General features: G+C 40.2%; 1 protein-coding gene and 1 long non-coding RNA gene across 2 annotated transcripts; one reads left to right on the top strand and one right to left on the bottom strand.

The window, feature by feature from the left end:
• Nucleotides 1–83,740: 83,740 nt before the first annotated feature.
• Nucleotides 83,741–241,339, bottom strand: FGD3 (FYVE, RhoGEF and PH domain containing 3). Its single transcript, XM_058171188.1, has 19 exons — nt 241,109–241,339; nt 132,225–132,350; nt 127,094–127,265; nt 125,418–126,012; nt 117,665–117,754; nt 115,648–115,784; nt 114,303–114,459; nt 111,705–111,843; nt 107,130–107,188; nt 106,443–106,589; nt 103,974–104,066; nt 103,694–103,773; nt 102,725–102,755; nt 101,317–101,418; nt 99,841–99,906; nt 94,365–94,487; nt 90,215–90,367; nt 87,088–87,228; nt 83,741–84,925 (listed from the first exon to the last, which is right to left on the bottom strand). The coding sequence occupies exons 1-19, from the start codon at nt 241,119–241,121 to the stop codon at nt 84,701–84,703; spliced, it is 2,649 nt and encodes an 882-aa protein (XP_058027171.1). The 5' UTR covers nt 241,122–241,339; the 3' UTR covers nt 83,741–84,700.
• On the top strand, nt 97,394–101,377 carry LOC131192224 (uncharacterized). The gene is made up of 3 exons (XR_009153672.1): nt 97,394–97,774; nt 98,655–98,739; nt 101,166–101,377. It is a non-coding gene; the product is annotated as an uncharacterized LOC131192224 (long non-coding RNA).
• Nucleotides 241,340–248,246: the final 6,907 nt, after the last annotated feature.

The raw sequence follows: 248,246 nt of genomic DNA, 5'->3' as shown, positions 1-248,246 counted from the left end.
CAGGAGGTGGGATGAATAGGAGCAATAAGAATAAAGTTTTTGTAAATAAACCTTTAAATACCAGTACAACCAACAAATGTTGTACAGTACATCTACTACGGACGACTATATAATAAGTATATAATGCCATCTCATATAGCCATAGTATCTAATAAAAACCATCATGCAAATTACATAAATGACATAGTTTCTATTAGACATCATGAAACCAATGATTTACAGTAAGTAAGTCATATGATTTGCCAGTGACATAATGATAAATATGACATCATTTCCTTCCTGTCTGGATAGCCGTGCACATATCCCTATTATTCCCCTTGCTATGTAATTCTAAATTTGCTCCATTATCCCAAATCCAAATAAATGATGGCCTTCAGCCTTATTGTCAATTAGAACCACTAATCAAGCTGTGATCCTATAAGCCTTTCTTTCATTCAGTAGGGCTTTCTTTAATTCATAAAGTCAAGCTTTGTTTATGTAGAAGCTAGAGATATACAAGTGTGGGAGTTTGATTTCAGGAAGCATTGAAAAGTTAAGAGAGTTAATTTGACTCTTATAATTCATGGAGAGAGACATCCATGCAGTTTTCTGCTTATCAGGATAGCTTTCTTCAGGCATGTTGTGTGTGTGTGTGTGTGTGTGTGTGTGTTTTATGTTCCCAGAGTATCCTAATATTCTAGAATTCCATAGGGTTTCCCATCCAAGTGTCAAACAGTCTGAATCCTGCTTAGCTTAGCAGACCGTATGTCATCCCACTGAGTAAACTCATCACTTGTCATTATTAATCTCTGGGCTTTGGATATGAAAACATAATCCCCTCCAGGTGGTTTTTACTGCCATCTCACCAACTGATTGACATCTGCACGAAACTAAGCTGATTTGTGCAGGGCAGGGCTATCTATTTATATTACCGTAGCTTGATCTGCAGAAAGGATAAGACATTTTTTAAAACTAAAATACCCCAATATGCTTATTGGATCAGCAAAATAAGGCGGGGGGTGGGGGGAAGGAGAGAGAGAAGGTATGTTTAAGTGAAACCAAAAGATATGGACTGATTTAATAATAACAATGCAGGATTCTTTTATTTCAGGCTGCAGTATATGCACATGTTTATTTATTGAATCAAAGTTCAATGGCTGCCCATCTCAAACAAGGTGACTTACAATAAATCCAACAATTAAAATAGAATATAAAAAACAGTCAAAACAAACAACCTAAGTAAAAACAAGATTGTGAGAGGGCTAACATGGTGCAATCAATAGGAGGGCTTTCTCCTGCCAGGTGATACTCAGCCCTAAAGGAAAAAAAACCATATTTTGAGAGCTTTCAAAAAGACCCAAAAGTTGGAGCCAATTTCATCTTAGAGGGAGGTCTTTCCAGAAGGTGGGTGCCACAGCAGAAAAAAATCAGTGGTGGAATTCAATTTTTTTTTACTACTGGTTCTGTGGGTGTGGCATGGTGGGCTTGGTGTGGCTTGGTGGGCGTGGCAGAGGAAGGATACTGCAAAATCTCCATTCCCACCCCACTCTGGGGCCAGCCAGAGGTGGTATTTGCCAATTCTCCGAATTATTCAAAATTTCCACTACCAATTCTCCAGAACCTGCTGGATTTCACCCCTGTATCAAATGGAAATCCTTAATAGATGAAACCCACAACATGCTTCTGCAGACCCTGATGGATGGGTAGAGATAATTAGGGAGAGAAGTTCCCTCAAGATAACCCAGCTCTGTGTCCCTACACAGGGCTGGGTTTAAAGGTCAAAAATAACATCTTGAATTGGACCTGGAAGCAAATTATGTGGCTTACAGAGCAGAGGTGTAACTCTATAACTGCATTTGCACCAATTGAAGCTTCTGATTACTGCAATAGAGCACATTGTATTAGTCCATTCAGGAGATAACCAGGATATGAGTAATTGTGAGCAGAGCCTCACAATCCAAGAACAGGCACAACTGGTAAACAATATGAAGTTGTGCAAAGCACACACCCCCACCCTCACCCAGTCACAACTGCCACCTGCTCTTTGAGCAGGAGTCATGAATTCAGAAAGATCCCCAGCTTATGCATCAGGTATGTTTGGGGTAGCACAACTCTATTCATTGGAAAAGTTGTGCAGTCTCAGATTCAGAAGGCCTAAAACCCAAACCACTCAGAGTTGGGGCGGGGGCATTTGACAGTTGACCTTACTCTACACTTCCCATATAAAACAGAAAGGACAAGATTGTTGAGCCCCGATGCACCAGAGGTGAAGGACTGTGTACATGAGCTCTCCTTTGAACATCAATTGGAACCGGCTGTTGGGAAAAAAGGTGAACCACTGTAGGACAGTGCTCCCTTCTAACAGTTGTTCGAAGTTTGCATTACAACTTGGAAAAACAACTCTTCTCTAGATGGAAAAAAATATGTAAGAAAAAGTACTCCCAGGCATTGAACCACCACAAAAACATTGCAGCATCTAAAAGCGTTTCAAAGACAAAAATGTGAAGAGATGCTTCTTTCTTCTAAAGAATATACTTTGAAAGACTATAATTTTTTCATATGCATTGCTGTCATGAATGAAATATAGGATTTATTGCAGTAGTGGGAGTAATGCATGAGTGAAGGAGGACCACCTAAAGGCTGGAATAAATTATGAATGCATGCATGAATGAATGAGAAAAAGAAAAAGAAAGAAAGAAAGAAAGAAAGAAAGAAAGAAAGAAAGAAAGAACAATATTCTGTGATTGAGCTTTCCTCTGCAGGGTCCAGAGCGCTCTATCTCATTTGCTAAAGGATTCCAAAATCTTCCAGTGGAGATTTTTGGGCAGGTAGAAGTGTAGGGGGAAGTCAACAAAGATCCTTCTCCAATAATGTTCTCCTTCCTCAATCAAAGGCCTTTCATCCATGGAAGATTTGAACTGGATTCAACACATAATACTACAAAAGTATATTCAAAGTTGTTGTTTTTTCTTTCTTGCAATAGAAATAAATAAATCATTCTTTTTGTAGATATATTTTATCCTGGCATATAGATGAACGTATCTTTTCTTTTATGTACCCTGAGACAAATTGCACCAAGACAAATTCCTTGTGTGTCCAATCACACTTGGCCAATAAAAAATCCAATCCTATCCTATCCTATCCTATCCTATCCTATCCTATCCTATTCAGAACAGAGTTGTTCAAAAGTACCCAGAAGTACCCAGAAGAGCAACAAGAACAGTTGCCTAATTTTTCTTCAAATGGCTATGTATGCAGGAAAAAAACAAACAGGAAAATAATCCCCCCCAAAATGAGTTTAGCCATGACCCTATTAGCTTTCCACAAATCCCTTAAAATATGGCTTATTCAGCAGCCTTGATGATCCCATGGAAACTGGGTGCCTGTGGGATCACATTGTGTTTAGCATGTTAGTCCATTCTCCCACAATTTTACTGAAGTTTATGCTTAATTGTCTTTAATGGTTGTTTGTATTTGTTTTCAACCTACTGTACACTACCCGCATCACATTTGTTACGTAATGGTTTGCTATGTAAATTTGCTAAATAAATAATTCAAACATCATGGTATTTCAGAATTGGGTAGGGAAAAGGTCTGAATACCATCAGTCTCTTGGCCATGTTTGCTAGTGCATTAGTGATAAGTTGATGCATTTCTTTCTTATGGAAATAAGTAGCATTTAATCAAGCCAAACTGCAAATATTATAGCAAAAAGATCCACAATAGAAAAAGTCTCCTTTGAATTGAGCTTGACTCTTAGTAAGTAGGTGAGCTTTTTCTTGTTATCTGGGCAACAATATGTATGTGGTTTGTCCCACGGTCTTCTTCCAAAGTGGTTCTGAGTTTCTCATTTGAGCCACAATCTAGTCCTGGGATTCCCAGGCAGAAATCTGACCCTGGTTGACTCTCAAATCCGATGGTGCCACCATTATTACTTGTTCACTAAAATGTATTTGTACATCAACACAAAGCACCTTCCAGGGTTTTTTTTAACCCATAGATTAGCAGAATGGGACCTCCAGGAAGGTCCCATTCTGAGGCAACTCTGTGACACACAGGAAGATTTCAGATAGATAGATGAGATAAAGCAGTTTGCTTCAAGTTTCTACAGCAGAGTGGGATCTGAATCAATAATGGGCAAGCATAAAAAAGGAGAAAGTGTTGTGTTTTCCTGCATCATAGTTTCTTCTCACAAGAGAAGAGCTTTTGCTTGGAATTCACACAAGTAGCTTTTTTTTTAATGAGTGTTGAACATAAATATATATTATGTACGTTGGGATAGGAAAACATAATCATATTAGTTAGGAAAGCATGCCGATGCATGTTAAGAGCATAAGTACGTAATTTCTCATCCCACTTCAGTTCTCCATTCAAATCCAGCATTTTACTTTCCAGTGCTTTCAGTGGTCCAAGTAGACCAGCATGGAGAAGCTAGAGATATGGTCAAAGAGTTATGATTACTTTGGGTCAAGTAACGTTGTTAAGGAGCGTTAGAAGAAAGTGGCAGGGAGACTTCTACTGCCAGGCAGATTTCTAATATTAGAACATGGATATGTTTTTGATTTTTTTTATTGGATTCATAATTGAACAGAAATTCCCTCCCATTATTACTACAAAGACCCATGCACAAGTCTACTCACACATGTATACTATGGAGGGGTGGGTTCTATTTACCTTTACTACCAGTTCACAGCAGGATCACATGCACACTCATGCTTCGCTCGCACGCGCGCGTTTGCTCCTATGCATGCACAGAAGCTTCCTGATTACATCAGGGTCGGTGGGCGGAGCCTACCCCCGGCTTTAGAATAGAATAGAATAGAATTTTTTATGGGCCAAGTATGATTGGACACACAAGGAATTTGTCTTGGTGCATATGCTCTCAATGTACATAAAAGAAAAGATACGTTCATCAAGGTACAACATTTATAGCACAATTGATGATCAATATTTATTTATTTATTTATTTATTTTGTCACAACATCATACAAAAAGATTATATAGTATATACACATATAAACATATATAGGAAGAAGAAAAGAAAAACAATAGGACAGGAACGGTAGGCACGTTTGTGCGCTTATGCACGCCCCTTATGGTCCTCTTAGGAATGGGGTGAGGTCAATAGTAGAAAGTTTTTGGTTAAAGCTTTTAGGATTATGGGAAGAGACCACAGAGTCAGGTAAAGTATTCCAAGCACTGATGATTCTGTTGCAGAAGTCATATTTTCTGCAATCTAGATTAAAGCGGTTTACATTAAGTTTAAATCTATTGGTTGCCCTTGTATTATTGCAATTAAAGCTGAAGTAGTCTTTGACAGGAAGGACATTACAATAGATGATTCTGTGAGTTAAACTTAGGTCTTGTCGAAGGCGACGGAGTTCCAAGTTTTCTAAGCCTAGGATTTCAAGTCTGGTGGGATAAGGTATTTTGTTGTTTTCAGAGGAATGGAGAACTCTTCTTGTAAAATATTTCTGGACACGTTCAATTGTATTGATGTCAGAGATGTGGTGAGGGTTCCAAACAGGTGAGCTGTATTCTAGAATTGGTCTAGCAAATGTTTTATATGCTCTGGTTAGTAGTGTGGTGTTTTGGAAAAGAAGCTACGCAAAATTAGGTTTACAACTCTTAGAGCTTTTTTGCTATGTAGTTGCAGTGGGCTTTGGCACTTAGATCATTTGACATGAAAACTCCAAGGTCTTTAACGGGATGGGGTCGTCTGTAAGGTAATGTCCATCTAGTATGTACTTAGTTTTAGAGTTCTTTTTCCTATATGTAAGACTGAGCATTTGCTGGTTGAAATTTGAGCTGCCAATTTTAGACCAAGCGGTTAGATGGTCAAGGTCGTTTTGAATGATAGAAGTGTTGTCTGTGGTGTTAAATAGTTTGACATCGTCAGCAAAGAGAACACAATTACTTGAGATATGGTCACAAAGATCATTAATGTATAGAATAAAGAGTGTTGGTCCAAGGACGCTGCCTTGAGGAACGCCACTCTTGACAGGAACAGGATTTGATAAAGCATTGCCAATTTTGACCACTTGTTGTCTGTTAGACAGAAAAGCAGATATCCATTTGTGGAGGGGTCCTGAGATGCCATAGGATGTTAGTTTAAGGAGAAGTTTATCGTGTACTACTGAGTCAAAAGCTTTGCAGAGGTCTATGTAGATTGCATCTATTGATTTGCCTTGATCTAGATTTGAAGTCCATATGTTTTTGCAGTGGAGAAGTTGTAAGTTACATAAGTTAATATATCAATATAAATCATAAGGATTGCCAGCAACAAGTTATAGTCATACAGTCATAAGTGGAAAGAGATTGGTGATGGGAACTATGAAACGATTAATAGTAGTGCAGATTCAGTAAATAGTCTGACAGTGTTGAGGGAATTATTTGTTTAGCAGAGTGATGGCCTTCGGGAAAAAACTGTTCTTGTGTCTAGTTGTTCTGGTGTGCAGTGCTCTATAGCGTCGTTTTGAGGGTAGGAGTTGAAACAGTTTATGTCCAGGATGCGAGGGATCTGCAAATATTTTCACGGCCCTCTTCTTGATTCGTGCAGTATACAGGTCCTCAATGGAAGGCAGGTTGGTAGCAATTATTTTTTCTGCAGTTCTAATTATCCTCTGAAGTCTGTGTTTTTCTTGTTGGGTTGCAGAACCGAACCAGACAGTTATAGAGGTGCAAATGACAGACTCAATAATTCCTCTGTAGAATTGGATCAGCAGCTCCTTGGGCAGTTTGAGCTTACTGAGTTGGCGCAGAAAGAACATTCTTTGTTGTCCTTTTTTAATGATGTTTTGATGTTAGCTGTCCATTTGAGATCTTGCGATATGATAGAACCCAGAAATTTGAAGGTTTCTACTGTTGATACTGTGTTGTCAAGTATTGTGAGAGGTGGAAGTATGGAAGGGTTTTTCCTAAAGTCTACCACCATTTCTACGGTTTTGAGTGTGTTCAGTTCCAGATTGTTTTGGTTGCACCACAAGGCTAGTCGTTCGACCTCTCGTCTATATGAGGATTCGTCATTGTCTCGAATGAGACCAATCACTGTTGTGTCATCTTTACTATCGGTTTGGAAAAATTGGTCTGAACTAGGGACAAGCCACTCCTGATACAGTGGCTAGTCTATGGTACTCCATTTAAGTGGACAATTGCATTAATAGAGGTGATTTTTCATGAAAACTATCCCTATGCAGAATGGATGGTTAAGTGATAGGATCGGCAGAAATAGGGAAATTGACAGCTTTGATTAAAGAAAAAAAAATGACCAATTTTATTTTCTACCTGGAATTTTGTGAGAAACTAAAAAAAATGAAATCGTAATTTTGGAACTTGATGCTTAGAATTATGTGGGATTATAGAAATAATGTAGAGTATTGTTAATTTTAGAGTAAGAGTTTGATGTATTTTTAAATCTATGTCTGTACCAAAGAAAGTTGGAAACCATTTGTGTTCTATTTTCTTTATTTTTTCGTTCATTTTTCCTTCTGCACTTTTATCTCTTTTTTCTTGCTTTTTCCTCCCTTTAAATTCTTTTTCTTTTTAATTAACAAAGTTATATATATATAAAAGATTACCACTATACAAGGAAAAGGCAAGTATCACCCACTGTTTTCACTAGAAAAACTGAGGTTATTGGTACTTACTATTGTAGTAAATATATATACATTTTTTATTAAGTCTTATTCTAATATGTGTATAACCCTTTTCTTTCCAGAGTGTAAAACGTTAACTTCAGATGGAAAGCTAAAAGGGTGCATAAGGCCATGAAACTGAACACATGGTATCTTGTGCTCACCAGCTCAATTTTTCCTTCCCCAAGATTATTGAATTTAATGGTAATGTTATGGGTTGAAGGGTCAAATTACTAACATTTTAACAGAAGCAGTTTATTTTTATATTACCTTTTGCTGCTCAACCACTAAGTTTAAAGCAGAAGTAAGCTGGGTTTGGGGACTGCGGAAACAGGGCTGTGAGCAGAGCTAAACAATTGCAGGTTGAAATAATGAGACGGAAAATATATTCTAAGAGAGAGGGGGGAGGGAGGAGAGAGAGAGAGAGAGAGAGAGAGCATGTGAGCATGTATTTAGCCTAATATCAGGTTTAGGGATAGCAATTTTGAACAAAGCCATAGAGAATTTCAGAAAGGTCATTTTGAAAAATCTATCATAATGTATAATTATTTTGCTATTAAAGTAGTGCATTGAATGGTACGTGTGAAATAGTGGCTTTGATGATCATAAAATGCTGCTTTTCTAGAACAAAGTTTTAGGCACAATCCTATAACATTATTTCAGAGGCAACCTATTGGCTTTGCTTTTAAACTGAAACATGGATGCTTATGTTGCTTTCCATCTTGCTATAGTTCTGCATGTCTACAAGGTGAAATTTTAATATATCATATTACAGTTTTGCACATTTTCAAAGACTTGCACTTTAAAAAAAAAGTGTGCCATATTTAAAATCTGGCATTCTGAAGTGACTTGTGTCATTTTATGAGCTCTTGACCTCCTCCTTCTTCATGGAGGGATAAAAGGGATGGGAGATAAAACTCAACCAGGTTAAAAGGAATCTCAAGAGACAATTGTAAGGTATCAACAGTTCAGTGGACCAGATCACGAAACAGACTCCATTGGAAGAGTTGAACCATACTTTATTGCGATAGGCCATAATAACGAAAACTGACAAACCCAATTAGGACTTATTTTTCTTCCCTCTTACATCCCATTTAAGACATAAAGGAGAAGTTTTCCGAATGCTATCTTGCTTCCCATATCTTAAGGAATATTTTGGTCCCCTTTGCTTATACAACATTGTTGCTTATTTCCCTCAAGGTCATAGAACATAGCATAGTAGGTTGAAAAGGAGCTTGAAGGTCTTCTAATCCCATGCCCTGCTCAAGCAGGACACCCTATACTATTCCAGACAAATGTCTGTCTCTTCCTGAAAACCTCCAGTGATAGAGCATCCATAACTTTTGAAGGCAAGCTGTTCCACTCATTAATTGAAATGTCTCCTTAGTTCTAGGTAGGATCTCTCTTTAATATATTCCACCCATTACTTCTTGTCCTGCCGTCAAGGTCATCTCTGTATTCTCTAGGTTGCCTCTCTAATGGACCCTCTTGGGTGCTTGCATAACTTTTATAGTATGCAAGCACGGTAACACAAACATTTGCAAGGAGGCTGTGAAGAAGAAATATTGAACTTAAAATAGTTACAACAAAAGCGATGACAGTTCTCATCATCATAATACCCTCAGCTAATGTTATTCTAGAAACATTCCCTTTTGTAACCTTCGCTTAAAAGAAATGTTTTGAGATAAAAGGGTCGGTTTAATCCATGCCTAAAATACCACATTGATTATTTACATCAGTTTACCTTGCAAAAACTATTTTAAAAATCCAGTGATTACTTGAGATTGATTTGTACATTGTGTTCCCTAGATTGAGGAGATGGCCAATAGAACATTTTACACTAAAATGCGGTATATGCAGGGCACAATTCCAGATATAGCTGAGAAATGATCAAGACAAAAGCCTTCTTCAGTTTCTGTATGTACGCAGTTCATAGATTGCAGTATTTTAAATATTTGGAAATATGTTGCTTTTAGAGACCAAGTTCTGTCTTCTGCTTGCTACTATCCTTGTAATAGAAGTGCTACCTTCTATGAAGTATCTGGCTTTTTTCCGCTGAATGAAGGGCTCATATGCACAATGCTTGTTTGTTCATTCACCATCAGATGCCAAAGTGACTCTCAGCAGTTTATATTCCCAAAATATGAAACAACATGCAATCAAAATGAAAAGGTCAAATGCACAAGTGCAACTGGGTGCCAGGGTGATAATATTCAATTCCAAATGCCCTCTGTAACAATTCAGTATTCAAAGTCAACAGAGGTTGTTTCAAGAAGTACACTATTCCATGGTGTGGGACCTCAACTGCAAACCATAATTTGTGAATCTTCATTTCCTTCAGCCATTCATTTTCTCAGCATGGAAATCGACTACTGAACATACTGCTGCAGTCTTACTACAAAACAATGGACAGCCTTTCTCAGAGGTTTCATAAAGAGGGAAGCAGCACAGGGAAAAGTACAGAGCCTCCTCCCTGACTGCAACCAAATGGTATCACCTGTTTAGGAAGAAGGGGGAAAAAATAAAGCACTGTGCCCTTAACTCCCAATCCTTACAGGCAGTCAAGGTGGTACCATGGTCAATGAGGGTTGAAGAAGAAGACCAGAAGGGGTGCATTCCTTCCATTCAGGTCACTCTTTTGTAGTGAAACACCAATGTTCCCCAGGCCCAAACTCATCACACACCCCATTTCTACCTTAAGCTAGAAAGGCATGGCTAAAATCTGCAGGGAGGAAGGTTCATAGGATAAACAGAATCCCAGGTAATATTGTAAGATATTACTTGAAGCACCATCAATGAACAATCAAGTTTACAGCAAATCTGAGTTTCTTTATAACTACTGATCCTACAGCTCACTGAGGCCAGGATACTGTTCTTATCCATTGTACCTAAGAGGTCTAGCATATGTCCACCTATTGAGTTGGTGTTGTGCTAGTGGTTCCACTGGAAAATTGGTGACCAGGAATTGAGTAGTGATGTGTACGCTTTGTGGTGTATAGGTATACAGAATTCTATATGGTTTTATATTTTCATATAATGGTTCAGTATGAAGTTCAGAACTAAGGAAGCATTTATTTAACTCGCTAAAGGGTCATTCTTGGATCATATTTTGCTTTATCCTTTCCTTGGTGAGGCACCTATGTAGAGCTGGATTATCTTTTTCATTTTCGATCTAATTAATCTTGAGAAACAAGTATACCTGAAATTTGAGATGGTCCAATTGCCACTTGGCATAAACAAAGACTCCCTAACTTCAATGGTCTCATTCTTGGCAAGACTCCTTAACCTTGAACTTTGATGGTCTCACTCTTGGGCAGAAGAGCAAAGCACTTCAAGATAAGAGAGTTATCTCTTTGTCCTTGGTAAAATCCAGAGAGATGAGACAATTGCAAATCAGGTTTGCTTATTTATATTTTGAAGCTTAAACAGTATAAGCTAATCATAAACCTCCATGGGATGGAGCTTCAGTGCAGATATAATGGAGGAGTGCAGTACTGTATGTTTGCTGACTTTGAGGGAGTCTGCTTGCCATTATATCTCTGGGATTCCATGACTGGAAAAAGAAGTGTAAGGTCTTTCTTTTTCTTAGTGTATGCTTCAATATTTTAAAATTGCTATTTGGTGTTAATATTTGTTGATTGTTGCTTCATGTTACGTGATTATATTATTATAATACTGCCTTGGAATAAAGCCTTAAGTACTCATATTAGTCTGTTTGTGGCTTCTGAATGCAAAAGAACCAACAGAACCTGTTCCCAACACAGCTGAACAAAGAAATACGATCAGGTTGGCTATTACCTAGGACAACTTGATGGTTGTCATGGATTAGCTTGCCTGGAACCATCCCAAGACATGAGCTTGAAGTCTTATCAGCACAATAAGTTGGGGAACTCCACCAGCAGCTTCATATTAAGATCCAGGAACCTAGGAAGGTGCTCTGCTAGGCAGATGCAGGCTTTCAACAAATAGACAGGCAATCATATCCTGTCATGGAGGTTGGACCTGGAATATGCAAGGTGAAGATCATCCCTATCTATCTCACCTCTTCAATCAAGAATGCTGAAGAATTAAAACCTGGAGGGGTAAATCTCTGAAAGGGTCTCATCACCTCCTTTCCCCAAACAGGTATTGCCATTACTTGGTTGTTCATCCACAATCAAATTGTGATGAATGTGACCTTGTTTTAAATAGATCTGCATTCATTGTCAGCAGTACAAGGCCAGGTTAAGGAACAATCCAACCCCATGGATCTAGCACTGGGTCATTCAGGTTGAAAGTATGGATCAATTTACGTTGGTAGTCTCCTTCCCCTTTAATACCTCAACCATTGCCCAAGAAATATCTCCTATGAACGAAAATGTTGTGAACTTATTGCCAACTTTCCCCACATAAATGGGAAATGTAAGGTCTAATCCACAATCCCTAAGCACTCAACCTACATTTATTCTCTTTCTGATTGCCCTTACTTTCATATCTAACACTCTCCATTAGGTTTTCCTTTCTAGTCTTCCGTGAATCTTCTTCAACGTTCAACCAAACGTCCATTCCATTCCCAATTTTCATGACTGTAGTGATGAATCTTAAGCTTTTTCTCTCACTTTCTGCTTTCTCTTTTCTTCCTCTTTTCATCTATTTCTTCTGCTTTGTTCCACCATTAACCCCATTTCTGACTGATTACCTAGAAAATCTCCCTAACCTGTCTTGCAATACCATGGCTTCTTTTGGTCAATGAATATCTATAGCAGTCTTTGTCGGGACATTTAAACATAGCAGCTGCTCTTACATCCCTCCAATTTATTCTAATGCCAATTTCATATGCCACAATTCACCATCATGAAGAGAAACATGCCCATAGGAGCCTTCTAGATAATCCTTTTCCACTTTTTTCCTACCACAAACTAGGGCTCCTCTTCTCAAGGTCCTTTTATACAACTCTGACCTTTCCACGTGCCTCAAAAGATGAGGTATATATGGAAATAGGGGACTATTTCTCAACATGTTTCTCCTTGTTCTGAAACTATTGTACACTACCTAGAATCAATCAATCTTGTGATAAATATATAAATAAAACACTGCAAAATTGCATACAATTTCAGCATGAGGTTTTCTCTTAATAATAACAACTATAACTGCTTTTATTTACTTCTCTATTTGGGCTGAGCGGAAAAAGCATCTCAAAGAGTTGACTTAGCTATTGAAAAAATAATCATGATGCATTTATACAGCTAAAGAATATCCATACATCATAATAAATCTGTACCTTGGCTTTCTTTAACAAGCTTAAAATAGCATTTTAATTTTAAAACACCCTTGGACTTTGATTAATTTGTATCACATAATTCTACAATTATATTTTCATTTATAATTCCATTTTGGACATCATCTTAAGAATAGTTTATATATACGTTGTGAGTTTCCTGTCAAAATCTATGTGGAAGGCTACTAATATTGGCTATCTTGAGGTAATACAAAAATATGGCAAAAATATTGATTACAAAAGTAAAAAAAAGACATAAGACAGGAGAAACTCTAATTATCATTGCTGGGGAAAATTTCTGTGGTAAAAATGAATGTCTTTTTTAGTGATTTTTTTTTCCAGACAGTGCCTTTTTTGACAACTGATATACCATTTAAACAGAGGCAGAAGGATACATCTATATTTGTGTGGCAGGAAAAAACACAAGTTAAATATTAAATATTACAAGATGCAAAGGAAAGTGGAGATTTGGATCTACCTGATTTGAAATTGTATTTTATACTTTGCTGTTTGGTTTGGACAAAGAGTACATGCTGTTGAGCAATAGAAGTCTCTTGAAATTAGAAAGTCATGGCCTGAGATTTGGATGGCAAGCATATTTGTGGTACAATAAAGTCAAGGTTAATTTGGATTTTAAAAATCATTATTCTAGGCTTGCCATATTGAGAATATGGAATACGTGTAAACTCAGGTTGTACCTGAAAAATTCTTTGGCTCTCAATAAAAGAAGAATTTTATAGGCAAGAAATAATAGGCAAACCTACGCTATGTGATAAACTAGAATTTTGTCAAGGGGAATGCAAAATAAAATCAAGAGAAGATCTGGTAGCAGAGGAATATAATAACCAACACTCTTCTTAGTTACAATTATTAGAAAGATTTAAAATAGACAAAAGAATTTATGGTTTTGAACATTGCAAGACTGAGTTTAAAATGGAAATTGACTATAAATGATGAACACGTCATTGCGAAAATGTATACATTTTAATTGAAATTTGAACCAGAAGAAGTGAAATAATGTATGATAAAGCAGGCTAAATTTGGGTATAATATACACAAGAAACAATGGGAAAATATGCAGTTGAAAGAATTGAAATTGACATTATATTGTAATCTGAAAGATAGTTTTAATAAAATGATGTACCACTAATATATGTCACCAGAAAAATTGTTTAGAATGTAAAAAGGCACTTCAAATTTATGTTGGGAAATATGAACAACAAGAAGGAACATGCTTGATAGATGTATAAAAAAACCCCCAAAAAACTGGAATTCAAACACATACATACTGAGTTAGAGGATGTTAAAGATTAATATACAATTGAGACCAGGGGTTTTTGTTTTAAGATTAATGAACAAACAGTTGTGGGGGGGCGGGAGTCAGAGAGCATTGTTTTTGTATATGATAACTGCAGCAAGATTCTTGTTTGCATTGTGAATAATGCCAAATGTATTCCAAAGGTGGAATGATTTGGCATTTCCACAATGAAGGAATGATTAGTGAAGATGACGGAACTCACTGAAATGGCCAAATAGATTTCTTTACTCCCCCAAAATGACAATATGCTTATTGCTGACTGCAAACCCTCTTATGGACTTCTTGTGCAAAGCAGGAAAAAAACATGAACTCTTGATGAATAGATCAGAAGTGTCAAACTCAATTTCACTGAGGGCCCCATCAGGATGTGTTTGACCTTGGAGGGCTGGGTTGGTGTGGCCGGTTTCACATCACTCGTATCGGGGGTGCCTGTGGTGGCCCGAGCGCTCTGCCAGTGAAAACAAACTCCTGAGCTCCATTTTCAAACACAATGGCTTCCTGCAACCCTGTGTCAGAGAAAACGGAGTTCAGGAGAACTGTATGCTGCCTGAGCCGTTTTCACTGGCAGAGGCACCGCCAGTCCTTTGCTGTTTCCAGGGCAGATCTAAGCACTCCACGGGCCGGATCCGATCCACGGGCCTTGAGTTTGACACCTCCGGAATAGATTATAGAGAGAAGAAATTCATGTTGTAATCTTAGAATAAGAGGCAAATTTATTATTGTATTTATAGCTGCATTAAAAGAGATTGGAAGCCACTTCTTTCAATCTTTTTGTTTTTGGAAATATTTCTGATTTTTTTCCCCTCTCTTACTTTGTATTAGTTTATATTGTGGATGTTATGTATCTTTAAATATTTTGGCGGGAAACAAGCACGTTGCTGATTGGTTGAAGCCGCCGGTTAAACAGTATATAAAGGGTTGTTTTTCCCCAGCTTGGTTGCTGGGTTCACCCTATATTAAAGAGCTGTTGTCACTACCCTGGTCTCCAGCCTCGTTACTTCCCGAACTTAACACTGGCGACGAAGGTGGGATTTCGAGGCTAAGGAGCACCAGAACCGAGCTGAAGCACGGAAGAACCGAACCCAGCAAACACAGGGCAGAAAAACGGAGATGGCCAGTTACACTCCGCCCGCACCGTTTGACCCAGCTAGAGAGAAATGGGGAACGTACATGACCCGTTTCGAAAGCTTTCTAGAAGCCAACGAACTGCAAGGAGTTCCAGACAACCGCAAAAGGGCATATTTCTTGAGCCACTGCGGTCCCGAGGTCATCGACATCGCGGAAGCCCTGGCAGAGCCAACGCCGGTACAATCGGTATCGTGGCAAACTCTGCAAACCCTGCTAAAAAACCATTTCGCGCCAACGCCGTCCAAATACGTGCGGCGTTTTGAATTTGGAGAGCGCCGACAGCTAGAAGGCGAATCCATCGGCGACTACATGGCCGCCCTGCGGAAAGCCTCCAAAGACTGTGGGTACCGAGACCTGGACGAGGTGCTGCTGGAGCAACTCATCAGGGGGGTCAGAGACATGCGTTTGCGGAGGCGGCTGCTATCGAAAAGCAATCTGACGCTGGCGAACGCCCTGGACGAAGCCCGAGCGCATGAAATGTCCACCCAAGCGGCGGAGACACTGCAAAAGCCTCTCACACCAAAGGCGAGCACAAAGTCAACCCCGGTGCACCAGGAAGAGATCCAGACCGAATCCGACGGTGAGGATGAGGAAGGGGTCTGCCGAACCGAGAAACGCGGCAAAGAGGACCGGGACGAATGCGGAAGTTGCGGAGGTCAACACCAGCGCCAACGCTGCAAGTTTAAGGACGCAACATGTCGGCGGTGCGAGAAGAAAGGGCACCTAGCTCAAGTCTGTCGAGCTCCCCAACCTTCCCGCCGAAAATTCAAATCGGCCAATCAGAGCGCGGGATCGGCAAGGCGACCCGCGATTGGCTCAAACAAAAAAGGCGCGGATTCGAACCAAACGACTGTGGTCATAGGCCGCGCCTCAACCCGAGTGGAGAAGAAGATCTTCACCAAACCCAAAATAGAAGGAGTACGGTGCCGACTGAAGTGGACACGGGTCAGCGATCACCATCATGTCCTGGGACACTTTGGCGAAGTCACTGCCAGCAGTCGCGGCGCCACCTGCAAACACAACGGCTACGAGTCCACGACTACCAAGGGAATCGAATCCCTGTTCGAGGACCACCTCTGTCCGAGTCGAGTACGGACCACACAAGAAGACCCTGCCCATCACGATCGTCGAAGGGACCCTGCCTAGTTTGTTGGGACTAGACTGGTTTCGTGCACTGGGGATGGGAGTGACTGGCATCTACAGAAGTGACTGTAACCTGAAAGTCATACTCATGAACGAGTTCAAAGATGTCTTCAAGGACTGCCTGGGCAAGTACAAGGGGACCCCTATTTCCTTCAACTTAGACCCCAGGTAGCCCCATTAGGTTAAAGGCAAGGAGAGTCCTTTGCCCTTAAACCTAAAATTGACAAGGAGCTAGATAAGCTCATAAATCAGGGGATTTTGGTGCCAGTCGATCACGCAAAGTGGGAGACGCCAATCGTCACCCCAGTAAAACCAGATGGGTCAATTAGAATCTGCGCTGACTACAAGGCGACGCTAAACAAAGCCTTACAGAAAAGCGCTTACCGGTTCCGTGGTGCAACACTTGCTGCACTCTTTGGGGCAAGGGCAAGTCTTTGCAAAGTTAGACTTGGCTCAAGCCTACCAACAACTGCCCGTAGACGCCAACACAGCCAAGCCCAAACGATTGTAACTCACAGGGTGCATTCAAGTGTACCCGATTACAATTTGGGGTGAGTGTGGCACCGGGCTGTTCCAAAACTTAATGGAACGACTTCTGCAAGGGCTCCCAGGGTAGTTCCCTACTTGATGATGTATTGATATCAGCGGAAAACGAGAGGAATTGGGGAGCGTCTGAGAAAGGTTCTGGGCATTTTCGGTCAGCGGACTAAAGGTTAAAGTGAACAAATGCCAGATAGGGGTAGAATCCGTCGAATTCTTGGGCTACCGAATAGACAAGAAAGGAATTCACCCCACTGAGAGCAAGGTCAAGGCAATCAGAAAGGCTCCAGCGCCCAAAAACAAAACAGAGCTACAGGCATTCCTGGGGCTAGTGAATTTTACGCGGTTTTTAAAAACAAAGCGACCGTTGCTGAACCGCTGCATAAGCTTCTAGGAAAAATACTGTTTGGTCTTGGGGAAAGTCGGAAAGTAGGGCTTTCAAGCAGTAAAAACCTGCTCTCGGCGATAGCCTGCTCATCCAATATCATAGCTCATTGCCCTTAGTGCTGGTTTGCGATGCCTCCCCTTACGGGTGGGGCTGTGCTCAGCCACAGACTTCAAACGGCACAGAAGCCCCTATAGCCTTCTACTCCAGAACGATGTCCTCCCAGAGAGGAACTATAGCCAGTTAGATAAGGAAGCGCTAGCAATTGTGTCAGGGTAAAAATTTCACGAATATGTTTTTGGGCGAGACTTTGAAATTGTGACTGACCACAGACCGCTGTTAGGAATACTGGCAGGCGACCGCCCAACGCCTGTGGCACTTTCGCCACGATTGACCCGATGGACTATTTTTTTAGCCGCTTATTCCTACAAGCTGCAACATCGACCGGGAAAAGAAGTGGGGCATGCGGACGCATTAAGCAGATGCCCACTGCCAGGGGCGATCGAAGACCCCACTCCGGGGACGCCCATCCTGCTGATTGACTCTTTGGACTCTGGCCCAGTCACATCTAAGGAAGTGGCTCGGGCATCATACCGGGACATTATGATAAGGACTGTACTCGGTTGGGTACAAAGAGGGTGGCCCGCTGCGCCGGGCGAACGGTTTAAGGAATTTGTAAAAAAACGTGAGGAGCTCTCGGCTCAAGGGGGGTGCCTGCTATGGGGTGATCGAGTGGTAATCCCAGAGAAATTGAGGGGAAGGGTATTGGACCTCCTCCACGAGGGTCACCCAGGGATTGTAAGGATGAAGGGGCTAGCAAGAAGCTATGTGTGGTGGCCACTCATGGACTCAGAGATTGCTGAGAGGGTAGGAAAATGCCAGGCTTGCCAAGAGTCCAGACCTCTACCCCCAACGGCCCCAGTCAGGGAATGGGAAAAACCCCAAGGGCCCTGGTCAAGAATCCACATTGATTTTGCTGGCCCTTTCCACGGCCAAACCTTCCTAGTGGTTGTCGACGCTTTCTCTAAATGGTTGGAGATCATACTCATGAAATCCACGACAGCCGAGGCAGTAATCGCAGCCCTGCACCACCTATTCGCAACCCACGGGTTGCCTGACACGCTAGTATCCGACAACGGCCCGCAATGCCCTCTCTGCGCCCTTCCACCCTGCATCGAATGGCCTTGCAGAGCGTTCCGTCCGGAGCGCTAAGGAGGCATTGTCCAGGCTCAAGCCAGGCGACTGGCAAACAAAGATAGATTTCTTTCTGGCCGTTCAGCATAGGACCCCAAGCACGGCTACAGGCAGAAGCCCAGCCGAATTATTGATGGGACGGAAGCTCCGGTGCCCACTTGACCGTTTGAATCCCCATTACACACCAGAGGGTTACAAGGGGGAACTAGAAAAAACGAGAGAAATGGGCATAGGCGACCAAGTGTGGGCCCGCAACTATGGGGACGGCCCAAGTTGGCTAGCAGGGCAAATCATAAAAGCAACCGGTCCAAAATCATACTTAGTTGAGTTAAAAGACAACCGGGTATGGAGGCGCCACATAGATCAGATAAGGAAACGAATAGCTGAACAACCCGAGCTAAATGAGACAGATCATGACCACTCATTATTTGAACCCACAGCTGACCATAACCCGGGGGAGGCGCAAGACTTAGCTGAGGTCCCGGAGGTCCAGCGACGCCATCAGGTTCCCGATGGAAACAGCAGGGAAAATTCAAAAAGTAATCCAGGGCCGGATGGCCAAGAAAAAGAGTCTGCAAGTAATCCAGGGCCCGATGGCCTAGAGGAAGAGCTGGGAGGAGAAAACAGCCCCTCCGACCAGCTCAAAACACCACCCAGGACTGAACCGCGCAGGTCCGAAAGAATTAGGAGACGCCCAGGTTATTTGCGTGACTACGTCGAAAAATAACATGTAAATAATATGTAAATAGTGGTAAAGTGTTTTCTGGGAGGGGAGGAGTGTTATGTATCTTTAAATATTTTGGCGGGAAACAAGCACGTTGCTGATTGGTTGAAGCCGCCGGTTAAACAGTATATAAAGGGTTGTTTTTCCCCAGCTTGGTTGCTGGGTTCACCCTATATTAAAGAGCTGTTGTCACTACCCTGGTCTCCAGCCTCGTTACTTCCCGAACTTAACAGTGGACCTAGCTGATAACTCTTTTTTTTTCAAATTATGATAGTACATGAGCTAAGGAAGCTCACTGGGAGCTGGACGATATTACAATACTTGTGGATTTCCTTCAGTTTCCGGGAGCAGAATATTGCTCTTTGAGAAGAATAACAGATTGTACTTTTGTTGAGAGATAAGTGAAGAGATATGAAACCAATGTCTGCTTCTTAAGGTGCTGAGTACTCCATTGAGATCTGATGTGGGATCAGTAAATATGGCTGTTTAAGCTGTGTCTCAAAATGCATATTTATAAATACACGCAAAGATAGGTGGAATACAGATTGAATAAATAATAACAAATAATAAGTGCCAACAAACCTGGAGCGGAATCAATCTCATATAACCACTGCACTCTTGGAACTTCTAATCGTTTAAAGAAAGATAGTTAAACAAAGGAAAGACAGGATAATACCAACATCTAATCTACTCTCACAGGCAAAGGATCAGTCACATACAAAATCAATATGATACCAACTTGCCTAAGAGCTTCACTATTTCTCCAATTTGATACCCTCTAAATGTGATTTACTTTAACTTTCATAATTCCCAGCTAACACGTTCAATGGATAGTTCATAATTTAGATGGGATTTGAACCTATATTTCTTTCATCCGAATGCAGCAAGCTTGTCACTATACCTCACAAATCAATGCTAGCTAGCTAGCTACGTTACATTAGACATGTCCATTTGGAGACATAGCTTGAACATTTTAGCAATCTATAATTGTTGATACTTTTGCAAAGGAAAAAAAGCATGGTGTAATAGGTAAATAATAGTAACCTTATGAATTCTAGAATGTTAGCTCAAAAGAACTGATTAATTAAAAAGGGGATGAGATACTTTGTCTCTCTCTCCAAATCAGGATTTACGATCTTTTGTGACAGGGAACTTTGCAATGTTTAAGAGCAGAAGATGTAGAAGGTGGGAAGGTATGGAATGGATGAAGTTAGGATTTTTCTGTATGCATTAGAAAAGAAAATATGCAACCAATATTTTCCTTATCTCCTTCCTGACCTGAAATTACTGTGACACTTTTTTAACTGAATAATGAATTGAGGAGGCAGAAAACATGGAGACAATTAAAATCTCAACCAGAAAAGCAGCCAGCTTATACAAATGGCTCTGAAAAGAAAATACACCGTTGGGTTGATTTTTTAAGAGCTGTGGTGACGCAGTGGTTAAAATGCAATACTGCAGGGCTAACTCACTGCTCACTCCAGGAGTTCAATTCTGAACTGCTCAAGGTTGACTCACCCTTCCATCCTTCCGAAGTGGGTAAAATGAGGACCCAGATTGTTGGGAGCAATAGGCTGACTCTGTAATTAGAGAGGGCTGTAAAGCTCTATGAAGCGGCATATAAGTCTAAGTGCTTTTGCTATTAAGATAGCCATGATTACTTAGAAAGTTTACTCCTATTGAGAACTTCTGAGATTATCGGGTTTGATTAAGCTACCCAAAGGGAGAGGAAAAAACTCTAAGAGGAAACAGTCATAGGGGATAAATCAAAGTTTATTTGATGCAAACAGCATATCTTTGACAAATCTCAAAAGATTAACTGGAGCAGCTGTGTGATTAGTGAACTGCACAAGATATAGGGTTTGATCTTGGTCCCTTGAAAGAGTTGGTATTTTTGATAGATCACTGTACGAGCAGAATTTTTATCTGTCACAGTTACTGGGGAAAATGATGTTGAAAAAATAGGAGTTTTGACTCTAGCTACTTACCAGGAATTGGTAAAGGGTAAGAAATTAAAAAACTACAGTCAAAAAATCCCAGGCACATCAGGAACAGTGCAGAGTTTTATTCAAGGTTCAGAGAGAAACATGAACATTACCTCATTATTCTATCACAGGTAATGCCTTTGGTGAACTGAAATACTTTTACAGAAATATATCTGAGACAGCAGTAATCCTGCTTGTGCTTTACCTCTATAGAAAAGTGTTTTTTCATTACAGTTTGCCCCAGTTTGTTAATCAGCAAGCTAGTCTGAGTAGCTCCACTGAAATCACATGATGTTACCGAGTTGATAGTGGTAAATCAAAGCTTTAAATAGTACACAGAGTTCTCTGACAGATGGGCAAATTCAGCCCTGATACTAGGCTAAATACATGCTCACATGCTCCACCCCCTTCTCCCTCTCCCTGGATATAGGATATAGGTAGAAATGGGGCTTATTTATTAATTAAATTTATTATGGCTGCCACTCCAGCAGACTCGGACCAGCTTTCATAATTTAAAACTGCTTACTCAGTGTGTTGTCTGGGGTTCATGCTTACATCATATTCTTCAGAAAGAAGTTCTAGAGTACAAGGAGCAATCTAGAAGAGGGAAAACCCAAGTTGGTCTAAAAGTCTTGACATATGTTGGGGATAAATAAAGAGATTCACCACAATTACTAGAAAGATTTCAGTTGCAAGCAGCCCAAAGAGGAACAGAAAACAGCTTTAAAGAGGGAGCCCCTCGTGGCTCCCGTATGACACCTATCCTGCGCAGACTGCACTGGCTACCTGTGGCCTTCCGGGTGCGCTTCAAGGTTTTGGTAACCACCTTTAAAGCGCTCCATGGCATAGGGCCGGGCTACTTACGGGACCGTCTACTGCTACCGGATACCTCTCACCGGCCCGTGCGCTCTCACAGAGAGGGACTCCTCAGGGTGCCGTCAGCTAGACAGTGCCGTCTGGCGACGCCCAGGGGAAGGGCCTTCTCTGTGGGGGCTCCCACCCTTTGGAACGAACTCCCCCCAGGACTCCGCCAGCTTCCAGACCTCCGAACCTTCCGTCGCGAGCTTAAAACACACCTATTTATCTGCGCGGGACTGGACTAGTTTTTTAAATTTTCTAATTTTAAATTTTTAAATTTTATAGGGGTTTTAATTGGTTTTAATATCTATATTATTTTAATAATCAGGCTTTTTGAATATGTTTTCTTAATGGTTTCTTAATTTGTATATATATGCTGTTTTATTTGCCTGTGAACCGCCCTGAGTCCTTCGGGAGATAGGGCGGTATATAAATTTGAATAAATAAATAAATAAATAAATAAATAAATAAATAAATATGATTGAAGGGCATTTTCCTTACAAGTTGCCTATCAGTAATTATTCTGTCAGAGCAGTCCTGATTTTTCTCTTAACTTCAGAGGTTGACTCTAGCTTGTTCCTCCATTCTCAGCTGTGTCTTTTACTTTCTGCATTACTCCAGGGCAGCTGTGGATCTTAGCATCATCTTCTTCCTAGCTATGTTCTCTTTTGGTAAATAGTTTATTTTAGGGACTTTCCAATAGCTGACCTAATCCTCTATATCATTGGGGGATGGGACCAAATCCTCTCATCAGAAAATTCCTTCTAGGCAGTAATGACAAGGAGAAATATTCAGGCAAAGCATGATGGATTAAATAATTATTGGATACAATTTATTTTTCTTCTGTACTTTTGACATCCTCAAAGAGTTGAGATAAGGAAGAAAACTGGAATATTCTCTTTTTTCTGAGTTTAATAGAGAGAGAGAGAAATAGCATGGAACAAACTATTAATAACCATCTAAACATGACACCTACAGTATCATATAGATGATCAGATACTTATATGTAGCACATTTTTATTTAGATTGCTCTGGTGTTTATAAGATTTCAAAGGCTCATTGTAGAAAACTTTTAAACCATACCTTCAAGCGGGAATGCAAGGAACTTGGAATTTCTGCATTCAAAACATGGAATTCACCCTGAAATTGAACTTAGATTGTGTAGTTCCTCTTAATTGTTAAGTAACATTTATTCCTAAGCATTCCTAAGAGATAGAAATGATGTTGGTTTCTATTGGGTTCCTTTAGTTTAGATGAAGATGGCCCAATATTTTCACATCCTTCTCCAACCAGTAGTTTCTAGGTCTATTGAATCATACTCCCATCATCCCCATTAGTTGTGCTGTAGGGATTTAGGCTGGTGCTGGATTAATACATCTGCAGACTGATGCTGGATTGACAGCAATATGATTGAAATAAGATGGGACATGGTGCCAGCCTGCTGCAAGTATTTGTTTGCTGGCAGAAGAGTTCAAATATTGATTGCTTTCTAATACTGACATTTCAAAATAGAAACAAATAACTCTGTAGTGGCCAGAAGGATGCAGGTTTTATTTGCTTAGCTCCTGAGAGCTATAGCAAAGCAATAGTGGTGACACTATTACATTATTAGAAATCTGTTTCATTACTCTGGGAATTTTAAGGGGCAAACTGTGTTCCCTAAACATTGGACAGATTTTAAATAGACGTTTTGAATTTTAATCACATCAAAATAGAAAACAAATGCCCTGGTTTTGGTGGGTTCAGGAGATTTAACAGAATAACAGAATTGGAGGGGACTTTGGAGGTCTTCTACTCCAATGCCTTGCTCAAGGAGATTCTATACCTAGCTAGGTATTCTATGCCTGGCTAGGTGGCTCAGTGGCTAAGATGCTGAGCTTGTCGATCAGAAAGATTGCCAGTTTGGCGGTTCGAATCCCTAGTATAGGTCTCCTGTGGGAACAGGGGGTTGGACTAGATGACTTCCAAGGTCCCTTCCAACTCTGTTACTGTTACTATACCATTTCAGACAAATGGTTGTCCAATTTCTTCCTAAAAAACCTTCAGTGATGGAGCACCATCAATGGACAGAATTGTTCTGTCAGCAAATTTCTAGGTTGGTTCTCTCCTTGATTAGTTTCTTGTTCTGCTTTCAAGTGCTCCGGAGAATAAGCTCACTCTTTTTTCTTGTGGTAACCCCTTGGATGTTGGAACACTGCTATCATGTCATACCTAGGCATTCTTTTCAATAAATAAGGCATACCCAATTCCTGCAACTGTTCTTCATATGTTTTAGTCTCCAGTCCCCTGATTATCTTTGTTGCTCTCCGCACTCTTTCTACTATCTTAACACCATTTTTGTATTGTGGCAACCCAAACTGGATGCAATATTCCAAGTGTGGCCTTACCAAGGCATTATAAAGTGGTCTGAACACTTCACGTGATCTTGTTTCTAGCCCTCTGTTAATGCAACCTATGACTGTGTGAGCCTTTTTGGCAGCTGCAGCACAATATTGGTTCATAGTTAAATGATTGTCCACTAGGACTCCAAGATCCCTCTCACAGTTCTACTATTGGACCAGGTACCACCTATTCTATACCCGTGCCCTTGGTTTTTCTTGCCTAAATGTAGAACCTTATTTTTTTCCAAGATTCTTCAGTTCCCCTCAAAGTTCCCCTCTTCAGTTCCCCTGAGCCTCTGTGGCTCAGACCGCTAATGCAGTCTGTTATTAACAGCAGCTGCCTGCAATTACTGCAGGTTCTAGTCCCACCAGGCCCAAAGTTAACTCAGCCTTCCATCCTTTATAAGGTAGGTAAAATGAGGACCCAGATTGTTGGGGGCAATAAGTTGACTTTGTATATAAATATACATAGTGTAAGCCGCCCTGAGTCTTCGGAGAAGGGCGGGATATAAATGCAAATTTAAAAAAAAAAGGACTGAAATGTTTGTGCCACTTTGCAGACACCGGTTCTGCAAAAAGAGAGAAGTTTCACTCTGCTTCGAGAGGGACTGGGAGCTGATTTGATTTCTCAACTTTCCCAGTATATTGTATCAGAGTTTCTAACATAAACAGCTAGCTGACATTTGTCAGAATTGATTCTGAACCAGGAGCCAAGATAGTACAGTTTCCTAGGTTTCCCTGAGGTTTCACCTTTTTAATAACCCAGGTGTTGTGCTAGTTTTTCTAGTTGCATAGAATGACTATAAATTGTTGGCGAACTCGTGGCATAACACCGAAAGTTCAAATTTGTGTCAGCAAAACCAAGCACAGAGATAATCACCTCCCAAAAGTTCCTTTCAGAAAAGTTGAATTTCCCCCATGAGATTCACCAGGGCAATTTACTACACACACTGGGAAAGTAATTACTGGGGTGTTTATGCTAACATTTCTCTGACTCCCCAAACCTGATTTCTGAGTTCCCCAAAGCTAAACCGTGTTGCCTGTCACAAGCCAGAATAGTGTTGACAGGCAGCCCATAATTGTCAGAAACTTCTTAATTTCTTTAGAGCCAATCATTTTATAATAATGTGGTGTCCTGATATTGATCAACTTCTTGCTAATGATTGAGAAGTATATCTTACTCTAGTGGGGAAGGGTAACACTGGCCACTTCTTGCCTGTGGCTGAAATAGTTCAAGTAGGACTATTTGGTCGTGTGTTTTTTTTTTGCTTTATCTCTTTATATAAAATGCAGCTGCACTTGACTGAGCTCATCTTTTGCAGCCAGTTATTCTAATGATCATTTACTGGGACGTCATGTACACCCACGCCAGAGTGGGAAAGAAGGATAGCAGGCAGAGCGGATGGTATTCTAATGGTCCAAAGTGCAATGTTTTGCCATTAACACTTTTTTGAATATTAAACCACATTAACAAGGGCTGTGAAGTGACATGGTGTCCTGTTCCGTTGAGCAACTGTGAAATGTTCTGTTTCACAGAAGAAGATCGTTTCAGTTGAAGTCTTCAATGCCCTATACCAGTGATGGCTAACCTTTTCCAGACAGAGTGTCCAAAGCGTACACACGTGAACCCCCAAGATGCAATGCGTGCGTGAACCCCGTGCATGCGCCCTGCACATACGCACCTTCTGCACGTGCCCCACCCCTGCACATGCACCCTGCACACGCCCTGCCCCCTGCACATGTATGTCTTCTGCATGCACCCTGCGCCCTGTACATGCGCGGCAGAGACCCAAAGACTAGCTGGCTGGCAGAAAGTGCACGCACATGTGCAGCAGAGCTGAACTGGGACAACAGCTCGCATGCCATCAGAGAGAGCGCTGCATGTCACCTCTGACACGCATGCCACAGGTTTGCCATCACGGCCCTATACTTCTCAGTCAAATAACATGATATGGCTGATTTCAATAAGAGATCAACTCTTGTTCTTACAAGCGTAGAAATTCTATATAGGCAGTCCTCCACCTGCAATCATTTGTTTAGTGGCTGTTTCAAGTTAAAACAGCACTGAAAAAGGTAGCTTATGACTGGTTTTTCACACTTACAACTGTTGTGGCATCCCCATGGTAGCATGATCAAAATTCAGGCACTTGGCCACTGGCATTTATTTATTTATTTATTTATTTATTTATTTATTTATTTATTTATTGGATTTTTATATCGCCCTTCTCCCGAAGGACTTATAACATTTGCACTCTCCCAGGTTCATGTAATTGCCATTTGTAACCTTCCCAGCTGGCTTCCAACAAGCCAGGTCAACGGGGAACACAAATTTGCTTAATGACCATACAATTCAATTAACAACTGCAGTGATTCACTTAACAACTGTGGCAAAAATGTCATAAGAGGCACAACTCATTTATGCCTGACTTAACAATGGAAATTTTGGGCTCCCTTATGGTCATAAGTCAAGGACTACCTATATATTTCTTGAAGAATGGAATGATCTCAACACCTTACTTTTCCTAAAGGCTTTCAGCAACATCCATAAAAAGGATTTTCATGGAAAGCCAAGATGATTCAACACAGTCCAGAAAACTGAATGGAAAGTCAGACCACCTCCACTCGATCCCTTCTAAAATTCATTGTAGTTGTCAAAATACGATGCATTTAAAAATTATGTAATACTAATCTGGTATAGCATCTAGTGATAGCAGCCAAGAAGTTGCTTAGAACATAGCACATTGATTCATTTCAAAGCCTGTATACATTAGCCAATATGAATTAGACAGAAGTATGGCACCTTGCAAGTAACATAAACTCATTGGATTGAGTGTTGCACATTTTTTCTGAAGAGCAGTGAGCCTTTTGATATCTTTCATCATAGAATCTTTTATTGCTATATATGATATTGTCTGCCAGTCTCTTAGTGCAAGTATCTATATACTATTAAAACTCTCATTCTTTCTGTTCATATCTTCAAGTTATTCCAAGCAGTGCACTATACCACAACAATTTTTAACTTAAGATACGTAAAATTGGTTTGCTTAAAGAATGCATGAAAAATCTGGGACCCACTCCTCCTCTAGAAGTGAAATTTTCAGAATGTACAATCAATTTTATTCACAAAGTTTGTCCAGCATTGAGATAAAAATATATGATCCGCCTAAAGTTTAATGTGCATTCTGGTCACATCATCCTGCACTACCTCTCTCTCAAAGGATGACCCAACAAGTCACGGGGTTGTCTAAAATCAACATTTTGCTTAGTTGCTATATCCTTCAATGCATTATTTTAATTACATAGACTGAGGTTTTTGCATCAGGTGAGTTTCAAATAGATGTTACCTCTCTTCACGATAATCTTGTTTTTCTCTTAGCCAAGGTATAATTGTATTGATTTTATTATTTTGGAACTGAGGTTGTGGTTTTGTATAATGTAAGAGCTAAAATTAGACAAGCTGGGGATCTGCTCAAATAGTTATTAAGGAACTAATGCTAATAGGCATTAAATTACAAAGGTAGAGCTCCAACTTCTTTATACTGCATTATTCTGCAGCATCCAACTCCTTCTTCTTCCAAATTCTGTTATCCTATCTCCTCTCTTACCACCTTGAGCACAATTCATGCCAGCATTGAATTTAAATCAGTATTTCAAATCAATTATAGGAGAAACTTGCTTTCACCAAACTAGAGTCAAGAGAAGCTATTCATATCCTATCAGAAGGAAGAATGGAGAGTGAAGTCTGTCTTCAAAGTGTGGACATCTCATAGAGCAGAGTGAATATTCTATCAACTCCCTGCTACCATGCCTGCAGAAAATCAAAGACTTAATAATAGAAAAAGATGAGATTATGTTGCCATTTGATATCACAGCATTCTTTTCATCCATTTACGCAGAACTAGTGAAAGAATTCATAGCAGCTATGCTATTTATATTTGTTTATTAAATGCATATGCTATTCATCTCACTATCAAGCAACTTTGGATGACTTACATCTACATGAAAACAACAATTTAAAACATTAAACAATAAATGATACGTATTAAGATTAAAATTAACAAAAATCATTTAAGGAGGAACCGATAAACAATGGGGTGGAGATGGCATCTTCTTCAATATTTGTATACTAGCATATAACATGCTATGCTGTATACTATAGAACACCAGACCTAATCAAAGATTGAAATATCTGAATCATGGACCTAACTGAACTCTGCATCACCATCTATTTCCAGTTTGATGGACAAACATACCAACAAGTCAGAGGAGCATGCATGTACTCATAGCAGAGGCTGCAATGCAGTGTCTAAAAACTATAACACTCTCATACATATAATCAAAGTATGGATATGATATATAAACAACACCTTTTTCATAACAAAAAAGGAACAACTAGAGAAGACACATGAAAAAAATACAAAACTTTTTCAAAAGAATAAAATTCACATGAGAAGAAGAAATTAACACATTACCCTTCCTGGATATTCTCATCAGCAGAGGAAATGGCTGCAAGATAGAAACACAAGTCTTATTAAGCCCACCCTCACTAACTAAGTGTTCCATTTCCAAAAGAACAACCCCATCTCTTACTAGAAGGGCTATTTAAAAATATTATTCAGATGAGCATAAATGCACTGCAGCAACCCAGAACATCTTCAGTCAAGAAACAGGCTGCCTCTACAACAACTTCTCGCAAAATGGATACCCAAGCATCTATCAAAAAGTGCTTGACCATTCAACCTATTATAACACAACCAGCACACATTATGAAAAGGATTACACTACCATACATCAAAAACAGCTTAGAAACAGCTAGCTTTTATAACCATATGACATCAATATAGCAATAAAACAAATAAAGCCCTACAAAATACGGCATCTGTAATTTACAGTGTAAATACTACAACGGCCACTAATGTAAGATAAGCAGAAGACTAGCAGAGCGCATACATGTACACCAACTAGCAGTCAAAAGACACAATGAAAACTCCTTAATTTCACAACACATGGACAACTTAACCATGGAATCAAGTGGGAAGCTGTGAGCATCATAGATCAAGCTAAATCCAAACTTCTAGAGAATTCCTGAAAGCCTGGTACTTTCAGTGGAAAAATCAGCTATCAACAGGTGCATAGAAATAAACCATATTCACACACCATTCAAAAGAGACAATAAAAAAAGCTAAAAAGGGGAACAAAAAGACCAAGACACATCCACTCCAGCAATCAAAATCCAAATAAGCAGGGATTAACACTAGGCAAACAATCAAGCAGTAAACAATACTCTAATCAAGGAATAACCAACTTGAAACAACAATCAAGCAATAAACAACAGCCTAATTAAGTAAGTGCCATGGAGTAAGCCACAACCAACGCTGACAGGAAAGCTGTTATATATAAACAGAAAGTAAACCCCACTGCCTTCTAGGACTGAAGATGTTACCTGGTTGGGTAATGAAATGCCTGTAAGCAAACAACCAAACTCAGAGAGCACCAGGGACACAGTAAAGTTGTCTGCACCAACCCACTTTAATTTGTGATGAGCTCAGTAGTTTAGAAATCTATGAAAAAAGAAAGACTGAAACTCACCATCTGATTTTCAAAGTGGAAGTGACGGCACATGTATTAAATGTTCAAAACAAACAAAGCTTCTAGTAATTGATTATTGATAGCTCAGCCCCATTATTTCACCAAAAATGCAAGAAAACAGAATCATTATCTTTTATCTGCTTTATTAAATACCAAGGGTAAATATTAAAGATTTATGCAGTTTTCTAAAACCATGAATACTAATGTTCTTTCTCTTAATATTTGACGCAGTGGGAGGGGGAATCAAAGTTGCAGTAAAATATAAAGAACAAAGAGATGGAAGAGTTTAATCAGGAACATTTAAAGGAATCAATTTCATGCCCTATTCACTCAGATATGTTCTTTTTGTGTTTAGCTAAAATAATAATAACAATAACTTTCTAATTAATCTCTCCCATTGACACAATGACTTCTGTCACTGAAATAATGACAGGACAACTTACTTCTGTCAGTGAAATAGTGACAGGACAATTTGCAATCCACACATTTTTTAATTATAATTTTTAATTTGGGGGAGGGAGGTATATATTTTTTTTTATATTTGTCAGCCATTCTCACAATGGTTTCTGTCACTGAGATAGTACTGGGACAATTTCCCCCACTTGCTACAATCTCACTTTTTTTTTTACAAGAAATAGTTGACTCCTACAGTTGACTGGCCTAGTTCCTATAGTTTTCTTGGCACTATTTCAGAAGTGGTTTGCCCCTGCCGACTTCCTAGGGCTGAGAGTGGGTGACTGGCCCAACGTCACCCATCTGGCTTCATGCTTAAAGTGGGACTAGAACTCATAGCGTCTGGGGTTCTAGTCTGATGCCTTCAACCACTACACCAAACTGACTCTCACAGATTCCATACCCAAATGAAATATATTCTGAATATCCCAAAGAAGGAGGAGTGGAAAGTAATTTTTTTTCTGGTGAAATCATTACACCCAAAAGGAATAAAACAAAATTAGCAAAGAATTGGCAATGTGTCATATAATGCTCTGCTGGGCATTTTAAGTAAAGGTAAAGGTTCCCCTCGCACATATGTGCTAGTCATTCCCGACTCCAGGGGGCGTGCTCATCTCCGTTTCAAAGCCGAAGAGCCAGCACTGTCCGAAAACGTCTCCGTGGTCATGTGGTCCACATGACTAAATGCCAAAGGCGCACAGAACACTGTTACCAAAGGTGGTCCCTATTTTTCTACTTGCATTTTTTGCGTGCTTTGGAACTGCTAGGTTGGCAGAAGCTGGGACAAGTAACCGGAGCTCACCCCATTACAAGGCACTAGGGACCTTTCAATCGACAAGATCAGCGTCTTAGCCATTGAGCCACCCTTACGCTGGGCATTTTAAATTTTAATTATTTAAATTTAAATAATAGCAAAAATTAAAAATAAATAAAATCTGTCTATTACAGCATTCTGGGTCACACAGTGGCTCACCTGGTGTTTCAAGCAGGACCACAAACAGGATAGGAGAATGAGAGCCCCATTTCCCAGCAGCTAAAATTTAAGATTTGCAGCATATGATTTATGAGACAGTGTGCAGCCATCACTACTGAAACATTTGATAGTCCTCAATTTGGTGAACTGCTAACATCTGATGGTGCCTAATTCCATCATTTAATAATTCAGTCCGCAGAGCAGTAATTGTTTTCATCAGTTCTGAATATCCCATTTCTATTTTCCTACTGTAATGTGTAATGTAGAGAGAAAAACTTCACTCTATTCACATCTTCCACAACATATATTATAACTCGCCTTTCCAGCTTTATTCTAAGCTGAGCGGTCATTTTAGTTCCATCTCTTTAACCTGTAATTTTACCTTGTTCTGTGCATTTCCATCTTTGCATCCGATAAAAATATGCTATTGTTCTTGAAGAAAAGGACTAAAACTGTTTTTACTCCAAGAACAAAAGACAACTCAGGAAAAAAAATGACTTGGAGATGGGTAGGCATATGCAACTCCAAATTAAGGTTGTCTAAAATGCCAGCAGAACTAGAAGGATTTTTATATGGAACAAGAGACCTTTCAAATCATCCTCCCCAGTATTATCCCTTCCTCTTGATTGATATGGGAACAAATTATGTAACCAGAAGATATCCTGAAAGGAATTTCAAAGGTTTATCTTTTCTTGGTAAAGTGGCTACCTTAGTACACCAGAAGCATGTCAAAGGTGCAGAGTATCTGACCACGACAGAATCTCTGATGATATTTTGCTTCATAAAATATAAATATGGTTTTAGAACCTTTTGGGCATCAGGGACTGGTTCTGTGGAGAGAGGTTTTTCCACAGACTGGAGGGGCGTAGTTTTACATGTTGCCTGCATCTCACAGATGGGGCTTCACCTGTTTGCACAGACCGATTTTTGGCATGCTGTGGCCCGGTGCCAGTCCCTGGATCAGGGATAGGGAATCACTGATCTAGACCACACTGTTTCTGAAAGGAGTCACAATTAGCTCACAAGTTAAACACAAGCCAGCAGGATGATGCAGCTGTTAGAAAGTTAAATGAAGTGTTATATATTATATATATATAGTTAAATATTATATATATATATAGTTAAATGAAGTGTTATATATTATATATATATAATATTCGGATATTATATATATATAATATCCGAATACAACAAAATATCTTATGCCACCAGACTTGAAATCTTGGGTTTAGAAAATTTAGAACTATGCCGTCTTCGACATGACCTGAGTTTAACTCATAGAATCATCTATTACAATGTCCTTCCTGTCGAAGACTACTTCAACTTCAATTGCAACAATACACGAGCACAAAACAGATTTAAGCTTAATGTTAACCGCTCCAATCTTGATTGCAGAAAATATGACTTCAGTAACAGAGTTCTTAATGCTTGGAATACACTACCTGACTCTGTGGTCTCTTCCCAAAATCCCCAAAGCTTCAACCAAAAACTGTCTACTATTGACCTCACCCCATTTCTAAGAGGTCTGTAAGGGGTGTGCATAAGAGCACAAACGTGCCTACCATTCCTGTCCTATTGTTTCCTTTTGTTATATCCAATTAATATAGTTATTACATACTCATACTCATATATATGCTTATATATTGTATAATTATTTCATGCTTATGCTGATATATAATGTATGACAAAATAAACAAAATAAATAAATAAATATAAAGTCCAGATCACAGAAAGTAATTGTTCTCTACTTTATCTGGGTCAGACACTATTCAGAATATTGTGTCCAGTTCTGTGTGTTCATGAAGAACAATGGCAAATTTGGAGCAGGTTCAGAGAAGGTCTATGAAGATGGGGAGGGATCTCAAAATCAAGTCCAAGAAAAACAATAAAAGCATTTAGGTATAGTTAGTCCACAAAAAAAAAAAAAAAAATGGGGCTGGGGGAAGACATGATAGCATGCTTCAAATAAAGCAGCCCTTCAGTATAAATTAGGGACACCTCCCCAGAGACAATACTCATTGAAAGAATGTAGTGCTCTGAGACAAGTAATTCTAGTGCTACCCATTTCTGACTTTTTTTCTTTTAATGTTCGATGGTGAGCCAGTTTGATGTAGTGGTTAAGACATCAGACTACAAATCAGGAGACTATTAGTTTTAGTCCTGCCTTTGGTGCAAAGCCAGCTGGTTGCTCTTTCTCTCTCTTTCCCTCCCTCCCTCCCTTCCTCCCTCCCTCCCTCCCTCCCTCGAATCAGACACAATTGAATGAAGAAAGGAAAGGTTGGGTGATAGTCCTCAGCATTAAAGCATTCAAGGCAGTGGTGAAATGTAAAATTTGTTACTACCGGTTTTGTGGGTGTGGCTTGGTGGTGGTGGGGGATAATGTGACTGGGTGAGCATGGCCAACTTTTTTTTTTACTTTTAAAAGCATTTTTTTTACAACCTCTTGAGCTGAAGAGGTTGTAAAAATGCTTTTAAAAGGCTCTGACGATCCCAGCTGAGCCACGCAATCATCAGAGGCTTTTTTTTTACTTTTAAAAGCATTTTTTTTGCCTTTAAAAGAAAAAAAAGCCTCTGACGATCAGGCAACTCAGCCGAAGAGGTTGTAGAAAAAATGATTTTAAAAGGCTCTGACGATCCCAGCTGAGCCGCATGATCATCAGAGGCTTTTCTTTTACTTTTAAAAGCATTTTAAAAGCGATCTGGTCCAAACTGGGAGCATTTCACCCCTGATTCAAGGGAAGAGGAACTAGGCTAATTTCCATTTATGAATTCAGCATTTTGTCTCAGTTCAAAGCAGATGCTTATATGGTCCAAGAGAGTCTGTTCAATGTGCTCACGTTCAATCCTGCAAGGTACTATTGATGTCCCACAGCAGGCAGGTACTCTTTTCCATAAACATTGAGTTTTACCTCAGAGTTGGAAATCATCCTTTTCATCTTTTTGAATATTTGTATTGATTTCATGTTACCTGCAGGAAGCCAAATAGTGGGAGAAATATAAATACAAAAAGATTATCCTGTGATTATTATTTTTTTGAAAAGAAAACCTGCAGGCCTCTTTTACAGGTGCTTAGCCAACTTTCATCTGACAGTAGCAGCAGCTGGATTTGATCCAAATGTAGCAGATATATTATGATGCCCCAGCACTCCATTCTTTCTCCCTCTCTGCAAATTATGGCACCAGGACAGCATTGCACTGTATAGAACATGAAATATTAAGGGACTTGTTTCCAAATTACAGCCATAAAGTGTAATTGGCAGATAAAATAGGCCTGGGAATAGAAAATATGTTGAAATATTGGCCTGAAGTAAAGGGAATGTTTTGTGGTGGGAGGAGAGAGATTTCAGTCAAAGACCTTCCTCAAACTGCTTATCAAGGGCCAAGCTACAGACAATGTTAATGGAAAGATAAAAATATTGTCCACATTTCAATGATTGCCATATTGGCAGATGGTTGACCTTGTCAGCCCCAAGGAAAAGTGGGGAAAAGGCCTGGTATTTTTCAGTTAAGAAATCATCTGAGGGCCCAGAGCAGCGTTACCTTGGCAATTTTAAGACATGTGGACTTCAGGTCCCAGAATTCCTCAGTCAGCAAGTTTCAACAGTTCTGACTTCCAACTCTTTTACAGTTCCAAGAAGGCTCCACACCAATTTGCACCACTATCTGATGACACAGATAAACCTCCAGATGACCTTAACGACCTGCTAAAGAATGCAAATGACCTGCTGTCTGCAAGGAATAAAAATCCTTCCATTCCCCAACATCCAGAGCTGAAGAAGCTTCTTGGATGAGAAGCGAAATGTCTTTTTTTAAAAAAACCAGAAAATCCAGTTGCCTCTTGAAAAAAGCACACCTGGGACTTCAATATACAACCTCACCCCTTTCTCTTCTTTAAAAAAAAATCATACTCACCTTTTTGCCCTCCCCAGCACTTGCCTCTTCAATGCTTCCTTGGACACCCATCCCATCACTTTCACAAATCTTTTCAGAAAAGAGGACTCTTAAGCCTGTTACATTTCTTAAGGAGTGGTCACCCAGAGGAGCACATCCCCAAACTACATAAGAATGGAGTCAACTTTTATCTCTCATGAATTTGTCATCCTTTCTCTGTCCTGCCCTTCTATGTCCCTTTATTCTTACTTCTTCCTTCCAGCTCTGGGTTCCCCTTTTTGTCTTTTTCTTTCTCCTCCTCTCCTTTTTGACTACTTGAGGGGGAAACAAAATGCCATCCCACACCGTGGGAAGTACTGCAGAATAAAATGCAGAAATATAATAATGTAACTCATATTACATTTTAAAGAAATAGCTTAGACGCGCAGCCAGCATACGGAACACAATCTGCATTGTGGTTGGGAATATCATCTAAAATATTTCTAGAAAGCAATTTGTATTCCAAAGCACTGAGGTCTCCAGGGTCCAGGTGAAGAAGAAAGAGATCAGAGACAATTAGCTCAATGTAAGACTTCAACCTTTCCAGGTTCCTCTAAATCCCCAATGAAGCCTGCGGCTGTTCATTCTCTCCCCTTTAAGGATGGCTGAGTCTTCTCAGCAAGGGCCTGATTTATATTGGACATTAAGGCACTCGACTGAGGAGTTTGGTAATCTTTCAAAACCTCATTACCTTATCAGTTGTGCCAGCAATTATAGATATTTTGCCTTGTGGAAAGCAACTACTTCTAGCCTGGCCCCAATGTCTTCACAGTGATTAAGGGACTGAATAAAATAGCATTTGGGTTGAGGCTGATACTAATAATGCCAACAACACATCTTCCCATTTGCCGCTGTTTCAAAATGTGAGTCCTAAGAAAGAATACAAATGAACTTTGAAGCGTTCTATATTGATTTGAAAGGCTTCATTTCATTTTGCAAATCTCAACTGACCTCTTTAGTCAGCTGGGACTAAAATACTTCTTTAGTGAAGAAAAATATACGTTCTAGCCTCCCTATCTTGTTTGAAAATTTAGTTTCAAAAGCTTTTTGTATCCAAACATAATGTCAGTACTTTGCCAAAACCTTGTAACTTTTAAGTTTCATTCATTTATATGAACCAAGAGGTCTGTAAAACAGGTCAGTGTGCTGACTCATGTATAATCACTGAGCTGAGGAAACTGTTCCAAATTTTTATTCTCGGCATACGGTAATAACGTAATTTCTTTGTAACATGCCACAAATCTTTTGAGGACTTTTCCTCAGCTCAACTACCTCACATTGTTGTGCATCAGGAGCCCACTGTACTTTGATTCAATTTCCTGCAATGCTGCAGAGAATTCTTAGTTGTGAGTGGATCAAGTAGCTATGAAATTCACTATTTTTGTTGCATTACATCATGGGGTTCTGTGAATCCTGCCTTGACACACAACATCTGCTGGTAGATTATGCAATGAAATAGGATGTCCAATAGCTTCCATAAATATTTTCGCAAATCCGGACCATTTTTCACACTCTATTGGGTGCTCACATCTGTGGTCAAAGACACAATTTTAGCCACATCAAAATATCATGGACCATCATGGGCGTGCATAAGAGCTAAGGGGCGTGCATAAGAGCACCAGCGTGCCTACCGTTCCTGTCCTAATGTTCCCTTTGACTGTATCCAATTCATATGGTTATTTCATGCTTATACTTATATATACTGTTGTGTTTGACAAATAAATAAAATATAATAAAATAAATAAATAAATAAATAAATAAATAAATAAATAAATAAATAAATAAATAAATAAATAAATAAATATTGGCACTCTGGCTAGCTTTACCAACTGCTCCCTCATTGTCTAACCATCAAAAAATCTAGCAATGAAGGCCAACCAAGCTCATGAGGTGATATCAGTAATTTTATCAAGATAATTTGAAAAACATTTACGATTATGTAATTATTATTATTTAATAATCCTTTTAATTCAATGTTGTGTGTCAGAGATCTTTAACAGTATTTCTCCTGATTGGTAAATCAGAAATATGCTTAATAATAGCACATTTATTTTAAATATCTTGAAACAAAGTATCTTGAAACAAAAAGGAGCAAATTTTAGAAGGATTTCTTTAATAAAATCTCCTTCACTGAGGGTCTTTTCTTGCTGAACAATGGAATGAGCAATGCTGACATTAAATTTGTAGAACTTTTTAAGAATTTAAGGAAGTTATTGTTACCTTCATGGTGCAGTTGTTGAGAAACATAATCCTTTCTTTCTTCTTTACTTTCTTCCCAAAGGCCAGTGATGATTTGTTTCAAAATGCCTTTATATATTCCAGTTCTGCTTCTGTTTCATAAAATAGAATAGAATAGAATAGAATAGAATAGAATAGAATAGAATAGAATAGAATAGAATAGAATAGAATAGAATTTTTTATTGGCCAAGTGTGATTGGACACACAAGGAATTTGTCTTGGTGCATATGCTCTTAGTGTACATAAAAGAAAAGATTCATTGCATAATAGGCACAATGATTAATCAATAATGCCATACTTCTCAGTCCATACATCATGGAATCATTGACCACTTCCTTTATCATTCAATCAGGATTTTTAAATTTGAGTTTTCTGCATAACATAGAGCTAGAACATCAAAGGAATGATAATTTTTATAAATTATCAGTTTCATGAAAAATGAGAAATATTTAATGTAAGTAGTAATTACATAACTTCAAATGAATATTTGATTATTTATTGTAATAACCAGCTGCTAAGACAGGTCAAATCGAAACCGATGGATAATTTACATTTCATAAGTTTAATTTATAGCTGCTATAATTTTCCAAGAGTTCTCACAACTTCAGAATCCATTTCTCCTGAGGTTTTGAGATTCATTACATTTTCAGAGGAATTACAAATTACTCAACAAACACTATGATTCTTATATGCAAACAGTGTCACATGTACATTCAAAAACTAATACAGTTTATTATTTTAATTTCATTAAGTTAAGATTATATGGCCGAAGACTGTTGTTTTTGCTTTAACTTGTGGAGGACAAATGTTAAAATAACATTTTTCTTCCACAGGTGCATTGCCAAATAATTTAAGGTCATTTGTCATGTAGTCCATTTCCTTGTTTATGAGCAAAGTGCCTCATAAATTCACAACTATTGATTTCAATTTGACCTGTTTTAACAATTTGTTGCAAATTTTTTCAAGATTAACCAATTGCTTATTGAGAACAACAAACACAAAAGCTGATTTCAGACAAATGCTGATATGTCTATGGAGATTCTCAATCATCCAGGTCATTGTTATCCCAAAGATTCTTTTCCAAAAGGGAACTGGATTTTCTTCTTCTTTTCCTTGAAAACATTTTGCTTCTCCTCCAAGAAGCTTCAGTTCAGTTCTGAACTGAAGAAGCTTCGTGGAAAGGAAATAAAACATTTTCAAGGGGAAAAAAACCCCAAGAAAGTCTAGTTGCCTTTTGGAAGAGCACCTTTGGGACACAAATGCTGATTTTGGAGACTGCATTCACAGATATCCTCTGGACTTGCACCTTGAAAATAAGCTTTGATACACAGACATCCACCCTGTACAGTGGTTGGAAGACAACTGAACTTTCTGGCTACTACATTTCTACTCTATTTTGCAAGTTGTCTCTTTTTCATGTCACCACCAATAACAATTCTGAAGATTACGTGCTGATACAGATGGTGAGAATCCATTTTAAGCTCTGAGTAGTGCAGAGTCGCAAATTTCTTGTACTTTTGCTTGTTCGGTTTCTTTGTTAATTCAGTCCAGGAGGGTGGTTGCTATCTGGTGTTGGTGAATGTTGGTGTTTTATCGAAACGTCATGGCATGTCAACTTTGACACGCATGTCAAAGGTTTACTACTAAGCTCACACTGGCTGGGGAGAGCAGAGGAAGGACAGTGCTCCGCGTAGCTCCATATAACACCGCTCCTGCGCAGACTGCACTGGCTGCCTGTGGCCTTTCGAGTGCACTTTAAGGTGCTGGTTACGACCTTTAAAGCGCTCCATGGCTTAGGGCCTGGGTACTTACGGGACCGCCTGCTGTTACTACATGCCTCCCACCGACCCGTACGCTCTCACAGAGAGGGACTTCTCAGGGTGCCGTCCGCCAAGCAATGTCGGCTGGCGGCCCCCAGGGAAAGGTCCTTCTCTGTGGGGGCTCCCACACTCTGGAACGAACTTCCCCCGGGTTTACGCCAAATACCTGACCTTCGGACATTCCGTCGCGAACTGAAGACACATCTTTTTATTCGCGCGGGGCTGTCTTAAATTGAATTTTATCAAATTTTTAAAATTCTTATTAACTAATTTTAAATGGGGTTTTTAGCTCACTGTATATTTTAATTTTCAGGCCAATTTTAAAATAAGTTTTTTAATTGCATTTTAAATTATATATTGCACTGTTTGTTTTATTTTTGCCTGTACACCGCCCTGAGTCCTTCGGGAGAAGGGCGGTATAGAAATCAAATAAATAAATAAAAATAAATAAATAAATATGTTTTTCAATGCTGAAATTTGGAAAATCCTAAACACTGTTTCTTGAGTGTTGGAGAATGCTGCAGAATCTCAAGTTCTTCTAAATTGCTTCTGGAAAATCTTCTTTCTGAGCCTTCAGGGTGGTGGTTGGTAGACAGGAGCAGGTACTTTTGCTTGTTCGGTTTCTTTGTTAATTCAGTCCAGGAGGGTGGTTGCTATCTGGTGTTGGTGAATGTTGGTGTTTTATCGAAACGTCATGGCATGTCAACTTTGACACGCATGTCAAAGGTTTACTACTAAGCTCACACTGGCTGGGGAGAGCAGAGGAAGGACAGTGTTCCACATGTTTTTCAATGCTGAAATTTGGAAAATCCTAAACACTGTTTCTTGAGTGTTGGAGAATGCTGCAGAATCTCAAGTTCTTCTAAATTGCTTCCGGAAAATCTTCTTTCTGAGCCTTCAGGGTGGTGGTTGGTAGACAGGAGCAGAATTTTCAGCTGCCAGAGAGACCGTGCACATCTGTAGCTTTCAACATTTTCTCCATCCACCTTCCCAAGAAGATCAGGTATCTCCTGTAAATAGATAAGGATCATGTATTTTATTATACAAGGTTCCTTGAGTCTTATTTATTGCATTTTCTGCTATCTTTCACTGTTATCACTGGATGATGCTATATTATACTTTATGACAACATATGTCTCACCAAAAATAATCCAGTGATAGATTCAGAAAATAAATCAATAAAAAGTAGTAAAATAGCAAGGCAGCCATGCATACTAAAATTTCATTCCAGGAGATGATTAGTTTGGGGATGGATGTGAAGAAAGGGAATTTGATGGGAAGCGATCTGACAAATTTAAGCCCAAAGTATATGGTAGTATTCCACAGTGACATTTATTATTGTAGAATTTTAGGAAAAAATGCATCTAAGAGATGACTTGGCAATGGAGTTCTTTTTTCCCTTTTTTTCCCCTTTTTCTTTTTTACTTTTCTTTTTTACTAAAAACACTTAACCTAACTGCCTGCTTACTAATGCCAAGATAAAATAGGAAATTTCTTTTTTTTTAATTGAAAAAGTTTTACAAGAAAATTTTCCCCCATTACATCCCACACCCCTCCCCCCACCCAAAATCACCCCCCCCGGACTTCCCAGAGCATAATACAAGGTATAAGACCTAACAATTATAAGCTAGAATACCCTAATTCCATAAGTTCCCATCCCTCCCCTAAAACCCCAACTCTCCTTCTCCATAAAAAAAAACCAAAAAAGAAGGAAATGTTCGTTCATAAAATATTTGATGTTTCTTCATCCAATAATTGTTCTAAATGTAGTCAGTCCATCTTCCTCATTCCGGTATATTTTCTTGTGGGTTTTCAGTCTGATACATTGAAGTTTCCAACAAGTTCAATATTTTTAACCTCCAGTCTTTGATAACAAACATATAATCCATCTTCCAATATTACACTGACATTATCTCAATTTTTCACCCCCCCCATATTTCCATCACAATAAATTACAAGTATTTTATGACCATTTTAACATTTTAATAAAATAGGAAATTTCTAAGAGTGTTAAGCCATTGACTTTAGCGTTTGTCTATTGTACTCACTCCTGCCTTCTTAAATTGTCCTCCTTCGCTGGCTTCCTTTCTTTATCAAGATGCCAATATTAGAAGAGTTCAATATAGGGTCTCCATGTGGGTGGGAATCAGTGGTGGGTTTCAAATTTTTTTACTACCGGTTCTGTGGGTGTGGCTTGGTGGGTGTGATGGGGAAGGTTATTGCAAAATCCCCATTTCCTCCCAATCAGCTGGAGGACAGAGAATAGATGGGGGTGAGGCCAGTCAGAATTTATATTACTGGTTCTCTGAATTACTCAAAATTTCTGCTACCAGTTCTCTAGAACTGGTCAGAACCTGCTGAAACCCACCTCTGGTGGAGATGGGTAGGAGAACAAAAAGCCAAGCCACAACTTTTTTTCACATGTGCTATGCCTATTCATGGTCTCCATTTTTACTTTTTTTTTTTTTACTACCGCCAAGTGCATCTCTGGCCTAATCAATATCATCCCAACATGCAATCACTGTACCAGGTGTTGCAACTTTCAGATAATCCAATTGCAGGATTCACATCATATTTGCCCTCTAAGAACTTTCATTAAATGATGTCAAGTGTCATATAATTTAAATATTGGATCTTTAGAAAAGTCAAGTGCTGTTCTTTTTTCATAAGTGCCTCTTTCTAACATGGTAGCTGTTATATATTTCTCCTCTTTTTCCCCCATGTCAGATATCCGATCTACAATCATAGACTGCCTTTCTTCACTGAGTTTCCATTTTGTTGTCCTATGTTCTTCTAATTATTGATAGGACTTCTTTCCTGTAATTGTCTCATTTTTTAAAAAATTCCATTTCTCTCAGGATTTAAGGAACCTTCTTGTTCATTGGTAAGCAGAGCGAGTATTTTAATCTCTCACTAAAAACTTTGAAATCTGTGCAAAGACTGAAAGTGGTTTTTGTAATGACTTTGTTTAGCCCTATTTAGGTTTATTTTTATCCACTTCTATTATTCACTAAAATACTTTTAAAAATTAACATTTATGTGTTATATCCTATATTTTGCTCCGAGAAGTCCGGGGTGTATGTCTGGGGGGATTGGGGAAAGGGGGGAGGGGGGAGAGGTTGAGGAAGGGGTGGAGGGAGAATTTGCAAAAACTTTGTAAAACTTTTAATAAAAAAAAATTAACATTTATGAACAGCTGGAAAATTGCCGTTATGTTTATGTAGACCACTGTTTCTCAATCTTAGCAGTTTCAAGCAACTCCCAAGAATTCTCTAGCCAATTGATTTAGACTCAACCATATTCCTCCTCTGCCCTTGTCTTTGGCTCATGAAAAAAAGATCCTCACATTTCTCCCTAGAGCCTTAAAATAATCTATTCACTTCTGAACTCAGTTTCAGTATCTTCCTTCACCTTTCTTTTTCACTAAACAGTACTCAAAATTCCAATAACAGCAATTTGATTTAGAACCTAGAAGTTGTGAATCACCAGTGTGAATGATACTGAAGTTTTGTGATGTTGCACCAGTAGCTGCTTAGCCTGAGATTCCTTTTGTTTCACTCATTCTCCCTCCCTACTTTCTCTGTTTTAAGCAATCCCATATGCCAAGAACAGTGAAACTTAAGCAGATTTCTGACTATCATGACCAGCCTAAAAATGAAGAGGGTTTTCCTACATTGCAAACAAACTGAATTCATGTATCTTAGCAGTGTCTTAGTATGTAGGTCTTTGGTTATTCGGGTTTTCTCCCGTGTAAAATTGGAAGTGTCTTGGCGACATTTCGACGAAATCCCATTCGTCATCTTTAGGCTAGATGTTTACAGCTTCGTGCTTCTAGGAGAAATGTGGAGAAAACCCGAATAACCAAAGACCTATATACAAACACCCATGAAAACCTCAGAAAACATATATATATATATACATATACATACATTTGTTTTCTGAGGTTTTCGCGGGTGTTTGTATGTAGATCTTTGGTTATTCGGGTTTTGTCCCATGTAAAATTGCTCCCAGAAGCACGAAGCTGAAGCCTGAAGATGACGAATGAGACTTCGTCGAAACGTAGCCAAGACACTTCCAATTTTACGCGGGAGAAAACCCGAATAACCAAAGATCTACATATACATACATATATATATATACATATATATATATGTTTTCTGAGGTTTTCGCGGGTGTTTGTATGTAGGTCTTTGGTTATTCGGGTTTTCTCCCGCGTAAAATTGGAAGTGTCTTGGCGACGTTTCGACGAAATCTCATTCGTCATCTTCAGGCTTCAGCTTCATGCTTCTGGGAGCAATGAGTGATTGCAGCTGTTTCTTCCTTTTTAACTGCTAGTGGGGGTTTGAACTGATTGGGTGGGAGCTTGGCTGTGCTCTGATTGGATGGGGGGTTTTTTTGTGCTCTGGTGGGGGCTTGGTTGTACTCAAATTAGTCTGAGTTGCAGGGGGATTTGAGCTGGTGAGCTGCATTGCTGTTGTTTGGCTTCGTGTTTGTGGTCGTGCTACATCTTCATAGTGGGTGTCTGTCTGCTGTATGTATGGATTGGAGGGGTTTGAAATGGCTAATTTGCAGCTGCAGTCTGGCTTCTGGTCCTTGGTCATGCTTCCTGAACAGTGTGGGTTTGGGTCTGCTTTCTGGGTGGATGTGTGGTGGTGACATCCTGTGTGGACCTCGTGAGCGTGGGTCTGGTGTCATTCCTCGTGTTAGGGACTCGTTTGTCAATAAGAGCGGGTTTCCAAATGGCTGGTAGGCGGGAGGTATCATCTCGTTTGTTCATGCTGTGTGGGTGTTTTTCTATCTCGATGGCTTCTCTGATTATTCTGTTGTTAAAGTGTTCAGTTTTGGCGATAGTTCTGGTCTTTTTAAAGTCAATATTGTGTCCTGTGGTTTTAAAGTGTTGGACCAGGGAAGAAGTTGGTTCCACTTTTTTGACTGAGTTCTTGTGTTCTTCAATGCGTGCACTTATTCTTCTGTTGGTTTGTCCGATGTATGTGGTGGGGCAGGCGGTGCATGGGATTTCATATACTCCTTGATTTTCTAACTCAGTTTTGTCTTTGGGGTTTCTTAGGATTCTTCGTCGAAACGTCGCCAAGACACTTCCAATTTTACGCGGGAGAAAACCCGAATAACCAAAGAGATATTTGTTTTCTGAGGTTTTCACGGGTGTTTGTATGTAGGTCTTTGGTTGTTCGGGTTTTCTCCCGTGTAAAATTGGAAGTGTCTTGGCGACGTTTCGACGAAGTCTCATTCGTCATCTTCAGGCTTCAGCTTCGTGCTTCTATATATATGTGTGTGTATATATGTATATATGTATATGTATATACATACATACATACATACATACATACATACAGTGGGGCAAAAAAGTATTTAGTCAGCCACCAATTGTGCAAGTTCTCCCACTGAAAAAGATGAGATAGGCCTGTAATTGTCATCATAGGTATACCTCAACTAGGAGAGACAACATGAGAAAACACATCCAGAAAATCACATTGTCTGATTTGTAACGAATGTATTTGCAAATTATGGTGGAAAATAAGTATTTGGTCACCAACAAACAAGCAAGATTTCTGGCTCTCACAGACCTGTAACTTCTACTTTAAGAGGCTCCTCTGTTCTCCACTCATTACCTGTATTAATGGTACCTGTTTGAACTTGTTATCAGTATAAAAGACACCTGTCCACAACCTCAAACAGTCACACTCCAAACTCCACTATGGTGAAGACCAAAGAGCTGTCGAAGGACACCAGAAACAAAATTGTAGACCTGCACCAGGCTGGGAAGACTGAATCTGCAATAGGCAAGCAGCTTGGTGTGAAGAAATCAACTGTGGGAGGAATAATTAGAAAATGGAAGACATACAAGACCACTGATAATCTCCCTTGATCTGGGGCTCCATGCAAGATCTCACCCCGTGGGGTCAAAATGATCACAAGAACGGTGAGCAAATATCCCAGAACCACACGGGGAGACCTAGTGAATGATTTGCAGAGAGCTGGGACCAACGTAACAAAGGCTACCATCAGTAACACACTACACCGCCAGGGACTCAGATCCTGCAGTACCAGACGTGTCCCTCTGCTTAAGCCAGTACATGTCCGGGCCCGTCTGAAGTTTGCTAGAGAGCATTTGGATGATCCAGAAGAGGATTGGGAGAATGTCATATGGTCAGATGAAACCAAAGTAGAACTGTTTGGTAGAAACTCAATTCGTCGTGTTTGGAGGAGAGAGAATGCTGAGTTGCATCCAAAGAACGCCATACCTACTGTGAAGCATGGGAGTGGCAACATAATGCTGTGGGGCTGTTTCTCTGCAAAGGGACCAGGACGACTGATCAGTGTAAAGGAAAGAATGAATGGGGCCATGTATCGTGAGATTTTGAGTGCAAACCTCCTTCCATCAGCAAGGGCATTGAAGATGAAACGTGGCTGGGTCTTTCAGCATGACAATGATCCTAAACACACCGCCCGGGCAACGAAGGAATGGCTCCATAAGAAGCATTTCAAGGTCTTGGAGTGGCCTAGCCAGTCACCAGATCTCAACCCCACAGAAAACCTTTGGAGGGAGTTGAGAGTCCGTGTTGCCCAGCGACAACCCCAAAATATCACTGCTCTCGAGGATATCTGCATGGAGGAATGGGCCAACATACCAGCAACAGTGTGTGAAAACCTTGTGAAGACGTACAGAAAACGTTTGACCTCTGTCATTGCCAACAAAGGATATATAACAAAGTATTGAGATGAACTTTTGATATTGACCAAATACTTATTTTCCACCATAACTTGCAAATAAATTTGTTACAAATCTGATTTTCTGGATGTGTTTTCTCATGTTGTCTCTCCTAGTTGAGGTATACCTATGATAACAATTACAGGCCTCTCATCTTTTTCAGTGGGAGAACTTGCACAACTGGTGGCTGACTAAATACTTTTTTGCCCCACTGTATATATATATATATATATATATATATACATACACACACACACACATACACACACACCAGTGGAAATGTTGCAAGCTCAGAACAAGAATGCCAAATCTGGAGAAAGTTCTAGAAACTTTGTCCTTTGGGTCAAGTGAAAGGGCTACATAGAATTCCTTCACCATGAAAAAAAATTGCCTGTAGAAAAGGAAGAGGAGAAAGATCTGAAGCAGGACTGTGATAGCTTGACAGCAAACCAGAATTTTTATTTTATTTATTTATTTATTTATTATTTTTATTTATTTATTTTGTCACACAGTATGTATAAGCATAAGCATGAAATTACTATATATAAGCATATATATAAATATGAGTATGTAATAACTATATTAATTTGATATAATGAAAGGAAACAATAGGACAGGAACGGTAGGCACTTTTGTGCTCTTATGCATGCCCCTTACAGACCTCTTAGAAATGGGGTGAGGTCAATAATAGACAGTTTTTAATAATAATAATAATAATAATAATAATAATAATAATAATAATAATAATAATAATGTTTTAATTTGTATACCGCCCTTCTCCCGAAGGACTTTTTGGTTGAAGCTTTGGGGATTTTGGGAAGAGACCACAGTCAGGTAGTTTATTCCAAGCATTAAGAACTCTGTTACTGAAGTCATATTTTCTGCAATCAAGATTGGAGCGGTTAACGTTAAGCTTAAATCTATTGTGTGCTTGTGTATTGTTGCAATTGAATTAATTCTGTCTTTAATATAAATCAGTATAGCAAACCATGCTAGCTTCAAAATATTAGATTAAAAAATAGAATAGGATACCAGATCTGGACTGTAAACATCCAGACACCCTCTACAAAAGGGCAACTACCTTAATTCCTTCCTAACAGGAGCTGTTGTTGTATTATTAACCATCAGTCAGTTAATCCATGCTTGCTGTAAAGAAAGCAGCTCCTATGAGTGGCTTGAAAACAATCAGAGGCAGATACAAATGCAGCTTTAATTAATGTTCTTTTTCGTGTTTGCAGCTGAGATCAATAATAGCATTGCAAATTGTTTTGAATAGTAGGGAAAAGCCTGAACCCTAATTAAGAACTTAGCTGTATTTCCCATTGTCTTCTGTGTTAACACAGGAACTCTTCTAAGTCTAGTTTTAATACCAATGCAAAAGTCTGTAAGAAGTCCACAGTCACGCATGTACACAACCATACCCTATTCAAGCCTTTCCTGCTGAAATTCAATTGTTTCATTTCCTGTTAATGAAATTAAGGAATGCATTCATCATCTTGTTGGGCCTGCTGCCTCACAAAATGTTCCTTCCCTTTATTAAGCATTCAGCTTGATGTGTCAAGAAACAGCAGGGCTTTCAAAAAATGGGCCACGGAGCAGTGGTGAAATCCAATTTTTTTACTACTGGTTCTGTGGGTGTGGTTTGGTGGGAGTGGTGTGGTGTGGCTTCGTGAGTGTGGCTTGGTGGGCATGGCAGGGGAAGGATACTGCAAAATATCCATTCCCACCCCACTCCTGGGATCAACCAGAGGTGGTATTTGCCGGTTCTCTGAACTGCTCAAAATTTCTACTACTACCGGTTCTCCAGAACCTGTCAGAACCTGCTGGATTTCACCCGTGACGCAGAGCTTCTCTTATTTTCATGTCTAACGATGCTAACTCCTAACATAATTGAATTTTTTCCCTGGAAGTCAAGGATCTGCACCTGGAAAGGCATAACTGGGAAGCAACTCCAATTATGATGGGGATGTGATTGGACCATGTGATGGACCATGTGGGTGCAGGCAGTGGTGGAATTCAGCTGGTTCTCTCTGGATCGCGCAAACCGGTAGCGGCGACTGTGGGAGGCTCCATCCACCCACCTGGACGTAATGCGCAACTACTGAGCATGCGCAGAAGGTCATGCACATGCACTGAGGTGGCGCGTGCACTCACAGTTGTGAACCAATAGGGAAGGTAAGTGAATCCCACCTCTGGGTGCAGGGGAAGGGACTTCGATTTTGATTTGGGTGGAGAAAACCCAAGGGGCCTTTCAGATTCAGGTTTTCCCCAATGTGCCAATACGACATCTCTAATAAAATGGAACTTTGAGGAAAATGCCCGGCTTGGAGTCTTTCTTCTGTTGGGAGTATTACTTGGAACCCTGACAGTTGATTGTTTGGTGTTAATCCCTGCTTATCTGCATGCAGGATGCTGAAGAGCAAGTGTTCTACTCTTTCGTTCCCTTCTAAGCTTTTTTATTGTTTCTTTTGAATTGTGTACATATGTGATCTATCTAAAGGTGTCTATTGATGGTTGATTTGTCTGAATGTCAAACATCCAGGAATTTCCTAGTGTTTTTGGATTTAGCTTGGTCTAGGATGTTCCCAGTTTCCCAGTAGAAACTATGATTGAGCCTGTCCCTGTCTTTTTTTATTAAGGAGTTTTCATCATGTTCCTGACTGCTAGTATGCTGCCTGTCTCTCCTACTTAGTGACTCAGGCTTCCATCCTTCCGAGGTTGGTAAAATGAGGATTGTGGGGGCAATATGCTGATGCTGTAAAACACTTAGAAAGGACTTTAAAGCACTGTGAAGAGGTAATAATAATAATAATAATAATAGTAGTAGTAATAATAATAATAATAATTATTATTATTATTATTATTATTATTATTATTATTATTATTATTATTATTATTATTAAATTTATATACCGCCCTTCTCCCGAAGGACTCAGGGCGGTGAACAGGCAAATAAAATACAAACAGAAACATACACCATAATTAAAACAACCCTTAAAAAACTGATTGCCAGAAAATTTAAAATAACATTACTCCCCATAAAAATTACAGAATTTAAAACCCACAATTAAAATTTAAAATTTAAAATTTAAAATCAGGCCAGTCCAGCCAAACGGAATAAATAGGTTTTAAGTTCGCGGCGAAAGGTCCCAAGGTCAGGTAGTTGTCGAAGCCCGGTAGGAAGCTCGTTCCACAGGGTAGGAGCCCCCACAGAGAAGGCCCTCCCCCTGGGGGCCGCCAGTCGACATTGTTTGGCTGACGGCACCCTGAGGAGTCCCTCTCTGTGGGAACACACCGAACGCTGGGAGATAGAGGCCGGCAGTAGACGGTCCCGTAAGTAGCCCGGTCCTAAGCCATGGAGTGCTTTAAAGATGGTAACCAATACCGTGAAGCGCACCCGGAAAACTACAGGTAGCCAGTGCAGTCTGCGCAGGATAGGTGTTACGTGGGAGCTCCGAACCGCTCCCTCAATAACCCGCGCAGCCGCATTCTGGACTAGCTGAAGTCTCTGGGTGCTCTTCAAGGGGAGCCCCATGTAGAGAGCATTGCAGTAGTCCAGACGAGAGGTAACGAGAGCATGAGTGACCGTGCATAGGGTATCCCGGTCCAGGAAGGGACGCAACTGGCGGATCAGGCGAACCTGATAAAAAGCTCTCCTGGAGACGGTCGTCAAATGATCTTCAAAGGACAACCGACCATCCAGGAGCACGCCCAAGTTGCATACCTTCTCCATCAGGGCCAACGACTCGCCCCCGATAGACAGCCGCATCTGCAGCTGACTGTACCGAGGTGCCAGCATCCACAGCCACTCCGTCTTGGAGGGATTAAGTTTGAGCCTGTTCCTCCCCATCCAGACCCATACGGCTTCCAAACACCGGGACAGCACTTCGACAGCTTCGCTGGGGTGGCCCGGGGTGGAAAAGTACAGCTGAGTATCATCAGCGTACAGTTGGTATCTCACCCCAAAGCCACTGATGATCTCACCCAGCGGCTTCATATAGATGTTGAACAGGAGGGGTGAGAGAATCGATCCCTGAGACACCCCACACATGAGGCACCTCGGAGTCGATCTCTGCCCCCCTGTCAACACTGTCTGCGTCCGGTCAGAGAGGTAGGAGGAGAACCACCAATAAACGGTGCCTCCCACTCCCAACCCCTCCAACCGGCGCAGCAGGATACCATGGTCGATGGTATCAAAAGCCGCTGAGAGGTCTAATAGGACCAGGGCAGAGGAATAACCCCTATCCCTGGCCCTCCAGAGTTCATCCACCAGCGCGACCAAAGCTGTCTCCGTACTGTATCCGGGCCGAAAGCTGGACTGGAACGGGTCTAGATAGACAGCTTCATCCAGGTACTGGGGTAGCTGACATGCCACTACACTAAAGCGAAGATTGGAGACTGGCTGATAATTCCCTAAAACAGCGGGGTCCAGGGAAGGCTTCTTGAGGAGAGGTCTCACCACCGCCTCTTTCAAGGCAGCAGGAAAGACCCCCTCCCGCAAAGAAGCATTTGTAATCCCCCGGAACCAGCCTCGTGTCACCTCCTGTGTAGCCAGTACCAACCAGGAGGGGCACGGATCCAGTAAACATGTGGTGGCATTCAGCCTACCCAGCAACCTGTCCATGTCCTCGGGAGTCACAGGGTCAAAATCATCCCAAACCACCTCAACAAGACGGGTCTCGTAACTCTCGTCTGGATCTACCCAATTTTGATCCAATCCGTCCCGAAGCTGAACAATTTTATCGTATAGATAACCGTTAAACTCTTCGGCACGCCCTTGTAGGGCGTCCTCCCGCCCCTCCTGTTGAAGGAGAGAACGGGTCACCCGAAACAGGGCGGCCGGGCAGTTATTTGCCGACACAATGAGGGAGGAAACGTAGGAACGTTTCGCATCCCTCAGTGCCACTAGGTAGGTCCTGCTATAGGACCTAACTAGTGTCCGGTCAGCCTCAGAATGGCTGGATCTCCAGACACTCTCTAGGCGTCTTCTCCGGCATTTCATCTCCCTCAGCTCCTTGGAGAACCAAGGAGCTGGTTGAGACCGACGCCGGGTCAGAGGCCGCAAAGGCACGACACGGTCCAAAGCTCCAGCCGCGGCCTGTTCCCAGGCCGCGACTAGCTCTTCAGTCGTGCCGTGGGCCAGGTTCTCGGGAAACAGCCCAAGCCCCGTCTGGAACCTCTCAGGGTCCATCAGGCGCCTGGGATGGAACCAACGCATTGGTTCCGTCTCCCTGCGGTGGTGGGTAGAGGACTGAAAGTCCAGACAAAGGTATATAAGTCTAAGTGCTATTGCTATTATAATCCTAACCAATAAACTATTATAATAGCATGGCATCACCATAATGCACAAACCAACTACAGCCTTCCAAAAAAATCTTAAATAAACCTTTAAATAAAGCATGGGACTATATCTGGCCTTTATTTATTGTGTTTCCCTGAAACTTCTCCCAATAATAAGCCTAATCGGGCTTTTCAGTGCATGCAATAAAATAACCCTCCCCAAAAATAAGCCCCCAACCAACTACTTACACGCATGTGCAGCTGGTCCTGCCATTTCCTCTGGTTGCTTGTCGTACAAAGAACACAAGATGAGAAGGCGAGGCCGGAGGGGGGGAGGGGGGGAAACATGCCCCACGGACCCTACACACCCTTACCATACCTACCCATAACGCTGATGACCACCACAAAAAGAGTGGCAGGCCAGCGATGTGCCTTGCGCCTCGCGCCCCACTACTTACTGGTAACACTGATGGTGGCTGTAAAAAGAGAGGCCGCCACAAAAAGAGCAGCGGGCCAGCAATGTGCCTCGCGCCCCACTCCTGTCCCTTGCTTATCCACCTGCCCCCTTTAGGGATGCAATTTGGGGATGGCAGGTGGGGGGGCAAGAAGCGGGACGCGTGTCTTATCTTTCCAGCTCCATCGTGTTCCTCGCTATTGTGTCCAGGGAAACACGTTGTAAAAAAACCCCTTCTCACGAGTTCAATCAAACTTCTCGAACTCGTGAGAAGTTTTCTTTTACAACATGTTTCCCTGGACACAATGACGAGGAACACGACGGAGCTGGAAAGGTAAGACACACCTCTCATGGCCCAATATGTCCCACCCCACCCCAAGGGCAACAGCCATCTGGCTGCTTCCCTTCCCTGCCATCTCTTTATTGAGAGGGGTGGCAGGTGGGGCAGGGGAGAAGCTAGACGTGTGGAGCGAGACGTGGCCCCCCTTGCCGTCTCTTCTCCCCCCCTCACCGGGCATAGCAGGGCTCCTGCCCCTCGCTTAGCTACCCGCCCCATTTAGGGATGCAGTTTGGGAGTGGCAGGTGGGGCGGGCGAGAAGCGGGATGCGCGTCTTACCTTTCCAGCTCTGTTGCGAAATTCCTTCACATTCTGTCCCATTAGCCTTCTACTACTTTCCCTCAATGGCTTGTGGTCCTGCCATGGTCCTGTAGAATGCCTAAAATGGATCTTGCTTGAGTCTGAGACAGGATTGCAAATTACATCTCATAGTGATCAAAACAATCCTATGCAAGGATATCTGTCTTGCATGCTACATTAGGTTCATGTTTTAGAAGAATAATTATCCAGTCTGCTCCACGATTACTTTCCAAGTAAATTTGTCTATGTTAGACAGTCATACAGTCATCTGATTGATTTCAGTTGTTCAAGCGATTCAAGTGCTCTACAGAGGGAGAAAGATCAGAGGTGGGGAATAGGCAGATTTCCATAAACCGTAAACTCTAAAACAGATGCCCTGAAATATTTAGAACGTGTCTGGCAAATGAACAAACTCTTCTGAGAGTAATATTATTTTGTGAAAATAAGTCATGCTGGCCAAGATAACAGAGGATGGTGCTGTGTTTCTGCATTGATGGATTTATTTACTTAAAACATTTATTTGGCTGTCCAAAGACTGGGAAGTGTATAATAAAAGTTAAGAAGAAAATCAAAGCCAACAAATACAAAAAGCAAAGTGCATCAAAGGAACAGAAAAGAGTGGAGTGGAGTGGAGTGGAGTGGAGTGGAGTGGAGTGGAATGGAATAGAGTAGAGTAGAATAGAGTAGAGTAGGCCAGACACTGATTAACTACAAATGAAGAGGATAAGGCAAAAGAAAGGAAAAAAAATAATTCAGAATGATTGTTTTATAACATGTTCATTGTTAATCTAAAACAACATCAAAAAGAGCAGAGTCTGGGGACACTTTAAAGACCACTAAATTTATTGCAATATAAGCTCCAATGAACTGGAGCTTAGTTCAATGAATAAAAGACCCAGAATGGAATGAGTATATTGTAAGCAATAGCTTGTTAAATAGCCATGTTATTTATTAAACCATTTTTAAACCTAAGCGTCTCTGAACAGTATATATCTTGCAATACATCTTTCCCAGTGAATGAATGGATGGAAATAGCCAACCAGCAGCCCTATTTAGTGTGACCAGCTCTGTTAGCTGGGCTAGGCCACAGGGTCATCTTCAGAGCCTCACTGAGAAATATTCATGCTATCTGCCAGGCAATGTTGCTAAGATTTGCTTGGAGTTGAACTCTGATTGGGCAAGCCCAAGTATTATTATTATTATTATTATTATTATTATTATTATTATTATTATTATTATTATTATTATTATTATTATTATTATTTATTCGATTTTTATACCGCCCTTCTCCCGAAGGACTCAGGGCGGTGTACAGCCAAAGTAAAACAGACAAAACAATATACAATTAAAATACAAATTAAAAAACTTATTTTATAATTGGCCTAAAAACTTTAAAATATATAAAACTAAAAACCCCTTAAAATTAATAATAAAAAATTTAAAACCAATAAAATTTAAGCCAGCCCCGCGCGAATGAAAAGATGTGTCTTCAGTTCGCGGTGGAAGGCCCAAAGGTCAGGTATTTGGCGTAAACCCGGGGGAAGCTTGTTCCAGAGTGTGGGAGCCCCCACAGAGAAGGACCTTCCCTTGGGGGCCGCCAGCCGACATTGCTTGGCGGACAGCACCCTGAGAAATCCCTCTCTGTGAGAGCGTACGGGTCGGTGGGAGGCGTAAGGTAACAGCAGGCGGTCCCGTAAGTACCCAGGCCCTAAGCCATGGAGCGCTTTAAAGGTAGTGACCAAAACCTTAAAGTGCACCCGAAAGGCCACAGGTAGCCAGTGCAGTCTGCGCAGGAGCGGTGTTACGCGGGAGCTACGCGAAGCTCCCTCTATCACCCGCGCAGCTGCATTCTGGACTAACTGAAGCCTCCGAGCGCACCTCAAGGGGAGCCCCATGTAGAGAGCATTACAATAATCCAAGCGAGAGGTAAAGAGCGCATTAGTGACTGTGCACAAGGCATCCCGATCAAGGAAGGGGCGCAACTGCCGAACCAGGCAAACCTGGTGGAAGGCCCTCCTGGAGACGGCCGTCAAATGATCTTCAAACGACATCCGTTCATCCAGGAGGACACCTAAGTTGCGCACCCTATCCTTTGGGGCCAATAACTCGCCTCCAACAGTCAGCTGCGGCTGCAGCTGACTGAATCGAGGTGCCGGCATCCACAGCCACTCCGTTTTGGAGGGATTAAGCTTGAGCCTGTTCCTCCCCATCCAGACCCGTACGGCTTCCAAACACCGGGACAGCACTTCAACAGCTTCATTGGGGTGGCCCGGGGTGGAAAAGTACAGCTGAGTATCATCAGAGTACAGTTGGTATCTCACCCCAAAGCCACTGATGATCTCACCCAACGGCTTCATATAGATGTTGAACAGAAGGGGCGAGAGGATCGACCCCTGCAGCACCCCACAAGTGAGACACCTCGCGGTTGACCTCTGCCCCCCTGTCAACACCGTCTGCGACCGGTCAGAGAGATAGGAGGAGAACCACCGATACACGGTGCCCCCCACTCCCAATCCCCCCAACCGGCGCAGCAAGATACCATGGTCGATGGTATCAAAAGCCGCTGAGAGGTCTAATAGGACCAGGGCAGAGGAGTAACCCCTGTCCCTGGCCCTCCCGAGATCATCCACCAATGCGACCAAAGCTGTCTCCGTGCTGTATCCGGGTCGGAAGCCGGACTGGAACGGGTCTAGATAGATGGCTTCATCCAGGTATTGGGGTAGCTGTCGCGCCACAGCACTCTCTACAACCTTCGCAACAAAGCGAAGGTTGGAGACCGGACGATAATTACCCAAAATAGCTGGGTCCAGGGAGGCCTTCTTGAGGAGGGGTCTCACCACCGCCTCTTTCAAGGCGGCAGGGAAAACCCCTTCCAACAAAGAAGCGTTGATAATCCCCTGGAGCCAGCCTCGTGTCACCTCCTGAGTGGCCAGTACCAGCCAGGAAGGACACGGGTCCAGTAAACATGTAGTGGCGTGAAGCCTCCCCAACAACCTGTCCACATCCTCGGGAGCCACAGGGTCAAACTCATCCCAAACAGACTCAACAAGATGTGCCTCCTCTCTCTTGCTTGGATCATCCCAATTTCAGTCCAGACCATCCCGGAGCTGAGCAATTTTATCGTATAGATAACCACTAAACTCCTCGGCATGTCCCTGCAGAGGGTCATCCCGCACCTCCTGATGAAGGAGGGAGCGGGTCACCCGAAACAGGGCGGCCGGGCGGTTATCTGCCGACGCAGTGAGGGTGGAAGCGTAGGAACGCCTCGCCTCCCTCATTGCCACTAGGTAGGTCCTAGAATAGGACCTAACTAGTGTCCGATCAGCTTCGGAACGACTGGACCAGGTGCTCTCTAGGCGTCTCTAGGCTCTCTAGGCGTCTTCTCCGGCGTTTCATCTCCCTCAGTCCCTCGGAGAACCAAGGGGCCGGACGAGACCTGCGCCAGGTCAGAGGCCGCAAAGGCACGACACGGTCCAAGGCCCCCTGTTCCCAGGCCGCAACTAGTTCCTCAGTCGAGCCGTGGGCCAGATCCTCAGGAAATGGCCCAAGCTCCGTCAGGAACCTCTCAGGGTCCATCAGGCGCCTGGGACGGAACCAACGTGTAGGTTCCGTCTCCCTGCGATGGTGGGTGGCGGTTCGGAGGTCTAGGCGAAGGGGAAAATGATCTGTCCATGACAACGGTTCTGCTACTAAGTCATCTAATTCCAGATCATTTAACCACTGTCCAGAGATATAAATTAGATCCAGCGTGCCTCCTCCCATGTGTGTAGGGCCATCATTTACTCGAATCAGGTCCAAGGCCGTCATGGAAGCCTGGAAGCCTGGAAGCCTGGAACTTCCGAGCTGTAGTCGATGACCAGCCAGCAGATGGCAGGTTGAAATCCCCCATAACTATAAGTCTGGGGGTCTCAACCGCCACACCGGCAAGTACCTCCAACAAGTAAGTGGCCCAAGGCACAATCTTATGATATTTTTTTTGTGTGAGTTGATTCTATTATTCCAGTTAGATTGGCCATCTGTTTATTAGACTCTGGCCCTTCTTAGTTATTAAGGCAGTTCAGATTGTGACCACAGGTAGATTCATGCAAAGGTTTCAGCCTCTTTGACAAAGGGGAATGGTCCCACCAACCTTGAAAGAGGCAGTTTGTTTGTTTGTTTGTTTGTTTGTTTGTTTGTTTGTTTATTTATTTATTCATTCATTCATTCTTTCATTCATTCATTCATTTATCTTGTCAAGTAGATATTAGATAATATATATAAGCATAAGCACGAATTGAATACATAAAATGAATACAATTAAAGGGAGCATTAGGACAGGGACATGTTGGTGCGCTTATGCACGCCCCTTATAGACCTCTTAGGAATGGGGTGAGGTCAACAGTAGACAGTCTTAGTTTAAAAATTTGGGGATTTGGGGAAGAAACCACAGAGTCTGGTAGTGCATTCCAGGCATTAACAATTCTGTTACTGAAGTCGTATTTTCTGCTATTGAGTTTGGAGCAGTTCATTTTAAATTTGTATCTATTGTGTGCTCGTGTATTGTTGTGGGTGAAGCTGAAGTAGTCATTGACAGGTAGGACATTGTAGCAGATGATTTTATGAGCTATGCTCAGGTCATTATTCTGAACCTTACTGAGCTATGCTCAGGTCATATCGAAGGCGACATAGTTCTAAATTTTCTAAACCCAAGAATTTCAACTCTGGTGGCATAAGGTATTTTGTTACAAGAAGAGGAGTAATTACTAGACCCTTCCCTGCTGGATATTTTATTTATTTATTTATTTATTTATTTGTCACAACAGTATATATAAGTATAAGCAAGAAATAACTATATGATATATAAGCATATATATAAGCATAAGCATGAAATAACTATATAAATTGGATACAATCAAAGGGAACATTAGTACAGGGACAGTAGGCACGCTGGTGCTCTTATGCATGCCCCTTACAGACCTCTTAGGAATGGGGTGAGGTCAATAATAGATAGTTTTTGGTTAAAGCTTTGGGGGTTTTGGGAAGAGACCACAGAGTCAGGGAGTGCATTCCTGGCATTAACAACTCTGTTACTGAAGTCATATTTTCTGCAATCAAGATTGGAGTGGTTCACATTAATCTATTGTGTGCTCGTGTATTGTTGCGATTGAAGCTGAAGTAGTCTTCAACAGGAAGGACATTGGAACAGATGATTCTATGAGTTAAACTCAGGTCATGTCGAAGGTGGCGGAGTTCTAAATTTTCTAAACCCAGGATTTCAAGTCTGGTGGCATAAGGTATTTTGTTGTAAACAGAGGAGTGGAGAACTCTTCTTGTAAAATATTTCTGGACAAGCTCAATTGTATTAATGTCCGAAATGAGGTCTGGGTTACAGACAGGCGAGCTGTATTCAAGAATTGGTCTAGCAAAGGTTTTATATGCTCTGGTTAGTAGTGTAATCTTTCTGGAGAAGAAGCTAAGCAAGATTAAATTTACAACTCTTAAAGCCTTTTTTGCAATGTAGTTGCAGTGAGCTTTGACACTTGGATCATTTGATATGAAAACTCCAAGGTCTTTAACGGGGTGAGGGTCATCTACAAGGTAATGTCCATCGAGCTTGTATTTAGTGTTCTGATTCTTTTTTCCAATGTGTAAGACAGAGCATTTGCTGGTTGAGATTTGGAGTTGCCAAATTTTTGACCATTCTGACACAAAGTCAAGGTATTTTTGAAGGGTAGCCCTATTGTTGGTAGTGTTAAATAGTTTAACATCATCGGCGAAGAGAACACAATTACTTATAATATGGTCACAGAGGTCGTTAATGTATAATATGAAAAGTGTTGGTCCTAGAACGCTGTCTTGGGGGACACCGCTATTGACAGGAGCAGGATTTGATAGAGCATTGCCTATTTTGACCACTTGTTGTCTGTTTGACAGGAACACTGTTATCCAATTATGGAGGGGTCCGGAGATGCCGTAGGATTTTAGTTTTAGAAGAAGTTTGTCATGTACTACTGAGTCAAAAGCTTTACAGAAGTCTATGTAAATTGCATCTATTGTTTTGCCCTGATCAAGATTTGTGGTCTATATGTTTTTGCAGTGAAGAAGTTGTAAATTACAGGATAATTTTTTTCTGAAACCAAATTGCTTATTAGGGAGTAGGTTGTTTGTTATTAGGTGGAGGGTGATGGATTGGTTGATGATTGATTCCATTACTTTGCAGGTGACGCAGCACAGAGAAATTGGTCTGTAATTTTCAACTAGGCTGGGGTCTCCTTTTTTGAAGACAGGGATGACCGTGGCTAGTGACCATAGTTTGGGAAGGGAGCTAGTCCTGAAAGATTTTTCAAAGATTATGCTTAGGGGTTCTGCTATAATAGTGGAAAGCTTTTTTAAGACGTATGCACATAGACCATCAGGTCCAATAGATAGAGATGGTTTCAGTTTGCGAAGGGCCTTTTCAACATTATCTTCCGTGAAATCTATTTGTGTTAGATCATTGTAATCATTGTTGGTTCGACTGGGGAATGTTGGGTGTGAGCCATTGCTGTTAACAAACTGAGCCGAAGAATGTGTTAAAGAGGTTTGCTTTAACTGTTTCATCATTACATTCTTTACCATTAGATCCTTTTAGGGGTGGGATGGATCTCGAGTCTTTAAGTTTGTTGTTCACAAAATTATAGAACGCCTGATTGGATTTTGTGCGAAGAAAATCTTCTTCTTGTTTGATGTGGTAATTGGTGCATTCCAACTTTATTTGGTTGCATATATTTTTGTAGCGGTTTCTGAAGTTTGCTACATAGCCAGTTTTGTTTTTTCGCCAGAGGGAATTTTTTTTGGATTGGAGCTTTTTTATTGATATGGGTAATTTGTTTTTCCTGATTTTGGTGGTGGTTTGTGGTACGTATAGTTTAATGACTCTATTGACTTCAAGTAGGAAAACTTTATAGTGGTCTTCAGCAGTGATACAGTTAGAGAATAGATTTTGGCAGTCAAGAGATGAGAGGTCGGTGTTTATCATAGTTGGCTTTTTTGAAATTGTAGTTTGGAATACCATTATTATGGAAATTATTGTAAGGGCGTATATTGAGACAAAAGTCTATCATGCTGTGGTCACTGTTGGAAAAGGGTTCTTTTATTTGTAGTCCATGAATTGAGTTTGCGTTGTTGCAGAAGATGAGGTCAAGGCAGTTGTTGAGTCTTGTATTGTTAGTTACTAGTTGTTCAAGACCTATTATATATTTATTGGCCAGTTTCTTCTTCTGGGGCAGCAGGCTATTGAAAAGATGGTTGAACAACATCTAAAAGAGAATCTTGGAGGAAACAGATTATCTGAACCTGTTTCAGTCCAGTTTCAGTCAGGGTATATTATGGAAACAGCATGGCTCCCACTTGTTTATGACTTTCGGTGGGTAGGGTACATTCATCCTACTGCTGCTTGATCTCTCAATGGCTTTCAATACTGTCAACCATAAGATCCTTCTGGACCAGTATACATGGGACATTTTCAGTATGAAGCTTTTGATCACCTTGTAAGCTTTAGAAAGTAAGCACAACGCCGCTGCCCCCACCCCTTTCTCTCCACCACACTCAGGGGACGCGTATTTGAAATTCTTCCAACTCCTGCAAAAGAAATAAACCCAATCATGCAATATTAATAGCATCATCTTCACAGAGAAGAAAGAATGTTATGAAAGTAGAGGGCCAGGGCCAAAAAGAGGTAGTGCCTTTGGAATATGAGTTGGCAGTGATTAACCAAGAAATGGAGAGTATGATTGTGATGAAAAATTGTAACCTGCCATATATCATCTATTTGTTTATTTATTTAGAGTACAGCATTTCATATCATACATGAACTTGCAATATATATTAACGTTTCACCTAGATTAATAAAACACAATAAAATATGAAAGTTAAAAAGATCTACAAGGTGATATGTTCAATATCAATTTCTAGGCCAGTGATGGCTAACTTTTTTGCAATCATGTGCCAAAACCAGGGGGAGCATGAGGGGCTGTCACATGCGTGCGTGCCCACACCCATAATTCTATGCACCCGACCCCCGCGCATGTGCACGCAATATCTGCGCAACCCCCCATGCTCCCATTGCTTTTGGCATGCAATGGCACAGTGGGTCTGGTAGGTCTGTTTTTCTCTCTCCCCAGGCTCCAGAGGCTTTCTAGGGGAGGGCAAAAATGACCTTCCCCAACCCCGCGGAGGCTCTCTGGAGGCCGGAAATGGCCCATTTGCGGACTTCCGGTGGGCTCAGAAGGTCTGGAAATCAGCTGGTCGGGGCGCGCATGCACACCGGAGCTGAGCTCACATGCCCACCAACATGGCCAAGTGTGCCACCTGTGGCACACGTGTCATAGGTTCACCATCATGGGTATAGGCAATCAATAAAAAAAGGTCCCTGTACAGCCCCCGGGTCTTATCTTTTGCAGGAACTTTGAAACCATCGTTGGGAGAAGAAATCAAACATCCATCTCTTATTTCCTTTTATTTCCTCTGACATTATAATTATCCTTTCACTCTCCCTGACCTTGCCTGGGCCCAGCTTCATCTATCTCTTCAGTCTGAGTTTTGAGATCCACTTACCTGGGTATAAGCTCTTAAGCTCTCCTCAATCTCATTCCAAACAAGTGGGCGTAGAGCTGCACTCTTATCACCTGTCTTTTCCTCCTCTTCTTCTCTACAAAGGCATTTTTATCTCTGTTGTGTCTCGCTCGCTCCCCCTGCTGCAGCCGGGCCCCTCTTATCTTCTGCCAGACGCTGATAGTTCGGAAGAATGTCCTGGAATGCCTCCAGCCCCCAGCCCTGGTACCATGCCCAGGCAAATGGAGCAACTAAACCCCTCCCCCACAGCATGTGAGCCTGAAGAATGTGAAGCCAGTCATAAGCTAAGATTACCAACAGCTGGAGGCTGGAGAGATCCGCGCTTCCGGAGAGTAGAGAGGCGATGTCAGCAAAAGGAAGGGAGGGGCAGACCTGGATAAGTGCTGAGTCATGGAGCCACACCCCATGGCCTATATAAAGGATCTGCTTTATGGCATTCTCTGAGTCAGGCAAAGTCTAACTTGGATTGCTGAAGTCACTTCCTGGTCTCCTGCCTGCCTTGAGAACTCTGATAGGACTTTGGCAGAGCTGCAGAGGCATGCTTGATACGGACTTCCCCGACCCGGCCGTCAGCGGAGGAGTGGGACACAACAATCTCCCTATGTAATCTGCAGTTTTATTTTTTTGATAGTATAATGGTCATAACACCAACTCATTTCACACGGTGTTGTCCAGTCTTCGACATCAAGAAGGCACGAGAGGAGGCATCCCGTTTTATAGGTATCCCATTTGTCTCATTGTGTCCTTGCTGAGAACCTCTCTGGAGATTAGAAGTGAGCAATGAATGCTACCAAGTGCAGCACATGCACCCATTCACCCTCGGGTCTTTCTCCAGCATTCTTCCCCCCCAAATAAGATGAAGCTATGTTCCTGGCATGGCATCTTTTCTCTTTTCACTACTACAGAGGCAACCAATCCCCTCTCTATGCATTGCCCGGCCATGTACCATGGTCACAAGGTTCCTTTGTATCAAATTATTTTTAAAAACAAACACTGCTAAGACACTGGGGCAGGGGTGGGGGTATCCAGTATATCAGGAAGGACTTCACAAAGTGTCACATAAAGTATCTGAACTGAGTTGCCTCCTCTGGAGAACTGTACCCTCCCTCCTTCCTGAGAACCTGGTTCACGACATTGCAGGAAGCATTTCTACTCTAGATTTCTAAGAAAAAACAAAACCCAATGCTTTAAATAGTCTCTGTGGGTTTTTTTTGTACTAATCTAAAGTTTTATAACTTCACATGTAGAGTTCACAGTATTGTCTTCTATATTGTTAAAAGCAACACTTAGATCTATGATGCTTATTCTCTGGAGATGGGCAGTTTAATGGTTCCATTATGTAAGACTTAAGGGGCGCAGTGGCTAAGAGGCTAATCTTGTCGATCGAAAGATCAGCAGTTCAGCAGTTTGCATCCCTAGTGCTGTGTAATGGGGTGAGCTACCATTACTTGTCCCAGCTTCTGCCAACCCAGCAGTTCGAAAGCACTTAAAAATGCAAGTAGAAAAATAGGGACCACAGTGGTGGGAAGGTAACAGCGTTCCGTGTGCCTTTGGCATTTAGTCATGCTGGCCACATGACCACAGAGATGTTTTCAGACAGTGTTGGCTCTTCGGCTTTGAAACTGAGAAGAGCACCGCCCCCTAGAGTCGGGAACAATTAGCTCATAGGTGCGAGGGGAACCTTTACCTTTACCATATGTAAGACTTCAGGGATAAACTTGGCAGCATGTGGGAGGAGTAGCATAAAAGCAGTGGTGACCCTGCCATTCCAGAAAGCATATAAATCAGCCCATAGGGTGACATTATTTTTATTTTAAAAAGAAAACGTCGGCCTTTCTTGCTTCGCATCAAAAGCAGCCCTAGCCAACAATCTGTTGTCCCCCTTTCATTGTAGGCAATGCCTCCATTCCCATTGGCTCATGGTGCTAGAGCAGGCCATGCCCCTCCCCTCCTCCGTGATCATTTGGTCTGCTAGAAACTTCTGGTTTCATTTTAATCAGGCCACAAGTGAACCGATGGATCTGCTGGCCTTTCCTGTTTTAACCAGCCTATCTGGAAGCAGTCAAAACAGCAGAGTTTTCTTTTCTACTCTTTCATTTTTTTTCTTTTTAGATCTGGAAAGCAAAGAAATGGTGACAAGACAAAAGGTAGGCACAGCCAGTGGAGAGGAACACAAGGGGAAACAATCCTGTGCATAGAAAACTAAATAAATAAAAAAATATAATAATAATAATAGTATTAATAATAATAATAGTAATAATGATGATGATGATGATGATGATAATAATAATAATGTCCAAGAATTTTATAAAATACATCAAGAAATTACAGCTTTCTCTTTATTTTTATTGTGAGGGGAACTAACGTTTTAAATTTTTAAAGGTGGGAGGTTATGTATATTTTGTATACTTTAGCTTGTGATTGTTGGTCATAATACCCGGTATTTGCTCTGGGAAGTCTGGGGGGGGGGAAGGGGGAGGAGGGGAGGAAAGGGGGGGGAAATGATACATGGATTGATTATTAATGTACAGTAATTTTTGAAGATATGAAATTAAAATTTAAAATGATATTGGGGATGCTCGACTGCCATTTCAGAAAGAAAAGGAGAGAGGAGTAGAAGGAGGGAAGAAAGTAGGTAGGAAAGAGTAGAGAAGGAGGAGGGGAATAAGAAGGTTAGATAGGGTGGAAGAAGGGAGGAGTGGAGAAGGAGGAGAGAAAGTAATAAAGTGAAGGAGATGAAGGATGTGAAAGGGCCGGTGAATAGCGCAGGCTGGTAAAGCCTGTTATTAAGAACACAAAGCCTGCAATTACTGCAGGTTCGAGCCCGGCCCAAGGTTGACTCAGCCTTCCATCCTTTATAAGGTAGGTAAAATGAGGACCCAGATTGTTGGGGGGGCAATAACTTTGTAAAAATATACAAATAGAATGAGACTATTGCCTTATACACTGTAAGCCGCCCTGAGTCTTCGGAGAAGGGCGGGGTATAAATGTAAACAAAACAAAAAAAAGTAGTAGAGGGTAGAGAGGGAGGTTGTGAAGAAAGGAAGTGGCAATCGGGCAGGCCTGAATCAGTAATAAATAAAAAGTAAGGATTAATGATGGATAATAGTTTGTACATAAATATGATGTTGGAAAATGGAAATAAAAATTATTTAAAAGAAATTACAGTTTTCTGCAATAACACCAGTGGAACTGCAAAAAACTGCACTACCTGGAACATCATACATCTTAAGAAGGTACTTGGTTGATACCTAGGATGCTGGCAGCAACCCGTATCAACCATTAGCACCAGTCAGTGGTATTTGTGATGCATTTTTGAATGTTCAGATGACTGAATTTCATGTTTAATGAGTAAAGTATATAATAATACAATAACAATTAATAGCGAATAAACAAACTAAAAAAAAAGAAAACCAACCAACACTGTGAGATTCACTTAACAACCATGGCAGCAAAAACTCACAACTCATTTAAGAACTGCCTTGCTCAGTAACAGAAGTTTTGCTCCCAATTGCGGTCATAAATTGAGGACCATCTACATTGCACTCATTGAGAGCAAGTAATGGAGCAGAAGAATCAGACTAGATTGTCTCTCTGAAGTCATTTCCAGAGGGATTGATCCATGAATAGTTATAGTTTGTACTCACAAATGGAAACTGTGTTTTTCTTCTGCCTGCTTAAAGAGAGGTAAGCTATTGGCACTTATTTTTCCTTGCCAGGTGGAAAGGGTTAAAAAAAAGCAGGGAAACTCAGCAATTGGGAGGGTTCCATAACCACTGTCCAGTAAGAACACATAGCCAGCATTATTGCCAAAGCTTGAAATTTTGACAGCAATTTCCTAAGATGGTGTTATTTCCAATCAGTGTCAGCACAGGAGACAAGCAGCTTAAGGCCACTGTGCAGAATTGTCCCGACTGTCATGAAGAATCACAAGAACTGGATCTATGCTGTGCATGGACTAATCCAACCATTATATTATGAGAGGGGGAGAAAAAGGCCCATTTGGGTCAAAATCACATTTAGACACATGCTTTAAAAAAAAAAGCTTTAAAAAGTTAGTTAAGACAAGTCTGTAAGTTGTGGTATTCACATCATGATGGAGATCTTGTCACTTACCTCCCATGAATGTGTGTCTCTGTCCCTCCCTCTCTCCTCTTCCTCCCTCTCTCTCTCTCTTTCACACACACACACACACACACACATATGGGGGGGGAGTATGGACTGCTATTTCAATGAGAATGTGTGTGTCTGGCAGCTATTCTTGCACATTTTTGTGCAGCATTCCTGGGCTTAGCTCAACTAAGCGTGAACAGATTCCATGTCTCATTATAGGGACAGAAGAAAGTTACAGAGACTTTGAATGCCTTTCCCCAACACCATCCAGTTTGCTCCAAATATTATTTTTGATTAGTGACATTTCTCTTGATTTAGGAAGTCATTCAATGACAGATTAATAAAGTGGCAGCAAATGAGAGCCAAGCCTCCTGCGGCATTTCCTGATGTACGTGACATATTTCTACTGATGCTTTTCCAAGAATAGATCATCCAAGCAAAAATTATTGTTAAGAAAAACAGGGTAAACCCATTTGCTCATGTTTCAGTGCAGCTATAGGCTACAATGGCATTTTAGGAGGAGGGAGCAAATTAGCTCAAGTAGTTTTTTTTTTTTAAAAAGTCTCCCAAAGGCTTGATCTTAAATCAGAAGTAGTTTATACTGTAAATCTTACTTAGAAAACTTATACATAGGGATTCAAAGTACAATTTTACTGACAGAAGTTAATTTCAGTCACTCCATGCAGGACAATTAGTGAGTCTTTTCAGCTGTATTGGCAAGTTCTATTGAATAAATGCATTATTTTGCATTATGGTACCAATCTTCATTGTAATGGATACATTGATTTTTGTAGCCATTATGCTCTAATGACATTGGGGACTGTAAGCCAGCTGCCCAGTCTTCCAGATCTAGTACTCAATGATTTGCTACTGTGAGCTATCAGAAAAAAATTCAGAAATTGGAACGTCTTTAATAGCAGAATATTGGCAGAATTTGTAATATGTAGAACTCATACATTTTCTAAGTTATTCTGCATCACATTTATTATAATGCCTAGAAAATCATAATGGTATGCAACATATTAATGTGGTTTATAATACCAAACTAAGCACTCAGCTTTAGTCTAAATACAATTGTATAAATTCAGTCAAATGGTTTGATAATTATTTATCAAATATAAGCAAGATATTATATATAAACAGAGAACAAACCCCACTCCCTCCTAGCACCGATCATGTTACCTAGTTGGGTTATGGTTTTGTAATGTTTTTAATCTTACATTTTAATTAGTTGCATTTTATAGTTTTAACATGATTTTATATGCTTTTAAATCTTTGATTGGGAGCTGCCCAGAGTTGGCTAATAGCGGCTATGTAAATATTTTAAATAATAAAATACTGCAAGCAACCAACCAAGCTCAGATAGTACCAAGGGTTCCACCGTTCAACCTTGAGCTGAATACATTTTCTTAGTAGTTATTTTTACATGCAAATAATGGATTGGTTCCTTTTCTGCTTTTTTTTAACAAATGGTTTATAAGGAATATGCACTTAATCAGATTGCAATTGTAGCATTATTCTGAATTTCTCGTGAACATCCACGTCTCATTGCTTGCAAAAGCAAGTACAGGGACAAGAGAGTTAAAGAAGAAGGGTGACAAGAATAGCAGCAGGATTTCCGTGCAGTTTTTTTCCACTTGATACCTACCTCCTCCTTATAAAGATTTTTTTTTTTTTGCCTGTGTCAAAATAAAACAGCAAATGAACAAATAAACAGAACCCACTGAACAAATAGATGCAGGTAGTAACAATTTTCATTAGGATGAAGACACAACAGAAAGGATTGAAGGAACTTTTTTTTTAGTCATAGTCTGAAGCAGGGGTCTTCAACCTTGGCAACTTTAAGACTTGTAGGCTTTGCTGGCTGAGGAATTCTGGGAGTTGAAGTCCACAAGTCTTAAAGTTGCCAAGGTTGGAGACCTCTGGTCTGAAGCACTGATGTGCAACATGGAGCCTATACCCACAATGCACCTTTTTAAAATCCAAAACACAGTGCTAGTGAAAAGCATCGATCTAGTATGAGCTGTGGTGGTGCAGTGGTTAGGATGCAGTGTTGCAGGCTAATTCTGCTGACTCTTGACTGCCAGCAGTTCAGCAGTTCAAATCTCCCAGGCTCAAGGTTGACTCAGCCTTCCATCCTTCCGAAGTTGGTAAAATGAGGATCCAGATTGTTGGGAGCAATATTATGCTGACTCTGTAAACCGTTTTGATAGGGCTGTGAAACAGTATATAAGCCTAAGTGCTATTGCTATTCTAGTTACCGTATTTTTTGGACTATAAGATGCACTGAACTATAAGACACGCCTTGGTTTACGCCCCCTGTGCTGCCACCCGAAAATACTTTCCTCCCCGATTCCAAAAACGGGCCATGGGCAGGCAAAAAAAAGAGAGCATCATGTTTTTGGGCAGTTCCAGGCAGCGGAGATCATGGCAACAGTGTTTTCAGGTAACAACACCTTGCCTTACACCCCCTGTGCAGTGCCCCCTTTGCCAACCAATTCTCGACTTCTGTGCTTCCCCAGGTTGCTTCCGGAATCAGGCTCTGACTGAGGCAGCAAAGGTGCAGGGGGCAGTGTCCAGGAGGACTGAAGTGCTGTGTCTCTATCAGGCCTTGCTGTGACAAAGCCAGGCTTTCAACACCCACAGCTATAGGTAGGAAGACGGGGGTGTCTCGAGAATGGAGCGTTCAGTGCCAAGTCCCTCTTCTGCCCCCATGAAACTCATCCCCCACTACACCACACCCTGTTCTGTCTCCTTCCCCACTTCAGAGTAATGAGCTGGCCTTCAGCCAGTGGATTCACGGCTCTTATCAGTCCTGGCAGAGAAATCGCAGCTGCCCACCAAAGTACAAATTGAGTCACCAAATGACTCAGAGTAAGACTTCAGCTCTCTTTGAAACGGTTCAGCTAATCTTTTGCTCCCCGTGGAGTGCAAGCAGTCCCAAAGCTCCTTATATATCCTGTAGGGTGGGGCTCCTGCCCCACCCTTCCCTTTGATGACGCTGCCTTTCTAATCTTCTGAAGCGCGGGTTAATCCAAGCTTGATTATTATTATTATTATTATCAGCTGGGTCTGAAGGCATAGCCTGAGGAAGGGAGGAATCAGGGGATGATGGCCTCATTATATCCTCCGACTGCCTGGTTCTGGCTCCTGGAGCCGGGCCAAAGGCATTGGTGCTCCCGAGGTAAGCCTTACCGGCCCTTCCCCCTCACTCTCGGAGTCACTTTCGGGCATGGGGCCAGGTTCGGGGGCTGGAGTCATAACACACCCACTCCAGTTAAATGCGCGTAGAGTGATAGGATTTGTTTTAAATGGATAAAAAGATCTGTGCTACTCGTTATCAAAATCCGAGTGGAAGTGAGGATCCCCGCCACCTGGAATCGCCGGAAAATGTGACGCGCGAAGGCCGATAACCTCCTAAGGGTGGGGCTGGCAGGTAGGCAGGGCTACATTCAGTGTATAAGATGCACCCAGATTTTCACCCTCTTTTTTTGGGGAAAAAGGTGCCTCCTATACTCTGAAAAATACGGTAAGTTTAAAGGTGAAAATGCCACTGAATCCATCTTTTTCTAATGACCACGTGGCCACATCTATGCAATTTTCCTGGCATTTAATTCAAGAGAGCTTTGTCATTGCCTCCTTTCCTTTTGTATAATTTTCTAGCCTAGCCTACAAGAGTTTCCTGGTTTTCCATCCGTGGATCAGGCCTGACTTACTGAACTTCTGAGCTGACGGTAGATTGCCCAGCCTAGACACGAGACGGTTCTTTTTAAATAACAAAACTCTTGTGGCATCTTAGACAACTCTATTCCTAAATGAGAGTTTTCTTTGTCCTTGTGAAGTGGTCACCTCCACAAACAAACAGAAAAGTAGAAACACATTTAATTGTACTGATTGCCAATTACCACTTGCCTTCTTGATTAGGTTTGTATCTGTTTGCATTTTACAAGGTCAAATACATCTAGCATTCACGGGCCTTTCAATCCTCCAAGCTTAACTCTGAGCGTAGAAATTCATCCAAATTTGGTGAGAACTTTGCAGGGACAAACAACCTGGAGTCTAACTTCAAAAATTCTCTGTGTGCATGCAATTGGCATCAGGTTTCCCTGCTGCCTACACAGTGGAGGAAGAAGGAGAGAAGGGAGAGGAAGGCGGGTAGCTGAAAGATATGAAACAGTAACCTAATCCTTGTTTAACTGTGGCTTTGAATAAATGCTTCAGAAAGAATCTATTTGTTCAGTGGGGAAAAAGACTTCCCCACCTCCAGCTTCGTTCATCTGACAAAGTGACCTTTGTGGTTTGAAAGCTTATACCACTATACCGGGCAAAACATGGAACAAGGGATGTAAGTGACAGGAAGGCAGCTTCTAGTCGGATGTGAATTTAAAAAAAAAATCAATAGTGGAACCAGTTATTTAGAAGCACTGGGAACTTTCTGTGTTTGGATGCCCTTCAGCAGTGTTTGGGCAGCCACCCAAATTAAGGCGTGTTGCTTTAATTTGGTTTCCTGGGGCAGGCAGGGGATAGGATTCTGTAACTTTGATGCCCATTTTCCAGCAAACGGAACTGTGGGTTTGGGTGATGTGTTCCATTCCGCTCACAGAAAGACTGATAAAAGGGGCACTGCCAAGGTGGAGGAATGGCTTATGAAACTAGAATACAGAAGCGGATGGAAAGACAAGGCTTTAAAATTTGTTTATAGCTAAGAGATGAGATATGAGAAGAAGAGATCTTTTCTTGTTGCATCAGAGATGGCGATAAGAATAGAATAGAATAGAATAGAATAGAATAGAATAGAATAGAATAGAATAGAATAGAATAGAATAGAATAGAATTTTATTGGCCAAGTGTGATTGGACACACAAGGAATTTGTCTTGGTGCATATGCTCCCAGTGTACATAAAAGAAAAGATACGTTCATCAAGGTAAGTCACTGAAACTGCACTTGATTTGATGAAGGGGAAAGTCATTTCTTCATGTATCTCTGTTGTGTCTTGCCCGCCCTCAGAGCAGCCGGGGCCTTCTTACCTGCTCCCGAACACTGAGGAATGTATGCCTCCCGGCCCAAGTCCTGGCTCCATGCCCACACAAACTGCAGAAGAAGGAGCATCTCCCTGCCCCAGCCTTGACTCCATGCCCAGGCAAACGGAGCAGCTAGACCCCTCCCCCTCCTCCACAGCAGGTGAGCCTGAGGAGGGTTTACTCCCAACAACAGCTGATTGGAGTAATCCTCGCATCAGAAGATTGGATAGGCGGAGGCAACAGAAGGAAGGGAGGGGCAGGCCTTAATGAGTGCTGAGTCATGGAGCCACACCCCATGGCCTATATAAAGGATCTACTTTCTGGCAGTCTCTGAGTCAGGCAAAAGTCGAACTTATCTTGCTGAAGTCACTTACTGGTCTCCTGCCTGCTCTGAGGACTTTGCTAGGACTTTGGGCAGAGCTGCAGAGGCAAGCCTGATTCGGATTTCCCTGACCCAGCCGTCAGCGGAGGAGTGGGACACGACAATCTCTTTTCTTTTTTTCTTTCCTTTTTTCTTTCCTTTTTTTCTCTGTATTTTTAGTTTACATTACGTTTTTTATCTTTGTATTTGTAAATTTTAATAGTGATTATTATATAAAAAGGAAAAGGATGCAAAGCAGCTGCTGTGCCCTTCAGCTAAAGTGCATCTATAACTTTCCACATTTCGGTGTTTAGCCAATCACGGCTGATCCCTAGAAGTGAATCAGGGCTGGAATGGGTTAATAAGTCCTAGGACTGAATGCTAGGTGGGGAAGTTGAATAAAAATCTCCTAGAAGAAATGACATTACACTTCTGCAATATTGCCCAGAGAAAAATACCAAATTTCCTCAGGGAAGTCTTTGCCCTTCTTTTATTTTATTTTTTTATTTATTTATTTTTGTCACAACAATATATGTAAGTATCATACAGAAAGGTTATATAGTATATAATCATATATATGAGTAAATATTAGGAGGTATAAGCATATATATATATAGGAAGAAGAAAAGAAAAACAATAGGACAGGAACGGTAGGCACATTTGTACGCTTATGCACGCCCCTTATGGTCCTCTTAGGAATGGGGTGAGGTCAATAGTAGAAAGTTTTAGGTTAAAGTTTTTAGGATTATGGGAAGAGACCACAGAGTCAGGTAAAGTATTCCAAGCACTGATGATTCTGTTACAAAAGTCATATTTTCTGCAATCTAGATTAAAGCGGTTGACATTAAGTTTAAATCTATTGGTTGCTCTTGTATTATTGTAATTAAAGCTGAAGTAGTCTTTAACAGGAAGGACATTACAATAGATGATTCTGTGAGTTAAACTTAGGTCTTGTCGAAGGCGACGGAGTTCCAAGTTTTCTAAGCCTAGGATTTCAAGTCTAGTGGGATTGGCAAAGCTAAGGTCTGAGGAAGCTTCCAGAAGGGATCTTTCTTGACTACAGCGTTTCTTTAAAAATTGACAAAAGGGATCAGCTCTAGTGATCAATCAATATTGTAATAGAATTTTCTGCTTAATTGAACTCCATGACCCATCCACATTTTACATGTTTATTTTTCCTCCAAAATAACAAATAACATTGTTTCCACTTCACACAGGTTCACAAATCAAATCAAGAAAATTATTTTCCAGCGTTGCATCAACATTGATTCTGGCTGAAGCTAGGAGATGGCAGAGTTGTAAAATTTGCTTTGCTACATTATTCTGTCTAATCCATTATGCTTTCTCCACCAGCCAACTGGGGTCCATGAGGTGAGTGAGTCAGCTGTCTGAGGCAGAGATGTCAGGGCAATGTTGCCGAGTTGATGGGAGATCTATCTGGGCATGCTACATGCCTTGAAGATACAGAAGCTAAAATAAGATTCCATTGCCAATCCAGATTATTCCTATAGATGAAGTAAGGAAATGGAAGTGCCAACTTGTTCTTTGGTTCAGGCTTTCCCAGAGAAACCAGAACACTGTGTAAAATTGATAGGATATTTCTATTAAGGTTCAAAATGTCGATGCTGGCTGGGCTTTCTAAGAGTTGTAGTCCAACTTTTCTGGAGAACACCTGGGTGGAAAGGCTGCCTTATTGTTAGTATGATTTAATTTGTAAATTTGTACACTGTCCAACTGCCAGTAGCTCCTGCTGGCTTACAAACTAAAGACACAGAAAAATAACAATACAACAATAAAAACAAAAAGAACAAAATTTGACTAAACCAGGCAACAAGAAGAGACATACCCACATGAATTAGGGCTTCAATTACCCTAGCCGAAGTGCTGAATAAACAACCAGATCTTCAAGACTTTCCTAAACATCAACAGGATGGGATCCATTACCATATCTTTATGGAAACCCCATTCCATGAAATAATAAGCAGTCATTTCCTTTATAGACATTTGGGGGATGGGGCATCATAACCAAAATAACTTGTCCTTAATTTGTCCTCAGTGAAAGTCCCAATCCATTTTAGAGATGGATATCTCTATATTTCAGGACAATATTATCTGGATTATGAAATATAAAGACAATTCTGGCCATTGACTCCTCATCTCCATCCTTCCAGTAAAGACAGACCCATTAGGACCCAGATGCTGTTTGAAGACATATGATAATAGCATATCCCTATTTCTGATATGTTGGCATAGAATGCTTAAAACGTCTTGAGAATTCAAAGGAGGCAGCTAGACATTTAAGGACGGAAAGGGGGATGTTAAAGAACAGATTTAAAAGTCTAAGGGAGGAGAAACTCATGAAAGAGATAACCACACTTTAATTACACAAGATATGAATTGCAGGGAGCAATTATTTTGGTAGCTCTCAGTATTTTGTTACATTACCCTACTGGCAATAAAGTTCTTTTCAGAAATCCAACTGATTCTTTTTTCCTGAGTTTGCCAACCTTTCAGGATTAGAAGATATGCATCAAAGTTTCCACTAAGCTTGTCAAACAGCATGTGACTTTGTAGATGTATTTCTGCAAATAAAAATGCTTTGCTAGAAGTTAGAGGAAAGTATATACCTGCAGATGTTCTTCCCAAGTGGCAGGAAGTGAAAACACCAGATGGGTTATATATACAAAACAGCTACGTGAGCTGAAAAATTGGTGGCTGTGCAAAGGGGTTGTATTTACACACAGATGTAGACATGGAAAAATGATACATGTCGACCTGCTTTTGGCCCCATCACCTGGCCAATGAACTTGACCATCCAGCTGGTAGGAAGTATGAAACTGCAGGAATCTTCTTTTCATTTCATAATTTATAAAGCTGTCTATTTCTCACAAATGACTTTGGACTAAAATACAGAAAACTCACCACATACGAGCCACAGCATCCGGGGATAACCAATAACTGCACTTATTCAAAAACCCATGCCAATAACAACAGAGCTCATCCACCCTCATCTGATCCAAATATTTGGGGGAACATTCAGGTCTTCAATGTCTTGCAAAAGACTGGAGGCATCCATATCTAAGATAGCCCAGAATGATATCACTGAGATATCAAGGAAAAGCAGGATAGATCAGGGGTGAAATCCAGCAGGTTCTGACAGGTTCTGGAGAACTGGTAGCAGAAATTTTGAGTAGTTCAGAGAACCGGCAAATACCACCTCTGGCTGGCCCCAGCGTGGGGTGGGAATGGAGATTTTGCAATATCCTTCCCCCAGGAGTGGGGAGGGAATAGAGATTTTGCAGTATCCTTCCCCTGCCATGCCCAACAAGCCACGCCCACCAAGCCACACCCAAAGAACTGGTAGTAAAAAAAATTAGATTTCACCACTGGGATAGATGCACCATCCACATCCTGAGCCTCCTATAGATCATTAATATATGGAATCAATGATGTCTCAGTGCTATAATCAGGCCGCAATCCTGATTGCAAAAGGTATATTTGGTGTAATTGTCATGCATGGAAGAAGCATCTGGGACAGCATCTGAAGGCATATTCCAGGATATGCATCTTTGGGAACAGTGAAACGATTCCAGACTTTCAAATTCTTTCTGCACTGAGGTGCATAGCTTTGTAATTAATTAAAACAACCCTACAAGTAAAATACACTTTCTTCTTCCTCTAGGTAGCAAGAATAGCTTATGCTATCTTATCTTTGACAGCATAAGCTACCTTGGTTGAATGTTTACCAAAGATGGGGAAATGAAAAGAATATTTAGGATGTGCAATTGCTGGTAGAAAAATAGTGGGTGATACAAGGTCTGTTGCAAAGAGTGAATTTTTGTCAAAAGATGTCAGTGCGGTTCTAAGTGTATATCTAAGTGCCCCTTTTGTAATGTGAAAGTGAACTGTATAAAATTTACAAAAGACAAAGCCCGTTAGCTACACTATTTTTTAACATGAAACCATTTGGAACTAAAATATTGTGATTTTTAGTTGCATTTAATTAGCTCTTTTTCCTCTTCTCGGCTTTTGCAATTCAGTGAGCCAATCATAGAGCGGGGGTGAGGAAGACCCAAAACTTAACTATCTGTAGGATGCACTAAAGCTCCAAAAATTTGTAAAAGTGTTACAATTAGAGCCTGGATGGCTTTGCATTATGGAGTACAAATACTTTATTTCATTCAGTCCAACTTACCTTGTGCACATTCTTAAAAATAAGCACACTGGTTGGGTGCCCTACATGGAGCTCTAATGCTCTAAACAGATAAGCCAAAACCAGAGCCAATGTTTGAATTAGCCCTATCATTGTGGTTTTCTCTTCCTGCTTGTTTTGAACTCATGTGTAATGATTCTTTAAACTGCTTGATGAGCAGATAACAAAATCTTAACATGGTACACAGTTGTTAGGAGCTTTGTTTTGATTATTTAATATTTCCTGCTTAGAATAGAATAGAATAGAATTTTATTGGCCAAGTGTGATTGGACACACAAGGAATTTGTCTTGGTGCATATGCTCTCAGTGTACATAAAAGAAAAGATACGTTCATCAAGGTACAACATTTACAACACAATTGATGATCAATATATCAATGTAAATCATAAGGATTGCCAGCAACAAGTTATAGTCATACAGTCATAGGTGGAAAGAGATTGGTGATGGGAACTATGAAACGATTAATAGTAGTGCAGATTCAGTAAATAGTCTGACAGTGTTGAGGGAATTATTTGTTTAGCAGAGTGATGGCCTTCGGGAAAAAACTGTTCTTGTGTCTAGTTGTTCTGGTGTGCAGTGCTCTATAGCGTCGTTTTGAGGGTAGGAGTTGAAACAGTTTATGTCCAGGATGCGAGGGATCTGCAAATATTTTCACGGCCCTCTTCTTGATTCGTGCAGTATACAGGTCCTCAATGGAAGGCAAGTTGGTAGCAATTATTTTTTCTGCAGTGCTTATGTTATTTTGTACAGCATATTTAAAAGGCAGTGAACAATAACTCTATGGTACTTTTGAATTACTCCCTTTGCTACCTGTTCATTCCTCCTTCTTTGAGGTAAGTTTCATAGATTGAACTTAGTGAAACTTATTTCCAAGGAATTTTACTTGTATTTATTATCAACCTAGCAAACAAGCTAAGAGTAACCTGTCAGATTGAGGAACATATGAAATAATTCTTAAAAAGATTATATCCATGGTTAACAGGAAGAAAATCAAGTGACATACTGTATTCAGTGTTGTACAGAACCAAATGTTAACGTCTACAACTTCAAAAGGAGGAAAGAATATATCTATCATACTCAATTAGGTTGTTGATACCTATACTGTGGATGAACACCAAGCTGTGATATTACACATAGCTGTTCAGGAAAAAGCCCCAATGCGTTCAATGGGATTTTATTCCAGCTAAATGTTTACAACATGGCAAGTGCCCTATGCACGGTCACTCACGCTCTCGTGACGTCTCGTCTGGATTACTGCAATGCTCTCTACATGGGGCTCCCCTTGAGGAGCACCCAGAGGCTCCAGTTAGTTCAGAATGCGGCTGCGCGGGTGATAGAGGGAGCCCCTCGTGGCTCCCATGTGACACCTCTCCTGCGCAGACTGCACTGGCTACCTGTGGCCTTCCGGGTGCGCTTCAAGGTTCTGGTAACTATCTTCAAAGCGCTCCATGGCATAGGGCCGGGTTACTTACGGGACCGTCTGCTGCTACCGAATACCTCTCACCGACCCGTGCGCTCTCACAGAGAGGGACTCCTCAGGGTGCCGTCGGCCAGGCAGTGCCGGCTGGCGACACCCAGGGGAAGGGCCTTCTCTGTGGGGGCCCCCACCCTCTGGAACGAACTTCCCCCAGGACTCCGCCAACTTCCTGACCTTCGAACCTTTCGCCGCGAGCTTAAGACACATCTATTTATCTGCGCAGGACTGGACTAGATTTTTAAATTTGAATTGGTTTTAATGGGGATTTTATTATGTGTATTGCTATTTTTAATTATTCGGCCATATGTAATAAGTTTTTTAATGGATGTTTTATTTTGTATTTATATGTATATTTTATCTGGCTGTGAACCGCCCTGAGTCCCTAGGGAGATAGGGCGGTATAAAAATACGAAAAATAAATAAATAAATAAATAAATAAATAAATAAATAAATAAATAAATAAATAAATAAATAAATAAATAAATAAATAAATAAGTGTCCCATGGCTACAAAAAAAGCATTTCCTCAATAAATTAATCCATTTCTTCCTTAGGATGAACACAAGCAATTGTTAGTTTTCCTCATCCATAGCATTAGAAATGGGACCCCCTTCAGCTATTAAAGAACTGCATTCTGGGACATTCTAGGGCTCCATGAGAATTTGATGGAGTTCTATCTCTCTCTACAGTACATATAACATCTCTATGTATCTATATCTGCATACACATGCATGCACAGACACACAGACACACAAACATTCTTGAACACAGGGGTATGCAAAAGAAAAAGAAATCACCTATAGCTATCATTTTTGTAGATTAGGATATTTTTTTTGTTATTGTTTGATTCTATGTTTTTTTCATTATTGTTTTTCTTTCCTTGAGCTACCCTAGTCCCTGGGTAAGCAAGTCCAATGTTATATCATTTAGTCACTTGAGGTGAAGGGTTTTAATCTGCTGAAATCCTTTTACCTCAAATAACTGGAGAAATTTATGGAAGAATAACTGGTGGACATTTAAAAAAAATACTCTGGGTGAGGTGGTAACTTGGGCGGGGGCGAGGGGCGGGGAGAAGCAGTAATTAAAATGTAGTCCGCTTAGTTTCAAACTAGTAGATTTCTGTTCACAAGAGATATATTACAACTGCTGCATTGTTGTAGTATTAAAAGGAAAGATAGCTCTAGAAGATATCAGAGAACAAGAAAGGAGTTTTAACTTAAATCTGGTCATTGCTTGTACATCTACAGGTACAGTTTGACTGTTGTTAACCACCCAGGGTTTTATTGTGTAATATGACATAAATATTGAAAAATATTAGTTAGGCTAAGTAATCTTCAAGTTTTTCTCGCTTATTGATGAAAGTCATAAGGTAAACAGGACCTCCCATTTGCATCTGATAAGTAACATAATGCATATTTATCTCTTGAAATGGATTTTTTCCAACTGATTTAAAATCTATTTAAATCAAATTTCTAACATATTTACCAGCTTAGCCTTTCTCAGGTATCAATTATATCACCGGGGAACTACCAGAGGACTGGAAAACAGCTGATGTGGTTCCCTTCTTCAAAAAAGGAAAAAAAAAATAGACCAAGGAAACTACAGACCAATCAGCCAAACATCAATATCCGGGAAGATACTGGAAAAGATAATAAAAAACCAGTTCTGTCAACATCTAGAAACGAATAAAATAATAACTAGCAGTGAGCACAGGTTTGTTAAAAACAGATCATGCCAAACCAATCTTATTTCATTCTTCAACATAGTGACTAAATTAGTAGACCAGCGAAATACTGTGGACATAATATACTTAGGCAAGGCATTCCACAACCTACTTCTTCGTAAGGTAGAAAAAAGTGGGATAGATAGCTTCACCACCAGATGGATTCGCAACCAGCTGACAAACAGTACTCAATGAGTAGTCTTTAATGGGTCTAAGTCTACATGGAGAGAAGAAAGCAGTGGGGTGCCACAAGGTTCCGTATTAGGCCCAGTACTCTTCAATATCTTCATAAATGACTTAGATGAGGCAATAGAAGGGGAATTCACCATATTTGCAAATGAGACTAAGCTGGCAGGAATAGCTAACACCCTGGAAGATAGGCTTAAGATCCAGATGGATCTTGACAGACTTGAACACTGGGCCCTATCTAACAAAATGAAATCCAATGCAGAGAAAAGTAAAGTCCTACCCTTAGGTAAGAAAAACCAAAAGCACACATATAGACTGGGGGAAACCAGGCTTAATAGCAGTAACTTTGAGAGGGATCTTGTGCAATGGCAGCTAAAAAAGCCTCTGTTAATGCGGTCCTAAATTGCATTAACAGAAGGATACAATCAAGATCAAGTGAGGTACTAATACCAGTCTATAAAGCCCTAGTAAGGCCACACCTAGAGTACTGCATCCAGTTTTGGTCACCACACTATAAAAAAAGATGTTGAGACTCTAGAAAAAGTGCAGAGGAGAGCAATCAGGATGATTAGGGGACTGGAGGCTAAAACATACAAAGAATGGTTGCAGGAACTGGGCATGGCTAGTCTACTGAAGAGAAAGATCAGGGGAAACATGGTAGTTGTCTTCCAATACTTAAGGGGCTGCCACAGAGAGGAGGGGGTCAAGCTGTTTTCCAAAGCACCCGAAGGCCAAACAAGGAATAATGGATGGAAACTAACCAAGAAGATTCAACCTAGAAATGAGGAGGAACTTTCTGATAGTGAGAACAACCAACCAATGGAACAGTTTGGTTTTGGAAGTTGTGGGAGCTTCATCACTTGAGACTTCTACAAAAAGATTGGACTGCCATTTGTCAGGAATGGTGTAGGGTCTCCTGCTTGAGTGGGGGGGGGTTGGACTAGATGACCTATAAGGTCCCTTCCAACTCTGTTGATCTGTTAAATCTGTTAAATGTGTATTGCACTTAAAAATGATTTTCATGCCAGCCTTTGACTTTTCCACCAGATTTTCAATTCTTGGTTGTAACCATTTACTCAATACTTACTGTATCAGCATTTACTCATATTTTTCCTTTCTCTTCTTTTCTCTTTTTGCCTCTTTTTGATTGTGGAAGAGATGCTTATTCTAAAATAATGATGATTCACTGCCATTCTACCTGTAAGCCATTTTCTCAGATTGTTTAAGAGTATGTAATTCACAGACAGACAGCAATCCCATTGTGGATGTTTATTAGACTCTCCTGCCCAGGAACCTTTCTCCTCCTTTAAGACATTAAGGAAGAGTGTTTTAGCCTTACAGCCACTCTGAAGAAGCTGCAAATTGCCCATGGCTAATCACTAAGCTTCAGAGCTGAGAAAAGATAATAGTTTTAGACATCAGATGTCTAGCATATATCAGACTGTATTGTGAAAAGGAATGATAATTTAAAGACAGCTCAAAATACATTTCTCAGTTATTTTGTCCCAACCCCTCTGCAAAAAGAGATGAGATTGTTTCTTTACAGATTATAAATTAAATCAGACTATATCTGATTTAAATTATTGTTTCAAAAGCAATTCCAAGTTAATTGTAATAATTGCGATAAAAGGCTGTTAATTGAAAGAGATGAAAATACAAAATAAAATTATATATATATATATATAGCTCCCAGAAGCACGAAGCTGAAGCCTGAAGATGACGAATGAGACTTCGTCGAAACGTCGCCAAGACACTTCCAATTTTACACGGGAGAAAACCCGAACAACCAAAGACCTATATACAAACACCCGTGAAAACCTCAGAAAACAAATATATATATATATATATATATATGTATGTATATATATATATATATATATATATATATATATATATATATATATATATATGCGCATTATATATGAGTATGTCTCTTGTATGTACAGTATATAATTATATAATGCACATGGACACACACACACCAGGGGTGGGTTCTACTTACCTTTACTACCAGTTTGCAGCCGGATCGCGCATGCGCAGAAGCTTCCTGATGATGTCGTGGTCAGTGGGTGGAGCCTATCCTTGGTTTTACTACTGGTTCACAAGAATTGGTCTGAACCGGGGGCAATCCACCTCTGACACACACACATACACACAAACCCTGTTTTTTTTTAAATAAATTATTCTGCGAGATCTGACTTTCCAATAGGCTTCTACAAGCAAGAGTCCTCTGATATTATCCCATTCATCCTAAAGTAGTAGTTATGCTATAGTTTATCATTGGACGTAGTTTCTTCCAGTGATCTTTATTGATGGAATCACATTATATAATCATGTGAACCAAAAATGGTAAAGGATGGCAGTCACTCAGAGATGCATGCTTTTTCAATCTGCATTTTCAGATTTTACGAAATCTCTGGAGAATCCTTGCCAGGTAAATAATACTGAAACAGAACAATGGGCTGTCATGGCGTACATTCCATCCATTTAAGTGAATTGAATGTTGGCCAAACTTGATTAAATTGCACTTTAATTCATATTATGACTTTCATCTAGACTGAGAATCAGAATGATGTGGCTTCTTTGGATTCAGTTTTTGTGTAGTGCATAAACTTAAGTTTATGATTCTGTTGCTGCCTTTGTCCACTAATTCTACAACACAGAATAGGAGAGTGATGTCTACTGATTTGTCCTGTTCCATTTACAAGCAATCAGCAATATTTTCTTCACCTTTCAATTATAAGAACATTCCCCATCGCCTAAATATAGAATCTTGTTTTGACTTAGATTCCACCATTTCGGTCTAAAGCATGGACAGAGCTGTTAAACATCTTGTCAAAGATTTCCTGCTACCAGTTAGATAACAAATATGTTTTCTTTCCCATGAATTTCTCTGGTTTGAAGAACCAATCCAATTATGAATGCAAAGATTCCACATAGGAATAGAGGAGAGCAGAAGGAATGACTATGACTTAATGGATATTAGATGCTAATAACTGGAAGCATTCTTTGGTCTTAGAGAAATAAAGAATGTTAACTTCACAGGAAGTTGGTCTAATCTCTAAATCAATTTTTCCCATTACCCTTTTCTCCATTACCATGTCACAGTTTTTGGATACTGCAAGAATAATTATTAATCAATCTAACTGAAGCATTTCTGTGCCATGATCAAGGAGATTAGACACTCTTGTAAATACCCTGAAATAGGATTTCAGTAAAGCTGCTTATCTTTTCCATAGTAACAATGCTTATTACCCGCCTCAGTAATTAGGATTAACAGAATTTGCCATCTCCTCTACTGGCATCTTTCTAGTTTTCTGAGAGGCTTCAGGAGATGTAACAAGTGATAAGATGCCTTGAGCAATGAGGGAATAAAACCAGTGGTAAATATGACTACTAGAGGGATGTGGTGGCTCAGTGGCTAAGACGTTGAGCTTGTTGATTGAAAGGTTGGCAGTTCAGCGATTCGAATCCCTAGTGCCGCGTAACAGGGTGAGCTTACTTGTCCCAGCTTCTGCCAACCTAGCAGTTCAAAAGCACGTAAAAAATTCAAGTAGGGACCCCCTTTGGTGGGAAGGTAACAGCACCTTTGGCATTTAGTCATGCCAGCCACATGACCACGGAGACGTCTTCGGAACGCACTGGCACTTCGGCTTTGAAACGGAGATGAGCACCACTCCCTAGAGTCAGGAACGGCTAGCACATAGGTGTGAGGGAAACTTTTTCCTTTACCTTAAATATGGCTAACTTCTGGGGAATTCTCATAATTTAATTATTTGGTAACAATGAAGGTGATAAAATGTCTAGTGATCTCTGCCCATATTCCATCTGCAGATGTCAAAGGCGATGCGCACTGGGTAAGGATGGCTGGGATAGAAAACCTGCAAATGGGGCATCACAGCCATTTTGAAGTTGATGTATTGATTACCAATAGGTTTTGAGACCCAATTCAAAGTGCTGGTTATTACAGTACTTAGAAGTCTATACATAGTGTGGTGACAGAATGCCTCAAGGACTTTCAATCCAAACATTAAAAAGGAGATTTGCATCAAGTTCCATCACATGAGTCAAAAGAGCATCAGCGAGAGAGCTGGTCTTTTCTGCTATAGTCCTCACATTGAGGAATAAATGTCCCAGAATATACTAGCCACAATCCTTCTGTCATTTTGGAAGGTGCTGAATTTTTCCCCCCCTAAGGGCCTTTGGCTTGGAATGGCAATTTGTGGGCGACTATAAACTTGTGAGCGACTATCTAGTTTGGTGCTTAATGTTTTTAATATGGTTTGTGGGGAGGGCTTATTAGGATTTGTTTGCGCCCAGATAATCCTGCAACAGGATTAACAGTTGTACAGATTTGTAACAGGAAAGATTATCCTGTACATAGTTAGGCCAAAAGTGAATTAGGATCGTAAATGTCAATATTGTTCCATTTTAACCTTAAATTGTGATCAGCTGGCAATCATTTATCTCACACCATTAAGCATATTTTGCCTGCAATGTCCAGATACTTTTCAAGGTGAGCCCCTCATACAATACAACAAAGATTGGACTGCCATTTGTCAGAAATGGTATAGGGTCTCCTGCTTGAGCAGGGGGCTGGACTAGATGACCTATTAGGTCCCTTCCACCTCTGTTAATCTGTTAATATATTCGCCACTGATAAGTAGGCCAGAATTCCCAATGAACCTGGCCAGGATTCCACGATATACAGCTTGGGGAAAACTGGGGAAGAAAATATCTGAATACTGATATTAATACTGAATTATTAGAGATTGTTATCTTTAATAATCTGTAATAATACAGATTATTAAAGAGTATACTAAAATATAATTCTAGAAGTAATCTGCAATATAGCAGCTTCTCTGTTACATTAATCTATACTTTCCTGTAATCATATATTCTTCCTTTTCTTTCATTTTAATGGTTTTATATAAAGAAATTGATAGTTACTCTTCAGTTCTTGTTTCAGGTAGTAATACCTGCATCGAGAAGTCAATCAGATTTTAACTTCTGTTGCAACAGAAGGCTATTTGCAAATTCTGTAACCCTGGCTTGTAATAGTAATAATGGTTATAACCATTGGAGCTGAGTAGCCTACAGACTTTTGTAGACCCATGATCCACAGAAGCCCTTTAAAATATTTTATATGCAGGTTTTCTGTCACTTTTGAGATAGGAAACACATAAAAATTGTAGTACAAGCACTATAAAGTGAATAATATTGCAAATTCAGAGGTTTCCGTTTATCCTATGTGAACCTTTTCTACAATTTTGATGATTGTCATCCTCATCATCCTCATCATTACCATTAGCAAATGCAGTCTTCATTTAAAAGTCTTAAAAAAAAAAATTAAGGCACCGCAAGCTTACTCAAGTTTTTAAGTCTTCCTGTATTTTGAGTAGCTGGGACAAGAATCAGTGAAATTGGGCTTTATTTGCATACATAAATACATTTGCCAACAAAAAGACACAGGAAGCAAACTCAATTTATACAAGTGTAATATGAACATATTTTTAAAAAGATGTTTAAGATGGTATTTACAAATTATATAAATAAATCCTTATTCAAAAAAGCTAATTGTTTACCTTCCTGGGTGTACCAAAAATGTTTATTGATGAGCAACATCCCAGGTTGCAGTATAAAAACATTTGCTTGCATACATTAAAAAAGAGGCGATATAAAGAAATAAGAAATGTGTAAAAGTTTTTAAAAAAAACAAAAAATGGAAAAATATTTATATATAAATATATAGAAATGCTTGATATTTCAGCTTTCAAGATGCCTTCTGCAATAGCTTTAAAAACAGTATTTGTCTTGTGAAAAAAACCCTGTCAAGAAAAGTCAGTGTCGACAAAAGAAATAGCCCCCTTACATTTGATCATATATGGCAGAAAAGCGACCATTTAAAAATATCCAAGAGAAAACAGAGAATAATAGCACATCAGTGGCCAGCCACAAGCCCTTGTACAACATTTTACTTAGAGGCAGAACATCTGTAACAGACTATACACATCCTTCACTGAAACAGCAATTGAAAGGAATAAAGTAAATAGTCAAGGGGAACAGGAAACCATTGTCTTCCTAATTATCTTAGATAAAATGGATGCTTCCTCCCCTTTCGCCCTTCACCATTAATAGCAATATAAACACTCATAGCAATTACATCAATTTATACACACTAACAACATAGATGTTGGACGATTGGTACCAGATGTGATGAATAAGAAAAAGAGGGAGGGGGGAGGAGAAATGACTGCAGTTTTTATATAGACATACCAAAATATAAAGCCATGTATGTTTTCAAAGTGCCATGAATATTCAGAGATCAGGTGGGTTTTTTCCCCCCATCCCCTATTATGATTAAGATCACATGAAATGACATTAGGGATTGCTGGTTTCTTCACTCTGATCATGAACGTCCCCTTTAGCTGCTTTGGTGAGAACATCCATCCATTTCATTTGCAAGTCTTCATCTTCAGCACTGAAATATATTGTCTGCTGGGACTGGCAAAGTTTGAAGACGTATTTTGATTCAAACTTTTCACCAGAATGTGGAAAGTCAACTTCGTATCCCAGCAGGGGTATGCTGCGTGGAATGCGTCCATCCTACGTGCAATCCAGAAATAAAGAAAGGTCTGAAAACTAGAAAAAGGTTGAGCACAGGCCAGTGGTGTGTTTCAAAAATTTTTACTACCAGTTCTTGGTGGATTTGGCAGGGGAAGGGTACCATAAAATCTCTATTCCCTCTCCACTCCAGGGGAAGGTTACTGCAAAATCACCATTTCCTCCTGATCAGCTGGGACTTGGGAGACAAAGAATAGATGGGGGTTAGTCAGAATTTTTACTACCGGTTCTCCAAACTACTCAAAATTTCCACTACTGGTTCTCCAGAACTGATCAGAACCTGCTGAAACCCACCTCTGGCACAGGCATGCAACAGATGAACAGGGCCAATGATTTGGAAAGGAAGCCGTTTGTGAATTGGTTTTTCATACTTGAGGAAATAAAAGCATTTTGCAAAAATGGTTGCACAGGTTGCTTTTCATTAAAACTGGTACACAGAAGAGGTGGATGATGCTATTCCCATATGGTACCAAAGACTGTGGTGATTTGGCCTTCTACCCATAGGTTTCTGGTTTGCTGGGAAAGGAAAGCATTTTTATGCATATTTTGTGAATATTTCTCTTTATCATTCTAGTGTAGACACCAGAGAATGATCTAAGGATAGCTATTACTGCTATATAAATCCCATGTATTTCTAGTAAATGTGATTTAGCTTTTAAGTATGCCTGAGCTGAGGAAATCTACTTCTTCCATGCATGATCAAAACACATTCTCAGCAATTCCACAATTGCATGGATCCAATATTGAACTTTACAAATCCAGTCGAGATTTAAAGTCACGCTGTCTTAAAATGCTGTGTCATTTCCACCACCCCACTCTTAATCTTGGAGAGGATAAATGTTTTTCAAGATTAAAAGAAAAAAATCCTCTGAAGTATTTATTTGGGGAAAAAATAAGAGACTTTGCCTTGAGACTAAGGCAAAACAAATAATTATTGTGTCCCTTTGTTGAGAAAATAAGAAGGTATGAAAGAAGAAAAAAGACTCCAGGAACTTTTACAAAATCCAGTAAAGTGATTCTGTGGTTGAAAGCAACTAAGCCAAATGCTTCCACCTAAGATTCCCCAACCTTTGGCACTTTTTGTCTGCGTTAAAGCTGGAGGCAGTAGACTCCTGAAAATTGTAAGACAGATCTACTATACAGTACTATGCTCAGGATGATCTGGCCTACTCCACGTTTCTGGGTGAGTCTCTGCTCAAGGCATCTCTGACCTTCCTAAAAGAAAAAAAAAAGCCAGAGAAGCAAAATGTACAAGGACTATTGGCCATCTTCTCTGAGGGTAGATCATCCACAACAGTGGATCCACAAGATGTCTAGTCTGATGAAAAGAAGGACTAGGGATAGCAGTGTTCCAATATCTCAGGGGTTGCCCCAAAGAAGAGGGAGTCAAACTATTCTCCAAAGCACCTGAGGGTAGAACAAGAAGCAATGGGTGGAAACTAATCAAGGAGAGAAGCAACTTAGAACTAAGGAGAAATTTCCTGACAGTTAGAACAATTAATCAGTGGAACAATTTACCTCCAGAAGTTGTGAAAGCTCCAACACTGGAAGTTTTTAAGAAGATGTTGGATAACCATTTGTCTGAAGTGGTGTAGGATTTCATGCCTGGGCAGGGGGTTGGACTAGAAGATCTCCAAGGTCCCTTCCAACTCTATTGTTATTATTATTATAATCATATTGGACATATCAACAGCAGTTATATACTGCTTTATAGAGCTTTACAGCCCTCTCTAAGCGGTTTTTAGATTCAGCATATTGCTCTCAAGAATCTGGGTCCTCATTTACCTACCTCGGAAGGATGGAAGGCTGAGTCAACCTTGAGCCTGGTGAGATTAGATCTGCCAAATTGTAGGTAGCCGGGAATCAGCAGAAGTAACCTGCAGTACTGCACTATAACTATTGCGCCTCTGTGCTCAATATAAATACAGGAAGGCCTAACAAAGAAGGATGATTGGGAAAGGGAAAATTCTATATAGTAGATCATGCAGAGATAAACAGGTAGGCTTCCCAAGTGTAAATATATTTGGTGCATATCTCGGCATGCCAGCAGTTTCCTAACAGCAGACAAGAACATTCCAGCTGAGAGCTTGAGAATTATCAGTCTAATTTATTTTTCAGTAGTTGTAAAATTATGGGGTATTTACCTGGTTTTCTCCTTGGAGATATAAGACAAGAGGCTCTGTCTTAGGAATGGTGACCCACACTTTACACCAAGTCTTTCCTTTCTCATGAAACAGGAGGTGGCTACTGAAGAGGCTGTTTTCTGAGCCCAATATGCTTTGTTTCTAGTAAAAATAATAAAAGTATATTTATATTCTCATGCATTTATCATTCATTATAGATGCTAATACATCCTGGTTTAACTATTGGTTCACACATAGCAAATGTGCACGGAAGAAGGATTTAACAATACATCAAACTTTAAATATACAGAAGTTTAGATAACTTTTCATATATAATCTGAATTAGATTATTGGTGCAAACTTCACTTGCACAATAGAAACTGAGTACATGAGAAGTATTTTCAGGCTTAAAGTAGTTTGGGGGAGGTTGAAAATTAATTTGTGAATGGAGTGTAGCATTGCTGGAGGGATAAATGAAAATTCCCAATTTTCATGGGAAAGGCAGTGGTGGGTTCTAACCGGTTTTACCACCAGTTCGCATCGTGCACGCGCTTTGCGCGTGATCGCAGCACGCATGCTCACTTTGCTTGCACGCACACCAAACCTGCGTTTCGTAGAAGCGCATTGAGTAAAAAAAACAGCTGAGGCATGGCAATCCACTCTTACAGTTGAGCTAAAAACAAAGGAATAAAGGTATGTATAACGCGGGGGTGGGTAGGAGGGCCCAGCTGATGTTAGGAGCGAACCTGTTCGCTCTCATATCAAGATTCCGCTACCGGCTCTCCCTGAACCAGGGAGAATCAGTAGCAACCCACCACTGGGGAAAGGGGTTTATTTTTCCACACTGGCTTAGAATGCTGGGAATGGTTGGAAGAAAAGAGAAGAAAAGAGGATGACCAACAGCAAGGTGGATGGACTCAATTACAATGGTAATGAGTGGCATCACTGAGAAACCTGACAGACCAGGTTAGAGAGAGAATGTCACGGAGGAAATTATTTAGGTGATTGCTAGGAACTGAATATAACTCAAAAGCATGTAATCAGTCAGTCAATCAATCAATCAGCCACATATGGATACTAAAAAAATAGAGGATAGTGGAAAAATATCCACTATTTCAGCTTCTGAGGACATTCTGTTGCTGATAACAAGATCTTAACGCTTGAGTAAAGAAATTAAAATTTCACTCAAAGCAACTGAACTAAAATTCATTAGGACATAGAACATATTTCTTACATATTAAATAGAGACCAAAACTTTTTATGTGCTAGTATTAAAATAATCCTTATGCTAAGTCCAGTATAAAATAGCTCTCCCTATACCCCCAGTATTGCTCTAAAACATTGGGTTTTGTTTCATGATATACAAATTTTCATTTTAATATAAAAATCAATTAAAAACTATGGCTATAAGAAGAGAAAGAAATAATGAAATTGTCTGAAGTACACACACACACACACACACACACACAAAGCAACAAAACCTTACCACCAAGAGTGTTTCAATAAATCAAAGATAGAGCATTGTTTTTTTCCCTTGATTCTGTGATTATCCATTTTTTTCCTCCTACTTTTCCTTCTATTGTTTACAGGCCAACAAATCTGTTTTCCCTCTTATACCTATGGACTCTGCATTTTTGTTATAAACACTAAATATGAAGAAATGAAGATTTTATAGAAATAGTCTTTTTTTCCCAACCATAAACTTCTCCATCCAAGTTCCTTAAGTTGTAACATAAACAGCAAATCTGCTATAAAATTTCCTAACAGCAGAATATCAATTATTGAAGAGGAAACTTAGTCAATGAACTTTCTAAATATCTATGGTATAAACAAAAGAAGACAAAATCTGAAGGGACATATTCAGGGGTGGGTTCTAAATTTTTTTACTACCAGTTCTGTGGGTGTGGCTAGGTGTGGGGGGAGATGACTGAGTGGGCGTGGCCAACCTGACATCATTCATGCACTCAGTCACATGAACCCCCCACCAAGCCACGCCCACCAAAACGTGAAAATTTTTGAGACTTTTTGACACTTTTTTTTTGGACACTCCAGCCCCATATCCAGGACAGGACACGATGGGGTGGCAGTGGTCGTCTTGGCTTTCCCTCTGTTGCCCTTCCTGGCTGAAAAGCGCCCCCTCTCACCTCTGATGGGCCTTCCCTGTGGTTGCAGCCGGAGCAGGCAGGCCAGGGGCGATGGCAACAGCAGAATCTGGCACTCGGGGAGGGCAAGGTTAGCACGCTCCCAGCGCGGCCTCTGACGGCTCAGGGCAGCAGACTCAGCTGCAGCCCAGATGAGCCGAGGAACTGTGGGGAGTCTCCTGTGTGTTGCACCCCCTCCCCTCCCAGCCTTCAGGCGCCCAGCTTACTGGGCTGCCCCTGTCCCTGCTCCAACAGTGGTGGCTTCGGAGACACTGGCAGCACGGAGGCACGGGTGAAGGCTGGGAGGGGGATGCAACACACGGGAGGCTCCCCGCAGTTCCTCAGCTTGTCTGGGCTGCAGCTGAGTCTGCTGCCCTGAGCCGGCAGACCGAGGCACCCCTCCCCAGCCAGATCTTTCCAGATTTGACTTGGAGGAAAGCGCAACTCATGGCTGCTACATTTCGCTGTGCTGGACAAGCGAAGAGGAAGAAACAGAGCTGCTCCAGTCCACGTTTTCCAGGTCAGCGGCTGTTTCTCTCCTTTGTTACTCTTTATGGGAAAGTGTTTGGCGCAACACAGCAAAATTTAACAGCCATGAGCCTTGCTTTCCCCTAAGCACTGTGGGCTGCAGAGGGAAACAGAAGCTTTTCTCTGCACAGAGTATTTCGGATGAGACTTGGAGGAAAGTATAAAAATATTCAAGTAGCAGGTAGAAGCTGGGGGGGAGGAGTAGGGGAGAGAGGTGCTACTAGAATGCTTTTTCCTATTCTTTTTTCCTGTTTGTTATGTTTTTAAAAAACTTTTTATAATTTCATTTTTGTTCAACCTTTGCTTTAGTATAATGTTTATTTTATGGATGTGTACGTATTCTTTTCCCTTATCTTCATTTTGCTTTTTTATTGTTGTTTTTTCCAATTAATAAAAAATAAAACTAGGAAAGAGCAATGAAAACTGCTTTTGTCGAGGCAATCAGCCAGTTTATAGTCAATTAAACATGATAAATATACCTCCATGGTTATTTTTTTCCTTTGTTCTCCTGCACCTTCGGTCCCTGAGATGCACAGGTTTGCTGATGGCAGTTGAAAGCAATCTTTGCATACCCGGTTTTGGCGACTATTATCAGCAAGAGTCTTAAATTCAGAACATTTGGCACAGATAACCTGGATTAAAAAACAACACCAGTATTAGAAAAAACTATCTTGAAAACAGCATTGATTTCTGTTCCTAAAAACAATTAAACTGAATTGTAGCACTAAGATTTTCAGTACCAATATCCAAGATATAGTTACCGCCTGCTTGCTTCATCTACTTGAAGAACATTAAGGAATAATAACACTCTATGTTATTTTCTCTACAAAAGCAAACAAATATAGATTTTCCTTTTTATTCGATGTTTTACAGAACTATTTGGCTATTTTTGATATTTCTAAAAGGTTTTCTGAAAGCTTATTGGAATAAAAATTTTAAAGAGACCATTTATGAAAGGGTATTGATTGGTGCTTGTAAATCTGACATTCACTCTGCGATCTCTTCATTTCAATATATCAAATTGTCATGGTCTCCAATGTCGAGGAAACTACTCCGAATGAATGTCAGCCTCAGGATTCGGGAAACAGCCAAGAATCTGAGGTTGACTTCACCAGCAACCATCAGGATCAGAGTGGGACAAATCACATGGTGGAATTCTCTACTTTGAGTAGCCAGCCAGCTTGACAACTACCACAAACTTCAGAGAGCTGAGTAGTGATCATATCTTTGAAAAACAAAGGCAACAATGGTTTTAATTAGGCCATGTCGGGCAACTGGATTTATAAGAATTGTTCTTGGCTGTCAAGGTTGGAAACAACTGCTCCAACCTTGGATCCATGCTCTTGAGTCTCTGGATCCCATGTGCCACCTGAAGCTCAGCAATTTCACCTTGGATCCTTGAGTGACACCTGAACTATTTCTGTTTCCTGACTATGCTTTGGCCTCCTGATTCTGCTTTGGTCTCTCTCAGAATCTTCATTTTTGCAAACAGCGCTAGCACACACATGCACATACATGCACCTGTGGTCTGTAAACCATTGCCTGTAAGTGCTTGAACATCAAGGTTAGCTACTTGATCAACTCTGCCTGCATGGTCAGTCTGAGACAGGATAAACAGAGAAAATAATCAGGAGCCCCAATTTCATTTTTATCCTATTAAATGTATCATTATTTATTTGCTGAACATTTTCAGAATCAATGTAGCAGTTGTCAATAACAACTTCTTTTATTTGAGGACACAAACAAATAAAAAGAGGGAACAATGTGATAAACTGCACACAAAAGTAGAATAGAATAGAATAGAATAGAATAGAATTTTATTGGCCAAGTGTGATTGGACACACAAGGAATTTGTCTTGGTGCATATGCTCTCAGTGTACATAAAAGAAAAGATACGTTCATCAAGGTACAACATTTACAACACAATTGATGGTCAATATATCAATATAAATCATAAGGATTGCCAGCAACAAGTTATAGTCATACAGTCATAAGTGGAAAGAGATTGGTGATGGGAACTATGAAACGATTAATAGTAGTGCAGATTCAGTAAATAGTCTGACAGTGTTGATGGAATTATTTGTTTAGCAGAGTGATGGCCTTCGGGAAAAAACTGTTCTTGTGTCTAGTTGTTCTGGTGTGCAGTGCTCTATAGCGTCATTTTGAGGGTAGGAGTTGAAACAGTTTATGTCCAGTAACAGATGGCTAATTAGCAAGTTCTTTTTCATAATTTTTATAAATATCAAATAGAAAAAAAAGTAGAATATGGAACAGGAAGCACCTCGGATTGATATTTTTGTAGTCAGTATTTAGTTATACTGTTGCAATTTATTGCATCATAGCTTCTGACATTACAGGATATTGTGACTGAAACCTCAATAAAATGTTTAACAGCCCCTCATGCAAAACAAAACAAATAAATAAAAAACCCTTAATTTAAAAATAACAGTCTTTCATATCCAGGATATATCCTTGAAATTGGATCCAAAATACAATACTTGGTACAGTCACAGATTAAAATCAGTATGTAAACTGATTTGTATGTGTTTGAAACTAAGATATACTATATGTATGCAACATTCATGCAAAGAGTGCATTATTTGTGGGAAAATATTTCAATAATTTAAAAATGTATAGTACATCAAATATGTTAAACTCTGATGTTCATGTTTATGTTTCCTATTTAATCCTATTTCATATTTAAAGGGAGAAAGGGAAAGCTTTCTAAGCATTTTTCCTTAGTAATATTCAGCAAGGAATGAATCCTTTGAAACAAATGGCAGGAAAAGACTGAAATGTCCAAATATAATTTCAGCACAAAAGTTGCATCAGTAGTTTACATGTTAAAATAAAAATTTGTTTGTACAGTATCAAAGAGATCAGGTGTCAGTTTTAGCAGTCACTGTGAACTTTCTGTCAGAAATGCCAGCTACAGGCTAATGAAGTAGTTCACTGGATGGAATTAAAGGGCTAGATAGCCTTCTAGCTCTCCAGTACAGAAGATAAACAAAGATATTCTTAAATCATTTACCTCTAAAAAAATCACATGAATCAGCTTGCTTTTGAACCCTCTTCTCCATAGTTCATAAGTCTAATAAAATAAACCACACCTCTATTCTTTCTCATCCCTGTTTTAATCTGCTTGAAACACCATGCATGATACAGCTGAAGGTATCTATTCTGGGAAGCAATGAAGTTCTAAAGTCCAGTATTTGGCCTCCACAGTTCAAACAGCTGGACTACAAGTTATGGAACTACGGTGTCCAAAAGCCTAGATTGAAGCACATAATCAGTCACCTTTCTCATATTGCTGAACTGAATCCAGTGAAACATGGCTACAGTGGGTGTGACCATTTACCAACCTCTGGAGGTTGGCAATTCTGAATCTTTCTTCTAGAAGAGCAACATGATGCTGTGTTGTGGTCCGCCGGCTGCCTGAGGAGCTGGCAGCAGAGTCGGACAGTGAGGAAGTTGGGGAGGAACATGTGCCAGTCCTGGAGTCTGGGGAAGACTCGAATGAGGGCTCTTCGTTGGAGGGAGAGAAAGGGACATCTGGGAGGTACGTGCTGCCTCCGGAGCCTCCAGAGTCGGACCTCAGCGACGCAAAGGAACAGGGGGAGTCTGTTCCCAGTGCGCGCATGCGCAGAGCTGCCAGAAGGCAAGAACAGTTAAAACAAAAGGGATGGCTCAGGAGTCGGGCTTGGAGATGATTGGCCTCTCCCATAAGAGGAGCAAAGGCACGTGGGCCTTTGCAGAAAGCAACTTTGTTAATTCTGTTCAGTTTGAAGTCTGAAGCTCTGTTTGATTCTGGACTCCATGTGGCTTTGCCAATTAGGTCTTTGGCAGTGGGTCAAGGGAGATGACAGTGGGTAATTATCAGCCTTATCCCGAAGGACTCTTTACAACTATTTGGGACTCATCTGTGAATGAACAGAATTCATAGCCGTTGAAATTAAAGAGGTTTTTGGGACTACTCGTGTGTTTTACTGACTCAGAAAGCCTAAGTTAGAACATGCTGTATCATTGAATGCAACTAACAGAATTGAAAAATCAAATATAAAACATTGAAAAGTCAATGTTCTCATAGATTAATTAGCTGGGTTTATATTCTACCTTTTATCTGATAGGTATACATTGATGAGTTAAACCATGTATAACTTGAAATGGTAAAACATAATGGTTGAATTCAAATTTTAAAAAATGTAAATTGTTTTACATTTTAAAAATGTAAATGTAAATTTTGTAAAAATCTAAAAGGAATAAATGAAAGTGTCACTGATTTTTATTTGCTACTAGAAACATGCATTTAAGATATGTAAATTCCAAAAGAATTTTGTAGTTAGGAGATATAAGCGATGACACATTTTCTTTTGGTGGGTGAGAGCACATGCATATTTTCTGAGCCCCTCATCGATCTATTTATACAGCTATGCCATAGAAAAAAAATATTGAAAGTTAATATATTTGTAATAAATAATAGTAATATGGTATTTTTTTAGTAGAATCTTGAAGACAAAATACGACCTGTTTCAAAAGAATGTCAGGACACATATTGCTTTATTTTTAAACTGCATTGCTATGTATGATCAAAATTAACAGAAATAATGCAGTTTTCATTCTAATACTCACTGCCCCACACTGCTTGCAGTGGTGTCGTCTTTTTGTAATGGAGTTAAAGCTTTCACTGCAACTTTTGCAAGCTTGTTTCTCTTTATCTCTTTTTGATTTTGAAGATTTTCTGCAGCACTCAGGCTGGAATGAAAAATGAAATTTAGCAATTTAGAAAAAAGAACACTACAAATCAATAAAATACTGATATCGTATTATCTAATATTAGTAAGGTACATATTTAAACTATGCAAAGAATAAAAATATATTAAAATTCCCCCGATCCAAAGTTTTTTAGTCTGACCACTTTTAAAATAAAGCATTAAATAATTTCTGACAAAGGCTAAAGTTTCTAAAGCACACCTAGTAACAATTACAGATTTTTTGGTAAAGTCTATTTACATATTGGTAGACTATTATCAGATACGATCCACTTCATTTTTCAGACTCAAGACCTCATGCCATAGAAAAAAAAATGATGCAGAAAAATTGGGAAAACTCAGTTTTAGCATCTTTAGTTGATGTGTCACTTCTTTATGCAAGGATGCTCAAATTACTGCAGGGCTGCCTAGATAGCACCAGACACTTAAAAGAAGCACAAATGTTCTTCTGAAACTTTAGTAAGATCCATCACTATAAATATTTTCCCGAATTAAAGCCTGTCGTATTAATATATATTTCGAAAATCTCTGCTTCATGGACAATGAATCCAATGCTGGAGAAGCAGGCAGACCTGTCATATATCAACAAAACTTGACTGGACAATCAGCATAACAGGGATTTGGGTAGTATATCAAATTCAACACCAGGGCAGAGCAAGAGGTGGTTATAGTATTCTGTGCAAATCTGATCATGACCAAGTGTATTGTTGTACAAATATCCTGTACAACTGTGAAATCTATGGACAAGCCTGGATACTTGTCCCCTTTACTGTTCAGTTAGCAGAGAACACCTGCTGGGGGGGGGGTGAGCAAGAGAAAAATATACATGCTGTCCCATCATGGATAATTTTGGACATTGTCATAAATTCATTGTCATAAGTAAAAAGGTCATCCCCATGTTTTCTCTCTTTGTTTGCAACAGTATATTTTAATGCTGGATACAAATTCAAATCATTTCTTGGGTATGGTCTGCCGGAGCCTTTATAAAGACTGCCACTAAATTGAAAGTTCTAATGGAAAAGATATTAAAAATTATTAAATACATGATGAATTTAATTGCATTTTATTAAATGTTAATTACATGTATGCTTATGGGAAATTAAGCTTGCTTCCTGTCCTGGTCGATGTCATGTCACTACCCACTTTGAATCCCCTTGTCAAAGCTTACAACATTGAAAAAAGAAAGAAAGAAAATAAAACTATTCCAAATGGCTGATGAAATTACAGGAAAATATAATTAAATCTCATATATTTGATCCTACACACTATTTCAGGCTTTTGGGAGTTTTCATTTTAGATATTAGTCAACAAATTCATCACAAAAACTTCAAGGAATAGAGAGCTATTTCCCACTAAGGCAGGGACAGCCTGCAAATTTAAAGTAGCAGCAGCAATAATAACAATCTCTATTGCTTTGGAATTAAAAAATAAAAAATTATCGAGGATCATTTACTAACATATATAATCCCATCTATTTTTTCCCCCCTGAACTTAACCACTTTAGTTTTCCAAACTAATTGTGGTCATATCTTAATGTGCAAAGTATTTTTTTTTAGCCTGCTGAACAGTATGAAGAAGGTGGCTTCTGATCTGCTAACTATTATCACCACCAAGTGGCAGAATTCGCCTCTGCTGTACTCGTTAATTATCTCTTATCAAGCACAAGATCAAGTAAAAGAGAATTACTACATTCACATCACCATGTGAAAGTATGATATTTCAATTTAACATCGTACCCCTCCTGCGCATTTTAAAGAACACTAATTTTAACAGGATTATTTCTTTTTCTATTAAAAACAAAGGTCATACATAGTCTTTTCAAATAACATCATTATTAAGTAACTGACACAAGTGACATTCTAAAGAGAAACACTAGCAGTAGATCCAGAATGCTGATGAGTAGCTGACAACCCTTAAGTAATCTGTAATTAAAGCAACTACTCCCTTTCAATGAGTGGCAGAAGGGTGGGATTTAGATGGAGAAAAAGATAGACATTTCTTTTTCCCCAGGGAGTCAGTCCAGTGCACCGGTACATCCCAAAACATTGTAAAAGTACATCAAAAACTCCTGAAAGCACTGGAACCAATAAGAGAAAATGGGCTGCAAAAAATACCATAGATGAATGAGGGAGGATTTTTGTGTGTGTGGTTTCTTCTATTTGCTTCCATTTTCCCATGTCCTTCTACCTTGTTTTAAAGCTAATGATTTTATAGAGTTCAGCCTCAAGTAACTTGATGCACACAGATAGATTCTTTTCTCAAATCTTACTTTGTTGCCTTTATTATTATGTTCTTTTTAATCTAGTGTTGGTTCTATACTACCGTTAGGTTCTTTAGAACTATTTGAGCTTGATCATTTTGATAAAAACGGGGAAACTGGAGCCACTTATTTAAAAGCTTAGTCTTTGGGAATTGGGGCTTCTAGTACAGTCCATCTAACCTCTGGGTTTCCCATTACAAGGACAAATGAAGGCAGCATAACTTCCTGCCTGGCTGGACTTCATAGCCACACTCAGACACTGCAGATGAGATGGACATGTGCAAATCCTAAGAAGGAGCTAGCAAGTTTATGTATGTGTTAATGACAGACAGCATGCTGCTCCCGCATTATAAACCTAGCAAGTTAATATTTGTGTGGCTCAAATAACTCAAGGTATTTATACTTCTTTTTACCTTTGACCACATCTGAAAAGTAGTAGCGTATTTTGTATCTATTTGCCATTCCTAGCACAAATGAGCCTATGCAACTGAGACGAGACATAAATTGAAGAGAGCTGCCAACCAACAACTGGTTCGATAAAAATGGACTTTGCTCCTACAGTTCAAGCCAAAGTTTCTTAAAGTAGAGCCAGAGGGATTCAGTAACTTCTCTTAGCCACAGTGTTGTGACCCAGGTTCCTGGACCCGGACTCCTGGACTCGGATGATTCAGAAAGTGAGGGAGAAGACCTGGCCAGCCCTGCTTCTCTTGAGCCCTTTCCCTCCCTGGCACCCACTCAAAGGGAGGAGGAGGGGCCGGCAAAGCCTGATTCCATGGAGCCTCCTTCTGATTTGGCAATGCCCCAAGAACAGTTTTGGAGTGATGCAAGGTTACGTAGGCGTGATCGGCGTGCGCAGCAGCGGAAGAGTTGGGACAAAGCCAAGTCATAATTGTCATGCAGTGACATCTGCAGAGACTATAAATAGGAGGCGGGACTTCCTGGTTTTTTGTCTTGGACAAAGTAATGAATTTGGGCAGGCAATCTGTATCAACGGAGGGAAGAATATATTCGTGAGTAATTCTGGCCTTATCTGTAATTTCCTTGTTATCTCCAGAAACTTGGCAGGCCCGTGGGTAGACGTAGCCAAGACATTTATATATATGTAAATAAATCAGAAAAGGAGGCCTCTGACTGACTCTTTGCTGGGAGTATTGGGGGAAGGGAAACAGAACACACATATTTATTTAAGTGATATGAATAAATATAAATGATTTAATAATTATTTATTCAAATCATTATTCAAATCATAAAAACATACGAAGAATAGTTGCAGGAACCGGGTATGTCTAGTTTAATGAAAAGAAGGACTAGGGGAGACATGGTAGCAGTGTTCCAATATCTCAGGAGTTGCCACAAAGAAGAGGGAGTCGGGCTGTTCTCCAAAGCACCCGAGGGTAGAACAAGAAGCAATGGGTAGAAACTAATCAAGGAGAGAAGCAACTTAGAACTAAGGAGGAATTTCCTGATGGTTAGAACAATTAATCAGTGGAACAACTTGACTCCCGAAATTCTGGGTGCACCAACACTGGAGGCTTTTTAAAAGACCCATTTGTCTGAGATGGTAAAGGGTTTCCTGCCTGATCTAAGACCACAATTTTCACTGCTAAGCAAATGATTATTACATGAGTCGTGTCAACTGTATAGCCTTTTTTGTCATGGTTATTAAATGAATCACTGCAGTTGTTAGGTGAATCACACAGTCATTAAGTGAGTCTGCTTCCTCCATTGACTTTGTCAGAAGCCAGCTGGGAAATTCACAAATAGTGATCACAGGACCCCAAGATGCTGCATCTGATATAAATACATGCTGGTTGCCAAGCACCGAATTTTGATGATGCTGTGGGAATGCTAAAAAGGTTATTAAGAGGGAGGACTTTTTTTTCCCCCCAGGGCCACAGTAACTTCGAACAGTTGCTAACAAAATGCTTGTAAAGTGAGGACTGCTTGAATCTTTGTTTGCTTTGGTTAAATAAAGGTATTAGTTATATTTTTATTTTCTATTAAATGATTTAAATGCAAGAAGTATGTGTGTGCCTTAGAAGAGAGAAATGCTTCTTTTTATCAAAATAATAAACAATTCGAGTTTCCCTCGTATGAGGTTGTGGTAAACCACCGTAATCCAGGTGGGTAGGGAATATCTCTGATTGGCCCTCTACTGCTGGTATCTATATTTGTTCAACTGAGGAGGGGAAGGTATCCTCTTAAACATCTCTCCCTCCCCCCTTCCCTCCCTCCTTCCCTCTCAGGAAGGGTTGTCAGAGCATTGTGGATGAAGCAGTCCCAGAGACTACGTTTATGACACATCAATGCTTGTACATCACAAAGGCCGAAAATATCATTCTAACTTGAACTATCTTCACCCCAGGCAGCACAGCATCTTCAGCCAGCCCTGATTGTAGGAAGGACATTTTTCTATCTCCAAGAAAGACGCCTCTTCTATTTTCTGGTGGCACCTGCTACAACATTCATGTGCAAATATAAAGGGAAGGATGCATTTTCCTCTCTAGTAGCACTGTCTATTCATATGTAGATTTACGCAGACTTAATAAAGCGATCAGTTACTAGGCGGAAACACAACTGATTAACTAGCAACAATTTCTATTATCAGATGGCAACCCTAATTATAAGGAAGTCTGGTGCAGCTGAATAAAGCAGAGCAGTTTAGAGTTAAGTGGGGATTTTCATATGGAAAAATACAGTCTGGTATATGAGCAACTGAAAATTTGGAGCAGTCCGTGAGGCATCTGTCATATGCTATGTACATTGCTATGGTTTATAGTGCCTGCTTGAACGTGCAGCACACTGCATTTAAAGGAAGTCCAGGAAATTAGGGCTTATAGGTTTCATAAATCAGGTATGTGTTAAGGCTTTGTATTAGAAAAGGTAAAGCATAACCTTTACTCATGGCAAAAATGCTTTTGTAAGTAAAATGGAAGGAGGAAATATGATTTATCTAAACCAGTTTCTGTTTCCTAAACATGCACAAATGCACACATGTGCACTCACACAGAGTGCCCCATTAAACAAAGCATCCTGACATTTGCTTTAATGAGGCATCGGTTTCACAACTGCTTACCCCTGCAGATGTGCTGCTGCTACTGTCTGTTCCTGGCATAGATTCCATGGAACTGGTGCTCACTATCTGATAAGAGAAAACCAAAAACAAACCAAAACAAATCAATCTCAAAGGTTTTAAGACATTAATAGAAAGATAATTCTAAGTAAAATATTCTAAATATTGTATTTATTCGAAATAAACTTTTAAAGTATATAATTTTTTTAAATAAAAATATTTGATCTAGTGGTTAAGGCACCAGGCTAGAAAGCAGGAGAGTGTGAGTTCAAGTCCCACCTTAGCCATATAAGCCAACTGGGCGATTCTGGGCCAGTCACTCTCTCTCAACCCAACTCACCTGACACGGTTGTGTTGTAGGGAAAGTGTGTTGGATATGTTCGTTGCTTTATTATTTGTAAAAATAATAAAGGCAGAATGCAAATAAAACAAATCAACAAATAAAATAATCCATCACAAGTTGGCCAATAAACCCTTGTTTGGCCCAATTACATTGAGAAAGATTAGAATCACTGTGTCAGCACATCATCGTACTTTCTGGTATTATCCTGACATTTGCAATTGACCTAGAATGAACAACTGGCTTATTAGGACTACACAATAGTATGCTAGAAAGGTATTTGAGAATACTTTAAATTTGTGTGACTGATTGATATAAAAAGACGTGAAAAGCATTTTAGCTACTATAGAATTTTGTTGCTTTTCACGTTTATTTATTGAGAAAAATGATTCAAAGCTAGATATTTGGGTGTGACAAAAGTATGTCAACCTTTGCTTTCAGTAACTTTTGGGCAGCAAAAAAATGCAACTAAATAAATGAACAAATACATTGTTTTTTTAATACATTTGTTTAACTGGGTACTCTTTATCTAGTTTTAGAATTTGTATGGAGAACTGATTACATTTTAGGTCATATTTATGCAGAAATGTTGAAAATTCAAAAAGAGTTCACAAACTTCTAAGTACCACTGTATGCATAAATTAAGAATAACATAGAATAAGTTTGGAACAGCATCTCATCAGAGATCTGTATGGTTCTCCCCTGATATTTCAAAAATCTTTGAAAACTTAGCTGTTTTTCCAGGCTTGTATTCCCTAAATATTTCCAAGTATGTTAGTTGCAGTATTTGTTAAGCCCAAGCAGTTTTTCTTCGGTGTATTATAGATTTGTACTTTTCTTCTATTTTATTGTGTTTTACTTTTTAAAGTGTAGTTTGTCTAAAGTCTTTTGGAATAAGACAACTGCTAAATCAAATCAATTAATTAAACAAAATTTAATTTAGAATTCCCATTTCTTATATTTCAGCCTTTTTATTTCTGTCCCGCAGGTGAAATCCAGACCTGTCAAAAGATCCCACTAAATATACGAATATGATACCACTGAATAGGCATCACAACCAAACTCTTCAGACACTATTGTTAACTGTGTGAAAATGTGCATCTGGCATACAATATATCTTAAATGCTTAGATTACTTACTGATGAATCTGGGAAGTGCTCATCTTCTTGAGAAAAGGAGTTATTAAAAGCCCTAAATGTTTCACTGTTTTGCTTATGTTTTTCAATTGTTGCTTGAATAACCTGTGGTGGTTTTCCAAGAAAAGTAATAAGTAAAAAACAATTTTCAGCAAAGTCTTAGACCAGCAAAACACACAATATTTTTTCTTAAATTATCATTAATAGATTTCAACTGTTTAACAATTTTACCTTTTCAAGTCTAAAAATTAAAATTATTCAGAAAACAGAGTGTCTTGCAGATAATGAGGGGCTAAGAATCTTTGCTAATTGAATATAAGGTTTATCTGAATTGTTTAGTGAGAAGAACGAGAGACATAATGATCTTGAAGAAGGAAGCAGATGAGATTGTAACTCAGAAATCTGTTTGTTTCCATTCTAAAAAGTTAAGTTGCATTACTGAAATAGAATATATATCAGGCTGGCAATGAAAACGGAGTTAGTGCAAATTATGATCTCATGAAGTTTTAATCCAAAGCAAGTATTGTGAATGAATCTTTTCTGCTCTGAAAAAAAACCCACAATGGTTTTTAACTGATTCTCAATTTCCAGAGTGTGGACTTCAATTGAGATAGAATGTCTAAAAGACTCCAGTAAGGTGAAGGAAGAAAAGCAGTGGTGAAATCCTGCCGGTTCTGTCCAGCTCACGCAAACCAGTAGCTATGGCAGCATGTAGTTCAGTGAAATGGTAGCGGCAGCAGCATGAGGCTCCGCCCACCCGCCCGGACGTCATTACTTCCTGGTTTTAACCAGGACCAGGAAGTAACCCATTTTTGCACAGAAGGCTTTATGCATGCGCAGAGGGTCAAAAATTGGACCTGACAATGGCACACACGCACTTCCAAAACGGTAGTGAAGGTAAGTAGATTGCACCCCGAAGAAAAGGTATTGTTATGAAAGAGACACAGCTCAAAGTAGTGGTGAGCATGAAAAAGGGAAAAATTCTGCCTTAATTTTAATCCAATCCAATCCAATCTTAGGTGAGAGTGTAGAAATGGGACATATGTATATTAGATTTAATATACACATATACATATACACACACATATAATAAATTATTGTAATAAATATGTCATGTCATGTCACATCCTGGCATGTCATATCACATCATATCATTCTGCCAGTTGTTAGCTGAGTACCCACCCCAATCCATGCCATTTCAGGCTTGGTCCTTCCCAGCCCTTAGATTCAGTAAGGCAAGGGACTGCCTCCAGCTCTTCCCACCCGCCTAGTGCAGTGTAAACCCACAGCCATCCTTGGAAGCTACAACTGCCTGAGCTGTGCACTGCAAATGCACAATGCCCTGGGAAGACCCAGCTGCTCCAGCAGCACAGAGCGAAGCAAGGGAAAACCTTGATAAAATAGATATTACCTGAATCCAATCTTTCTTTTCTTCTTCTGTCCTATAAAATTAGAACAAAGGGTGTTTTGCCTTTCTTTTTACAGTATCAATTCTTTGATAACCAGAGATAAAGAATTTAATATATGGAATTATTTTAATATCTGAAAGGGATAAACTAGGGAGCAAAACTTCACATCTTGCTAGACCTCAGATTACAGCCAGCTAAACTAAAGTCTCAGATTGCTTCTGCTCTTGTACTTCTGTTGCAAGGCTCTGGAGAACCATGAAACAAAGAATTCCAGAGGCTTTCTGTCCCACTGTGCTTTTTCACTCAGAAATAATGCTACCCTCCAGGTGGCCTCCACCTTAGAGTGCTTTGTGCACACTATACTGTCACGTCCTCAGATTTCTTGTACTCTTCATCTTTTCCAATGAGCTAAACAAACCAGGCTCTGTGGGAGGCCAGCCTTCAAGGCAGAAGCATTTGGAAGCAGCTAGTTGCTCACTGGATCTTTGTCTGTCTTGTTGAAATTGCAAAATTCAACAAAAAAGGCTCAGGACACTGTTTCAAAGGGCTCCCTTGAAGCGTTTTCTTGGCACTTTCCAATTGGAAAAGTGAAGGGTGGGTAAGGGAAGTTCTCCAGTGCTTTATTCCCCTTCCTCTCTTATGAACATATATGAAAGATGGAGAGCAAAGCCATGCCCTTGAGAGTTGATGCCTCAAATATTTCTTATTCCTTGCAGTGGGATCTCCTCAGGAGCTACACATTCTCAGTGAGAAAAATTTAATCCTGACTCAATACTATGCTCCACTTTTGCTATAAGTGAAGAGCAATCATTTTTTGCTGGGATTGAACATAGGACAGTTAATTACCTAAGAAAATATAATACCAACAAGATGCATCAACTTTCCCCCCTTTAATATTTATTAAATGTTACATGATGGGAAAGGTCCAATTCAAAATAAATAAATATATTTAGAAGAGAAATAATCTGTACCTGGCTTGTAGCTCCAAGGTTCTCTTCTTTCCTGCTATTGAAAAAGTATGGGTCACATTTTGCTTGACTATTTCCTGGACCTAGAAAACCAAAGAAACATTTTGGCATTTTTTAGTATTTAATTCTAATCACGATCAGACAAACCAATGTATTTCTCTCAATAGGAGAAGATCATTCAGAGATGAATTCGTTATTAAAAATTTAAACAGTAACTATTTATCTTAACGAAGATTAGAAATACATATACCAGAAAGTAAAACCAAAAGAATCAGATACAAACCTGCAATCCTGCAATATCAATCTTTTCACGAACACTGAATTTCTGGCCTATTAATCTCAGTTTTGGAACACAGTATAATACCATGCTGTTAAACTGTAAATAACAAAAGATATTTGTTTTGTAGTTATTCTTACATAATTATTTCATAAGAATAACACATACACACACACATATTTATATAAAAAACCAAATACTTTCTTATGTAGCTTTTTAATGAATCATAAAACATAGATTTATTAAACAGACATTTGTATATTTTCCTATTTATCAGAAGATTCTAGAATCAGGAGATTTAGGTGTACTACATTGTATACTTTTAGGGGAACTACCCCAATTTTACCGTTCCTTACTACCTCAAATAATCTGGGCACTTTCCCTTTAGGGCAGGTCTGCACGTGTACTGAGTTATTCTGTTGTATTTTATTTATTGTATTTGTATTTCAGTATTCTCTAGGACTTCAAGGCCATGTACAGTACATGGGTCTTCCTAATTTGTTTTGATAATTACAGCAATCTTACTAGATACAGTGATCAGGCCAGAGTCACCCAGTGAGCGCCATGGTTGAATAGGGACATGAATATGATCTGAACTGTAACTCTACACCGGGGTGAAATCCAGCAGGCTCTGACAGGTTCTGGAGAACTGGTAGCGGAAATTCTGAGTAGTTCGGAGAACCGGCAAATGCCACCTTTGGCTGGCCCCAGAGTTGGATGGGAATGGAGATTTCGCACCACACCACACCCACCAAGCCACACCCACAGAACCGGTAGTAAAAAAAATTGGATTTCACCACTGCTCTACACTAAACTGCTCCTTAAAAGTATTCCAGGTAAATTCTTAGCACAATTCATTTGATATAACAGCAACTAACTAGGCCAACATTGTTCAGATCCATCTTTATCCATATTGGAAATTTGATATATAAGTAGTTCTTGACTTACAACAGTTCATAGTCCTTGACTTACAACAGTTCATTTAGTGACCGTTCAAAGTTACAACAGCACTGAAAAAGTAATTTATGATTGTTTTTCACATTTTGCAGCATCCCCATGGTCACATGATCAAAATTCAGATGCTTAGCAAGTGGTTCATATTTATGGCCATTGTAGTGTCCCAGGATCATGTGATCCCCTTTTGCAACCTTCTGACAAGCAAAGTCAATGGTGAAGCCAAATTCACTTAACAGCCATGTAACTAAACTAACAACTACAGTGACTCAGTTAACAATTTTTTTAAAATTTACATTTATATCCCGCCCTTCTCCGAAGACTCAGGGCGGCTTACATTGTATAAGGCAATAGTCTCATTCTATTTGTATATTTATATACAAAGTCAACTTATTGCCCCCCCCAACAATCTGGGTCCTCATTTTACCTACCTTATAAAGGATGGAAGGCTGAGTCAACCTTGGGCCTGGTGGGACTCGAGCCTGCAGTAATTGCAGGCAGCTGTGTTTAATAACAGGCTATCTTACAGCCTGAGCCACACCGTGCTAAATTTCACTTAGCAACATAAATTCTGGGCTCAGTTGTAGTCATAAGTTGAGGACTACCTTTATTTAGATAGGATTGCAAGATAGCAAACTCCAGAATTACTCATTTATGCTTCCTTATCTCTCATTGACAACATCTCCTGTTTATATATTCTCTTTATTATATTTAATAAACCCAAATTTAAGTTTTATATTATAGTGAACACATATGTAATCTCACAATAGAATATTCAGGGACAATAAAGTATATTGCTGTATCATATATAACAGTCCAAAATTGCACATGAAATGAGTTTTAGATATAACGATAGGTAAAGCCTTGCAGATTATTTATAGATTCCTAATTATAGTTTTGTGCAAAAGTTGCAGAAGAATTGATTTTGCCTATAAACATATCAGACCATAAACCACAATTTACATTATGGCAACCAATTAGAAACTTAATAATGTGGACTGAAGTTGTTTTACAAATAACACACCGTTTTATCCATGTCATGTTTGAACTCAGAATCCTGGCTTATTCCTGGTGTGTTTTTGTTGCCTTATCAAGATTCTCACCAATTGATCAAAGGTAAGGTAAACATAACTAGGAAGGCACAGCTTTGCATGCTAAACATTTGCTAAATAACATTGTTTGCTCTACCTGGATTCTCTTTAATAGCAGTACTCACATTCAAACACATAAAAAAAAACAATAAACACACCAGCAAAAAGCCCCAACAATTTATTCACACACAGGCATACAAAACCCCTTGCTAAGACTAAAGAAAAAAAAGCCAAACATCAACTATTCCTAAAATATTTGGAATACTCTTTGAATACCGATAACACAAGCCAGCTAAGAAGGGAAGAAATACTGTTTAAAAGCTACTGATAGAATTTGCTGAGTGTGGGCAGGTGTGCCAAGGATGGTTAATTTAGTCAAAGGAGTTTATGTGGGTCAAAAAATTTATACTAAAGAAGCCAATCGACTCACCAGAAATAAATACCTATCCTGTGCTGTGCCATTCTTTGCTGACAGTTTTTGAATATGACCCTCTTTAATCAATTCATTGGCAGGATTAACAATATCTTCTTCTCCACCAAGGCGTTCGTACACTTCTAGCAACTTGTGCATCTTTTCCTACAAGAACAAAAGAAATACACAATTCTGGTATTTGCTAATTTATTATAAACGCCCTATAAGAGAAGTCAATTCCAGCGTTTAATGAAGTAATATGTTAGACATGAAGTGATTATTGTCATCCTTCATTTTGTACTCTTGTACAAAATAAGTAATCAGAACATCTTTTCTAATAATAGAAAAACTTCACACGCAATCATAGCACTGGGGACACATTTCCTTTTAATGTCACACAATGTCTTCTAAGAAATCCACAATTAAACCCGCATGCCTTGCAGAGATGTATGCCATCTGCAGTAGTAAAATACCTACAATAATAGACACATGGGACATATAATATATAACTTATATATTTATTTAAAAAGTCCCATAAGCATACATACAATATTAAATATAAAAAGACAGTAGTTATATTTTAGGCTGATAAATAATAGAGAGTTCAATGGGTATGAATTCAGCATTAATAAAAAGAAGAGTGTTTCAAGCAAGCATTTCAGTTAATGGCTCAGATGACATTTGTTTCACATACTTTCTACTCACCATCTTTCGGATGGCTGCATTTGAATGGTTTGCTGCAGTAGAAATGAGCTCCAGAGATTCTGCAATATACAATTGTACATTCTGAAGATTATTTTTGGCTAATAATGCAGTTTTTATTTCCCTGGTATGCATAATCTGAGTCCAAAATTTCAAGGTAGTAAACTCACTTCTACCTGCACCATGTCTACATCTTTTAGGGTCAATTTGAATTTAAGTCTTTTAGCGTTAGCATCACTGATAAAAAAAGTACTATAGTGCCCAATATTATTAACCAAAAGAAAATTGTACTTACTCAAATGTCAAAACACAGTAAATTGTACTGAATGGACAGCATTTGTCTCTTAATTGGTAATTTGGATTAAAATATGATGTTTCAGTATGCAAACTCATTCTTTTCTACTTCACTAAAAATATCATACCTCATTGATACATACTTACTGGATTCTATTGCATATGATCTATATACTGGAACAGAAAATGTGACTTAAAATAATTTTTTTTAAAAAAAAATTAAATTTACATTTATATCCTGCCCTTCTCCGAAGACTCAGGGCGGCTTACAGATTATAAGGCAAATTTATCAGTTCTCTTAAAAAGTCCATTTTGACCCATGCATTGTTTAACTGAGTTTATATCTATTTAATAAAAAGTAACCTTTATGTTTCAGGGCACAACCTGACACTTTAGTTGAGCTTATTGAAGTTACCCTGAACCATGATTTAGCATTCTGTGCCGATATATGAATCTTTTCTTCAATAAGCAGAAGGCACTGCTGGCTTTCCTTTCTGGGGGAGAAAAAACTATAAGAGAGTATGTATGTATATATGTATGTATGTATGTATGTATGTATGTATGTATTTATTTATTTATTTATTTAATTTCTATACCGCCCTTCTCCCGAAGGACTCAGGGCGGTTTACAGCCAGATAAAAACACAATATACACATAGCACAAAATTTAAAAAACCTGTTAAAAATCTAATTCAATAGGCCGAAAATAAAACTTAAAAACAATAGTACTTAAAACAATAATAAAACTATAAAACCCCTATTAAAATTACTATTACTTTAGGCCAGCCCTGCGCGGTAAAACAAAAATGTCTTCAACTCGGACGGAAGGTCCGGAGGTCAGGGAGTTGTTGTATCCCTGGAGGCAGCTCATTCCAGAGGGCAAATAAATTCAATTCAGTTATTTTAGTAAGCTAAATGAAATTGTCCAGATCAGCGGTGAAATGCACTTACCTTTGCTACCGATTCGGGAGTGTGAGCACATGCGTCTCTTCTGTGCATGCGTAGAGGTTCAAAAACGGGACGTAATGACTTCCTGGTTGGTAAGCAGAGCTTCCCGCCACTGGCACTGCCAGTTTGTGTGAGCCGGATAGATCTGGCCAGATTTCACCACTGGTCCAGATTTAATAGGCAATATTGTATCATGGAAACCTGGGTTCATTATATAGGGTCAGTGTAGTATAGATGATAGGATGCTGTTGTTGGATCATGGGACTCTGGCTTTAATTCCTCCCTCAGATATAATATCTCACAAGGTGTCTTTGAACCAGTCACCCTCAATTGGCCTATCATACCACATAGGCATAATTCTATCCCAGCAGAATTGTTTTCTTCTTTCACCTTTCAATTTTTTTAAAGTTGGCTACTGGACTGTTTTGCTTCTTCAGCTGTTAAAATATCAGGAAATATTATTTGCCAATAACCCATTTGAATTAATACATACTAGAGGCTCCACTCTTTTAAACATAATGGAATATAGTGACAGAAACAGATTTCTGTGCTTATTAGATGTATGTTATATGATGTATATAACAAATTAAAGATTTGAATTCTTTTTTATTCAAAAAGTTTTTATTAGTCAAAAAAGGTTTATACAAATACATATCAGGTATGGTAAATTTTCATTTTTCTTATCTAAAATAAGAATTTTACTCAAATTTTTTAACACATACAACAGCCATAAGGCAAGCAGGTGACACGAAGTAGCTAAGTTTGCAAATTTTAAATACGTAATAAAGAAGAGTCAAGAATAAACAGAATATCGTACAAAAGAGAATAAGGAAAACCAACACAAATATCTTTATCACTTCCTAGTTTTGGATCTCAGAACTCTGGGTTCAGCCTGACCCAACTCCAGGGCCGCAACAGCGGCAGCCGCTTCAGCCCCATGATCTATAACCTCCCCTTCTTCAATTCCTGGGTCATCTGATTCCAGGAAGGCTTTGTGTTCCTCCACATAGGCCGTAGCCTCCGCAATTGTACTGATTTTTTTCGTAATGCCCTCCCGGAAAATCATCAATCCCTCTGGCATCAGCCATCTGAAGCCCACTCCTTCTGGTACAATTTGCTTGACAAAAATAATATTTCTTTCTTTTTCACGTACCTGTCTGGGAATCTGCCTCAGAATGGCTATCTCCTGCCCCTGTAAATCAGTGCCCCACTCCTATGTTTTCTAAGAATTTCATCTCTCGCCTCTTCTCACAAATTTGACATGAACCTCTCTGGGAACTGCATGCGTGCATATTGCGAATTAACTCTATAAACTCGATCCACATCCCAATTCATGAAATCAACACCTCTCCCAAGAAATTCTCCCAACAATTTAGTCACAACATCTCTCAAGTCTTCTTGGTCCACTTCTTCCAAATTTTGAAACCTAAGGAAATAAGACATTTTATCCATCTGTAGTCCAAGCACAGCATTGCCTGTCGTCTCCTCTCTTTTCTGCACTGCCCGTATCTCACCCTCCAAACCTTCCACTTTCTGCTTGTTTTCTGCTGAAACTTGTTGAGTATCCTTTAAATCCTTTTGGATAGTCACAATTTCTGCTCTTATTTCATCCAATTTCTTGTCCATATTAGATAACTTTTCCAAAATTCTCTCCATCTCTCCAGCAGTTGGTCTCTGACCTTTTGCCATTAAGGGGAAAAAAAAAATACAAAATCCTCAGGCAGGCACAGTATCCTTGTAATTTCCTCCGGATCCACCAGGGGGCACTCACAGGAGCAACGAGTCCAGAGTACAGTTAGTCAACCAGGAAGCCGAAGGGAAGTGATGTCATCAAAATTCTCATAGTGAAGGCGGAAGCTGGACGCCACCACTGTTCCCCAGAAGGAGGGGGGGCCTCAAACCTTCCCTCCTAAATTTCTCCATCACCTCTTCTCTCCAGAGCTCCACAAAACCGGTAATCTTCTTATTTTAAGTTCTCCTCTCTCCAGAATAACTCGTGCTCCTTCCAACCGCAGGGGAGAAAAAAAACCCCCCCGCACTCCGGAGCACTCCACTCACGTTTACCGATATTCCCTTCCCTTCTCCTCCTCAATTCTTCTCCGTTCCCTGTTCACCACCAGGCTGCTGCAGTTATAGATCCAATGCCCCGGTGTCACTGGGCACAGCGGCCCAGGCGACGACCAAAATAATGGCGGCCTGTGGCCTCGAACCCCGCCGAGCCTAGGACGCGCCAGCATCGGTCCCCACAGTCCTGTATGTCGGCTGGGAGACCCCTGGCGAGCCGTCCGTGCGGCAGGTGTCCTTTTCGGAACACCTGGCCCCTGAGGGCCTCGGCGGCGGCCGGATTCGGGCGCTGGAGGCAGGAGAAGCCTTCCAGACGTCCGTTGCCGCTGGATACCGGAAGTCGTCCTAAGATTTGAATTCTTGATTTTATGGATTTACTAGACTAGATGCTCTGTTTGATCATTGTTTCAGAGGCATTTCCTTATCTAAATAGAGAAACAGAATGATGAAGGGCAGCCAAAAAAGCAGTGGGAGCAGGAGTCTGACTTCATGCTGGTTCCCTATTGAGTTTTTTTGTGGGAAGTTGAGTAGGAACATCAGTAATTTTCCTTCCTCCCTTCCCTTTAGGCCTAGCCCAAGAATGGTGTAGAACAATACAGCCAAATTCAGCTCTTTATTTGTTCACAGCATATAAACAAAATCTTGCCAGACTAAACTTATACCACTCTTAAATCTGATATACTCTGGGAAATTTTACTTTTCTTGAGAAAGTGCTGCTTGATTGTAGTCCACCACTCCCCCTTCATAGACACAATCCATCACAACTTCCCTTCCCTTCTTTTCTTAGCAGGCAGGCAGGTGGAGAAGGAGCAAGGGATTGTTAGACTGGCTGGGAAACTGTCACAGAATATTGAAAATGAATATCATGTTGTTGTTGTTGTTGTTGTGATGATGATGATGATGATGATGATGTAAGTGTAGCAGCAGTGTAGCAGCACACAAGCAGCCAGTAGCACTGAAGCAACCACAACTTCTCCAAATTTCATTTTCTTGAGAGTCATGGACACATTCTATAAGTTAGCCCTTTTGAGGTACCTTGATTCAAAAATTGTTGCCCCATGATGCACCATTTTTCCCAGGTGAAGGTCATGATGAGAGTAATATATAGATAGCTCGAAGTAACTAGTACTATATGCATGGTTAAATTGAAACAATGTTTTAATTGTTATAATACATAGAAGGTTTTTTTATGGATAATCAACATTAATCCTTGAAATTTATCTTTACTGTTCAGCAACTTATTTACAATGGCATGGATGAAAACTGCACTTACTTTCAGCATCTTTCCTATCTGGTGATTCCCCAGGAAGTTTTTTAAGATAATCCTTCAGGAGAAGCTCATAGCGTGGAATTCTCTGAACAGGTTCTAGCATGTGATGTTGCAATGTCAGGTTTCCACATATTTCTTGTTTCTGAAATGAAGAAAGATGTATTTTGCCAAAAAAAAAAAAAAAGAAGAAGAAGCCATGGGTGATGTATTTAAATTATTGAATGAACTGGTTCCTTTTTTGTATTTTGTATTTGTTATTCTTATTGACTTGCCCGAGTAAGGCCAGCTTCAAACTGAATAAATAAATATAACACATGGTGGTCAAAGCACAGAAGGGGCTCAATCAATTCCCTCCATCCACCCAGCCCCAGCAAACACTAATTGGCTCCAACTACAGAGACAGGAGAGAACCACTCAAACACAAACACCTTTTCTTCTTCAAACCCAGTGCTTGCTCCATAAGGACAGAATGATTGACAATATTAAAAACATATCTATCAATCTTTATGTATGTATGCACACCTACACCCACCCACCCTCAGTCAGTCAGTCAGTCTTATTTCCATGCAATATAGTATCCATTGGTTATCCATTTTAAAAATTGTTTAATAAGAAGCAAATTTAATGAATAAATCAAATTCAGAATATCAACAGGTTTCTGCATCCGCAGCTATCATGAGATTTTGGCAAAAATTTTCTGTCATTCCATAAAAATTATACAGAGGGTCACAGACTGCAGTATTATTCATATGAAGATCGTGGCAAATATTGCAGGCAAAAGAAAATAAACATTATACAAAGCTGTTTCCATATGGCAAAATACCAGGAAATAAAGAGGGGGAAAAGGATAGTATGTCAGAGCAAGAGAAGATCCTGGTTAGTAGTCGAATTTCATTCTAAACATCATAAATTACAGAAGCTCTTCTCTCCTTTTTCTACCCTGTTCATATTTCTTTATTGAAATACTTTTTCAATATTTTATTTTTACCTCTCTTACACACACAACCTCTACAAATCTATCAAACAAATTAAAATGAAAGTCATCAATTAAGGTCATCGGTGTGCTTATCCAGAAATTTAAGTTCATCTTGATAAATTTGTGGTATACAAGATGACAGCATGTACTGAAAAATGTTATAAGCAAGTATTATGTTGCATAATAAGAAAAAAGCAATAATAAACATATTTCATTTTAATTGAAAGTCATATTTGCATAATAACTCTAGGATGTTTTTTTTAAGTTATGAAAAAAAGAGGGGCATTAGTACAAAATGTCTTCAGCTATATATATCAGCTGCAAATATCCAAAAATCTCCTCCTCTAAGTTTTTACATATGAGGAACTCTTCACAAATATCTAATGTCGTGACTTCAAATGGACTGGAAAATATTTTATTCCCTGGTTGTACTCCATCTGTTTTAGACTTTCAAGATGTAAGTTGCGTATCTTCTGCATTGTTGTCGTGTCCCACTCCTCCGCTGACGGCCGGGTCAGGGAAATCCGAATCAGGCGTGCCTCTGCAGCTCTGCCAAAGTCCTAGCAAAGTCCTCAGGGCAGGCAGGAGACCAGAAAGTGACTTCAGCAAGATATGTTTAGACTTTGCCTGACTCAGAGAATGCCAGAAAGCAGGTCCTTTATATAGGCCATGGGGTGTGGCTCCATGACTCAGCACTTATCCAGGCCTGCCCCTCCCTTCCTTCTGTTGCCTCCGTCTATCAAGTCTTCTGACGCGTCTATCAAGTCTTCTGACGCGAGGGTCACTCCAGTCTGCAGCTGTTGGCAATTGACCTCCCTCAGGCTCACATGCTGTGGAGGAGGGGGAGGGGTCTAGTTGCTCCGTTTGCCTAGGCATGGAGCCAGAGCTGGGGGCTGGAGATACTTCCTCCTCTTCAGCCTGTCTGGGCATGGAGCCAGAGCTGGGGCCGGGAGGCATACTAGGACATTCCTCCGTGTTCAGAAGCAGATAAGAAGGCCCTGGCTGTGGTGAGATCGGACGAGACACAACAATTGTACTGCATTGTCTTCTGATGTCTGACTGGTATAAGGGTAGCATAAAGCAGTGGTGAAATCCAAATTTTTTTACTACTGTGGGCGTGGCTTGGTGGGTGTGGCGTGGCTTGGTGGGCATGGCTTGGTGGGCATGACAAGGGAAGGATACTGCAAAATGTCCATTCCCATCCTACTCTGGGGCCAGCCAGAAGTAGTATTCACCAGTTCTCCGAACTACTCAAAATTTCCACTACTAGTTCTCCAGAACCTGTCAGAATCTGCTGGATTTCACCCCTGGCATAAGGCCAGGTCACTTGGAGCTCCACCATTGCAGAATTCAGTCCCAATTTCAGATCAATCTCATACCCAATTAGTTTTAGATTTGCTAAAGAAATCTTTTGTTCCAATGGGTTTTTAATGTTTCTTTGAGACTGAATGTTTTAAATCTGCTCTCTTTACTTTAGATCTGTTTTAATTCTATGGTTTTATGTTATTATTCTGTTTTATAATCTGCAGTTAAGGCTAAAACAGTATGAAAATCTGTTGGCATATAACAAAGAAAAAGAGTGAATACATACACTTTACTTTCCAAATGGCAATTTAGAAACATACCTGTATGTTTTGAATGACATCTTTAAAAGGAGACGATCTCTGCATCCATGTGTTTACCATATCCATTGCTCTGTCAAAATTCTTTACATATTCTCCATACATCTTCAGAAATGGAGCAAGCTTTTGAAGGATGTCTCCTAACCTTGGATTTGTATCCCTAAAAACACACATTAAAGAGGTAGATAGATATAAACTTGGATTTATCAATAGTTATAGGCATAGGCATATTTGAGTCATATGCAAAGGATGGGAACCAGAAGTAAAAAAAAACCTTTTGATTGTCTCCCTTCACATGGTAGCACTAAACTCAGAAACCCTGGACAAATTTTTAAAGAGGCAAAAGATTTTCAACTAATAAAAATCACCAAATGTCTATATCTTCTTTCTAGAATAGAAAGAAACAGATAGTTTCTTTCTATTCACCTGTAGTTGCATAAAGTCCATTCTATTTGTTTCTGTAATGTATTATATAACATTAAGTTCAATATTGAAAGCAATTTGTATTGCAAATATCCATGTCTAGAACACTTGGAAATACTGAAAGTTTTTTATGATATTCAGAATATTTTGAAATATCATAAAACACCAGCAAAATTTATATATTTATATATTTATGTACCATTCCAATAAATCAAAATTCTGGGCATTTAAAAGATCATTTATAGCCATTAGTTACATCCTTATTAACCATTTTGGAGATAAGCTTTGTGATTACTGAATTATACACTTTTCAGGATGTATTTACTTAATGTCTAACTGATCAAATCAATTTATCATTTAAAGAGAAAGCAAAATATGACCTTATACTGCTTAAACCATCTTAATTTTTGCAATCTGATATTACACATCACTAAATTGATTATCTGTATGAATAGATTCTTCTTACTGATTATTAATTTAGAATCCACCCAACTGTCCCTTTATGGACCCAGTTCTACATCTGGCCAGTGCTCTGCTTGTGCTAGAATTTGTAAAGATAGGCTTCACTGATGCCAGCTTAATTAACCCAGTGAGAATACAAGCATGTAGCAGTTACTAACTCTGAACACAGTGGGAAAGGTCAATGCTTCTATACTAGGTCTGACTAATAACTCTTAAGGTTAGGGAAAAGGTGGCAGAGTACTGAATAGTCTTACGAGAATATTTCTGCCTTCCTTTATTTTATTAGTACCAATAAAGCGATGTGAAATTTGTTGAGTTGAGTTGTAAAGTATATATTATGTGTATGTAAACATACTATACTATAATATAGTATTATAATATAGTACGTAAACATATTATACTATTTACTTATGAGAAAACTCTTAATATGGAAATATTTGCTTGTAACTTTTCATTTACCCACCACTCATCTGTAATCCTTGTTTTGAGTTCAGGAAGGAGAAACTGTTCATGGAAGCGATAAATGGAAGAAATATTTGAAAATATTCCTGTTACCACATCAGGTGGAATTCCCGACTCATACAATTTAGTGCAAAAAACCTGCACAAAAAAAAAAAAAAAAGAACAGAAGACCTCCACAAAATTATTTCCAAATAGTATATAACAGGGGTGAAATGCTCCTGGTTTGGACCCGATCGCCTGATCCGGTAGTGATAGCAGTGGGTGGTTCGGAGAATCGGTAGCAAAAATCCCTGCCCCCCCCCCGCCCCAGCTGAGCAGCGCGATCATCAGAAGTTTTTTTTTAACTTTTAAAAGCATTTTTTTCAGCTGAAAAAATGCTTTTAAAAGTAAAAAAAAAGCCTCTGATGATTGCACAGTTCAGCTGGGATCGTCAGAACCTTTTAAAAGCTTTTTTCCCTCTAGCGATCCCAGCTGAGTTGCCTAATCATCACAGACTTTTAAAAGCATGTTTTCTACAAACTCTTCGGAGATTGTAGAAAAATGCTTTTAGAAGTAAAAAAAAAAAGTTGGCCATGCCCACCCAGTCACATTACACACACCCCCCACCACCAAGCCATGGCCACAGAACCGGTAGTAACAAAATTTTACATTTCACCCCTGGCATATAACTTATATTGATGTAGCTGCATTTTGAAAGATGATTCTATTTTTTTAAGGAATCTTCCCATTATATATTCATTACATATGTTGAATTTGTTCAGACGGTTCCTTTTAAACAGATATATCCCACCTTCAAGGTCACTCAGCATGCAAGGTAATTAATAATTTGTTTCTTTTTAGCTTTGCTGAACAAAAATGAAGTCTCAAATATAAAACTGAGTCAAATACAATTTACGGATATTTTCAGACATCTTTTCTGAATAAATGTTTGCTGTATTACTATATCGTATGTCACATATATCTATATCTATCTATCCAGTGGTGAAATCATACCGGTTAGTGATAAAAGCTACCGGTTGGTATTTCTGACAATCAGCTGTGCTGCACAATTTAAAATCGCTGTGCTGCGCAATTTAAAATCCTGCTTTCTAGTGAATCTAAATTGTGCAGCATAGCTGTTCCTCCCCTTGCTGTTCTACTTACCTTCCCAAGCCTCCTTTTTCTGCACGTAGCGTGTGTTTGGTGTGTACTGCGTATGTGTGCGTGTGCAGTGTGCGAGCAGCGAACCGGTGGCAAACCGGGGAAGATTTCACATCTATCTATCTATCTATCTATCTATCTATCTATCTATCTATCTATCTATCTATCTGAACAATTATCTTCCATGTGGAGATGGATGGATAGGTAGATAATAAACAGATAGATAGATATTGTACTGTATATATTATATTATCATAAAAGGGAAGTACAGTAAAATAATAAAGAAGATTAGATGAAGAGTGCTTGATTGATAATGCATCCTCTCAATGAAATTAGAGAGCATAAACATTTCATCAGAATGGGACAAGTGATTCTTTTCAGCATTCTTGAAGCAATCTTTATGAAGCTGAAATATTAAACCATTTAGAAGCAGGGGAAAAAACATTCAGTTGGTTTAGTTTGTATAAATTCTTATTGCTTGCAGGAGTCTACCCAGGGAAAAGAAGCCATTTGGAAATTAAGATGGGTATTGCATACAGCAATGGTCTGTCAGAAAACAAGGTATTTTTAGCATGGGATCCATGCATATAACAAGTGGATTACTAGTCAGATGTGTTTAATCTTAACTAGAATAAGAGAAACCAGGCTGAAGAAATCAAGATGACGGCTAGATGGCAGCACAGATATAACAACTCTTTACTCTTTGCTGCCACCTATGGATCATCTCAGTATCTACTGCTCAGATCTGATTGCTTTAGTGGAAAATGGCCAGGCACATTGCTCACAAAAATACTTGAATGTGTTCAATATTTGGAATAAGTGGAAATATAGAACAACAATGCATCTCAAAAAATAAAATTTGGTTAAAATAAATTTACCTGATCAAGAAGATAAAGCCTGTTAACATAAGCTTCTTCTGTATGCAGAAGTTCATTTGCAATATTAAACAGCTTTTGTGGCTCTGAATACTGTAACAATATGAAAAATGCAAAATCCACTTTAAATACATATCCCAACCACAAGATAAATCAAGAATCTTTTTGTACTGTTTGTTCCAATTGTTGAAGTATTCCCCTGTGAGAAAATCTCTTATTTTCTGTTGCATTGATCTAGTATACAATTAGCTGATATACAATTAGATACAATAATCATGCATATGATTATTAAAGGAGCACATTTCACTGTTATTCTAAAATCAAATAGTACAGCAAAAATTCCTATAACAAATAAAGAACCATGTAAGGTATTTATTATCTTTAATGTTAGCAAATTATATCAATTCCTCCAACTTGTTACTTATTTCAGTGTGGAATTTCCCTCCCTGAATCAAATGTAGTCCCACTGGTCTGACTGATTAACCAAAGGCAATCAATGTTTCATCACAAGATGTTTAAGCAGTGCTCCTGATCTTCCTTTAAAGGGAGGGAGGGAGGAGGAAGAAAGGAAGGAAGGAATTAATCCCGTTTTCACTGAAGAAAAACAAGATCTCTCCATTTTCACCCCAGACTAAAAGAAATGCACAGTGGCAATGAAGTGATCCAGGATAATGATAAGATGGAAAACATTAATGATTACTATTCCCCCAAATCTTTGCAAAGACCAACTTATCTCTACTGTCATAAAAAGCACTGAGAAAATATCTGAACTCAGAGTTATTTTAGCCTTACTCCACTATTGCTAAACCATTCGTAAGAACTATACAGCTGTACCCACATTAAACAAAATCAATGAAAGGTGACTTAAATCAGCAGGGTGTAACTTAATACAGATTTGTTCAGTATGTGGACACACAGGTATGTGGTAATTGGGTACATTGGTTCTCTCAGACAGTGGCCCCTATACCCGTCTCTCACAATTCTTGGAGAGTCTTTTCAATTGCCGACAATTTCCACTCGTTACCAAAAAAATTCCTCTTTGTACCTGGTCTCAGGAGAAAGAAAGTGGAAAGTCTCCTCTGCTCTTGACTTCTCCAAGTGGCAGAGTGATATGGAATCATAATAGGCTTCATTCCCTTTAGAATGAGCCTGCTAATACCAGAAGATTAGGTTTATTAAGTAGGTTAGGTAATTAAGACAAGGGCTAATTGAGGATTGAAAATAATGGGTGAAAAGGAAGGAAGGAATTAATCCCGTTTTCACTGAAGAAAAACAAGATCTCTCCATTTTCACCCCAGACTAAAAGAAATGCACAGTGGCAATGAAGTGATCCAGGATAATGATAAGATGGAAAACATTAATGATTACTATTCCCCCAAATCTTTGCAAAGACCAACTTATCTCTACTGTCATAAAAAGCACTGAGAAAATATCTGAACTCAGAGTTATTTTAGCCTTACTCCACTATTGCTAAACCATTCGTAAGAACTATACAGCTGTACCCACATTAAACAAAATCAATGAAAGGTGACTTAAATCAGCAGGGTGTAACTTAATACAGATTTGTTCAGTATGTGGACACACAGGTATGTGGTGAATTGGGTACATTGGTTCTCTCAGACAGTGGCCCCTATACCCGTCTCTCACAATTCTTGGAGAGTCTTTTCAATTGCCGACAATTTCCACTCGTTACCAAAAAAATTCCTCTTTGCACCTGGTCTCAGGAGAAAGAAAGTGGAAAGTCTCCTCTGCTCTTGACTTCTCCAAGTGGCAGAGTGATATGGAATCATAATAGGCTTCATTCCCTTTAGAATGAGCCTGCTAATACCAGAAGATTAGGTTTATTAAGTAGGTTAGGTAATTAAGACAAGGGCTAATTGAGGATTGAAAATAATGGGTGAAAAGGAAAAGGAAGATCTCATGAATCTTGCAGGCTTTTACTGACAACTCTAGGCATGAATATATATCAAGAAACACACACACATACACACAGGTAGAATGAAATAGGACTAAGAATTCAAATGAACAGATTATATCAATCCATAATATAAATTCTAAAAATTCCTAATTTGTATCTAACTCTGCATTTTTTTCGATGGTTATTTACTTCTGAATCCTCCAACCTTTCTCCAGGTTAGGATGTGCCTTTCATCTGGAGGGAGGTAGACTGGGAAGAGGTGTCATCTCCTGTGATGGAAGACAAAGGATCAAAGGCAAAATGGAGCTGCCCTTTTCCTCTTTGTAAAAGTTCACCTGAGAAAGGACCACCTTCCCATTCCTAACTAGTTGGTTATAGCTTGGGTTTTACCTTGGTTCTACATAGTGGTGGGATTCAAATAATTTAACAACTGGTTCTCTGCCCTAATGACTGGCTGGATAGGTGTGGCTGGGTGGTCACTGGGTGGGTGAGGCCAACTCAATGTGCTTCTTCCCACCCCTACCCCCTAGGCACAAGGGGGTCTCCCTTCAAACTCTCTCCTGGGATACCAAGAGGAAGTGCGTGAGCTTTGAAAACCCATCAAGAAGCCTAGTCTGTCCTTGCACGTAACTTCAGGCACAGCAGGAAGTTCACCCGGCTCCAGCTGGGGAGGCTCCCTTCTCGGGCTTCAACTTTTCTCTGCCGGGTGAGAAATGGTGGTGGCAGGAGCATCGCCCTCTGCCTGATGCCATTTTTGCAGACTCCTGCAGGAGTCTAGGGCAGAAAGGAAAATGCTGAGCGGCTACCTGCAGGACAATATTCAGCGATGTGGCAGAAATGAGCTGTTGCAGAGCTCTATTGCTCTGGCAGCACAGTCATGACACCACCCGTGCCTTAAAAGAAGCGAACCATGGGACAGAAGGGAGTCCCCCACCCCACCAAGGGCCTTCAGAGAATGCAGCCCAATCCAGCATGGTGCAGGGGTGTGAGCGTGTGGGGGCAGCTGTCTAATAAACTCAAGAAAACTTGCTCTTCCCTCCCTGAAAATATCTTCTGATGTCTGGATCTTCCACTTAAACACCTACATACACACGTACGCATTCTCACAATAATAGAATGAAATAAAGTTGCAGAAATTTTATTAAGAAATGTTATTAAGAAATTTTATTAAGAAATTTTATTAAGGGGCGTGCATAAGAGCACAAAAGTGCCTACCGTTCCTGTCCTATTCTTCCTTTCATTATATCAAATTAACATAGCTGTTGCATACTTTTACTTATATATTTATATCTTTCTTTTATGATGTATTGTTTTTTTATCTATGACGATGTTTGTGTATACTGTTGTGACAAATGAAATTTTTTAAAAAAATGTCTACAAGCACACAAACAGAGAGTGCCAAGTACTGTACACTTACAGCTATACAACTGCAAGTTGGAGAACACTCGTGAAAACACTCTAGACATCTAAGAAAAGAACCAAATCAATGAAAAAAAAAATCAACCCACGGGTCTCACTTGAAGCATAAATGAAGGGGCTCAACATAGTCTACTTCAGATACATTATCTGAAAACCTAGCTCTTTGGAGAAGGCTCTAATGCTGGAAAAGGCAGAAGAAAAAAGAAGAGGTCTACTAGGAGAAAGGTAGATAAACTCAGCTATAGCAGTGATGGGTATAAGACCAGTGGTGGGATTCAGCCAGTTCGCACCACTTCGGGAGAACCGGTTGTTAATTTTCTGAGCAGTTTGGCAAACTGGTTGTTGGAAGAAATCATTAGGGCAGAGAAGCGGTTGTTAAATTACTTGAATCCCACCACTGTATAAGACCTGAAAGGAGAAATAGTATTGGAGAAAATCTATGTGATCACTAAAAGTTAACGAGTTAACACTAAGAGTTAACAATATTCAATCAATCAATATAGAACTGCAAAACTGAACTAGAAATGGATTAATTTGCCCAGTCCTATTCTAGCATCAAAAAAGTTTCTAGCTGAAGCATGAAGAACAGAGAGCATCCAGCAGTGTTGTCAAATAGTAGCAAGAGCAGAATATTTTTTTATTTTGGGCCAGTGCCAAAAATTTAATTGTCAAAAAAATGAATCATCTGGGCATTCCAACTATTGGATATAAAACTAGTAGTTATAAAATCAGATATATTTGTGCAGGGTCTCTGTCAACGCTTTAGGGTCAGGTGGATTCTAAGCAGAAAATAATGAAGGTGAAGTCCCAAAGATGCTATTTCAAGAGGCAACTAGACTTTGTTCTTCCTTGAAGATGTTTCGCTTCTCATCTAAGAAGCTTCTTCAGTTCTGAGTGAAGAAGCTTCAGAACTGAAGAAGCTTCTTGGATGAGAAGTGAAACGTCTTCAAGGAAGAACAAAATCTAGTTGCCTCTTGAAAAAGCACCTTTCGGATAACCACGACTTGGATGACTGAGAATCTTCATTGACAAATAAAGGAAACAAATGAGTAAAAAAAAAAAAATGGAGAAACTGTTTAATTTTCCACATAAAGGTACTAAAAGTAAGAGTTAGATTTTTTTCTATTCCTATCTTTGCAGCATAAAATCTTTTCCAGAGAAGATGAGCTGGTATACAGCTGAGTAGTAGTAGTCAATGCTTCATGAATGGAACTGGGTTATTTGAGGGCCTATCACTCCCTGATTATGTGGAGAAACAGGCTCAAGCTCAATCCCTCCAAGACAGAGTGGCTGTGGATGCCGGCATCCTGGTACAGTCAGCTGCGTCCGCGGCTGACTGTTGGAGCCGAGTTATTGGCCCCGATGGAGAGGGTGCGCAACTTGGGCGTCCTCCTGGATGAACGGCTGTCTTTTGAAGATCATTTGACGGCCGTCTCCAGGAGAGCTTTTTACCAGGTTCGCCTGGTTCGCCAGTTGCGCCCCTTTCTAGACCGGGATGCCCTATGCACGGTCACTCACGCTCTTGTGACATCTCGTCTGGATTACTGCAATGCTCTCTACATGGGGCTCCCCTTGAAGGGCACCCGGAGGCTTCAGTTAGTTCAGAATGCGGCTGCGCGGGTGATAGAGGGAGCCCCTCGTGGCTCCCATGTGACACCTCTCCTGCGCAGACTGCACTGGCTGCCTGTGGCCTTCCGGGTGCGCTTCAAGGTTTTGGTAACGATCTTCAAAGCGCTCCATGGCATAGGGCCGGGCTATTTACGGGACCGTCTGCTGCTACCGAATACCTCTCACCGACCCGTGCGCTCTCACAGAGAGGGACTCCTCAGGGTGCCGTCGGCCAGGCAGTGCCGTCTGGCGACACCCAGGGGAAGGGCCTTCTCTGTGGGGGCTCCCACCCTCTGGAACGAGCTTCCCCCAGGACTTCGTCAACTTCCTGACCTCCGAACCTTTCGCCGCGAGCTTAAAACTCATTTATTTATCTGCGCAGGACTGGACTAGATTTTAAATTTAAATTGGTTTTAATGGGTTTTATTATGTATACTGTCATTTTTAATTATTTGGCCATTTGGAATAAGTTTTTTAATTAATGTTTTATTTTGTATTTATTGTACATTTTTATCTGCCTGTGAACCGCCCTGAGTCCCTAGGGAGATAGGGCGGTATAAAAATACGATAGATAGATAGATAAATAAATAAATAAATAAATAAATAAATAAATAAATAAATAAATAAATAAATAAATAAATAAATAAATAAATAAATAAATAAATAAATAAATAAATAAATAAATGTCTACCTGTTCCATTAGACACAGCAAAAAGGATATGCTCATGGTCTCAACTATTAGGGTGCACCAGCTGGGGGAATTCTGGGAGTTGAAGTCCATATATCTTAATTTTGCTGAGGCTGAGAACCTGCCCTAGAAATTAGATTGGTCCTGACTCTATTGGAGTTCCAAGAACTTAAAGCCATGTTTTTTCCCCCAGCGGACTTTAAAATCAAGCGGTGTGCCTAACCCTGTGCTGTGCTGACCTGTCTTGGCTTTTACCTCAGCTACAGGTTACATGGGTTTTGTTAACTTTTATTGTTTGGTGTTTTCAATTATTGTTAGCTACCCAGAGTCATGGATTTAAAATGGGTAGCCATATAAATTGAAATAAATAAAATTAGTCAGCATTTTATGTACATTGCCACATATATTTATAGTTAAATAACAATAATAATAATAATAATAATAATAATAATAATAATAATAATAATAATAATAATAATAATAAGGCCATCACTCTGCTAAACAAATAATTCCCTCAACACTGTCAGACTATTTACTGAATCTGCACTACTATTAATCGTTTCATAGTTCCCATCACCAATCTCTTTCCACTTATGACTGTATGACTATAACTTGTTGCTGGCAATCCTTATGATTTATATTGATATATTGATCACCAATTGTGTTGTAAATGTTGTACCTTGATGAACGTATCTTTTCTTTTATGTACACTGAGAGCATATGCACCAAGACAAATTCCTTGTGTGTCCAATCACACTTGGCCAATAAAATTCTATTCTATTCTATTCTATTCTATTCTATTCTATTCTATAAACAATGCCCTCTGATGCTAAGGGCAGTATTGCCTTAAGAATAATTCAGTTAATGCAATACAAGCTATTTATTACAAAAAAGACATGACTGATGATGTAACTGAAAATTTTAGGATTTGCCACCGTGCATTAAGAGCTTCAAAGCAAGAACACACATTCTGAGGTTGTAATGTTTAGAATAGTTTCCAAGTTTTGCTTTAATTACCACTATTATACTACCTTGGTTACCACAGCATCAAAATCAATGTTTATAGGCCTTCTGAGTCATATTCATAAGCTGATTGGTGTAAAAGTTGGTGTATATGAATACAGAAACACTTACTTCCTAAACTAATGCTCATGAATTACTTATACTAACTCTGATGGAAAAATATGTCATGTCTTTAAGGCCAAATAAATGGCTATGCTAAAATGACAGTAAATGCAGCCATTTATCAAGCTTTCTTCGTAGCCAATTTCTGAACAACTTAGTTCTTACCCTTTAAAGGAGCTTTAAGACACCTAAAATACCAGACAAAAAATAACCCGAACACCGAAACAGAAGTTGGAACTATTTAGAAAAAAAAGGGGAAATTGACCTACCATCATTTAGGTATGAAAGAAAGATTAGACAGCAGAGAAAACAAAAGACATCCAGCAAATAATTTGCTAACGTCTTTTTTTCTTAAATATTCTTAAATTTTGAAATGTATTATTATTACTATCAGGGCATACACAAGAATTTTATTAACAGTCTACTTATATGCATGTTTCTTAAATGTATTCGTCAATAATACTTATATATTTTATTTCTAAAAGCCACTTATACACAGAATGTGCAAAAAATACTGACTGGAATTAGTAAAGAATGAGAAGGGAAGCTAATAACATGGTATCAGAACCAGGGGTGAAATTCAGGAGGTTCTAACAGTTTCTGGAGAACCGGTAGGGGAAATTTTGAGCAGTTTAGAGAACTGGCAAATGCCACCTCTAGCTGAGGTGGGAATGGAGATTTTGCAATATCTTTCCCCAGGAGTGTGGAGGGAATGGGGATTTTGCAGTATCCTTCCCTTGCCACACATGGCCCACCAAGCCATGCCCACAGAACCAGTAGTAAAAAAAAATGGATTTCACCATTGATCAGAACTAGGCTTTGATTAAAAAAAACAACAACTCACAAGTAGCCAAGTAGTAAGAAGTACTGAGCTAAGCCCATACACTATGTACGACAGTATAATGTAACTTTATGTATGCTAGAATGTGCTGGAAATAAAAGTCCCAAACAGAAAGTAGTAGCATTATAACAGCAATGCAGAAGTTGAAAAAAAGTACCTTGTTAACATCTACACATTCCAGCTTGGAGATTTCTGCTATTTCTGGCTCTTCACTGCTTCCCTCATCTATATCACTGTCTTCATCCTGAACAGAGTCTCTCTTCTGTTCGCCGGCAGAAAATAGGACAGGTTTTTTGCCATTGTCCATTTCAGCTAGATCTCCAGTTCCTGTTGTTTTTTTCTGTTCTGTAGCTTCCTCGTTTGGAAAATTATCTCCTGTTATATTACAAGAAGGACTGTCTATTCCACTATCCCTGTTAGGGATTTTGCCATTGCTATTCATCTCAATGGATGTGTCCTTATGGCTATGCACTGCCACAGATGCTTTGCTGATGGGCACATTAGTAGAATCTTCAGTGTTTGTGGTGTCATCTATGTTTAGTTCTTTAATTTTCATTAGGTCTGTATTAGACACTTCAGGACTACACAAGATGTTAGGCCCACTCTCATCCAGCTCTTTATTTTCATTTGTTGAAGTGCTGGGAGCCACCAAATCATAGACGATTGGGCAATGCTGTTCAGGAGAATCTGGTTCTTGTTCCATCTTAAAAACTAAATTAATATGATTTCTTTGACCAACATGTGTGGGCTGCCTGAAAATGAAAAAGTTTCAAGGTTATTGATATGGCAGATTTTAGGACCTCATATAGACAGTGAAGAAGCAATAATTGAAGTAATCTTCAATCTATCACAGATTATGGTACCAAGTTTTTAAGTTTCCAGGACCACCGCTAATTTTGGATTGGGGAAAGTGGTTTATTACTAAAGTATTACTAAAAGAAAATTTTTAGTGGTTTGGTTAAACCAATGTAATGACAGAATCTGAATTTTCTACATGAGCACCAAAATATATTTGGTTGTTTTTCTAAGTCTCATTCTTTGCCTTGAATTAATATAGCTAAAAAGCATTATACTTTTTTTAGAATATCTGAACCTTGCCATGAATATTCATAAAAATATATTTTAACTCACAGTTTTCAGTTTTTATAAGGAACAAATAAAAGCCACAATTTGGCTTTTTAGAATCTTAAGAGCTATATTGAGGAAGTCAATGCATTCGGTGGAATTAGCTGTTAGACCATGTATTTTTAGCTTCCAAAAACAAAAACAAAACCCAGCATCTATAGATTATGCTATCATGACAAACCTCCACTTCCTAGGCGTTTATAAAATAAACATATTCATAACGTCTCAGTTTTCTGACAAGTCTGTCAATTTTAAAATAAGTATTCTTTATAAGATAAAAAGAATGCCTAACCCCTGTAGTTCAAGCAAACTATAGCAACAAAAGATCAAACAGGAACATACTTTTAGGATACAGAAATATATTATCATGAACTCTTGGCTGGCCACTCATCAATATTACAACCCATTATATATTAAGAATTTTAAAAAGTGTTAAGTCAATCACTTTTGCTTATATGAAAACAAGTATTCCACATTTTTTAAAAAACCTCCATTGATTGTGAGATAGGTTTCAGTCATCCCACCAGGCTTAAAATGACCCAGTTTAGTAACTATTATAATAACTGTCACTATTATAATCAAACCGCTACCATTTTCTGTATTTAAGGACTGTATGCCTCAGCTATTCCCCTTTCATTGTAGCTTTTTTTTAAAAAAAACATTTTTAAATGAAGAGATTCTACAGGAAAATTAACCAAACACCCTTACCTTATCTCTTCAAATTTTTCAATAAGCCTGCTTATATCTGCTGAGGCATGTGTGGCTTCTCCTTCAGGCACTTGAGTTCTTGAAGACTTTGGATCTGCTGGTAAAGGCCTAGATGGTGCTGGAGGAATCTTCTCCTGTCCAGCAGGCTGAAGATGAACAGGTTTTGGAGGTACTAAAAATCCAAAATCCAAAGTAAAGTCTTTTTCATCTTTAAAGCTAATATAGAACAAAAGTCAAGTGCTCCTGGAAACACTTGTTCGTTTTCAACAGTTGAAGCCATGTAACATTAGGTATAAGCACACTGGTTTTAAGTGAAGTGGTACGAGTTCATGTTAAGCTAGTATCTTCTAACTCTGACAGAACAAGTGTGACCACTTCCTGGTTGCTAAACAGGATATACAGTGTGCAAAGACATTGCAATTAGTAAAACTTCTAGCATACTTGTTAACGCAGGGCTGAACATTTGAAGAAGTGGTGACCCAACACTTCGAATATGATTACCTTAAAGCCATGGAATATTTCAAATATATATTTTTTTAATCCTCCAATGCTCATTCTTCTGGAACCTCAAAGGGAAAATTAAAAACAGCCCATCATTTCTCCTTTTCCCTTCCCCCCCCAATATGCTAAATATTCTTCCTCTTTTGTTGCAGTCTTGAACACATTACTGTGACAAAAGCACTGGCCATGTACTGCTGCTTGTTCTAAAGGGGGAGAAGAGAACAATGAAGCACATATGCACTTCAGTCCCACAGTGTGGGTCTTTTTTTTTTTTCAAAACAGAGCAAACCATGTGAAATTCTCACCCTGCTTGCAAGTAAGTAGTGCTTTTTAAAAGCCTCCAAGCAGTAACCCCTAGCAACAAGGTCATGTGTTTTTCATTGTTCTTTACAGCTGAAAGCAACTTTAACTGATCCTTCAACTAGAAACAGAAAAAGTGACTTAGGAGAATTAATGGCAATTATTTGTCTCTGCAATACCTGTGTTTCATTCAGGTTTGACCTGCTTAATGGGGAAAAAATGCTAAGCATTCAAAATTTTAGAATGGTGTATGCTGTGCAAATGAGACATTAAAAAAATTATGTCTTGTTTTTATGTAATCTGGTCAAAGTATATTCCACTTCACAAGGGCAACGTAAGTGAACTGAACAGGGATTCAGAATTTAAGTTTGGAAAACAACAGACTTAGTTGGAATTTAAAGAAGATATTTACACAAAAGGAGGGGCAAGAACAAAAGACAGCTGGGTTTTTTTTTTAAAAAAAATCAAAATAATAACAAAAGCTAATGAGAAAGCAGAGATAGAATATTAGAATGAGAACTACTTCTCCTTAATTATCACCCACAGTACCAAGGTCTTCACAATACATATGGTTGAAAATGCCAATCTCTTGTCAATAGAAATTACTGTCAGAATCTCTCTGAGGTCAGAGTTTGCAATCCAACAGGTTATTAAGAATTCAATAAGGCTAAAAGCAAGAAGCGTGTACTTGATAATTAGAGTTGAAGCCTAAACATGAGAACCAAACTGTACTAGGATCAACAGTCTGAATTCCCAGCAGTGTGGAAAAACTGAACAAGTCCCCATCAAAGTCCGTCACTAATGAGAGAAGTTGCTTGGACTGAAAATCAAACTGATGGGCTGATGAGTCCCAAGGCCGACTGAGCTGGACTGATCTTTAGGTCAGATACAGAGGTTCCATTGGAACCCAAATGATATCATTAAAATGTACTGTTGACACATTGTTATGATTTTTTGTGTCCTATCACTCTGCTCAGAACACAGAGATATTCATAGGGAGTCATCATTTCATAAGGTAAAAGTAACTAAGAATGAAAGTACAGTAAGTATTTAGAGACACAGTGACAAATATTTTATTTATTTATTTATTTGTCACAACAGTATATATAAGCATAAGCATGAAATAACTATACGATATATAAACGTATATATAAGCATAAGTATGTAATAACTATATTAATTGGATATAATGAAATGGAACATTAGGACAGGAATGGTAGGCACGCTTGTGCTCTTATGCACGCCCCTTACAGACCTCTTAGGAATGGGGTGAGGTCAGTTTTTGGTTAAAGCTTTGGGGATTTTGGGAAGAGACCACAGAGTCTGGTAGTGTATTCCAAGTATTAACAACTCTGTTACTGAAGTCATATTTTCTGCAATCAAGATTGGAGCAGTTAACATTAAGCTTAAATCTATTGTGTGCTCGTGTATTGTTGCAGTTGAAGCTGAAGTAGTCTTCAACAGGAAGGATATTATAATAGATGATTCTATAAGTTAAACTCAGGTCATGTCGAAGGCGGAGGAGTTCTAAGTTTTCTAAACCCAGGAGTTCAAGTCTGGTGGCATAAGGTATTTTGCTGTAATCAGAGGAGTGGAGAATTCTTCTTATAAAATATTTCTGGACACGTTCAATTGTATTAATGTCTGAAATGAGGTATGGGTTCCAGACAGGCGAGCTGTATTCAAGAATTGGTCTAGCAAATGTTTTATATGCTCTGGTTAGTAGTGTAATCTTTCTGGAGAAGAAGCTATGCAAGATTAGGTTTACAACTCTTAAAGCCTTTTTTGCTATGTAGTTGCAGTGGGCTTTGGCACTTAGATCATTTGATATGAAAACTCCAAGGTCTTTAACAGGGTGGGGGTCATCTGTAAGGTAATGTCCATAGAGCTTGTATTTAGTGTTCGGATTCTTTTTTCCAATGTGTAAGACAGAGCATTTGCTGGTTGAGATTTGGAGTTGCCAAGTTTTTGACCATTCTGACACAAAGTCAAGGTCTTTTTGAAGGGTAGCTATATTGTTGGTGGTGTTAAATAGTTTGACATCGTCAGCAAAGAGAACACAATTACTTATAATATGGTCACAGAGATCATTAATGTATATGAAGAGTGTTGGTCCAAGAACGCTGCTTTGGGGAACGCCGCTATTGACAGGAACAGGCCAATTTTGACCACTTGTTGTCTGTTTGACAGGAAAGCTATTATCCAATTGTGGAGGAGTCCTGAGATGCTGTAGGATTTTAGTTTCAAGAGAAGTTCAACCTAAAACTTTCTACTATTGATCTCACCCTATTCCTAAGGGGACCATAAGGGGCGTGCATAAGCGCACAAAACGTGCCTACCGTTCCTGTCCTATTGTTTTTCTTTTCTCCTTCCTATATACATATATGCTTATACCTCCTTATATTTATCCATATATGTGTTTATATATTATATAATCTTTTTGTATGATACCTACATATATTGTTATGACAAAATAAATAAATAAATAAATAAGTTTATCATGTACCATTGAGTCAAACGTTTTACAGAAGTCTATGTAAATTGCATCTATTGCTTTGCCTTGATCAAGATTTGTAGTCCATATAGAATATATACAATATAATCTGTGTGGAGTCCTACTCTGTCTCCTTGCCTAAATGCATATTGCTAAAGGATTAGCAGCCTGTTTTTCTTGATAAATTTCATTTGATTTAGCCATTTACTGAAACAATACTGAAATATTTTCATCTAAATATGATTTACAGAACATATTTGCACCAAAATAGAGATGTACAGATTTAAAGAAACTTCTCGCCCAATGGCTGATTTCCCCATCCCAGGAAATAATACAAAATCTCATGAGATTTTGCTCATTTTAATTTAATTTGGGAAGCCATGTTGTTTGGGGAATAAATTCTACTTTTCTGGAAGAGTTTTCTTATACTCTGCAGGGATACCTATTAAATGAGGGATTATGGGAAGAAATAAAATGTTTACCTCAATTTAAGGGAGGGAAGGAGTATTCATTAAAACAGAACATCCATTAAGCATAAATGAGATTTTACACATGGATATTTGATGCATGTATGAAATGGAATTTTACACATGCTCAGAAGATAATCCCCAAGTTACAATTCACAATGCTAAATGATGTAGTTATAAAGTATCATGACATATGACCGCATTGCTTAACAATGGCAATCCTAGCACTTCTGGCTGTTATTATTAAACAACAATTGAATGTTGTTAAGTGAGAACCTTGTCACATTTTCCTACCAGCTTCCAATAAGCAAAGTAAATTGGGTTGGTAGGAGTTTGCAAGTTCCTGGCAGCTCTTAAACAGGCTGCTGCTCAGGTAAGTAGCTGGTGCTGGGTGGAGGATGATGCACAAGTGGCTGGTACAAGTACAATGAAGAGGGATGGCTGCTATCGGGAGAGGAAGAGTGCATGCGGTTTTATGGGTGGCCCTCATACATATAATACATCTATATTATCTTGTTCATACTACTACATAGAGCCAGCTAATGGATGACTGTAACTGCATCTTTCAGTGTATGTATTTTAAAGCATGACATAAAAATCACATTCATAAAGAAGGACACAGATACAAACCTTGGGGTCTTAATAGGTATTTCTTAGCCAACTGGGATTTTCTTTCACTGTGTTGCAACTCACCACGTGTTTCCAGCACTGTTCTTGACTTAATGTGACCATTGATTTGAAAAGCAGAAGGACAACCTGGAATAAAATAAAGAACTATGGTTTAATTTTTTATTTATTTTATTTTGATATTGTAATTCAACAGTTGAGCCAATATTAAGAGTGATACAAAAATAAATAATATATATATATATATATATATATATATATATATATATATATATATATATATATATAGAGGTCTTTGGTTATTCGGGTTTTCTCCCGCGTAAAATTGGAAGTGTCTTGGCGGCGTTTGACGAAGTCTCATTCGTCATCTTCAGGCTTCAGCTTCGTGCTTCTGGGAGCAAGCGGAGAAAACCCGAATAACCAAGACCTATAAACACAGAAAACCTCAGAAAACATATATATATATATATATATATATATATATATATATATATATATATATATATATATATATATATATAAGTGGCTGGTACAAGTACAATGAAGAGGATGGCTGCTATCGGGAGAGGAAGAGTGCATGCGGTTTTATGGATGGCCCTCATACATATAATACATCTATATTATCTTGTTCATACTACTACATAGAGCCAGCTAATGGATGACTGTAACTGCATCTTTCAGTGTATGTATTTTAAAGCATGACATAAAAATCACATTCATAAAGAAGGACACAGATACAAACCTTGGGGTCTTAATAGGTATTTCTTAGCCAACTGGGATTTTCTTTCACTGTGTTGCAACTCACCACGTGTTTCCAGCACTGTTCTTGACTTAATGTGACCATTGATTTGAAAAGCAGAAGGACAACCTGGAATAAAATAAAGAACTATGGTTTAATTTTTTATTTATTTTATTTTGATATTGTAATTCAACAGTTGAGCCAATATTAAGAGTGATACTAAAATAAATAATTTATATATATATATATATATATATATATATATATATATATATATATATATATATATATATATATATATATATATATATATATATATATATGTATGTATGTATGTATGTATGTATGTATATGTGTGTGTGTGTCTTTGGTTATTCGGGTTTTCTCCGTGTAAAATTAGAAGTGTCTTGGCGGCGTTTGACGAAGTCTCATTCGTCATCTTCAGGCTTCAACCGTGCTTCTGGGAGCAATGTGTGATTGCAGCTGTTTCTTTTTAACTGCTAGTGGGGGTTTGAACTGATTGGGTGGGAGCTTGGCTGTGCTCTGATTGGATGGGGGTTTTTTTATGCTCTGATTGGCTGGGGGTGTGTCCTGTTTGGGTGGGGGCTTGGTTGTGCTCAGATTAGTCTGAGTTCCAGGGGGATTTGAGCTGGTGAGCTGCATTGCTGTTGTTTGGCTTCATGTTTGTGGTCGTGCTACATCTTCATAGTGGGTGTCTGTCTGCTGTATGTATGGGTTGGATATATATATATATGGATATATAAGTATATATCCATACTTCCACCTCTCACAAGACTAGACAACACAGTATCAACAGTAGAAACCTTCAAATTTCTAGGTTCTATCATATCACAAGATCTAAAATGGACAGCTAACATCAAAAACATCATCAAAAAAGGACAACAAAGAATGTTCTTTCTGCGCCAACTCAGAAAGCTCAAACTGCCCAAGGAGCTGCTGATCCAGTTCTACAGAGGAATTATTGAGTCTGTCATTTGCACTTCTATAACTGTCTTGTTTGGTTCTGCAACCCAACAAGAAAGACACAGACTTCAGAGGATTAGAACAGCAGAAAAAATAATTACTACCAACCTGCCTTCCATTGAGGACCTGTATACTGCACGAATCAAGAAGAGGGCCGTGAAAATATTTACAGATCCCTCACATCCTGGACATAAACTGTGTATGTCTCCTACCCTCAAAACAACGCTATAGAGCACTGCACACCAGAACAACTGGAAAAACACCAGAACAACTATACATAAGAACAGTTTTTTCCCGAAGGCTATCAGTCTGCTAAACAAATAATTCCCTCAACACTGTCAAACTATTTACTAAATCTGCACTACTATTAATCTTATCATCGTTTCCATCACCAATCTCTTTCCACTTATAATTGTATGACTGTAACTTTGTTGCTGGTAATCCTTATGATTTATATTGATATTAATTGTTCCTCATTGCTTATTTGTACCCTATGATTATCATTAAGTGTTGTATCATTAAGTGTTAAATTGTACCCTATGATCATTTGTGTTGTAAACGTTGTACCTTGATGAAGGTATCTTTTCTTTTGTGTACACTTACAGCATATGCACCAAGACAAATTCCTTGTGTGTCCAATCACACTTGGCCAATAAATTCTATTCTATTCTATTCTATTCTATTCTATTCTATTCTATTCTATTCTATTCTATTCTATTCTATTCTATAGATTAAAGCTGTCCAGCATTTCAGTTTTGAATGGAAAAACTGAATGTTTTTTTCCATACGTGCATGGTCATGTACCTGATGGTAATTTCTTAAGCCAAATATTTCCTTTCTCAGGGCTTCATGACAGCAATTGCATGTTATTTGGAAAATGTGCTATAATAATAATAATAATAATAATAATAATAATAATAATAATAATAATAATAATAATAATAATAATAATAATAATAATAATTTAATTTGTATACTGCCCTGCTCCCGAAGGACTCAGGGCGGTTTACAGCCAAAATAAAATACAGCAACAAAGCATACAATACTAAAAACAAACATTAAAAAACTTATTCAATTTGGCCCCATTTTAAAATACAATTAACCCTAAAATTAATAAAAATTTCAAACCCATAAAATACGCTAAAAAAATTTAAAAATTCAAGCCAGTCCAGCAAGACCGAATTTCTTTAATTCCGTCTTTAATTTCTTTAATTTCTTCTTATTTCTTTAAGGCGTAATTGACTTGTGCTACACGGGTGTTGGACAACCCTACAGTTTGCTTTATTGCATGGGTTAGGTTACAGAATCTTGGAAACTGGGTATATGAACCCTCATTTACTTGGTTTTTTTTACCATTTCTTCAAAGAGGGACTCATTTATCACTGACTACCATGAATGGAGTCTTGTTATTGCCATTACTTCTCTTTTCGAGTCTTAGTTTCATGAGGAAGATAGCAATAGCATTTAGAAACCATCCCATAATGCTTTACAGCACTCTCTGGGTGATTTACAGAGTCAACATATTGCCCCCAACAATTTGGGTCCTCAAAGGATGGAAGGCTGAGTCAATTTTGAGCTGGTCAGGATCAAACTCCCGGCTGTGGGCAGAGTTTGCCTGCAATACTGCATTCTAACCATTGCGCTACTATGGCTCTTTAGTAATGTAAGATAGTAATCATTTATTTGATAATGTACAAATGTCCATCTCTTCATATTCTGTAATATTTTAGAAACTTTTCCTTTCATTCCCAGAATGATAAAATTCCTTTACATTTGCTATTCTATGTATTCTATTCACAATGGATTTCTACCATTCTCCTACTTTTTTCCCTCAGTCACAAATTTTGCCACTTCATCATTCCACCCCTAGCATCTTTCTTCATGTTTCCGATCACTGAAAGGCCACATACTTCTGAGTCACCCTTTAACGTAATTTTTTTCACTCTATTAGGAAGCTCAATATTTCACCATTCACTGAAAGGTAATATGTAACTTTCACTAACTTATGAATTGCTACCACCAGACAACAGATGATGCCAATTCATGTGACATCAATTTATAATTCAGCCCTTCCTTTCATACTTACACCTATACCTTCATTTCCATCTTCCTCTATCTCTATATAGGATTCCTTCAAGGATTGCATGGAAGCTACTTTTTTTTGGTACAATGTAGAGCCATTCTATGGCAGGTAAGAATCTCCACTATCATTTAACACTGGTTTGTAGGCAGTGAATAGGTTTCTGAATACAATTCAAAGAGCTGATTATTCAAAGATTGCCTACTTCAGGCAAAACTAACATATATGATGTTTTCATCATGAATGATGATGTTGAGAGTAGGTACCCCACATAGTAGGCACATTGCTTTTTAGCTTAAATTCCATCCTGGAGAAAGAATTTACTTTCAGAAATACCCTCCTTAATGGTATTTTAGAAGGTAATCACAACAGTGCTTTTTCACACAGCTGTTAGTTAATGACACCTTAAGCACTGAGTCAGGCACTTAATATGGATGTCAGGTCAGGTCAGGGTTATATTTTATTGATTTTCAAGATCAGTTTTTGTGTAAACTTAAGTATACAAGATCAATCCACCTTCATTCAGTTCTGTTATACTTTCCTTCTCTTAGCTTTACAGACAACATACTGGAAGCTATTTTTCTTCATTTCATTTTGTATGTTAGTTAATGTGCACTTTTATGTCTCTCACATTCCAAATCACAGCCGTACACTTTTCATAGTTGCCATTAGATAGATGCAAAGATCCTGATTTCTACCACCAATCATAGGTCACCTTGAGGCTTTCTTATGATGCTTTTTAATAACACGGAGAAGAGATAATACCAGCCTTAGCTATACCTATGCCTTAGAGAACAAAACATTCTGAAGGTCAGAATAGTGCTGGCTTGTTTTGACATATTTTCATCAGTATCCTACAAGCACAATCAAATGCCAATTTATTTCAATTTTATTTCAACACTATTATACCTTGTTAATATTGTTATTCTATAGAACACCTAGCAAATTGGCATACTATTGCCACATGCTACCATTTAAGACTGACATAGTGTGTATTCAAGAAAGTGGAATACTGAAATTACTATATAATTCATTAAAAGCCATGCCATGTTTTATTCTTGCTATTTTGTTGCAGTATTTATTCACTAGAAGCTGCAGAATTGAAAGCCTATGCAAAGAGTACTTATTTTCCCAGTGTGATATCTAAAATATGAGAAACCTATGATGTCCAAAACAATTCAAAACGTATGTGCTATCCATGTGTATCAGAACAAAACTGTATACTATGTGTATATTGTACACTATGAAATTAACCTTCCTTCCTAACTCAGCATGTTGGGAAGGCACTATGTTGAATGTGCCTTGTATATTGTTATATGCCTTGTTCTTTTGTTACATTAAACTAAATTTGTCTATTCATGAGAAGGTTAAATGTTGCTTTAAAAAGTGTAAGGCAGAATTCACTAAAGTTCCAGTTATTTATATTAAACCACTTCCTTTTCAAGAGTCACCACCTACATCTTAAGTGAAAACTAAAAGCAAGCAACATTATATTTTTTAAAAATTCACCTCCTCTTATACCTATTTTTGTACATTCTCTGCATACACATTGCTACTTGTTACTTATTTACAAAGATATACTATTTAAAACATACAAGTTTTATTACGGAAATAAGGAAAATCTCTGCCATAGGTTTACAATCTTAATAATAAAAGACAGAGCTGACAGCAACAAATAGGCACATGGCATAAAATAGCAATTCAAGTGTCAGTTAAAACAGCAATATACTTTAACCAGAAACTATACAATAGTTAGTTACTAAACTATGGTAATTTAAATCAGAAATCAATAATCCAAACAATATTGGTTTGGATTACTAACAGAGTCACAGATTTAGGGGGAAAAAACACTTTAAAACCACTAAATCTCAACTCTGCTAGGCAACCAAGATAAGGCATTCTTAAGAGTTGGCTGTCTAGCCCTTGTTTGAAATGTGGTATAACAGGTTCTACTTTCAAATTAATTTTACTATTAAGAATTTTTCCCTCTAAACTTTCAATCACACTCTGAAACAATTTAAAAGGACAACCCCCTTACTGAATTCCAGTTGAATTGGAACATCCTAAGATCCTTGAAATTTCTAATTAAAACAGTACCATCTTTTGGGTTAGCTAACCACAGGAAGAATCAGAAATATTTCCCTACATACAAATAACAACATAATGGATACTTTTATATGTTGGCTGAACTTTATTGCTAGTCAGATTGTTAGCAATATAAACTATTCCCTATTTTTAAACTGTATCACTTAACTCTTAAGATATTAATATAATCTTTCATTTGGTGGCGGTGTTTCTGATGCTATTCTCTAGTCGGTGCATCACCCACCTTCAGTTCAAAACAGACACCAGACAGCTTAGCTCAGATAACCAAAGACCCAAACACCTGGCAGGTGTTTCCGTTGGAATTCTGTGTGAAGTAGAACAATAATATTTAGATCAGGGCTGTCAATCTCATGGCCTGCAGGCTGGATGAATCACACCCACGCCCAGTTTATCAAAGGGGGAAAAAGACCCAATATGTCATGTGACGCCACTGTGACGCCATGAGTTTGATAACCCTGTTTTAGGTAATACTTTTTTCCTTCACAGAGTGCAACCTGTAAATTGTTTATTTTTAAATAACGATGAAAATCCTCTATCTTCCTGTTACTCTTAGCTTAGTAAGGAGAACTACGGATGATATGTTTTTATGTTGCTCAGAGTCAGCTTGTAGGGAGATGGGCACCATAAAAACTTATAAATAAATAAATAATAAATGATATATTTAATTCATTACATTTGTTATAGCAGTGTCCATGAGACACTAGTTGACATTTAAAATCCAGAAAACAATTAAAACAATTAAATGCACACACAAATGGGCAGTCCAGACTAAAACAGCCAGAATTAATGGTGCAATTTAATGTCACAGAACAAGGAGAAAAAAATTGAAGGTGATTTACAAACTGGGAAATAAGATCAGCAACCATTTAGTAAGAATTCCAAATCAATCAAAAAATCCTACAATGCACTCACTCTGGCTGGCTGTCAGTCAGTCTGTCAGTCTATCTGCCTGTCTATCTAAAATGTATAAGACTGCTGAACTCAGATTATAATTCTGAGCTGACTCCAATTTTGACTCTGAGCAGCTTAGAATAATAAAAACTGTACAGAAACCATATAAGAAAGAAGATGCACATCCAGAAGAGAATAAATGTCCAGCTTAATATACATTATCCTATAAGAGGCTCACCACACACTCTAATCCAAGGCCATGTTTTAATGACCTTTTAAATGAGGTCAGTATGGGAACCATATGGATCTCTGGGAGGAAGCTATTCCAGAGGGCAGGTGCAACAACAGAGAAAGCACATTTTCTGGATCCCATCAGGTAACATTGTTTATTTATTTTTATTTATTTTATTTGATTTTTATACCGCCCTTCTCCCGAAGGACTCAGGGCGGTGTACAGCAGAATAAAATCCACAATATACACAATTAAAACAGAATTTAAAACAAAGCATATTACAAAAGTGGCCGACATTTAAAAAGTTTAAAACACTAAAATTAATAAATAACCCCAATTAAAATTTAGTAAAACTTTTAAGCCAGTCCCGCTTGAATAAATAGATGCGTTTTCAGCTCACGGCGAAAAGTCCGAAGATCAGGCACTTGGCGTAAGTTTAATCAATGAGACTGTGAGGTTCTGGTCTTCTCTGATTATGCAAACAATGTCCATCAGGTAGCAGGCTTTATGCCATGAATGGTTTTATAGGTGATAATCAGCACCTTGAATTGCACCAGGAAACTAACTGGCAAGCAGTGTAGCTCACAAAGCAGACATGTTGCATGGGCATAACATGGCATGCCCATTACTTCTCATGGCACTGTATTGTGAACCAGCTCCAACTTCCAAGTGTCTTCAGTGGTAGCTGCAAATTGACAGCATTGTAATTGTTTACATGTATGGTTCTCAAGTCATAACTGATATCAAGAAAGCATTCCAATCCAGGAATGGGTATTTCTGGTGCACAATATGGACCTTTGCAAAGGATTTTATAGCTACAGCTATTACTTGCTCTTTTGAGCAGGACCTACAAATTTAAGAACACCTTCAGATCATGCAGTACTGAATGGGGAAGTGCTATCCCAAGACTCAAAGTGAAAATTCTTTTTTTTTTATTATTATTGAAAAAGTTTTTAAAAAAACAAAGACATTTTCGCCCCTTTTTTCCCCCTTCCCTCCCAAAAAACACCCTTCCCCCCTCCCCCGGCTTCCCGGGTCAATCACAAGGTATTGTTATACATAAACCAAACATAGAATAAAATTTTCCCTTCCAATCCAATTAACCTCATCCAAAGCTTTTCATCTCCCAACCCCCTCCCCATTAAATAAAATAACTTTCTAATTATTCAAAGGCAATCTGATATTTCTTAATCTGATATCTGTTTTGTATATAATCAAAAAGTGAAAATTCTTCAAGACTGAGTAACCAAAATAGCAACAGAAATGTGGTCTTCATATGGTTGATTCTGATTCTATCTCTCCCTATTCAGTCTTTACTATCCAGTCACTAGGTCAAGGCCTTGACTCCATCACTTGGAAAGTCGGGTATCATCATCATACTGATGATACTGGACCCTGGACTGATGGATTATATCACCTAGAAGTCTCATTTATATGTTAAATAGAAAGACAAGAGCCTTTAGTTATCCCAGATGGCAAATGCTTCTGGCTGGATCTCCCATCAATATTCCTAGAGCCACACACAGAGAAAAGCAGAGAACCACCACAAAAAGTACTTCTGGCTTCTAATCAGTGGTGGGTTGCCCCCGGTTCAGACCGGTTCTATAGAATGGGTAGTAAAACTGGCAGGATGACCCGAACGTCATCAAAAGTGATCTGCGCATGCACAGAAGAATGTGCACACGCGCGAGTGGAGCACAATGCGAACCAGTAGTAAAGTTAATAAGTTTTTAATTGATATTTTAACTTTGTATATTGTATATTGTTCTTTGTTGGTTTTATTTTGCCTGTACACCGCCCTGAGTCCTTCGGGAGAAGGGCGGTATAAAAATCAAATAAATAATAATAATAATAATAAAAAGGTAAATAGAACCCACCCTTGCTTCTAATCTTCATAGACGGTTCAGTAGGATACATTGATGAAATCAAATCACATTCCTTTATTTAAGTAAATGACCAGCATAGAACAAAAAGAAAAGGAAAAAAAGCAGTGAGATAATAGTGAAAAACTAAAAGAAAAATAAATGCAAAGCAGAGAATAGTGGAGCCACTTGATGCAATGATCAATGGTATCAGAAGTTATTGAGCAACTAAAAACTAGGACACTTGCATCAACCCAGGCACACACTCACTAGAGATTATTAACAAACATGTTAACTATAATCTCAATATTGTGACCTATTATGAAACCCAACTGAAAAGGATCTAAATAGTTTCCTCTGGGTCCCTGTGAAGTGCAGCTCAGGTCTTTCTCGATAACACTCCTAAAAAGGGGAAGTTTAAATGCTAGTCAAAAAGTATCTAGACTGTTGAGTTCAACTTCTTGAAATGTGGAGCACTGCCACTTTCAGGGCAAGGAGAACCACCACTTCCTTAAGGAGGTTACTGTTACTACATGTTCCTAGGCAGCATCAGCCAGAAAAACCACTGATTTAATACATGGCTGATCAAGCTCACAGTCACAAAGGCCATTTCCTTAGGAGTAGCAGGTTAATTCTCATCCTAGCTAACCTCACAAGATGTTGTCTCAGTCACCTTGATGGGACTTGCCTATCACAGCCCAATTCTGAGATGATCCAAGCCACTTTAGCCACCAGATAGCCAGCTTATTTGTTACAGCAGCCCTGCAAATGATTCGGTAGCTTGTCCATTTCCAACAAGTTCTAAATCATATTTAACAGGGCTGCTGGATGATTATCTATGGATGTGATAAAGAGTGGAAAAATAATTACATTTTGCCACTCTTGTCACCACAATATAATCCCTAAAATGAGCTTTCATTTGTGCTCAGTCAGGTTCATTCTTTGTCTTTTTCCAATGTGGCTCTAGGATCATCTTTTAGTGTTTCATCATCCAGAGTCCCTCAGAGCAGGGGTCTCCAACCTTGGCAACTTTAAGACTTGTGGACTTCAACTACCAGAGTTCCTCAGCCAGCAAAGCCAAGGTTGGAGACCCCTGCCTCAGAGGGCCAACAAGCTGGCCCAATGAGTGGGAGAGAGCATTGTAGCCAACCGTCATAGAAAGACTGGAGTTTGCATATAAGCAGCATGTAAATTCTTGAGAAAATATTCTACATCTGTATCCGTATTAGGCAAGTAAAACTTAGCAAGCAGAATCTCTTTGATTCATACTATTTCTTTAAACTTCTTATGAGTTAATTTTAACAACTGGCATACTTTGTGTTCAGGTAAAACAGTTCACTCATTGTAATCATCATGGACAGAAAATTTGGCAGCTGCATGATTAAGCAGCCACAGGGAACAATTATTTCTGGTCATTTATTGGATTGGACAGCCTGTCAAAGTTTTATGAGCAAAGAATCTTGCTAGGCAGAATTCTGCTCCAGAGAAGAAAGTGAATGGCTGACATACAATATTCAACAGGCTTCTGTGATCTTTCTTCCAAAGCCTGTAGCAAGATGGCACCACGTCCCGCAGGAGATGTATGAAGCATCACTCGCCACAAAAATTGGTACATTCACATTATAACAAGGAAGAGATTAAGTTCCTTAGTTAAAGCATCTTTAAGTTATAAAAATGCAGATTCAGCTGCTTCAGAAAAGTGCCAAGGGTCTCTTTGTTAGTCAGCAACTGTAGTTATTCTGAAATATCTACATAGCTAGGAATACATTTCATAAGATAGCCTTGAGTAATTAGAAGAGAATGCAGAAAATCTAGCTTTTTCAGGACTTTGTGCTTCTAAAATATCTTTTATTTTCTTTGGATCATGTTTAATTCCTTAAACTGGCACAATGTGCCATAGTACAACAAAAATCAAAATCACAGAGCCTTTTAACAATTTCTGCATCGGGGATGATACTATCCGTATTCCAGATCATCAGAAAACTGCAAAAAAAATAATAATCACAGCTTTTGATAAATCTTAGAAAAATTGGAGTCCAAATGAAAATTTGCAGAACCCATAACAACCCTGGCATGTTATAAAGATTAATCAATTGTGATTCTGGTGCCAATTCTTAGATGGCATCTAAGCTAGCAAAAATCCTTGCATCTCACATAGCATAGTACAGGACATTGATCCCATACCACAGCCTTTTGTATTGCCTTCATATTCATATTCAAACTGATTTTATCAATAAGTTCTTTTGGTATAATTAGCATTTAGGATATCAATGTGTACTTTATTGTACTTCTTCTATAACACCATTTTACAACATTTTGTCCAATTTATTGTTCCTTGACTTTCTTGCTTTTCTTTGAAGACGTTTCGCTTCTCATCCAAGAAGCTTCTTCAACTGAAAAGCCTCTTGAAAAAGCACCTTTGGGATTTGCCATAGTCTTTTTTCCAGATTGTTTTCTCAACTTTCCAATCCACATATAGACCAGGGCAGTGGTGGGATTCAAGTAATATAACAACCGGTTCTCTGCCCTGATGATTTCTTCCAACAACCAGTTTGCCAAACTGCTCACGAAGTCAACAACGGGTTCTCCCGAAGTGGTGTGAACCGGCTGAATCCCACCACTGGACCAGGGGTGAAATGCTCCCCGTTCCGATCCGGTAGCAATGGGGCAGGTAGTTCTGAGAACTGGTAGCAAAAATCCCTGCCCCCCCCCACTGCCTACTCCTCACTGTTCCTCTTCTCTATCCCTGAAGCGCTCGGTGGTGATATAGCTGCAAACGGCCTCAAATGACTGCCGCGGCACTTCAAATGACCGCACTACAGCTGATCAGCACTGTAGGCAGCGAGTAGACCGGTGCCTCTATTTTTAAAGAAGGTAGACTGGGTGTTGTGTTTGCGACCCCCGAGCCAGGGCCCCTGCCAGAAAGTGACTCGGAAAGTGAGGGGGAAGGGCCATCAGGACTTACCTCTGGAGCACTCGCTTCCCTGGCTCAGCTCCAGGAGCCAGAGGCAGGCCAGGTGGAGGAGATAACGAGGCCTCCATCCCCTGACTCTTTCCCCCCCAGGCCACGCCTACAAACCAGGCTGATGGCAATCAGGCCTGGCTGGACCCTAGGTTTCGTAGGCAGGAGAGGCGGGAACAACAGAAGCAAGGGTGGGGCAGGCCTAGGAAGTGCTGAGTCATGCAGCCACATCCCACAGGATATAAAAGCAGCAAGGGCTGCTATACCCCTTCGTGGCAAGCAAATCAACTGCTTAACTAGAGCTGAAGTACTGTTTTGGTCCTGGTTTACTCATCGGCATCAAGAGAGATAACAGAGACACTTGGCAGACGCTTGCTAGTTTGCTGCCAGAAGCTGATAGTTGCCGGCTATCGCTTGGACTGAGGCGAGGTCATCGCTTGGACTGAGGTGAGGTCAACAGAACATCAGTGCCTGCCAAAAAAAGGCACGTGGTAGATCGGTGCCTCTCAGTAAAAGGCAATTGGTAGACCGGGGCCTCTATTTTTAAAGGTAGACCGGTGCCTCTCAGTAAAACGCAATTGGTAGACCAGGGATTCACATGACCACAGGATACTGCAAACAGCCATAAATACATGCCAGTTGTCAAGTATGCAAAATGTAGTCATGAGGGGAAGGGACAGCCTTTGGAACTATGAATCTGGGTTGTATCACTCAGGGGGTTCATCATAACTCTGAACACTTTTAAATCAAGGACTACCTACCTATAATTGAGTAGATTATCTCCATAAATTAGTAGATTCTTATTAAATCCACAAGGCTCTGCATTATTTTTGGCTTCTTGTTAAAGTACTGCTGAATATGTAGAATGCAGTTCAGCGCAGAGTTGTCTCTTTCACTTACCACATCACACATAGCTCCTTAGAATGTAGGTGTGTGATGGAGAGAATGTAGGTAATGCATGCTACCTGAAGTATTCAAATACGTCAGGCTTCATGAGGCCTGTCACCATTAGTTTAGCAACTCTCCTCAAGTAGCCTTGTCCTTTAGAAAACCTTTGTGGCTGCTTTTGAGATTATCCCCAGCTGTTTGCATGTGTGTGGACTTCTGCTTGACTCTGTGGCAAGTTCCATCAAAAGTATTGCCCATGCATGTCCATTCCTCCCAATTCCAGTTTTTATATATTATAATAACCTCTTTGTGTAAGGATTATACAGATGAAGCCTATCTATGTCAGTTGACCAAACTCTCAAAGAAGCATTGTGATAGTGATAGAGATTTCAGCTATTCTAACAGCTGATGGAATTCTAACTCTTGTCAATTCCAACGAATTCCTGCCCTCTTTTGCTGACACCATTGTTTAGAACAGGGGTGTCTAACTCAAGGCCTGCGGGTCAGAAATAGCAAAGGATCAGCCTGTGGTGCCTCTGGCAGCCAAAATGGGGCATTGGTAGCCCATGTGTGCCCTCCCCACAACCCTGTTTTGGGCCTGGATGGCCTCCTGCAGCACTCTGGTGGCCAAAACAGGGCTGGCAGAGTACTGCAGGAGGCCGTCTAGGCCCAAAATGGAGCACAGGGGGACCACACATGGCCTGTTTGGCCACCAGAGTGCTGCAGGAGGCATCTGTCCTATCTGCCGTCCATCCCATCTCCCACCTTGTCCTCCCGGCCAGCTTGTGAAGGATAACTACAATGCTGATTTGGCCCTTGAAGAAATCCAATTTGACACCCAAGGGTTAGAAGAAGGGTGAAGGAACAAGGGGGTCTGAAATCTTGAATCCTGAATCTTGGCAGAAAGCAACCATGTTATTATTCTGTTTATAATGTGCAGGATATTAATATTAGTAATATAAATCATAATATCAGTAATAGAAAAGAGCTGTATACTAACTTTAGAAAAGTGGAGTGGATTGGATGGTCAAAAAGAAAGTAGGTCATCTGAATGTGAAAACTGTCCATGAAGGATGAGAAATCTCATTGAGATGAGAAAGATACACTGAAGGTGTTATTGCCAATAGTACTTACTAGAAGAAGAAAAAATGGAGGTATGTAAAGAGATACACAAGAGTTTTCTAAATGTTCAATTAGCTTTCAAAGTATTTTTGGATGTTGTTTATATTGTAGGCTACATACTCAATGTCATAGTAGAATTCTGTACTTGGAAAAGTAGTATGTAGATGCATTTTTTGTACATGAAACTGATTAGACAGGTGTTCAAAAGATTAAAAAACTGACAAGACAAACTTGCTCTTAAAGCAGAATCATGCTCTGGGCACAGTATTACTCCATATCTTATGACAACTAAGAGAAGATTGTCTATCAGTATGCATTTTTATAACAGTCTTCAGGATTTAAACAGTATTTTCCTTGCTCCCATTTTACCCATTTAGACACACAGTTCATAAATATCCATCTTTGTAAATTCTCCGTAATAATTTCCTTATATGAGTGTATAAATAGCACTGGCTCTCTTTTTCCAATCTTGTAAGCACCATCATTAATTGTTCTGGGTTAAGACGGTTGAAAGAAAAGTAATGCCTCCAACATTATAAGGGCAAGAATGATGTTCTCCAGAAGTTCCGGTGTGTTCTCTTAACATTTGTTATTTCACTTCAGTTGGCAGAATGAAAAGGTTACTGTTAATGTTGTTACTATGAATGAACTGGAAGCCTGCAGTGAATATTCATCAGTACACTTTGAACAACACAATGTGATTGCATTTTTGCCTGCTGAAGGAGTCCAGTCATAATTTACCGCTGAATGCAGGCTGTTTATGGTGATGCATTAAAACCTCCAGAATGATGCGATTATGAAACCAACGTAAAATTTATCAAAATCTCAATTAATACAGTAAAACACAGCATATTCATCACAATATTTGGAAAGTAACTGAAATTAAAAATACTAAATCACCCCAGAAGTTTGAAAACTCCTGAACACTTGCTTTTTCCCCAGGCTCTGGGCTAGATAGAGGTGTAAGTGCTATGGCATGAGACGTTTTAGCACACTTGTGGTTTATTTGTTCCCCCCTTATCAGAGCAATTTTTAATTTATGTATTTTAGTTATTAATATATTTGAGTTTTGTTTTTCATTTGTGTGCTTCCCAGATTGCTATGTGTTCAGCAGTTTTCTAAATTTAAACAATGCAAAAATAAATTATTTTAGATTTAGATTATTTAGCAGAGGACAGTATGTCATTGTAAGTTTGCAAAAAATTGTACTTTTGTGGCCTTCAGTAACAAAAGGAAAAGACTAGCAGAACATATATTCCCTTGAGAAAAATTATCTGTATTGATTATGCTTCTTTAAATACAGGTAGTTCTCACTTAATGACAATTGGGATCAGCAACTCTTATCACTAAGCAACATAGTTGTTAACATCACATGACTGTGACTTGCAATTTTACCGCCAGCTTCACCATTGAGTCTGATGTTCAGAAGCTAGCTATGAAGTGTGCAAATTGCAATCATGTGACTGCAGGATGTTGTGATGGTTTTAAACTCCTGCTGGTTGTGAAGCACCCAAAGCTTGATCACGTGATTGTGAGGATGCTTTGAAAGTTGTAAGTAACTGGTTGTAAAGTCACTTTCTCAGTGCTCATAACTTCAAGTGATTGCTAAACATGGTAGCCATTAAGGAAGATCTACCTGTAATGCAGTTTTTAATAGGGGAAAAAAAGACTATATACACAAAGAGACAAATCTTCCATTCAGAATCAATTTGGAAAGAATACCAAGAAATTTACAGCTGAAGTAACTTAATGAATAAAGTACAGTACAGTATCAGCCAGCTAGAATACCATGTAATTCAGAGGCACAACTATCTACCCTATTCTTGGTCTGTATATATTTACATAGAAGATACCCAAACTTCAAAACAAAATATCTTGAAATAAATTAAGAGGCTCCTAAAGTCACCATAGTAACAGACACTCACATAATCATAAATCAGCAGCACTTGTAAAGCAATTGGTTCATTCTAGTATTTTTGTTATAATAATATTTTAAAAAGCCCTAATGCGGCATTAAAAAATCAGTTAAAAATCATCACAGTATTAAATATGCTATTCATAAATTAGATTTTACACAATCCGACAGACGTGACGCATTCTTAAAACAGACACCTGCCTGTATCCAGATGATTCTGTTGCTGAAGGAGATTGTTAAAGGGGAGGCACCAAGCCGTGAAATGTAGGAGGAGGAGCACAAGACCGAACAGCAGGAGACCTTGCTACAAAATTCAATAAACATTCACTACAACAGAAAGACTAGCTTCGTACAAATAGCCATGTTCAGGCAATAAACAGAAGATAACATTTGCAGATTTTAGCCACCGGCATACTAATTAAGCTACGATTCACGTTGTTGTTCTGTTATAATCAAATAACATGTTTCAAGCAAGTATTAGCCTTAGGAATCTCATAACAGATAACAGATTTATTTCCTTTCAGTTAAAATAAACCATTTTACACAAAGGATTAGATACATACTTGTTTCTATCCAATGAATCTGGGTCAGAGCCTGGCGTCTTTGAGATGTGTTGCAGTTTACTTCCCACAATTCCTCCTCACCATGTAGAAGCGTGAGGAGTATAATTTCTATACTCTTTCCTTGAGACTTTGCTTTCGTGTCCTTTGCAGATCAACCAACCAGCAGCACAATCTATTGTAGCAGCATTGCTTTGACTATGAGGTTGCTCTTATCTTTACAGCCCCAAGTTAAAGCAACACCGCTTTGATGAAATTGGTTATGGCAAGTATTTAAGGACAAGTGAAGCGAAACTGTATAAGACCGTTGCCTTAATCCTTACATGCAAGATTCCTTGCCACAATCACTAATATGGGGAACAAGATTAGGGAACAAGAAAGAAGGCAAGTAAATCCACCCAGAAGACAGCTTTAAATTCATTCTTTCGTGTAGAAGAAATTCCTTAATGGCTTTCAGCAAGTATAAAATTTGTGGGGAGGTATTTTGGGGGGTATGATTTGGACTATAAATAATGTCCCAAGTAATTAATCAAGTACTGCATTTAATAAGCCTACTCTAATTCTTAGGACAATGCATGCTTTGAAAATGATTCAGAAGTACTTCAGATGTCACATGAGCAAAGCCACCTCTGTTCACTAAAGCAGCCTGCTATTTTGAGGGTTCCATGCAAGACTGAAAATGAGATGATCTGCTTCAAGAGCTACAAGAATTCTGTTAAAGTGCACGAATTACTCAGCAAGCTAAAACTGAGTAGCAAAGGGACATCCTTTACATGACACTGGCCTCTCTGTAAACAATTAACGAACACCACAAATTAGATGTAAGCAAGAGGTATGTAGGTACTGTAGTTAGGTAGATAAGCAGGCAGATGGATAGTTACACCCATGACCCCATACACATACTACAATAAATAAAAGATGGCTACAAATTCAAATGGCAATTGATAAGCAAATCTTTCCTGCAAAAAAGAAAGGGGTCTATATCAGAAGTTTCTATCCATTACTTTAAAAAACATTTTTGTGCTGATGTTAAAGTCAATGGGAAAGGCAGCAGAAAAAGGTCACAAATTGCTGAGTAAATTTTCTCTATCTGCACCAGTGGTGGGTTGCCCCCCTGGTTCAGTCCGGTTCTATAGAACTGGTAGTAAAACCGGCGGGAGGCTCCACCCACCCACGACATCATTACTGGTGATCTGCGCATGCGCAGAAGAGCGCGCACGTGCGCTCCCGTTGCGAACCGATAGTAAAGGTAAGTAGAACCCACCCCTGATCTGCACACCCTCTCCAAGGCATAGGTTGGATGCTACCTGTATAGCCATTGTTCTACCAAATTCCTGTTTCCCCGTGCCCATTGGCAATGTAATGATTTCAGGGCCTTTCAAAAAGGCAGCTGGGTGAGGGCCAATCTGATCTCCGAAGCGATGATGTTCCAAATTGCCACTGCCACAGCAGAAAAAGCTCTCTTTATGGGCTCCACCAAGCAACACTCCCTAGCTAGCAGGGCCCAGAGAATGTCAGAAGTGATGTGTTTGGAGAGAGATGCCAAATTCATGCTATATAATGTCCATTACTAAACATGTATGCTGCCTTTCAGAAAATGTACAATAAAATGAATAAAAACCACCAATTAACTTGATGCCATAGAACAGTGAGCAAACACCCATGCATTCTCTCAACATAACATAATTACCGAGATTATTATTTGCTTTAAATAACCACTGAATTCATAACGGCAGATTTTCAAGATAATTTTTACATTGGACGACTCTCTGTTTCAATGCTATATAATGCAGTTCACTGCATTATATTCTCAGAAGCCACCAACTGCTATTCGTTATGAAATTTCTCATAAAATTTTAACATTTGCAATTACCTGGTACTTAATGACGTTCCGGAAATTAATATGCCAGAAGGAAAATAGCTGTCTCCTTTTGCAAAGCCTTTTCAAAAAGTGCCTGTCAAAGACTGATATGCATATTCTGGAAGCACAAAAAGGAAAAGGAATGGTGCTGGAGAAACTAGATAAAGGCAAGCAAAGGGACTCTGGACAATTTTTGGGGGGAAGGGAAGGGAAAGGGAGAGTGAGAAACAGAATTGTATACAGTCCTAAATAAACTGAACCCCAAAAGACACAGATGAATAGGCACAGATAAGTCAGTCCTTCTTGAAAACCACACTCATTTCAAGAAAATGGTTGTTTGGCTGTAAAATTTCCAAGATGTCATTTTTTCACAAAAGTTTAAACAATTGAACTGTTCAGCAACAATTTCAAAAGTAAATGTATTTCAAATGTGAGTTTTACCGTTTAGAATCACTATCTCTACAACCCGTTCATAAAACAAATCCCATAATTTTTCTTGTTGTCTCTTTCTTGACTCTTTGCAGAATGAAGTTCTAAATCTGGTTCAGAATTAATATGGTTCCACTCTTCCACTCCTTTCTATCCAAAATGCATGCTAGTTGGCACAAAACTTCACATGCTTACCTACAGCTTTATATTACGGGAACACTAGAAAATGTAACCACAATCCAAACACCTGATAGGTCCCTTATAATAGACATAGTAAATGTCATTTGAATTTTATAAATCTGATGAAATAGGTTTCCTCCATTGTGGCACCTCTTCTCTACAAGGGCCTCCCATCCAGAAATGCACATGGGTCTCATCCTGCAAGGCCTCTACAAGTCTTTAAAAACATAGTTTTGCTCCCAGCTTGGGGTTGGGCCTTTGGGGAGCCCATGACAGTTTTTATAAAAATTTTAAGATATTGGTTGATTCTTTTACCTAGGCATATATGTCTTTCTCTTTTCAGACTGTTTTTCTCTTCCCTTTAAATTGTATAAGCTTCCCAGAATCATTCTGGAGTTGAGGAGCCTTCCAAATCCAATAAATGCATGAATAAATAATAGTATAATGTTGTAAGTTAAGAGTTGCCTGATGTATAAGTTGGCTTTAGAAGGAGGAACGGAATTTGACATTGCCAATAATAGATGGATTATGGAAAAGGCACGTGAATATGGAAAAGGCACATGAATATGAGTTCTATCAATTACATAAAAGTTTTTGACGTGGTAGAAAACAATAAACTATGGTCAGCTAAACTAGGGACGCAGTGGCTCAGGGGTAAGACGCTGAGCTTGTCGATCGAAAGGTCGGCAGTTCAGCGGTTCGAATTTCTAGTGCTGCTGCGTAACAGGATGAGCTCCCATTACTTGTTCCAGCTTCTGCCAATCTAGCAGTTCGAAAGCACATAAAAATTGCAAGTAGAAAAAATAGGGACCACTTTTGATGGGAAAGTAACAGTGTTCCGTGCGCCTTTGGCGTTAAGTCATGCCGGCCACATGACCACGGAGACGTCTTCAGACAGCGCTGGCTCTTCAGCTTTGAAATGAACATGAGCACCACCCCCTAGAGTCGAGAACGACTAGCACATATGTGCGAGGGGAACCTTTACCTTTACCTATGGTCAGCTTTGCACTGATCTTGGTATCCCAAGATCATGAACCTGATTAGACTTATCAGATCACTGTACACTGATCAGGAGGCAACAGTGAGAACACTCTATGGTAACACAGGATCAGTAAGGGAGTTAGGGATGTATTTTATTACCATTTTTGTTCAATCTGTATGCTGAAGTAATCAAGTGGAAATTAGGAAGACCTGGAAAAATGTTCTGGAAATTTAAGGACAAAGGTGAAAAAGTAGGATTGAGTCTTAACATCAGGAAAACAAAGATATTGACAAGCTACATATTGACATGAGATGTTTATAATCAACAAGGAAGAAACTGAATTAGTTTGAGAATTTATCTAAAGAATACCATGAACGTACACCATTGTATATTTAGTTCTTCTGCCTTGAAATTGTTTTCCCCCCTCATTTACTGAACAATGGTAACATAAAAGGAATAAAGAAGTAAGATGTAGTCAGACCATCAATGGCTTTCCAGTCCATAAAAAACATCTATCCTAGGTAACAATGGCATTTATATTGCTAGTTAGCCATCCATGTCCTAATTTAACCAGGGTAACTTTTTTTACTTTTTTAAAAAAGCTATTTTTTTACATATTTGAGCAACCAGTTAAAGACACTGTCATTAAAACAACTCTGAATAAACATTAAAGTACTAAAAAGAAGTTCTCCATAAATCATGAAAGATCAAGTATCCAAATATAGGCATAGTTGTCCTCAAAAATGTCCAGGCAATCTACAAAGCAACCAGTGGATTAATTGAATAAAATCAACAGAACAAATTGGTTCTCCAGTCCCAAAGTACGGGGCCAGAATCATTGGAATTCTACCAATGTGAAAAATCATTCTCAGAGTAGCAGAAGAAATTCAGCCAACCATTTAATGTAGATCAACCCCAGATTGTTGTGAGTGCTCTGCATGAAGACTAAATTGTTGGCCTGAAAGGTACAACAGGAAACCTTTTGCAAAAATAGCTAGTCATTCAAAAATGAAGAGCACGCTATTAAATTTAAACTTGCTAAGTGAAAAAAAATATCTGAAACACAGCTATTTGCAAAACAGGCTGCTTCACTGTAGCCATTCAGACAGCAGCTCTTTTAAGAACTAGAACTCCAAGATTAGATTGCTGAAGTGATATATATTTTTTCAAGATCATATTTAGGATAATATAATCTAGGAAGGTCATCTCATTAAAAACTGCTCAGATCCCACTTTTCTTTTTGTTCTTTCTCCTTGTCAAGCAGAAATAAATTTTGTAGTCATTTTCTCATTTTTTTCCTATAGTCTCTCTTTGCTAATAGAATCCTTCTTTCTTTCTTCACCAAGCAGGGAATTTTGCTTGCTCACTTACTGTTTTTCCACTCCTTACCTGGCAGGGAAACCTTCAGGGCAGGGCTGGGCAGCCAGATCCTGTTCTTCTCATGCCACTCCAGCCTTCCAACCTGTCTTCCTTTGCTATGGCTTACCTCCCTTCTTATTTGGTGTCTCTAAATCAGTATCCTTCCACAAGAGCTGGGGATGGTGAGTCCTGTAATTTAGCCTTGTTCAACACAATGGGGTATGAGGTGGAAGAGGCAACTGCAAACACTGGCTAGAAACACCACAGCTGAGAGACCCAGCGGGTCAGGCAAGGCCCCTGCCAAACTACTGCTCTTCTTGGAAAACTTCTTGTGGCCCAGCCTAGATATAGTTGTTATTCCTTGCTGGCACGGGTCATGTAAAATTGTTGATGGCTGCTGTCTGCATAATCAGACATGAACAGGATCCAAGTTTCTGAGAATTATCTCTGAGAAGGTAGAATTTTTGCATGGAAGGCAGTGTCTGAATTAGATTTGGTGTCTCTAGCTAATATACTATGCCTAGGACTCTGACCAGCTCCAAATATTACCTGTAATTCACAACCTTTATAATGGTATTGAGTTATTTTCTCTTTTTAAGCTGGACCACTACAATAGCTTCTCTCAATCGCTTTGGGTTCTTTTAAAAGAGGGGGAAGCTGCTTAAAGGGTCATGACATAATGTGCTTTTAAAACATGGTACAGAAATATACAGGATTGCTGGGGATGGGGAGACCAATTTAACCATTCAGCAATCCCCATACAGTGAGCATGTGTATCCTCTCTCTTCTTCAGTGATCCTGATCTATATTTTAGTTTCCCCAATTGCTCAAGGGAACTAAGCAGCAGTGGTATAAACTCAGGAAAAGTCTGTAGAAGATAGGCTAAATCCTCTTTCTGATCCTGATTACAACTCTTGAGTTTACCTTTGTCTTACCTGGTAATGCTAACCTTGTGTACTTTTTTCCGAGTTTATCCATGTTTTATGGACTCCAGAGTGGGGCAATCTTGTGAAAAAGAGTATGCAGGGATTTATTTATCCATTCATTCATAAATTAAGGCATGAAGATCTCACCAAATTATAATCCACCCCAATCCTGTGAAATACCTTCAATGGAGTCTTACCTAAACCACCTGTGAAGTTTCTGGTTAAGTGGAGATACAAACCCTGGATCTCCCTGCTGGGGGTGTACTACTATTCTACTTATTAACTATTACCTAGAAAGGAAATATAAGCATTTACGGAAGATTGTATTAGAAATTTCTTAAGATTTGCATGATATGTATAGGCTACCTTTGGTCACCTCTGCTTTCTAATAACAAAAGTAACATAAGTTCCTGCCTAAGAACTCAAAGAAAAATTAAATCTTCAGCTCTTACTGAAGCCTTCCCCAAATCTTGGTCCCTGGAACTATAGATCTTAGAATTCTTTCCTTTTCTTCTTTTCAAGCTGATACAATTTCTGGATCCTAATTTATATTCTGATACTAATACAAGTGACACAAATGCATATAATATTCAGTTACAAAATGCACTTCACCTCTGAAAATATTTCTGACCATTCTTCCAAGCCACTGTATCAACTCTGGTATGATACCAGTAGGTCTGATGCTTTTTAATATCTTATCACTAGTGCAGCTGTTGCAACATCTTTATCCCTAGCACCTTTGTTATTTTTAGAAGCCCTGTCTTTTTTTTTCTTAGCATACTTGAATATGTGCCACATAAGATTTCTAGAGGAACAAGTGCATGTTACTGAATACTTACATAAAAGCAAAACTGAATGTACAGGCACATTTTAAAATATTGTCTCATTCCATTCCCTAGATCCATGCTAAACAGAAGATGATGAGGCAGAGGCAAGATAAAGCTCCAAGGTGTGAGAGAAGCAGCAGCATTTTATTTTATAATTACTATGATTTTCATCAATTCCAGAGAGGTGTAAGATACCCTCAGGGCACTGGGATGCAGAAAACAGGAAATCCAACCACCACAGCATTTCATCAACACCACTTAAGTTGGCAGGAACCCTGGTTCATAAAGTTATTGCACATTATGTATGTTTATTTACATATCTAATGAAAACATCTTGATTCTTAAAAACACAAAAATTTAGAAATGCCCTTTGTATAAATCACACATATACATACTATTTTCGCATTTGCCAACGAATGTGCTATTCACTTATCAAAAGAGAATTGAGAAGGTAGATTGTATAAAAACAACATATACCAGTAGTACTTTAAGAGTCAATGATTGTGAGACCATAAAGAAATGATTCACTTCTATTATTTTTCATTATAAAATGAATGCCAGAATATCAAGGGTATCATGGAATTGTAAAAAAATAATAATGGTGAAATAGAAAATATGTTGTCATGGTGATTCATTCACCAATTATGATTTGCTTCTTAATTTTAGAAAAGCAGTAGATTTATATTGCCATAGTTCAAGTTAGCCACACATTCTTCCAGTTTTATAAACAAACAAACAAAAATAAAAAGGGTATAAAATCCCAGTGATAGAATCAATATCAGCTTTTACATTCAAACAAAGGTACATGATTTTTTTAAAAAGTTATTAACACATCCACTTGGATTTTTAAAAAAATGTAATAAATGAACGTCAATAAGCAGTAATGTGTATATATGTCTGTATTAGTAATACACAATTTATAAAAATAAATGTCATAGTCTACCATTTTTGCATCTTCTGAAAATATAAGCTTAAACCAATTATAATTTTGAAGAAAAGTATCAATACCTATGTGACATTTTTTAAAAAACAGAACAATAAAGTGAATCATGCCATTAAAGAAAAGCAGCAAGAGACATATAGCACTCAAATGTTATTTTGTGCACACAAGATCTGAAAGAGCAAATACAGCAGATTGTACCTTTGTTAATATTAAAAGGAAATTTCTAAACACGAAAGAATCTGACATTAAGACACCATAGTTTTCAAACGATTCTTAGATAGACATTAACAAATGTACAATAATAAAAAAAAGAGAGAGAGAGATTTGCAATACATCACAGCATGAGCACTTACCAGCAATTTATCAGCTTAAACCCAACCAGCCATCTGGCCAGCTTTTCCTTGAACTAAATTCAGGAAATTGCTCAGCTGACTGGATGCAACGTCCATTCTGATCAAACCTATCCCAAAGTTAATCAATTAATTAATCAATTTAGATTGTGGTTCCTTTAGTAAACAACGTGCTGGCAGTGGTTGCATGTAGGCTGCCCCGTAGTTCCTTTATAAGTAACTCATCTTAAAGACAAATTGTCCATGCATACTGCTCGTATATTCTTTTATTTAATTCAGAAGCTGTAGATATACAGTGAACTCTTCACAATGGCAGCCTGCATGATGAAAAAGCAAAAGTAGTTTTCAGTCTGCAGAATGCCTTAAAAGGGTTACCATGGAAATAAATGTGGAGAGGGGAGGGGGGCTCCTCTGATGACAAATGCTGCTTCTAAATAGGGAGAAGCCTTGAAGGGAAGCTGAATGGAAGCTGTGAAAGAGGAAGAAAATTTACTATTACTACCAGGCTCAGACTGCCACTGGCTTAAGATTTCAGTTCAGTTCATTTCACTCTGAAATGGTACTGAAGTTATATTTTAAAATGCACCTAGATTTACCACAGAAGAATAGGAGAAAAATGCTTAAATCAGTTTCCCCAACTTCTCAAAAACTGGGACACCTGAAATGGCTTTATTTGCATTGACATGGGGATGGATGTCTTTATGCTGATTTTTACAATTGGAGAAAGCAAACTGCAGGATTTGGTAAAAATAATGAAAAACTTAAAACTGAGGGATAAGGAAGAACATGTTCTAGTACTTAATGCTATGGATGGTTGTTTTTATAGGCTTTGCAGATGCAACTTTTTTCCCCCCTAAATGAAGATCAATAAATACTGTTTAGTTAGCAGGGAGGATGGAAAAAACTAAAAACATCACTTTAGGAATACACAGCAACTCATTCATTGCACAGGAGTTTTGCTCCGTATAGTCACCATTTTGAGCCTAAACTGGACCTCCTTCTTGGTTTCATTAAAAGCCAGTTGAAACCATTCATGTCCCATTGAAACTTTGCATTCAAATCTCCCCTCTGTCTTTCTGAATCACATTATAGGGGAGGAGGGAGTCATGGATTAAATTTAGAAGTGTAAGAGAGGGGAAATACATACAATTCAAGTCTTTTGATGGTTTGGATTAAATTTATATCATTTTAAGCCTACTCACAAGAGTGGCAGAAACTGCACATTTAGCACTGGAAAGAGAAGTGGGAGAAAGCTAAACAAACATATAACATTTGTGTTATAGCAATTTTAGAAAAAAATCATTGCTAACAATAATATATGTGTGTCCTTTCATTAAAATGCCAATCATATGCCAATAAACAATATTTGATATTACTCTAAAGCTTATTTGGCACCTGTTTTGCTTCATATAAACTAACACCCAACACTTAATTCTCATAATCTTCACTAAAGGTAATTAAGTTATGATGAACATGATATAAAACATTGATCCATTTAGGATTTTTATTAAATAGAAAAGCAGAAGTCTGCCAGACAGAGCTAAAAGTCAACTGTGTGGTGGAAATATATCTCAGATGTAGGGCCCTAATCATTCTCTTGAGGGAAAATTTTTCTCATATCCTTTGACATACCATAGACAAGGTGGTTATATCAGTATCGCCCTATGGGACTGAACTGATTATTGATTATTTCAGTAAAAGGATAATAGTGACAGTATCATTGTTCCTTAAAACCGTCATTATAACACTAAGAATCAACTACAGCTTTTTAGAGTTGCAGGTGGCACTGTTCAATAAAGAACAGTTGTTGCTTGCAGAATAATTTAAAATATTAATATATTAAAACTTCGAGTTTTAATGTGTTAATCTTGCAGGATTTTGCAATCTTTTGAGCAGTGCAAGTAGCTTCCAGAAGCAGCATAGCAGTGTGTGTGTGTGTGTGTGTGTGTGTGTGTGTGTGTGTGTGTGTGTGTGTGTGTGTGTGTGTGTGTGTGTGTGTGTGTGTGTGTGTGTGTGTGTGTGTGTGTGTGTGTGTGTGTGTGTGTGTGTGTGTGTGTGTGTGTGTGTGTGTGTGTGTGTGTGTGTGTGTGTGTGTGTGTGTGTGTGTGTGTGTGTGTGTGTGTGTGTGTGTGTGTGTGTGTGTGTGTGTGTGTGTGTGTGTGTGTGTGTGTGTGTGTGTGTGTGTGTGTGTGTGTGTGTGTGTGTGTGTGTGTGTGTGTGTGTGTGTGTGTGTGTGTGTGTGTGTGTGTGTGTGTGTGTGTGTGTGTGTGTGTGTGTGTGTGTGTGTGTGTGTGTGTGTGTGTGTGTGTGTGTGTGTGTGTGTGTGTGTGTGTGTGTGTGTGTGTGTGTGTGTGTGTGTGTGTGTGTGTGTGTGTGTGTGTGTGTGTGTGTGTGTGTGTGTGTGTGTGTGTGTGTGTGTGTGTGTGTGTGTGTGTGTGTGTGTGTGTGTGTGTGTGTGTGTGTGTGTGTGTGTGTGTGTGTGTGTGTGTGTGTGTGTGTGTGTGTGTGTGTGTGTGTGTGTGTGTGTGTGTGTGTGTGTGTGTGTGTGTGTGTGTGTGTGTGTGTGTGTGTGTGTGTGTGTGTGTGTGTGTGTGTGTGTGTGTGTGTGTGTGTGTGTGTGTGTGTGTGTGTGTGTGTGTGTGTGTGTGTGTGTGTGTGTGTGTGTGTGTGTGTGTGTGTGTGTGTGTGTGTGTGTGTGTGTGTGTGTGTGTGTGTGTGTGTGTGTGTGTGTGTGTGTGTGTGTGTGTGTGTGTGTGTGTGTGTGTGTGTGTGTGTGTGTGTGTGTGTGTGTGTGTGTGTGTGTGTGTGTGTGTGTGTGTGTGTGTGTGTGTGTGTGTGTGTGTGTGTGTGTGTGTGTGTGTGTGTGTGTGTGTGTGTGTGTGTGTGTGTGTGTGTGTGTGTGTGTGTGTGTGTGTGTGTGTGTGTGTGTGTGTGTGTGTGTGTGTGTGTGTGTGTGTGTGTGTGTGTGTGTGTGTGTGTGTGTGTGTGTGTGTGTGTGTGTGTGTGTGTGTGTGTGTGTGTGTGTGTGTGTGTGTGTGTGTGTGTGTGTGTGTGTGTGTGTGTGTGTGTGTGTGTGTGTGTGTGTGTGTGTGTGTGTGTGTGTGTGTGTGTGTGTGTGTGTGTGTGTGTGTGTGTGTGTGTGTGTGTGTGTGTGTGTGTGTGTGTGTGTGTGTGTGTGTGTGTGTGTGTGTGTGTGTGTGTGTGTGTGTGTGTGTGTGTGTGTGTGTGTGTGTGTGTGTGTGTGTGTGTGTGTGTGTGTGTGTGTGTGTGTGTGTGTGTGTGTGTGTGTGTGTGTGTGTGTGTGTGTGTGTGTGTGTGTGTGTGTGTGTGTGTGTGTGTGTGTGTGTGTGTGTGTGTGTGTGTGTGTGTGTGTGTGTGTGTGTGTGTGTGTGTGTGTGTGTGTGTGTGTGTGTGTGTGTGTGTGTGTGTGTGTGTGTGTGTGTGTGTGTGTGTGTGTGTGTGTGTGTGTGTGTGTGTGTGTGTGTGTGTGTGTGTGTGTGTGTGTGTGTGTGTGTGTGTGTGTGTGTGTGTGTGTGTGTGTGTGTGTGTGTGTGTGTGTGTGTGTGTGTGTGTGTGTGTGTGTGTGTGTGTGTGTGTGTGTGTGTGTGTGTGTGTGTGTGTGTGTGTGTGTGTGTGTGTGTGTGTGTGTGTGTGTGTGTGTGTGTGTGTGTGTGTGTGTGTGTGTGTGTGTGTGTGTGTGTGTGTGTGTGTGTGTGTGTGTGTGTGTGTGTGTGTGTGTGTGTGTGTGTGTGTGTGTGTGTGTGTGTGTGTGTGTGTGTGTGTGTGTGTGTGTGTGTGTGTGTGTGTGTGTGTGTGTGTGTGTGTGTGTGTGTGTGTGTGTGTGTGTGTGTGTGTGTGTGTGTGTGTGTGTGTGTGTGTGTGTGTGTGTGTGTGTGTGTGTGTGTGTGTGTGTGTGTGTGTCCTCTGGTCCTCCTCCCCAGGTGAGGTAGCATTTTACCGGTTTCACCCTGGCGTAGATTAACAACAGTGATAAAAAGATCATAAAACAACTGCCTAGCTTGGCAACAGAAATTCTGCTCCCAATTGTGATTTGAATTTCCTGACTTGTGTTATATTAAGAAGATAAAAAATTATCATCCATGTATTCCAAAAAATGGAAGAGGGAAAAAAAAGGAATGCGGTGCTACATTATCCTTTCTTATTTTCAGAGGTTCATCTTAGAAAAGGGAAAAAAAAGAATAAGTAGATAATATGGACTGAAACATAATCAAGGAAAATTGTGGATTCAAACAATCAAGGAAAGCGAGGACTGGAGCTCAGGAATTATAAAGAATTGTAAGTACCTACTATACCTTTATAAGGAATTATTCTGAAACCCAACCAAGATTGACATGTTAAACCACAATTTAACCATATTTGACCCATTTCTATTGGTCAACAGATTTTCATCCTGCATTTAGAAAACTCTCTAACTTATTCTTTCTGCAAATTTTCAGAGTCACAGTGTATCACAGTCACAGTGTTAACAATGTTTTGACAGTATTAAAAGCTGTGAAGAATAACCATGACTTGTCTTTAAAACTATCTCTGTCACTTAAAAGCACTAGATTTAGAGAGCGTAGATCAGGTATGAAATGCTACCGGTTCGAACAAACCAGTAGCGGAGATTGGGGATGGTTCACTGTACCAGTAGCAATTGCTGGCTGGCCATGCCCCCAAACCTGTCCATGGCCCGCAGCCCTGCCATGCTTCCCTGCCTTCCACGCTGCCAAACTCATTGTCAGCAGTCTAAGGAAATATCTTCCAACTCTTCAAGATCAACTTTAAGAGCTCTGAGAAGATGACAGCAAAAGTAGCGGCAGCGGGAGTGACAGTGGTATGTGTGTGTGTGTCCCTCTGCGGTCCTCCTCCCCCAGGTGAGGTAGCATTTTTACCGGTTTCACCCTGGCGTAGATTAACAACAGTGATAAAAAAAGATCATAAAACAACTGCCTAGCTTGGCAACAGAAATTCTGCTCCCAATTGTGATTGTAAATTGGGCACTATCTGTAAATCATATAACTTCTATTTGCCTGTTTTATTTTTCTCTAGAGTTCCAGGATAAATCTAGATATCCAAGAAACACTGTATCTGGAATAAGTTCTGTGAAGTAAAAAGCTTTGCTAGTTGGAAGGAATATGGCATTCCAGTAGGGGTGTGAGATGCAGGAGCACCATGACCTTGACTGAAGGGAAGAATGCTATTATGTCTAACTACAAACCCTCTATTAGATTCCCCCTCCTATTTTCCAAAGTGCAGGAAAGTGGCAGCGTGGAAGCTTCCAGGATTAATACGGCTTCCAAACCTGACAAGGGGTCTATGACAATTCACCATGGCCAACTCACCATAGTCAACTTACCACGGCCAACTCACCATAGTCAACTTACCACGGCCAACTCACCATAGTCAACTTACCACGGCCAACTCACCATAGTCAACTTACCACGGCCAACTCACCATAGTCAACTTACCACGGCCAACTCACCATAGTCAACTTACCACGGCCAACTCACCATAGTCAACTTACCACGGCCAACTCACCATAGTCAACTTACCACGGCCAACTCACCATAGTCAACTTACCACGGCCAACTCACCATAGTCAACTTACCACGGCCAACTCACCATAGTCAACTTACCACGGCCAACTCACCATAGTCAACTTACCACGGCCAACTCACCATAGTCAACTTACCACGGCCAACTCACCATAGTCAACTTACCACGGCCAACTCACCATAGTCAACTTACCACGGCCAACTCACCATAGTCAACTTACCACGGCCAACTCACCATAGTCAACTTACCACGGCCAACTCACCATAGTCAACTTACCACGGCCAACTCACCATAGTCAACTTACCACGGCCAACTCACCATAGTCAACTTACCACGGCCAACTCACCATAGTCAACTTACCACGGCCAACTCACCATAGTCAACTTACCACGGCCAACTCACCATAGTCAACTTACCACGGCCAACTCACCATAGTCAACTTACCACGGCCAACTCACCATAGTCAACTTACCACGGCCAACTCACCATAGTCAACTTACCACGGCCAACTCACCATAGTCAACTTACCACGGCCAACTCACCATAGTCAACTTACCACGGCCAACTCACCATAGTCAACTTACCACGGCCAACTCACCATAGTCAACTTACCACGGCCAACTCACCATAGTCAACTTACCACGGCCAACTCACCATAGTCAACTTACCACGGCCAACTCACCATAGTCAACTTACCACGGCCAACTCACCATAGTCAACTTACCACGGCCAACTCACCATAGTCAACTTACCACGGCCAACTCACCATAGTCAACTTACCACGGCCAACTCACCATAGTCAACTTACCACGGCCAACTCACCATAGTCAACTTACCACGGCCAACTCACCATAGTCAACTTACCACGGCCAACTCACCATAGTCAACTTACCACGGCCAACTCACCATAGTCAACTTACCACGGCCAACTCACCATAGTCAACTTACCACGGCCAACTCACCATAGTCAACTTACCACGGCCAACTCACCATAGTCAACTTACCACGGCCAACTCACCATAGTCAACTTACCACGGCCAACTCACCATAGTCAACTTACCACGGCCAACTCACCATAGTCAACTTACCACGGCCAACTCACCATAGTCAACTTACCACGGCCAACTCACCATAGTCAACTTACCACGGCCAACTCACCATAGTCAACTTACCACGGCCAACTCACCATAGTCAACTTACCACGGCCAACTCACCATAGTCAACTTACCACGGCCAACTCACCATAGTCAACTTACCACGGCCAACTCACCATAGTCAACTTACCACGGCCAACTCACCATAGTCAACTTACCACGGCCAACTCACCATAGTCAACTTACCACGGCCAACTCACCATAGTCAACTTACCACGGCCAACTCACCATAGTCAACTTACCACGGCCAACTCACCATAGTCAACTTACCACGGCCAACTCACCATAGTCAACTTACCACGGCCAACTCACCATAGTCAACTTACCACGGCCAACTCACCATAGTCAACTCACCATGGCCAACTCACCATAGTCAACTTACCACGGCCAACTCACTGCAGGACAAGAGTTACACTAATATCAAAGAAATGATGGAATAGAATCATTAAAGAAAGGATTCAAAAGGAGGGGAACAATGAAATGTGAATGGCAAAAATTAAAATATTTTTTTATTTATTTATTTATTTATTTATTTATTTATTTATTTATTAAACAAACCTCTATGGTCACCCATCTATCAGAAGGAGCTCTGGGCAGCAAAAAGAAATAAAAATACAATACAATTAAAACAAAAACCATTTAAGGCAAACCTCAGCAATACATGTACTTATTTATTGATCCATGCAATTAATAATAACACAATGCCTTTTTTAGATATAATAATTTTACATCATGAGATTTATTTAACAATATTTTTGAAAAATGACGTCACTTAGTACCAAGTAGCTCACCTGGTTCAATTAGAATGGATTTCCCAACAAGAACATATTGGGAAACTTTACTTATAGTCACTCATTATCATGAAATTATGGGAACTATGGTCAGGAGGAGATATTTTATCACAATGCCCCCAATATTATAGAATAGACTTGTGAGAGAATAAACACCATCTGCCCTCCTGTTACATGACCCCCAGATACACAGACTATACTTGCAGTTGATAAATTGAAGACAGGAAAGAGCTGGAAATGTTTTTTTGCAACCATCAGAATTTCTTAAAGGGAGGAGAAAAAGTTCAAGTAGGCTAAGAAACTGGCAACAAGAGAGTAGTAATTGTTGCTGGACTCAGAGAAAGAGGAGGGAAAAAATGGCTAGTGAGCAAAAGCAAAAAAAAAAAAAGCTGTTTCATACTGCTGGAAAAATGGAGGTTCTTGGATGACTCCAGGTCACTGAAGATGGATCAGTATAGAGGTTGCTATGCATGGAAAAAGACTATCATCCATCTATCTATCTATCTATCTATCTATCTATCTATCTATCTATCTATCTATCTATCTATCTATCTATCTATCTATCTATCTATCTATCTATCTACAAGAACAAGGAAACAAGTAACAGTTTAGACATAGATATGGAAACATGAAAAAAAATTGGCACAAATAAAAGGATATAAATTATAAAATGTAATACAGTAATTGCGATAGAATGTAGTCTGGATTCCCAGAAGGGCGGGAGGGCATTCCAGAGGAACAAAACGACAACTTAATTCAAATAGTTTGTGTGACAAAAAGAGGATTAAAACAGCTCCTCTCTAATAGTTCTCAAAGTGTATGCTTTATGGGATTGGTAGCCTGCTTTACTTTGGAAGATTCTGTCTATAGGTGAGAAGCAATAAAGAAATTTGCTTGGAAGTATCAAAATGTGTCTTTCTTATTTTTTGGGTCCTGAGAGTAATATATTTATTTATTTATTTATTTATTTATTTATTTATTTATTTATTTATTTGCATTTATATCCCGCCCTTCTCGAAGACTCAGGGCGGCTTACACTATGTTAGCAATAGTCTTCATTCTATTTGTATATTTATATACAAAGTCAACTTATTGCCCCCAACAATCTGGGTCCTCATTTTATCTACCTTAAAAAGGATGGAAGGCTGAGTCAACCTTGGGCCTGGTGGGACTAGAACCTGCAGTAATTGCATGCAGCTGCTGTTAATAACAGACTGCATTAGCAGCCTGAGCCACAGAGGCCCAATCAAGATTAAATGCAACATGGAATCAATTTATCCAGCACAGATCCCCAGAGAAGAAAGAAGAAGAAGAGGAATGAAAATGAAGACCCATGAGTTCTGTTTGTAGGCAGGTTTCAAGGAAGACCTTGAGAAATAGGGTTTGAGAACCAAGAAATTTCTAATAACTATACTCTTAGCCATAGCTTAAGACTGGCACACTGATATAGTGGCAGAAGAGTTATTATTGCAAGCAGGGAGACAGGTAATCTCTGAAAGATACAGCCATTAGGCCATACATCAATTTTCTACATTACAAGTCAGAAGCAAGAAGGGAGGAAGATCGGTTTTTATGCTTTAGTCAAATGCTACTTACATATTTAGTCACACACAACCTAAAGAGAAAATAAACCTTTTCTATCTTTAAAACATTACAAGGAAAAACTCTGTATTGCTTTTCAAGGAGATAATTCTGTGCTGTGCTTTGCTGTTTGAGCCTAAAAATCCCCCTCTTAACCAATCTCCAGGAAGCCAAATTAGTTCCAATATTGATATTCCAGAAGCAAGGTGAAACACTTTTTTGGAGAGCTTTTTTTAAAAAAATTAACTGAGAGACCACCACAGGAGTGTTTAGATTGCTCTGATTAGATTACTGGTTTTAATTTTTTATTACATTGCAATTATATCATGGATATTTTATGGTTAGATGTGTAATTATTCATGTATACCACAGAAAGTTAAATGATTGCGTCAGTTCAGAAATCTAATGAATATTTAACTAATATTAAAAGTAGCATGAGGGACACGGTGGCTTAGTGACTAAGACGCTGAGCTTGTCGATCGAAAGGTCGACAGTTCAGAGGTTTGAATCCCTTGTGCCGTGTAATGGATGAGCTCCTGTTACTTGTCCCAGCTTCTGCCAACCTAGCAGTTTGAAAGCATGTAAAAAATGCAAGTAGAAAAATAGGGACCACCTTTGGTGGGAAGGTAACAGTATTCCGTGTGCCTTTGGCATTGAATCATGCCGGCCACATGACCACGGAAACATCTTTGGATAGCGCTGGCTCTTCGGCTTTGAAACGGAGATGAGCACCACCCCCTAGAGTCAGCAACGACTAGCACCTATGTGCGAGGGGAACCTTTACCTTTATTTATTTATTTATTTATTTATTTATTTATTTATTTATTTATTTATTTATTTATTTATTATATCCAATTATTTATTTATTTATTATATTCAATTATTTATTTATTTATTTATTTATTTATTTATTTATTTATTTATTTATTTATTTATTTATTTATTTATTTATTTATTTATTTATTTATTTATTTATTTATTTATTTATTTATTTATTTATTTATTTATTTATTTATTTATTTATTTATTTATTTATTTATTTATTTATTTATTTATTTATTTATTTATTTATTTATTTATTTATTTATTTATTTATTTATTTATTTATTTATTTATTTATTTATTTATTTATTTATTTATTTATTTATTTATTTATTTATTTATTTATTTATTTATTTATTTATTTATTTATTTATTTATTTATTTATTTATTTATTTATTTATTTATTTATTTATTTATTTATTTATTTATTTATTTATTTATTTATTTATTTATTTATTTATTTATTTATTTATTTATTTATTTATTTATTTATTTATTTATTTATTTATTTATTTATTTATTTATTTATTTATTTATTTATTTATTTATTTATTTATTTATTTATTTATTTATTTATTTATTTATTTATTTATTTATTTATTTATTTATTTATTTATTTATTTATTTATTTATTTATTTATTTATTTATTTATTTATTTATTTATTTATTTATTTATTTATTTATTTATTTATTTATTTATTTATTTATTTATTTATTTATTTATTTATTTATTTATTTATTTATTTATTTATTTATTTATTTATTTATTTATTTATTTATTTATTTATTTATTTATTTATTTATTTATTTATTTATTTATTTATTTATTTATTTATTTATTTATTTATTTATTTATTTATTTATTTATTTATTTATTTATTTATTTATTTATTTATTTATTTATTTATTTATTTATTTATTTATTTATTTATTTATTTATTTATTTATTTATTTATTTATTTATTTATTTATTTATTTATTTATTTATTTATTTATTTATTTATTTATTTATTTATTTATTTATTTATTTATTTATTTATTTATTTATTTATTTATTTATTTATTTATTTATTTATTTATTTATTTATTTATTTATTTATTTATTTATTTATTTATTTATTTATTTATTTATTTATTTATTTATTTATTTATTTATTTATTTATTTATTTATTTATTTATTTATTTATTTATTTATTTATTTATTTATTTATTTATTTATTTATTTATTTATTTATTTATTTATTTATTTATTTATTTATTTATTTATTTATTTATTTATTTATTTATTTATTTATTTATTTATTTATTTATTTATTTATTTATTTATTTATTTATTTATTTATTTATTTATTTATTTATTTATTTATTTATTTTATTTATTTTATTTTATTTGCATTTATATCCCGCCCTTCTCGAAGACTCAGGGCGGCTTACACTATGTTAGCAATAGTCTTCATTCTATTTGTATATTTATATACAAAGTCAACTTATTGCCCCCAACAATCTGGGTCCTCATTTTATCTACCTTAAAAAGGATGGAAGGCTGAGTCAACCTTGGGCCTGGTGGGACTAGAACCTGCAGTAATTGCACGCAGCTGCTGTTAATAACAGACTGCATTAGCAGCCTGAGCCACAGAGGCCCAATCAAGATTAAATGCAACATGGAATCAATTTATCCAGCACAGATCCCCAGAGAAGAAAGAAGAAGAAGAGGAATGAAAATGAAGACCCATGAGTTCTGTTTGTAGGCAGGTTTCAAGGAAGACCTTGAGAAATAGGGTTTGAGAACCAAGAAATTTCTAATAACTATACTCTTAGCCATAGCTTAAGACTGGCACACTGATATAGTGGCAGAAGAGTTATTATTGCAAGCAGGGAGACAGGTAATCTCTGAAAGGTACAGCCATTAGGCCATACATCAATTTTCTACATTACAAGTCAGAAGCAAGAAGGGAGGAAGATCGGTTTTTATGCTTTAGTCAAATGCTACTTACATATTTAGTCACGCACAACCTAAAGAGAAAATAAACCTTTTCTATCTTTAAAACATTACAAGGAAAAACTCTGTATTGCTTTTCAAGGAGATAATTCTGTGCTGTGCTTTGCTGTTTGAGCCTAAAAATCCCCCTCTTAACCAATCTCCAGGAAGCCAAATTAGTTCCAATATTGATATTCCAGAAAGTATACTACAATGCATAACTCAAAGTTCTCACTCAAATGATCATACTCTAATTATCCTACTTTGGACACATACGAAGACCCAGCTCTCTAGAGAAGGTTCTATTTTATTTTATTTTATTTTATTTTATTTTATTTTATTTTATTTTATTTTATTTTATTTTATTTTATTTTATTTTATTTTATTTTATTTTATTTTATTTTATTTTATTTTATTTTATTTTATTTTATTTTATTTTATTTTATTTTATTTTATTTTATTTTATTTTATTTTATTTTATTTTATTTTATTTTATTTTATTTTATTTTATTTTATTTTATTTTATTTTATTTTATTTTATTTTATTTTATTTTATTTTATTTTATTTTATTTTATTTTATTTTATTTTATTTTATTTTATTTTATTTTATTTTATTTTATTTTATTTTATTTTATTTTATTTTATTTTATTTTATTTTATTTTATTTTATTTTATTTTATTTTATTTTATTTTATTTTATTTTATTTTATTTTATTTTATTTTATTTTATTTTATTTTATTTTATTTTATTTTATTTTATTTTATTTTATTTTATTTTATTTTATTTTATTTTATTTTATTTTATTTTATTTTATTTTATTTTATTTTATTTTATTTTATTTTATTTTATTTTATTTTATTTTATTTTATTTTATTTTATTTTATTTTATTTTATTTTATTTTATTTTATTTTATTTTATTTTATTTTATTTTATTTTATTTTATTTTATTTTATTTTATTTTATTTTATTTTATTTTATTTTATTTTATTTTATTTTATTTTATTTTATTTTATTTTATTTTATTTTATTTTATTTTATTTTATTTTATTTTATTTTATTTTATTTTATTTTATTTTATTTTATTTTATTTTATTTTATTTTATTTTATTTTATTTTATTTTATTTTATTTTATTTTATTTTATTTTATTTTATTTTATTTTATTTTATTTTATTTTATTTTATTTTATTTTATTTTATTTTATTTTATTTTATTTTATTTTATTTTATTTTATTTTATTTTATTTTATTTTATTTTATTTTATTTTATTTTATTTTATTTTATTTTATTTTATTTTATTTTATTTTATTTTATTTTATTTTATTTTATTTTATTTTATTTTATTTTATTTTATTTTATTTTATTTTATTTTATTTTATTTTATTTTATTTTATTTTATTTTATTTTATTTTATTTTATTTTATTTTATTTTATTTTATTTTATTTTATTTTATTTTATTTTATTTTATTTTATTTTATTTTATTTTATTTTATTTTATTTTATTTTATTTTATTTTATTTTATTTTATTTTATTTTATTTTATTTTATTTTATTTTATTTTATTTTATTTTATTTTATTTTATTTTATTTTATTTTATTTTATTTTATTTTATTTTATTTTATTTTATTTTATTTTATTTTATTTTATTTTATTTTATTTTATTTTATTTTATTTTATTTTATTTTATTTTATTTTATTTTATTTTATTTTATTTTATTTTATTTTATTTTATTTTATTTTATTTTATTTTATTTTATTTTATTTTATTTTATTTTATTTTATTTTATTTTATTTTATTTTATTTTATTTTATTTTATTTTATTTTATTTTATTTTATTTTATTTTATTTTATTTTATTTTATTTTATTTTATTTTATTTTATTTTATTTTATTTTATTTTATTTTATTTTATTTTATTTTATTTTATTTTATTTTATTTTATTTTATTTTATTTTATTTTATTTTATTTTATTTTATTTTATTTTATTTTATTTTATTTTATTTTATTTTATTTTATTTTATTTTATTTTATTTTATTTTATTTTATTTTATTTTATTTTATTATTAAGGTTTGTGGACTTCAATTCCCAGAGTTCCTCAGCCAGCCAAGCCAGCCAAGCCAGCCAGCATTAGTTGCTCAGTGATGAAATAGATTAGCTAAGTTTAGATTAGTTCTGTCTGGTGCTGAAAATGAAACTGGGACTTTCAGGGTGGGAAAAAAGCCATGCGGTCGATCAGTAATCAGGTAAGTGCCTTAGAATCTCTTAAAAGGAGGTTTTCTACATGTTTTCTACAGAAACATGTTTTTTAAGGTTCTGCTGATGAGGAACTCAGGTGAGATCACCAGAGGAGCCTTAAAAAATTTTTTTTTAAGTTTAAAGGCTGTCAGGCTACCTCCGACGGTAAATAGGAAAGAAATCACCTTGACTCCATTTGGAATGAAAACAAGTACTTTTACTTTTACAGTCTTGGTGGCAGCCAAGCAAAGCTGGAACTGAGACAAAATATGGCTAACATATCATATCCCCCCAATTGTCCCTCCTCCTTCAGGAGGTCAGGCTGGTCTGGTCCAATGCCAACTCCTTCACGGCCCCTCGTGGTAATCTTCTTCCACAGGTCTCTGGATGTCAGTCAACTTAGGAATGAAGTGTCGGTTAGAAAAGCGCGCGCTGATAACACTCAATAGTTAATCATCCCTCCCCTGTTATGTCAGCCGACACATAATAGGCTCCTTTCCTCACCCTGGACGGAGGCATGATACATCTCATTTCCTTAACAGTTTATAATACAGAAATAAACATTTTACATTCTATCTACTGATATAATCATTCAAAACTATATGAAGATTGGAGTGGAGGCTGACATTCGCCCTCCTGCAACAAGGACGTCAGTCCTAGAAAGAAAAAGAGAAGTTAGGGTTTGTCAGGATATTTTTATAGAATTGTGCTATCTTTTCCGATGCACGAACATCTTCTTTGTTCACCCATTCAGCTTGGGATAACGGAAATGTTTCCAGGAAATAAGATATTGAATTTTATTTCTATGTTTTCTTGAAGCTAAAATTTCTTTTATTTCAAAGTGTTGTTCTCCCTATATGAGAATTGGTATAGGAGGGGGTGTATGGTTAGGACGGAAAGTAGACGTGTGTTCAGGTTTCAGCAAACTGACATGGGAAACGGGGTGGATTCTTCTAAGTGTTTTTGGTAAATCTAGTTGTACCGTCACGGGTTGATGATTTTTACTATGGGGAAAGGTCCCACATATTTGGGTCCAAGTTTCTTAGATTTCTGAGTGGTTTGAAGATATTTGGTGGAAAGATAAACCTTATCGCCCACTTGATATTTGTTTTCAGGGGACCTTTTTTTATCTGCTTGTTTTTTATGCGCACGGTGAGCGTCGTCGATCGCTTTGCGAGTCATTTTCCATGTGCTTTGTATTTGATCTATCCATTCTGACAAAGAGGAAACAGTAGTTTCTTCCTTTGGGAGTTCGAGATAGGAACAAAATCTTGACCTGAAGCTATTTTAAAGTGAGTAAATCCTGTGCTACTATGAATTGAGTTGTTGTAGGCAACTTCAGCAAAAGGTAAGAGATCAGACCAATTGTCTTGCTGGTAGTTAACATAACATCGCAGATATTGTTCTAGTACAGAGTTCGAACGTTCACAGCTTCCATTAGTTTGAGGATGATGGGAGGAGCTTAATCCTTGGGCGGAGCCAATGAGTCGTAAAAATTCTTTCCAAAATTGAGAAGTGAATTGAACTCCTCGATCTGAAATGATGCGATCAGGAACTCCTTCCAGAATTGGGAAGTGAACTGAACACTATGGTCCGAAATTATGCATTAAGGTGCCCTGTCAGGCTACCTCCGACGGTAAATAGGAAAGAATTCACCTTGACTTCATTTGGAATGAAAACAAGTACTTTTACTTTTACAGTCTTGATAGCAGCCAAGCAAAGCTGGAACTGAGACAAAATATGGCTAACATATCATATCCCCCCAATTGTCCCTCCTCCTCCAGGAGGTCAGGCTGGTCTGGTCCAATGCCAACTCCTTCACGGCCCCTCGTGGTAATCTTCTTCCACAGGTCTCTGGATGACAGTCAAGTTAGGAATGCAGTGTCGGTTAGAAAAGCGCTGATAACACTCAGTAGTTAATCATCCCTCCCCTGTTATGTCAGCCGACACACATAATAGGCTCCTTTCCTCACCCTGGACGGAGGTATGATACATCTCATTTCCTTAACAGTTTATAATACAGAAATAAACATTTTACATTCTATCTACTGATATAATCATTCAAAACTATATGAAGATTGGAGTGGAGGCTGACATTCGCCCTCCTGCAACAAGGACGTCAGTCCTAGAAAGAAAAAGAGAAGTTAGGGTTTGTCAGGATATTTTTATAGAATTGTGCTATCTTTTCCGATGCACGAACATCTTCTTTGTTCACCCATTCAGCTTGGGATAACGGGAAGTATTGGTTGAACCACCTCGGAGCGAGTGCAATTGTATTGGGGTAAATGTGAGAGGATCTTTGAGTCTTAGTGGACAACCAATTAAATATGAGCCAACAGTGTGCAGCAGCAGTAAAAAAGCCAATGCAATCCTAAATTACTTTAACAGAGGATATAATCAAGATCAATGAGGTACTAATACCTGTCAGGCTACCTCCGACTATAAATAGGAAAGAAATCACCTTGACTTCATTTGGAATGAAAACAAGTACTTTTACTTTTACAGTCTTGATAGCAGCCAAGCAAAGCTGGAACTGAGACAAAATATGGCTAACATATCATATCCCCCCAATTGTCCCTCCTCCTCCAGGAGGTCAGGCTGGTCTGGTCCAATGCCAACTCCTTCACGGCCCCTCGTGGTAATCTTCTTCCACAGGTCTCTGGATGTCAGTCAACTTAGGAATGCAGTGTCGGTTAGAAAAGTGCTGATAACACTCAATAGTTAATCATCCCTCCCCTGTTATGTCAGCCGACACACATAATAGGCTCCTTTCCTCACCCTGGACGGAGGTATGATACATCTCATTTCCTTAACAGTTTATAATACAGAAATAAACATTTTACATTCTATCTACTGATATAATCATTCAAAACTATATGAAGATTGGAGTGGAGGCTGACATTCGGCCCTCCTGCAACAAGGACATCAGTCCTAGAAAGAAAAAGAGAAGTTAGGGTTTGTCAGGATATTTTTATAGAATTGTGCTATCTTTTCCGATGCACGAACATCTTCTTTGTTCACCCATTCAGCTTGGGATAACGGGAAGTATTGGTTGAACCACCTCGGAGCGAGTGCAATTGTATTGGGGTAAACGTGAGAGAGCATCTGCTAAGAAGTTTTTCCCCAGGAATATAATGTAAAGTAAAATTAAAGCGGTTAAAATATTGAGCCCAGCGGCTTGTTTAGGTGAAAGTTTTCTAGGAGTCTTTAGAGCTTCTAGATTTTTGTGATCAGTCCAAACTTCAAAAGGATGATTTGAACCTTCTAAGAATTGTCTCCATGTGCGTAGAGCCCAATGAACTGCAAATGCTTCCTTTTCCCAAATAGCCCATCGTCTTTCAGTTTCAGTCAATTTTCGAGAAGTGAAAGCACAGGGTTGTAAATTACCATCAGCATTGTTTTGGAGCAGGACGGCTCCGACTGCTACATCACTTGCATCAGCTTGTATTACAAAAGGAACATCCATGTCAGGGTGCTTTAAAATAGGTTCAGCGGCAAAAAGTCGTTTCAATTTTTCAAATGCTGCCTGACATTCCATTGTCCATTCGAGGGGTAATGATGGTTTGGGTTTCGTGTCTCCTTTAGTTTTTAAGAGGTTAGTTATTGGTAAAGCAATTTGAGCAAAGGAGGGGATGAATTGACGATAGAAATTTGCGAATCCCAAAAAACTTTGGAGTTGTTTGCGTGTGCGTGGGGGGGCCCATTCCAAGACAGCTTTCACTTTTTCTGGATCCATTTCTAACCCATCAGCGAAATGCGATACCCTAAGTAGTCTATTTTGGTTTGATGGAAATCACATTTGGATAGCTTGCAATATAGTTCTGCAGATAATAACTTTTTGAGTACAGCTCTTACTAGTTTAATATGTTCTTCCATTGTTTCTGTATAGATAAGTATGTCGTCAAGGTAGACAAGAACCCCTTTGAATAAATGCTGATGGAGTATTTCATTTATTAGTTGCATAAAACTGCGGGCGCCCCTGCAGTCCAAATGGCAGTACTAAACTGGAAACATCCTAGTGGACAGTTGAAAGCGGTTTTCCATTCATCCCCCTCTTTTATACGAACTCTGTAGTAGGCTTCTCGCAGGTCCAGTTTGGTGAAGAATTTTCCCTTCGCTAAATGTGCTAACATATCTTTCATGAGTGGCATGGGATATATGTTTTCGGCGCACACTGCGTTTAGGTTCCTATAGTCAACTATAAGACGAAAGGAGCCATCTTTCTTTTCCCGGAACATCACTGGCGCCGCCACACGAGGCCTAGCCGGTTGGATAAAGCCCCGCTCTAGGTTTTTGTCTATGAATTTACGTAGTTCTCCCAATTCCTTTTGGGTCATGGGATAAGCTTTTGGCTTTGGAAGCTTTACCCCCGGAAGGATGTCTATGGCACAGTCAATAGGCCTATGGGGAGGAAGTACGTCTGATGCTTTCTCACTAAAGACTTCTCGCAAGTCCCAGTATTCCTTGGGTATTCTCTCTTCCCCGTCTATCCGTTCAATCATTGCCCCTAACTTATCCTGGTGCAAGGTCACGGTAGGTCCCTTCTTGGGTTTCCCCTTTTCCCCTTTTAAGGTTTTGGAACGGAAACGTAGGACTCCCGTTCTCCAGTTAATATGGGGGTTCCATTTCTGCAACCATGACAAGCCTAACAACAGGGGTTGGTCCATTCCTGGGGCTACTATGAATCGAGTTGTTGTAGGCAACTTCAGCAAAAGGTAAGAGATCAGACCAATTGTCTTGCTGGTAGTTAACATAACATCGCAGATATTGTTCTAGTACAGAGTTCGAACGTTCACAGCTTCCATTAGTTTGAGGATGATGGGAGGAGCTTAATCCTTGGAGCCAATGAGTCGTAAAAATTCTTTCCAAAATTGAGAAGTGAATTGAACTCCTCGATCTGAAATGATGCGATCAGGAACTCCGTGAAGTCTATAAATGTGTTGTACAAACAACTTTGCTAGAGTCTTTGAGGAGGGTATTTTGAACATGGAATAAAATGGACTTGTTTTGGAGAAAAGGTCAGTCACAACCCATATAACAGTATTGCCTGAACTTTCAGGTAATTCCACTATGAAATCCATGGATATTTCTTTCCATGGGGTTCCTGGCCTGGCTACAGTTTGAAGTAGTCCAGGAGGTTTTCCTGGAGGCCTTTTGGATGATGCACAAATAGGGCAACTTGCTACATATGCTTGAATGTCTTGTTTAAGACTTGGCCACCAAAACTGTCTTTTAAGAAGATGCAAAGTTTTCACAAATCCAAAATGCCCTGCCATTTTGGCATCATGGCATCGTTGTAGGATGGTTTCTCTGAGTGATAGAGGAACATATAGTTTTGTTCCAATCCAAGCTAGTCCATCACGGAGTGTGCATTCATGGAATGGGTTAAGTACCAGTCATCGGTGTTTAAAGCCTCTTTAAACGACTTGGTCAGTTCATCTGGGAGCGAGGGGTCAGTCTTGGAGTGGCTTCTAGTTATTGCTGGGGCTGCCAACTGTTGCACGGGAAGTATTGGTTGAACCACCTCGGAGCGAGTGCAATTGTATTGGGGCAAACGTGAGAGAACATCTGCTAAGAAGTTTTTCCCCCCAGGAATATAATGTAAAGTAAAATTAAAACGGTTAAAATATTGAGCCCAGCGGGCTTGTTTAGGTGAAAGTTTTCTAGGAGTCTTTAGAGCTTCTAGATTTTTGTGATCAGTCCAAACTTCAAAAGGATGATTTGAACCTTCTAAGAATTGTCTCCATGTCCGTAGAGCCCAATGAACTGCAAATGCTTTCTTTTCCCGGAACATCACTGGCGCCGCCACACGAGGCCTAGCCGGTTGGATAAAGCCCCGCTCTAGGTTTTTGTCTATGAATTTACGTAGTTCTCCCAATTCCTTTTGGGTCATGGGATAAGCTTTTGGCTTTGGAAGCTTTACCCCCGGAAGGATGTCTATGGCACAGTCAATAGGCCTATGGGGAGGAAGTACGTCTGATGCTTTCTCACTAAAGACTTCTCGCAAGTCCCAGTATTCCTTGGGTATTCTCTCTTCCCCGTCTATCCGTTCAATCATTGCCCCTAACTTATCCTGGTGCAAGGTCACGGTAGGTCCCTTCTTGGGTTTCCTTTTCCCTTTTAAGGTTTTGGAACGGAAACGTGGGACTCCGTTCTCCAGTTAATATGGGGTTCCATTTCGCAACCATGACAAGCCTAACAACAGGGGTTGGTCCATTCCTGGGGCTACTATGAAGTTCAGAATTTCGCGGTGGTCTCCTATTATCATTTCTATGGGGTTCCGTTACGAAATGGGCGGGCCTCCCCTGCCACAGAGCCATCTAACTGGGCAAACGCTATGGGCCTACTTAAGGTTCTCAACCTTAGTTCCATTTTTCTACTAGTTCGGGACTGACCATACATCTAGTGCATCCAGAATCGAGTAGTGCTAGCAGTTTCCCCTTATTACCCGAAGAGGGTACGTGTAGATTAACTGGAATGTCCAAAGGGCCCCGTGCCCAACTCACCAGAAGGTCTTCATCGGACTCTGACGTGGTTTTGCTGTCATCAGTATCGGTCGACACTTCGCCATCCTCCTTGATGGGCGTGCCCTTCTTGGCAACGGCCTCCCCCACTTTTGCTGGTTTACGCGCCTTAGCCGCTGGCTTCACTGGTTCCTTTTCACCACCAGAGGTCGCGCTTGGCATCAACTTAACCCTACAGTCGGCTGCTCGGTGGCCTTCTTTTCCACATCTGTAGCACGCAGACGAACGTGGTCTTCCTCCCTCCAATCTAGGGACGTCCCTATAAGTTCCTTCTGGAAAACGGCCAAGGGATGGCCCTCCAATGCGCTGTCTTCTGCCGCGGTCCTTCACTAACTCGATTTCCATCTCTGCTGCCAGGGTGTACCAGCCATACAGCGAGTTGGAGAGGCTCGTGCTCGACACAGTTCATAGAGATCTCCATTCAGACCATCTTTGAAAATGTCTACAAGGGTCACCTCCGACCACCCTCTCATCAAGGGAACTAAATCACTGAACTCCTGGTTATAATCAGCCACCGCCTCCTCCTTGATGGGCGTGCCCTTCTTGGCAACGCCTCCCCACTTTTGCTGGTTTACGCGCCTTAGCCGCTGGCTTCACTGGTTCCATTTCACCACCAGAGGTCGCGCTTGGCATCAACTTAACCCTACAGTCGGCTGCTCGGTGGCCTTCTTTTCCACATCTGTAGCACGAGACGAACGTGGTCTTCCTCCCTCCAATCTAGGGACGTCCCTATAAGTTCCTTCTGGAAAACGGCTAAGGGATGGCCCTCCAATGCGCTGTCTTCTGCCGCGGTCCTTCACTAACTCGATTTCCATCTCTGCTGCCAGGGTGTACCAGCCATACAGCGAGTTGGAGAGGCTCGTGCTCGACACAGTTCATAGAGATCTCCATTCAGACCATCTTTGAAAATGTCTACAAGGGTCACCTCCGACCACCCTCTCATCAAGGGAACTAAATCACTGAACTCCTGGTTATAATCAGCCACCGCCTCCTCCCTTGCCTGATGGTTTTCATCCGACCTTTGGCCTTTGCTCTGCCAGGGGTCCTCAAACCTCCTCCTCAGTGCAGTCATAAAATGCTCGTAGTTTTGCAGTAAGGGGAGTGGTTTGTATGTAACGACACATACCACGCAGCTGCTCTTCCGGTCAAATTATGAGTCACAGCTCTCACTTGTGCTGCCTGTGACCAATAATCTTCCCCCCAGTCTATCATGTGGTCATTCACTTTCGCCAGGAACAGTCCCAACTCCTTCGCATTTCCATCAAATTTCTCTGATATGGGGGAATTTTGGCTTTTTCCTTCCCTGCGTGGCCTTGCTTGGTCAGCAGGTGGCGCCTGCCCTCATCCAATTCAGCCTCCTCTGGGAGAGAGTTTCCAGCCCTGGCTCTTCAGAAATCTCACCACCCTGGAAATCACCCTTAGCTGGCCCTTTGTATTCTCTTCCTCCTCTTCTCCTCCCACCTGGAGGACCGAATAGGGGATTCATACCTTTGGCGAGCTGCTTGCCTCACTTTCACTTCACGGAACAGACGTAAGGCTTCCTCCAACTGGAGCTTGTCCCTTATCTCTTGTTTTGTTTCCGAAAGCTTTTCTTTTCCTTTTTTCTTTTTCCTTTTAGTTACTCCAGAGGAAGCTTTTGGTGCTTGGTTTCCACCTTCCTCTTCCAGTTTTAGTTGCTCTGCCCACCGAGCTCTGCAATCTTCCAGCTCAGGGTTAAAAGTGTTAGCAGAAATTCCTCCGGCCGCCTCCCCCAGCTCAGCCGGCAGCAGGCCTTCCATCACATTTGGGTTTTCTCCCCCCTCGGTATTGCGATTGCAATCCTGGTTGGTAGACATGATGTGAGTTCCAGCTTAATGTCAGGCTACCTCCGACGGTAAATAGGAAAGAATTCACCTTGACTTCATTTGGAATGAAAACAAGTACTTTTACTTTTACAGTCTTGATAGCAGCCAAGCAAAGCTGGAACTGAGACAAAATATGGCTAACATATCATATCCCCCCAATTGTCCCTCCTCCTCCAGGAGGTCAGGCTGGTCTGGTCCAATGCCAACTCCTTCACGGCCCCTCGTGGTAATCTTCTTCCACAGGTCTCTGGATGTCAGTCAACTTAGGAATGAAGTGTCGGTTAGAAAAGCGCGCGCTGATAACACTCAATAGTTAATCATCCCTCCCCCCTGTTATGTCAGCCGACACACATAATAGGCTCCTTTCCTCTTTTCTTTCTTTCTTTCTTTCTTTCTTTCTTTCTTTCTTTCTTTCTTTCTTTCTTTCTTTCTTTCTTTCTTTCTTTCTTTCTTTCTTTCTTTCTTTCTTTCTTTCTTTCTTTCTTTCTTTCTTTCTTTCTTTCTTTCTTTCTTTCTTTCTTTCTTTCTTTCTTTCTTTCTTTCTTTCTTTCTTTCTTTCTTTCTTTCTTTCTTTCTTTCTTTCTTTCTTTCTTTCTTTCTTTCTTTCTTTCTTTCTTTCTTTCTTTCTTTCTTTCTTTCTTTCTTTCTTTCTTTCTTTCTTTCTTTCTTTCTTTCTTTCTTTCTTTCTTTCTTTCTTTCTTTCTTTCTTTCTTTCTTTCTTTCTTTCTTTCTTTCTTTCTTTCTTTCTTTCTTTCTTTCTTTCTTTCTTTCTTTCTTTCTTTCTTTCTTTCTTTCTTTCTTTCTTTCTTTCTTTCTTTCTTTCTTTCTTTCTTTCTTTCTTTCTTTCTTTCTTTCTTTCTTTCTTTCTTTCTTTCTTTCTTTCTTTCTTTCTTTCTTTCTTTCTTTCTTTCTTTCTTTCTTTCTTTCTTTCTTTCTTTCTTTCTTTCTTTCTTTCTTTCTTTCTTTCTTTCTTTCTTTCTTTCTTTCTTTCTTTCTTTCTTTCTTTCTTTCTTTCTTTCTTTCTTTCTTTCTTTCTTTCTTTCTTTCTTTCTTTCTTTCTTTCTTTCTTTCTTTCTTTCTTTCTTTCTTTCTTTCTTTCTTTCTTTCTTTCTTTCTTTCTTTCTTTCTTTCTTTCTTTCTTTCTTTCTTTCTTTCTTTCTTTCTTTCTTTCTTTCTTTCTTTCTTTCTTTCTTTCTTTCTTTCTTTCTTTCTTTCTTTCTTTCTTTCTTTCTTTCTTTCTTTCTTTCTTTCTTTCTTTCTTTCTTTCTTTCTTTCTTTCTTTCTTTCTTTCTTTCTTTCTTTCTTTCTTTCTTTCTTTCTTTCTTTCTTTCTTTCTTTCTTTCTTTCTTTCTTTCTTTCTTTCTTTCTTTTCCTTTAGTTACTCCAGAGGAAGCTTTGTGCTTGGTTTCCACCTTCCTCTTCCAGTTTTAGTTGCTCTGCCCACCGAGCTCTGCAATCTTCCAGCTCAGGGTCAAAAGTGTCAGCAGAAATTCCTCCGGACGCCTCCCCCAGCTCAGCCGGCAGGAGGCCTTCCATCACATTTGGGTTTTCTCCCCCCTCGGTATTGCGATTGCAATCCTGGTTGGTAGACATGATGGGAGTTCCAGCTTAATGTCAGGCTACCTCCGACGGTAAATAGGAAAGAATTCACCTTGACTCCATTTGGAATGAAAACAAGTACTTTTACTTTTACAGTCTTGATAGCAGCCAAGCAAAGCTGGAACTGAGACAAAATATACTGGTGCAATATCCTCCCATAATTTAGAATGCAGCTCTATCCAAAATAACCAAGGTTCTTGGCTGTTTAGTGATATACAAATCATTTTTGAAAGATTTAATCTGAGAGTTTATTGATCCATCCAGGCTCCTAATAGCCTCCAGATGCTACCTTTGATAGCATCCCCAACTTGATCTTAGTGCCATCAGAAGACTGATGACATCTCATCCTATACTAGAACATTACTTCCTAGCTGGTTTGTATAGATGTTAAATATTGTGGGGGAGAACACTGAGCCTTCTGGTGCCTCGCAGAATAGTATCCATGGCAGGGGTGAAATCTAAAAATTTCCCCTACCGGTTCTGTGGGCGTGGCTTAATTGGGTGTGGCTTGGTGGTCAGGTGACTGAATGGGCATGGTCAATAATAATAAATAATAAAAATAATAAAGTATACAAAACTTGGGAGGCACCAGTCTACTTTCTTTAAAAATAGAGGCCCCAGTCTACCAATTGCCTTTTACTGAGAGGCCCCAGTCTACCTTCTTTAAAAACAGACCCCGGTCTACCAATTGCCTTTTACTGACAGGCCCCGGTCTACCTTCTTTAAAAATACTACAGCGCTGATCAGCTATAGTGCGGCCCTTTGAAGTGCCGCGGCAGTCTTTTAAGGCCGTTTGCAGCTATATCACCACCGAGCACTTCAGGGACAGAGAAGAACAGCGAGGCGTGGGCAGTGGGGGCGGGGCAGGGATTTTTGCTACCAATTCTCTGAACTACCTGCCCCCATTGCTACCGGATCGCACGATCCGATCCGAACCGGGAGCATTTCACCCCTGATCCATGGCCTCAAACATAACCCTGCCCCTGCCAATGACTATAGACATTGATTCAGGTAGAAGCAGAATTCCTGAAAATCGGCCTCCCTTTCTTTCTTTCCTTCTTTCTTTCTTTCTTTCTTTCTTTCTTTCTTTCTTTCTTTCTTTCTTTCTTTCTTTCTTTCTTTCTTTCTTTTTCTTCCTTCCTTCCTTCCTTCCTTCTGTATTGGCCAAGTATGATTGGACACACAAGGAATTTGTCTTTGGTGCATATGCTCTCAGTGTACGTAAAAAGAAAAGATACATTCATCAAGAATCATAAGATACAACACTTAGTGATAGTCATAGGATACTAATAAGCAATCAAATCATACTAGGAAACAATAAAAACAATATACCGTATATACTCGAGTATAAGCCGAGTTTTTCGACACGTTTTTTGTGCTGAAAAACGCCCCCTCGGCTTATACTCGAGTCTACCCTTGCAGAGCCGACCCAGGGAGAGGGTTTTTTGCCCTCGGGAACAGCTGGGCCGGCAGGACGAGCCCAAATGCTGCCGGCATGCTTTGCCAGCTCGGCCGGCTCGTTTTGGGGCGGCGGCTGGCCTCCGGCGTTTCTTCCGCTTTTGATGGCGGCGGCGGCGGTGGTCGGCGGAGGGGCGGGGCGGAGGGGCGTCGACATTTCGCCTCTCACTCGCCTCCTCTTGCCCGCGGTGGGCGGAGGCGTTGTCACCGCTCCTTCGAAAGCGAATTGAGTGCGGCGGCGGGTGGAGGCCGCCGTGAAGTGCCGGCTGGGGAGCCCGGGATTGGCCCTGACCCCCAGCCGCACTTCACGCGGCCTCCGCCGCCGCACTCAATTTCGCCGGAGAGGAGGGCGAGGTGACAACGCCTTCGCTGGCGAGAGTGACAAACAACAGAGTTCTTCGCTTGGCGTTGTCACCGCCTCCTCGAAAGCCGAAATTGAGTGCGGCGGCAGGAGGCGCCGTGAAGTGCCGGCTGGGGAGCCCGGGATTGGCTCCTGACCCCCAGCCGGCACTTCACGGCGGCCTCCGCCGCCGCACTCACGGCCGGAGAGGAGGGCGAGGTGACAACGCCTTCGGGCGAGAGTGACAAACAACAGAGTTCTTCGCTTGGCGTTGTCACCGCCTCCTCTCGAAAGCCGAAATTGAGTGCGGCGAGGGTGTGAGGCCGGCTGGGGAGCCCGGGATTGGCTCCTGACCCCCAGCCGGCACTTCACGGCGGCCTCCGCCGCCGCCTCGCACTCAATTTCGCCGGAGAGGAGGGCGAGGTGACAACGCCGCTGGCGAGTGACAAACAACAGAGTTCTTCGCTTGGCGTTGTCACCGCCCTCCTCTCGAAAGCCGAAATTGAGTGCGGCGGCAGGAGGCGCCGTGAAGTGCCGGCTGGGGAGCCCGGATTGGCTCCTGACCCCCAGCCGGCACTTCACGGCGGCCTCCGCCGCCGCACTCACCGCTGGAGAGGAGGGCGAGGTGACAACGCCGCTGGCGAGTGACAAACAACAGAGTTCTTCGCCTTGGCGTTTGTCACCGCCCTCCTCTCGAAAGCCGAAATTGAGTGCGGCGGCGGGTGGGAGGCCGCCGTGAGTGCCGGCTGGGGAGCCCGGATTGGCTCCTGACCCCCAGCCGGCACTTCACGGCGGCCTCCCCGCCGCTCGCACTCAATTTCGCCGGAGAGGAGGGCGAGGTGACAACGCCAAGGCGAGAAGAACTCATTTGTTTGTCACTCGCTCATGAGTTGTCACCGCCCTCCTCTCGAAAGCCGAAATTGAGTGCGGCGGCGGGTGGAGGCCGCCGTGAAGTGCCGGCTGGGGAGTCCAGGAGCCAATCCCGGCCCCCAGCCGGCACTTCACGGCGGCCTCCCCACCCTGCCGCTCGCACTCAATTTCGCCGGAGAGGAGGGCGAGGGTGACAAACGCCAAGGCGAGAAGAACTCATTTGTTTGTCACTCGCTGGCGTTGTCACCGCCCTCCTCTCGGCGAAATTGAGTGCGGCGGCGGGTGGGAGGCCGTGAAGTGCCGGCTGGGGAGCCCGGATTGGCTCCTGACTCCCCAGCCGGCACTTCACGGCGGCCTCCCCGCCGCCGCACTCAATTTCGGCCGGAGAGGAGGGCGAGGGTGACAACGCCCTCCGCCCCCACCGCTGGCAAGAGGAGGACGAGTGAGAGGGGCGAAATGTCGAACGCCCCTCCGCCTCCGCCGACCACCGCCGCCGCCATCAAAAGCGGCGGAAGAAAACGCCGAGGCCAGCCGCCCCAAAACGAGCCGGCCGAGCTGGCAAAGCATGCCGGCAGCATTTGGGCTCGCCCTGCCGGGCACTTCAATCCCGGCTCCCCAGCCGGCACTTCACGGCGGCCTCCACCCACCCACCCACCCACCCCACTGCCGCTCGCACTCAATTTCGCTCGGAGAGGACGGCGAGTGTGTCAACGCCAAGGCTAGAAGAACTCTCTTTATTTGCTTGTCACTCGCCTCCTCTCGCCTCGGAGGGGCGGAGGGGCGTTGTCACTCGCCTCCTCTCGAAAGCCGAAATTGAGTGCGGCGGCAGTGGGGTGGGAGGCCGCCGTGAGTGCCGGCTGGGGAGCCCGGATTGGCTCCTGACTCCCCAGCCGCACTCACGGCGGCCTCCCCGCCGCCGCTCGCACTCAATTTCGCCGGAGAGGAGGGCGAGGTGACAACGCCTTCATGGGCGAGAGTGACAAACAAATAGAGTTCTTCGCCTTGGCGTTTGTCACCGCCCTCCTCTCGAAAGCCGAAATTGAGTGCGGCGGCGGGTGGGAGGCCGCCGTGAAGTGCCGGCTGGGGAGCCCGGATTGGCTCCTGACCCCCAGCCGGCACTCACGGCGGCCTCCGCCGCCGCACTCAATTTCGGCCGAGAGGAGGCGAGTGACAAACGCCTTCGGGGCGCAGAGTGACAAACAAATAGAGTTCTTCGCTTGGCGTTTGTCACCGCCCTCCTCTCGAAAGCCGAAATTGAGTGCGGCGGCGGGTGGGAGGCCGCCGTGAAGTGCCGGCTGGGGAGCCCGGATTGGCTCCTGGACCCCCAGCCGCACTTCACGGCGGCCTCCGCCGCCGCACTCAATTTCGCCGGAGAGGAGGCGAGGGTGACAACGCCGCTGGCGAGTGACAAACAAATAGAGTTCTTCGCTTGGCGTTGTCACCGCCTCCTCTCGAAAGCCGAAATTGAGTGCGGCGGCAGTGGGGTGGGAGGCCGCCGTGAAGTGCCGGCTGGGGAGCCCGATTGGCTCCTGGACCCCCAGCCGGCACTCACGGCGGCCTCCGCCGCCGCACTCAATTTCGGCCGAGAGGAGGGCGAGGGTGACAACGCCGCTGGCGAGTGACAAACAACAGAGTTCTTCGCCTTGGCGTTTGTCACCGCTCCTTCGAAAGCGAATTGAGTGCGGCGGGGTGGGAGGCCGCCGTGAGTGCCGGCTGGGGAGCCCGGATTGGCTCCTGACCCCCAGCCGGCACTTCACGGCGGCCTCCGCCGCGCACTCAATTTCGCCGGAGAGGAGGCGAGGGTGACAAACGCCAAGGCTAGAAGAACTCTATTTGTTTGTCACTCGCCGCGGCGTTGTCACCGCCCTCCTCTCGAAAGCCGAAATTGAGTGCGGCGGCGGGTGGGAGGCCGCCGTGAAGTGCCGGCTGGGGAGTCCAGGAGCCAATCCCGGCTCCCCAGCCGGCACTTCACGGCGGCCTCCCCACCCTGCCGCCGCACTCAATTTCGGCTGGAGAGGAGGCGAGGTGACAACGCCAAGGCGAGAAGAACTCATTTGTTTGTCACTGGAGGCCGCCGTGAAGTGCCGGCTGGGGAGCCCGGATTGGCTCCTGGACTCCCCAGCCGGCACTTCACGGCGGCCTCCGCCGCCGCACTCAATTTCGGCTGGAGAGGAGGGCGAGGGTGACAACGCCTCCGCCCCCACCGCGGGCAAGAGGAGGACGAGTGAGAGGGGGGCGAAAATGTCGAACGCCCCCTCCGCCCCCACCGCGGGCAAGAGGAGGACGAGTGAGAGGGGGGCGAAAATGTCGAACGCCCCCTCCGCCCCTCCGCCGACCACCGCCGCCGCCGCCATCAAAAAGCGGCGGAAGAAAACGCCGGAGGCCAGCCGCCCCAAAACGAGCCGGCCGAGCTGGCAAAGCATGCCGGCAGCATTTGGGCTCGCCCTGCCGCACTTCAATCCCGGCTCCCCAGCCGGCACTTCACGGCGGCCTCCACCCACCCACCCACCCCACTGCCGCCGCACTCAATTTCGCTCGGAGAGGACGGCGAGTGTGTCAAACGCCAAGGGGCGAGTAGAACTCTCTTTATTTGCTTGTCACTCTCGCCCTCCTCTTACTGGTCCTCCTCTCGCCCTCGGAGGGGGCGGAGGGGGCGTTTGTCACGAATACATCCCAATAAAATGCAAAGGTTTCAAAGCATGTTTTGGAAAAGCAGCGAGGGATGGGGGGAGAATGCTGCCTTGAATGTGAAAGAAACGTGGAAAACTCCAACTACAGTATAAAAAAAAAACATTTGCACTCAGTACTTTTTATTTTATTTTATTTTTTGCCAAGTTTTCCCCAGGGTTTTTTTTTCCCCCTATGGAAATTGGGGAGGTGGGGAGAAAGAGGTGAAAAAGAAAAGCCTCTTGGAAAGCGGAGAAATACGGCAAGAACAAACAATTTCTCCCCCCGCCCCTCCCGGCGCCGTCCTTCTCTCCCGCCAGTCACATGGTTCAGTTTTTTTCCAGGCTAACTATACTTTGCGTTTCACTTCCCCGAGTGAACATTGTAAAGTAAACAGTGAGCAACAGTGAGCAAAATTACGGTAATCTCCTCTGCCAAATCTATTCCCAAACCCTCCCCCCCCAACACCTCCGCTCCACAAAGGCAAGAAATGAACGCCGAATCCGAGAGGGGGGCAGGAGGAGGAGGAGGAGGAGGAGAGATGGGGGCATTGCAAGCTAGGGTGGGAAGAAGGAGGAGGAAGAAGAAGGGAGGCAAAAGAAACCGACCCTCGCGCAGATCAGCAAATTAGCTTTCCTTCTCCAAACCAATTTTTTTTTTTAAAAAAAAACCCGTTCTACCCAGAGCAAATGGCAAATAAGCAGCCCGTTTTGAGTCTGATTATTGTTTCACGGTGGTTGCCCTCTCTGATCTCCTTGTACATGACAAGGCACCTCTAACCCAGCGCTTTGTGTTTGTTATTGGTAATTCTCCTCTCCTTCTTCCATTGGAGTCCTCTCCCTTTCTTTCCGAACGGGCGGGCGATTTACCTTCTCTGCCTCTTTTATTTTCCTGGAGGTGGAGGTGTATTCCTAAGGATGCCTTCAGTGCTGGGGAAGGAGCCGATCCATGGAGGGAGGGGCGGCGCTGCCGAGAAGCCGCTGCTTACAGAGAGCGAAAGAGCCAGGAGACCTTGGCATGGGTGGGCGGCTGGTGTAAGGCAGGGCAGAACCTTGACCGCAAGGATCCCGGGAGGTGGGGGACGAAAGAGAGGCAGAGAAGGAGGAGGAGGGAAGGAAAAGAAAAGAAAAGGGGGAGTGAAAATAAGAGCAGTCCGAGCAATAAATAAATATTGCTGGGCTGCTTTCCAAAATCCTCAGCACGGAACTAAAAGTTGCAAGTGTTTTGTGAGTTCAAACAGTCCCTTCCAGACTAACACGTTTCATTAAAAGATACAAAGTTTGGTAAACTGAAGCTCGCTCTGTCCAATGCAAAAAATCATCATCATATAATAATAATAATAATAATAATAATAATAATAATAATAATAATAATAATAATAATAATAATAATAATAATAATTGTATACCGCCTTCTCCCATATATTTGTAATATTAGCAGGAAGGGTTACAGCAAGGAAAATCAATACAACCCGTTCTAAGCCGAAAACACATTTATATAAAGAGACCTGAAAACGATTTGTATAGAAACAAATGTACGGTATTTGTCTCTTGTGATGATGTGTTGCAGGGTTGCCTTAAATTGCTGTGTGATAGTTACAGCATTTCCAGAAAACACAGACTGGAAAAGAAAAGAAAAGGAACGGTAGGAATGAAAATGGATGACTGTGTCATCCATATCATCAACCTTTGTGAAGTGTATTGGGAAGCAACTTTTAAAATAAGACCTTTTCTTGATCGCCTCCTTATTAAAAGGGGGCATTTGTCACTCTCGCCTCCTCTCGCCTCTTGGCGCTTGACACACTCGCCTCCTCTCACTCGCCTCTTTTCGCCTTTGGAAAAGATAGCTTGCCGTCCATGGGTCTCTTTGGACAGCTTTCTGGGGTGATGGTTTCCTGATGGCAGTTGACGTCAGAATAATTTTTTTCCTGTTAGGAATGGATCCCAGTACTTCTAATCCTGGACCATCAAAACAAAAGCATGAGTCATCTGAGCTGCTTTCAAACTTAAGGTTGTGTCAAGAGCAGAAGAAAGCAATAACAGTATTGCAAGTAGGGAATTTTGTGTTGATGAAAAACAAGTAAGGGAGTGGCGGAAAATGAAAGCTGACTTGGAAAAGCTTCCAAAGGCAAAAAAAGCTCGACGTGGTTTAACGAGTCCATTTGGGGCTCTAGAGACTGAATTGCATGAATGGGTTATGGAGTGTCGTCAAAATGGTTACTGTGTAACACGTATGGGAATTAAACACGTGCCCTTCAAATGGCTAAAGAAGAAAAATTTAAAGTACCAGGCACTGAAAAATTTGTTGCATCAGCAGGATGGTGTACCCGCTTCATGAATAGGTTTGGCCTATGTTTGCGGCAAAGAACAAAGATTGCACAGAAGCTGCCAAAAGACCTTGATGAAAAGTGATGTCATTCCATTCATTCATCATAAAACAAAGAAGGATCCATAACTATGACCTTCAAGATATTGGAAATATGGATGAAACGCCTATGACCTTTGATCTTCCAAGCAACAGAACTGTGGCAAGTTTGGGAGACAAACATTTTACTAAGAACCACAGGAAATGAAAACCATTTCACAGTCGTTCTGTCATGTTTGGCTAATGGAACCAAGCTGAGGCCTGTTATTATTTTTAAAAGAAAGACCTTGCCTAAAAAGGTAAAATTCCTGCCACGAATTACAGTGCGTGCACATGTTAAAGGCTGGATGGATGAAGATGGAACAAAAAATGGCTGGAAGAAATTTGGAGCAGACGACCAGGAGCAGCCTTAAAGAAAAAACCATCACTGTTAGTTTGGGATATGTTCAGAGCCCACATATCTGATGACATAAAAAAATTGGCAAAGTCATCTCAAGTCACTTTGGCCGTTATTCCAGGTGGGCTTACATCTGTATTGCAGCCCCTAGATGTCAGGTTTAATAAACCTTTCAAGGACCGTGCGAAGGATGTGGCATGAATGGATGACATCTGGTCAAGCTCAACTGACAAAAGTTGGAAATCTGAGAAAGCCAGACATACAACTAATAGCACAGTGGGTTCGTGATGCATGGGAAGATATTCCAGAGGACATGGTGCAACGTGCCTTCAAGAAATGTGGCATTAGTAATGCTATGGATGGCAGTGAAGACAGCGCATTGTATGAGGGTGACAGCAGTGATGATGACGACTGTGAACTCAGTGATGATGACAACGTATATGCGGATAACATCACAGACGCTGAAGTAGCTGAAGCTCTGTTTGGACAAACAGATGATGAGGAGGAGAGTTTTGAGGGATTTTAGCTCTCGTTAGCTTGGTTGCTGTTACTTTTAAAGATACTGTATTTTTGATACCATATTCTTTTTGGGGACCCCCTTTTGCACTTTTATTGTTTTTCGTTCAAATAAATATTCATGTTATTTTACTTGGCTCTATCTTTATTTTTTACATTGACCAGTAGCTGCCTCATTTCCCACCCTCGGCTTATACTCGAGTCAATAGTTTTTCCCAGTTTTTGTGGTAAAATTAGGTACCTCGGCTTATATTCGGGTCGGCTTATACTCGAGTATATACGGTAAGTTGTAAAGTTACAAGCAACATGGATATAGCCGTAAGTGGGAAGAGATAGGTACTAGCAAGGATGAGAAGAAGAGTAATATAGTCTTAGTTAATTTGACAATGTTGTTGGAATTAGTTGTTTAGCAGTGATGGCATTTGGGGAAAAAACTGTCCTTGTGTCTTCTTGTTCTGGTGTGCAGAGCCCTATAGCATTGTTTTGAGGGTAGGAGTTGAAACAGTTTAAGTCCAGGATGTGAGGGGTCTGTACAATTTTCACAGCCCTCTTTTTGACTTGTGCAGTATACAGGTCCTCAATGGAAGGCAGGTTGGTAGCAATTGTTTTTTTCTGCAGTTCTAATTATCCTCTGAAGTCTGTGTCTGTCTTGTTGGGTTGCAGAGCCAAACCAGACAGTTATAGAGGTGCAGATGACAGGTGCAATAATTCCTCTGTAGAACTGAATCAGCAGCTCTTTGGGCAATTTGAGCTTTCTGAGTTGGCACAGAAAGAGAGCCAATTTGGTCTAGAGGTGTCAAACTGGCAGCCCACAGGCCAAGCCCACCCCAACTCCATGAAGGGGAAAAACATTGTGAAATGTCACATGACACCAATGTGATGCCGCAAGTTTGACACCTGTGGTCTAATGGTTAAACACTAGGCTAGAAAGGAAGAAACGGTGGGTTCAAATCCCACCTTAGCCATGAAAGCCAGATGGGTGATCTTGGGCCAATTACTCTCTGCATCCAACTGATCTCACAGGGTTGTTGTTGTTGTGGGGACAATAGGAAGAGAAAGGTATGTTGCACATGTTTGCTACCTTGAATTATTTGTAAAAAAGTGGGAGATGATAGATGATAGATAGATAGATAGATAGATAGATAGATAGATAGATAGATAGATAGATAGATAGATGGATGGATGGATAGATAGAAAGATAGATCCCAATCCATATAGAAATGCAATAGAGTATCATGCATGGTACTGAAGTTGACAAAAAAATTAAAAATTAAAAAGGATTCTGTAACATTCTCATCTAATTGGACCAGTGGAATGCTGTTCTCCCTCAAAAATGTAATAATCTAAAACAGTGGTTCTCAATCTGTGATCCGTGGACATCAGGAGAAAGGCACAATGTCATCACAGGAGGTCCACAAAGGCTTGAAGAAATGTTATGATTTAAATCTTAAGTCTTAGGAGTCCGTGGCCACAAAAGGTATTTAAAGGGGATCTGTGGCAAAGAGAAGGTTGAGAAACACTGATCTAAAGCAGCAGCCACTGTTCTATGTTTGAGTCTGGATTCTGACTGGTGGGGATCCAGATAATTTGTTTCCTCCAAGAGTCTCTGTAATTGAGATATCATCACAGGAAGTTCTTGGCTTACATCCATTTGTTCATCCATGTGTTGCATTCCTTTGTTAAAAGTTATGGTGGTGCTGAAAAAAATGACCAGTCCTCAAAGTTCCAGCCATCGCAGCACTTCTGTGATTATGTCACTGCAGTCCAAGTGCTTCGTTGTCCAATTCACAATTACGGTGTTGCAGGGAGCTGAGGTCATGTGATTGCCATTTTGACCTTCCCTGCTAGCTTCCCACCAGCAAAGTCAATGGGAAGCCAGCAGGAAAGGTTGCATATCGCTCCATTAAGTCACTTCTGCTTTTTCTCCCATCCACAGCACTGGCTTCCCCCAGCTCATGTGCGGCCCATATTAGCCCTCCCTAGCCTCCGCCAATTCATGCATAGCCTGTGCTAACAACCCCCCTGATCTTTCCCAGTCTCGCCTGATTCTCATGTGGCCTAAATAGGCCCTCCCCCAGCTTTTTCCACAGTACTCTATATTTCTTACCTGGGACTCTCACCTTTTCTTGCTTAAATAACCCATGCATTTTGGGGTTATGACAGCAATGGGGATTGCCAGGAATGTTGCGATCTGACATCACTTAGCGATGGCAATCTATTATTGAAGTCTATTATACAGGTATCAATGCTTTCATCTTTTCCTTCTTTGTAAAAAAAATCCTTTTATGTTTTTTGATGCACAGTAATTTTTGAATTTCTCAAATAACAATTGCAACTTCTAATTATCAGATTCCTTTTCCAACTGGAATGATTTAAATATTTTTGTTACCCCACCACCACTACCAGCACCACAGCCTGCAGGAACAATTGGAAACTCACTCTCTTTATTGCCATATAACACAGTTCAATCTTTAGATCCAGTTTCTCCAGTTTTTTTGCCACGTTAGCAAATAATCTAATTTATCAGGAGGCTCCAGCTGATCCATTATTAGACTAACATTGTTAAAAACTCCTGACTTCTGATAACATACGGTGTTAGTACAAACCAAATGCAAAGATTGGTTTTGCGGGAGTATAGAGCTGTTTGCCCACCCAAGCTGTCTCCATTTACCTTCTATTTACATTTTACTCACAAATACTACAATACAACTCAAACAATCCTCAGGAAAAGAAAGAAGACTTTGAACTATGTATATAATGGCATTCATACTACCATTCCCTAAAAACAAAAAGCTAAGAAGAATGCATTTTTTCTTAACAAGCCCTAGTGCCCACCTAAACATGCGTAGTGCTGCATGTAAATGAATTATGGTAGAAATTCCACAGCAAGAAATAATTCTATATTTTACATTTCATTCCCCAGTTAATAAATATTTAGCTATAAATACTATGCTTAGCAATATATCTCTGGTGAATACAGTAAACTGCTACGGGTGTCATGTTTTTATGTGCCTATAATTTGGCAATGCAACAGCTTAAATATTCATTTGCTACAATATGTAGAACACAAAATTACTTGAAAGAACTATGGTACTTTAGTTTAATGGAAAATAGTATTACAGTATTAGCAGTAAATTAGTGATAAGAAGTTGTGAATAAATAGCACTTGTGAAATGTCTTTCAACACATAATTAGTTTCACTGCCCAGTAAATACTGGACATTAAATACTGCCTGCATTGTATGATTAAAAAGTCAAAATGGCAGCCAGAATAGTACAGGTAGTCCTCAACCTCAGCCCATGGCACGACTGAGGAACTAGTTGCGGCCTGGGAACAGGCCGCGGCTGGGGCCTTGGACCGTGTCGCGCCTTTGTGGCCTCTGACCCGGCGCAGATCTCGTCCGGCCCCGTGGTTTTCCGAGGGGCTGAGGGAGATGAAACGCCGGAGAAGACGCCTAGAGAGCACCTGGAGGTCCAGTCGTTCCGAAGCTGATCGGACACTAGTTAGGTCCTATTCTAGGACCTACCTAGTGGCAATGAGGGAGGCGAGGCGCCCACGCCCACCCCCATTGCGCCGGCAGATAACCGCCCGGCCGCCCTGTTTCGGGTGACCCGCTCCCTCCTTCATCAGGAGGTGCGGGATGACCCGTTGCAGGGACGTGCTGAGGAGTTTAGTGGTTATCTATACGACAAAATCGCTCAGCTCCGGGATGGTCTGGACCGAAATTGGGATGATCCAAGCGAGGGAGAGGAGGCACGTCTTGTTGAGTCTGTTTGGGATGAATTTGACCCTGTGGCTCCCGACCTGTGGCAACCTGTGGACAGGTTGTTGGGGAGGCTCCACGCCACTACATGTTTACTGGACCCGTGTCCTTCCTGGCTGGTGCTGGCCACTCAGGAGGTGACACGAGGCTGGCTCCAGAGGATTATCAATGCTTCCTTGTTGGAAGGGGTTTTCCCTGCCGCCTTGAAAGAGGCGGTGGTGAGACCCCTCCTCAAGAAGCCCTCTTTGGACCCGGCTATTTTGGGAAATTATCGTCCAGTCTCCAACCTTCGCTTTGTTGCGAAGGTTGTAGAGAGTGCTGTGGCGCGACAGCTACCCCAATACCTGGATGAATCCGTCTATCTAGACCCGTTCCAGTCCGGCTTCCGACCCGGTTACAGCACGGAGACAGCTTTGGTCGCATTGGTGGATGATCTCTGGAGGGCCAGGGACAGGGGTTATTCCTCTGCCCTGGTCCTATTAGACCTCTCAGCGGCTTTTGATACCATCGACCATGGTATCTTGCTGCGCCGGCTGGGGGGATTGGGAGTGGGAGGCACCGTTCATCGGTGGTTCTCCTCCTATCTCTCCGACCGGTCGCAGACGGTGTTGACAGGGGGGCAGAGGTCGACCGCGAGGGGCCTCACTTGTGGGGTGCCGCAGGGGTCGATTCTCTCGCCCCTTCTGTTCAACATCTACATGAAGCCGCTGGGTGAGATCATCAGTGGCTTCGGGTGAGGTACCATCAGTACGCTGATGACACTCAGCTGTACTTTTCCACCCCAGGCCACCCCAATGAAGTTGTTGAAGTGCTGTCCCGTGTTTGGAAGCCGACGGGTCTGGATGGGGAGAAACAGGCTCAAGCTCAATCCTCCAAGACGGAGTGGCTGTGGATGCCGGTATCTGATTCAGTCAGCTGCAGCTGCAGCTGACTGTTGGAGGCGAGTTATTGGCCCCAAAGGATAGGGTGCGCAACTTAGGTGTCCTCCTGGATGAGCGGCTGTCGTTTGAAGACCATTTGACGGCCGCTCCAGGGGGCCTTCCACCAGGTTCGCCTGGTTCGGCAGTTGCGCCTTCCTTGATCGGGATGCCTTGTGCACAGTCACTCATGCGCCGCTACCTCTCGCTGGATTATTGTAATGCTCTCTACATGGGCTCCCTTGAGGTGCACTCGAGGCTTCAGTTAGTCCAGAATGCAGCTGCGCTGGTGATAGAGGGAGCTTCACGAGCTCCCATGTAACACCGCCTCCTGCGCAGACTGCACTGGCTACCTGTGGCCTTCGGGTGCACTTTAAGGTGCTGGTTATGACCTTTAAAGCGCCCATGGCTTAGGGCCTGGGTACTTACGGGACCGCCTGCTGTTACCATGCCTCCCACCGACCCGCACGCCTCACAGAGAGGGACTTCTCAGGGTGCCGTCCGCCAAGCAATGTCGGCTGGCGGCCCCAGGAAGATCCTTCTCTGTGGGGGCTCCCACACTCTGGAACGAACTTCCCCCGGGTTTACGCCAAATACCTGACCTTCGGACCTTTCGCCGCGAACTGAAGACACATCTTTTCATTCACGCGGGGCTGGCTTAAAATTTTATGGATTTTATAATTTTCTATTATGAATTTTAAATGGGGTTTTAGTTTTTCTATACATTTTAAATTTTTAGGCTAATTATAATAAGTTTTTTAATTTCGTATTTTATACTGTATATTGTCTTGTTGTTTTTATTCTGCCTGTACACCGCCCTGAGTCCTTCGGGAGAAGGGCGGTATAAAAATCAAATAAATAATAATAATAATAATAATAACCTATGACCACAATTGAGCCCAAAATTTGTGTTCCTAAGTGAGAAATTTGTTAAGTGAATTTTGCCCATTTTATGACTTTTTTGCCACATTTGTTAAGTGAATCACATGGGTGTTGAGTAAACCCAGTTTTCCCATTGACTTTGCTTGTAAGAAGATTATAAAAGATGGTACACAACCCCAGGACACTGCAACTGTCATAAATATGAGTCAGTTCCCACGCATCTGAATTTTGATCACATGACCATGGGATGCTGCAACGGTCGTGTGAAAAACGGTCATAAGTCCCTTTGTAATTTCAAATGGTCACTAAACGAACTGTTGTTAAGTCGAGGACTACCTGTACTCCAGAAACTCTATTTGGAGTTTTGTGTGTGTGTGTGGTGCCTTTCCTGACCATACCCTGCAAATGCTCCTCCTTATATGTTGAAGTAGCAACTGATACTAAAAAGATTGGAACTGCAACATGTAAAATAGTATGTAAAACATAGCTTTATTTAGACTTCATTTCCTTATACTCTTGTGAAAAAATCAGGTGGAACAATGGCTGATGACCTCTTTCTATTGGTCCAGGATAGAAAGTGTCCTTACATACTGCATTACAGTACAGTGCACTGGTTTAGCTGCTGCGGACAGGAAGGCACTACAGAGAGTGGTCAGTTTGGCACAAGAAACCATTGGTTGACCTTTAAAACCACTGGATGATATCGCCAGGTCTCACTGCTTTAGCAGAGTAAGGAAGATATTTAGGGATGATTCACACCCTGATCTTTCCCAGTCTCGCCTGATTCTCATGTGGCCTAAATAGGCCCTCCCAGCCTCCGCCAATTCATGCATAGCCTGTGCTAACAACCCCTGATCTTTCCCAGTCTCGCCTGATTCTCATGTGGCCTAAATAGGCCCTCCCAGCCTCCGCCAATTCATGCATAGCCTGTGCTAACAACCCCTGATCTTTCCCAGTCTCGCCTGATTCTCATGTGGCCTAAATAGGCCCTCCCAGCCTCCGCCAATTCATGCATAGCCTGTGCTAACAACCCCTGATCTTTCCCAGTCTCGCCTGATTCTCATGTGGCCTAAATAGGCCCTCCCAGCCTCCGCCAATTCATGCATAGCCTGTGCTAACAACCCCTGATCTTTCCCAGTCTCGCCTGATTCTCATGTGGCCTAAATAGGCCCTCCCAGCCTCCGCCAATTCATGCATAGCCTGTGCTAACAACCCCTGATCTTTCCCAGTCTCGCCTGATTCTCATGTGGCCTAAATAGGCCCTCCCAGCCTCCGCCAATTCATGCATAGCCTGTGCTAACAACCCCTGATCTTTCCCAGTCTCGCCTGATTCTCATGTGGCCTAAATAGGCCCTCCCAGCCTCCGCCAATTCATGCATAGCCTGTGCTAACAACCCCTGATCTTTCCCAGTCTCGCCTGATTCTCATGTGGCCTAAATAGGCCCTCCCAGCCTCCGCCAATTCATGCATAGCCTGTGCTAACAACCCCTGATCTTTCCCAGTCTCGCCTGATTCTCATGTGGCCTAAATAGGCCCTCCCAGCCTCCGCCAATTCATGCATAGCCTGTGCTAACAACCCCTGATCTTTCCCAGTCTCGCCTGATTCTCATGTGGCCTAAATAGGCCCTCCCAGCCTCCGCCAATTCATGCATAGCCTGTGCTAACAACCCCTGATCTTTCCCAGTCTCGCCTGATTCTCATGTGGCCTAAATAGGCCCTCCCAGCCTCCGCCAATTCATGCATAGCCTGTGCTAACAACCCCTGATCTTTCCCAGTCTCGCCTGATTCTCATGTGGCCTAAATAGGCCCTCCCAGCCTCCGCCAATTCATGCATAGCCTGTGCTAACAACCCCTGATCTTTCCCAGTCTCGCCTGATTCTCATGTGGCCTAAATAGGCCCTCCCAGCCTCCGCCAATTCATGCATAGCCTGTGCTAACAACCCCTGATCTTTCCCAGTCTCGCCTGATTCTCATGTGGCCTAAATAGGCCCTCCCAGCCTCCGCCAATTCATGCATAGCCTGTGCTAACAACCCCTGATCTTTCCCAGTCTCGCCTGATTCTCATGTGGCCTAAATAGGCCCTCCCAGCCTCCGCCAATTCATGCATAGCCTGTGCTAACAACCCCTGATCTTTCCCAGTCTCGCCTGATTCTCATGTGGCCTAAATAGGCCCTCCCAGCCTCCGCCAATTCATGCATAGCCTGTGCTAACAACCCCTGATCTTTCCCAGTCTCGCCTGATTCTCATGTGGCCTAAATAGGCCCTCCCAGCCTCCGCCAATTCATGCATAGCCTGTGCTAACAACCCCTGATCTTTCCCAGTCTCGCCTGATTCTCATGTGGCCTAAATAGGCCCTCCCAGCCTCCGCCAATTCATGCATAGCCTGTGCTAACAACCCCTGATCTTTCCCAGTCTCGCCTGATTCTCATGTGGCCTAAATAGGCCCTCCCAGCCTCCGCCAATTCATGCATAGCCTGTGCTAACAACCCCTGATCTTTCCCAGTCTCGCCTGATTCTCATGTGGCCTAAATAGGCCCTCCCAGCCTCCGCCAATTCATGCATAGCCTGTGCTAACAACCCCTGATCTTTCCCAGTCTCGCCTGATTCTCATGTGGCCTAAATAGGCCCTCCCAGCCTCCGCCAATTCATGCATAGCCTGTGCTAACAACCCCTGATCTTTCCCAGTCTCGCCTGATTCTCATGTGGCCTAAATAGGCCCTCCCAGCCTCCGCCAATTCATGCATAGCCTGTGCTAACAACCCCTGATCTTTCCCAGTCTCGCCTGATTCTCATGTGGCCTAAATAGGCCCTCCCAGCCTCCGCCAATTCATGCATAGCCTGTGCTAACAACCCCTGATCTTTCCCAGTCTCGCCTGATTCTCATGTGGCCTAAATAGGCCCTCCCAGCCTCCGCCAATTCATGCATAGCCTGTGCTAACAACCCCTGATCTTTCCCAGTCTCGCCTGATTCTCATGTGGCCTAAATAGGCCCTCCCAGCCTCCGCCAATTCATGCATAGCCTGTGCTAACAACCCCTGATCTTTCCCAGTCTCGCCTGATTCTCATGTGGCCTAAATAGGCCCTCCCAGCCTCCGCCAATTCATGCATAGCCTGTGCTAACAACCCCTGATCTTTCCCAGTCTCGCCTGATTCTCATGTGGCCTAAATAGGCCCTCCCAGCCTCCGCCAATTCATGCATAGCCTGTGCTAACAACCCCTGATCTTTCCCAGTCTCGCCTGATTCTCATGTGGCCTAAATAGGCCCTCCCAGCCTCCGCCAATTCATGCATAGCCTGTGCTAACAACCCCTGATCTTTCCCAGTCTCGCCTGATTCTCATGTGGCCTAAATAGGCCCTCCCTAGCCTCCGCCAATTCATGCATAGCCTGTGCTAACAACCCCCCTGATCTTTCCCAGTCTCGCCTGATTCTCATGTGGCCTAAATAGGCCCTCCCCCAGCTTTTTCCACAGTACTCTATATTTCTTACCTGGGACTCTCACCTTTTCTTGCTTAAATAACCCATGCATTTTGGGGTTATGACAGCAATGGGGATTGCCAGGAATGTTGCGATCTGACATCACTTAGCGATGGCAATCTATTATTGAAGTCTATAACACAGTTCAATCTTTAGATCCAGTTTCTCCAGTTTTTTTGCCACATTAGCAAATAATCTAATTTATCAGGAGGCTCCAGCTGATCCATTATTAGACTAACATTGTTAAAAACTCCTGACTTCTGATAACATACGGTGTTAGTACAAACCAAATGCAAAGATTGGTTTTGCGGGAGTATAGAGCTGTTTGCCCACCCCAAGCTGTCTCCATTTACCTTCTATTTACATTCTACTCACAAATATTACAATACAACTCAAATAATCCTCAGGAAAAGAAAGAAGACTTTGAACTATGTATATAATGGGATTCATACCACCATTCCCTAAAAAAAAAAGCTAAGAAGAATGCATTTTTTCTTAACAAGCCCTAGTGCCCAACATAGTGGTGCATGTAAATGAATTATGGTAGAAATTCCACAGCAAGAAATAATTCTATATTTTACATTTTATTCCCCAGTTAATAAATATTTAGCTATAAATACTATGCTTAGCAATGTATCTCTGGTGAATACAGTAAACTGCTACGGGTGTCATGTTTTTATGTGCCTATAATTTGGCAATGCAACAGCTTAAATATTCATTTGCTACAATATGTAGAACACAAAATTACTTGAAAGAACTATGGTACTTTAGTTTAATGGAAAATAGTATTACAGTATTAGCAGTAAATTAGTGATAAGAAGTTGTGAATAAATAGCACTTGTGAAATGTCTTTCAACACATAATTAGTTTCACTGCCCAGTAAATACTGGACTGCCTGCATTATATGATTAAAAAGTCAAAATGGCAGCCACAATAGTACAGGTAGTCCTCAACCTCAGCCCATGGCACGACTGAGGAACTAGTTGCGGCCTGGGAACAGGCCGCGGCTGGGGCCTTGACCGTGTCGCGCCTTTGTGGCCTCTGACCCGCGCAGATCTCGTCCGCCCCGTGGTTTTCCGAGGGGCTGAGAGAGATGAAACGCCGGTGAAGACGCCTAGAGTGCACCTGGTGGTCCAGTCGTTCCGAAGCTGATCGGACACTAGTTAGGTCCTATTCTAGGACCTACCTAGTGGCAATGAGGGAGGCGAGGCGCCCACGCCCACCCCCATTGCGCCGGCAGATACCCGCCCGGCCACCCTGTTTCGGGTGACCCGCCCCCTCCTTCATCAGGAGGTGGGGGATGACCCTTTACAGGGACGTGCCGAGGAGTTTAGTGGTTATATATACGACAAAATCGCCAGCTCCGGGATGGTCTGGACCGAAATTGGGATGATCCAAGCGAGGGAGAGGAGGCACGCCTTGTTGAGTCTGTTTGGGATGAGTTTGACCCTGTGGCTCCCGAGGACGTGGACAGGTTGTTGCGGAGGCTCCACACCACTACATGTTTACAGGACCCGTGTCCTTCCTGGCTGGTGCTGGCCACTCAGGAGGTGACACGAGACTGGCTCCAGAGGATTATCAATGCTTCCTTGTTGGAAGGGGTTTTCCTGCCGCCTTGAAAGAGGCGGTGGTGAGACCCTCCTCAAGAAGCCCTCTTGGACCCGCTATTTTGGGAAATTATCGTCAGTCTCCAACCTTCGCCTGGTTCGCAGTTGCGCCTTCCTTGATCGGGATGCCTTGTGCACAGTCACTCATGCGCCGCTACCTCTCGCTTGGATTATTGTAATGCTCTCACATGGGGCTCCCTTGAGGTGCACTCGAGGCTTCAGTTAGTCCAGAATGCAGCTGCAGCTGCAGCTGCAGCTGCAGCTGCAGCTGCAGCTGCAGCTGCAGCTGACTGTTGGAGGCGAGTTATTGGCCCCAAAGGATAGGGTGCGCAACTTAGGTGTCCTCCTGGATGAGCGGCTGTCGCTTGAAGATCATTTGACGGCCGCTCCAGGGGGCCTTCCACCAGGTTCGCCTGGTTCGCAGTTGCGCCTTCCTTGATCGGGATGCCTTGTGCACAGTCACTCATGCGCCTGCTACCTCTCGCTTGGATTATTGTAATGCTCTCACATGGGGCTCCCTTGAGGTGCACTCGAGGCTTCAGTTAGTCCAGAATGCAGCTGCAGCTGCAGCTGCAGCTGCAGCTGCAGCTGCAGCTGCAGCTGCAGCTGCAGCTGCAGCTGCAGCTGCAGCTGCAGCTGCAGCTGCAGCTGCAGCTGCAGCTGCAGCTGACTGTTGGAGGCGAGTTATTGGCCCCAAAGGATAGGGTGCGCAACTTAGGTGTCCTCCTGGATGAGCGGCTGTCGCTTGAAGATCATTTGACGGCCGCTCCAGGGGGCCTTCCACCAGGTTCGCCTGGTTCGCAGTTGCGCCTTCCTTGATCGGGATGCCTTGTGCACAGTCACTCATGCTGCTACCTCTCGCTTGGATTATTGTAATGCTCTCACATGGGGCTCCCTTGAGGTGCACTCGAGGCTTCAGTTAGTCCAGAATGCAGCTGCAGCTGCAGCTGACTGTTGGAGGCGAGTTATTGGCCCCAAAGGATAGGGTGCGCAACTTAGGTGTCCTCCTGGATGAGCGGCTGTCGCTTGAAGATCATTTGACGGCCGCTCCAGGGGGCCTTCCACCAGGTTCGCCTGGTTCGCAGTTGCGCCTTCCTTGATCGGGATGCCTTGTGCACAGTCACTCATGCTGCTACCTCTCGCTTGGATTATTGTAATGCTCTCACATGGGGCTCCCTTGAGGTGCACTCGAGGCTTCAGTTAGTCCAGAATGCAGCTGCAGCTGCAGCTGCAGCTGCAGCTGCAGCTGCAGCTGCAGCTGCAGCTGCAGCTGACTGTTGGAGGCGAGTTATTGGCCCCAAAGGATAGGGTGCGCAACTTAGGTGTCCTCCTGGATGAGCGGCTGTCGCTTGAAGATCATTTGACGGCCGCTCCAGGGGGCCTTCCACCAGGTTCGCCTGGTTCGCAGTTGCGCCTTCCTTGATCGGGATGCCTTGTGCACAGTCACTCATGCTGCTACCTCTCGCTTGGATTATTGTAATGTCCTTATCTGAAGCCGAGCCACCTCTTTGGATGTGACTGGGCCAGAGTCCAAAGAGTCAATTAGCAGAACTGGTATCCCCGGAGTGGGGTCTTCGATAGTCTCTGGTAACGGGCATCTGCTCAGGGCATCTGCATGCCCTAATTCCTTTCCTGGCCGGTGTAGTAATTTGTAAGAATATGCTGCCAGGAAGATAGTCCATCGGGTCAGTCTGGGCGAAAGTGCCACGGGCGTTGGGCGGTCGCCTGCCAACAAACCCAGCAAAGGTCTATGGTCCGTGATGATTTCAAAATCACGACCAAATACATATTCATGGAATTTCTTTACTCCGGAGACTATAGCCAAGGCTTCCTTATCAAGCTGGCTATAATTCCTTTCAGTTGATGACATGGTTCAGGAGTAATATGCAATAGGGGCTTCTGTGCCATTTGGTAACCTGTGGCTGAGCACAGCCCCCACCCCATAGGGAGATGCATCGCAGCTTAACACTAATGGCAGCGTGCCATTGTATTGGATAAGGAGGCTATCACTCGATAGGAGATTCTTTACCCCTTCGAATGCCCTAGCTTCCGCCTTTCCCCAAGACCATGCAGCCGTCTTTGCTAGTAATTTATGCAGCGGCTCGGCTACTGTTGCCTTATTCCTTAAGAATACCGCGTAGAAGTTGACCAGACCTAAGAATGCCTGTAACTCCGTTTTGTTCTTTGGAACCGGGGCCTTCCTGATGGCCCGTACCTTGCTCTCAGTGGGTGAATCCCTTCCCTGTCTATCCGGTAGCCCAGGAATTCCACAGACTCAACCCCGATCTGGCATTTGTTCAGTTTAACTGTGAGACCGGCAGACCGGAAAATGCCCAAAACTTTTCGCAGCCTTACTCCTAATTCCTCTAGATTCTCAGCGGATACCAGTACATCGTCAAAGTATGGTATCACCCTGGTAGTCCCTGCAATAGCCGCTCCATTAGGTTCTGAAATAACCCTGGAGCCACACTAACCCCAAACTGTAACGGGTACACTTAAAAGCCCCTCTGTGAGTCACAATTGTCTGCGCTTGGCTGTGCTGCTATCTACGGCAGCTGTTGATAGGCTTGGGCCAAGTCTAGCTTGGCAAAAACTTGCCCTTGCCCCATTGAGTGCAGTAAGTGCTGTACCACCGGACGGGTAAGCACTCTTTTGCAACGCTTTGTTAAGCGTTGCCTTGTAGTCAGCGCAAATCCGGACCGACCCGTCCGGTTTGACTGGGGTGACTATAGGGGTCTCCCACTTAGCATGGTCAACGGGCACTAGAATTCCCTGGTTTACTAGCTTGTCCAGCTCCCGGTCAATCCTGGGCTTTAGGGCGAACGGGACCCTCGTAGCCTTTAGACAGATAGGGGCAACTTGGGGGTCTAGGTTAAAAGAGATAGGGGTCCCCGTGTACTTGCCCAGGCAGTCTCTGAAAACGTCCCCAAATTCTTTCACGAGTGCGTCTTTGAGGTTGACTTCGTTTCTGAAGATTCCAGTCACTCCCATGCCCAATGCTCGGAACCAGTCCAGTCCCAACAAGCTTGGCAGGGTCCCATCGACTATGGTGATGGGCAGAGTTTTCTTGTAGTGTCCATACTCGACGTGGACGGACGTTACCCCTCGAACAGGGATGCGATTCCCTTGGTAGTCTTGTACCCTTAATTTCTGTGGTTGCAGCTTGCGCTTTGCGATGGCGGGTAAGGCTCTCACGAGTGTCCCAGGACATGATCGTGATCGCTGAGCCGTGTCCACCTCAATCGGCACGGCACCCCTCAATCTTTGCCTTTGTAAAGATTTTTTCTCTAGGCGTGTTGATGCGTGACCCACTCTCACGACAGTCTGATTCAACCGCGCCTTTTTAAACTGACCACTCACGGGCCGCCGCTGCCACGCTCTGATTGGTCGGTTTGAATTTTTGGCGGGAAGGTTGGGGTGCTCGACAGGCCTGTGCTATGTGCCCCTTCCTTTCGCACCGCCGACACACCGCATCCTTAAATTTGCATTGTTGTCATTGGTGTTGCCCTCCGCAACTTGCGCAGTCACCCCGGTCTTCTTTCTCCGGCCTCCCGGGGTGGGAGACTCCTTCCTCTTCCTCACCGTCCGACTCAGCCTGGACCTCTTCATTGTGGACTGGGGTTGATTTCGCACCAGCCGTTGGTGCGACCTGCTTTTGTAGGGTTTCCGCCGCTTGGGTAGACATCTCGTGAGCCCTGGCTTCGTCCAAGGCGTTTGCCAGCGTTAGGTTGCTTTTAGACAGCAGCCGCCTCCGCAAACGGATGTCCCTGACCCCACGGATGAGTTGCTCCAGTAATGCCTCATCCAAGTCTCGGTACTCGCAATGTTTTGAGGCTTTTCTCAGGGCGGCCATGTATGCGCTGATGGACTCGCCCTCTTGCTGTCTGCGCTCCCCGAATTCGAACCGTTGCACATACTTGGACGGCGTTGGTGCATAATGGGCTTTCAATAAAGTCTGCAGAGTTTGCCACGGTACCGACTGTACCGGCGTTGGCTCCGCCAGGGATTCTGCGGTGTCGAAAACTTCTGGACCGCAGTGGCTCAGGAAATACGCTCGTTTCCTGTTGTCTGAAACTCCTTGAAGTTCGTTCGCCTCGAGGAAGCACTCAAACACAGGGTGATAATATGAGATGGGATAGCGTCAGGGCAGGTGGGCGGGCCAGCTGCTGCTCAGAACTTCTCCGAACTGGCAGTAGCCCACCTCTGGATAGGGCAATACTAGAATGCCATCTGTATGACAGTACAGCAGTACCAATTGTCTTTAGGGATATTTTTAAACAATAGATTCAGATCAGAGGTAGTATTCAGCAGGTTCTGACCAGTTCTAGAGAACTGGTAGCAGAAATTTTGAGTAGTTCGGAGAACCGGTAAATACCACCTCTGACTAGCCTCGCCCCCATCTATTCTCTGTCTCCTGAGTCCCAGCTGGAGGAATGGAGGAAATGGGGATTTTGCAGTAACCTTCCCCTGGAGTGGGGAGGGAATGGAGGAAATGGGGATTTTGCAGTAACCTTCCCCTGGAGTGGGGAGGGAATGGAGATTTTACAGTATCCTTCCCTTGCCATACCCACCAAGCCACCCCCACAGAACTGGTAGTAATTTTTTTTGAAACCCACCGCTGATTCAAATACATTTGAAAGAAATTCCTAGACCCACAGTTTCCAGTGATGCAATAGTTTTGCCAAAATGGCAACTACAGTTTGAACTCACTGAAACTTAGTACTTCCACTTTTTCATCCTTTCCTCAGAAAAGAAAAGACAAAATCAGAATGATTAAGCCCAGCAATTTCTAGATTGATATTAATAGAGAATAAAGAACTATTCTGCATAACAAATTCCTCCAGTTTGCTGCCTTCAGGCTTGATCGGTCCAAACAAGAGATTAATGACCAGCTATCTTTTTAAAAATTACATTATCTGACCCTGTGACAAGTCCTGGAATTCAAGACACATTTTAATACTACAGATACACCAAGACCATCGTTTAGATTTTCCATTCTAAAAAATCATGTCTGAGAAATGTATGACTAGTTTTTCTTTTCTTCCCCAATTACTTGCATAGGGATTATTCTTTATACTATTTATGTTGTTTGTATTTTTTGTCATGGATTGCAACAGTGAGGCTAAAACCAATTTCGTTATATACATGATGTACAATGATAATAAAGGCTATACTATACTATAGCTAAAGAAGTTTGACTCTGGGTGATGTCATGGACACACCTTGACAGTTTTCTTGAAAATAGTAACAAAAAGAAGATAAAAAACATACAATAGAAATAGGTGCACTATGACAGGGCCAGAAGTGGGCGTCACATAATGTAACAACTGGTTTGCCCAGAACCGAAAATGTGAGCACATGCAGCATCAAACACAGGGTGATAATATGAGATGGGATAGCGTCAGGGCAGGTGGGCGGGCCAGCTGCTGCTCAGAACTTCTCCGAACTGGCAGTAGCCCACCTCTGGATAGGGCAATACTAGAATGCCATCTGTATGACAGTACAGCAGTACCAATTGTCTTTAGGGATATTTTTAAACAATAGATTCAGATCAGAGGTAGTATTCAGCAGGTTCTGACCAGTTCTAGAGAACTGGTAGTATTTTTTTTTTGAAACCCACCTCTGATTCAAATACATTTGAAAGAAATTCCTAGACCCACAGTTTCCAGTGATGCAATAGTTTTGCCAAAATGGCAACTACAGTTTGAACTCACTGAAACTTAGTACTTCCACTTTTTCATCCTTTCCTCAGAAAAGAAAAGACAAAATTAGAATGATTAAGCCCAGCAATTTCTAGATTGATATTAATAGAGAATAAAGAACTATTCTGTTAGATTCGGGCAATAACGAGGCAGGAGACCAGGATAGTGACAACAGCTCTTTACTATATGGTGAACCCAGCGGCCAGTGCTGGGAAAAACCTCTCTTTATATACAGTTTAGCCGGAGGCTTCAACCAATCAGCAACGTGCTATTTTCCCGCCAAAACTTTTAAAGATACATTACATATTCTGCATAACAAATTCCTCCAGTTTGCTGCCTTCAGGCTTGATCGGTCCAAACAAGAGATTAATGACCAGCTATCTTTTTAAAAATTACATTTTTTTCCCATAAAAATTCTTTTAAAAATTAGATTATCTGACCCTGTGACAAGTCCTGGAATTCAAGACACATTTTAATACTACAGATACACCAAGACCATCGTTTAGATTTTCCATTCTAAAAAAATCATGTCTGAGAAATGTATGAAATAAATTAGCAAATGTATAAAATAACTAACTTCTGTTAAATTTTAATTATGGATGAAATCTTAGTACTTTTATGGATTGTTCTCTTTTCCCTCAGCAGTCCAAATAAAAATGTAAATTTTAGTAACATGAGAAATCTATTGCCTTGTCTTTCTGGTTTTTTTAAAAAAAGATCTTTGTCCTAGCAAAACCTATTCTCTAAGATGAATCTTTTTCCTGCATTCCCCAACCCCCCCAGTTGCCAAAACAATCCTGTCAGGTGAGTGGCTCTCCCGGTACCACTGAAGCAGGTTTAAAGGAAACAGGAGAAAGACAAAATCAGCTAAAATAATATCTTAACCATCCATCCATAGAATTATTCATTGGATCAAATAGAATCTTACAAATAGAACTGGAAATAGCTTATAATAATATTATTACAGCCTTATAATCACTGACATCATTATCCCCCCAACATACATCATATCTCAAAATAATGTTTGCATCTCACCAATTTTAACATACCTTAAATCAGCATCTTTCACCAGAGTCCTAAGGAAGAATGACTTAGGAAGAGAACAGCAAACAACTTTGTCTTCTACATCTGCTTTGGTACATAATGTTAGCAATTTTTTGTACTCTCCCAAATGCAAATCATATCCTACTAATTACAACAAAGAAAGTTTGACATTGTTCAGCTTTGACCACTGAGCATTTTTATTAAATAGCAATAAACATGTAACAGATTCTCTTCTTTAAGTTACTATCGTGAAGAGAAAAAAAATCATAATGTAAAACATCTGCATTTTGTATAGTGCAGATGTTTAGAATAAAAAAATAATATGGAAAATGTATGGGGAGAAGAACTATTACTATCCATGGAAATTTATGACAAAGACTTAATCATCAAATGACATCTGGTGGATTTATGCAGAATTACATTTGCAAAAAGTATGCTTATAGCATGGTTTTAGCCCTGAATGCATACATAATTCTAATTCTTCCAAATCCACAAAAACCTAACCATTATTTGATGTCAGTCAAGTATGAACTGAAAACCTGTTAAAGCTTAAAATCACCACCAACACACTATTAATTATTGTCAAATGGGAAAATTTTCTGCAAAGGAAAAAAAGTAATTACTGGGGCTACTCCCAAGCTTGGTTGCAGTTAAAGATTTATTTTTCTCTATTTATTTTAAGTAAAGAGTATAGAAATTGCAATCCACGTTCAATGTATGCTCACCAAAAAGTCACGGCTTTTTATAAGTAAAAAGCTATACAAAAATCCTCCTAAGCTTCTTTTCTATTTGCCAGAACTCCCCCATCAAGATTCTTTCATTTTCATTTTATTCTTCACATTTCTTCACTGCCCATCTCACTTAAGTCATCACTGGACGGCTTACAATAAAAACATGTCACAAAATGTAAAACAAAAACTTCTCATGAGTCCTATACAATATAGTATTCAAATTTTCATTTCCAGGAATGATAGCAACACTACCGTAATTCACCCAGACCTAATGGTGAATTCTTACATGCTGCAAATTTATTTATTATTTTATTTATATCCCACCTTTACTATTTCTTTCTAAACGCAAGGTTGCAAGCATATCTAATATTTCTTTTTCTTCTTATTTTCCCTGCCAAAACAATCCTGTCAGGTGAGTGGACTAAGAGAAAGTGACTAGCCCAAGATCACCCAGATGTTTTTTTATAGCTAAGGTGGAACTAGAACTCAGAGTCTCCTGTTATCTAGACTGGTGCCTTAACCACTAGACCAAACTGGCTTTCTTTTAGAAGCTTGAAATACTAATTTAAACAGAACAGAGCAAGAGATTGATGTAGCCAGCCACTGCTAAGACTCACTGAAAAGTCACCTTGTTTTTGCTGAATAATAGGAGATGAATTACCATTGACTGTATTTGGAAGCTTTGCCTCATTTATGAATTGACAACCTTGCTGCAAGAAAGTATGATAATATATTATTTCTGCTAAATAATAGTTGTTGTAGTTATTGTTATATTTGTACAGTATGCCATCTTTGACTCCCAACAAAATCTTTGATGGGCAACACAGCAGAATTAAGCCTATAAATAATGCCTTTAGGCCTTTGAGTTTAATTTCACTGAGAAACTTCTTGACCCTTACTAGCATTAAGAAAACAAAAGTAATGAATAAAAGATTAGAATAAATTAGAGAATGTATGTGGATGTTCTTAATGTGAATAATTTATATGGGTTTATGAAATTAAATTTTTACTGATGCAGAATTTAAATTATCCTGATGTGAATTGTACATTTTATTAGTTTTTTTTTATCATACAGTAGAGATTTTCAAGTTACATACAGTTTAAATCTTTATGCAAGCAAGACATCTTTCTTGACTTTAATATAAGATATTAAGGAAATCAGCCAATTTCTTCCACGCATGATTAATGAGAATTCAGGTCATTGCGACGAATTACAGAAATGTGGATTTTCTTGTATCCAACTTGTTGAATTAAACTCTGTGTATGTGTATATCTGTGTGTGATTTGACATCTTGAGCTCATCCTGAGTCAGAAGCCCTTTAGACAGTCACTCATAGCCAGTTCAGATTCAAAACAGTCTGAGCTAAAAATATGTTGTTTCTGATGCCCTAATTCAGTAATGGTGAATCTTTTGGATTCAGTGTGCCCATAATTCAGACAATGTGGTAAAAATTTTGGATTCAGCATGTCATCATGGGGAGGGAATGAAGGCTTGAAGAAATGTTTTATTATTTAAATCTTAAGTCTTGAGGTCCATGGCCACGGTCTGTGGCCACAAAATGTAAAACAAAAACTTCTCATGAGTCCTATACAATATAGTATTCAAATTTTCATTTCCAGGAATGATAGCAACACTACCGTAATTCACCCAGACCTAATGGTGAATCTTTTGGATTCAGTGTGCCCATAATTCAGACAATGTGGTAAAAATTTTGGATTCAGTGTGCCCATAATTCAGACAATGTGGTAAAAATTTTGGATTCAGTGTGCCCATAATTCAGACAATGTGGTAAAAATTTTGGATTCAGTGTGCCCATAATTCAGACAATGTGGTAAAAATTTTGGATTCAGTGTGCCCATAATTCAGACAATGTGGTAAAAATTTTGGATTCAGTGTGCCCATAATTCAGACAATGTGGTAAAAATTTTGGATTCAGTGTGCCCATAATTCAGACAATGTGGTAAAAATTTTGGATTCAGCATGTCATCATGGGGAGGGAATGAAGGCTTGAAGAAATGTTTTATTATTTAAATCTTAAGTCTTGGAGGTCCATGGCCACGGTCTGTGGCCACAAAATGTATTTAAAGGGGGTCCATGGAGAAATAAGATTGAGAACCACTGACCTAGAAAATATTCTGGCATTCATTAAAAACTGGGAAAAAAGACTGGTAATATGAAAAATAATGTATCCTAAACACAGTCCATTCTAACTGCAGAACTAGTGTAAGTGCATGAAAATTATGGAGGTATTACTTGACCAAACAGACCTATTTTAAGTTTACAATTCTCTTTATTCTCTATTGGTCACATCCTGTTGTGCCAGCTCAGCCTAAAAGTTACAGCTGCAACCTTGGATATTACTATCCTAGAAACAGAATTCTACTATTACATGGAAATGAGAGTTTACCATCTATTTCTCCATTGATTGTGGATAGTTTTGACTTAAGATTGTTTTTTTTAGTTTGGTTTTGTTGCTTCCTTCCACAGACTAAACTGATGGCCATCAGCATCTTTCCAGCTTTCTTCTGCAGTCTGTATGCCAGGTTTAGAAAAAGCTATACAAAAATCCTCCAACTTCTTTCTATTTGCCAGAACTCCCCATCAAGATTCTTTCATTTTCATTTTATTCTTCACATTTCTTCACTGCCCATCTCACTTAAGTCATCACTGGACGGCTTACAATAAAAACATGTCACAAAATGTAAAACAAAAACTTCTCATGAGTCCTATACAATATAGTATTCAAATTTTCATTTCCAGGAATGATAGCAACACTACCGTAATTCACCCAGACCTAATGGTGAATCTTTTGGATTCAGTGTGCCCATAATTCAGACAATGTGGTAAAAATTTTGGATTCAGCATGTCAATAATTTGGAAAATGACTAACTTTGGTGGCATGTCACACCTCTCCACCAACAAAAGAGAAACAAGTCCTTGCACGTTCATTTATTTTTTAAAAAATATAATCCAATCGTATGTGTGATCCTCAGATACTGCCACATGCCACTCACATTTCCGCAGTATTTTCTCTCTGTTGGCAGGCCCCTGCAGCCTACCTGAGACAGCTCTGGTCACTCATGGCCTTCATTCTTGAACCAGTTTCAGAGAACATCCTTTCGTGGCCTCAGCATGTCATCATGGGGGAGGGGAATGAAGGCTTGAAGAAATGTTTTATTATTTAAATCTTAAGTCTTGGAGGTCCATGGCCACGGTCTGTGGCCACAAAATGTATTTAAAGGGGGTCCATGGAGAAATAAGATTGAGAACCACTGACCAGAGACAAAATCAGCTAAAATAATATCTTAACCATCCATTCATAGAATTATTCATTGGATCAAATAGAATCTTACAAATAGAACTGGAAATAGCTTATAATAATATTATTACAGCCTTATAATCACTGACATCATTATCCCCCCAACATACATCATATCTCAAAATAATGTTTGCATCTCACCAATTTTAACATACCTTAAATCAGCATCTTTCACCAGAGTCCTAAGGAAGAATGACTTAGGAAGAGAACAGCAAACAACTTTGTCTTCTACATCTGCTTTGGTACATAATGTTAGCAATTTTTGTACAACAATGAGGCATTAACAATCTCTGTGTATGTGTATATCTGTGTGTGATTTGACATCTTGAGCTCATCCTGAGTCAGAAGCCCTTTAGACAGTCACTCATAGCCAGTTCAGATTCAAAACAGTCTGAGCTAAAAATATGTTGTTTCTGATGCCCTAATTCAGTAATGGTGAATCTTTTGGATTCAGTGTGCCCATAATTCAGACAATGTGGTAAAAATTTTGGATTCAGTGTGCCCATAATTCAGACAATGTGGTAAAAATTTTGGATTCAGTGTGCCCATAATTCAGACAATGTGGTAAAAATTTTGGATTCAGCATGTCATCATGGGGGAGGGGAATGAAGGCTTGAAGAAATGTTTTATTATTTAAATCTTAAGTCTTGGAGGTCCATGGCCACGGTCTGTGGCCACAAAATGTATTTAAAGGGGGTCCATGGAGAAATAAGATTGAGAACCACTGACCTAGAAAATATTCTGGCATTCATTAAAAACTGGGAAAAAAGACTGGTAATATGAAAAATAATGTATCCTAAACACAGTCCATTCTAACTGCAGAACTAGTGTAAGTGCATGAAAATTATGGAGGTATTACTTGACCAAACAGACCTATTTTAAGTTTACAATTCTCTTTATTCTCTATTGGTCACATCCTGTTGTGCCAGCTCAGCCTAAAAGTTACAGCTGCAACCTTGGATATTACTATCCTAGAAACAGAATTCTACTATTACATGGAAATGAGAGTTTACCATCTATTTCTCCGTTGATTGTGGATAGTTTTGACTTAAGATTGTTGGGGCTTTTTACATTAAAGCCTTTAATGGTAAATCAAAATTACCAATTATGCTTTTATATATTTGGAGGTTTCCAATATTATCATCTGTGTTTTTGCTAATAATCATATCTTCATATAAAGACTAAGTAAGTGGCATTATCTCATCTCTTTTGGTCTACCACCAGAGAGGACTTCTCTTCTTCTGACCTTTTTGTTTTCATATTTTGATCGTCAATGAAATTTGCTTATTTCAATAGTGTGTTTCAATAAACCTTGCTCTGAGACTCTTGTGTGCAAGAGTTAACACAGCAAGTAAGCAGTTTGAAAGCTCTTGATTTTAATGTTCAAAGTACAAAAGGCCATTTAGTGAAGAATTTGGCACCATACAACCAATACAATAAGATATTTCTAAATTGTTGACTACAGATAAGATGATTATCTGATTATTTTTTCAGAATGAGCACATTCTGTCTCTGAGGTCACTATCTTCTATTGAACATAGAACAAAGAAAGAAACCTACATGCTTTCATTTAAACTAAAGAGAAGCTATTGTTGTATGAGAAACTTCAGAAATAATGCTAAAGATCAATATACATAACAGCAGTATAAACTTTTAGACATTTGTCAATGCATCTTTTCTGCCATTGACATAAAAAATGTATAATCATCTAGAATTTTTTAAAAAATATAATCCAATCGTATGTGTGATCCTCAGATACTGCCACATGCCACTCACATTTCCGCAGTATTTTCTCTCTGTTGGCAGGCCCCTGCAGCCTACCTGAGACAGCTCTGGTCACTCATGGCCTTCATTCCTGCACCAGCTTCAGAGAACATCCTTCGTGGCCTCAGCATGTCAATAATTTGGAAAATGACTAACTTTGGTGGCATGTCACACCTCTCCACCAACAAAGAGAAACAAGTCCTTGCACGCTCATTTATTTTTAAAATATAATCCAATCGTATGTGTGATCCTCAGATACTGCCACATGCCACTCACATTTCCGCAGTATTTTCTCTCTGTTGGCAGGCCCTGCAGCCTACCTGAGACAGCTCTGGTCACTCATAGCCAGTTCAGATTCAAAACAGTCTGAGCTAAAAATATGTTGTTTCTGATGCCCTAATTCAGTAATGGTGAATCTTTTGGATTCAGTGTGCCCATAATTCAGACAATGTGGTAAAAATTTTGGATTCAGCATGTCAATAATTTGGAAAATGACTAACTTTGGTGGCATGTCACACCTCTCCACCAACAAAAGAGAAACAAGTCCTTGCACATTCATTTATTTTTTTAAAAATATAATCCAATCGTATGTGTGATCCTCAGATACTGCCACATGCCACTCACGTTCCCGCAGTATTTTCTCTCTGTTGGCAGGCCCCTGCAGCCTACCTGAGACAGCTCTGGTCACTCATGGCCTTCATTCTTGAATCAGTTTCAGAGAACACCCTTTCGTGGCCTCAGCATGTCATCATGGGGGAGGGGAATGAAGGCTTGAAGAAATGTTTTATTATTTAAATCTTAAGTCTTGGAGGTCCATGGCCACGGTCTGTGGCCACAAAATGTATTTAAAGGGGGTCCATGGAGAAATAAGATTGAGAACCACTGACCTAGAAAATATTCTGGCATTCATTAAAAACTGGGAAAAAAGACTGGTAATATGAAAAATAATGTATCCTAAACATAGTCCATTCTAACTGCAGAACTAGTGTAAGTGCATGAAAATTATGGAGGTATTACTTGACCAAACAGACCTATTTTAAGTTTACAATTCTCTTTATTCTCTATTGGTCACATCCTGTTGTGCCAGCTCAGCCTAAAAGTTACAGCTGCAACCTTGGATATTACTATCCTAGAAACAGAATTCTACTATTACATGGAAATGAGAGTTTACCATCTATTTCTCCATTGATTGTGGATAGTTTTGACTTAAGATTGTTGGGGCTTTTTACATTAAAGCCTTTAATGGTAAATCAAAATTACCAATTATGCTTTTATATATTTGGAGGTTTCCAATATTATCATTTGTGTTTTTGCTAATAATCATATCTTCATATAAAGACTAAGTAAGTGGCATTATCTCATCTCTTTTGGTCTACCACCAGAGAGGACTTCTCTTCTTCTGACCTTTTTGTTTTCATATTTTGATCGTCAATGAAATTTGCTTATTTCAATAGTGTGTTTCAATAAACCTTGCTCTGAGACTCTTGTGTGCAAGAGTTAACACAGCAAGTAAGCAGTTTGAAAGCTCTTGATTTTAATGTTCAAAGTACAAAAGGCCATTTAGTGAAGAATTTGGCACCATACAACCAATACAATAAGATATTTCTAAATTGTTGACTACAGATAAGATGATTATCTGATTATTTTTTCAGAATGAGCACATTCTGTCTCTGAGGTCACTATCTTCTATTGAACATAGAACAAAGAAAGAAACCTACATGCTTTCATTTAAACTAAAGAGAAGCTATTGTTGTATGAGAAACTTCAGAAATAATGCTAAAGATCAATATACATAACAGCAGTATAAACTTTTAGACATTTGTCAATGCATCTTTTCTGCCATTGACATAAAAAATGTATAATCATCTAGAATTTTTTTTAAAAAACAATTAATATAAAATGAAATCTCTGTGGCATCGTTTAAAGCGAAACTGACTTTTGTCCAGTATGTTTATTTTTTTATTGCTTGTTTGCTTATGTGCAGCTATGTCCTTTGTTATAGATTTTCTTAGGTGTTACAGTGTTTTAAGGCAATGCTTGCTTGCCCTAAGTCAAATTGTCAGTGTGAGGAAGGGGAAAAAAAACCTAACAAAATTAGCAATTAGGAATTTCCTGCAGAGCTAGCAAAAGATTATTAATTATCAAAAATGATATAGAGGGTTTTCATCTCACATACTGATCTAACCATTGCAAGAGCCAAAATAAATCTCAATACCACCTGAACTTCCCGAAAGACTGCAGCAAACAGGACATGCAAATGCAGGAGTTTCTGGGGTTTCAAAATGAAGCTGATTAATAGCAACGTTAGTAAATAAAATAAATGACAGAAATAACAATGAAACAGGAACGTGCTTATTCCCTTGGCCATAATCATTTTGCTCCCATTCTTTTTCTACCATATTCTTACCAGTCCAAGATCAGTTGTCACAAGAGGAAACATGTTATCTGCAGTCCAGACTAAGAAAATACATGTTAGAATTGCAGTTCTCCATCCACAGACTCTTAGGAGCCAAAGCTGATTTTTATTTCCATGGTTCTGAACATCAGACTCAACATTGTTATTCATTAGCAGAACTACTTTCTCTTATTAACTTAGCTCTTAGGAATAACAAACTAATGATCTCCCCCTCAAATGTGGATTTTCTTGTATCCAACTTGTTGAATTAAACTCTGTGTATTAACTATATAATCCCACGTAGTGACAATCTTACAATTTTTTGTACAACAATGAGGCATTAACAATCTCTGTGTATGTGTATATCTGTGTGTGATTTGACATCTTGAGCTCATCCTGAGTCAGAAGCCCTTTAGACAGTCACTCATAGCCAGTTCAGATTCAAAACAGTCTGAGCTAAAAATATGTTGTTTCTGATGCCCTAATTCAGTAATGGTAACATAACATAACATAACATAACATAACATCAGAGTTGGAAGGGACCTTGGAGGCCTTCTAGTCCAACCCCCTGCCCAGGCAGGAAACCCTACACCATCTCAGTCAGATGGTTATCCAACATTTTCTTAAAAATTTCCAGTGTTGGAGCATTCACAACTTCTGAAGGCAAGTCGTTCCACTTATTAATTGTTCTAACTGTCAGGAAATTTCTCCTTAGTTCTAAGTTGCTTCTTTCCTTGATCAGTTTCCACCCATTGCTTCTTGTTCTACCCTCAGGTGCTTTGGAGAACAGCCCAACTCCCACTTCTCTGTGGCAGCCCCTGAGATATTGGAACACAGCTATCATGTCTCCCTAGTCCTTCTTTTGTTAAACTAGACATACCCAGTTCCTGCAACCGTTCTTCATATGTTTTATCCTCCAGTCCCCTAATCATCTTTGTTGCTCTTCTCTGCACTCTTTCTAGAGTCTCAACATCTTTTTTACATCGTGGCGACCAAAACTGGATGCAATATTCCAAGTGTGGCCTTACCAAGGCATTATAAAGTGGTACTAGCACTTCACGTGATCTTGATTCTATCCCTCTGTTTATGCAGCCCAGAACTGTGTTGGCTTTTTTAACAGCTGCTGCACACTGCTGGCTCATATCTAGATGGTTATCCACTAGGACTCCAAGATCCCTCTCACAGGTACTACTATTGAGCAAGGTACCACATATACGGTACCGGTGCATTTTGTGAATTTTTTGCATGGTGAATCTTTTGGATTCAGTGTGGCCATAATTCAGACAATGTGGTAAAAATTTTGGACTCAGCATGTCAATAATTTGGAAAATGACTAACTTTGGTGGCATGTCACACCTCTCCACCAACAAAAGAGAAACAAGTCCTTGCACATTCATTTATTTTTTAAATTGACACTATTTAAGTAGGAAAAATAATTGTTCCTTTATTTAATTAAAAAGGTGTATTTTGAACTATCAGCCCTCATTTTTCAATGGGGCACTGATACTAACACAATGAAGAAATTGAAGCTGGAGAAGACAATAGAGAATTAAACTGACAGCAAACAGCACTCCTTACTAGCACTGATGATGTTACCTAGTTTGGGTAATGAGACATCTGCAAGAAAACAAGCAAGCTCAGAAACCACCCTCTTGTCGACCTTGAACTACAAGCATTCTGCTTTATTAGACAATACAGTAGATATTTCAGAAAGACACCAATCTGAAACATACCTCCAAATCAACTATGAAATGAAGTTTTTGGAACGGGCTTCACAATTGTAAGAATGAATAAATTGCAAGAAAGTCTCTGGGGAGATTTCAAGCATAAAGGGCACACAAAAGTTATCTAAGATAATTTCTGAAATATTTATTTATTTATTTATTATTTAAATTTATATACCGCCCTATCTCCCAAAGGACTCAGGGCGGTTCACAGGCATATAAAACATCGATACACAAAATTAAAATAATCTTTAAAAAACTTATTCCAATGCCCTATCATTAAAAATAGAAATATAAATATTAAAATCAATTTAAAACCCCTATAAAATTTAAAATCTAAGCCAGTCCTGCACAGATGAATAAATGTGTCTTGAGCTCGCGACGGAAGGTTCGAAGGTCCGGAAGTTGACGGAGTCCTGGGGGGAGCTCGTTCCAGAGGGCGGGAGCCCCCACAGAGAAGGCCCTTCCCCTGGGCGTCGCCAGACGACACTGCCTAGCTGACGGCACCCTGAGGAGTCCCTCCCTGTGAGAGCGCACGGGTCGGTGAGAGGTATCTGGTCGCAGTAGGCGGTCCCGGAGATAACCCGGCCCTATGCCATGGAGCGCTTTAAAGGGGGTCACCAAAACCTTGAAGCGCACCGAAGGCCACAGGTAGCCAGTGCAGCCTCGCAGGATGGGTGTTATGCGGGAGCCATGAGGGGCTCCATCTATCACCCGCAGCCGCATTCTGGACTAACTGTAGCCTCCGGATGCCCTTCAAGGGGAGCCCCATGTAGAGAGCGTTGCAGTAATCCAGGCGAGACGTCACGAGGGCGTGAGTGACCGTGCATAGGGCCTCCCGGTCCAGAAAGGGGCGCAACTGGCGCACCAGGCGAACCTGGTAGAACGCTCTCCTGGAGACGGCCGTCAAATGATCTTCTAGAGACAGCCGTTCATCCAGGAGGACGCCTAAGTTGCGCACCCTCTCCATCGGGGCCAGTGACTCGCCACCGATGGTCAGCCGCGGATTTAGCTGACTGTACCGGGATGCCGGCATCCACAGCCACTCCGTCTTGGAGGGATTGAGCTTGAGCCTGTTTCTCCCCATCCAGACCCGTACGGCCTCCAGACACCGGGACAGCACTTCGATAGCTTCGTTGGGGTGGTCCAGTGAAAAGTACAGCTGGGTGTCATCCGCATACAGCTGGTACTTCACACCGAAACCACTGATGATCTCACCCAGCGGCTTCATGTAGATGTTAAACAGAAGGGGCGAGAGAATCGACCCCTGCGGCACCCCACAAGTGAGGCGCCTCGGGGCCGACCTCTGCCCCCCTGTCAACACCGACTGCGACCGGTCGGAGAGATAGGAGGAGAACCACCGATAAACGGTGCCTCCCACTCCCAATCCTCCAATCGGCGCAGCAGGATACCATGGTCGATGGTATCGAAAGCCGCTGAGAGGTCTAATAGGACCAGGGCAGAGGAACAACCTCATCCCTGGCCCTCCAGAGATCATCCACCAACGCGACCAAAGCCGCCTCCGTGCTGTAACCGGTCGGAAACCGGACTGAACGGGTCTAGATAGACAGTTTCATCCAGGTGCAAGGGAAACTGATATGCCACCATATTTCTACAACCTTCGCCAAGCGAAGGTTGGAGACCGGACGATAATTACCTAAAACAGCCGGGTCCAGGAAGGCTTCTTGAGGAGGGCCTCACCACCGCCTCTTTCAAGGCGGCCGGAAAGACTCCTCCACCAAAGAAGCGCCAGAATCGCCTGAGCCAGCCTCGTGTCACCTCCTGCGTGGCCAGCACCAACCAGGAGGGGCACGGGTCCAGTAAACATGTGGTGGCATTTAGCCTCCCAACAACCTGTCCATGTCCTCGGAGCGACAGGGTCAAACTCATCCCATACAATGTCACCAAGACCGCCTCAGCCGCCTCACCAGATCACCGCAATCTTGGTCCAAACCATCCCGGTTGAACGATTTTATCGTATAGATAACCGTTAAACTCTCAGCACGTCCCTGCATCGGGTCATCCCGCCCCTGATGTAGGAGGGAGCGGGTCACCCAAACAGGGCGGCTGGGCGGTTATCTGCCGATGCAATGAGGGAGGAGGCGAGGTACGCCTCGCTTCTCATTGCCACTAGGTAAGCCCTAGTATAGGACTTCACTAGTGTCCGATCAGCTTCTGAACGGCTAGACCTCCAGGAACTCTCTAGGCGTCTTCTCCGCGCTTCATCCTCTCAGCTCCTCGGAGAACCAAGGAGCTGGTTGGGACCCGCGCTGGGTCAGAGGCCGCAAAGGCACGACCGGTCTAAGGCCCCGCCGCAGCCCGCTCCCAGGCCGCAACAAGTTCCTCAGCCGAGCCGTGTGCCAGACCCTCAGGAAATGGCCCAAGCTCCGTCCGAACCCTCCGGTCCATCAGGCGCCTGGGACAGAACCAACGTGTCGGCTCCGCCTCCCTGCGGTGGTGAATGGCGGTCAGAAAGTCCAGACGAAGAAGAGAGTGATCTGACCATGACAAAGGTTCAATGACTATTTCCTTTAAGTCCAGATCTCTCAACCACTGACCAGAGACAAAAATCAAGTCCAGAGTGCCACCCCAACGTGAGTAGGGCCATCAACTACTTGGGCCAGGCCCAAGGCCGGCAGGGAAGCCATGAACTCCCGAGCTACCGTCGATGACGAGCCAGACGATGGCAAGTTAAAGTCCCCCACGACTAAAAGCCTGGGGGTCTCAACTGCCACCCCAGCAAGCACCTCCAGGAGCTCGGGCAGGGCAGCTGTCACGTAGCAAGGAGCCAGGTACGCCACCAGCAAGCCCATCTGACATCTATGACCCCATCTCACAAAGAGGGATTCGCACCCGCAATCTGAGGTACAGTGGTCTCCTCGGCTCTAGACTCTCTAATCACAACCGCCACCCCACCACCCCTACCCTGGCCCTCGGCTGATGAAATGCTCGGAAACCCGGTGGGCACATCTGAACAAGGGCACGCCTTCTGGGCCCAACCAGGTCTCCGTAACGCCCATAAGGTCCGCGGCACCCCTGAATAAGATCGTGAATTAGGGGGCCTTATTGGCCACGGACCGTGCATTGCATAACATCAGCCAAGGCCAGGGCCCTGAGGATCCTGACCATCCGGGAACGGGAGAAGTTTGAGGGCTCGGGCGCGCGATCGCCTGTAAGCATCGAGCGCACCCCTAACACGATATGAGCCCCACTTCCGCCATATCTGCCCTCCCCTTACCGTGGAAATAGCACCACCTCCACCAATGGAACACCGACTCCCCATGACCTCGGACCCACCAACCCCCGCCACGAGCATGTGCAGGAACTGGACTCCCCGACGGGTTACCCCAACACCCACCCCTTCCTCCCACCCCCAACCCAAGCCCGCCGGTTTCCTTCCCCTTAAAATCCCCTTTAAAACTCCCTTAAAAATCTATTAAAACAGCCAATTAAAACCCTAAGCCTCCTATTTTTCGTGATGCCACCTCTCGGGACTCCAAAGCCTGCCTCAAGGTGGGCCTCGATAATCTGAGGGCCAGACCATGAGAGAGGGGCATCTCGCAGGGCAAGAAGGTCAGCCGCAGTAAATGTTCGCATCACTGAGACGGTCCGGCAAGGCCCATCCTGGGCTGGTCAAGTTGGCAGCAAAAGTCATAACAGATGATAAAATGACCATGACCAGTCTGTCCTGATGGGAAATAGTTCGAGATAATCCATGTGCGGTAGATGACAAAACCGCTGACTCAGTCAGTTCACCACCCCATACAAACGACCTGGGGTGGGCTAAGGAAGAAAGGGGAGAGGCACGATGGTAGGGATGTTATAAAGATGGTAAATAGTGGAGGGGTGTCCGCTGGACCCGCGGGTCTTCCTCCGGCGCTGTCACATATCCGCGCCACTAGGGCAAGGTCACAGCCACCCTGGGCCTATCGGGCCATCCGCCACTTCAGCACCGGGCAGGCCGCCGCCCACCGCCTCCGCCAGGCCATCGCCACTGGAAACGCCCCCATCGCCACCGCGAGCAGGCCACTGGAGCTCCCCTAGATGAGAGGGGGACACCCGTCGCCAAATCCGCCAGCAGACCCAGGGCTCACCAGTATAGAAATACTGCGAAGAAGAGTAGGGGAAAATCTAAACACAAACTACTGTATTAGTTATTTTGCTGTTAGCTGGCTGCAGAAAACCTTTGGAAGCTATATTTCTGCCAAAAGAGGTATTACAAAGTGTTGAATGAAGGGGAATCCAACTTTCACATCTGCCCTATTCATGGTAGTTTTATTCTGAACAACTGTAAACAACAAGTGCCGTGGTGGCTCAAGGCTGTAAGAAGCCTGTTATTAAAACCAGCTGCCTGCAATTACTGCAGGTTCTAGTCCCACCAGGTCCAAGGTTGACTCAGCCTTCCATCCTTTATAAGGTAGGTAAAATGAGGACTCAGATTGTTGGGGGGGCAATAAGTTGACTTTGTAAATATACAAATAGAATGAGACTATTGCCTTACACACTGTAAGCCGCCCTGAGTCTTCGGAGAAGGGCGGGATATAAATGTAAACAAAAAAAACAACAACAAAAAAACAAAGTACAGATTCAAATCTGTAGAATGATGTTGTGTTTGTGTTTATGCCATGCAGAAGCTTCTTCTATTTACTTAGATTTTCACTGAAACACAGAGTGGATTAGGAGTGCCTAAACTTTTGCATACAACTGTAAATTGATCCCGAACCTGCTACCTGGGAAATATTCAGGCCCAATTTATGTAGCCATCATTTAAATTTTGGTCCCAAACGCAAACTGCACAATCACCTTTCCAAACAGAAAAAGAATTCTCTTGAATAGGAAAAAGCTACAAAACATTATATAGGCCAAATTCTGATCCAAGACACAAAAGGGCAGTGATGCTCCTTTTCCCCAATTCTGGTGTAGTTTCTCTTTCACTTCTGCTTATCCTATGTCTTTCCATGGCATGCCTGTGTTTTGCTCTCATTAATGAACAATATGCTTTTCTTTTCACAAAGTTATCAATTATCTTCAATTTTAACTTTTATTCTTATTTGTTGCTGTAACTGATAAATGTGGCTTGAAGAAGGCAGCTGAGCTAATTTCCAAACTAGACCAGGTTGCTTCCTTCCACAGACTAAACTGATGGCCATCAGGATCTTTCCAGCTTTCTTCTGCAGTCTGTATGCCAGGTTTAGAAAAAGCTATATTTCACTATGAATATACTGATATGAGGAGAAATGTCTTTTTTGCTTTTATAAACTTCTTATTAACTGATATTCTACCAATATTAAGAGAATAATATAGTAACATTTTTTTAAAAAAAATTAGCAAAACAACATTCCCAGAGACTACATTTAAGATTCCTTCAACCTGGAAATTAACAAATTGCCAATATTCTTGAATCAAAGCCTCAATTTGGCATTTTAGCAATGGGCCAGAGGAATCATTCCAAAAGTGGGCAGGATCAGAACAAAGAAATGGGTAGGACAAAATCTAAATTTAATGAAATGAACATAAGTGCAATAATTTTCCCATAATGCAATTTGGAAAGCCCTTTGAAGAGGCTCTATGGGTCACATGTGAATCTGAATATTTAATACTGAAAAGTTAGTTCATTTACATGGCTAGTTTAATGTACTGGTTAAGATGCTGGACAGGAGCAGGGAGACTCGTGTTCTATTCCTCCTTTTGGCACAGAAGTGGCTGGGTGACTTGGGATCAGTTATTCAGCCCTGGAGTGGGAAATTAAAAAATATATGTCCATTAATCTGCACTGGACCAATGTGGTAGGCAGCAATCCGATCTATAACCTTCAGTCATTCTGCACCATATGGATTCACACAGATATATGATTTATAATAAAGACTCTATGGATCTTACCTGGGAAACAAGTCTTTTTCCACAATTGCTACATGCCCTTCCTTGTCATACAGGATTCCCCCAAATGGGCCTCTTAAAAAGATGCTAATCAATTGGCAGGTTAACAGAAAGCACTGTCCAAAGCCATGTATGGCTTTACTGCTTAAGAAAGCCTGCCAAGACTCAACTATGTATTTCTTTTATAAAGTATGCCTTTTTCCCAGTTGGCTTAAAAATTGGATAAACTTACCTAAAATCAGAAATATTTCTTCAACAAGTACGATTTATATTCTAGCTAATCTGCTTTAGCAACTAGTGTTGAATTACTGTAATAGAAAGATTTTTAAAAAAGGATTTATGCTACCATATTGTGCATCCCTCAACAATATCTCAATACTTTTAACTGCTTCTCAGCAGACACTTCATGGAAACTACTGTTTATCCCAATAGTTCAAAATAGGATTTATCTCTCTCTGTTCTCTGCTTATCTATTTAAGTGTGACCTCTCCTCCCTGTCTGGCACCATCAGACCAGGCTGAGCTAGATTTTGCATGGCTGGGAGGAAGGGAGGATTGAATGCATCATAGTAATGCTCCAGGAAACAGTAATACACCAGGAAAGCTGTTTTGACATCAAGTGTAAAGGGACTAAGAAGAAACAGAACTCATTTAACATTTTCCCTCATCTATCATTGAAAGAAAGAAATGGGAGTGCAAATCGCTTTCCTGAAAATGACTAGTAAAATATAAACCAGGCTGGAAATATCAAGCTTTACATCTCAACATGGAAGAAAAATATCTTCAGTATGAATGGCATCTTTATGTTTAAGAGGAAATGCTAGACTTCTATAGATTTGTGATAGAAGAAATGTGTTACTTTTGTAAGACGCTACAAGATTCTGTTATATTGCAATAGCAACTAGCACTATGGAATATTAAATCTGAGCATGATTTAATTTCAGATACCTCTTAAACTGTAAAGGCTATTTTTAGACTGGCCTCTAAGCTTTTGTTAGTCCTCGTAAATGGTGGTTAATCTATAAAAGAAACCTAAGAACAAAACTGTGATCTCTTGAAAAAATATATATGTGACTGTAAAATCTTTGCTAGCTTAATGATAGAGTGTTACATAATTGACTGGATTCATAACACTTACTGAGCTATAAAACAAGATTTACAAAATCGATAGATAACTTGCCTTAGTATAAAGGTAAAGGTTCCCTTCGCACATACGTGCTAGTCGTTCCCGACACTAGGGGGCGGTGCTCATCTCCATTTCAAAGCCGAAGAATCAGCGCTGCCCAAAGATGTCTCCATGGTCATGTGGCCAGCATGACTAAACCAAAGGTGAACAGAATGCTGTTACCTTCCCACCAAAGGTGGTCCCTATTTTTCTACTTGCATTTTTTACATGCTTTTGAACTGCTAGATTGGCAGAAAAGTAATGGGAGCTCACCCCATTATGCGGCACTAGGGATTCGAACTGCTGAACTGCTGACCTTTCAATTGACAAGCTCAGTGTCTTAGTCACTGAGCCACCATGCCCCTAGTGTACTAGTATACCCTCAGTATACTAGCCCTCAAATTCATATACTCCCTTTTGTTCCTTAAAATGTTTGCCTTACCCTTTTTGAGCATCTTATTAACTCTTCCCAAACATGATTTTCTCAGGTTTCATCTTCTGCTTGATCCACTCACCATTCTGTCTCTTAAATGGAGACCTAGGAATTAGGCAAGGACTCCTATTGACTTTTGTGTATGTGTGTTTCTAAAATAAATCTCCTTTTTTACCAGAACTGTCAAATAGTTTCCTTCAAAATGCCCAATTGCAGCCATCTGAGAGCTGTTGATCAAAAGAAATGGAAGGAGCTTAGATACTTACTCAACGAGAGACACAATGGAAGGAGAGTGATTGTAAGTAAGAGGGGCTTATTTATAAAACATAGGGCCAGTTAGATTTTGGAAGAAAACTTTGTTAAGAGCCACTATCATCTCAGGTGTTGTCATCTATGATGTTCTGGAGGAGAGGAGCCCTCCAGAACAAAAAAGAATGTCTACTTCTTCAAATATTATATCTTGATGGTGGCAACCTTCAGCAGACATTTGTTCAAGTGGATTAGGCAGAGAGAATCAACCTGAGAAGGTTTTATAGGTCATAACCAGCTCCTTTATTCAGAAATAAATCAATAATCAATGTAGTTCCCACAGCAGTAATGTTATATGCAGCATCAAGACTGTGCAATAAGCACACAGGTAGCCATATTTTATACCAGCTGGCATCTCCAAATGGTTTCAAGAAAAGTCTCCAGTAAAGCAACTTACAGGATTCCAACTGAATAGTATCTGACAAAGGCATCATTGACTATCCCTTGTGCATCCTGTTTTATTTAAGGCCACAGCTGGTTTGTTAGCTGAACTTGGGCTTAAGCCCTCTTGGCTGTGGATTTTGCTCTTCCAGAGGAGTTATGAATCCAAGAGGCCCCTTAAATTGGCCCTGGAGTTTCAGGGGAAATATTAACTGCATCATGAGCCAAAGTTAGTACTATACCAGAACTAGGTTTCTGGATGAATAGCCCTTGATTGGATTGGGTACTTCCCATTCATGCCCTGACAGGTTCAATGGGCTGAGTCACAACTGCTACCACTTCCCACCTTCAGCCTAGGGCAGTGTTAGTGAACCTTTTCAGCACAGAGTGCTGAAACGGGAGTGTGTGTATGTGTGTGTGTGTGTGTGTGTGTGTGTGTGCCGGAAACCAGAAGAGCAGCGGCCCAGTGCACATGCGCGCTCTGGGAAGATGATCTTCCAGTTTCCAGCACTTGCATGTGGCAGCTGGTCATGCACCAGAAGATCAGATGGCCGGTGCGAATGCACATGCCGGAAACCAGAAGATCATCTTCCCAGTGCATGCATGCACACCAGGTGACTGCTCTTCTTGGTGCCAAAAAGGTTCCCCTAGGCTGAAGGCGGGATCTGGTAGCAGTTACGACCCAGCACATTGGACCTATCAGGGCATGAATGGGAAGTACCCAATCCAATCAAGGGCTATTCATCCAGAAACCTAGTTCTGATATAGTACCAGCTTTGGCTCATGATGCAGTTAATATTCCCCCTGAAACTCCAGGGCCAATTTAAGGGGCCTCCAAGACTCATAACTCCTCTGGAAGAGCAAAATTGCTCTCTTTTGGGTTCCAGCGTGCTGGCCAACTGGTCTTCCCACATGTGGGAGCACCAGAAACTGGATCTCGGCTTTCTCAGCCACAGTTGTGTCAGACGCTGTGTGAAGAAACAAGCCAACTTGGTTTTCTTTCCAATAGTGACTTCGTTTATTGGGTCTGCTACAAACTGGGTCTCAGTAAAAGTTGAGGTCTCTCTGTAAAAAGTCAGTGCTGAGAGCTTCTGCCCCTCAGCCCCTTTTTAAACATCCACGCTGCTCATGCCCCGCCCCATGGCTGAACTGCTCCATTGATTGGACACCTGGCCACTCTCTCCCTCCTCATCTGACAGCCCCAGCTGCCACGTCATCTGCCAAATCCCGGAACTAAAGCAGCTCTTCATAATGCCCAGCCCTCATCTCCCTCTATCCCGGCCGCCAGTGTGCTGATTCCCTTCCCATGCTTCCCAAACGCAGATTCCTGCAGCCCTCGAACAGGTCCCCGATATGTCATCCCTTTGGATCTTTGATTAGGGGCTGCTCCAGGGGTGAAATCTAAAAATTTTCCCTACCGGTTCTGTGGGCATGGCTTAATTGGTGGGAGTGGCTTGGTGGTCAGATGGCTTGGTGGGCATGGCCAATAACAATAAATAATAAAAATAATAAACAAAAGTATAAAAAAACAATAAGAGGTACCAAAAACCAACTTTCACACTTTACACACACACAACACAACACAACTGACTCACAATGTAAAAGCAGCTGCACTTCACACTTCACATAGCCACAAAAAGCTCAAAAACCAACTTTCACACTTTACACATACACAACACAATACAACTGACTCACACACAATGTAAAAGCAGCTGCACTTCACACTTCACATAGCCACAAAAAGCTCAAAAACTAACTTCCACACTTTACACACACACAGCGCAACACAACTGACTCATACACAATGTAAAAGCAGCTGCACTTCACACTTCACACAGCCACAAAAAGCTCAAAAACCAACTTTCACACTTTACACACACACAACTAACACACACACACACAATATGCCACATACAGCTTTCTGAGGTTTTGTGTGTTTGTGTAGTTAGAGTGAAACACTACAGAAACACACCAAATCTCAGAAAGCTGCACAAATATTTTATTTTATTATTTTATTTTATTTTATTTTATTTTATTGTGGACTTCAAATCCCAGAGTTCCTCAGACAGCAAAGCCAGCCAGTTGATTACCGAGGAAATAGATTAGCTGAGCGATTGATTCTGTCTGGCTGAAACTGAAACTGCTTTCGTGCTGTGGCCATGCGTTCATCAGTAATCGGGTAAGTGCCTTAGAATCTCTACTCTTACTTGTAGAAACATGTTTTCTACAAGTAAGAGTACAAGTAAGGTTCTGCTGTTTTTTACTTTTAAAGGCCTGTTTCGGCTGAAGCAAAACCAGCTTTTAAAAGTAAAAAAAAAAACCTCTGCAGATGGTGTGGCTCAGCAGAGGCGGGGGGGGGGCGAGGCCAGGGATTTTTGCTACCGGTCCTCCGACCCAAAAGCCGCCATCGCTACCGGATCGCGCAATCCCATCCGATCCAGGAGCATTTCACCCCTGGGCTGCTCCCATGATCTGGATCCCTGTAGCGTCATGTGTCGAGGTGGAGCTGGGCTCAACAGCAGAAGATCAGCTGCCTGGTGCACAGGCGTACACTGGGTAGATGATCTTCCAGTTTCCAGCGTGCACATGCACACCGGCCACCTGGTCTTCAGGTTTCTGGCACGCATGCACATGTGAAGACCAGCTGATCGGTGCACATGCCGGAAACTGGAAGATCATCTTCCCAGCGCATGCATGCCTACTGGGTGGCTGGTCTTCTGGTTTCCAGCGCTCTGGCACGCGTGAAGACCAGCTGGTGCGCCGGAACCCAGAAGAGCAATGGGCAATGGCTTGTGTGCCTGGAAAGATGGCTCTCCAGGCCACTTCTGGCATGTGTGCCATAGGTTCACCATCACGGGCTTAGGAGATAATGTAGAACCAGATAGCACTGTATTGAAGAAACCCCACCCTTGTACAAAACAGTCATCAAAACGGTGTGCCACATGTTTATTAAGAAGAATTAGGCCACTTCTTCAGCATGATTCCCCTATAATTTAAATAATTTAGCTAGTCATAAAGCTGAGTCTTTCCTACTCACTTATTCTGGATAACAGATGAAATAGGTGGCTTGGTCCATCATAATCAAACTCCATTATCATCATCAAAGCCTTACTGGTATACCTCTAGCATGTTTTTTTTTAGTTTGGTTTTGTTGCTTCCTTTCTAATGTATGATGAGCCACCCAGAGTCATTTGGAATCAGAGGCATAAAATCAAATAAACAAATAAATATTAGTTAGGTTCTGTGACTGATTTGTGAAACCCCAAATAAGGGGATTAGGGTATGAGACATCTGTGTACTGTTAATGCTGCTTATATATGATGAATTTCATTATTCATTTTTCATAGTATATGGCCACCACATGTAGAAATCCAGTATTCTCAACTGTGAACATGGCTAAGCACAAATTGTAAGGGCTTGATTTTCAAAGCAGCGCCATAATCTTAAAATACAAATACTTCTGTAATCTTCACTGAATTGTGCTAACATAATTCAAATCTTTTAGACTGTAGTACATGGCAGAGTAAAGGTAAAATTGTAGAATAGGATAGGATTATTCAGATATCTGAACACATCGTTTATTTCATTCAGTTCATTCTATTTAATCACTCTCTCTCTCAGCCTGAATAAGGCAAATGCAAACCACTTCTGAAAAATCTTGTGAAGAAAACTGCAATCCACACAATTGCAGGAGTAAAAAGACAAAAAAGGCCTTATTCAGAAGAACCAACCAATAATTCAATAAAAATAAAATAAAATTTCCTAATAAAATGCTTGTTTGCAGTGTTCCATGCAGAACTTAATTTAGGTATTTTTCAATAGGGGAGAAATCTGGCACAAGTCAATCTGCAGACTTTATTTTTCCTCTGGATGCCTTAAGAAACACAGGTGTATTTCTAATAACAGTCTGTAAGTTTAGATTTTTCTAAAATTTGATGAAAAAATGCTAGCATCCTCTGACAACTGATAAATATGTTTCATAACTGAACAAAAAATCCCAGAAAGATAAAAATATACAAACTTTCAAGGAGAAAGGACACAATGTCAAGGTCCTCTCTATACATAAATACCATCAAGTGTAGTTAAGTGCCTCCATTTCTAGGACCTTCCTCTTTGCTTTGGCATCTTGTACCATCACTGTCTTTTTTTTAGCAAATATGTGAACGATAAATAAACAATTAACCAAACACTACACAAGTGTAACTGTTTTTCCTGCATCAGACACCACCAATTTACCAAATGAGATTCAAAGAAGGTCATGAAACCTCAATTGCTTCATGTTCAAGGGGTCACTGTAAGACAGGGATGCCCTATTTAAGAAACCCTCTGAGATACCAACATTACAAGGGATTTATTCAGACAGTCAGATATACTTTTCTGTAGCTGAATAGTAATTGGTATAAGAGACAGCTATCAAAGCAGTATTCAGTACTGTGCAATGAAGTCTTTTAAACATGTAGTCTGAAAGTTTCTCATTTTTTACATTACATACCCAATGCCCTAAACTCTACATAATTAGCTTGCTCCAATCCATTATTTCCTGAATATCTTTAGTTCTAGCTTTCTGGAATCTTGAAGATTATGCCATGAAAAAAATGTTTTCATACATCTAACTAAATGCAAGTTGGATAAAATCTTTTCCCCCCCATTTACGTCTTCATCTACAGATACAAATCCATAGCAAGAAAAACTATGCTCTCCAAACCTAGCAGAAAATCTCATAAAAATTGACTGGACTTTCTTCTAAGTAAATATGAGGATATTGTAGCGTTATACTACAAAATATTAAACAGCACCCCCAAATACACAAATAATATTGTAAGTTCTTTTGTTTTTTTCCATTCATATCCTCCAGTCTGATTTTTACAATAAACCAATTCCTGGTTATCCTTTGTCCCCAAATATGCAATCAATAGTCTGTATTCTGCAGAATCACAAAATACTTGTTATTAATAGTGGTTCACTAGAGTTATGTAAAGATTCTGCAATAATGTATGAATTAACTCCCTTTCAATGCAGCTGACATGTGGAAAACATGTAATTTGTGCTGGGTAGACAAGGATGAAAAGAGAATGAAGCTGAAATTTGGAGGTGGGGAGTTGGGGAGAGGGGTTGGTGGGTTTTGTTTTTACATTATATCAAAACCCTTATAGAGCTTACATTACAGTTTCTATGCATTCCTAACTTAAAATAATTAGAAATTATGCCATAAAATATTTCAGAATTGTAAGCAAAAAGTACTCAATGGGCCATAGGGAAGGAGTTGTGCACTATGTCTGGTCCAGGAAAAGCATGTTGCCAATCTCTGCTTTAGAAAATAACATTCATTGGGACTTCCAGGGAAGAAATTGTGAACTGAGGATAGTTCGGCTGAAAGCAGATCTGACAATCATGGCAGAATGAAAAGATAGCAAGACCAGCTCTTTGTAACTCCTCTCCGGACAAGGAGAGGAGTTGAAATTGCCCATAAGTGCTCCAGACAGTTGTTCCTTGTGAGAAGATTGCAAGACAGCAGTCCCAAGTGAGGTTATTGCTCTAGGAGGTGAAGGAATAGTCATCTTGCTCAAACCACAGTTGGTGCTTTTAAAGGGACACTGATTCAAATACTTCCTTTTCTAATCACTGTCAGATATTGCTTCTTAACTGCTTTCAGCTATTAGAATCCTTTGGATCAATATGTTTTACGTAACTCATCACTAAATTTTAAGCAACATGCTTTAATTGGAATTTAGCTACCAAATAAATACTACCAACTGAAATTCACCCCAAATGAGTTTATTTGTGGAGATGATTTTTTTGACATGACTCCTGTTCATTGTAGGCCAAAATATGTTAAAGTGAGGAACTGGGAGAGCTGATTTGTGTGATCAAGAATGAACTGTATGTGACAGCAACCAACAAGTTGCACATGAGAAAACATGATGAATTGATTAAGAATAATTGAAGGATTGCTGCAAGGCTTGGCATTCCACAGGAATATGAGCTAACATCATTGATGTTATTTCATATTAGAAGATGGGTTACTGGCATGCTGACAGCAGAGATGAAAACATCAGGAATTGAAGAGGTGTTATTCCCATAGTGTTCCTTGAACTTCATACCAAGATCAGTTCTGCACATTACAATGCAACATTCAAAACTTTGAAACAGTGTTCAGAAGCACAAGAAGGAAATGTTGTTGAAACATCATGCTGGGCCTTATATTTCACAAGCTCTCCAGGAGGCAATTTCAAAGTTGGATCTCATGGTTTTAATCCATTTGCCTATAGTCTTGATTTGGTACTATGCAATTTGCACCTTTTCCCAAAACTGAAGGATTACCACTGTGGGCATCTGTTCAATTCGTATGAAGAGGAAAGGACTGTCTTGACCTGTCACAAAAGACAAAGTGTCGGTTCTTTTGTGATGGATTTAAATATTGTCCATTGTTGACTGAAATGTGCAGTGAGCCAGGTTAAAAAAGGAAGTACATGTAACAAAAGGTCTCAATTCAAGGATGATTTTGTTTCATGTACTAAAACATCCATATTTAAACTAAAGTTACAAAAGCAAAGACACTACTTTTCATTCAACCATTGTAAATATGTATACATATATAGTTATAAATACATATATGTACAGTTTCTATGGGGTAAGAAAGAAGTGTTCAGATTATGAATGTAATGGTGCAGAAGTAGCGATTAAAAACATTGGGGAATTAGTGTTTTTTTTAAAAAAGCATCTAAAATAATATTCAATACTGTACTTTTAAGCATATGTTCAACTATTATCCTAAAAATGAGCAATGTTCATTTCATATTTATTTATTCGTGAAGTGTAGAAAGGAGGATTTCAAATTTATTTCCCTTCTGTGTGACATTTTCTTAAAAATGTTTAAGTACTTTCATAATGGAAAATACTTTGAGTTTAATAATAAGGTTAAAAAAATACAATTCTCTCAAATGAAACATTTAATTTTTCTGTGGAAAGTAATCAAAACACAAGTTCAATAAATAAGAATAGGTTTATTAAGTTTAGTTAATGTGAAATTATGGAAAACATGTTACAAACTTTTATAAAATTGTTAATTCTATTTTTATTTTATAATTCATTGTATTGCAATTTGGATTTAGAATATTATAGATACGTCTACTTACTTGAGACATAATATAGTCTTGCATTCAACACTTAAACATACAGTTCTTATGTTTGTATTTAAAAACTCAAGAGACTTTTTAAAGTATCTTCCAACTTGCCTACATTTTTCACTGGGGAACCTTAAAACAATTCCAATCTAGTCATATGAACTCTAAAACATTAGTGTTCAGAAGAGGTAAATGTTGAGATGTGATCTCATCAAAAGATGGATGGACCAGATGTCAGGGAAGAATGCAGATCATATTAAAGGATGTACATCAACCTGTAAACTGTACATGGAGTTTCCAATTTATCACGAAAAAGCATTTGAAGAAACCAGTTTCTGCATGTTGTACCCCTCCACCCCCACAATGGAATTACTGCCATTAGCTACACAAGCAGAAATTACCTGCTCATTTCCATCCTTCAGCAATTATAAAAATAGTTTGAAACCTGACTCAAATCAATTTACCCACCAAATTTCACTTCTATACAAGTGTCATTATTTATCAATGATTTACAAAATCATGTTACAGTTTCATGCCTTAGGACCAGATTGATCTGCTTTCTCCTCTGTGATTGCAGAGAAGACTCTGTTGACTAAAGAAAGGATTCAACATCAGATCGTTCTTGGTGCTTCTCTCTGAAATTCTACAAGAGGTTCTTTCTGAGGTAAAAAAACCACTTCAGAAAACTCCCAAAGAGATGTGCCAGCAGCTTCCACATAAGGAAGGTGCTGAGGATACAGAAAGTTCTAAAGATTCTTAAACCTTCATTAACACCCTAATATTTAGTGTAGCTCAATGATGCAGCGTGGGGAAAATATCTAGACTGGCTTAATAGGACATTACAAACAGCTGAGATTCTTTTCCATCCTCCTATTCTGCAGCTAAGACAACTTGCTGGAATTATTTTGCCCAAATGGGTTTATTGTCTCTTTTTCTAAAAGCCTATCAAATGGAAAAGAAGTACAATTTGTGATCTATAGTCAAGCTATCAGGAATGGATCATAATTCAAGCATATTTTAACATTTACCCAATTGCACCAAAAGAACCAGACAGGTAAATGCAAATTTATACTCAGTCTTTTATTAATATTTCACAAGGATGCATTTCCAAGCATATTTAGTATTTTTTTAGAAATGGTACATGGGAAGTAATAATCGTTATTCCAACCGATTGTACAAAACATATAAACCACAAATATATATCTGGAGTCAGCGTAAGTACGCCAGGAATATCATACAACTGTGGTTTAAAATGTAAGGTGCATGATTATGGTCTTTCAGAACCATCAGTTTCAAAAGAAAACTTTTTCATATTTTTGGTGAGGAAAAGTAAGTTATCAGATACAAAGATGTATCAAATCATCCAGAAAAAAACAAGACATTGTGGATCATATAAAGGGCTTAGAATTGTTTCTCAGAATGATAGATTGTTCCTCAGTTCCTGATATAACACAAATTGCACAACTACTGCTTTCACAGGAAGTTCATCAAAGTCGCAGCCTTCAATACTGACCACTATCCCTCTGAAAATATTACTAATAATTTATTGTCCAGAAAACACAGGTATGAGGCAAAAGAGCTCTTGCTCTCTAGAACATCTTATCTCTGAGATGAGACTGGCTCTTACTTTCCTGACGTTTCATAACACCCTGAAGACCTCGCTCTGCCAGTTGGCTTGGAGACCCAATGGGGGAGCTTCATACTGGAGGTGGCTGACCAACTAAAATTTAATTCCACCTCTCCACCCCCCATCGTGTGTCTGGCTCCCTCCTTTCCCATCTGGTGTTAATGATTTGTATTTGTTAATGATTTTATCCACTGGGTTCAGATGGTTGACTTTAATGTTTTTTTTAATATTTTAAAGTTTTAATGTTGTAAGACATCCAGTCATTGAATTCAAGATGGGCAGCAAGTAAGTAAGTAAGTAAGTAAGTAAGTAAGTAAATAAATAAATAAATGCAATATTATAAAAAGGCTGAACAACCCAAGAACTCTTGGGTATCCATATTAGAGCCTCTCAATTTCATACTGCCAAAATCCAGGATTGTGATTTCCCAGTATATCTCAAATAAAAAGAAAGAAGCAAAATCAATACATTAAGTTTCTGCTGCAGATAATACACCTACTTTACGTATCCTCTCCATTTCTCTGTGTAATTTTTTTTCTTTATTTTTTGTTAGCCGTTGTTTTGAAGATACTATAGTGGTGCTTAAAAGCTTGTGAACCCTTCTGAATGTTCAATATTTTTGCATAAATATGACCTAAAATGTGATCTGTTCTCCATATAAAAGTCTAATATAAAAAAATTAGTCTCTATCTACTGAAAAGTAGATAGAGACTAATTAAATGACTTTAAAACATTATGCTTTCCTGCACAGAAGTAGCTTAAGTATGCTTTTTTTCCAGATGTATTACTATACTCTTGGGAGTACAAATGGTTTCACCTTGTGTGTTTTGTTTTATTGGTTTTGCTTGTTTACACTAGCATTGAAGTTGCTGACAGAGCAGGAGGATGAGATAGGTGACAAATGAGGAATGCACAGTGGAACAGGCAAGGGAATTTTCAAGGCAACCACCTAACATCTTCCAGGTCACAAAAGTGTCAACAAAGCTCTTTTCACATATCATCTAGGAGGTGAAGGGAAAATTTCTACCGAGTGTGTATGTGTACGAGTGTGTGTATGTATATGTGTACCCATATCTATCTCCCAGTCTAATCTATAATTCTGGAATTTCCTGGTCACAGCAGAAATATCCTGCATGATCTCAAAAAAGCTAGGCAAAGTTGGAAGGCCTCCAAGGTCCCTTCCAACTCTGTTGTTGTTGTTGTTGTTGTTGTTGTTGTTGTTGTTGTTGTTGTTGTGATCTCAAAAAAGCTAGGCAAAGTTGGAAGGCCTCCAAGGTCCCTTCCAACTCTGTTGTTGTTGTTGTTGTTGTTGTTGTTGTTGTTGTTGTTGTTGTTGTTGTTATTATTATATATATATATATATATATATATATATATATATATATATATATATATATATATATATATATATATATATATATATATATATATATATATATATATATATATTTGTTTTCTGAGGTTTTCACGGGTGTTTGTATATAGGTCTTTGGTTATTCGGGTTTTCTCCCACGTAAAATTATAGTATCTTGGCGACGTTTCGACGAAGTCTCATTCGTCATCTTCAGGCTTCAGCTTCGTGCTTCTGGGAGCAATATATGTATGTATGTATGTATGTATGTATGTATATATACTCAGATATATACTACAAAAATTTCAGAGCTGTAGGTAGGAAATTCTGGAAGAAAACAATGGCAAACTACTACTACCACCAATAAAATTATACGTGATGTGTAAGAATCTATGTTCAATTTGAGAGAGCCCTTACCTGATCTTTAAGGCAGCAAGCATTGCCAACTAGAATAAAATATTGGAATGCTTCAACTTTCCTTTTCCAAATAATGTTAACTGGAGAACTTCAATAAAACTACTGACTGTATTTTGAAGTTAAGAGCTTCCAAGTACAAAGTCACTTCCTCTTCCTCTCGCATCCTAGAAGTTTCTTTATAGGAACAGCTTGGGAAGAAATGCATCCAATGTTGTAGGTATGCTACATATAGTAACTCTCTTGTCCTTCATATTGTTTATGTGTGACATGATCATTTCAAAGTTACAGAAAATCTGGTTGGATGCTGAGACCAAACAAGATATTTAAATGAGCATAAGGCAGATGTTGTGCACATGTTTATATCAGCCATATCTCTGAGAATGCCTTCCTACTTCTTGACTCATGTTCACCTGCATACAATTACAACTTTCCATTGAGATCAAGCAGAGTCCTCTAGATCACACAGAGTTCTGCTATCATTCAACAGAATATCAACAGAATCCTCATTGGGACCTTAACATTCAACAAAGACATGTTGGACATCAAGGGGCTAAGATCAACATCTTGAGCCCATCCATTTTATCAGTGACTAAACAGTCCATTCAGAGTGCACATCTAAAAATTAAGTTCTGGTTCAGCATGTGTTAAGCATATTAAAGAATTTTCCACCATTTTGATTCAAATGGAAAAACTGCCAAAAAAGCAACACTAAGGTAGAATGTCCTATTCTTAGCAATATCACATGCTTTTTTCTGTGCAAAACAAAGAACATGGATAGCTTCATCATCTATTTTTATGTGGGTCCCATGAGAACAATTTAGGCTTTTACATACATGGAAACTGCAAAACTGTAAGTTCAATATGAACTTGAACATCTTTCTTAGAGAATTAAAAGTAGCCTTTAAAGGTAAAGTTTAAGTTCATTGTGTGGTCGCTACATCTTCATAGTGGGTGTCAGTCTGCTGCATGTATGGATTGGAGGGGTTTGAAATGGCTAATGTTGCAGCTGCGGTCTGGCTTCTGGTCCTTGGTCGTGCTTCCTGATCAGTGTGGGTTTGGGTCTGCTTTCTGGGTGGATGTGGTGGTGACATCCTGTGTGGACCTCGTGAGTGTGGGTCTGGTGTCATTCCTCGTGTTAGGGACACGCTTTGTCAATAAGGGCAGGTTTCCAAATGGCTGGTAGGCGGAGGTATCATCTCGCTTTGTTCATGCTGTGTGGGCGTTTATCTCAATGGCTTCTCTGATTATTCTGTTGTTAAAGTGTTCAGTTTTGGCGATAGTTCTGGTCTTTTAAAGTCAATATCATGTCCTGTGACTTTAAAGTGTTGGACCAGGGAAGAAGTTGGTTCCTCTTTTGAATGAGTTCTTGTGTTCTTCAATGCGCACTTATTCTTCTGTTGGTTTGTCCAATGTATGTGGTGGGGCAGGCGGTGCATGGGATTTCATATACTCCTTGATTTTCTAACTCAATTTTGTCTTTGGGGTTTCTTAGGATGGTGGATATTTTTTGGTTTGTGCAGAATGCTGTCTTGATGTTATGTTTGTGGAGGATCTTGCTGATTCTGTCTGTGGTGCCTTTTATATATGGGAGGAGGGCTGTGCCATTTTCTTGTTCTCTGTCTTGGATTTTAGTGGGGGGTTCTTTTTGGATTAGTTTGGTAATCTTATTTCTCTGGAATCCATTGGATGTTAGTACGTTAGTGAGAGTGTCTAGTTCGGTTTTTAGGTGTTGTTCATCAGCTAAGCATTTTGTTCTAGAGATGAGTGTCTTGGCTACGGAGTTGATCTGTGCTGGGTGGTGGTGTGAGAGTGCATGCAGATAGCGGTTTGTGTGTGTTTTCTTCTGGTAGATGGTGTGTCCTAGGGAGCCATTGGGTTTCTTGTAGACTAAGACATCTAGGAAGGGAAGTTGGTTGTTAACTTCTGTTTCCATGGTGAACTGTATTTTGGGGTGTAGGCTATTGAGGTGTGTGAGGAAGTTTTCAAGTTTTTCTTTCCCGTGTGGCCAGATTATGAAGGTGTCGTCTACGTATCTGAGCCAGAGTTTGGGTTTGTGATCAGATTTTTCTAGTGCTTGGGTTTCAAAGTGTTCCATGTAGAGGTTGGCAATGACAGGTGAGAGGGGTGATCCCATGGGTGCTCCTTCTATTTGTTTGTATTTTTGTCCATTATAGATGAAGTATGTGTTGGATAGGCAGTGGTTGGTCAGATCTAGGATGTGCTTGGGGGGGTTATATTTGTTTTGGATAGCTGTCAAGGCTTCTTTGATTGGCACTTGGGTGAAGAGGGATATGACATCAAAGCTCACGAGTAGGTCGCTGGGCTGTAAGTTTTGTTTCTTTATGATCTCTATGAACTGGAATGAGTTTTTTACGTGTGAGGTGATGGATTCTGCATAGGGCTGTAGTTGTTTGGCGAGAAATTTGGCTAGGTTTTGTAGAGGTGAGCCTATGGAGCTGACTATGGGTCTGAGTGGGGTTCCTTCTTTGTGTATCTTGGGGAGGCCATAGAGCTTAGGGCATCTGGATGATTTCTCTGGGAATGATTCTTTGTTGGATTTCTTCGCTGATGGGGAGGCTTTTATTTTGGATCTAGTGGTTTTTCTAGGTAGGTGGTGGGGTCTGTTTTAGGGGCTTGTATGCAGGGTCTTGGAGTAGGTTGGTTAATTTGGTTTGGTAGTCAGATGTGTTCATAACCACCGTGGCGTTGCCCTTGTCTGCTGGTAGGATTATTATGCTGGTATCTTTTTTCAGGTTAAGTAGTGCTGTCTGTTCCTCTTTGGGTAAGTTGCTTTTGGGTGGCTTGCTGCTGCAGAGGATGGTGGTGGTTTCGTGTCTGATTTTGTTAGCGCCATCGGGTTGATTTTGGTCAGGCTGGTTTCAACTCCGCATATAATGGTCTCAGTGGGGATGTATTTGGGAGTGACTGCAAAGTTGAATCCTTTGGAAAGGACATCGGTTTCAGCTTTGGTGAGGATCCTATCTGAGATGTTATGCACTGTTTGTTTCATGTGTTGCTGTGAGGGTGGAGGGGTTTGTTTCTGGCGTTCTTGTAGTCTTCGGAGTTTGTTGGTGTGCGTGTCTGTCTTGAGGGTGGTCTGTGTTTCGGCCCTCCAGACGGCAAGTTGTTTGGATTTGTCCCAAAGTGCAGGGTGCATCTTGTTGCTGAGTTTGAGGTGAAGTGTGAGGAGATCTTTGTTGATTTGATCTAGGAGGAATCTTTTTGTGTGAAGTTCATTTCTGATTAAGGCCAATTCTGTTCTTTTTAGGATGCGTTTGGTGGCTGCAGAGTTGGAGTGGAATTTCAATTGGAAGCATTTGGGGATTAAATTTTGATCGCGGCAGTTTCGTAGGAATGCGAGGTCACATAAAATGGAAGCTCTTTGGACTTCTAGTTTTTCATAGGTCCTGGTCAGATGGTGGATTTCTTCCCCGTAGAGGTGCAATATTTGTTTTCTGAGGTTTTCACGGGTGTTTGTATATAGGTCTTTGGTTGTTCGGGTTTTCTCCCGTGTAAAATTGGAAGTATCTTGGTGACGTTTCGACGAAGTCTCATTTGTCATCTTCAGGCTTCAGCTTCGTGCTTCTGGGAGCAATGTATGTATGTATGTATGTATGTATGTATGTATGTATGTATATATACTCAGATATATACTACAAAAATCTCAGAGCTGTAGGTAGGAAATTCTGGAAGAAAACAATGGCAAACTACTACTACCACCAATAAAATTATACGTGATGTGTAAGAATCTATGTTCAATTTGAGGGAGCCCTTACCTGATCTTTAAGGCAGCAAGCATTGCCAACTAGAATAAAATATTGGAATGCTTCAACTTTCCTTTTCCAAATAATGTTAACTGGAGAACTTCAATAAAACTACTGACTGTATTTTGAAGTTAAGAGCTTCCAAGTACAAAGTCACTTTCTTCCTCTCGCATCCTAGAAGTTTCTTTATAGGAACAGCTTGGGAAGAAATGCATCCAATGTTGTAGGTATGCTGCATATAGTAACTCTCTTGTCCTTCATATTGTTTATGTGTGACATGATCATTTCAAAGTTACAGAAAATCTGGTTGGATGCTGAGACCAAACAAGTTATTTAAATGAGCATAAGGCAGATGTTGTGCACATGTTTATATCAGCCATATCTCTGAGAATGCCTTCCTACTTCTTGACTCATGTTCACCTGCATACAATTACAACTTTCCATTGAGATCAAGCAGAGTCCTCTAGATCACACAGAGAGTTCTGCTATCATTCAACAGAATATCAACAGAATCCTCATTGGGACCTTAACATTCAACAAAGACATGTTGGACATCAAGGGGCTAAGATCAACATCTTGAGCCCATCCATTTTATCAGTGACTAAACAGTCCATTCAGAGTGCACATCTAAAAATTAAGTTCTGGTTCAGCATGTGTTAAGCATATTAAAGAATTTTCCACCATTTTGATTCAAATGGAAAAACTGCCAAAAAAGCAACACTAAGGTAGAATGTCCTATTCTTAGCAATATCACATGCTTTTTTCTGTGCAAAACAAAGAACATGGATAGCTTCATCATCTATTTTTATGTGGGTCCCATGAGAACAATTTAGGCTTTTACATACATGGAAACTGCAAAACTGTAAGTTCAATATGAACTTGAACATCTTTCTTAGAGAATTAAAAGTAGCCTTTAAAGGTAAAGTTTAAGTTCATTGTCTGATATGATCTTTAGAACCTGGTTCTAGTTTCAAAGATGGAAATTAGTAAATACTGAATATATTTGGTATACATTCCCAACGCCCAATAATTGAATAACTGCTCCAGTTAGCCAAATCCACCACTTAATGAATCTGTTAGGCTATCAGCAATATTTAGAACTCTATGACCTGCTCAGATTTGCAAGATTGTAATTGGCCTCACCAGGTAAACCAGAGAGGAATCAGGACCTGATGAACTAACTCCACTTTATTGTAAATCTATATTATATAAATTTTATAATATCTATAAAATATTATTTTATTCTATTTTTGTAATTTTCTTACTTAATATTTTTAACATACAGCAATTGAATTAGATTTTTAAACCAGATATTGTATTTTAAAATTTTTGAATTATTGTGTTTTATTTGCTGTACACCGCCCTGAGTCTTCGGAGAAGGGCGGTATAAAAATTTGAAAAATAAATAAATAAATAAATAAATAAATAAATATAAAATCTGAAATACAGGCCTCCCTTATAGCCCAAGACAGGTGGTGTCTTCTGAACCTCATGCCCTCTCCATCTGTGGGCCATGCTGTCTCTTATCTGACCATTTCCTTGGCAGTGGCTCTTCAGCCATTCTCTTAAGATTTTTTTTATTAGAGTCTGTGCTCTACTTCTTTCCCTTCTTATATCCCTGTGAATCAGAGAGATAATGTATTTGCCTAAGCCTCTTCCAAATGTTATTTCTTTGCTCTGGATCTTAAAAACATTTCAGCCTAACACTTTTGCCTAGTTCCTGCATATTCTCAATAAGGTCCTCTTCCTTACTTCTCACAACTACCATATTAAGATTGGAGTTTCAGTGATACTGCATTACCAGAGGTACCAGAATCTTGAATGCAGAGCCAACAGCTTCACTGCTTCCAGAGACAGTTGTATCAATTTATGAGAAGGTTTCAGTTGCAGCCCTCAGTTTAATGAACAATTCTGGGCTACTTGGACAATTTAAGTTTGAGATCCCCACTTTACTGTGATAAATGCTGAAGTCACTGAAGAATGGACAGCAGATTTTGGGCAGAGAATAGGAATTTGTCAATCATACAGTGCAGCCTACGTATGGATATACAACAGGCTGTGGTGGACCCTAAATTCAATTTTGAAAATGGAGTTAAGCTAATTGAAAATTCCTCTTAATGGAACTTCCAAGCTTGAAGAATCAATGCAGAACTAAATGGTACAAAATCATCAAACACAACGATGAGAATCTCTAACCTTATATACAGTAAGTGACTGCTAGAAACAGAAATACAAGCTAGGATATTTTTGCTCAGATTAAGAAAGTCTGTTCTTAACTATAAAAGTCAGAATAGAGTTCCACTAACATTCTTCTTGGGCAAATACTTTACACTCTACCCTCTACTAAACTCATGGTAGGCATTTTAAGCCTTAATCACATCAAGAATTCAGCATCGGGAGGCAACAAGATTCTGAATATATTCCTTTTCTTGGAAACTTCAGCTTTTGTATGCAAGGTATTTCCTTCAAGGCAGAGTCAGAATCAATCATTTTGCCTCACTAAGCAGGAATCACAACTGAATTTAAGAGCCACGTCAGGTCGGTTTCAAAGCTCAGACTGAGAAAACTGGCTAGAGGTTTACTTTTCCAACCTCCAGTCAACTTTGGACGTGAGAGTTTTAAAAGGAAACCAATCACATTGGCACTTTCCATCCCAGAGCGGTTCCAACAATTGTTGGTAAAAAGATAGACCGCCTTTCCCGTTGACCCCGTTGTGGCGGCTCCAACCGCAGTCTGGCACGGAAAGTTCATCGGAGGCAGAAGGAAAGGCGAAACACAAGCGAAGAAGCCTCGAAACAGAGAAGCGAAGAAGCCTCGAAACAGAGAAGCGAAGCGCATTCTGCCGCCGGGGAGGGAAGATTTTGCTACGTTGGGAGATCAGCGCTTCCTCCTCACGCCTCTCTCCGCAGAGCAGCAAGCGATGGTCCCTCCCCCGCCCCCGTCACTCACCCGCCGAATCCATCTCTGGCCGCCGAGTTTTCGCTGCCCCTGGACTGGGTGCTATGACGCCGAGCCTCGCTAAGCCGAAAGCGTCCTTCCTAGGAGATGGAGGAGATGGAGCCTCTCCCCCGCGCGCTTGCTTTCCAGCAGCTGCATCTCGCGCCTTGAGGTGCCGGCGGGGAGGCGGCCAGCGCCGCGCCCCCCGCCCCCCAAAGCGCTGCTCGCTGGGGCTTGAGGCAATGAGCACCCGAGCCTCCCCCGCTCTTCCCCCCTCACAATGCCCTCAACCCCCACCCCCACCACCCCACAGCAAGCGATGCCGGCGCGCTTTTCGGCCTGGAACCTGTCGAGGAGTGCGCGCGCACGCGCGCGACGCCGCGAGGGGGAAAGTGCCTGGCCTGCCCAGGGACCAGATTGTAGGCCCGGAGGCAGAGTTGGGGCCGGGAGGGAGGTTTTGTTCGCCTTCCCGCTCGGCCTCGTAGCGCACCGTCAAGAACCAGCAACTTTCCGGGCCTCGCTAAGAGCCGGGCATTGTGGAGGGGGTGGGGTGTGTGAACTCCGGACGAAGGAGAGGTGGGGTCCCACCTGCCTGAACGCTCTTTAAAAACAGAGCCTTTCCTTAGGCTTTCCGAGCCAAGATACTATGTATTTATATATCTATGTCTGCACTAGACTGGAAAAACAATTTTGTTGTGGTAAATGTTTAGCTTTTTAAGATACCGCAAAGCCCTGGGGTTAGCTTTCTGAAGAACAAGGAGAAGAAATTTTTAGCCTGCCCAATTTATTTGATTTCAGAAAAGGAAGCAAAACTAGGAGCCTTCCCATGTTTCTTGATAGGCCAATTAACTGAATCGTGCAATTGGGGTTTTGCTAGTATTTTCATTGAGTTTTAAATCACTGGTTGTGATGGTAGTGTTTTGGATTAGGTGGCTTGAATGTGGAAGACATAATTTTTTCTTAATGTTTCTACTTGTGTTTTAGCCAGGCACAGAATATGCCCCTAGGAGTTGTGCTGATAGAAGAAAATGTTTCTAAACTGATGTACAACCTTTCAAACTAATAACCCTTGCTTAACGAGGGTAATTGGAACTGGAATTTCCATCACTAAGCCATGCAATCATACAGTTGCTTAGCAACAGCAGTTCCGTTGCCATCGTTAAGGGAACTGCAACTTCATTAAGCACAATGTCACATCGGTGCCATTTGTGATCTCTTGCTGGCTTCTCCACTGATTGTCCGAAGCCAGCGGTGAAGGTTGCAAACGGTGATCACATGAATGTTGGATGCTGCAATGTCTTAAGTGCAAGCAGGTCACCAAGTACCCAAATGGTGTTCATGCGAGAAAATGGGGATCTGTGACAGCTACAAATACAAAAACGGGTCATAAGTACCACTTGTTCAGCATCTTTGTAAATTTGAAAGGTTGCTGAACAAGTGGCTGTTAAGCCAAGTCCTTAACTTGTGTGGATCTATTTTTATAAGAGAGACGTACCTTCATTGATAGAATCTGCTAGTACTCTAATCTCATGAAGGGATTACTGCCATAGGCACTTTATATGCAGCCCTCAAAGAACTACATGCAGTTGATCTGAAATACAGTGGTATGTGCAACAAATAACATTTCATTTCTGATTGAAATTAGGTTGGCTACCAATGGTTTTCCAAGCCCAATCCAGTTATATAACACTTATTTATTTATTTATTTATTTATTTACATTTATATCCCGCCCTTCTCCGAAGACTCAGGGCAGCTTACACTATGTTAGCAATAGTCTTCATCCTATTTGTAATCATTGGTGGAATGAAAAAAAATTCAGGAATATGTATTGTAGCATTTTGCAAGGTGATTGTAAGTACACAAAATGATAGGATTTTAACTGTTAGAATTCTGAGTCAGCAACTAGAAGATACCATGTTAAGAAACACAACTGTAGTTTCTTTGGTTACCCTCAAGAAAGAACCTAAAGTTCAGATAAAAAGTTAATTCCTAGGGGGAATTAACAAATAGTAAACTATGTCAGCATATTTTATTTTTATATCCCATTTTGGGATACTAGTGAATACATATTTGTATTCTAATCTTCCCTCACTTCTACTTCATCATCTTGATCACCCAGGCAGTAATATCCAAAACAATGACTTCAACAAATACTTTTATTTAGTACAGTCTTCCAAACTTTCCTTTATTACTCAAAGCTGCTTATCAGAAAATTCTTTTCATCCAATTCACATTTGGATTTAAAAAAACAACAATTTAGCCTTTCATTCAGTACAACAGCCTCTATAACTTATTTGTTAAAATTGCTATGCGCTTCTCAGTGACAACGGAAGAGGCTTAGGATATGCCTCTCAAAGCCTGAGCTGCTGCGGTGGATAGTGCTAAAGATAATGAGACCCCATCTGGATTTCTTTCCTCTTGATCTCACTAGTTCAGCTGGAAAGCACCACCAGCTATTACTCATCTTGGCCATCTCCCTGCACCAAATTATATTTGTTAGACCACCTGCCTTTGACCCTGGAAAACACATTGGTTGGAACACCAGGAGCAACAGAGGGAGCTGCAGCAGATGGCCAAATATTTGCTTTGGTGGGGGAGGGCAGCAGAGAAGATAAGAAATGTTCCACGTACACACCATGATTAGATTTTCCTCTCCGTGCATACACATAGAGCGGTGTAAATAGTGGACAGGCTAATTCCATAAATAAATGAAACACAATGAACAATAGAACAAATGCAAAGCCAGCAGAGACAAATGGGAATTTCAAGGAGGTAAAAGTAGAATAATTCAAACAGGCTTCATTGCCTAAGGCAAACTGGTACCAACCTAATTCAGATAGAACTTACATAAAAATCTGGTTCCAGTTTAGAAACTATAGAGATGCAGTTTCCAGAACACTGGAATATTACAAAACTTGAATCTTGGACCTCCTGGTGGGGAGGAGAAGGAAAGAAGAACAATGTTCAGTTTTGCAGAATATATATGAATACTTACATGATATCAGGATGTGGTACTTTGCCTAAAACATTGCTGAATTTAGATCTCAGAAACCCATATTCAAGACTCCAGCATCACTGATTTTCTTGCAAAGAGTCACTTTATATGAGATGGGATACTACATATATAAATTTGATGAGCAAATTCATGGAATTGTGAAGCTTAAATATTACTATGACCCTTTTATCACAGAGAACTCTAGATAGTCTATGCATTTATCTATTTGATTAGCTGCATACAAAAAAAGGTGGTTTCCTTGATCATTATTAGAATAATTTATGACAAAAGACTAATTTTTAACAAAAGGTAGTGTTATTGGTAGCTTAACTAAATTAATAAAAGGTAAAATATAAAACATAAAAGGCAAAATGAAACCAGTTTCATAAAACACAAAATGAAAATATCTTTGATATTTGAATGTCGCAAATCAGAATACTTGCCTAATTTTGAAATATTGTTACATAGTGTTTCAAATAAAACTTTATTTTTATATTTAAAAAAATAACTCACCTTCTTTTTCTTTAGGGTCGTTCCATGTCAAGTGGTCTGATTTCAGGAAAGTGCCCATGGATTTTGATGAAATTTGGTGTGAACATGCAAACACCTCCCCAGTGAACATTGGTAAAGTGTTATGTTTGCCGATGCAATACTTGCAGAGCTATAGTCATTTGACCCCATACCACAGCCTTCGACAGTATAACTCCAAGATTTCAGCAACTTTGAAACATAATATCTCTGGCAATATTTTGAGAGAAACAAAACTTGGCCAATGTGTACAACTTGCTGTGCTCTGTTAAACAAAATCATAAAAACATTCTCATGAGCGATCTCCATATAGATAATTGGCAGCAAAATTGGCCAAAAATGACTGCAGCACGAACAAAGGGTAAAATTTGGCTTCTTATGTCTCTGGAAGGAAAGGTACGACAAACGTGAAACTTCGTGTGTAATAACTTAGCAACACAGGGTTGTTGAATATAAAATTTCATTCTCCTACTGCTTTCCAATGGTTCACAAATTGAGTGTAAAGTTGACGGTTTTTGTAAAAATGCCAAAACTAGGGTATTCTCAGCCCGCTTTTACAAAAAAAGACCTTCTGTTAAATCATGAAGAGCATGTTTCAAATCCTCTAAAAAAGTAGAGTTGGTGTTTCATCGCTGATGTATAAAGCCCTAAAAAGAGGGACAAAGTGGAGGACATTGTATGGCAATGTCACATCCATTCTATTATTGTTTCATCTTGTTTGTTTTACATAGACATCAATACTACTATTATATTGCCTTGGTCCATGGGGCCATTGTCACTACCAGTTCAGGCACTTGACCCAGCAAACCTATCGCCTTAGGGGGCACACCTGATAGCCATGCAATACCAGCCACAAGTGGTTTCTTGGTTCAGGATCCCAAGCCTGTAGTTTTCTTCGAGGTTCCAAAGCCTTGTGTGGGTATCTGTCCAGTTCCCAAGCCGGCAATTGGGCAGTTTACCAATGTTCATTGGGGACATGTGTACATGTTTACACCAAATTTCATCAAAATCCATGATGGATGTCAACCTGGGAGCCCCAGACCACATGACATGGAATGACCCTTTATTATTATTGTTTGCTACTTCATTTTGCTATTTATCAAACTATCACAGGACTGTTATTGTAATTCTGTGTAGGTATAAATACACTGAACACACACATACACACACACACACAAATCAGGTAGGTTAAAAAAATGGATCAGTAGCAACCGTGACCATTCCATAGTAGTGTCTGTCAAGAAATGGTTGGTTATCCATAAAGGTCAAGACATAGTTTTATGATATGCTCATAACATATCATATGTTGATATGAACATAACGTGTTCATAAATGTTAATACCCCTAGGTCAACATGCGACTGTAATCAAATACGTATCATAAGCATATACCTCTTAAGTAGATATGCAAAGCAAATTCAAAACTGGTAATTCAGTTGCTCTGATATCAAAGTTGTTTTACTCCATAATTCACTATGCACTGGTTTAGTGATATGTTCCACATATAACTGCAAATTAAATTCAATCAGTTACTGATGTTCACACATACCTACAAATTAATTTTACCTTTCAATTAATATTCATATAATCAGATCATAATATATTGATAATTTACCCATGGAACATGTGGCTGCCTCTTCTATGAAGTTAAATTCCAAAATACTCGACTTGTGCCCTGTAAGTAGCATATCCATGCACACAGACACTGCCTTTACTCTCCTATAGAAGGACTCTCCTGTCATGCTTTCTTCAACTTCTGATCCTATGCAGCATTTCCTCATTGCAAGAGAGGGTTTTTGATAGAGCTTTCATGTTATGGTTGAAATACAATGCATATATTCAGGGGCAGCCTAGTATCCCAGATATAATTATGTTTCAGGTAAACTTGCAGTTCTTGCAGAAGCATTTGCTATGTGGGATGAAAGTTGGTGAGTCAATATATATAAATAGCTTAAAACGATAAAAGACCATTTGCGGTAGGTGGGTGCACATGTCTCAGAATTGCTTAATTCAGATGGTTGGTAATTTACTTTCTTCTGGAATAGGAAGAGAGTAAGCCACTATCTGTAGTACAAGCAGTGACCACAAGTGGGACTGGCAACTTGGTTGTCAGGTGAAGCAGTCACTAAATGAAACATCACGATGTTACAATTTTAATTCAGCTTTCTTTTGCTTTCCAGACCTGTGAAGGTCATAAATTCAAGGATTGGTCACAAAGTTAGTTTTTCATCACTGTCATAATTTTAAATGAGTCAGTCACTAAAACAAGGGTATTGTTTTCTAATGTTGGTAGTTGGTAAACTGGATTTCTCATTCATAGGAAATAATAATGTCTTATTTCCTATAGATCTTCTGAATTTATATGTAATAACAACTCTGCCTAAAATAATACTTTAGCAAAGTAAATAAATACTTTGGGGGGGGGATGAATTTTTCACGTGAGTTATTAGAAAATAAGTTCAAATTTATGTAGGAGTCCTTGACTTAAAACCACAATTTGGGCCAGGATGGCCATTGTACATTGGTGATATTGCAACATGACATGTAACATGAGTGCAATGACTTACAGTGGTAATTTTGGCATTCCCCATTGACATTAACTAAAGATCGTGAGGGGAGTAACCACCCCAATCCAAGCCATTTTGTGCTTGGTCCCTCCCAGCCCCGAGGCACCCTCAGTAAGGTAAAGGACTGCCTCCATTTCCCTCCATCTGCCTGTATTTGCAGCCCACCTGCATTTATAAAAAAGGAGCAATTTGTAAGACCTGCAACTCTAATCCTAGCCACATAGCTGATGTAATATTTGTTGCTATGAGACATTCTCTTAAATTTCATGTTGAATAAGATTTCTCATCTTGAGAAAAGTTATTACTAAAGAAGTGCTCAATAAATTGTCCTATTAAAGAAAAAGAATGAGCTATTTTTTAAAAGAAAACTTTTGAAAAATTGAACACCTAAAAAAAATCTATAGGTGAAGAGCCAAATTGTCTTAGAATTTGACTTTTATAGCATCTAAAAGTATATACTGCCAGTTGGTTGTGCTTTGGATACTATTATTACACCATTACTGTACATGCTGCACTACCATCTAGTGGCCACTTTAAAGTATTTCCAAATCTTATTTATTTCTTTATATTTATGTCTGAGTTAATTGCTTTTATCAGTTTTTTTCTTTTGCAAACTTATGTGTGGGGAAAAAAGACAGTAATTTGTTTGCCATGTTTTCTGTCAGCTTCTTATACTACATGTGGTAGATTTTCTGACTACCAAGAGGGATAGAACAATGTGGAACTACTACCAGATGGATTCAGTTTGCTGACCAACCACACCCAGCATGTAGTCTTCAATAAAGCTACCTCAACATGGAAGGAAGCATGCAGTGGGGTACCTCAAGGTTCTGTCTTGGGCCTGGTGCTCTTCAACATCTTCCTAAATGATCTAGATGAGGAAGTGGAACTCATCACATTTGCAGACAACATGAAGCTGGAGGGAATTGCCAACACTTTGGAAGATAGACTCAAAATCCAGATCTTTAGAGACTTGAATATTGGGCCTTATCCAAATAAAATGCAGTTCAGTGATGATAAAAATAAGGTGTAAAAAAGATGTGGAGACTCTAGAAAGAGT

Source organism: Ahaetulla prasina, chromosome 2 (assembly GCF_028640845.1).
Source record: "Ahaetulla prasina isolate Xishuangbanna chromosome 2, ASM2864084v1, whole genome shotgun sequence".
Lineage (NCBI taxonomy): Eukaryota > Metazoa > Chordata > Lepidosauria > Squamata > Colubridae > Ahaetulla > Ahaetulla prasina.
The sequence above is the reverse complement of the archived record's forward strand: the minus strand, read 5'-3'. Positions and strand labels throughout refer to the sequence as shown.

Bases quoted from the DNA above. Each gene is read 5' to 3' on its own strand.
- FGD3 (XM_058171188.1), bottom strand. The intron at 114,460-115,647 runs GTGGGTAAATGA...GTGTGTTTTTAG, and splicing joins ACAAGGATTACAGATGAGTG to GGATACAAATCCAAGGTTAG. The intron at 111,844-114,302 runs GTATGTTTCTAA...TCTTCATTTCAG, and splicing joins ATGTCATTCAAAACATACAG to AAACAAGAAATATGTGGAAA.